The sequence below is a fragment of the Malaclemys terrapin genome, chromosome 4, assembly GCF_027887155.1.
Source record: "Malaclemys terrapin pileata isolate rMalTer1 chromosome 4, rMalTer1.hap1, whole genome shotgun sequence".
Taxonomy (NCBI): Eukaryota; Metazoa; Chordata; order Testudines; family Emydidae; genus Malaclemys; species Malaclemys terrapin.
Window position 1 is genome coordinate 53,201,691 of NC_071508.1, and position 215,421 is coordinate 53,417,111.

The 215,421-nt window shown below is 45.7% G+C and overlaps 3 protein-coding genes across 10 annotated transcripts; 2 read left to right on the forward strand and 1 right to left on the reverse strand.

Moving 5' to 3' along the window:
- Window positions 1–793: 793 nt before the first annotated feature.
- Window positions 794–73,027, forward strand: LOC128836134 (adenylate cyclase type 10-like). The gene is made up of 34 exons (XM_054026151.1): window positions 794–938; window positions 5,400–5,504; window positions 7,093–7,131; window positions 10,423–10,566; window positions 14,546–14,751; window positions 16,392–16,488; window positions 17,530–17,618; window positions 18,317–18,508; window positions 18,867–18,988; window positions 20,966–21,042; window positions 21,235–21,424; window positions 23,976–24,031; window positions 25,505–25,658; window positions 27,390–27,582; window positions 29,036–29,122; window positions 30,958–31,241; window positions 32,653–32,717; window positions 36,902–37,018; window positions 42,394–42,675; window positions 43,980–44,336; window positions 46,217–46,297; window positions 48,932–48,994; window positions 51,547–51,628; window positions 54,088–54,319; window positions 56,126–56,233; window positions 56,622–56,800; window positions 59,330–59,486; window positions 60,251–60,455; window positions 60,539–60,635; window positions 61,894–62,009; window positions 65,236–65,353; window positions 66,021–66,216; window positions 68,045–68,233; window positions 72,839–73,027. Exons 1-34 carry the CDS (start codon window positions 794–796, stop codon window positions 73,025–73,027), a joined length of 5,013 nt encoding a protein of 1,670 aa, XP_053882126.1.
- Window positions 73,028–86,099: 13,072 nt separating this feature from the next.
- LOC128835950 (zinc finger protein 239-like) lies at window positions 86,100–101,616 on the reverse strand. Of its 7 annotated transcripts, none has more exons than XM_054025886.1 (5): window positions 101,553–101,616; window positions 96,482–96,608; window positions 95,391–95,507; window positions 87,801–89,828; window positions 86,100–86,918 (listed from the first exon to the last, which is right to left on the reverse strand). In XM_054025886.1, the coding sequence occupies exons 2-4, from the start codon at window positions 96,513–96,515 to the stop codon at window positions 88,873–88,875; spliced, it is 1,107 nt and encodes a 368-aa protein (XP_053881861.1). In that variant the 5' UTR covers window positions 96,516–96,608; window positions 101,553–101,616; the 3' UTR covers window positions 86,100–86,918; window positions 87,801–88,872. The 7 variants fall into 7 exon arrangements, with proteins under 7 accessions (XP_053881861.1, XP_053881867.1, XP_053881860.1 ...); XM_054025892.1 differs by having other exon boundaries at window positions 87,813–89,828; window positions 101,492–101,582; XM_054025885.1 differs by having other exon boundaries at window positions 101,492–101,582.
- A 150-nt stretch (window positions 101,617–101,766) lies between these two features.
- COPB1 (COPI coat complex subunit beta 1) lies at window positions 101,767–138,948 on the forward strand. 2 transcript variants are annotated; one of them, XM_054025883.1, is made up of 22 exons: window positions 101,767–102,042; window positions 106,609–106,759; window positions 111,729–111,958; window positions 115,823–115,992; window positions 117,204–117,318; window positions 118,508–118,600; window positions 119,150–119,287; window positions 121,319–121,438; window positions 122,026–122,133; window positions 122,233–122,379; window positions 123,040–123,185; window positions 124,418–124,514; window positions 125,103–125,263; window positions 126,465–126,585; window positions 127,039–127,266; window positions 127,422–127,601; window positions 128,809–128,953; window positions 131,016–131,135; window positions 131,623–131,768; window positions 135,161–135,250; window positions 136,276–136,431; window positions 138,621–138,948. In XM_054025883.1, exons 2-22 carry the CDS (start codon window positions 106,669–106,671, stop codon window positions 138,678–138,680), a joined length of 2,862 nt encoding a protein of 953 aa, XP_053881858.1. In that variant the 5' UTR covers window positions 101,767–102,042; window positions 106,609–106,668; the 3' UTR covers window positions 138,681–138,948. The 2 variants fall into 2 exon arrangements, with proteins under 2 accessions (XP_053881858.1, XP_053881859.1); XM_054025884.1 differs by having other exon boundaries at window positions 101,767–102,038.
- The last annotated feature ends 76,473 nt before the right edge of the window (window positions 138,949–215,421 follow it).

A 215,421-nucleotide genomic window follows, 5' to 3' on the forward strand; every position in this document is an offset into this window, starting at 1 on the left:
AGCTGGGATGAGTTGCAGTGCTGGCAGATCGGGGGATGAGCTGGTATGCAAGGTGGTGAGATGAGAGGGAGAGCTGAACTGAATTGATCTGAACAGAACTGATCGTGTCTTTTTTTTCACTGTTTCTTTTTAAGGAACCCAAAAAGAGGAAAAATGGGAGTCATAGTTCATCCCTCTCACCAGTTAGGCCTCATATCCATCACACCAGTTTTGGACAATTAACTTCTGCTTCCACATCTTGTGTTTTTATCAATCATAATTACAACAGTTCTTGGATTATGTCAACATGACCTTTTTAGTTTAAACTAATCCAACTTCTTTGTCTGGTTCTTTTGGACTTGTTACAACATCCAGGGTCGTAAACAATTTGACCTATTTTTCATGGTTATTGTAACATCTTAAGACCTTTTACGTACTTTTTACATTTGAGTTTACAAGAGGAGAGCCTCTTGTAGATCCAAGAGTCACAACAGCCCAGACTCGTGTGGGGTTTCTATACCCCATCACACCATTTCTGTGTAAATGGGTTTAAAATACATTAATGAAGGAAGCTTGTCTCACCCAGCAACTGTAGCTACGTAGACTGTGATATACAGAGAATGCTACTGGCTGAGACCCATCCGTCAGTGAATTGTGACCTGTCCTTGATGGGGCTGCTGTCTGACATCACAAGAGTGATCACGGTTACGCAGGCTAGTGGGAGTCACCTCCTTCCCTGAATGGGAGGATCATATATTGAATTATCCCATCAGTGTTGCAGGACCCTGGGCAGCAGATTGCATTCATTGCCAAAATGGAGCAAAGAAAGCCAAGTGACAGCACTACAATTGGGAAAGTAGCAGCTCATGTCCCCGATCTCATCGTATATGGTGATTTCTCCCAGGAGCTGCCTTTCATTGAGAGTTTTGATGGAGTATTGCTTTTTGCAGACATTTCAGGTGGGTAGAGAAATTATTAAGGGTGGGATTTTCAGAAGGGCCCAAGGAAGTTAGGTGCCCAACTTCCATTTAAAATCAATGGGATTTGTGTGCCTAAAGGCTTGTCTACATGGCAAATTACTGTGTAGCAAGCCAGGGTGTGAATCAATAGGTTGCCAGTTGCCACGCACTAACTCGGTGTGTGGACAATGCTACACCAGAGTGAAAAGTTCCAGAGTGTGGCTTGATGTACCTTGCTCTCAACCAGCAGCATGCTAAGCTATATCCGTGACTTAGCAGTGTCCACACGATGAGTGAATGGATGGCAAGCTGGTATGCTGTAGAGTTACACCCTGGCTTATTGTGCAGTAACTCACCACGTAGACAAGTCCTAACTCCCTTATTAGGCCTTTCTGAAAAGCCCACCCTTAGTACATGGAAGGTTTAAAAGAGATATTGTCTGCGGTAATGGGAGACTTGGGCCCAAATCTTGCTGAAGTCACAGCTGAAATGGCTTAGGGACTTTCGTCTTTATTACGTTGACCGTTTTGCAGAATTGGCGTCTTTAGGCTGAAAAGAGTTTGGGACAGGAGTAGCAGAGGATGGTGCAGCAGCTGCTCAGGGCAGAGTTGTCAACTGCCGTCCCCATGCTGGAACTTTATGCAATTTTTTAGATATGATGGGCCCAGGCCAAAGAGTACCTGGAAGATAAGGACTGGGACCTTGAACTTGACTTTGTATTATGTGGGAAGATAGGTTTGATGTGGTTGTGATAGTTTGTGTTGCTGTGGAGATGTGCTGCCACATTCTCAGTTTTCTGAGGCGTGAAGGCTTTATGCCCAGGTATTTTGCATTTCTGTAGCCCAGCTGGGAGGTGAGGAAAGCATATATAACAGAGACCAGGTCATCATTCTCTAGGATGAGTCTCTCCTAGACAACTGGATGTTGTAGAGAAAGTTACTTGAGGATGCTACTGTGTGAGATTGTATCATCAGGGAACATTCCTAAACTACAGATTGAATTGACCAACGATGGATGTGTACCTTCAACCAAAGGAGACTGCACTGTGATTGCAAACGCCTCTACCCACTGGCATCTCCTCTGTCTTGCTCAGGTTCTGCTTTAATCAGGTGTTCTCCATCCATGAACTGATCTCCTCCAAGCACTGGGCCATCTTGGTTGTAGGGGTATAATCATATGTATATGCGGAAGGAGAAGCAGAGCTGTGTGTCATCTGCATATTGCTGGCACTCATGTCCCTGTAGTCTGACCAGTTTGTAGGTATTGAATAGGACTGGAGAGAGAACTGATCCTTGTGGCACTCTGCAAGTGAAAGGTCTGATGGGAGACAAGCAATTTCCCATCACTACCTAGAAAGGACTTAATGCTTTTTAACATGTTCCCCTGGATTGTAACATCTTAAGAACTTTTACGTACTTTTTACATTTGAGTTTACAAGAGGAGAGCCTCTTGTAGATCCAAGAGTCACAACAGCCCAGACTCGTGTGGGGTTTCTATACCCCATCACACCATTTCTGTGTAAATGGGTTTAAAATACATTAATGAAGGAAGCTTGTCTCACCTATCAGAGGGGTAGCTGTGTTAGTCTGAATCTGTAAAAAGCAACAGAGGGTCCTCTGGCACCTTTGAGACTAACAGAAGTATTGGGAGCATAAGCTTTCATGGGTAAGAACCTCACTTCTTCAGATGCAAGTCTGAAGAAGTGCATCTGAAGAAGTGAGGTTCTTACCCACGAAAGCTTATGCTCCCAATACTTCTGTTAGTCTCAAAGGTGCCACAGGACCCTCTGTTGCTTGTCTCACCTAGCAACTGTAGCTACGTAGACTGTGATATACAGAGAATGTTACTGGCTGAGACCCGTCTGTCAGTGAATTGTGACCTGTCCTTGATGGGGCTGCTGTCTGACATCACAAGAGTGATCACGGTTACGGCAGGCTAGTGGGAGTCACCTCCTTCCCTGAATGGGAGGATCATATATTGAATTATCCATCAGTGTTGCAGGACCCTGGGCAGCAGATTGCATTCATTGCCAAAATGGAGCAAAGAAAGCCAAGTGACAGCACTACAATTGGGAAAGTAGCAGCTCATGTCCCCGATCTCATCGTATATGGTGATTTCTCCCAGGAGCTGCCTTTCATTGAGAGTTTTGATGGAGTATTGCTTTTTGCAGACATTTCAGGTGGGTAGAGAGATTATTAAGGGTGGGATTTTCAGAAGGGCCCAAGGAAGTTAGGTGCCCAACTTCCATTTAAAATCAATGGGATTTGTGTGCCTAAAGGCTTGTCTACATGGCAAATTACTGTGTAGCAAGCCAGGGTGTGAATCAATAGGTTGCCAGTTGCCACGCACTAACTCGGTGTGTGGACAATGCTACACCAGAGTGAAAAGTTCCAGAGTGTGGCTTGATGTACCTTGCTCTCAACCAGCAGCATGCTAAGCTATATCCGTGACTTAGCAGTGTCCATACGATGAGTGACTGGGTGGCAAGCTGGTATGCTGTAGAGTCACACCCTGGCTCATTGTGCAGTAACTCACCACGTAGACAAGTCCTAACTCCCTTATTAGGCCTTCTGAAAAGCCCACCCTTAGTACATGGAAGGTTTAAAAGAGATATTGTCTGCGGTAATGGGAGACTTGGGCCCAAATCTAGCTGAAGTCACAGCTGAAATGGCTTAGGGACTTTCGTCTTTATTACGTTGACCGTTTTGCAGAATTGGCGTCTTTAGGCTGAAAAGAGTTTGGGACAGGAGTAGCAGAGGATGGTGCAGCAGCTGCTCAGGGCAGAGTTGTCAACTGCCGTCCCCATGCTGGAACTTTATGCAATTTTTTAGATATGATGGGCCCAGGCCAAAGAGTACCTGGAAGATAAGGACTGGGACCTTGAACTTGACTTTGTATTATGTGGGAAGATAGGTTTGATGTGGTTGTGATAGTTTGTGTTGCTGTGGAGATGTGCTGCCACATTCTCAGTTTTCTGAGGCGTGAAGGCTTTATGCCCAGGTATTTTGCATTTCTGTAGCCCAGCTGGGAGGTGAGGAAAGCATATATAACAGAGACCAGGTCATCATTCTCTAGGATGAGTCTCTCCTAGACAACTGGATGTTGTAGAGAAAGTTACTTGAGGATGCTACTGTGTGAGATTGTATCATCAGGGAACATTCCTAAACTACAGATTGAATTGACCAACGATGGATGTGTACCTTCAACCAAAGGAGACTGCACTGTGATTGCAAACGCCTCTACCCACTGGCATCTCCTCTGTCTTGCTCAGGTTCTGCTTTAATCAGGTGTTCTCCATCCATGAACTGATCTCCTCCAAGCACTGGGCCATCTTGGTTGTAGGGGTATAATCATATGTATATGCGGAAGGAGAAGCAGAGCTGTGTGTCATCTGCATATTGCTGGCACTCATGTCCCTGTAGTCTGACCAGTTTGTAGGTATTGAATAGGACTGGAGAGAGAACTGATCCTTGTGGCACTCTGCAAGTGAAAGGTCTGATGGGAGACAAGCAATTTCCCATCACTACCTAGAAAGGACTTAATGCTTTTTAGCATGTTCCCCTGGATCTCTGCCACCTCTCTCAGAAGAGTCAGCATGATCTCATGGCAAACAGGGTCAAATGGAGTGGGGGAAGGATCAGAACTAGAAAACAGGGACAGTTCCAACATAGGAACAAAGTGAACTGAAAGAACTAGGGACTTGAAAATCAGGGACTGTTGCATGCAGGGTGGATAAAAATTAATTCAAAAATATAAAAGGATTTTTTTTATTTAAATAGGATTATTTTTATTTAAATATAGATTTATTTTAAGAAAAAACAACCCGATTTAAAATGAAACTTGAAATTAGTAACTTATGTTAAGGCCTAAACTTATAGCCTATTAAAATCATTTAAATTACATACAAAAATAATACATAGCGGTACACATTTGTTGCCAAGTTTTAATGAAAGTCAAATTTCATTTCAAATGAGCCGGTGGAAGTCACTGGCTAAGCACCTGGAACCAGAGTTAGCTGATGTGCTAAACCAGTTTTTGGCGGCAGTAGCCTCTTGTGCGGTGCAGAATGAAATAAAGAAAATATTCTGTTTATTCAGCTAGTTCAGTTCAAAGACTAGTTCATTCAAAATTAAGAAGCCAGTTGGAAGTTGAAAAAGAGGGAATGCTTGTTTTCCTCTTCCAATTGCAAACAAAAACAAGGTGAAAGAGGATGCGATCGACTTGTTCTAAAATCTTGAAGGACGTGGTGACCTAGAAACTCCAGTGGAATTCACTAACTACAGATAATACTTCCTTTGCTTAATAAATCAGTTTTAAATGGAAAATAAGTTTTGTTAAACTTTTTTTCTTATGTATCCAGCACATTTTAGGTAACACAAAGCATGTCTGACTGCAGTCGCTGAGATCATCTGCCATTTCTTGCCTCCTCCAGTAGCTGCCTGACTGCTGTTTGTGTTACAGGTTTTACTGCACTGACGGAGAAGTTTAGCACGGACACCAGTCTGGACTGTGGCGCTGAGCAGCTAACGCAGACCCTCAATCATTATGTAGGGGATATTGTGGAAAGTAAGTAACGAGCAGCATGATCCCTCGCTGAGAGCACTTCCTTGGCTCAGGTCTGGGGAACTAAAGAAATGCCCATCAGAAAGGTGTTCTGTTAAGCAGCCTGGGCCCTTCTTGGAGGTTGGGATCTTCTCTGTCACTTAGGGAGCCTTGAAAATCTCCCAAGATTAGGAGGGCTGGACGGAGCTGCTTTGGGAACCAGTCTTTGCTGCTCCTCACTGGCACAACGTGTCCTGCTTTGAAGAGTCCATTGTTCCTTTGGCTCTACCCTGGTGTATGCCTCCACCTAAGTTCCCTGTAAGCTGCACGGCCACCTGGCAGCCTCTCAGTGCCATGCAGGTGCTCAGGGAATCCGCCACAGCCGGGGGATGGGCGCTTATCCTGCGGCCCCATCCCCAAAGCTGCTGCGGCGAGGAGAGGCGCCTCTCCCCCGCAGCCCAGGTGCTGATGCGGGGAGAAAGAGCTGAGGGGAGTCCTCTCTTCCCGCTGTAGCCCCCTCCCACACTCCAAACCCTTCATCCCGGATCCACCCCAGAGCCCGCACTCCCAGCTGGATCCCTCACCCCCTGCTCCCCAGCCCTCTGCCCCAGCCCTGACCACACTCCTAACCTCTCGGCCCCGGCCCCACCCTCACCACATGAATTTTTTTATGAGTCACATATCACCTCCATATTGGTGCACATAACAAAATTCATTCCGCACCTGGGTGGGAAAAATTAGAGGGAACACTCGTCTCCACCCCATTTCACTGGAAGAGCAACATCTTGTTGTTTATGTGGCCAAGGAGTAGGGTGACCCTGTGACATCAGCACACTAATGATTTGGGGATCTGAGCTCTGACAAAAGTTACCAATTCCCTCTCAGGATCTAGAAAGCATCCCAACACCCTCAGAGCACAATGTGGCCCTTCCTTGTCTATCTTAGGCTTTTATATGGCCTCCAACACCCCTGTGAGGAAGTGAGGTAGGGGAGTGCTATTATTCATGTTATGGATAAGGAACCCAGGCATGGAGAGGCCAGGTGATTTGCCCAACGTCACACCTGTAGTCTGTGATGGAGCAGGGAACCAAATCCAAGTCGCCAGAGTCTCTGGCTTAGCTCCCTAACCACTGGATCATCCTTCCTTATCTCCTGCTGTCACATTGCTTTTGAGAACTTGCTTCAAAACTTCCCATGGAGCAGTGCTTCTCAGGTTGTCCCTGGGCCCTCCCTGTTGGATGCGACATTTTGAGAACTGAGCAGTAGGGGATTTGAAGGGTTGGGAGAAGAGGTCGGTCTGGGAAGGGATATTTCTAGTTGCCATAGAAACACTGTGCTCTGCCTCCTTATGGTGGCTTTTGAGATGGAGTTTAACTCCCTGATTTTTGCTCTGAGCCCTCAGCAGCTGGGAGCTTTGTTGTGATGACATGCTCAAGCATACACCATCTTGCTCACTCAGTCATACCTACTCTGCAATATATGCCCCCTCAATGTGTGCATGCACAAACACACACACACACGTGCCCCTCCCCCGATCGACAGAACAATTTGTTCCATGATTTTCTTTGACAAGAGCTGTGTGTAACTTCTCTCACCTTTTCTCTTGCTGCAGAGGTGCTGATTTATGGAGGCGATATCTTGAAATTTGCAGGTATTTATTAGCTTGTGATATCTGGGGTGGGGTAGAGCGGCCTACTCTCCCGTTGTCATTTGACTTGTGAGGCTCTGGACAGTGGCGGCATTCAAACTAGCCAACTCCCTTTTCTTGTTCTATTGTACCCGTCCCTCTGGCTTCTATTCCCACAGAGCTGATCTATGATTTGGAAGAAGCAAGAATTTACACTATATCTTTCAGTTAGAAACAACCCCGATTCCCCTTCCTCTGTGTCTGATTGAGAAATCCTGGCTGGTGCTTCCTTTAGAACTGAGCTCAGATGGAAGTTAGGCACCTAAATACCTTTATTTGTGCATAAGCTTTCATGGGTAAAACCCCCCACTTCTTCAGATGCATGGATACACTTCTTCACTCCATGCATCTAAAGATGTGCGTTTTTTACCCACAAAATCTTATGCCCAAATAAATCTGTTAGTCTTTAAGGTGCCACCGGACTCCTTGTTTTTTTTGTGGATACAGACTAACAGACTACCCCCCTGATACTTTGGGGATCTCGGCCTGAATGACTGTGCTAGCAGTTGCCCAAGGGCGATAGGAGGTGCAAAGCCTTAGATGTATCTTAGCCAGCGGACACAGGTTTGTGTGTGTGGGAGAGAGGAGGGGAACATGCAGCAAGCCACTGCAAGGGGTCATTGACGGGGAAGGGACACTTGCAGTCAGTGGCTATAAGGGATCACCGGGAAGGAAGGTTTACTTGTAAAAAGCAGCTGCAGGGCATTACTGAGGCCTGGTCTACACTACGAGTTTAGGTCGAATTTAGCAGCGTTCATTCGAATTAAGCCTGGACACGTTCACACGACGAAGCCCTTTTTTTCGACTTAAAGGGCCCTTTAAACCGGTTTCTTTACTCCACCTCCAATGAGGGGATTAGCGCTAAAATCGGCCTTTGCGGGTCGGAATTGGGGTAGTGTGGACGGAATTCGACGTTATTGGCCTCCGGGAGCTATCCCACAGTGCTTCATTGTGACCGCTCTGGACAGCACTCTCAACTCAGATGCACTGGCCAGGTAGACAGGAAAAGCCCCGCAAACTTTTGAATTTCATTTCCTGTTTGCCCAGCGAGGAGAGCACAGATGACCACGCAGAGCTCATCAGCACAGGTAACCATGATGGAGTCCCAGGATCGCAAAAGAGGTCCATCATGGACTGAACGGGAGGTATGGGATCTGCTCACCATATGGGGAGATGAATCAGTGCTAGCTGAACTCCGTAGCAGTAAACGAAATGGCAAAATATTAGAAAAGGTCTCAAAGGCCATGAAGGACAGAGGCCATAACAGGGACGCACAGCAGTGCCGCATGAAAATTAAGAAGCTAAGGCAAGCCTACCACAAAGCCAGAGAGGCAAACGGAAGGTCCGGGACAGAGCCGCAAACATGCCGCTTCTACGCGGAGCTGCATGCCATGTTAGGGGGTGCAGCCACCACTACCCCAACCGTGTGCTATGACTCCGTCAATGGAGAAACACGCAACAGGGAAGCGGGTTCGGGGTACGAGGAAGATGAGGATGAAGATAATATAGATAGCTCACAGCAGCAAGGAAGCGGAGAAACTGGTTTCCCCAACAGCCAGGATATGTTTATCACCCTAGACCTGGAACCAGTAACCCCCGAACTCATCCAAGGCGTGCTCCCAGACCCTGAGGGCATACAGGGGACCTCTGGTGAGTGTACCTTTGTAAATATTACACATGGAATCAGCATTCCACGGCATGAACCTGCCCCAGTAACACCATGATTTGCACATTGCTGGGGCCTGTACTTTGTGAGAGGTCTATGTCCATGTCAATTTCCTCATCACTCTCGTCGCCACGCTGCAATCGCCTCATCGGCTGGTCCTGGTTTTGCTTTGGCATGTCCTGGCTCTGCATATACTCCAGGACAATGCGCATGGTGTTCATAGTGCTCATAATTGCTGTGGTGATCTGAGCGAGCTCCATGATCCCAGTGCTATGGCCTCTGGTCTAAAAAAAAGCGCGAAACTATTGTCTGACGGAGGGAGATGCGAGTGACGACATGGCGTACAGGTACAGGGAATTAAAATCAACAAAGGTGGCTGTGCATCAGGGTGAAACACAAACAACTATCACACAGAATGGCCCCCCCCGAAGATTGAACTCAAAACCCTGGGATTAGCAGGCCGTTGATTTCACAGAGGGAGGGGAAGCAAATGAATACAGAACAAATCCATTTTTTACATCTTAAGCTGGCAGCCGACGGTGCAGCATGACTGATAGCCCTTGGCATCTTCTGGGTGCTTGGCAGAAAATACTGGGCGCTTGGCAGAAAATAGCATACTACGACTGATAGCCGCCATCATCATTGGGAAGGCAGCAGAATATGACTGGGGGACATTCGGAGTTTCAGCCATCATCTGATCGAACTGCAGTATGACGACGACGGATACCAGTCATAATACACCATCTACTGCCAAAAGGCAAGGGCTGCTGCTGTGTAGCAATGCAGCCCCATGTCTGCCAGCCCCACGTCTGCCAGCACCCAGATAGCCGATGAAGCCTACCAGTCATACTGCACCATCTACTGCCAAAAGGCAATTAGCTGCTGCTGTGTAGCAATGCAGTACCATGTCTGCCGGCACCCAGAGGACATATGGTGGGGGTGAGCTGAGCTGAGCTGAGCGGGCTCCATGCTTGGCGTGGTATGTTGTCTGCACAGGTAACCCAGGTAAAAAGGCGCGAATCGATTGTCTGCTGTTGCTCTGACGGAGGGGGAGGGGCCTGATGACATGTACCCAGAACCCCCCCGCGAAACTGTTTTGCGTCATTCAGGCATTGGGATCTCAACCCAGAATTCCAATGGGCGGCGGAGACTGCGGGAACTGTGGGATAGCTACCCATAGTGCAACACTCCGGAAGACGACGCTAGCCTCGGTACTGTGGACGCAGTCTGCCGACTTAATGCACTTAGAGCATTTTATGTGGGGACACACACAATCAGCTGTATACAACCGATTTCTATAAAACCAGCTTCTATAAATTCGACCTAATTTCGTAGTGTAGACATACCCTGAGTGGGAAGAGGTAGTCACAACCGACAGCTGCTAGAAGCATAGAGGGGTTGGTCTGTTCACAGCCAGGAGGTGCTAAGGAGTTTGGGGTGGTTAGTGAGCAATCTCTCTGTGGGTCAGAGTGCTGGGCAGGTACAGGTAGATCTGCTGTGGCTTGCTGAAAAGCCAAGTTGCTTTGTCAGCACTTTAGAAACAAGAAGAGCATGTATCCCATAAGTCTCTGTCACTCTGCCTTCCCCAGGGGATGCACTGCTAGCACTGTGGAGAGTGCAACGAAGCCAGATGAGCGATATCATTACATTGGCGCTGAAATGTAGCCTGAGGATCCAGAAAGAGTATGGGGTTCGTGAAACTGAAGTGGGTCTGAAGCTCCAAGTGAAGATAGGTACTATGGCTACTAATGGAATAACAATACTTTGCAGTCACTAGAGAGCACATTCCCAAAGCACTTTACAAAAGTGAATAGGAAGCATTCGCCCCCATTGTGCAGGGGGGGAAGCAGAGGCAAATGGAGATGAAATATCTTGCCCCAGGTCACACAGTGAGTTGGTGGTGGAGATGGGATGAGCATTCAGGACTCCTCACTGCCAGTTCCTTGCCCTAACCAGTAAGCAATTCTGCTTCCTGAGTGGACAGTCACATGAGCCCCCACTGCCCTTGCTCCCAAGATATACCGCTGAGAAACACCCTGCCCAAATCTCGTTCAATTTCTAGTGTGCCAGGAGTCTGTAAAAGATGTTAATTGCTCAGTGATCTGATCAGTTGCATCCTTTTCGGCAGCTGCATGGGAAAAGCCGCTTCTGTGGTAGGGAAAATGTATTTCTGGTCAGAGAGGAGAGAATTTTGGGGACTGGAATAAAGAACATTTCACCTCTAAGTTGCTGGTTCAAATTGAGCCTGTGGAAGTGGTGACCAAGACTCGTTCCTATCTGATTGCTTGCTGGCTCATGTGAAATGCATTGCAGGTCTTGTTTTAGTTCATAGCAGACATATATCTGTGACACGTAAACCATCCTTACATTTAGAAACAACAGTCTCATTGGAGAAGCCAAGGACTGAATGGGCCTTGGGGATCAAACTACTGAAGTACCTTAGGGAGGCAGTTTGGGGCAGTTGGTCCTAGAGCTGGCCATTCTGTATCTATTATGTGAATAAACAACTACAATTTATTGGTGCCAGTCTGGCACCTTTCATCGGTGCTGACTGTACCTAGTTTATTTTTACAGAGCTATGACTGTCTCTGAATAGCTTCTGACTAGGACTCATGGACAAAATTCCATCAAAACTGTTTTTCAACGGAAAATTGGGTTTTCTACTAAGCAATTTTTGTTATGAAGAGTGTCTGTTTTCCATGGAAAATTTCAATTTTCCATCAAAAAACCCCAAACAGCTGAAAACTGAAATATTTCGATTTAGAAATCCTGCCACAGTGCCTCATGGGAATTGTATTTTGGTCATCTAATGTCCTCCCTAGCTGGACTACATCTCCCATTGTACACAATGAACAAAGACTCCTCCGATTATTAACCACTTCCCCTCACTAAGAGAGGACATTAAGAAGCATCATGGGTGATGAAGTCAAACTAACAGAGAGTCCTGTGGCACCTTTAAGACTAACGGATGTATTGAACCATAAGCTTTCGTGGGTGAATACCTACTTCGTCAGATCTTGCGTCTGACAAAGTGGGCATTCACCCATGAAAGCTTATGCTCCAACACATCTGTTAGTCTTAAAAGTGCCACAGGACCCTCTGTTGCTTTTTACAGATCCAGACTAACACGGCCACCCCTCTGGTACTAGTAGTCGAACTAGAGAGCCCAACCTATAGAGAATAAAGGGAGCTTGAGGCATCAGAACGACAACTCCCATAAATAAAGTGGCAGTATTTCCAAATCCATCTTTTTGTTTTGTTTTCAGCCAAAGTATTTCAGCATTTGAATTTCTGCTGAAAATCAACATTTTTAATGGAAAATTTAGATGAAAATTATTTCTTTTTTGTTTGAATTGAAATGGTCAGTGGAAAGAGTACCCCCTTTATTTACCAGCTCTACTTCTGAGTATTTCACATCCATGGAAAGCAACAGGAAGTTGCTAGCCATTAGGGTTGTGGGAAGTGCCTTCACGGTACCTCTGTTCCTTTCTGTTTGGCAAAGGAATGTAAAGCCACCTAAGTTTGGGATCTTCAGCAACTTGCTCTTTTGCCATTTCCTTATATTAAGCTGGGGAGTTTTAGATTACATATGGATGTTTTTTCTGTGTGTGTTTTCAAGCAGACATTTACAAGCTCCCTTCACGCAAACTCCCAGCAGCAGCAGACTGAGAGCAAAATCCTTCTGCTTGCTGGCCCCCTGGTTAGACCACACAGACAGAATGTACAGTGATGTCCCAAATGAGAGAGTGCTTTTACTGAGTTCAACTCAAAGTCTTAGTAGATGCTGCACTGAGCAGGTTCAGAAGGGATTATTGAATTGCATATCACTTTATTGCTATCCAGCCAATGTTTCTCAAACTTGTTCATGATGTGGGCACTTGCTACATGCCAAGTACCAAGCTCCAGTTGTTTTTGAGTGATCTGTCTGTGAAGAAAAAAGCATGGGGAAATTATTTTAAATGAGAAGAGTGTAAACATAATGCTCCATATTTGAAATAAATTACTCATTGGCAAAGAGGTGAACTTGGTGGAAACTTATGATCAGGTATAATAATAGGCAATTGTTGATCCACTGGATCATGGTGTACGCATAAGAGGTCTAGTCAGTGCCTGATGAATCCACCTATGGCTGACAAGCCCAATTTGAGAGTGTGAAGGGTTGGATCACAGAAACCCCCTTGGGAGCTGCCACCCGATGTGCCAAGACTACCTCTACCCCTGCTTTCCCTGCCAACTCGGGATCCCAGCACCCTGTCTTGCTAAGCCAGACACTCCCATCTGCTCCAGCAAAGACCCAGGATCTGAATTACTTGCCCCAAAGCTGCAGGTTTACCTGAAGGCAGCTAACAGAAGTGTTCCTGTCTTTAGCACTCAGATGCCCAACTCCCAATGGGGTCTAAACCCAAATAAATCTGTTTTACCCTGTATAAAGCTTAAGCAGGGTAAACTCATAAATTGTTCGCCCTCTATAACACTGATAGAGAGATATGCACAGTCGTTTGCTCCCTCAGGTATTAATACATACTCTGAGTTAATTCATAAGTAAAAAGTGATTTTATTAAATACAAAAAGTAGGATTTAAGTGGCTCCAAGTAGTAACAGACAGAACAAAGTAAGTCACCAAGCAAAATAAAATTAAATGTGCAAATCTATGTCTAATCAAACTGTATACAGATAATCTCACCCTTAGAGATGCTTCAGTAAGTTTTTTCCTCAGACTGGACACTTTCCAGGCCTGGGCACAATTCTTTCCCCTGGTACAGCTCTTGTTTCAGCTCAGGTGGTAGCTAAGGGATTCTTCATGATGGCTCCTCCACTTTGTTCTGTTCCACCCTTTTATATATCTTTTGCATAAGGCGGGAATCCTTTGTCCCTCTCCGGGTTCCCACCCCCTCCTTCTCAATGGAAAGACACCAGGGTAAAGATGGATTCCAGTTCAGGTGACATGATCACATGTCACTGCAAGACTTCATTGCCCACTTGCCAGCACACATGTATACAGGAAGACTTACAGGTAAAACACAGCCATCTGCAGTCAATTGTCCTGGTTAATGGGAGTCATCAAGATTCCAAACCACCATTAATGGCCCACACTTTACATAATTACAATAGGCCCTCAGAGTTATATTTCATATTTCTAGTTTCAGATACAAGAGTGGTACATTTATACAAATAGGATGATCACACTCAGTAGATTATAAGCTTTGTAATGATACCTTACAAGAGGCCTTTTGCATGAAGCATATTCCAATTACATTATATTCACTCATTAACATATTTTTATAAAACCATATAGACTGCAACGTCACAGAGAGTAACACAGCTTGTTACAAATCTCATAGATCCAGATATTGTCTGAATGGGAGCCCAAGATTACAGCACACTGCTTTCTTCTTCAGATATAAACAGATTGTTATAATGGAAACCAATTTGTAACCTTATATAACAGATGCTACCGTGTGACCCTTATAATTATGTGTGCAGTATTATTATTTATTAACCGACATGCTGTTTAATTCATTGGAGAGTGTTGTTCTAGAAATCCTCAGATTCCTGGAATAAATATCACATATTGTCAAGAACTGATCCAAACCTCCCACCCCCCAAAAAATAGGTTGGCCTCCAAAATCCGCTTCTAAGATCATTGAGATACATATATTACAAATGGTAAAGTAAAAATGCCCTCCATAACAATCTTGTTTCTCTTGTCAGGGCTATCTGCAGGTCACATCTCCAAAGTTGTTGTTGGAGACAATAAGCACCAATATTTTCTGGTACTTGGCCGAGCAGTGGATGAAGTTCGGTTGGCCCAAAACCTAGCAAAAGCAAGCGAGGTTATTCTATCGCCGAACTGCTGGGAACTCTGTAACAGGAACATGATAGAAATAGAAACAATTAAAGATCAAAGATCTGTTAAGGTGGGCAATGTGGAGTGTGCAACAATTGTTCATAACCAGTGGCGTGTGTATTGCTTTGTTATCTAGGCTGGGGTGTGTTTACGTGCCCCATTGTCTTCTCTGGATGCAACCTCACACGTATGCTTGTGTGTATATCTGTTATTGGGCCTGTATCCAATGGACCAGCTGGGCAGAGGGGGCCGAGAGGGATGGTGATGCGAAAGTTGAAAGTGGTGATGAAGTAAGAAGGCATAGTAGAATGTGGATTTAACTTTGGCTTCCTCTTGCCAGGAGTGGCTGGTCGTTAGGGAATAAGGGGGGTAAGCCCCACCAGTGATCTCAGAACTGGGTAGTGTAGCTGCTGTAGTGCAGGGGACAGAGCCACAGAGCCAGAGTATGGGGCTCTTTACCCATGCTCCCTGCAGCCTCCAGCCCCTGCAAGAGTCTCTGCAAGAGAAGGGATGCAAGTGGCAGAGGGAGGAGGTGCAGAACAGCGAATACCAGAGCTTTCTGAGCAGGGGGCAGGGTTCCGACCTGTGGGGCATCTGAGATTGGTGGTGATGGGTGTCAGGTAGGAGGGGGAAGATTTTGGAGCCTGGGGATGGATTTGCTAGACCTGGAGGGATGTGTGGGGGCATTCTGAGCCTGCGGCTGTCTGGTGGCCAGGGCTCAGAGCTGAGGGTGTGGGCCTGAGCTGTGGAGGTCTGTTAGGAAGAGGGAGGATCTCAGCCTGGGGGAAAGGGTATGTTTGTCGGGCGTGTTTCTCAGCAGGTGGGGAGCTGAGGGAAGAGTTGAGTGGGAAGGTTGATGGAGTCGGTTGAGGGTGTGGGTGAATCAGTGACTGTGGAGGGGGTGGTCGGGGGGTGGTAGGGTACAGCTAGATTAGAATGGGAGATATTAGGGCTAGGAGAGAACAAGAAAGGGGTCACAGAAGGGTAAATACTGTTCTCACTTGCCCTGCCTTTTCCTGTAAAAGGCCCCAAGTACTCATCCTGACAGGATAATACCCAATTCCCTGATCCATCCCCCTCGCCAATCCTGGTGTCCCCGCTTTAAACTCTGAAAATACGACCAACCTGCCAGGGAGTGGAAGTGGGAGCATTGCTACCTGCAGCCCACCAGGTATTTTGAGCACCCCCCTCTTACACCTTGCATCAGTTCTTGGAGAGCAGCTGTGAGAATGGGGAGGAGAATCAGACCGTGGGCCTATTGTGATTTTAGTTAGTATCTTTCTGGAGGCACTGAGATAGTTCAGTGACAGGTGTCATGAGAAGAAGCTGGGCTTCAGTTCTGCACCTGCATCTGAGTAAGCCCATTGAAATCAGTGGGGCCAATCAGGTGCTTCAAGTTAAGCACGTATGTAAGCATTTGCAGGACTGGGGGCTTGCACAGATACCCAGCAGGAGAAAGATTGTGGAATTGGAAGGCTTTTCACCGCAGCTTTGGAGGCTGCAGAATCTTTTTGTTGCATTCGTTGGGAGTGTCGTCACTTGTTTTGCTCCAGCCAAAAAATCTTTTCTGATTACTGCTGTGTCCTCCATCCAGTTGACAGGGAGGTTGATGATGGAGGTGACAGTGAAGGATGGGAGTGCGTTTTATTGAATAATTCTGCACTAGGCTTGTGGAAGCTGACAGACGCCTTTAATTCTGTGTGCCTTTAGGCTAGATACATAAAGAACATCTCTGAGATTGAGTTCGACGAGTTCTTCTGGAAATGTACCGAATACCTACAGCACTACCCCACGGGTGAAAATAACAGTGAGTGCCTCTTCCTTCTACTGTGTTGACCCCAGGGAGACGGCAGGCTGAAATTCCTTTGTTTTCCGTCAGTGTAAATGTGAGAGGGTGAATGGACTGCACATGGGGGCCCCTGCCCTGTACCCCTTTGAGTTCCTGTGTCCTCCTCCATTCCCTGCCACCAAAATCCCGAGGCAGCCAGCTGCATTTCAACTCCTTCTCCCCCCTGCTGGCTTCAACCTGTCTGGACATCGGCAAGGGCTACGCTGACTGTGGAGGAGAAGAGACCCTCTCCCTACTTTCTGTGTCAGCTCTATGGAGACCCCTGGCTGGCAAGAAGAGACACTATAGGGAACCCTGCTCAGTGCCTACAGTCTTTCTGGGTGAGCAAGCTTTCAGTGGTGCTGATATAAGCACACAAGGAATTTTCTAATAGAAAATCCCAACTGTGCATAGGCACCGACTCCGTGGGTGCTCTGGGACTGGAGCACCCACGGGAAAAAAATGGTGGGTGCTGAGCACCCACTGGCAGCCCCCCTACCAGATCCTCCCCCTCCCCCCAGTCCCTTCTGCCCACCGGTGGGCCCCACCGATCAGCGCCTCCCCCTCCCTCCCAGCGCCTACCACGGATCAGCTGTGTCAGGAGGCACTGGGGGAGAGGGAGGAGGAGAAAGGGTGCAGTGTGCTTGGGGGAGGGATGGAACTGGGCAGAGAAGGGGTGGGAAGGGGCAGGGAAGAGGCGGGGTGGGGCGGAGCGGGGGTGGGAAGAAGCAGGGCAGAGCTTGGGCCTTGGGGGAAAGGGTGGAGTGAGGGTGGGGCCTGCAGGGAGCCGGGGGGAACCCCCCCCCCCCGGCAGATTAGAAACTCGGTGCCTATGGAACTGTGATTTGCATTTTCAAGATTGTAAGTGAAATAGGTTAGACAAGAATCTCCAACCCCATCCAGGCACTGTCCAGTCCCTACTGGTAAAAGTCTGCCCTTGAGCAAAGCCAGGAATAAAACCCTACGGTTTAACCACAAGTCTTCCTTCTGCTCTTGAAAGCATTGAATTTCCTCCCCTAGGTATCCTCCGAGCAACCTCCACATTGTCTCCTAATGATGAGTTGGAGAAGTCTCTCCGGAAGTATGTGATGAGAAACATTCTGAAGAAGGTACTGCAGTAACGTCACAGAATTTTATTTTTTGGCTTGATGGTCTGTGCTTCACACAGCTAGAATTTTTCTGAGGTTCTCCTGATGCTACAGAGGAAAATACAAGAAACCCTGCAGTGGGTAGTTGTGGATCAACTTGTTCACATGGAAAGTTTTTTCCTTCCCCCTCCCTTGGTTTATGACCTGAGGCATGAGGGTTTAGATCCCTTCCAAAACTATTGGGTTTTATTTAAAAAAATCCTTACTATTATAACACTGGATGTTGTCATAATTTTTTGAAATCTGCCGAGTTCTTGACTGCAGGCAATGTGTTCCACAGGCTAATTGTAAGGTGTATGAAAAAGCTTTTCCTTTGTTCTGTTTAAAATTGTAAAGTTTATGGGGAGACCTGGGTTGTAGCAAAGTCACATTGACAGGCTCTGCTCAGCTATCTCCCCCTTTATCCCCTTGGTGCCTAGCCTCATTTTCCAGTCCTGTGCTGAAAGGATCATTGTCCTGAGACTGGAGAGTGCTTCCCATTGATGGGGGCCCCCTCCTTCCTATGGCAATAGCTGATCAAACATCTTTGCCCTTGTGGAGTTAGCACCTGTAGCTGAGAGCAGAGTCAGCCCAGCTGGAGGAGGGGTGTATGAAGTAGTGAATGCTTCCCGCTCACCAGCAGTACGGACTGTTGAGTACATCTGGCTCTTCTCTTTCAGATCGACGACAACCAGCCTCTAGAATATTTATCTGAGCTTCGGCCGGTCACAATTGTCTTTGTGAACCTGCAGTTTGACAAAAGCGTCAGTACCTTGGATCTGTGCAAGGTCATCCACGATGTCAGTGTGAAGATCTCAAACATCATCCACGTCTTCAGCGGCAAAATCAACAAAGTCTTTATGTTTGACAAAGTGGGTCAGAGCTTCAAGGCTATTCCAGTTGGGCAGCTGGAGCTGGCAAACATTCCCCTGAGACTCCGGGACTAGTAGGAGGCAGGAGGGACAGTGGCACTGTCATTAGGGATAGAGAAGGGAGGAGGAGGGCAGGGATCTGGAGGAATGATAAAAAGCTTGGTGCTGAAGAGACTGAGTCTGAGGCGGTGGTGGGGTCTCCCAGAGCATTTTGGGGGTACTGTATGACAGCACTACTCTAACAGGGTGGGTGGGAGAGCTGGAGCACAGTGGAACTGTTTGCCACAGACATTGATACTGATTTGCTCTTTGGAAAAAACCCTCACCCCTCTGGTGTTTTCTTTCCCCTCCCTGGCAGGGCTGCACATTCCTGTGTGTGTTCGGGCTCCCTGGGGATAAGCAGGCTGACGAGAGCGCCCACGCCTTGGACAGCGCATTTAAAATCTTCAATTTCTGTTCTAAGATGTCCATGAAAATAAAGTAAGCAGGAAGGTGTAGTTCTCCAGGTTGCCTACAGGAGTGCTAATGGGCTTGTTTGTCATCGAAACTCCCTCGTCCCAACAAGAGGGCCCCCCTAGTGGGCAGAAGGCAGTGACATGACAGCTGGGAGACAAAATTTGGGATTAGTCCAGTTTCCCTGGGCTCCCCCTCACTCTACATGACCCAGACCTCCTAAAACAGCTATGTGCCACTGGAGCAGTAGAACCTCAGCCTCAGAGGTGATACTGGTGGGTGCGGCTGATGGCGCTTTTGTGGTGACTGGCCATGAATCTGGAACCTGCTCAGGATGACCGTGAACCTCAGCATCATTCAGAGCAAAATGCAAAGCCAACCACCTTCACTGACCTCTCCCACAACAGCCCAAGAAACTCCAACCCACAAGTCCAGTCCCTGCAGAAAAGAGAGAGTAAAAGACTAACGACGCCAGCTGGGCAGGATTCTCAGCTCCATTTGCGTGAGAATGGCCAATTCTTTGATCTCTAAAGGCATTTTTCCCCTTGAGAGCATTGGTAACAGGACAAAGAGCATGAGCCAAACCCCTATTGACTGTCACCCCCCATCCCACTGGCCTCTGAAGGACCCATCAAGTCCTTCTTGACTGCAGTCGGTGGAGGAGCTCCCTGCTGAAGGGGACCCTGAGGCCTGTCAGCTAGCAGGACTCCAGCAGTGCTTGGAGAGAGCCCTTCACCCTCTGCTATCTTCCAGCATGCTCTGGTCCGGTTGCTGAATTTTTGAGGCCTGTGGCTTGGCACGCAGGCACTGCTGACTTCACCGAGGCTTCAAATAAAACTCCTGCATGTTTGTGGGACCAGAGCCTTTTTCCTCTTTTGTGTCTATAAATGTCAAAACCAATCCAAACTCCACTCCCTTTTTACACCACTGGCACTAACCTTGTTAAGTTTTTGTGTAACCTGACTCCCTTTTTCTGCTGGGACGTTCCTCCAGCTCCTGACTCTCAGCAAGGAGAATTCAGACTGGCACACTCAGAGGGCAGCATTTATATTCAGCCGGGAATAGTGCGTGATAGCCAGTAAGGGGTGTGTGTGTCTTGTGCTTTGCCCAGTAGCCACTCCTTTTAAGGGGCATGCAAACCATGAAGAGCCAGGGAAATTCAACCAGTCACACGTGAGAGAATTAAATTCCAGGTGTGAGTACCCTGCGAGATCAGTGTCCAGGGACAATTACAGTTAAGCAGTTTTTTGCTGTGTGCACCCATTATAAATACGGGAGGCATACGCATACCATAGCAGTGGGTGTGGTATAACAGACTGGACAGCTGGATGATGCAAGGTGGGAGGGCTGAAACTCTACACCCATCTCACCACTCCCCCACCCATGGAAGCATTTTAAGCACGCAGGATTTCTACTGTGGGCAGATGAATGTGTTCAGAAAATGCGAATACTTCCCTGAACTTTCAGCCAGGGCTTCACCTCCAGTTCCACACCAGGAAATGAGGGTTCAGTTGTGGCTTTGCATTACAGGGAGAACAGGGACTCACCACCCATGGGGAGGTCAAAGAGACATTGTGCCTGTGGAGTTGCCTAAGGAATGCGGCCTCTGTGGCACACTTGCAAAGGATGGACATGGGCTCCCTTTGGCCTGGAGTCAGTTTGGCTAGCTGGGGTGGAGAGCAGGTGGGGCTGTGGCCCATCTCTCTGGGGAGGCTAGTTCCAACAGCAATGCCAGCTCATGGCATTCTGCACTCCGGGAAGCACAAGAACTGTCATTACATGGGGACGTGCGTGAGGGAAGCTCCTTGCCCTCTTCTCCATCCCTTTTGCACACGCACAGAGCTGCACACAGGCTGTTGGGAGACCTAGCTGGCTGATGTGGGGATAGTCAATACAAATTAGCACTACAGGAGTGGGGGTGGGGAGAGGGTGCATGAGCAGATGTGGCAAGAGGGACTGGACATTTGGGATTGCTGACTCCATGTTGCTCTCATTGCTTGCTAGGATAGTTTCCATTGGGGTTACCAGCGGGTCAGTGTTCTGCGGAATAGTTGGCCATCATGTAAGGCACGAATACACAGGTACAGTCTGTTTCTCTGGTCCTGTGCATGTTTGGTATCCCCTGGATACCCACAGAGTGTGTGTGTAGGCTGCGTATTTTTGCTGGTGGAGGGGTATGTATGCATGGATACATATGGAGCTGTTCACAGGAGGATAAGCGGGAGTTCAGTTAACTTTTCAGTGCCCATTTTCTTGCTCTCTCCACCACACAGTCATTGGCCAGAAGGTGAATCTCGCTGCCCGGATGATGATGTATTATCCGGGGTTAGTGTCCTGTGATGCAGTGACCTATGCCAACTCCAGGCTGCCTCATTGGTTCTTTGAAGAGCTCCCCCAGGCTGAGATGAAAGGAGTTGTGAATCCCGGCGTGGTCTATCATTATCTTGGCATCAGTGAGAAACCGTAAGTGTCCCCTGGGACGTCATGTTCAGAACCCTCAGAACCGTGAGCCACGGTTACCATGCTGCCTTAGCAAGAGCAAGAGCTTTGGGGCCGCTAAGCTGTGTGGCAGGTCCCTGACACACCAGTCTGTCTGCCTTGCCAGCAAACTCCTCAAGACTCTGCCAGTCTAAATGTGGGCTTGCCAGTAACAATCAGTGAGTCCCAGCTGCCAAGTTCCCCAGAAACGTCTCCCTGCAGCATCCAGTCCCTCTCACTTTACGCTCACGGCCTCCAAAGAGACAGAGCACACACCCGCCTGTTAGGTTAGCTGAAGCCTCACACTTCACTTTAATACACAGCACTGAGATGGGTTTGTAATAAAATAAGACAAAGGTTATTCACAAAGCCCTTGGGTTTAAGTGATGCTAAGCAAGGGGAAAAGAGACAGGCAAGGCCACAAACAAAACAAAACAAAACACACTTTCTAATGACGAAAATTGAATCTTAGCAAGTTGCAATCTTTGCCTAAGCAGTTTCTCACTTACATCATGTTTCCAGCAGCTCTTTCATAGGCTCCAAAGGTGCTGTACTCTGCTCTCCCTGCAGTGACAGAGAACTACAAGGTCTTTTTGTTCCCCTTCTATTACTCAAAGTCCAGAGTCTTCTCCCCCGTTTGTTTAGCTTGATGTCTTTGTTTTCCTTATATGTAAATATAATTCCATTGTCCTCTGCTGGTAGCCCAGCTGGTCAGACAGGTAAATACACATGCCTTTGCCTAGGGCAGGCTGGATTTTATGCTCTACTTCTCAAACACTTTTCATGAATATATTTCCAGCACACATCTATAACTCTTTGTACCCAATCTGTACATAGATCACACAATGATTTTTGGGACCAGCATGGCACCAGTTTACATACGATATCTTTCATGACACCTTTGAGATATATATCATGACAACAGTGTGTTGGGACAATGAGTGTGTCAGACCTGATGTGAGTTACAGTAGGGGGGCCCTCTGCTAGTTGGCACTGAGGGGCTCCAAGAGTCACATCCCCATTTTACAATGGGGGAGGAGGAAGGGTGATGAAAGGGCAAATTTCCTTTGATCAGCACAAAAGGGGTGTGTGCTGTCCTGTCTGTTCAAAGCCACAATGTGCATCAACCTTGCCTGAATCCAGAGCATCATCTCACAGCTGGCCTAGGGAATTTCATCTCCAAAGTCCTGTACTTCCCCACACAAGATCAACTCAAGGCAACTTAGTCAAGGAGACAAACAGCTGCTTGGACAGCAAATAGCTCAGTGTAAAAATACCTTCAACTGGCATATCTTTAATTAATCCTCATGTTTGAGAGAATGGGTAACTATAGTGTCTCATTTGCATCTCTCTCCCACTTCCACATCAGCTCCAGCTACTAGGAGACTGGGAACTGCACCATGGAAATGTAGAAGCATTTAATGTTTCTCCATACACCTAGACAGCCCTCTAGACTCAGTCCAAATGACTTTCAGTTCAGATTAAGGGGCACAGCAAACTAAGAAAGAACAAAAGTAAAGTCTCCATGAGGGAGCAGTTTGGGTCCCTTCTTTGGAACATGCTGCATCAGCTGTGCTGTCAGAAATGTAAAGGTGCAGTACAATCCCCCCCCCCCACCTCCAAATTCATAGCAATTGTGGTGTAGCTAGCTAGTATTGAGTTCAGAGACCAAGTTTGCATGTGTTCTGTTTTTTCATATATCCTGATACCTCCTTCATCAACAACTGTTTATACAATATCTGCCTTGCTCTCATTGTCCAAATCGAAGGCTCCAGTCCTACAAGTTCTTCTATGTGGAGGGAGCCCCATTAAAGTCAATGGGAGTCTGTATGTGGGGAGCAATTTGCAGGAGTTGGGCCATTGTTAATGTATAGCTTGCTAAAGAGAGATTTTAAAAAGCAGCGCAGGAGCTCAGAGTAATCATCGATTTCATTCACCTTCTTACTTATTAATGGCTTTACTTTCTTTTTCCCATGACATGTTTATAGAAACTCTTATTCCCCTTACAGCCTTTGCCTAGTATTAACTCATTCTGCTTTTTTTGCTTTCCTTATCTTTTCCTCTGCAAGCTTTATTGAATCTGTCTATTCCTACGTGTCTCTCATCTCTCACCCATTTGCAATACAGAATTGTTTGGTACCTTCAGATCCTTGAGCAGCTTCAGGAAGCCAGGCGAATAGGCATTGCATTGCGTTGTTCTTTACTAGAGAAATCATAGACTGCTGTGCCTCGTTTCCTTCTTAGCTCTCCAGTTCTCACCGATGGATATTAATACACCCTCCCATTACACCAGGCACATTAGACTCCTTACTTATTGATGTTCCTTTAGCGCTCTTCTGAAGGGAAACCCCATGACACTACTTCACTCCAGCTCAACTTGAGCGTCTGGGGGCAGGAGGCTAAGAATAATGAAACCGTTCTTGGAAGCAGTGCTTGGATTCAGAGAGAGTGGGCAGCCCAGCTGCGCCCCCACTCAGTTTGACCAGGAGTATTTTCACTCTTTAACTGCAGCTTTCCTTTCTCTTCCTCCTTGCAGAATGATTGGCCAAGCGCAGCTCACCAAGGAGAGGTCTGAGTTTTACCACTTACTGGGTAGGTGGACAGAGCTCTTCGGAACTCCAGTTGGTTTGTCATTCGGAACCTGTGGAGCAGTTGTTGCTGCTGGGAAGAGGATGCCCAAGGAAGCGATGGATGTGGGGGGAAATGTCTGAGGGGGACCCACTACTTGAGGATATTAAGTGACTGACCCTTGGGATCATTCAGAAATGTAAAGCTCTGAGATGTGCTCGGGATGCTCTTAAAGATACAGGGCCTTTACACTGACATTGTGGTACCTGATCCTGCAGGTCTTATATGGTGCTATGGACCGCAGGATCTATCCGTGGTCAGACAAGAGTGTGGAATACATGTTTGCCGTGTTGTTGTAGCCGTATTGCTCCCAGGAGAGGAGAGAGACAAGGTGGGTGAGAGAATAGCTTTTATTGGACTAGTTCCTGTTGGTGGAAGAAACAAACTTTCCAGCAGAGGTGTTAACTGCCCACTTCATTTTAAGTGGTCTCAGGCAACATGTGTGATCTCCTTACGCTTAACCATCTGTGTGTAGCTGTGACACTCTGGTTACCTTCCCCAGACCTGACGAGTAGCTCTGTGAGACTTGAAAGCTTGTCTCTTCCACTAGCCAAAGTTGATCCAATAAAGATATTCCTCATACTCACCACCTTGTCTCGAAGGAATACATGCGCATTCTTACCCCTCATATTCACTCCCTTTGTGTCTTTGATTAGCATCTTTTCACTTTACTGACAAATGGGGTTGAAACAAAATGCTAGATTCCAGCACCCCAATACCTCCAATGGGGGGAGGGATAGCTCAGTGGTTTGAGCATTGGCTTGCTAAACCCAGGGTTGTGAGCTCAATCCTTGAGGGGGCCATTTAGGGATCTGGGGAAAAAACAACCAAAAAAAAAAAAAAAACACCTACCTGTCAGGGACAGTACTTTGTCCTGCTAGTGAAGGCAGGGGACTGGACTTGATGACCTTCAAGGTCCCTTCCATTTCTATGAGATAACTACCAGGTGAGCCCCACCGCATCTCTAAATTTGAATCCTGTTGCCCTGTAGGAGCTGATGAATCTCCTGGTTGGCAGGCTGATAAGGAGAGATGTAAATTATACTTCCCTGTGCCAGCTCCAGTGAATGTAGCTCAGGGTCTGTAAAGGAGACTGGATACAAATCTGAAGAGTGACACCGGGTATTGGAATGAACAAGTGGTTGTGTGATGATAGGAATAATGTGGTCACACTTCTTTGTGTGTGTGGTGGGGAGGGTAGCAGCGGTGTGCTGGAATCTGGACAGTCGGGTTTGGGAATATGCTAGAGAGGGGAGCTGCAATTATCAAAATGAGTGGGGAGAAAGGGATAGATAAGGATTGCAGCAGAGGTGGAAATGAACCAGTGACTTATGTATGCATTTCCGATATGGGTGGAGACATGCTGCCACTGCTAAGCAAAGAGGGAAAGGGACGTGCATTGGTCTTTGCTTTCTTAAAATCACTCCATGTTTCTTAGGTCGGGAAAAAGAGCTTGAAATCTATAACTCTTCATTGAAAGGATTTGTGGGGTCTACAGTAGGCCGCGTCATAATATATGAAGGCCTTATGGGCTATGGAAAGAGCAAGTTACTTGCTGAAATTGCCTACTTAGGCCAGGAGGTTGGCCACAAGTAAGTGTCTTTAACTTCACTTTGATACCCCTGACCCCCTGTGCCCCACACACCTCTGCCCTTGCATCGTGATCCTGCGCTGTAACATTCCTCCAGAGATTGCAGTAATGCCAAATGGTATGGAGGCTGTGTGAGGCTGGCACAGATTGAGATGGCCAAATGCCTGGCTAATTGGCTGAAAGCTGACCTCTAATGGCTTAAATGAGCCCTGCCTGGGGGAGAGGAGCTTTTAGTAACTTCCTCCTTTAGTACAACTATTATTTCACGTACAGAAATAGCCAGCACAGTCACAGGAGCGATGAAACAACCAGTGGTGCAATCATCCCTATCAATGCCAGCCTGCTGCTCTGATTCGTCATTTAATAAATGAGGCAATCTGAAAGATTCACTTACGGTTGGATGGGTCCTTCCGTGATTCAAAGGATTAACCTCACCTGCTCTTTGATTAACTGTGGCTTCTTGTCCAGTTGATTTGTTGAGCTATCCACCTCCCATGAATCCGGAGGAATAGCCATCCATCTGTTTTCTGGCAACATATGGGAAGTGTGATTTCTGGGAACCTCAAAACTAGCAGGGCATGAAAACGCATCAAAAAGAGATGGCTCTCCCATCCATCCTATGAGAGATTCCTTGACCCAGATCAAGTCAGATTCATGTTTCAGTGCTATTCGACTGAGATGCTAAAGAGGAAACATGTCTAGCAAGACAGTGTAGATGGGAGAGCTGCTAAAAAATAAATTGGGGGCATTTTGCAAATTTGTTTTATTAAGTCTCCCCTCATTTTCCCCCCATTTAATTTGAAAATTCAAAATTTGAAATATTTTGATCAGCTCAATACTTCGTTGAAAGCTGGGGAAAGATTTCCATGAAAATTGACAATATTAACAAAAAAAAAGTCCTTTTTTATCTTTCAAATTTCAACATTAAAAATGTTGAAATTTCAAAAGGTTTTGTTCAGCTTTTCGTGGGCTAATGCAACTTTTGAACTGTGGATGAAAGCTCATAAGTGTGCGGGGTTTTTTTCCCCAAGAGAAATGGACAAACTTTAAAAAGGTCATTAGTGAAGGGCTGGGAGATGGTCCATCACTAAGAAAAGGCATTTTTGGATGCATGCGATAGGGCAATGAGAGCAATTCTAATGGGATGGATGCTCACGGGTATGTCTGGTTGCATGTCTTTCAATGCAGGATGACTTTAGAGTCCAGGGGAATGCATGGAACTGAACTGAAAGCAGCCAGGTGCTTTTGACAAGGGTGTGTTCTCCAGAAGACAATAAACAGACTGATCAGTCTGGACTCTGACAGTAACCCAAAGGGGTGTGGTTAGAAAAGGTGGTTGGAGATCAGTTCAAGGCTGTTAATCTTTTGTGTCCCACAAACAAAAGCGAAAAATGGAGAGGCTGAGCTCTGGGGTTAGGTTGTTTTGTACCAGCCATGGAGGAAACAGAGACCAGGAGACATTGCTCAAATCCTTTGCTGATCCTCAGCCATTTATCCATAAAGAAAATCAGGTGCTGAAATGTCTTGTAGTTGACTTGGAGGTCGATCAGAAAGTGCTGAAAAACCCTGGTTCCATTATTTCTCCTTCATTTGGAAGCTTTTTCTATGTGTCTAGATGTCCATGTGGTAAGTGGTAGGTTTGTGTTTCTGTAATTCTTTCTCAGAATGTCCTGGCTCTTCTTGACTCCTCATTAGAACTTCCTTATAATTTCTCTTCATTTTCACCATGCAGGGTTATTGCTATGGAGCTGACGAAGATAAATGTGCAGCAGAATTTTTTTGTCATCCAGACACTCATGGCCATGTTTCTGGGGATTGAGGCCTGTAAATCTGATGCTGAAAGACAGAAAATCCTCCAAGACAAACTCCGAAGTGTGGTAGAAGAGTCCTACTATTGCCTCCTGAATAATATCTTTCTTGTCAAGGTAATGGAGAAAGCCCTCACTCTCTGGGGGAAAAGCATGTCTGTGGAATTGGGTTCTGTTATTTACCTGGCTTCACACCAATTCAGCATCTCAGCATTTTTTATTCTTACCCTGAAATTGCACACTGGCTCAAAGGTGTGAATGCTCATGAAATTCAACACCGTCATTATAATTGGGATATACAGGTGCTGGGTATGGTTGCAGAAATGTTTGCTCCTAGATCTGCATGGAAGAATTAGTGGCATGATGCTGTCGATCGGATGCCATCCACTTCACCTGTCCCACTTCCTCACTCTTATTCTGGGAGTGGCCTTCTTGCGGTCATGACGCTGACCTGTTTGGTGAGCCTGAATCCTAGTCTGTGCACACACCCTGGACTTTGTTCCTATACATTCGAAAGGATATTCACAGAATGTCGGCCATCTGCAGCTACACAGAAGGAAGGGAAGCAATTCCTCACAGACTTGTGAGATTGCAAGAAATAGCCCTTACTCATCCCAGGAAAGACTTCGAAGGCAGCGCTTGGGGAGTTGGGGGTTCAGATGGGGGCTCAGGGCACTTAGAGAGCAGTTAAGAGAATGGGTGGATACTAATCAGTGATGGTAAGAGGACCCCCTCCAATGAGAAGTTGCATTTGACTTTTCAAGGGGAACAGGAGTGGAGAAAAGTTGAATGTGGAGGGAAAGATTTGCCCTGGTAGCTGCATTGGTTGCCATAAAAGTAAATGGGGGAGTTCATTTCTTGTTCTCCACACTTCAAAGATTTGCTTTTGCTGCCTGTCACTGCACAGCATGGAAACATCAAATTTCGAAAGAGGCCTAAGGGGAAAAAGGTGTCATGGAGGGTGAGGCTTCAAAAATGGAAGCTGGGTGAAATGTGCAGGCTCGGCAGCCCTGGAGAACGAAACCCTTCTCCTTATCCACAGAATTCCCATAATGGCGGAGTGAGCCTGCTGTACACACACAACTTCCCACTTCTGCTCTGAAAGTACCACCTCTCTGGGTGAGAGGGCAGTTCAGCTATCACAGCCCCTCCAGTTTTTAGCCTGTCCACTGTCAGTCAACCAGAGTCAACGGAATCACAAGGGAAGTCAATGCCCATTGACTTCAGTGGGGCCAGGATTTCACCCATAGTTCCTCTGCTGTCGGCACCGTCCTACCAAGAGCAGGACTAAGACCAACAGTTTATTTCACATAGGTCACCAAAGAGCTGTCAGATGGTAGTTTAATTGTTCAGCTGGACTTAGACGGAGGATCTAGAAGCAGAGGCCTTGGTATATTCATGTACACATGCCCTAGATGATGCAAACCCTGTATGGAAAGGATAGACACTGAGATGAACATGTGCGTCTCACTAGGCTGGACATTTCAATCAGGGCTTTTCCCATCAATGTGTATATCATGAACAGGAACGCTGCCTCTTCTGCTTACTGTTCTCATTTTTTTCTGACTAGTTTCCCACCTCTGCCGAGGTTTCCAAAATGGATCATGAAACAAGGACAGAGGAGATGGAACTAATTCTTGTGAAAATACTGCAGAAGGTGAACCACTCTCTTTATTGTGAAACGGAGAGAAATGATTCCCCAGACTGCACTGGACTTGCAGATTCTGCTAATGAGCAGCTGGTTAGCAGGCTGGGAATACGGTGTACTCCGGTCATTTTCCTTATGGCCTTATCCTCTATATCCCTCCTCAATCCTAATTCCTGTTACCTGCACTCACTGTGTGATGTCTAAAGTTAGAGGGCAGGAACTATGTCTTTCTGTACCACCGAGTGCACTTTCTGGCCCTTCTCAGATTCAGATTATGGGATGGATTCTCCATGAAACTGGCTCACGCTTTGTCCCAAAGCTTGGATCTCCTCCCAAAATGCAGGGACTATACCCCCAGAGTGGAAAAACATAAATAACCCCCCTTTCCAAAAGAGTGTAATCATCTTGGGTGACATTGCCCATGGTGTGCAGGGACACAGCCCTCTTACACGTGCATGAATGAAGTGGGATAAGCTGCCTGGGAGGAAAGCTCTGGACCTTGTCTCCTCCCTAGTCAGCACAGAAGGTCACGTTAGAGGTGGTCGGGGGGTCAGGCCATGGGCGGGGCCATGGATCCATGTGTATGCAGACCCAGTGGCATAGCCAGGTTCTAAGTGCAGGGGGAGCAAACATAAAAAAGGCGCCCCCCCCTTGGCTCCTCCTCTGGCCACGCCCCCTTGGCTCCTCCTCTGGCCGCTCCGCGCCCCCCCCCTTAGCTGGCTCCTCCAGCCGTACCACGTCTCCCCCGCCTTGGCTCCTCCGGCCACGCTGCGGCCATGCTGTGCCCCCCCTTGGAGGGGCTCAGTCCGGGGGGAGGGGGCTGGGCATGGCACTGCCTGGCCCGGCCGAGGAAGTTTTTAGGGTGCGGTCGGATAAGTGGGGGAGAAGAGGCGAGAAAGTTTCACGTGCCCCCAGGCGGGACTCACCAGCTGCCGAGCGACCTCGGACTCGGAGGAAAACATGACACCACGCTGGGCGGCCGCCACGGGAGGGGGAGGGAAGAGGCTCGCGGGAAACTCCAGGCGGTGCGGGCTGCCCCCCTGCCCTGGGGCCAGGCTGGAAGCTGCGGGCACGGGGAAGGGGTGCCGGGCGCTGCTCCCTTCTCCGGGGGGCTGTGGGGGAGCTGAGCAGTGGGGTGGGCAGCAGCTGGCAGGCGGGCAGATCCCCACCTCTCTCCGGCAGCTTCCTGTTTCCCTTGGCCCGGGCGGGTGTGCTTGGCAGCCCAGCACTGGACCCGGAGAAGAAGCCTGTTGCTGCTTCCTGATATTTGTCCCCCAATCGCTTCTGGGAGGCGCTTGGGACATTAGACGTGTTGGGGCTTCTCATCCCCTCTCCCATCCCTGCCTCTCTTTGCACTGTATAATGGGCTGCGAGCCGCTGCTAGGAGATGCTGCTGCTGCCGCATCCAGGGGCGGGGAGCGCTCGGCTGCTGAGCCCTGAGCCGCCACAGGGGGTGGCTGCAGCGATGTTGGGGCCACGCTGAGCATGGGGCGCAATGGCCGAGGAGCCGGCCCCTTCGCTCCTCCGGCCGCGCCCACCCCCCCAATGGCTCCTCCGGCCATGCTGCCCCCCCTTGCCTGCAGGAGCCCGGCCCGGCAGGCGCCACTTTTGAAAAATGTGCTGAGGGGAAGCGGCTGCTTCCCCTGCACCCCCCTAGCTATGCTACTGTGCAGATCCCCATATCCTATCTAACCAACACAAAGGAGCTGCAGCTGCTCTTCCACCCCATAGGTTGGAGTAGCAGTCACGGGGGTGGGGGTATGACACCCCTGGCCCTGGCCTGAAGGCAAGATATACGTAACTGAAGCAACACCTTATTCAGGCGATTTTTTGCCCTTTTTTAGGTAGTGGAGAAAAACATTCTCATTTTTGTTATTGATGAAGCCCACTTCATTGATCCTGCATCATGGGAATTTCTGGACGACTTGCTCTCCAGCATCCCTGTGTTTATGGTCATGTCTCTATCTCCTCCCGGCCGCCAAGCATGGCCTACTTGTGTCTCTGCTGCGAACATCATTAACAGCACAAAGAACACCTACGTTCAGCTGCGGGAGCTAAAACCCTCTGTGATCCTGCAAAAAGCCTGCGAGGACCTTGGGGTGGTCAGCGTCTCCTGGGAGCTAGAAATGTAAGTGATAGGCACCTGATCTGTGCTCTTAGCTGCAAACCAACCTTTCTCCGCAAAACAGAGGGGAGCAGGTCCATAAAGGAGGAACCAAATGGCTCATGGTCAAGTGACTGACTCTGTAGGGTCCATGAAAGCAGGGTCAAAACAGCCCAATAGCCTAGCACCTAGTAAAACCTGGTTGGTCCTAACTGTATGCTGTTCCATCTAGGGCTTGGCAAAGATTCACTGTAGCCTAGTGGATAGAGCACTGGATTGGGACTGAGGTTTATTCCTGGCTCTATCACTGTCTTACTGGGTGACCTTGGGCAGATCACGTTGTTTCTCTGTCCCTCAGTTTCCCCATCTGTATAATGAAGCTGATTATACTGCCTCTGAAAAAACACTGATGAAAAGCACTATAGAAAGTCCAGATATTATTGTTATTAACATATCGCTCTTGGCTTGTCACTGCCTTCTAATGTTCTGGTTTGCAAATACATCCCAGGGTAGTTGCTTGGGGGATCTCTCAATCAGTTTGCTCCTAGGCAGAGAGCTAAGGTGGTACCATCCATCCCCTCTGTTGTGGTGAAGAGTGGTGAGCGCAGAAGGCTAAGATGTTAACTTGACCTTTGTTTCCTGCCCCACCATTCAGCAGTCAGGTGTGAGTGCACCTTAGTCCAGCAACAGCCCTGTCCAAATTCCTTCCACTACTCACTCAACGCAAAGAGGGAAAATACAGTCTGAGCTGTTTGAGTTCTGACGGGGAAGTGGCTCTGCCTTGGAACTAGTCTGACTGGAGTTTTTATCAGAGTCCTTTAGAGGGAAGGTGGTCAGAATTCTTTGCTGATATTAAAGGGCCTACCCCTTTGGGGAAAGGAAAGAAAGGCTAGGTTTGCTGCTGGGTTTCAGGTCAACATGGTCAGAGATTATTCCAGCTCTTTAGGCAAAGGGGTTGGCACAGGAGGGGGAGGGAAGGTGAGGCAGCAAAGGTTGGGGAAATGCGGTTTTCTGTCTGGGGTTGTCCCAGGAATCAATGCAGGCAGGGCAGCTCCAGACAGGTTCAGTGGTGGCATGTCTGGCTTGCAGAGCTTGAGAGGGTGTCTCAGCCTGTCATGATGGTGCAATGTGGTTCAGTCAGCCTCAGAGTTGGTTGGATGGAAGCTGAGGAGAAGCATAGAATCAGGCAGCGGGGACAGGTGAGGGAGAAGAAACCAACAGAAATCTTCAGTCTCCCATCCCCTAGGCAGTCTGGGATCCAGTTGGTCCAGTGATGGGGCCCAAAGTCTGGGTGAAGCCTGGATGTCCTCAGAGTAATTCCCAGAGCCCACAAACAAAGGTAAAATCATCAAAGTAAAGCATAAGCTTTCTGGAGTAACCCCCCCAGCCATCAAGTGCCAGTGGCTCCTACACCTCTTCTCAACATGTCCCACAGGGGGCAGGTGGTGACTTACCCACCCATCTATCTTCATTATTCCAGCCAGCTGAACACAGCTGTCAGTACCTCAAATTTAGGCAACTCCTTCCAGTTCTAGACTCTTTATACCTATTTCTATATCCATTTGTGACCTGCTGAGAGTCCTCAGCGTTGTATCAGCAGTTCCCTTTTTGCTTAGGTAAAACCCAGTCTGTACCAGGCTTCCATCTCCAGTTTTATAAACAGATTTAGCGAACGTCTAGTTCCAGGTTGCCCTTTCACCCATTCAAATTGCAAGGCTAAAAATTCATTAAACCTTATTTGATACCTGCTTTCAGCTAAAAGCAATCAACTAAAAAAAAACCTGCACAGTGCCTTTTAAAATGTTATCCTTATTGGTTTTTCCATTTTACTACTGTAATGCAGATGGCCATGCCAGTACTGTTTCCATATTTGCTAAGATACTAAAGCTAAGCATGGTACGAAAACACTGGATGTTTTTTCTAAAAGATATGCTCTAGTTTCAACAGGAATTATTTCAGGGAAATTCTATGGGCTGTATTATACTGGCGGTGAGACTAGCTGATCACAGTGGTTTCTTCTGGCCTTAGAATCTGTGAATCAATGAAACATCAGGTAATGAGCGGACTTGGGAGATATTTTGCCAAAGGAAGCTTTACTGACATTTTGAGTCTTTGCAATTCAAGTGGCTGAGAGGCCGCAAATGTCATAGCAACTGGTCAACAGAGATTGGCCGAGCCTGTTTTAAACATTGCTAATCAAAAGCCTGGTATAAAATGGAGAGATTTTCAAAAGAGCAACCGGAAGTTAGATGCCTAACTGCTGTATGTGCCTAAGCGAATCTCCTTACCCTCCTCCTGGTTTTGTATAAGAACTGTAGAAGGGACCCTTAAAATAACTCCAAGGACTCCTATGTGACCCCCACACTGGTGTAACCATAGGATCCTAGATTCCATTGTGTGCATTGACTGAAGCAAGAAGTCCCGTGGGGGAGAGGAGGACAGTAATTAATTAAAGATTGAATCATAGTGTGTATGCACAGTTAAAGTTGTATGGGTGATGTCAATGGGAGCTGCTGGGTGCTCAGCACTTTTGAAATAATCAGGCAATTTATTTAAGTGCCCAAATATGGATTTAAGAGTCTTACTTTAGGCTCCCATTTTTGAAAATCTTGGCATTTATTTATACTATAGGTTTCAGAGTAGCAGCCGTGTTAGTCTGTATCCGCAAAAAGAACAGGAGTACTTGTGGCACCTTAGAGACTAACAAATTTATTAGAGCATAAACTTTCGTGGACTACAGCCCACTTCTTCGGATGCATAACACCTAAGGGTGCCAGTCAGGATGCGGGCTCCAGTGTCACTGCCCTAAAAACACTGAGACTGTAGGTTACAACAGGTAGCCAAAGAGGGTGGTGGTGGTGGTGGGAATGGGAGGGTGAGTGTTGGGCCTGGTCCACACTAACCCCCCACTTCGAACTAAGGTACGCAAATTCAGCTACGTTAATAACGTAGCTGAAGTCGAAGTACCTTAGTTCGAACTTACTGCGGGTCCAGACGTGGCAGGCAGGTTCCCCCGTCGATGCCGTGTACTCCTCTCGCTGAGCTGGAGTACCGGCGTCGACGGGGAGCACTTCCGGGATCGATCCGGGATCGATTTATCGCGTCTAGACAAGATGCGATAAATCGATCCCAGAAGATCGATTGCTTACCTCCGGGTCCGGAGGTAAGTGTAGACCTACCCTTAGTCAAACAAGTACATTTTAGCACAATGAACAGTGCTTATGGCTTGCCATCTGCCTTGCCAATGTCAACTGACAGTGTCTTGCAGGCATAAAGGCAGAGGTGACTTTTAAGGAGGGATTTGAAGAAGGAAAAGGTGGGGACTAGATGGACTTTGCCAGAGAGCTTTTCTGCGACTGATAGGGCTTTATGGGAGAAAGGAGGAAGGTGTTTAAGGAAGAGGCTGGCTGTGACAGGTTGGAACTCTGCAGGAAGGTGGTGACACCTATGTGATGAGTTAGCAGAGAATATTTAGGCTTGTCATGGGTCCAGTTTTAGTAACCTAGTTGCTATTAGTAACATTTAAAAACAAACATGGGGCCAGATCCTCAGCTGTTGTAAACGACCGTAGCTACGTTAAGTGCTGATTTACATCTGACTGTCATTTGAATATGAACCTGATCCCCTGCCCTGCTGCTCATTCACCCCACGACACACTCTGTATCTTCAGTACAGCCCTGCAATCTACCACGTAGGAGGCATACAGGACACTTGATGCAGCCTCGTCCATTTCAACTGCAACCTTAGATGTTGTTAAGGCACCTGTCACCATGGTATCTATGTAGCTACCATCCCCAACATCGCCCAAGGAGAATAACAGTCCCTTATTTTAATGGTCAGTGATAGTTTTGTCTCTGTCTTGATCCAGAGAAGCCATGGAATCCCATTTTACTGCTAGGAGTTGCTGCGGAACCTCCATTTAAAGAACATGCTCATCTTCCATCTTTGGGAGGAGGAGGAGGAAGTAGATGATGAGTGGGAAGGCCTTTTCAGTAAGCTACTTGTCATTAACTCATCATCACTTGGTAACCTGGTCTGTTCATTCCCTCTGAAGCACCTGGCATTGGCCACTGTTGCAAGACAGGTTCTTATGTTCTTAAATGCCACAGCCCACTGTATAGTGTGTAGTGACTCACCCTCCCAGGCAGTTCTCATCTTTCTGGGAATGTTTGTCGGCCTGGCACTGGCTGCTGGAATTCAGGGAAGGGAGGAGGGTGCAAGGGGCAAAGAGGAGATGTGCTGAGGGGAATGGAAAGAGTAGCTGAACAGGCTAGGAAAGGAGGCAAGACTGGGGCCAGGGGAGGCAGCAGAGAGGGTAAGTGGTAGACGTTCAGCAGTAGAATGCTGGGTTGCAGGGTTCCATTCCTGTCTCTGGGAGGGGAGTGAGGTTGAGTGATTAAAGCATGGGACTGAGTTAGAACTCTTGGATGCTATTTGTCCCTGAGAAATTTCTATTCCTGCTCCAAATCTTTGGGACACTAAAGCTGCTCAAAAAGAGGGCAGGTGGAAAATATGCATTTTTTTAACATTGACAAAACTGCTGAACCATTTTAAGTCTTAACTTTTCAAAAAACCAAATCTGAGGCAGAGACCAAGCACGGAAAATTTCAGTCCCAAAGCTTAATGCCTAACAAAGTTATAAGTCACTGAAAAAAGGTTATAATGCAATTTGTTAGCAACCTTAACAGGTTTCCTCTATGTGCTACCCCTCTAATAGTGAACAGTTATAGTTTTCCATAATAGAATATGCTGCCACCCAGTGAAATGAAAAAGCAACATATTTAAAACATTAAAGGAAACACTTTCCTACTCACCACACAGTTAATCTGTGGACTAATTGATACAAGATATTATGGTGACAAATATCTTCCAACCAAAAGATTTTGATATTTATGGGAATGGTATCACTTGCAGTTATACTAGCTAAGATATGAGAAATGTAGCGGATAGATTCTTAGATATGTTGTTCAATATTCAGACAAAATACATTTGCCTGAAAACAAAAACAAACCCAGCACATCTGTCCATGTTTTTGATTATTAACATTTGATGGACATGCCTGGCTTGATAAATGGGTAATCAGAATAATACAATCACCAGAAACAAAACGTCTTGCATAGTGCAAAGGTAACACCCTGTTAAACAGAGAGATTTGATGATTATATTGTATAATGTTTCTTTAAATAAAAGCTGTTGTAAATATCAAAAACAAAATGATAATAATTCCATGGCAATGATTCTGTAAGCCTTTTAAAACTTCCTAAATAAATAAGGGGGAAGAGAAAAATAGCAGCCCAGCTCCTGCAGGCCATAAACCAGCCATTTACTTCCTGGGATTAGGCTAGTACTTCCCCATATATTAGTGCCAAATTTCCATAAGGGAAGAAGAGTTACGGTTTCCTCCTAAGATAGGCCATTGATCTGATTTAGTCTGGGAAATCTAGGCGACACCAAAGAGTTGGCCCCCAGAAGAGCCAGCCTCGGAATGTTGTGATTAAGTAGAAATGCAATGGAACCTGTTTTGCATTCTGGGTGATAGAGTTTATTCTCACACCCAAATGGTTATAATGGCTGTTCCCATTAGATCTTGACAAGTATTGTTTTGCTTTGGATAGATTTAAAAAGCAAACAAATTAAAATGGGAGTTCTTGTAATTGTTTTTTCTCCTCTTTCTCTCCGTGCAGCCAATGCCATCCCCTCCAAAACGGAATCGCCTTCCAGCTCAGACAACGAATTGTACATTTGCACCATTCGCCAGAATGTCAAGTTGCAAAATATTATGCTGCCCCCTACCTTAAAAGGTGAGGGTCTGATCCTGATGTCTCCCGCCAGTGGGGACACAATGTTTCTGTTCCTTAAGGGCAGCAGTTAAAGAGGGCCTGGGAGCTTGAATGCGGCAGACAGCGCAGGTCTGAACTTTGGAGCAAAGCGGAGAAGCACGAGTCTGAGCTCTGCAGAATAGGCCAGACCTCCAAATTAGGCAAGAAGTATGTGTAGTGGTTCCTCACTCTCAAGTGGGGATGGAGGCCACCCGGCCTCACTACAGGCAGGTAGCAATCAATAGTCTATGGGGAAGTTCTGGCCCGGGAGAGGGAGAGGGGGAGGGTAGAGCACAGGCAGTCTATGGCCCACAACCTCCTGACTGGAGCAGACAGCAATTAACAGTCTATGGCCCACAACCTCCTGGCTGGGGCAGAGCAAAAGCAGGCAAGCGCAGAGCATCCGGCCTAAGGTGCAGGGGCGGCTCTAGCTTTTTTGCCGCCCCAAGCACGGCAGACAGGCTGCCTTCGGCGGCTTGCCTGCGGGAGGTCCGCCGGTCCCGCGGCTTTGGCATACCCGCCGCCGAATTGTCGCCGAATCCACGGGACCGGCGGCCCTCCCGCAGGCAAGCCACCGAAGGCGGCCTGACTGCCGCCCTCGCAGGGACCGGCAGGGCGCCCCCCGTGGCTTGCTGCCCCAGGCACGTGCGTGGTGCGCTGCTGTCTGGAGCCGCCACTGCTAAGGTGGGTAGACTGCCTCCCCAGGGGTTAGGATGACCAGATGTCCCAATTTTATAGGGACAGTCCCGATTTTTGAGGCTTTTTCTTATATAGGCTCCTATTACTCCCCACCCCCTGTCCCGGTTTTTTACACTTGCTGTCTGGTCACCCTACCAGGGGTGGGGTTGGCAGCAGTGGATAGGGAGATCCGGGCCCACCCTACTCCACTGGGTCCCAGCCCAGGGCCCTAACGGTGGCAGTAAGGGCCGGCTTTAGGACCTGCGGGGCCCGATTCCGCGGTCCGGGTCTTCGGTGGCGGAGGGGTCCGCTCCACATCTTCTGCGGCACTGAAGGACCCCCCACCGCCGAAATGCTGCCGGTGTGAGCCTAAAGCACGGGGCCCTCTTAGGTGCGGGTGCGGGGCCCTCTTACCTGCGGGGCCCGATTCCGGGGAATTGGCCTAAAGCTGGCCCTGGTGTCGGGGAATCCTTGGGGATTCACGTCTGTCTCCTCCGACCGCAGGGCACAGCTCCACTCAGGGCCTAGTCTGCAGGGTCGTCCTTAGGATTTAAGGGGCCCTATGCAGTATTATTAAACTGGTGCCCCTATGCCTGACGGCAGCCCGGGGGTGAGGGGGAGGTTAGGGACGAGGCAGCAAAAGATACCGGCCCCACCGGCCTGCCTCACAGTGGTGGAGAGTCACAGTTCCCCGCAGAGACCCCCTTACCCTCTCCCTCACACAGAATGCGTGGTGCTGGCACATTTGGCTCTGTGAATACAGCCCCTGCCTAAGGAGACTGCAGTGCACACTGGGTGTGCAGGAGCCAACCCGCTCTTACTTCCTGTCATGGGCAGTGGGTGAAGCTGCCCCTTGGGGAGGCTAGCTCCCCAGCCCACCTCTTCTGCCTGTGGCCTCACCCATACTCCACTCCTGCTCTGCTCCAGGCCCCGCCCCACTCCACCCAGGCCCTACCCTCTCCCCATTGTCTCCCTCCTCTCTTCCCTCCCCCATCGTGCTCACCCCCTTCCAGCCAAATCCCTGAACCCAAATGAAGCAAATGATATTTGAAAAAAACACTCTTCTGCAATTTCTTTCTAAAGAAAATGGGGCATGTTTTCCACTGCATGCCAGATGGTGAAGACTGGACATGCAGAAGGTACCTAATTAAAAGCACTAAACTTGGAAATAAAAAAATGTCAGTCACAGGTTTTTTGATATGCCCTGAAGTTAGGTTGGACATTAGGAAAAAGTTCCTAACTGTCAAGGTGGTTAAACACTGGAATAAATTGCCTAGGGAGGTTGTGGAATCTCCATCTCTGGAGATATTTAAGAGTAGGTTAGATAAATGTCTATCAGGGATGGTCTAGACAGTATTTGGTCCTGCCATGAGGGCAGGGGACTGGACTCGATGACCTCTCGAGGTCCCTTCAGGTCCTAGAATCTATGAATCTTCACCAACTCACTAATGAAATATTTTTAAAGCAAATTTTAAACTAAGGTCCTGTAGACTAACATGTTCTGAGTAAATATTACAGTAATGCACAACTGGTTTTGTCAGCAAATTCAGAAACTGACAATATATATGTAGGGGTTGCCAAATGCCTGTTAAATGAGTTCATTACCACTTGAATGGCTCTTTAACAGTTTCAGTGTTGTGCTAATAGGTCTGGTAGGGTGGAAGACTTTTTCACTTTTAAGTTACTAGATCCCTTCCGGAGTAAGAGTCACCAGGCTTCAGTAGCCAGCTATGGGAGCCTGCAGGAAGGGTCAGAACAGGGATAGGAAGAGGCAGGAGGGGGACACTAAGACCCAGTGGTGCCCTAAATTTTCAGGTGCCCTAAGTAGCCTCCTATGCCTAAGGACGGCCCTGCTAGTCTGGGATCATGTTGAGATTCCAGCTCCCTAGAAGAGAAATAGAATCATAGAATATCAGGGTTGGAAGGGACCTCAGTAGGTCATCCAACCCCCTGCTCAAAGCAGGACCAATTTCCAACTAAATCATCCCAGCCTGACCTTAAAAACCTCTAAGGAAGGAGATTCCACCACTTCCCTAGGTAACCCATTCCAGCGCTTCACCACCCTCCTAGTGAAAAAGTTTTTCCTAATATCCAACCTAAACCTCCCCCACTGCAACTTGAGACCATTACTCCTTGTTCTCTTATCTGATACCACTGAGAACAGTCTAGATCCATCCTCTTTGGAACCCCCTTTCAGGTTGGTAGTTGAAAGCAGCTATCAAATCCCCCCTCATTCTTCTCTTCTGAAGACTAAACAATCCCAGTTCCCTCAGCCTTTCCTCATAAGTCATGTGCTCCAGCCCCCTAATAATTTTTGTTGCCTTCCGCTGGACTTTTTCCAATTTTTTCACATCCTTCTTGTAGTGTGGGGCCCAAAACTGGACACAGTACTCCAGATGAGGCCTCACCAATGTCGAATAGAGAGGAATGATCACATCCCTCGATCTGCTGGCAATGCCCCTACTTATACAGCCCAAAATGCCGTTAGCCTTCTTGGCAACAAGGGCACACTGTTGACTCATATCCAGCTTCTCGTCCACTGTAACCCCTAGGTCCTTTTCTGCAGAACTGCTTCCTAGCCATTCAGTCCATAGTCTGAAACAGTGAATGGGATTCTTCCATCCTAAGTGCAGGACTCTGCACTTGTTCTTGTTGAACCTCATCAGGTTTGTTTTGGCCCAATCCTCTAATTTGTCTAGGTCCCTCTTATATCCTATCCCTACCCTCCAGCGTATCTACCACTCCTCCCAGTTTAGTGTCATCTGCAAACTTGCTGAAAGTGCAGTCTACGCCATCCTCCAGATCATTAATGAAGATATTGAACAAAACCAGCCCCAGGACCAACCTTGGGTCACTCTGCTTGAAACCAGCTGCCAACTAGACATGGAGCCACTGATCACTACCCATTGAACCCGATGATCTAGCCAGCTTTCTATCCACCTTATAGTCCATTCATCTAGCCCATACTTCTTTAACTTGCCGGCAAGAATACTGTGGGAGACCGTATCAAAAGCTTTGCTAAAGTCAAGGAATAACACATCCACTGCTTTCCCCTCATCCACAGATCCAGTTATCTCCTCATAGAAGGCAATTAGGTTACTGAGGCATGACTTGCCCTTGGTGAATCCATGCTGATTGTTGCTGATCACTTTCCTCTCCTCTAAGAGCTTCAGAATTGATTCCTTGAGGACCTACTCCATGATTTTTCCAGGGACTGAGGTGAGGCTGACTGGCCTGTAGTTTCCCGGATCCTCCTTTTTCCCTTTTTTAAAGATGGGCACTACATTAGCCTTTTTCCAGTCATCTGGGACCTCCTCCGATCACCATGGATTTTTAAAGATAATGGCCAATGGCTCTGCAATCACATCCGCCAACTCCTTTAGCACCCTCGGATGCAGCGCATCCGGCCCCATGGACCTGTGCTCGTCCAGTTTTTCTAAATAGTCCTGAACCAAACCACTTCTTTCTCCACTGAGGCTGGTCACCTCCTCCCCATACTGTGCTGCCCAGTGCAGCAGTCTGGGAGCTGACCTTGTTTGTGAAGACAGAGGCAAAAAAAGCATTGAGTACGTTAGCTTTTTCCACATCCTCTGTCACTAGGTTGCCTCCCTCATTCAGTAAGGGGCCCACACTTTCCTTGACTTTCTTCTTGTTGCTGACATACCTGAAGACACCCTTCTTGTTACTCTTAACATCTCTTGCTAGCTGCAACTGCAAGTGTGATTTGGCCTTCCTGATTTCACTCCTGCATGCCAATATTTTTATACTTCTCCCTGGTCGTTTGTCCAATCTTCCACTACTTATATGCTTCTTTTTTGTGTTTAAGATCAGCAAGGATTTCACTGTTAAGCCAAGCTGGTCTCCTGCCGTATTTACTATTCTTTCTACACATCGGGATCTTTTTTCCTGCAACCTCAATAAGGATTCTTTAAAATGCATCTGCTGCTCCCTCCAGTGTTCCAGCCCCAACTGAGCTCTGGGGTTCTCCTTTTATACTTTCTGTCCCGCCCCAGGACTTCTGGTGAGGGGGGAGTGGCAGATTTAGCCCTGCCCACTAGGGGGAGTGTAGTGGTCCCTTGCTCTCCAGCTTTGAGGGAGGCCACTCAGTCTCACTACAGTCTGCTTAACAGGCATTCTTCTGGCATTTGTACTGTACAAGGTTCTCCCCTCTTTTTGCCCCAATCTAATCCCCGAATACGCTGGTCTGCTCTTGGAGTCATGCCAGGCCTCAAGTTCAGTAGTTGGCACTCTAGCTCGGTGCAGCAGAGTTCTGATGCTGTTGTGGGAAGCCGCTTTAAGTCTCATTTAAATGACAAACTATTAAGAATTAATATAAACACAGCCCTCCTAATAAATTCTACAGTCAAATCAAGATACTGAGCAGTTATGGTGGCTCCTGGATCAACTCATGGTCAGTACAAAAATCCAGTGTGTGAATTCCCTGTAACTGCCCATTATCAGTAGTTGCTGGTGAAGGCAGCTTTCAGAAGAGATAACTGACGTGTTAGCTTCCTCAGGTCAGTTCATTTGTAGGGTAAAAAGGACAGGATCCAGACAGGACATCCATCCTCCTCTCACTCCCAATGCTAAAGCTAACCACTGTAATCTTACTGTCTTGGTCTCTCGGGAGCACCCAGCATGGAGAAGTGATGATTTACTGAATGACTTGTTTTCGGTAGGCATCGCACTGGCTGAGTTAGACAACATGAACTCTTCGGAGCAGATGGTAGTGAAATGTGCGGCTATAATCGGGCTGACTTTCACGACTGAGTTGCTGCTCCACATCCTTCCCGAATGGACCAAGAGGAAGATGAATCAGACGCTTGCAGCCCTGGTGGATTCCCACATCTTCAAGTGTTTTCATAAAAGAAAGGACTCCCAGAAAGCACAGTCACAGAAAATGCCCTCCACAGAGTTACTTGTTTGCCCCGGGACGGTGAGACCAATTGGACAAGTGTCAGGTACGTGGAGCTGGCCAGAGACTGGGGGCATCAGAGTGTGCTGAAATCCCACTGCTCCTTGTCTGTGTTCTTGGTGATCTTTCCAGAGTGCTCTGTGAATCCTTCTTGTTAACATGCATAAAGTGCAGGGGCTGTCTCTAGTAGGAAGGAACTGTACAGGTCATTAGATTTTTTTTGCCTGTAGTTTTTAGTACTTTCTTACATCTTAAATGTATCTATTGACAGTCACAGCCTACACAATGGACTCTCGCATCACACTTTGAAATAAACTCCTGAGAAGCATCTGTTTCAGGGTAATCATCAATGCCTTTTTTTTTTAAAAAAATAAAGGAAAATTCTATACAATAATGTTGCAGCATTAGGAATGCTATTGTAAATGCATTCAAGTCACTCCTGCGGTATCTAGAGAGAGACAGTTGGGCCCAGAGGATAGGGAACTGGCCTGACACATACAGGAAACCTAAGCTCTAATTCTGGCTCTGCCACTGACCTGCAAGTCACTTCAGCTCTCTGTGTTTCAGTTTCCCGTCCCCCACTTTTCTGACTCATATGTAGATTATAAACTCATTGGGGCAGGGATTTTCTTTTATTACGCATTTATGCAGTCCCAGGATAATGTAACCCTCATTTCAGTTGAGATCTCTGTTGAATTACTTTAAGACAAACAATAATAACCATGATGTGGCAGCATATACATTAAAGCACTAAAATATAGTCATTCAAAAACCCCTAACGTACTGTGAGGACGAACAGAGGTCAAAACGGGCTGGTATGAGCTAATATGTCTTACCTGAATTTTTTATTTTGTTCTATTCTCCTTCTACCTCACCTAGATTCCACCAAACTCTCCCTACAGTGTCTAAGAGCTTGTCTACACACAGATTGGCACAGAAATCACCACACATCTTTTGTTATTTCACATCTTTTGTTATTTTGGTGCAAGTCTGGCACCAACAATAGCAACAGGCGTGAATTAAAGTGGATGAGGTTATTTTGTCGTCCGCTGGTGTATAGCCAAGTGGTGATAATTCATACAGTGTGGAACTCTGGCCCAAATCTGGTGGTTGAGGAGCCTGCTATATCCATGGCTAAGGACTGAATTTTTTAGCTCAGGCAGTAATGTCTCATGCTTTCAGATCTGGTGGTCCTAGGTTTGATCCCGACCACCAATGACCCACCCCCCAGGGCCGTGTTACACCTTTAGTGTGGACAGTTGCATCAGTGGCTGCAGCAGAAACAGAGCCTTGTGTGCTCAAATGCTGGCCTTGCTGAGAGGGGATGGATAAATCCACGTTATCTTTCAGATATCCGCTCTTCTGTTTATAACCAAATCAAGCAAGAGCAGCTGTTGATACAATGCGGCGTCATGGCGTTTTGCATGCCAATGCTGCAGGAAGCGGCCTACGAGTGCTGGCTGAAGAGCCAGAAGAAAGCCTTACATCTGAAGTGTGCGAGCTATCTAGAAGGGCAGGCTCACAAATGCAGACGCTGCGGAGAAGGGGACTTCATTTCATTTCACCGCCACGCCATGGAAATGATGCTGGAGAGCATCGAGTCTCAGGAAAACATTTCTGAGCAGCACCAGGAATACCCATTCAGCGAAGCAGCCTCACTGATCATTTGCACAACCCTGAAAAGGCTTGAGGGTCCTTCATTTGAAGGTAAATGGAAGCCCTTGTTTCCACAGCACTCCCAGAACTGGGCTCCCCAAGGGACCATGCTGTAGGGAGGGGGCAGAATCTTACAGGGAGGCCTTTGCTCGCTGCTGCAGAGACTGGGGCTATGCAGGCAATGCACTGACTGCACAGTCCTCAACATAGCTCTGCGTCCCAATACTGCATGGGAGTGTATTGCGCTTCCGCGTTCTCTGAGACATGGGGCCTAGTGGGTGTGACCAAGTGTACCTCTGGGCATCTTCTGCTCTCAGCTGGTTGGATGCACCAGACACCTTTGCCAAGTCCCTTGCTCTCTTCTCCTTCACTTCCAGTAGCCCTGTCTGCTTTGTATCCTCTCCCACCCTAGGGGAAATCTATCTGGAGAGGCATCCTGGCCCCCTTTCCAGGCTCTCCCAATCCCCTTAGTTTTTCCTATATCCCCACTCTCTACCCCTCAACCCCCACATATGCTGTAACCTTTCTATGCCCCCTCACATTTCTGCTCATCCTTTAGGTCTGGTGTCAGGAGCTGAAGGGTAGGGGAACATCAAGGACTGTGGTGGGGGCAGCGTGGGGCTGTGAAGGAGTCGTGAGAAGCAGGCAGAAGTGTGGCGTGGAAGGACTGTGTGCAGGGAAGGAGGCTATGTTAGCTGGGCTGGTAATATGTGAAGGCGGAACCTGGGCTGGCCCAAATTCTGCCTTCAGCTACAGCTAGACACAGGGTCTAGGGTATTCCACAATTCCATGGCTGTGGGGTTTGCTGGGGAACTGAGTCCTTGCCCCAGAACTGTTCTTCATAATCTGAATTTTCCTGTTGGAACAGATATGTTTATAGGCTTTCTGATGATGGAGAAAATGGAAACAGATGCAGTGTCACCTACCTGAGTCTGCAGAGAGCCTGAAACAATGGCTTTGAGGAAAAATGGCTGAGAGAGGTGTGATCTGTCCCATTCATCTCAATCAGGACCCTGTGGACTGTTTCAGCAGCCATAGAATTTTCCAAGGAATTCACCCTGTTGGTGGAATTTGGGAGTTCTGCTGCAGAATTTGGTCCACTGCAAGCTCTTTGAGGCAGGGACCTTTTGTTCTGTGCTTGTACAGCCCCTAGCACAGGGGGGTCCTGATCTGTGGCTGGGTCTCCTGGACACTATGGCAATGCAAATAATAGTTGTTCCACAGAGCACAAAGGGCACTGGCTGTGTAACCCCCACAGGTAGGGCCCTACCAAATTCACGGTCCCATTTTGGTCAATTTCATGATCATGGGATTTTAAAAATCATAAATTTCATGATTTCAGATATTTAAATCTGAAATTTCATGGTGTGGTCACTGCAAGTGTCCTGACCCAAAAGGGGGAGTGGAGGGGTCACAAGGTTATTGTAGGGGGGTTTTGGTATTGCCACCCTTACTTCTGCGCTGCTTCTGATGGGGTGATGCCTTCAGAGCTGGGTACCTGGCCAGCTGCTGCTGCTCTTCGACCACTCAGTTCTGAAGGCAGGGCAGAATTAAGGGTGGCAATACTGTGACCCCCCCCCCACAATCCTCTTTTGGGTTGGGACCTCTAGTTTGAGAAACGTTGGTCTCCCCTGTAAAATTGGTGTACTTTTACCCTATACTATACAGAAAACCAGATTTCATGGGGAAGAAGGGATTTCACGGCCCGTGATGCGTTTTTCACGGCCAGTAAGAACTTAACCTTTAGAGTTTTGTCTTTTAAATGTTTAGATTTTAAGTGCTTTTGGAGAGGGAACATCTTTGTAGTCTGTGTCAGTATAGCACCTAGCACAATGGCTCACTAGCTTCCGCTGGCCACTGCCATGCGGATAGTGATGAGAAGTTGTTCTACAGCTCTTTATTAATATGTGTTTCTCTCTCCGATTTGGCAGGGATGGAGAGAAAAGCTGTGACAGCCGAGGCTTCCCTAAGCAGCACGTGCTCCCCTGAAAGTGTCCAGATGACAAGTGAAGGTAAATGTCCCATCAGATACAGAACTCACAGTAACCTGGAGGGAACGAGGCAAGACCACCACACTCAAACCCAGGGAGCTGCGGAGAGAAAGAGGGGTGAAAAAGGAAGTGGCTGAGAGGGGGAGAGATTGAGTGAAATAGTATGGGTGAAGGTATGAGACAGAGCACAAAAAAGAAAATGAAAGAGGCAGGTAAAGTATTGGTATGGAGAGTGGAGAAGGATTCAAGGGCAGTGTAGTACTAGTAGCACATACTCACCTAGTGGGCACCCCTCATGCTGCCTTGCACAGGGTCCTGGTCTCTGGTCTCACCTACTGGGCTCACTCCCTGCCCTTCAATGGCCTTTCTCAGGCTTCCTCTTCGCCCCTTCTGGGTACGCTGTGGCATGGCCATCTGACCAAGGCACATGGAAATTTAACCCCCTTTCAGGGATAACATGAAGAAGTCCAAATGAAAGGCCAATCAGATCTTCAAACTAATACCTCTTCTGCAGCCTCAGGGTCCACTGTAGTTCCCTTGCTGGCCCTGCCTCAGGACTTCTCCTGCAGAGGCCTAACCCACTCCTGTAGAGTTCTTCCTCTGGTGCTTCCTGTCTGTTAACCCTGCTGCTAGGGCTTTGCTCCATCAGAAACCAGTGTCCACTGTAGTCTGTCCCCACCTGAGCACCCTCAGTCTACTTAAAATGTCTTGCTCTGCTTCCTCTGGCCAGGCGGCAATTAGTTAATCACTCCCAAGTGTGGAGTATGACTAATTGGGGTTCTTTCCCTTGCCTTGCAGCCCCCTCACAGGCTTTTTTGCTGCCCCAAGCAAAAAAACAAAACAAAAACAAACAAACAAAAGAAAACAAACGGGGCAGCAAAAAAACGGCAAAGCAAAAAAAAAAAAAAAAAACCTGCGGCGTGACCGGAGCCAGGGTGCAGGGGGACTCCCAGCGCTACAGATGTGCCCCAGGGGGGTGGGGGCGGCCGGAGCGGAACAACAACAACAACAAAAAGCGGCCGTGCTGCCCTAGGATTGGGCGGATTGCCGCCTCGTACAATCTGCCGCCCCAAGCACGAGCTTACTCGGCTGGTGCCTGGAGCCGGCCCTGCAGGGAGCAATTGACTGTGGCCCAGCCCCTCAAAGGTATTTAGGCATCTAACTCCCATTGATTTCAATGGAAGCTCGGTGCCTAAATACCGTTGAGGCCTAGTCCCCTGAGTCAGTACTGAACCAGTGCCCTACCATGGTGCTAGGGATTGCTGCCCGGCTGGAGACTTCCCATTGTTCAGATGAAATGTAAACTTGAGCTCTGTAAGATCCTACGGCAAGTGAGGCAAGAAGAAGGATCCAAGCCCAGGTGTTCTGATCAAGTTCCAGTTTGGGTCATTCCTTTCAGCCTGCTTCAGTTCAGGCAGTCTGAATGTTGAAACATCGGCTCTCTCGAAAGAATGCTGCTGGTCACAGTACGAGTAGGAAAATATGTGCAATATGTACCAAACCTATTGCAAATAATTTAAGAGAAGAGTAAGCCTACTTCAGTGGAGTTGGACTAAAGTGAATTTGACCTAGTATGTTAATTTATGAGAACGTACAGCTTTGCACAGATTCTGCGAAAGAACTGGACATTTAGTTCTTAATGAAAAGAGGAGTTAGGTGGATTAAAGCTACCGTGTGTGGTGGTGTTTTGTGATAATAATTAAACCTCTCTCTATATATTCTCCCCTACACCACTGAGCTGTTCATCGCACCAGATCTAAGAATGTAACAAATGGAGTAGGGGCATTACGCTTATTGTGGTAATAAAATAGGGCCAAACAGGGCACTGAAAATACAGTAAAACTTCCTACAGTATTTATACAGTGTCTTTCAATGGCGTCATGTTTTACAGTTTATTTAAACATGGATTACTCACCCACCAAGAAATGCAGCCATCTCTGGGGTGGAGTACTGCAACTACTCTGTGTCAGCAACATTACCCAACAGGGTGTTTTAAGGAGTAGGAGGGAAGGAATAACCATTTCAAATGACACTCCAAAAAGTGTTTATGAAGCCGAATGTACATTTCCACAAAGAAATTAGGTCAGGACATCATGGTTGCCACCTCTAACTTTTGAGAAAAGTGCTATGAAATCTTTCATGACCATGAATGGTCAGTACCTGAGTTTAATATGTCATACAAAAGACAGTCATATTATGCTGGTTGTGGTCCTTTTACAGAAAGAAAGGAAGGGAGCGTTCAAGTCGTCATGTACAAAAGAGTACAACAGAAAATGGCTAATGTCCAATGGCAAGTCTATTGGGATGGTAGCCACTTTCATGGAGGCAGCACTCTCTTTCTCAGCTGCAGACTGCAGGTGGGGTCACGATGAAAGTTCATCACACTCTCTTTCCAATAAGCAAAGGCAGGTGATGACTCTAAGGTTGCTTTTCAGAGGAACTTTATTCTTTGATTCTTTTTCATGTTGAGCGGGTGCACCCTTGACTAGGATCTCTGTGTCCAGGCAACCATCTCCTGAAATTTTCATGATCCCCAATGCCAGTAAAGATTATTCTCTATGTAGGCAGCATTTATGAGAACCATTTGTCTTTAACAAAGGATGTGTGCAGCAAGCACTCTTAGATATGCCTTCTCCCTTGTTCTCTGAATTTCAGACATCACTACCTCTACTTTCTCCAAGAAGTTAGAGTTATTACTTCCACAAGACATTGAGAAAGGTAAATTCAAGCTTATCTTCCTGGAATGTAACAGACGAGTCATGGGTTCTTTTTTAGACTCAGTCAGTGCAGCAGTGAGAAATTAAAGACCAAATTCATGCTTGACTATAACAGCTTCTAACCCAAACAGAAATGTGCTTGTCTAGCTCAAATCACAGCTTTATTAGATATAGGACTTCCACTGATTTCAATGGGGGTTGCATCTTTGTAAGGGAGAGCAAAATTTGCCTCCTCAGCATCATATATTAGCCTGAAAAATTCAGGAGTGAAAAATACTGTTTAAAAGAAAGCAACAAACAAAAATAGGTGACTAGAGGGAACTGAATTTCTCCCCCTTCCCTCTGACTAACTAAGGCTATGTCTACACTAGGGACCTTACAGCGGCACATCTGTACCGCTGCAGCTGCACTGCTGTAAGGTCTCCCGTGTAGCCGCTCTATGCTGGGGGGAGAGAGCTCTGCCATCTGCATAATTAAACCACCCCCAACAAGCAGTGGTAGCTATGTCGGCAGGAGATGCTGTCCCACCAACATAGCCCTGTCCACACCGACACTTTTGATGGTGAAACTTATGTCAGTCGGGGCGTGGTTTTTCACACACACCCCGACCAACAAAAGTTTTGCCAACAAAAGTGCTAGTGTAGCCAAAACCTAAAATGCTGCCCTGAAAAGAACCTTTAACAGTTTGATGAAGTGCATTATGGACTAACAGGTCTGGGCAAAAAACCCACCCAGTGGTTCTCAACCTGCGGCCCGCGGGCTGCTTGTGGCCCAGTCCGCACAGGGCTGCGGCCCATGTGACATCCTCAGGGCCGTAGAGGTAGTATTGGATGTGGCCCACATAACACATTGTGGGCTACATATGCAGTTCACAACGGTAAATAGGTTGAAAACCACTGGGTTAGATCATATACTGGTGTAAGTGGGTATAGCTGTGCTGACATCAATGGAGCTATGCTGATTTACACCAGCTAAAGATCTGGACCATAAAGAACATTTTTGAGAGTAGTGGGTGTTTCTTCTCTTTAAGCTATTGGCATTTGGAGGATTTCTGGGTGGGTGGGATTCTTCCCATAGGCTTACCATACGTCCGGATTTCCCCGGACATGTCCGGCTTTTTGGTCCCCAAATCCCCGTCCGGGGGGAATTGCCAAAAAGCCGGACATGTCCGGGGAAATAGGGAGGCTAGGATCTCCGAATTTATGTGTGTGGGTTGCCCGCTGTGACATCATCTCGGTGCTACACTCGGCTCCTGCCCAGGGCATGCTGGGAGCTGTAGTCCGGCCGGGCCTCACGCTCCAGGGAGAGCTGGCAGAGGGGAGCGGCCTAGAATAACAATTCCCAGCGGCCCCTGCGACGCGACCAACCTGCCCCTGTGAGGCAGCAAGCCATCGGGGGAGGGGGACGCGGGCCCCTGTCCTTTGGGTGGGGGGTGTCTCTGGGCGCCGCTCGGCAGCCATCGCAGGGCTGGGGGGCGCCCCCGGGGGGGTTGTGGACGCCAGCGCGTTGCGGGGAGCCGGCACTGTCCGGATTTGTGTCCCCCCGGGGCTGGAGCTGCGCCCCCGGCCCCGGGCACCAGTCACGTAGGGTTACCATACGTCCGGTCTTTCCCGGACATGTCCGGCTTTTTGGCAATCAAACCCCCGTCTGCGGGAAATTGCCAAAAAGCCGAACATGTCCAGGAAAAATACCTGCCGGGCACTTCCTCTCCTGCGGCTGCTCTGCTCCTCCCCTGACTCAGACTTCGGCTCTGTTTAAGAGCCAAGCTGCCCGAGCCAGCGCTACCGGCTTCGGGCAGCCCCCGTGCCTCCGGACCCTGAGCCGCCGGCTGGGCACTTCCCTTCCCGGGCTCCAGCTGCTCTGCTCCGGCGGCGCAGGGTCTGGAGGCAAGGGGGCCGCCCGAAGCCGGTAGCGCTGGCTCGGGCAGCTTGGCTCTTAAACAGAGCCGAAGAGTCGGGGAGGAGCAGAGCAGCTGGAGCCCGGGAGGGAAAGTGCCCGGCCGGGGGCGCAGGGTCCGGAGGCATAGGGGCTGCCCAAAGCCCGAGTGCTACCGGCTTCACGGGTTTGCCGGGCAGCCTCCAGACCCTGCGCCCCCGGCTGGGCGCTTCCCCTCCTGGGCTCCAGCTGTGCTGGGGAAGTGCCGGCTGGGGGTGCAGGATCTGGAGGCTGCCCAGCAAACCGTGAAGCCAGTAGCGCTTGGGCAGCCCTTTTCGCGTGGCTGGGAGGGAGGAGGGGGAGTTAGGTCAGGGACTTTGGGGTAGGGGCGGAGTTGGGGCGGAGTTGGGGCGGGGCCGGGGGTGGGAAAGGGCGGGGCCAGGGCCCCGTGGAGTGTCCTCTTTTTTTATTTTTTAAATATGGTAACCCTATCTTCCCATTAACTGTGGCCTTTGGAGTTTCCTGGCCTCGTATGTCACACACTAAGTCTGCAGTGAAGACATTTCCTATGTTATAGAATTTCATCTCATTATCTTAGTGCTAGAGAATGGTAAAAAGCGGCTCTTAGTCCAGGACATATGATGTTGCATTGAACCCAGTGGTTGATTTTCTTTCCAGAGACTGAAAAGGCACTAAAGAAACACAAGATGTTGCCAGAGGCACTAAAGAAACACAAGATGTTGCCAGAGGAAAATCTTAAGTATGGGAACAAGGTCTTCATTCACCAGACCACTTTACAATGAAATAGATTCCTAGGGGCTCCAGAGGTTGTGAGTGGAATATATGCATTTGGCTGCTACCTGTGGGGGAAGACATTACCTGATGGGGGGCAAGATACCCATGGAGACTGGGAGTTTGGAGGGTGTGAAGGACTCTCTCAGAATGGAACATCCCTACTGTCAGGGCCCCATGCATTCCATGGCACAATGGGACTCCTACATTCTACAGCAGCATTAATTTACTCCAGGGGTCGGCAACCTATGGCACGTGTGCCGAAGGCGGCACGCAAGCTGATTTTCAGTGGCACTCACACTGCCCGGATCCTGGCCACCAGTCCGGGGGGGCTCTGCATTTTAATTTAATTTTAAATGAAGCTTCTTAAACATTTTAAAAACCTTATTTACTTTACATATAACAATAGTTTAGTTATATATTATAGACTTATAGAAAGAGACCTTCTGAAAATGTTAAAATGTATTACTGGCACGCGAAACCTTAAATCAGAGTGAAAAAATGAAGACTCGGCACACCACTTCTGAAAAGTTGTTGACCCTGATTTACTCTCTCTCTCTCTCTCTGGGAAATGCCCTTCATTCCCACTCACTCTCCCTCCCACGCCCCCGTGGCTCATAGCTAAACATTCTTGCAGTAGAATTTGTTTATTTTCAACAGTCCAAGAATGGATTTTTCATTACACCCTCTGGGTGGCCTGGCTCCACACCCCAAACCTTAGCTCCTGCCCCAGCCTGGCCCAGAGCCCTCTTCCCCAATGGACGCCAGGGAAGTGGGAAGCTGGGAGCTGGCTTAGTGGCTCATCTTTTCAGACCTTGGCTGTTGTACCATTCTTCAGCCTGGTTAGCTCACCAACCTGTGTTGTTCCATGGAGTTGGTGCTTTCCCTACTCCCTGGCTCTATGGAACCATGCAGGGAGCATGCACTGAAATAACTCTCTGTTGTGAGGAAATCTGCAGAGCAAGAGGTCCTGGCAGGTCAGGAAGATAAAACGGTGAGTGCCTGAATGCAGCAAAACAGTGAATTCCATGGCAGAAATGGTGGTTTCTGTGGCATCCTGGAAAAATGGCAACTTGTGCAGCCATGGAAGATCAGAGTTGATGGAGCCCTGGTTGAGATGGATGCGGCAGAACACACTCTCAGAATGATGGTTTCAGGCTCTCTGCAGACTCAGGCAGGCATCTCTCCATCTGTTTACATTCAATTCACATTTTCAAGGTCCTGCTCGGGAAAGACAGATAGTCATGAAAGCTGCATGCTGTCTGGGCCAGCTATGGTTCACAGTCCTGCTGCAGATGAGCCAAGGGCAGGAGATACAGATTAATCAATTAGGTCACATTTCTTTTCTATCCAAAGGAAGGTACTCAGGCCTGCTTACAAAGTTATCTTGTAGAGCCGCTGTTCAGTCAGGTACATTTTAGCCAACTTTTGTGCTCCGCTTTCTCTCTGGCGTGTTAAGAGACAGGAAGCTCTCCAAGCTGAAATGGTTTCGGTTATTCTGTTTAGGAGGGATTAGGTGCTGGTGCTGTCAGAGTCGATGGAGTTCTGTCTTCTCAAGCGAGGCAGGGAAAGGGCTGCCTGCATCCTGGCCAAAAGCACAGGGTGCCAAGGCTGGCTAATGTCACAGGCTTGTGCCGTGGGCCTGGGTTCCCTCCAGAAATCCTGCAATGACGTCTGCATCTCAGCTTTCATTTTAAAGAAATCTGTTTCCAGATCTTGCAAAAAAAAAGAACTTGAAAAAACAGAAGGGAGAGTAACTGATGCAGGGATGAGCCGTGTTAGTCTGTATCTACAAAAACAACAAGGAGTCTGGTGGCACCTTAAAGACTAACAGATTTATTTGGGCATAAGCTTTCGTGAGTAAAAACCTCACTTCTTCTCTATGCATCCGAAGAAGTGAGGTTTTTACTCACGAAAGCTTATGCCCAAATAAATCTGTTAGTCTTTATGGTGACACCAGACTCCTTGTTGTTGATGCAGGGATGTGATGTCTGCCTGAGTCTGCAGGGGAACAGCAGCCACTGTAGCTAGGGAGGAAGCTGCCTGAGCCCACCCCACAGCAGACAGGGCATGGCCAAGGGAGAAGGGGGGCTCTGCCATGTCTGGTGGAGGTGGGGGTGGGGGAGCATTGCCACATGTCCATCCTCTAGTGGCCACAAGACCCCATGTGGGGGTGTGCCAAGAGTCGCAGATTGCCTTAACCTTGCCCTGCATAAAGGAATACCATAGTCTTCCTCCAGTACAGTGCCATAAAGGCACAGGAGGGGCTAGGAGTTTAGGGACAGAGAGCACCATCCCCTGGGTCACAAGAACAACATAAAAACAGCACCAGGGAATTAGAACTGTGAATTCTGCCAAACACAGATATACAAGAAAGCCTTGTGACATGGGAATCCTGCCCCTTCTCTGCCATCTTGTCTCCGGCAGAGCTGAAGAGATAGAGAAGGAGTTTCTGGAAAGGCTGGACGAGATCATTCATCAGTCTGACAGGGATTGGGAGAAGATCAAGCGCTTGGGATCCTGCGAATGTGAAGAGATCGTGGAGGCTGTCTTTGTGCCCCTGGCCCGGCACTGCATGGCGATGGGAGAATATGCCAGAGGCTTGTATTACTTGTTGGAGTGTGCAGCCGCTTACTTACATCTGTCAAACAACTACATGGTGAGCTGCTTTGCTTCCTTGATCCCATGTGAGTTCACGTCCTTTCCGTTGGTCTCCCTTTTACTTCTCGCCATATTAGCAGGCTACCCCAGATTTCATCTAGGAACACACGTTCTTTGGTTCTTTCAGACTGTAGTGTTAGGCCCTACATTTTCCTTGCCTCTCCTTCCTACTTTGCTAGAGACCCTGAGCTGTGGCGCAGGATTTTAATGTCACAGACATAGCACATGAGCGATTACAAGCATACATACAGTTTAATATTATTACCCCTTTTGACCTGAGCTTTAAGTCAAAATTTGGGATCCTGTGGGTTGTTTCTGTTAGAAGGAAAAACTAAGTCAGCCATTTCATTGATGCAATCCTCTTGATTTACAAGGAATGTACATAAAGTTCTGTTTCCCTGAACACTGTAGGACTCAAACAGCTGGAGACAGTTAATTGCTCACAGATCCAAGTTCCTTTCGAGACAGCACTCTGCCCCAACACTCTCGCTCTTGCACCTTTTTCTCAGGGTCATGCTACAAGTCCTTCTGTGGCTCTCCTGGCTTTCTTCTGCCTTCTCTGGGTCTTTCTATGGTGTTTCTCACCCACACACGCCTGTGCAGTCCAGTCAATCCCAAGCCCTATGTTTGTTATCAGACTCCCAGGAAACTGCTTAGGTCACATGGATCAACTCCTGCTCCAGCTTTGCCCGTGGCCTGTGTTTTGGGGGGAGGTTCCTATCGCTTTGGCTGTCTGTTCCAGAAAAGAGGTGAGTGCCTCACACATTTGTCCGGAGTGAAGGCCAGCTATCACATGCACCAGCCTCAAGGCGGTTTCACCCAACCCCCCAGTATAGTGAATATAGTAGTGGGAGGGGAGTGAGGAATGTTTAAGGGCATGGTGGTTTAGGGCACTAGCCCCAGTCCTCTAGAGGCTGGGGCACAGGGGGTGGGGGTGGGGAGGATAAGGAGATCATTAGGGACATGATTTTGGGAGGCCCATCATAGTCTCTCGGTGACATTTAGTCATATGACAAAAATCATCATATGAATTAGCAATCTCTACCATGGAGAGCTCATGGGAGAGATAGGGTGCTTCTAGTCAGAATTAGAGTATGTTACCGAGCTGTGGAAGGTGCCCACAACTGGAATAGCCTGGAGGAGGCGGTACGCAGGTCAGGAATAAGGTCATTGGCAGGGCTGTGTGGGGGTGAGGGGGGGTTGAAGGGTGACTGGGACTCAGTGCCATCAGTCCTTCAGTACTACATTTCCTCCATACATTCAGCCAAAGAAACCCATGGGCATTATGTCCCAGCTCTGCAGGCAGCTCCTGGGTTACTCCAAGGGGAAAGAAAGCAATGTTGCTGTCCTAGACAGAGTGAAGAGAGCTCCCTTTGCTTTGTGGCTTGATTCACCCCTGTGTGAGCACAGCTAGGGTGGCGAAGAGACGGGATGCACAGCCGCAGCTCCGTGATTCAGTGCCATGTTGCCCTGGCGTGCGATAGCTGCATGAGGGCAACCCTAGCTTAGGCTTCCAGCAGTGGAAGATCAGGCATAAAGCTTTGCTATGACCCCATTCTGCTCACACCTTGCCCTCAGAACACTCCCTCCTTCCTCTGCCACAGGGTGTGGGAGGAGGGGGGCAGGAGACACATTGCTGCCTCCACCTGTGCAGAGGGGATTCTCCACTGGCCATCTCCTGCTGCTTGCAGTGGCCGTAGCAGACCAGAGAATCCAGCCGTTTCTCTTCAGCTGGTGGTGGGGTTGGAGAAAGTGTGCGGCACAGATGGTCACCTACCCTTCTCTGTGGTTTGTTTTGCTTAAGGCCTTTTGCAATTTGAATACAGCAGAGAATCTGATCAAATCGGTGGACTTCAGAGCAACTGTAATTAACCAGTTTGAGGAAGCTACCTTCTACAGACTGAAGGGTGAGGTAAGGAGACAGCAAGACATTGAGGAACCTCTTTATGTATCTGGTTGGGGCCATCTATGGAAGATGATTGCAGGTTTCCTGTGTCTCCCTCCTATGTCCGTACAACCTCATCCGAAACTAAAAGTCCAAACTACTGGATGGGCTCGCATGCCCCCTTTGCCTTAGGTGGGGCCACTGAGTTGTCTCTCACAGCTATCTTAAATGAGGAGTGGAGGACACAACAGTTTCAATGAGGTTTAACCCAACCCACTCTCTACTCCCCACCTCCGCCCTTGGCTCCAGCATTGATGTCATGCTAGAAAATGGCAGCTGAGAGCCCCACCATTTCGGAACATGCAGTTGACTGATAACAAACGGTCTTTGTCTCACTCTCGCTTCCCCTCTGCAGGTCTGTTATAACATGGGCCAAATGAATTTGGCAAAGAAATTCATCAGGAAGGCTTTGATTTTATTAAACAGAAGATTCCCATTTACCTTGATTGGAGTCTTTTTTAAGACGCTGATGGAAGAGTCAAAGCACACGTCTCACCAGAAGAAGCAGCAATTCTTGTATAGTCGCAGTAAAGGGTAGGAAGTAGAACTGGAGTAAAACCAAGTTGGGTGGATTTTACTTTAGTCTCTGGTTGTCATTTAGACCTCGATCCTGCAAACACTTAAGCACATGCTTAATATGAAGCATGTAACTTGCATGCTTCAAATTAAGCATGTGAAGAGTGGGGGTTTTAAAAAATGGTGTTTACACACTGTAGGGAAGAGGGAATTACAGATATGTGCATTCCCAATGGTACAGTACTTTAAAGCAAGGCATTTATTTTGGAAAACAGGAATCAATTGCAAAGAAATGCATATGCTTTTGAGAATATTTTTATACTCCCTGCTACTGCTGAAGGCATTATTTCCAAATGTTGGCCTGTCCTTGCTAACCAGCCTTGTCATGGGAATGGTCATATTTCAGTCTGGGAACAGTGCTTCAATTTACCCGTTTGTGATAAAAATGGGTGCAACATATGTAAACAAGTTTTAAGGTTTTTATTTGCACTATAAATAATCTACTTGAACAGTGCCAATGCTTTAACAGAATGTATGCTACTGCATGGCTGCGTAATGTGTTTACGAGCATTCTTTTAGGTTGTGGAGCAAGAAGTCATCATCTTAGTGGTTCGGGGATGTCCTAGGTGAAGGGGCACCTGAGATTAGGAGAAGCTCTTTTGGGAGCCATGGGCTTTGGGGCCAACGGGGGCAGAGGGAGCAAGGAAAAGCATCTGGTGTTATGGAGATACCCTTTGGGCTGTGCAGGATAGTGTTGTTGGGGATTCAAGCAGAGAGAGAGAGATGAGGCGGTGGGGGTATCAGCATGAGGGGCTGGAGATACCCAGGAAGGGGAGATATCAGAGTGGGGTGCATAATGGGGGAGGTGCTGTGGAGGGGGAAGCTGGGGGAGATGAGGGAGCCCCGGTGGAGGGAGGCAGTGGTGGAACAGCAGGGGAGGGGTTGGTGGAAGAGGTCAGTGAGGCAGCCCGGGGTACCAGGCGGTGAGGGTTAAGGCAGTGGAAAGGAGGAAGTGCAGAGGTGAAGGGTTAAGGTAGGAGGGGAGAAGGGGAGCCTGAAGATGGGGAGCTTGGGGGTGAAGGTGAAGTAGTGAGGATAGGTAGAAGTGATGGACAGTCCAGCAGGGGGATCTCAGGAGTGGGGAAAAAAGTGAGCAGGAAAAGGCTGGATTCCAGGAGGGGTAGGTGAGGCCCTGAGGGGTGGGATGACGGAGTTTGGGTTGAGGCACCAGGGGGGAGTCAGGCTGTCTCACCTCTCCCCCAGGAATCCCCAATGTACCTCATCATATTCCCCTGCTGCTGCCACCCTCCTCCTCTGCTCACCTTCTTCCCCATCTCTGCTGGAACCCCCTTCCTGCTGCCACAACTCCCCCTTTCCCCCCATTACATTCACCTCTTACAGCCACTGGTGGGGGAGATGGACAGAGTAATTCTCTGCCACGAAGCAACCCTCCTTCCTGGATCACCAAAATGTCCTAGCACAACTGCCTTTCATCCGATACCCCTCAATAAAACACCAACATCTACTTTGGCCTCCCCCTACAGTGTCCCCAGTGGCAGGCTCCCAGCCTACCCTGCAGCAATCTCCAGATGGTGAGCTGAGTTTTCACCCTCCTTCCCGCTCCAGGCTTCTCTCCATGTGAAATCCGTCCAGACTCCCCAATAGCCCTCTTGTTCTCTCTGCCCCAAACAGCCTCCCACCCCAGTCTCTTTCCTCTCTCCCAGCCCTTCCGGCTTCTCTTTCCTTCCCCGAAGATCACCAGTCTCTCAAGCTTTTCTTCACAACATGAACCTTGTTCTTTTGAAATAATAAATGGCAGCCAAGGTTCTCCTGTGATCCCATGACTCCAGGAGCTGGGGCTTTAGGAAAAATGCCATCTATCATGAGAGTTGACAGCATGGCTTTCCCCATATCCCCCTCACAGCTATCCCCTGTGATGCTCCCCATAACTGTGCCCCCCCATGCTTGCGGGATAGTGGGGGAGAAGCGTCTGACCCAGCCAATGGTGCTCCCTCATGCCCTGGTCAAGCCCCTCCTGCTCCCCTCTGCTGACAGAGCAACCCCTGCTGGCACAGGGCTACAATTGCTAATCCCCCTGGCTGGAGCCTAAAAGCTGATCTGTAGTGGCCAGGGAAGGGGGAGGGTTCTCAGCATTGCTGCATAAAGCAGCCTCAGGTTCTTCTGTGCTGCTCCCTTCTGCAGCCAGCCAAAGTAGGGGAGCAGATGTCTCCCGTCCTTCCCAATGCCCACAGGTACACTCAACCTCCCTGCTGCTACATCCACCTCCCCCACAATGCCACCCCTCCGTTGACTGACCCTCCCCCAACTGGTACCCCATCATCCGATTGCTACTTCTTCCTTTCCCCTTTCCTGCCCCTGGAATCCTCCATGCCTCCTCTCCTAGGAGGAGGAAGAAATGTCCAGTTCAGGATCCCGCCTCCTCCTCCTCCTCGTCCCACCGCTGCTCTCTGTTTAATTAGTAGTAATAATGAGATCTTTGTGCTGCTGGGATCTGCTCTGGCTAAAGATGTGTCTCTTGTGTGACAGGGAGAAGAAATTAGCTTTCCTGTACCAGCAGGGCCACTGCCTTTCCTTATTGTGGCAACTTTTCAGCCTGGACACTGCTACAAACAGCAAGAAGTTCTGTCACCTGGCAGCACTCATGAAGGTGAACTCAGCAGAGGAATCAGAGGATGAGAGCCAGGTGGGTCCACCTTCGCCACTGGGAACCCTCTCCTCCTGCCCCCAAAGAAGAGGAAGTAACTGTGGTGACAGGACACACCCTGCCCAAAGGGGATTGAAGAGTCCTGACTGTTATGGAGCAGATGTCCGATTTCAACAAACAATGGGTTGACCTGTAAAAGCTGGCTTTGGATAATCATCCCAATGTTCTGATGTTTTTCTGAACCTCATTCACACTGTCTAAGCCTCTGGGGCTGGAAATCTCATGGAAAACCAGCTTTCTTGTCAGATTTCCAGCATGCCTTGCTTCTTTCTGTCTTGGCTGGTAAAACATGCCCATGGTCTTCCTTGTCATGGTGCAGCACTTCTGCCTCTGGTAAGAACTAGGGAGGCAGAGATGTGTGAAATGACAAACAAAGTTCACTGAGCTTTTTAAGCCTCCCAAAAGAGTTGATCTGAGGTTCAGTTTCATTTTTTTTATTGTAACAGTTTAGGTTGGTTCTGATTTTTAAGCTATTGCTAATTTCATGTACACTAGTTTATATTCTGTGTCTGTACAACACCTAGCACAGGGGGGGAATCCTGACTGGAGCCTTTAGACGTGAGCATAATAAACGTTAATATGAATAATCCTAATTTTTTTTAATGGTCAGTGTTGTAAGAGAAAAAGGAACAAAGAAATGTGGGGGTTTCTGGTTCATCCATGTGTCCCTTTTGAGCCTATACCAGATAACGATCCAGTCAACAGTTTCAGGCTCTTGTTTTTTCTTGTTTTGAACATTTTAGATCATTTCATCCTATTCGGAATTCTCACTCTGCTGCCAGATGATGGGTAACGAAGATAAATGGATGAAATATGAGCTGATGGCCATCCAGCGTAGCTCTCACCTCCGGGTTATCGGAGGAGGGCTATTAACAACAGTTAAATTAGCACAGTCATTGGCCTCTATGAAGCTCTGCTTGGGTAACCTGCCCTTATCTATTCAATTAGGTAAGTCTGCTTTCATCGTATACTGTGAAGAGAAGGTGTCAGTATTAAGGGAGAGACACTTAATACATTTGTTTTCTCCACAGGCTATCGAGCCCATGAAATGTGTGTGCGTCTGAAGAAACCGAAGCTGGACTATCTGGTTCTCTGCATGCTCTTCAAAGCTCTCTTTCTGAGCACCAGGTATGATGCAAATTTATGTTCCCATATGGATGGGCTAAGGAGAATGGTGTATGGAGAAGAAATCTAACAGGGAACTGTGGGAGGTCGATGGAGACACAAGTATAGTAAATATAAAGAAATCCCAATGACTTCAGTGGGCAAGGCATGTGGTTACAATGACAGAAGACAGACCAGTGTCTCTAGGAAGTGTCTCTAGGAAGGACATCATGTTTAAGGCCCTGTATAAATCAAATTTTTTTTTTTTAAAGAAAATTCCCGACAGTTTGCAAGGAATGAATTTGATAAGTACATTTAGTCAATTGTAAGGAAAAATATGTAAAAGATCACAGTTTGGGGGCATTTTCTCGATTTCCATGTCCTCCACAAAAATGTGATTTACACAGGGCCCTATTTATGGTGTCTGACCTCATGGCTGACCAAGGAGGAGATGGAGGGATAATACTGAGCCATACCTAACAGCTCTTAATGTGAATTACTATCGATGATAACAATGTGCCCTTGACAGAAAGAGGTGGGAGGCACATTATGAGGGCGACCAAGGACCTCCCTGGTCTATAGAGCCAGGAAGTGAGGAAGTATGGACAGGCTAAGTTTGGCTTTTTGCTTTGGTTGGCTGGTACTTTTCTTCTGAAGTGAATTTCTTCCTCATGAGGAGGCAGTTTGGATCCCCATACTTGGGATGCAGGTACCTCTGTCACATGACTCAGAAGTGTCAACTGGAGTCATGTGGCAGCCTTATTTCCTCCCACCCCTGGCAGATTAAAAGACTGGTCTGTCTCTTATTAGACATCAATCTATAAGAACTCTCTCTGAGCCACAGTGGCTTCCTGAACACACTTGTTCTCACAACTGTTCCTTCTGCTGGGGCATGTTTGTCTGTAGTAGTATGTTGGCCACCTGGCTTCTATATGCACTGCTCCTGGTGCTTTTCCTTGTCAATGACCAGCTGGAAAGGCAATTAGCTATCCACAGTGGACCTTGCAGACACTTATATGCACATAGGGATACTTTGCGCACCTGGGAAGGACCACAGTGGAACGTCTCTATCCACTCAGTGTCTTGTCAGGCATCCTTGAAGCCCTTCTCCATAAACTCGTTGACCAAAGATCCTTGGAGAGAAAAATAGGATAGATATATGAGTGGAATGATGGATGGGAGGATAGAGAATGAGACATGGAAAGAGGAAAGGAAATAAAGGGATAGGGGAGAAACACCTCAGAATAAAATGAGTCGTGCAATAATTCTCCATGATGTCTAGGTACCAAGATTGTGTGCAAGTACTGAGCTGGCTGGAGCAGTTGGCTGTTGTGGAGGAGACAATCATTGGGATGGCTTGTTTCTTTTCTTACTGTTTAGAACTCTTGCTTTACGCTGGTAAGTACTGGGTAATGAGGACAACAGATAAAGGCGTGCTTTGCAAAGACACTCCTGGACAGGGACGGTTGCCATGTCAACACTGCCAGAAAACGGTGGCGCCATTCTGGCATCTCGTTTGTGGTTAAACTGCAATTGATATGCTTTTAAAGAAGAGAGCTAAAAGATTTAACAGAAAAGGGGTTGTAGCCAGGGCCGGCTCCAGGCACCAGCCCACCAAGCTCGTGCTTGGGGCGGCACCTGGAGGGGGGCGGCGCGGCGCTCCGGCCCCCGGGGAGAGCGGGGCCACGGCCGGACTCGCGGACCTCCCCCCGGTGCCCTCCCCCCCGGCCGCCGGGGGGAGAGCGGCGAGCCCTGGCTGGGGCTCGCCACCCTGCTCCCTGCGCTTTGGCCGCCGGGGGGAGAGCGGAGCCCCCGCTGGGGCTCTGGCCGCCCTCCCCCCCCCCGCGGGGGGGAGGGGGGGTCGGCCGGCGGCTTTTTTGCCTGGGGCGGCAAAAAAGCCAGAGCCGGCCCTGGTTGTAGCTCCGATGAAGGGATGTTGATATCTGTGTGAACGTTGATGCTTTTGGGATATTCTCATACAAATCTGGAGCCTTATACTGGGAGGTGGGAGGTTGTAAAGTTGGCCAACAAGGCTAACTGGGGTTCTGTAGACTTCACTCAGCCGGCATGGAGGAATTCCCCTCATCTCTACCCCAATCACCCTGCTCCTTTTAGCCCCCTGGCACTCCGCACATCTAAAGCCTTGTGTACACTTAAAACCTTTGTAAGTATAACTATATCAGTATGGCTGAATTGGCAAAACCCTGCTAATGGAGATGCTGTTATACCAGCAAAAAAATTCTTTTGCTGGTACAGCTTATACCAGTTTTGTGAATGACATAAACTGTACTGGCAAAAGCCCTTTCCCCGCCCAGTATAGCTGCTCTGTGCTAGGGCTTTGGCTGGCACAGCTATCTCATTAAAAAAAATCACTCCCCGAACTGACTTAACTAGGCTGGTAAAACATTGAATTGTAGACCTGGCCTAAGGTCTCCAGGACCACAGCTCCCTTCATACAGACTTCAGAAAGCCCACAAAGTGAGGGGACTGGGTGAGAACAGGGGGCTTGGCTGGGAGATTAGGTGGTCACTTCACACCACCTTACAGTGGGTTTCCGGAGGTCTGCAAGAGGGGAGAACTCCCTTGTGAACCTTTGATTGGCGGTGGGAAACCTTTTTCTTTGACAAGTCTAGCCTCTCTACTGATCTGACTATGCTGTGAGCTCCGCTTCTGCATGGGAAAGGGCTAGAGACTTTCCTTGCAGTGAAAGTCTAGGGCTCCAGCAATCCTTTTACATGCAACACCAAGCTAGCCAGTGTAGGAATGTCTGTTCCTTGGAGTATCTGTTAAACATGTTTAATAATGTATTGTAGGTTACTCTCACAATCGTGCTCAAAGGCAGTGATCTGCTGAAGCCAATTCTCTTTGGGTTTTTGGTTGTGGTTATCTGTTTTTTTCCCCTACAAAAGTGGCAAAAAAGTTGGAAGAATTTGAAACTCTCTTTTTGCTCTATAGTTTAAGGAGGTCCTCTTTCAAAAACACCTTTTAGAAAGAGAGGGATGGATAATGGGACCCAAGTGGCAACCTTCCTTATGGAAGGACTGCTGCTGCTCCACAACATAGGAATTGCTTTGCCCATCCCTGCATTGCATCCATTGTGGAGAACAAATGTAACTCACACACCTCCTGAGCATAGGCATGCACAGCCCATTTCATTAGGGTGTGCACCCAGTGAGCCCCGTCCTAGCCCCACCCCCACCCTGCCCCCATCCACTCCCTCCTACTTCCCGCCCCCTGACTTCCCCCCTCAGAACCTCCAACCCCCCCTTTTCCTTGTCCCCTGACTACCCCCTCCTGGGACCCCTGCCCCTAACTGCCCCCCAGTACCTCACCACCTATCTAAGCCTCCCTGCTCCTTGTCCCCTGACTGCCCCCCAGGACCATACCCCCTACCTGTCCCCTGACTGCCCCGACCCTTAGCCACACCCCCGCCCCCAGACAGACCCCCAGGACTCCCATGCCTATCCAACCGCTCCCCGCCCCCAGACAGGACCCCCAGAAATCCCGACCCATGCAACCACCGTGCTCCCTGCCTCCCCCAACCCCTCTCCACACCCCTGCCTCCTGACAGCCCCCCCCAGAACTCCCGACTCATCCAATCCCCCACAGCTGCTTGTCCCCTGACAACCCCCTCCATAGACCCCCCCACCCTAACTGCCCCCCAGGACCCTCCTTACTCCCTGTCCCCTGACTGCCCTGACCCCTATCCGCCCCCTGACAGACCCCGGGACTCCCATGCCCCATCCACCCCCCCCCCCGCTCCCTGACTGCCCCCTCCAGAGATCTCCCCCAACCCCTAGCCACCCCCCAGGATCCCACCCCCTATCCAACCCACCCTGTCCCCTGACTGCCCCCACCCCTTATCCAACCCCCCTGGCCCCAGACCCCTTAACATGAGATGAGGCTCCTAGCTTCCCCGCAGAGCCAAACACTGCCCTGCGGGAGTGCACAACCCCGGCCCCCAAAGCGCTGCGTGCGCAGCGGCATGGCTCCAGGGGAGGGGGCCCGGGAGCGCAGACCCTGTGGCTTGCCGCGCTGGGAGAGGGGGGCCATTTGCCCACCCCTGCATTAGGGTGTGCCTGGGCACACCTGGCACACCCCATGTGCACTCCTATGCTGCTGAGTGTGGTGTTCTGTCCCATCTAGTGGCACCGAGACCGCTTAGAGCGAGAGTATGAGTCTGCTCTACAACCTTAGCTAACAGGCAGTTGGCTTTTAGCTCATTCAGTAGAGGCTCATGCACTAAGCTGCTGAGGTCTCAGATTCGATCCCAGCTGCTGACAATTGGAGTCTGTCGGTGTTACAGAAACACGGGCAGTTTAAAGTGAACTGCATGCTTGGGTGATGAGGCTTTCATTTTTTCTGCCCAGTATGGGGTTTCTCCCCTTGCACTAGAGACCACTGATACAGAGCCTGTGACAGCCCCAAGGAGCTCAGTTAAAACTCAAATCTTGCAACATTTCTTTTAGACTTTCATTGAGATCTGAGGATTTTTTATGCCAGGTGATTCAGCTAATTCCAAGATCCCTCTTGATGATCTTTGTACTTATGGTAGTTTTAGAATAGGGAAATACACCCCCACCAGAAGGGGAAACAGCTTCTCTAATGCAAATTTCTTTTACAGGATTTTCATTTAAGTCATTTAAAGAGTGCCTGGAATTCATACAACGCAATGAAAAAAACTGCATCCTTATGTCTCAGAACAGCATCATGTTGGGGCTGTATTCATCCGTGGCCATTTGGTAATATACAAAGTCTCCTCAAAATTGCTTTGCTGTGTTACTGGTTTAATCTTTATTTTGCCATATGGTGGGTCGGAATTCAGAAACTTTGGGCCGGATTCTGCTGTCCGTACTCACGTTGAATAGCTCCTTAGTCCATGAGTCCTGTTGAAATCAGTGTGACTACTTGGCGGATCAGGTACTTCTCAATATGAGTAAGGGTGGCAGAACTGGGCCAGTTCTACTAGAGGACTGAATGGGGTATTCATGAGCCTTAAGGCCACCCTAGCTGGGGGGGTGGCTGAAAAGTTTTTGTCATCATGGCACATACCTCGGATGGATAATTTTAGGTCTAGTGAAAACATCTTTATTTTGCATTAAATTATTATAATCAACATCATTGTGCCTAGGAATCCTAGTCATGAACCAGTACCCTGCTGTGCTCGGCGCTGTACGAACACAGAATAACGAGACAGTCACTGTCCCCAAAGTACAATCTAAGTTGGTGGTAATCCTATCTCATGCTTTGCTGCGTGCATTAGGAAGAATTCCTCTGCCCATTGTATAGCACGGTGCAGGTAGCTAGATGCAGCGTGAGTTTTCCATATATAGGTCGGTGCCACTGGCTGGTCCAATAGTCCAATCCCCTACAGCAAATCTTATGTGGATCTCTCTCTTGGTGATCTAGGTTTGCCAGACTTCAGCAGTGGGGCAACTTCAAGGAGCCTTTTGAAAAGGCCAGAAGGTTGCTGAGAAGAACTAGCGCCTCATTCTTTGCTACCAGTGGATTCTGTAGATTCTTGGAGTGTGAGATCCTTATGCTACGGAAACACCTTGAGGAAAGGCCTGAATTGGTCCGGGAGACTCGTACTAAGACGCTAAAGGTGAGAGGGAGAAGGAGATGTCCACATTATGTGGAAAGACTGTAAAATGCAATACATCTGCAAATGGCGGCTGGATATCTGCTGATGGCTGCTAGAAATGGAGGGCCTGATCCAAAGCCCATGATGTCAATGGGAGTCTTTCAATGGGCTTTGAATCAGGCCCACTGGGAGCAGCCATCTATCACGTTTCCCTGCACGCCTCTCTTTCAGACACTGGGCATTATGATAGGTCAGGATGGGCAGACTAGGGGAGTCCAGAGTCGTTGTCTAGTGGTGTGTGGGTGGTCTGGTAACTGGGAGGACAATTGGTATTCCAGGCAGTCCGGGGCAATGGTTAGAGTTCTCGCAGGGGGGGGTCTGTCGCCAGGAGATACAATCGAAGGGTTTGGGTTGGCAAGATAGGTAGGTGCAGTCAGGCAAGGCAGAGTCAGGTGAGACAGTACAGCAGCAAGGCAAGGTCAGGCGAAACAGCAGGGCAGCAAGGTGGTCCAGGCAGTAATGGCCTACTGCTCAGACAGCTTCCTCTTCCTGTTGGGGTCTTTATATAGTCCAGGTGCCTAGTGAGAATGCTGTCAGTCCAGCCAATCAGGGGTTGTGGGGCTGTAGGTCTTTAGCACCAAGGCCGTCAGTCAGGGGTAGTGGTTCAGCATGCTGCCATGGTGCGGACACTGGGGATCCCTTTTAGGGACCCAATGGACTTGGATTCAATACCAGGGTCCTGACACCTGCAGCTCTTCAGCCCTGTGTATCTACTCAGCTCTGCTAGCCTCGGTCTCCTCCCTTGAATTGCCTAGTTCCCTGTTCGGGCCCCTGGGATTGTTTTAATGGCTGTTCAGGTGGTGGGTTGGTTTTGAAATCCCTTCAGTGCTGCACTACACTCCGCATGAGCAATAACCAATGCAAAGCTATTACAAGTGGAGGGGAAGGTTGATCATCATTTTGCTTCTTTCCAGTTGATTCATCCCAAAATTGATGGCAAGAATTGCAAAACCTCTTTTTTCCCCATAATACACTACAATGGAGAGGAGGGGAAATCCCCAGACAAAATGAAGTGCCCCCAAAGCATACAGAGACACTTCTATTTTTGGCATGGAACATGGAAACTGGTCAAAAGTGATGTTCTATATTTGTATGTGTCCAGCTGTGCAAGGGAGGAGGGGAGAAGGCATTGACATTTTTGCATTGTGCAGCTAGGTTTATTTCTACATTATAGAGTTTGTAGGGGAGACAGAGAAACTTGAATTTGATGCAATAAGAGGCAGGAAGCTAGTGGAAGGATTCAGAAAGTGGGGGCAACCCTTGATCAAACAGCAGTATTTCATTATCATAGCCCTTCAACGATATGTTTCCAGGGCCAGTAATTGATGCACATTTGTGGGGTGAGAGAACCATGACAGATTATTCGGACATTGTGAGGATGCAGAAAAAGATGCTATTAAGGCTGTGACAGATGTCCCCTTGTCCCCATCCCACTCACTTTGCAAGAAACATATCTTTAGGATCCTCTCAGAGTGGCCTCTGGACAGGAGGTAGAAGAGAAATCAGCCACACACAGTGCACAATTCCCAAAGAGGATTTGTCCTGTAGGTCGGATAAGAGACTATTGCAAAGCCAAGTTAGTGAGTGCTGCCTAAGTGCATGATCAAGACGAGTTCATACAGTCTGAATCTTCCTGGTTTTTATCTCACCCCTGCTACTTTCTATCTCTCTGCAGGTTTCCTGTTTCTTTCTAGCTGGCTCTTCTCCTCAGGCATACTGTATTCCTGCAAAGGGATCTCAAAGCTCTGGGATGTCATCCTGACATGAATCTCAATTGTTCTCTTGTTAGGACTTGGACCAGGTTCTCTCTCGATGCTCCACAAGCCCTATCTGTTACCCTCTGGTTTACCACCTGAAAGCCTATATCCTCCTGGTGTTGGGCAAAGAAGAACAGAGCCAAATCTACCTATCCCAAGCATTCCAACTCTGTGACGTATATGGAAACCTCCTGGAGAAATCCTGGCTGGAGATCAGCAACGTAAGTCCCGAGAGCTGGTAATCTGAAAGCTCTTTCCTTTGAGCACCAGATGAGCTGGTCTCTGGGAAGGGATTTAGGATTCCCTAGAAGAAAGTGGAGCTGGCTGCAGGTCAATGGCTGCAATATAGATGAAGTCAAGGGGCGGGGGAGGGGCGGTGTTGTGAGGGCAAATGATCGAAATCCTGGATGGAGCGGGTGGGTACCTGCAGTAGGCTGTACCTCCCTAGCACCCCCTGGGGGAAAGGATGGGACCTGTTCCTGTGGCAGAGTCCAGTGCTGTTCATAGCCTCTGCCCCCTTGCCCAGGGGTAGGGGGAATTAAAGTAGCCCAAACAAACAGTTTGGGAAGTCAAAGAAAAAGAGAGCAAAAAAGAACAGAAGTATCAGCCCTTCTCCTTTCTGCAAGGGCCTGGGTGGGCAAGGCTCTCTAGCTGTTCCCCCAGTCAGCAACCCCTGCTTCTGGGAGTCAGGGACCGCGGCACTGCAGTCCTGCTCCTTCAGAGTGCTGCCCCAAACTGAGCTGGGATCCTCCTTTTTAAGCCCCCCCGCCCCATACCTAGGCTGGACAAGGCTTACAGCTGCACTGGCTTGAGGCTGGTTGTGCTGGAGGAGCTCTTTAACTCCTTCCTGACAGGGGCGGGGAACTGCCGCACCACTGTGACATACACCCCAAGCCCACCTAACTTCTAACTTCCACTAACATTTGTGGTATATTCTCAGACAGCCTGGGGCTAGCATGACATTTGGGGACAAGGCTTGGGGAGGAGCATGCGCAGCACCTGATCCTTCACCCTGTTGTGTACGTCCACACCCACCCCCATCATCAGAACTCTCCTCCAACAGAATGGAACAGAATCTCTCAAGGACTCCATTAACTGTGCTACTGCTCACCCTGCAGTGGTGACTATTTACAAAACCCAACAAATAGGCTCCCAGCTCTTGCCAGAGTTACTCTGCAGACTCCTTGTCTACGCTACAGGGAAAAGTCGATCTAAGTTACACAATTTAAGTTACGTGAATAGCGTAACTCAAGTCGATGTAGCTTAGATCTATTTACCACAAAGTCCATACTACGCAGTGTCGACAGGAGATGCTCTCCCATCGACTCCCCTTACTTGATCTGGTGGCATATAGGAGTCAACGGGAAAGCAATCTGTGGTCGATTTAGCAGGTCTTGACCTGCGAAATTGATCACTGATGCATCGATCGCCGTGCGTCGATCCCCCGGTAAGTGTAGACAAGCCCACATCTGCCAAGCTGGGGAGTGAGATGCAGCCTGAGATTTCAACCCAAGTGTCTCACTCAGTATTGTGTGAACAGCACTTATCTTGACGTCACTGGACGGTTCTCAGGGCTATGGTTTAAGAAGCATAAAATCCCATTCAAAACATTTAACAGGTTTGGGACCATTTCTAGTACACGACCAACCATTCCAAAATAACATTGCTTCCTGCTCTGCGCCTCCTGGAACTTGTGCTTTGGAGAACATTTTGATGGAAGATCTAGAGGAGCATCATTTTTAGGGGCCAGTGGTTTTCTCTCTAGCGCAAACTTTATATTTGCAAAATTAAATCTCCTTTTCATGTTGTCCATGCGTCTGTCTACACCTGCCTGCCCATCATGGCTTGGTCAAAACTTGTCATGGTTAACATAGCATCTTCTCCCTAGCATGGCCGTAACATGCTCCACATCTACACACACACACTTGGGTTTCTATTATGCTATTGACTGTGCTGACCCACCTGTGCTTTGAGGTCGAGCCTCGGTCATTGTCAGTGTCATGGTGAGCAGAGGGCAATGTTGTGTTAGCCCAAAGAGTGCAAATGGACCTCCCAGTGCAATCCCATTCGGCAGAGGTGGCCTGTCTGGACACTTGTCTGCATTCCACTGTCCAGGAGTCAGCCTCGGCAGGACCCACCTACTTGTACAAACAATGCAGCACACATGGGTGGCCCCTAGCTGCACAGTGCTTCCACAGTGGCAGGCTTCTTCCGGTGATTGATTTGTGATCTGATCTCTACAATGCCTCATTGGATCATCCGACCGGGCTGCCAGCTGGCCAGCACCGACATCAGCATGCTCACTGCCTTACAGACAGGGCCAGAGCCTGTGGTACCATATGATCACAGCAATCAAGGAAGGTGTATAGTATGATAGCGTTTCCCAGCATCTGGCAGAGATGGACATTCCCTGTACTGGAGACTGCATTATGAGAGCAATAGAGGAGAAGGCCTCTGAATGCCAGGGGGAAGAGGAATCCGATGAAGTGCTTCCTGAGACAGCTGCAGGTTCAACCTGGAGAGCAGGAGAAATGCCATTCAGATCTGGTAAGCTACTTTTTAGTTGTGAAAATGTACCAGTGGGGTCTGATTTGGATTGGGAAGGGAATGCATTCCCAGGTTCTCCTGAGTGTGTGTTTGTCAGAGCCCTGCACAAGCCACCCTTCCCCTCTTTCCCTCCTTCCTTCCTACACCTCCATTGCATGGTCAGTAGGTCCCAGCACACCCAGTCCCCACCCCAATTTCCCTTTCTTGACCCCACACCTTCTGGTTGCCTGGCCTACTGTTCCCAGTAGGGACAGAAACGCCCAGTCCCTGATGAACAGCAGCTGGCTGTTGTCAGATGTCAGACAAGCAGAGAAAAATGTAAAATGCCCACAAGCAGCAATGCAGAAAGACTTAAAAACAGGAGCATTACTAAAGATCTAGTGCAGTCTGGCCAAGACACCTATATGACAACGTATCTGCTGGGCCATGTGCCCTGAAGCACCTGCAAAGAGGCTGGTATAATTGGAACACACTGCCAGATGGTAGCATGCCTGCAATGCATGAAAATCAGTGCACAGTAATATGCGTTTTCATGGTACACTCCTCATATAGACAGGACATGGAACAAGTGAAGGCAACCACAGGAACAATGGACATATAACAGTGACAAGCATTCTTACTGGAAGAGTTTTACCATTGACCGTGTTAGTTTCTGACCTAATTTTAGCCCACTCTTGTGAGGTAATGTCAGAAAATATCTCAAAGTCAGTGCTCTAATGTAGCTCTTGCGTTTCTTGACAGAGCCTATTTTCTTCTCCTGCCCAGGGAGCTGATTGGAGCAAATGGCTGGGGTGTATAGTTTGGAATTTAGAAGTTAAGCAAAATGGCTACATTTGTCTCATCCCTTGAAAGTACAGTATTAGGCTAAGAAAGGTGTGATGGCTTACTATGGACACAAACTCAAAACTACTTGGCTTGTCTTAACAGGACCTTCTACCATGGCCCCAGGTGCACAGTTCTGTTTTGGACCAAGACAACAAAGGCCAGTGTGGGCACTGGAGTTAAAACTCTCCTTTGCCATGATACCAAGTGCTTTGAGACCACAGTCGACCATGTTGGCCAATATTGTCTCACTGTTTTCTTGTGCTCCCCGTCTGTCTGTATCCACCTGTTGACTCTTGTCTTAGATTGATAGCTCCTTGGGGCAGGGATGGTTTTTTGTTCTGTTTGTTCAGCACCGAGCACAATGAGGCAATACAAATAAAAAATAATAATACTAATAGACAGGCTGACAGCTTTGGGGCCAGGAAGCACCTGCTATTGGCCTTTTAAAAAGACATTGGCCAGAAATATGCTTGGTCCAATCACAGTTGGAGGAGAAGGGGGAAAAAAAGTATGGGAAATCTACAGCTAGGATGGCATATAAACCATGGCTACCTACTTTCATCAGAAGGACATGCCCCAGGAAGAGAGGGGATTTGAAATATGGATGTCTGAGAACTTTTTCCAGACCCAAATGGACACAGGTAGAGTTCTAACCATCTGCGTAAGATCCTTCTCCGGCTCCTTGTTTACAGTACTCTGCCATACAAAATGTGGAAGACTTGAGTTTGGAATCGGCCTTTCCAACCACAGGCTCTGCCAGCCTAGCCTGTGAAATTCCACCCCGGTGGCAAACTGAGAGAACAATTCCCCTAGCAAGATGCATTTTTATCATCTTGGAGGACAGTTCTGTGGTTTGATGGTTCTGTTCTGGTGTCATCATTGTAAAGGCAGCTGGCCTGCTTTATTGCAATAAAGTCTTTTGTAGAAAGATAAGTCACTACAATATTTACACTTCCAGTATAGTGCCTCTGTAGCGTGAAGCAGGAGTAAATCATCAAATGAAAACCATTCACCTTACACCTTAAAAGGCCGTAAGTAAGGGGGCTTAAGGGGCCTCAACATCCCTGTGTGGGCTATCTGTATCGTGGGTCACAACATGGGGAGCTGAGTAGTTTCAATGGGGTCCTACTTCCCTTCCTACATAGGAGCAGGGAATCCAACACACCAGCCAGCAGTGCTGAGCCAGCATGGAAGGGGAAGAGATCTGTGCCTGGTTTAGGCGTGATGCAGAATACTTCCTTCCCCAAAGCCAGCTGGGAACCAAGGGTCAAATTGCAACTTTCGTAATCCATTTGTTCCCTGGCTTGCTGGTGGGGCAGTGTGGGATAGATAGCGATCAATAGCAAGAATAGGGGGCTCTTGTCAGACTTCTCCCCTTCCTGACCATCTTGGAAATGCTGTCTCTGAAGATCCAGTCTCATTCTGGCATCTCGTTTCCCTTTTGTTTTCCCTAGGAGTGGTGGTTCACTGCAAAAGGCCCCATGGAAGACTTATGGCTGAAGGCCGCACCGGATTTTCACAAGTGGGAAATAGGAATGACAGAGAGAGACTTTCCAGAGATCCATAAAACCAAGTACTTGCTGCGGGTGCCAGCATTGGATATTAACAATCCTTTCCCAGAACCTGAGATCCCCGATGTCTGAGCTGCATGTAGTTCTGCCCAACTGGAGCACTTTGTAAGCCTTTCTAGCCGGCACTGCCCAAATTTGTAAGCATTTATGATATTCCTACGGTACACATAACACCTGCTCTCTGCAAAGCCCTCTGTATTTGCTCATCTCTTCCTTTGGTAAATGTAAGTTCTAATGTCTCACTGTGGCTTGCTTAGACCATTTTTCCTCACTGTTAATTAAACTCTGCAGTATCTCTTCATTATAGTAATTTATTCCTTTATAACCTGGAACAGAATCTAGTGCTATTCCCAAAAAGGAAAGTGTGATGGGTTGGATCACAGAACTCCCCCTGAGAGCTGCCAACCGATGTGCCAAGACTACTTCTATCCCTGTTTTCCCTGCCAGCTCAGGACTCCAGAACCCTCTCTTGCTGAGCCAGACATTCCCATCTGCTCCAACACAAACCCAGGGTCTGAATTACTTGCCCCAAAGCTGCAGGTTTACCTGAAAACAGCTCACAGAAGTGTGCTTGTCTTTAGCACTCAGATGCCCAACTCCCAATGGGGTCTAAACCCAAATAAATCCGTTTTACCCTGCATAAAGCTTATGCAGAGTAAACTCATAAATTGTTCGCCCTCTATAACACTGATAGAGAGATATGCACAGCTGTTTGCTCCCCCAGGTATTATTAATTAACTCAGAGTATGTATTAAGTAAAAAGTGATTTTATTAAATATAGAAAGTAAGATTTAAGTGGTTCCAAGTAGTAACAGACAGAACAAAGTAAGTCACCAAGCAAAATAAAATAAAATGTGCAAATCTATGTCTAATCAAACTAAATACAGATAATCTCACCCTTAGAGATGCTTCAGTAAGTTTTTTCCTCAGACTGGACACCTTCCAGGCCTGGGCACAATTCTTTCCCCTGGTACAGCTCTTGTTCCAGCTTAGGTGGTACCTATTGGATTTTTCATGATGGCTCTTCTCTCTCCTTGTTCTCTTCCACCCCTTTATATATCTTTTGCATAGGTGGGAACCCTTTGGCCCTCTGGGTTCCCTCCCCCCCCCCACTGGAAAAGCACCAGGTTAAAGATGAATTCCAGTTCAGGTGACATGATCACATGTCACTGCAAGACTTCATTACCCACTTGCCAGCACACACATATACAGAAAGACTTACAGGTAAAACACAGCCATCTGCAGACAATGGTTCTGGTTAATGGGAGTCATCAAGATTCCAAACCACCATTAATGGCCCACACTTTACACAATTACAATAGACCCTCAGAGTTATATTTCTAGTTTTAGATACAAGAGTGGTACATGGTACATTTATACAAATAGGATGATCACACACAGTAGATTATAAGCTTTGTAATGATACCTTACAAGAGACCTTTTGCATGAGGCATATTCCAATTACCTTGTATTCACTTATTATCATGTTTTTATAAAACTATTCCAGTTACATTATATTCACTTATTATCATGTTTTTATAAAGCCATATAGACTGTCTAATTTAATTTTTTTTAAACATTCACGACTAAAATGCACTTTCTTCAACAAAGTCACTACAACACTCCACCCACTGTAACAATGCAGCCTATGGGCGGGACACTACTGAGAGTATCAATTCAGGACAAATTGCTTAGAGCGGGGAAGTCACAGCCCAAGGCTGAGGTTCCTTCACTATTAAGGTACACCAAACCAGCCAAACAGAGAGGACTTCAGTTTCAGTCCACTGGCTAACCAGAAATCATCAAGCAATTCCCTCAGACACTCCAGTTTCCCAGTGTCACCACCAGCACCACTCCTTATGGGGACAAATGGTTATGAAAACCAATACCTCAGTAAAAGAAAAAAGGTTCTCCCAATCCCAAAAGACCAAGCCCCAGACCCATGTCAATATACCAATTAGATTTTAACCACAAATCATGCTGTTGCCAATCCTTTAGAATCTAAAATCTAAAGGTTTATTCATAAAAAGAAAGAAATATAGATGAGAGCTAAAATTGGTTAAACAGAATCAATTACATACAGCAATGGCAAAGTTCTTGGTTCAGGCTTGTAGCAGTGATGGAATAAACTGCTGGCTTAAGTTAAGTCTCTGAGTACATCCCCAGCTAGGATGGGTCATTCAGTCCTTAGTGCAGAGCTTCAGTTTGTAGTGAAGTTCCTCCAGAGATAAGAAGCAGGATTGAAGACAAAATGGAGAAGATGCAGCTGCCTTTTATAGTAGGGCTACCATACGTCCGGATTTCCCCGGACATGTCCGGCTTTTCGCTCTTTAAATAGCCGTCCGGGGTGGATTTCTAAAAATCTAAAAATGTCTGGGATTTCCCCCCCGGTCGGCTATTTAAAGAGCGAAAAGCGGCTGATAGGGTGGCCGAGCGCCGCTCGCATTGGGGCCTCAGTAGCCAAAGCCCCTTCCCGGCTCCCCCCATCCTCTGCAGCCTTAGCACGCCGCCCGGCAGCGCTGGGGGCGGGTCTGTGCGCCTGTGAGGGAACACGGCGGTGGGGTTGGCAGCGGCAGCCAGAGCCCCTCCCCCCCCTCTGCAGCCTTAGCACGCCGCTCGGGCGGGGTGGGGCGGAGCCAGACACCTTGCTCTAAGCCGAGCGGCACGGTAAGGGGGCTGGGGAGTTGGAGAAGGGGGGCAGTCAGGGGACAGGGAGCGGGGGGGAGGTTGGATGGGTCAGGAGTTCGGGGGGGGCTGTCAGGGGGGCAGGGGTGTGGAGAGGGTTTCGGACAGTCGGACAGGGAGCAGAGGGGGTTGGATGGGTCAGGAGTTCTGGGGGGGCTGTCAGGGGGGCAGGGGTGTGGAGAGGGGTCAAGGCAGGCAGGGAGCAGAGCGGGTTGGATGGGTCGGGAGTTCTGGGGGTCCTGTCAGGGGGCGGGGAGCAGTTGGATAGGGCATGGGAGTCCTGGGGGTCTGTCTGGGGGCGGGGTGTGAATATGGGGTGGGGGTGTGGATAAGGGTCAGGGCAGTCAGGGTCCTAGGGGGGCAGTTAGGGTGGGGGGTTCTCAGGAGGAGGCAGTCAGGGGACAAGAAGCAGGGAGGCTTAGATAGGGGGTGGGATCCTAGGGGGCAGTTAGTGGCAGGGGTCCCAGGAGGGGCACTCAGGGGACAAGGAGCGGGGAGGTTGGGGGTTCTGAGGGGGGCAGTCAGGGGGTGGGAAGTGGGAGGGAGTGGATGGGGTGGGGCAGGGCAGGGGCAGGGCTAGAGCGGGGCTCCCCCCCCCACCCCCAGTGTCCTCTTTTTTGATTGTGGAAATATGGTAACCCTATTTTATAATCTCTTGCCAGGCAGCCTGTGCTTCCTTTGTTTCAAACACAAGTTGCCCAGCACATGGCTTGGAAGCCTTAAGTTCTCTCCATAGGCATGTCCCTGCATGCCTTGCTGAGTCATAAGGTGTATTTGCCTTCTCTCAATGGGTCAATTGTATAGCTGATGGTCCTCAATGGGCCATCAAGCAGGCTAGGCAGTGCTGATGCCAAATTGTCTGGTGTGTCACCCAGAAGCATAGCACAAGTTTGAAATACAGACAGTATAGAGCCAATACTTATAACTTTAAATACAAAAAATGATATGAACGGTTAAAATCCATGTGCATTTTATATAACAACCTGGTATATGGATTGTGCCAGATCTTTTTCAGACCCAAAGTCCAGAGTTTGGTCTGGAGACCAAAGGCCTAGCAAATAGTAATTAGCTAAAAAAAGCAAAACAAACAAAATAACATTGCCTTTGCTAAAATATGCTTAATCAGTAAAAATGCCAAATGTTAAAACAATAACTAAATAATTATGTTTCATCCAATGTTTCAAAGTAAACAAAAAATCCCTGTTCCTATTGTGTTTCTCCTAAAGGGAAAACAGTCTTCCCACAGATCCAACCTTGAATTTATAAAAATGGACACATGTCAGTATAAAATATGGCATCCTTCCACCTCCTTTCCCAGGGACCAATGCCCTGCCTTAAGACATAAAGGAGACAATCTGTATTATCATATTTTTTCACCGTTTCTTTGCTTTAACCCCTAGGAACGTACCTGTTAGACAATTAAAAAAATTGCTCCATTCCTATGAACCCCAAATCAAAATTCAATATATATATATATATATATATATATATATATATATATATATATATATATTTTATACTAATAACCTTGTATCAAAGTATTAATTAAATGTTAATTTGCTAACTTAAAACCATGAGCGGAGACATTATGTAACCTTTTAACCATTGGCTAATGTGCTATCTTGTCTTGCTGCAAAACCTATCCTGGGGTGTGGAACTGCCTACCCCGTCACTTTCCCCCGCCCATAAAAAATCTATATATTCTATTGTAATCAATTAATTAACAGTGTCTCTGAGCCTAATAAGCCAAGTGACACTCCGCCAGCGCTGTGTGTAATAAACTCCTATGCTTGACCTCTACACGTGTTTGCGAAAGGGGGAATATTGGTAAAATGCCTCAGTTATTGTAAACATTGGTGTGCACACCACCAAGTAAACTTAGCATAATACAATCTGGTTAATCAAACCTGCTGGCCTCCGGATAGGTAGCAAAAAAATAACAAATATAAGCTATGATTTCAAAATCTAGGCTGTGTCGCTCGCTGAACGATATCAGGAGCGAGAGGAAAGTTTGAACAAGCTTTTAAAAATGTTCAAAAAAAGCTGCATACACCCTCAGTCGTAGCATGACTGAGCATAAGGGGAGAACTTAGGGTTTCTCGCTCTGCCTCTGGGAGGAGTTTTTATTTTTGGTGTATGAACCCTCAGTGGTAGAAGGCCGAGCAATACAAAGGGAAGCTTAGCTTCTCTCCCTCTGGCCCAGAGTGGGTTAAAAACATAAGCTACAGATCTTATTCTGTTAAACCAAACTCTGAAGAATATAGGAGTTTGGGCAGTGTAGTGTGGTTCATGTTTGTTTGTTTTGTTTTTTTGTAAGTAATATTGTGGTAATTTCACAATTTTGAAGAAAATGTTTAAGGAATGGGACCAGGAAGGGTGGGGGCTAGTTGGAAAGCCCACCCTCCTTGCTAAATTGGTAATGGAACAAGGCTTGTGCCCATAGAAAGGAACTGTTTATTGGAAAAAGCAGAATCGGGCCCAGGCAAGCAACAGATAAAGAAACTGGAAAACAGGTTGGGTACAGAGAGTTAAAACAGCACTCTCAAATCTTACAGCAGCAGTAACATCAGGAGAAAAAACATTTAAGACCCCAGAAGGGGGCAGACCTTTGGGACCCCTCTGGAGATTGGGAAGGGGAATATTTGGGATATTTGGGTAAATTCCTCCTCCCAGGGCTAAAATGCCATTGAAACAGTTAACAACAGTGCCTGCTTCTGCCTCAGATCTCCAGGCCATGGCAAAATGGCTGGAGATTTTAAACCAAAAATTTTTTTCTAGGTAAAGTGTTAACGCCCTTTTACTGAGAGAAAGGGAGGATTTACACTCTCAAAAAATGCACCACTTAATTAGCATTTGTGCAGCCCCAAGTACCAAACACACTGTGGCAGAAACTAAGCAGGTTCTGCCATGGTGGAAGCACTGTGCTAACTTGTTTTCAAGCTTCTATCTTTCAGGCTCTGAACCAGAACATCAGGAGAGCTGGTACCAGCTGCATCCCCTGCCCCTGCAGCCTCTATGCCCCTGCCTGCCCTGCTCCTCCTCGCCCTGCAGCCCCTGCTCCCCACTCGCCCTGCAGCCCCCACACCCCTCTGCCCCTGCAGCCTCTGCGCCCCCCCCCTGCCCTGCTCTCCCGCTCACCTGGCAGCCTCTGCCTGGCAGGGGCTTCAGACGCTCAGCGGTGACCAGGGTGGCGCGGGTCCCTGCAGCCCTGGCCACAGCCTCCTTCCTGCCGCCGCCGAGCACGTTCCCCGGCGGAAACAGCTCCCACGGCGTCGGCGGGTTCCGAGCCGCGCGGGGCAACGGGGCCACAAGAAGGGTCCCTCAGTGGCCGGGGGGCCCCCGCCCGCGAGGGAAGCCCGAGCCCCCCCCGTTTCCCGCCTGAGCATTGTAGCTGGGGCAGCTGGGCTGCGCTGCGGACCCGGCGGATCGTGCTGGGCAGACCCTGGCTTATGCCTCCCTATTTCCCCGGACATGTCCGGCTCTTTGGAAATTCCCCCCAGACGGGGATTTGAGCACCAAAAAGCCGGACATGTCCGGGGAAATCCGGACGTATGGTAACCCTACTTTCCTAACATTCTATCCACTGGATCACCTTTGTCCACGTTTGTTGGCCCTATAGCAGGGATCGGCAACCTTTGGCACGTGGCTCGCCGCCATTGACCTGGAGCGGTGAACCGCGGCCAGTGGGAGCTGCGATCAGCTGAACCTGCGGACACGGCAGGTAAACAAACCGGCCCGACCTGCCAGGGTGCTTACCCTGGCGAGCCGCGTGCCAAAGGTTGCCGACCCCTGCCCTATAGCCTATTATTGCTGATAATGGGCAGTTGCTGCTCATTGCTTATGAAAACTGACTTCACAATGAGCCCTGTACAGAACTCTCTTAAATGAGGAAAAAATATTTGCCTGATTCACATGGCATTTTGAGGCTTAATTAATTAGTTTCTCATTGTAGCTTTGAAGATGTAAATGCTCAGGGTGCTTAGACGCTCTCCTAATGTGGATGGAATAGCTTGTGATCAAACTGCCCTCCAATTTTTGATTTTACTCACAATCTCTGCTACCATTTGTGGCTGCATGGACCACTTCCCCACCCATTTGTTTCATAGCTTCACAGAGTTTAAGGGCAGAAGGGACCATTCGATCATCTAGTCTGACTTCCTCTATAACACAGGCCGGAGAATTTCCCCAGTTATCGCTGTGTTGAGTCCAGTAACTTGTGTTTGGCTTAAGCATATCGTCCAGAAAGACATGCAGTCTTGATCTGAAGACTTCAAGAAACGGAGAATCCACCACTTCCTTTGGTAGTTTGTTCCAATTGTTAATCACGCTCGCTGTTAAAAATGTGCGCAGTACACAGAGGTAAACCCACCTCGCTACTACTGCTCACCAGTAGCGTAGTTAGCGGGGTGCAGGGGAAGCAGCTGCTTCCCCCGCCTTTCCAAAAGCGGCTGGAGGAGTGGGGGGGGGGGCCCGCAGGCTGGCGGCCCGCAGCGCAGCCGGTAGCCATGGGGGGGTGGCAGGCACGGCCGGAGGAGCGGGGGGGGGCGCAGGCTGGCGACCCACAGCACGGCCGGCAGCCATGGGGGGGCGGCAGGCGCGGCCGGAGGAGCGGGGGGGCGCAGCATGGCGGCCAGCAGCCGCAGCTGGAGGAGCAAGGGGGCGGACCACGAGGGTGGCACGGCAGGGCCGGAGGAGCCATGGGGGGGGAGGGGCGGTGCGGCCGGAGGAGGAGCCAAGGGGTGGGCGCCTTTTTTATGTTTGCTCCCCCTCCTTTTAGAAGCTGGCTACGCCACTGCTGCTCATCACTCCTTGTTCATACAGCCAAAGATCCCGTTATCTCTTTTTGATACACGTTGCACGGAGAGTTCATCTGGCACTGCATAAATGTATCTAAAACAGCTATAAAAACTGCATACAGAGGAAAGGCATATTAGAAAAATCTGTAATGTATTTTTAGCTGTTTCTGAATGCAATGGAGCAGCAGGAAATGAGGAAGAGGACTCAGCACCATGTGATCATCCTACTGTTCATAAATCACCTGCACCATCAGTGACCTAATGACCATGGCTGTGAACTTCTGTAACTAGGTCTAATTTTTAATTTCCTTCTTTGAAAGAAGACAGGGACACAATGCCCAGCAAAATGAATGAGACTAGTCTGAATTTGCTGATTTGAGATGGCAGGCATCAATTTATTGCCTGTGGGGTTCTTGAATTTCCATGGAGGACCCTGATGGACTTGAATCTTTATTGTAACCCCTTCATCTTCTGCGCTTCAGATTTCATGCCACATCCACCAGCAGAGGACAACTGGATGGGACTCCCACTTCAATTATGCTCCCTAATCAACTAAAGGGGTTGCTATTGAGAGACACATTATAAAGCAAATCTTACACACTCTGCTGCTGCACAGTGAATCGGGCATGTTATGAGTCAGATCTAAGTGACCACTGTAATCTCAGCATGGCTTGATCTAGCCACTCCATCTCCCACCTTACCTTGTACAGGTAAATTCTGCTCTCAGGATTTTTCAGGTCCATCTCTAGATGGAATGTAGCACTCCCCTCCTTATTGACCTTGATGTGTTTGAGGTTTGTGACACTGTAGATATACTGTGAAGGACAGACACAAGCACATGGTATATGATAGGGCTGGCTTTGGTAGATCTGCCATGAGATTGTCAAAATGGGGTGGAACCTACTCTACCCACCACTGTATCAGTGTAGCAAAAGGAACAGCACTAGCCCTCCACTTTTTGCTGCTTTAGGCAAGCTGGATAGTACCCAGCAGCCTCGTGGTCACTCATACACAAAACAAACACCATTGGTCCAATTTTCAAATACGGTTGCCGCTATGGGTTGACCTAATTCTACATTTGAGTGTGTAAATCAGCACTTAGGTGCACAAATATCCATCACAGACACCCAATACAAAATTCAGCACCCAGGTTTTAAAAAATGGGCTCCCTGGTACCAATTCCACCAATCCCTTGCAAAGTGAAGTCCCCTGAAATTACAGGAGTTACACACAGGTCAGGCTGGAATTGAGCCTTCTTTGTTGTATTGCCACTAATGTTTTGCTGCCCTTGGGTAAAATGTTCAAAAGCATCTAAGGGACTTAGGAGCTTAAATCCCATTTTCTAAAGTGATTTAGGCCCTGAGGAGCTTAAGTCTCATTGAAATCCAATGGTTTTCAAGGTTTGTCTTACCTGTTGTTGCTTGTCCTCTCTGTCCTTCTTCATCTGCTGAAGCTTCCTCGGCATCCCACGGAAGTCAACAATCCCACGCTTTAAACAGATTTTCTCATAATCCTTCCTGTCGGCATTCAGCAGCAACTGCCAGACCTGTTCCATGTCAACTTCCTTCTTCTATGTGGGTAGTGGAGTTCTAAGGAACAGTCACAGGAGGAAACGCTGGGAGTTTAGATAGGCAATAGGGAGCACCTCTTTCCTCTTATAGAATCATAGAAGCATAGAATATCAGGGTTGGAAGGGACCTCAGAAGGTCATCTAGTCCAACCCCCTGCTCAAAGCAGGACCAATCCCCAGCTAAATGATCCCAGCCAGGGCTTTGTCAAGCCAAACCTTAAAAACCTCTAAAGAAGGAGATTTCACCACCTCCCTAGGGAACCCATTCCAGTGCTTCACCACCCCCCTAGTGAAAATTTTTTTCCTAATATCCAACCTAAACCTCCCCCTCTGCAACTTGAGACCATTACTCCTTGTTCTGTCATCTGGTACCAGTGAGAACCGTCTAGATCCATCCTCTTTGGAACCCTCTTTCAGGTAGTTGAAAGCAGCTATCAAATTCTCCCTCATTCTTCTCTTCTGCAGACTAAACAATCCCAGTTCCCTCAGCCTCCCCTCATAAGTCATGTGCACCAGCCCCCTAATCATTTTTGTTGCCCTCCGCAACTTAATTTACCCCTCTTTCATTCTTCATCCCCACCCTTTCTGGAGGTCATATCCACCAGCAAATGAAGACTAGACCGGATGGGACTCTTTCTGAGACACATTGATGCTGCTCCTTAATTGGCCAGAGGTGTTACTGTTGAGATACATGCCACGTGTCTCTGTACCCTTTTTCAGCCATTTCCCCAATAAGTTCAGTGTGAGCTAAAATGCAGGAGCAGAAGAGACACAGATCCCTCAAGGCAAACTTTGGGATACAAGACAGTATCAGCAGCACAACCCTGTAGATGCCTCCTACTGGAGAGCACTGGCACCTCAGCCCCAGAGCCAGTAGCAGAGCACTTTCCATGTGGTGACTCCAAGCAAGCAGAAGCAGGTAGTGTTGCCTGGATGGTCTGTGAAGGGTGGATAGTCACCCCTGCTACAAAGGCTAAACAAGGCTCTTTTATGACACTGGTCCTGCCCCGGGGCCACTCACCGCTTCCTTAACATTTTCCTGAAGTCCTGCAACTCTTTCTTCAGGTCTATAAGAAAAAAATGGTAGGATGTGAAAATGGAGTCACCCAACAGGACGTAACACAGAACCAAAAAGAGCTTTAGAAAAACGAAGGCCACCATGGAGCAAAGCGGCCACTGATTTGGGATCTCTCCACTAATAGGTGTCCAAATTGAGACATCTTAGGCCACTTCTGAAAATTTAGCTGAAAACGCACTATTGCAGCTAAATGGCAAGCTGTGTTTTCGATCCCTTTTAGTCCCTCTAGGGCACCCTTTAGGTGACAGGCTGTCTTCCTCTCACCTGTCCCACCGAGCAGCCACGCTGGGATTGGATCTCTGGGTGGCAGCCCCCTTATTTCCCAACCACATTAACACAACAGGTCCAAGTGGGCTTGGCACCTGCAAACCATTTTTCTTCAGGGGCTTGTGAGTGACTCAGAAATGGCTTCTTCAAAATCAAAGCACTATTTATTCATCCCAAGGTACATAACAAGCAGAGAAAAGGGATAAAACAACAAAAGGCCTATACACCTGGGTCTTACCTAAACTTTATTCTTTTCTTGTGAGTTTTGGGTAAGTTCCACTCAGCTCAGACACCCCTTTTCCTGAGAAAGACAGACAGCTCCTGAAGCATTCTCTGTCTCTCTCCGTCAAAGATCCATCCCTAGCCTCTACTGCCTGCTCAATCCCCCTTTCTTCCTAGGCCAGGGACTTTAAGAGTTTAATATCCCCTTTGATCCCAGATGTGGGCCTGAGAAAAATAAACCTTGCTAGCTGAGTTGGAGCCAGACAGGTGGACATTCTCTTATTATTAGCTTCCCCACTGTTTCTCTCTAATGGGACCTTTTCTTTGCCATTGTTCTATTTCTTGTTTGTTTCCCCTAACAGTCTCCTTTGATTCTGCTTCTTGCAGCCAGGCTGGATAATATCAAGCAGGTTAACTGAAGTGCCTATGATATTCATAGAACATAATATAGATAGCTCTCTTGTTCTTCACACTTACCCTCCTGAGGCTCAGTGGGGAATGGTTTTGTTGTTTTCTTGAAACTAACTGATGAGTTGGGAGAGGAGATAGAGCAAAGAAATAAAAGAAAAAAAAACCATTAGGTAACACAGCCACCATAATAATAATACTAACAACAGACAACCCGCCAACCTTAAGCATATTCTCACCAGCAACCACACACTGCACCATAACAACTCTAACTCAGGAACCAACCCATGCAAGAAACCTCGATGCCAACTCTGCCCACATATCTACACCAGCAACACCATCACAGGACCTAACCAGATCAGCTACAACATCACCGGTTCATTGACCTGCACGTCCACCAATGTTATATATGCCATCATGTGCCAGCAATGCCCCTCTGCTATGTACATTGGCCAAACTGGACAGTCACTACGTAAAAGGATAAATGGACACAAGTCAGATATCAGGAATGGCAATACACAAAAACCTGTAGGAGAACACTTCAACCTCCCTGGCCACACAATAGCAGATGTTAAGGTAGCCATCTTACAGCAAAAAAACTTCAGGACCAGACTCCAAAGAGAAACTGCTGAGCTCTAGTTCATTTGCAAATTTGACATCATCAGATCAGGATTAAACAAAGACTGTGAACGGCTATCCAACTACAGAAGCAGTTTCTCCTCCCTTGGTGTTCACACCTCAACTGCTAGCAGAGGACCTCACCCTCCCTGATTGAACTAACCTCGTTATCTCCACACTGATTTATACCTGCCTCTGGAGATTTCCATTACTTGCATCTGAAGAAGTGAGGTTCTTACCCACAAAAGCTTATGCTCCCAATACTTCTGTTAGTCTCAAAGGTGCCACAGGACCCTCTGTTGCTTTTTACAGATTCAGACTAACACGGCTACCCCTCTGATACTTGCCTTCCTGGAACTGTGTGTGGAGCTCGCCCCAGCCCTGCAGCACAAGGACACCAGAATGAGAACTGCCCTCTCAGTAAAGAAGCATGTGACAATCAGTGTGTGGAAGCTGACGACTCCAGACTGCTACCGGTCAGTCGCGAATCAATTTGGAGTGGGGAAGTTGACTGTTGGGGCAGCATTAATGCAAGTGTGCAAGGCAATAAATTGTATTCTGCTACGAAGGACCCTGACTCTGGGAAATGTGTGTGAAATAGTGGACAGCTTTGCAAAAATGGGTTTCCCAAACTGTGGAGGGGCAATAGCACACATATTCCAATTTTGGCACCAGACTACCTTGCAATGGAGTACATCAATAGGAAGGGGTACTTTCCCATGGTGTTGCAGGTGCTTGTGGATCACCAGGGGCGTTTCACTGATATCAACGTGGGGTGGTCTGGGAAGGTGCATGTCACACGCATCTTCAGGAACACCAGCCTATACAGAAAGCTGCAAGCAGGAACTTTCTCTCCTAACAAGATCACATTGCGGGATGTTGAAATGCCCATAGCGATCCTGGGGACCCTGTGTACCCCTTACAGCCATGATTCATGAAACCTTACACGGGACACCTGGAGAGCAGTAAGGAGCGGTTCAACAACAGGCTAAGTAGGTGCTGGATGACAGTTGAATGTGCCTTTGGCAGATTAAAGGCGCACTGGCGATGCCTTTATAGCAGATTAGACCTCACTGAGGATAATATTCCCATGGTCATAGCCACTTGCTGTACATTGCATAATCTCTGTGAAGCTAAGGGTGAAAGGTTTGCTCAGGGGTGGAGCGCTGAGGCAGACCGTTTGCGGCTGATTTTGAGCAGCCAGATACCAGGGCTGTTAGAGGAGCCCAGAGGTGGGCTATTTGAACCAGGGAGGCTTTGAGACAGCACTTGGACAATGAGCACCAGTAACAGATCTCTGTCAGAGGTGCTTCAATGTTACATTACATGTAGTTTTCCTAGAGGGCAATGGTGATACTTGGGGGTCTTATATTCCAGTATGCAAGTGATTAAAATGCCTGGGCATGTATTGGCGGTGCCTGCAATCTCACCTTGTAGGAAAAAAATAAAGATGATTTATTTTTATAAATCTTATAAACATTATAAACATTAATAAACATTATAAAACTTTGCTTTTATTGCACAAGAAACAGCACACACAAACACACAGATGCTTGGTGAGAAAGTAGGAACCAGGGAAGGGAAGACTTTCACAGCTATGTGTAGGTCCAGCTATCATTGGGAAAGTTGTCCGAGTGGGTGGAGTGAATGGGAAACTGAGAAGTGCTGGAAAGTGGAAAGGAATTGTGGGCGGAGTTTGGGGGGTTGGCGCATGGGAAAGAGTTCTGAATGTGCTGCAGTGGAGGTCGAGCACTGATCTGCTCAGGGCTTGTCTACACTTACCGGGGATCTATGAGTGGTGATCAATGCATTGTCAGTCGATTTAGTGGCTCTAGTAAAGACCCGCTAAATTGACCGCAGATCGCTCTCCCGTTGACTCCTGTCCACCAGATCGAGAAGAATGGGGGAGTCGACAGGAGAATGTCTCCCGTCGACATCACGTAGTGTGGACCCCTGGGTAAATAGATCTAAGCTATGTCGATTTGAGTTATGCTATTCACGTAACTCAAATTGCGTTGCTTAGAGCGAATTTCCCCTGTAGTGTAGGCAAGGCCTCAGTCTGCAGCATTATTAAGGACTTCAGCATCTGTGTTTGCTCCTCTGTTACTTTAATCAGCCGCTCAATTGCGTCTTTAATAAAGGTGTGATTCTCTTTTCTGTCCTGCTGTTCGGCTTTCCAGCAATCCTTGTGTTCCCTTTTTTCTGCATTGGAGCACTGCTGGACCTCCCGGAACATGTCTTCTTTGCTGCATCTTGGGCACTTTCTTATCTGGTGGAGACGCTCGGCCAGCATGCGTGGGGTGTTCCTGAAGGCCACATCTGGTGAAGAACAGGGGACAATGCACAGAAGCGGGATTGTTAAATTCACGCACAGCATTGAAACATTTCAGTTAAATACACCTTTTGCAACATTGCCATCACTTTCTCACTGACCCTACACATCTCTGCGAACACCCAAAGCATGGTAAGTGTTGGCAGAGGGGGAAAGGGAGGGAGACTCCATGCTGGGAAAAGAGCACACACTCTTTGCAAGGGCCATGGTGCAGCATTCTAGGGGACAAATTCTAAAATTCTCCCACACTTTTCCACAGGTGGGGATCATTCTAGCAGACATTTCACTGCTAAGGGTAAGCAGGGAAACGAGGGTACATCTACTCTATGCTCGTGGTTTCTGCCCTGCTCCCTATGCTGCTCGCCTGTGTGCCGCTTTGGTCCCTGCACAAGTGATTGCCGAATGAAGTGGGAAAGTTTCCTACAATGGGAGAAGGAACAAAGCTGCTCTACCACGGAACCTTCAGCAGAGAATTGGCAAGTACCTCCAGGAAACTTTCCTGGAGATCTCCCTGGAGGATTCCTGTGAGATCTCAACATGCATCAACACCCTGTTCCATCGTACCAATTATCATAGAGTTAATAGAATATCAGGGTTGGAAGGGACCTCAGGAGATCATCTAGTCCAACCCCCTGCTCAAAGCAGAACCAATCCCCAGACAGATTTTTGCCCCAGATCCCTAAATGACCCCGTCAAGGATTGAACTCACAACCCTGGGTTTAGCAGGCCAATGCTCAAACCACTGAGCTATTACCTTCCCCCTGGATTAGTTAAACAGGGAATTGTCCAGCTCACAGAAACACAGCCAGGCTCCCACATTTCTGTACCCTGAACACCACCTCCACGCTACACAAGCCACAGCCACTTACCAGGCATCTCACCTCCTGCTTCTTGCTCCCTTGAGAGCAACTGCTGAGTCTGGCTAGACACCTCTGGAGTGGAGAACAGTTCCTGGCTTCCTGCCCCACTGGGCGACCCCGCCAGGAGCTGCACATCCTCATCTAACTCCACTCTTCATCAATAACTTCATCCTCTGGCTTAGGTCCTCTTTCCGCCGCCCCATGCCCTCTGAAGTATCCACGGGGCTCTTGGCAATGGAGGTGGGGTTGCCACCGAGGATAGCGTCCAGCTCCTTATAGAACCAGCAGGTCTTAGGTGAAGCACCTGAACGACAGCTCACCTCCCTCGCCTTATGGTATGCCTGCCTTATCTCCTTTATCTTCGCTCTGCACTGCAGCGTGTCCTGACCACAGCCCTTTTCACACAAGCCTCGAGAAATCTGCCTGTAGGTATCCCAATTCCTATGGTTCAAGCGCAGCTGGGACTGCACAGCCTCCTGACGGACAGGGAGAGAGCCGCGACTGCCTTACAGACAGTTAGGGCTTAGAACATTTTCACTGGTTCACCTTAAAGACTTACACTTCACACTAGCTTCTCCACATGCCGTCTGAACCCATCAGCTTCTTTAATAGCAAAGAAACACCTGACTAGACAGACCTTTGTTTCACATTAGGTACATAGTTCTTCTTCATCATATTTCTATTTAAAATCGATGGCATGAGCAGTTCCTGAGTCTTCTTTCAATTACATGGACCAGGCAGTCCCGTCCTGCCCGGCCCCACAGGACTGCAAATCCCACCTCTAGATGTCACCCAAGCGTCACCTGCTGGCTGGAACCGAGGTAGGTGTGGGGAGAAGTTCCTGGCTGGGTCCCATCTAGACCGGGGGGGGAGGGGGTTGTCCTGGCTGCATCCCAGCTAGATGCTTGAGTGTGTGTGGGACAGAGACACATAGTTGCATCCCACCTACATGGGGGAAAAGGGGGTAGCTCCCTAGTGGAGTACGCTGTGACAATTCTCTAAATTTACTACCACCGGTCTGCTCTTCCCCACGCTGCTCAACCAAGTTCCCTTCCCCGCCCCACACAGTCTCTGCTGGTCATCAGGGGGACAGGACCACTCGCTGGTCTGCATCTGCTGGTGCTTTGTCAGGCCCACTAGCTCCAAGAAGCCCCTCAGGCCCTGGCAATGGCAGAGGGGTGTTGGTGTGAGTGACCTGGTGCCGAGTGAGGTTGGCCAATCTACCAAACCGCTTGCCACAGTCAGCACAGCTGTATGGCCGCTCCCCGGTGTGTGTGCGCTGGTGTCGTCTCAGGCTTGAGCTCTCTGCAAAGCTCTTGCCGCAGTCAGTGCATTGGAAAGGCCTCTCCCCGGTGTGTGTGCGCTGGTGCTTGGCCAGCGCATTGGTGTTGCTGAAGTTCTTGCTGCAAACATCACAGCGGTGTGGCGGCTCCCCGCTGTGTGTGTGTTGGTGTGTTCTCAAGTTTGAGCTCTCTGCAAAACTCTTGCCACAGTCAGCACAGCTGTACGGCCGCTCCCCGGTGTGTGTGCGCCGGTGTCTTCTGAGGCTTGAACTCTGTGCAAAGCCCTTGCCACAGTCAGCACAGTGATACGGCCGCTCCCCCGTGTGTATGCGCCGGTGTCTTCTCAGGATTGAGTTCTGTGCAAAGCACTTGTCGCAGTCAGCACAGCGGTATGGCCGCTCTCCGGTGTGCATGCGCTGGTGTATTCTCAGGTGTGACCTCTCTGCAAAGCCCTTGCTGCAGTCAGCACAGCGGTGTGGACGCTCCCCGGTGTGCGTGTGCTGATGAGTTCTCAGGTGTGAGCTTTGTGCAAAGCCCTTCCCGCAATCAGCACAGCGGTGTGGTCGCTCCCCGGTGTGCGTGTGCTGGTGTGTTCTCACATTTGAGCTCCATGCAAAGCCCTTCCCGCAGTCAGCACAGCAGTACAGCTGCTCTCCGGTGTGCGTACGCGGGTGTATTTTCAGGACTGAGGACTGGCTGAAGCTCCTGCCACAGCCAGACCATGTCCTCGTTCCTCCCAGGATCTCGTGCCCTGCTGGAGAAAGCAGAGGCAATCCCGGTGTTAGCTCACAGTTAAGGATACAGGTTTGTCAAGGATGGGAAAATGTCACGGACGGAGCGATTTCCCCATTTCTCTGTGTCTGTTTTTTGGATGTGCGCCTCACCCTGCAATGGCAGCTCCTATCTGACAAGGCTGGACCGAACACCTCGTTCTGGGTACTGAGACCTGGCCTGCGGGGTTACAGTGCCGCTCAGATTTGCCCCCGCCCACAGTCATGATGTGGGGGAGGCGGGTCAAACTTCAGTGAATGGCCTTGCCCCCCCAGATCTTCTCTAGCGTGCACCAACCACTCTGCATCAGGCTGGGGTTAGGGTTGCAGTGCTGGGGGGAAAGTACTTCTTTGGGCAGCTGGTGCCCCTCCCTTTGTTAAACATCCTGGAGTCATCACAGTAAGTTTAGTGACCTGTGACTTTTAGTAAATTTACTGTAACTGCTCCGTAATTTTTTATACGAAATGCCGTGAGAAATCTGCAATCTGACTCAGGGTGGTTCTATCCTATGTTGCTTATGCAGCACCAAGCGCCTGCTCCCACGTGCGTCATGCGCCTCATGGGTCTTGTTTGATGCTTAAATTGTAGCTTGCCCAGGAAACAGGCAGCAGCTGGCACAACGGGGCCCTGATCCAGAACTAGGGGCTCTAACTGCTAACAAACAGGGTCTGGGTTTTGTTTTCACACTGATTTTGGTTTTACTTCAATCACAGGTTTTTATTTACACGTTTCTGGTTCTGCACTGGCTCCTGTTTTAACACAAGGCCTGTTCCCCAGTGTTTGCACTGTTTAAACGATATTGGTTTGAAACTAGTTGAGGGGCTACAATCCCCTCACGTGGACGCAGTGAGACCGGTATAAAGCTGTTTAGCACAACGTAGTTTATTCCTGGGGGGAAGTCAGTCCCTTTCAACAAATTCCTTCTAAAGAAGTCATTCGCCCTCGGCCTCATGCTTCATTCTTTGTGCAAAACTAAAACTAAACTAAAATTCTCAAGGAGGGGAAGGGAAAGGAAAGGTTGAGGAGATGACAAGTCACTCAAGGCTTGTGTGATATAACCTGAAAACCATGTCTGTATTGTTTCAAAACCCAATCAGTGACACTGCTGACCTGGAAGGAGTTAATGGTTGCCACACAGCGAGCCTTTGATCTACAGGCTGCATTAATGCTGAGGGCTGTGCTAAGCATTGACACTGAAGCAATGTAAGTGACAACGATTTCGTGCCACTGAGAGAGCAGGAGGAGAGGGGGATGTGACAAAGGCCATTCCACCACCCTCACACCCAGCCCATACACCAAGATAGTCCAAGTCATGCCCCACAGGATGATTTCGTCTGGCCCCCAAACACATCCGCTCATCCAACAGCAGCTGCCTGGAACGTGGGCAGTTTTAGAGCATTACAATGAAACACTGCAAGTGCCAGAGACCTTCTCTACAAAATGGCGTCCTCCACGTGGCGTAACCTCGCACTCATTGTATGTGACTTACTCCTGGGGAGAATTCTGTGCTACTGCGCGCACGCATATTTAAGGAGCCCTGCAGATTTCTAATTTTTCCATGCAGAAAAAAGCTTCTGCCAAAACGTTGCTGTAGTTCCGCCTTTTGCCCACCAAAGGGTGCTGTGGTGATAGAACAAAGTTGCAGCTCCCTGCAGCAAGGGAGTCAGGGGCTGTGGGGTGGCTTGTGGGGGGAAGGAAGGGGTCAGACAGGTGCCCATAAGGGCTAGTGGGGGAGAACAGACTGGGGCAGGGGCTGAATGGGAATGGAGGCACAGGGCCACAGGGGAAGGGAGGTGCAGAGACACATGGTGATGGGGGAGGTTTGCAGAGCTACATAGGGACAGAGGAGTGGCTGGGTGGGGGCATAGAGACACATGGCAATAGGGGCAGATGTGCCTAACTGAATGGGAGAGGCTAGGGGTCGGCCAGGGTTTGCATGGGGGAAGCTCCCTAACAAATCCCTCTCCCTCCCTCCCCCCAAAAGCCTGTTCCATACTTTTCCCACCTGTACACAACAACCCTCCAAGTTCACACCCAGGCTCCCTTCTCAGCAATTTACTTCTCTCTCCCTCAGCTCCTCCATTACCCCTGACTCCCCCAAGATTTTGCACTGCTTCTGAATGGTGTGGGCAATACGGTTCTGTAGTGTAGTTTAAATGAATGATTACTCAGAGTTCTGTATAAATACCCCTAGTAAGAAATCTATTTGTCAAAAAACGTTTCCTGAATCTTTTTTGTTGTTACAGACATACTTGCTTTGAGGTATTTTGAAATAAATAACCAAAAATAATTGAAACTGGTGTGATTATATTGTGTTATTCTGACAAATAAAATATGCAGAATTTTAAAATATTGTGTGCAGAACTTTTAATTTTTTGGTGCAGAATTCCACCAGGAGTAATAACTGATCCTGCTCTGCCCCGAGTCATTCCCAGCTTTCTCCTTGATTGCTGGGGACAAGTTTCTCCAGTCTGAGAGGTCACGTGAGAAATGAAGTGGCAATGAGGGAGTGGGGTGGATGCTCCCTGGGTGGAGCCAGTGACTCAGGGATGCTCTCCCAGGCTGCGAGCAGGTTTTTGCCCCTGTCTGAACTATGTCTGGATCCAGGTGCCCAGGGCCATAGGACACCAGCACACACAGCTTGAGCCAGAAGGGGCAGCAGTATGAAGCCCATTTGAAAAATCTCGAGGGCACCCCTGCCTTGGTATGATTTTCTGAGGTGTGTGAAGCCTAAAAGAAAGTGTTGTGGTCTACGGACCAACAGACATCTCTTTCTACCCAGGTGCTTGTCTGACCCCCAAGTGCCAGTGATCCACTGACACACACAGATGAAGTTTATCTTCAGAGCTGCAATGCCCTTCCCATTATACACTTGAGGAACCTGAGGCATGGTGGAGGTGTAGTGACTCACTTCTAGAAATGAACCAAGATGTTTTCAATCCTACTACAATGTCCTACCCACTTGGTAATTGCAGCTCCCATATTCTCCCCCCACCACGGAGACCTCTCTCTTTCCCCCAGCATCCTCTGAAATTTCCCACCCCACATTGTCCCATATCACTATCCCACCCCTCTTCCAAGTTCATCACCTCCCCATCTCCAATCCATTTCTCTTTCGCAGCTTTAGGGCCCCATCATTTTTAGGTCCCATTGTAGGTCACAGATAGCCAATGAGTAGGAAAGACAGGAAGTATGATAGTAAAACCCCCTGGCTTAACCAGATCTTCAATGACCTGAAACTCAAAACAGTCAGACAAGAAGTGGAAACTAGGTCAAATTACAAAGGATGAATATTAAAAAAACAAAACCCAACAAGCATGTAGGGACAAAATTAGAAAGGCCAAGGCAAAAAACTATATTAAAATAACTAGGGCTATAAAGGGGAACAAGAAAGCCTTTTACAAATATATGGGAAGCAAGAGGAAGACCATGGACAGGCTAGGCCCATTACTAAATGAGGAGGGAAAGACAATAAGAGAAAACGCAGCAATGGCCAAACAGTTAAATGCCTCTTTTGTTTCAGTTTTCACCAAAAAAGTTAGCATTGATCAGTCGACTAACATAGTGAACATCAGTGTCAAAGGGGTAGGATCTGAGCCTAAAATAGGAAAAGAAATAGTTATGAATTACTTAGACAAGTTAGATGTCTTCAATAAGGCAGGGCCTGATGAAATACATCCTAGAATACATAAGGATCTGGCTGAAGAGATCTCTGAGCCATTAGTGATTATCTCTGAGAACTTGTGGAGGATGTTAGAGACCCCCAAGGACTGGAAAAAGGCAAATATAGTAACCAGTTATAGAAAGGGGAATAAGGACAATTCGGGGAATTATAGACCAGTCATAGTAACTTCAAAACCTGGAAAAATAATGAAGCAAGTAATCAAACATTCTATTTGTGAGCACTTAGAAGAAAATAAAGTAATAAGTAAGAGACAATATGGATTTGTCGAGAACAAATTATGTGAAACCAACCTAATATCCTTCTTTGACAGGTAACAAGCCTTGTGGATAGGGAACAAGCAATAGATGTCACATCTCGACTTTAGATCCTGTCTTACCTGACCTTCTCATAAACAAACTAGAGAAATATAGCCTAGGCAAACCTACTATAAGGTGGGTGCACAACTGGTTGGAAAACCGCATTCAGAGAGTAGTTATTATGGTTCACAAATGAACTGAAAGGGCATCTTGAGTGGGATCCCACAGGGATCTGTCCTGGGTCCAGTTCTATTCCATATCTTCATAAATGATTTGGACAGTAGCACAGAGAATACACTCAAAGTTTACAGATGATTCCAAGCTGGGAGGGGTTGCAAGTGCTTTAGAGGACAGGATTAGAATTCAAAAGGATGTTGACAAACTGGAGAAATGGTTGGCATTAAATAAGATGAAATTCAATAAGACCATATGCAAAGTACTACACTTAAATTAGAATAATCAGTTACACAAATACAGAATGGGAAATGACAGCCTAGGAAGGAGTACTGCAGAAAACCATATGGGGTTATAATGGATCACAAAATAAATATGAGTGAACAATGGAATACTGTTGGGAAAAAAAGCAAATATCATTCTGGGATGTATTAGCAGGAGTGTTGCAAGCAAGATGCGAGAAGTAATTCTTCCACTCTACTCAGCACTGGTAAGGCTTCAACTGGAGTAGTGTGTCCAGTTCTGGGCCCCACACTTCAGAAAGAATGTGGACAAATTGGAGAATATCAGAAGAGATCAACAAGAAGGTCAGGAAACCATGACAACCAATGACAAAAGATTGAAAAAATGGGGTTTGTTTAGTCTGGAGAAGAGAAGGGAGAGGGAGTGGGGGACAACTTCATAGAAGTCTTCAAGTACGTAAAAGGTTGTTACAAAGAAGTGGGTGATAAATTGTTCTCCTTATCCACTGAGGCCAGGACAAGATGTAAATGGGCTTAAATTGCAGCAAGGGAGATTTAGGTTAGATATTAGGAAAAACTTTGAAACTCTGAGGGTGGTTAAGCACTGGAACAAAATTATCTAGGGAGGCTGTGGAATCTCCATCATTGAAGGTTTTTAAGAAAAGGTTAGAAACACACCTGTCAGGGATGGTCTAGATAATACTTAGTCTTGTCTTAGTGCAGGAGACCGGACGAGATGACCTACGGAGGTCCCATCTACTCCCACATTTTTATGATTTCTATGATTCATAGATATCAAGGCCAGACAGGCTCATTGTGCCCATCCAGCCTGGCTTCCTGCCTATCCCAGCCAGAGAAACTCCCCCGCGATTCCTGCCTCTGGCCCAGTAACTCCTGGCTGGGTTAGAGCGGGGCTTTGAGGGAGAGAGGCTCCCTCTCCACCAACAGACTCCCAGTGAGGGAGAATCCATTGCATCCTGAGGGGAGCTCTCCCAGTGGTTCATTCCCCTCCCAGATAAACACTGGCCCCTAATTTGTCTCTCTTCAGCTCCCAGCCAATGGATCTCGCTCTGCCTTTGCCTTCTACATCAAGGAGCGCTCTGCTAGCAGGTGTGTAAATCAGAAGGGATCAGATTATGATGACTCACCTGAGGAGGGGCTGTCAGGTCCTGAGTTTTCCCTGGAGTCCTCGGCATCCCTGATCCAGAGCTCTGCCTCCCCTAACTCGAGCCGTTGGATTAAGTCCGGTGTGGAACCTGAATAGCCTGTTTGGGGAGAAAGAATCAGTTCTGGGGGCAGGGACTCATTTATAGGTTTGTGCAGCCCAGCACAACAGGACCCTGATCTCTGTCAGCGTTTGTCTGCGCAGCAACTGGCACGATGAGGCCCCAGTCTTGGACACTGCTTGAGAGGAAAGCGCAAGAGATCCCAAGCAGGAGAATAATGAAATAAACCTTCCTTAGAGATTTCTTCCCATCTCCCACCAGGCAGGTTCAGTTTGTACTTTGAAGCAGCAACGTCTATGACCCGTCTCAATTTGCTTTGGGGGCTGAGTCATGGCAGGTGGCACCGTTACACACACCTACCAGTTCTTTTGCTTAGGATGCAGCATTGTTCAACTATGGTGTGGTTGTTAAATTTATGATGTTCATTCTTTTTGGCGAGGTGGGGAGCTAAGTTCCCACTAAGCTGTGCGGCTGTGCAGCAAACCATCAAGGGCTGCACAAGGGCACAACCATAGGGGTCTGGACTGGAGAGGCGCAACTGCTGGGGAAAGATGCTTCTCCACCTGACCCAGCCCTGGAGCTGCTGCGGACGGGGAGAGGCGCCTCTCCCCCAGCCCGCTGCAGCAAGAGAGGGCTGGGGGAGTCCTCTCCGCCGCAGCCCTGGGGCAGCCTGCACCCCAAACCCTCATCCCTGGCCCCACTTCAGAGCCCTCACCCCCACACTCCAACCCTCTGTGACAGCCCTGAAACCCCTCCCTCACCCTGAACCCCTCATCCCCAGCCCCACCCCAGAGCCCTCATCCCCAGCCAGAGCCCTAACTGAGGTATAATGCAAGTAAACCGGTTACATTAACATTACCCTTAAGGCTTTATAGCCCTGATTTCTCCTTTAACAGGAGGCCGACCTGAGAGGGGCTGACGTTTGCCACCACTTGGCCACTCGGTGGCACATGACAGTTGAGGCATTCAGGGAGCCCACTGCAGTGAATAAATGAAGGGAAATCAATCCTTACCCAGGGAAACGAGGGCCCAGTAATTCCTCAGCATCTGGTCCCGGTACAGCTGCTTCTCTGGCTAGGATAAGAGCTCCCACTCCTCCCGGGTGAAATACAGAGCGACGTCCTCAAAGGCCACCTGGAGCTGCTGGCACAAGCGTTACACACTCAGCACCTTCCGCTCCAGCCCCCAGCCCGGAGTCTCAGCAGGGGACGCGGTTTCTAGGGGAGCGACTCCCAGGGACCCCCCGGCCCAGCAGCTGTGACCCAGGGAGACTCCCCCCCACCCCGCACAGCTCCCCGGGGACTCGGGGCCCTGCTGGCCGGGGACAGGAGTCGCTCTCGGCTCCCCATGGGGCTCTGGGGCGGGGCGCTGGGCGGGGCCCGAATCCCAGGGCCGGGAACAGGCTCCTCCCTCCCGGCCGGAGTCCCGCCCCCGCCCCAGGCCTGTGCTCAGCCCCGCCCCGGCTCAGGCGCCTCCGGGCTCCTCTGCCCGGCCGGGGCCTCGCTCGGGGGAAGGGGCCGCGCCCAGCTCCGCGTGTCCGCCCGGCCAGGGCCCCCCCTCCCCAGGGCCCCAGAGCCGCCCCCCGGCCCCAGTGCTCCGGCTGCTGCAGCCCCCAGCCCCGGGGTCACTAGCGCGGGAGGGACCGGGGGGGGGGGGGGGAGAGACACTGCCAGACCCCGTGCGGGTACAAAACCCCCGTTTAGGGAGGGGAAGGGGGGGGGAACAGTGACCCCGTGGGATGAGCCACCCACTGTGCTCACTAATCTAGGGGTGTGGGGGGGCCAGAGGCTGTTTTTGTAGTTCTCACAGGGACGCTGCATGTCAGCCTCGGAGCAGGGGGCGGGTTCCTGGGGCTGGGGTCTTAAAGGCACAGGCCTCCAATTCCTAGCCTGTCAAAGCTTAATCGCAGCTCCTCTCTATCCTATACAAGTGTTGCAGGGCCAGGGCCACCCAGATGGGGGGGCCAAGTGGGGCAATTTTTCGCAGGGGCCCCCACGAATATGTCGGAGGCTGCCCCCGCCTCCGTCTTCCCCTGGTGTCTCAGCGTGCTGCGTCCGGGAGCGGCCCTGGCGCACTGCAGCGCGGTGGCTCCAACGCTGTCCGGGGCTGCTCTTGGTCGCAGCACGCTGAGGCTCCAGGAGGGGGGTAAGCGCCATGGTAAGGGGTGGGGCACCCCCCCTGACCCCATCCTAACCATCACCATCACCCAGCAACAGCCCATTATGTAATTGTAAATGTATACATACCATTAAAGCATTTAATGTTTTTAAATAATGTATTTAGTGTATTTTCAAATTATTACAAATTAATTTTTGAATGTATGTCACTGGTTATTTTTTAGATTTCAAAATACATGTTACTATAGTATTGCAACTTTTTTTATGGAAGGGGCCCCCAAAATTGCTTTGCCCCAGGCCCCCTGAATCCTCTGGGCAGCCCTGTACACGGCTACGTTACTGATCCAGCCAGGAGACTGAATGCGGTGAAATATTGTACAGACACTCCCTCCCTCCAACTCTGCCTCTCACATTTTGAATATGTAAAAGTGTCTTCTATCAGTTTCTATGCCTATATGAAATCACTGCAGTTCATTTCTCTTATGTAACGTGCTGAGTTGCTAACTCCCTCCCAGAGCCCACATGTCTGCACCCCCTCCTGTACCCCAATCCCATGCCCCAGGTCAGAGCCTGCACCGCTCACTCAAACTACCCATAGCCTGCAACCCTCCTGCACCCCAACTCCATCCCAGAGCCTGCACCCCAAAAAGGGATGGATTAACTTTTTGTGGGCCTGGTGCTAAACATATTTGTGGTCCCCCAGGGGGGAAATGGGGACATGGGGCATGGGGGGCAGAGTCCTCAAAGCGACGGGCTGGCCGGGGGCAATGGGAAATGGGTCATGGCACGGCAGGAACAACCCTGCTCCACCCAGCCCAGTACAATGGCACTGTTTACAAACCGGGAGTTGCCAGACGCACACTGGCCAGCCCGGCCCTGTGCTCCCATCATGCTTCTTCCCCTTCGGGGCGGGCCCATGACCCCAAGGGTGATACCAGAGTGGCCCCTTTGGTCGATCTGCTTCCTCCTGGCTAATGTGACAAATTGATCTATTGTACGATTGAGGCGCGCTGTTTCACGTATTTGTGTGTGAGTCCGTGAAAAGGGAGGTAAGCTTTGGGGGTACGGAGCATGCCCCTGAGCCCAAGGTGGGACCAGAGTGGCCCCTTTCATCGATCTGCTTCCTCCTGGCTAGCATGCCCCTGAGCCCAAGGTCATACCAGAGTGGCCCCTTTCATTTTTTCCACTGGCTTCCGCTTTCCTTATTTCCAATGACTTGTCTGCTCATGCACCTGTCACTGGTCCATGGGGTTGCGAATCAGGAGGGATGGGGTTTGTGGTCAAAAACACTCACGGTCTGCTTCCTCCTGGCTGATGTGCCAAATTGATCTATTGGTCAATTGAGGCGCACTGTTTCACGTTTTTGTGTGTGAATATGTGAAAAGACCCCCACAAACCCCCATGCCCAGTGCTCTCCCACAGACCACTCCGAACCCCCCCCAGATCCTCTCACTGCCCAGTGCCCCCTAGCTGTAGACCCCCCACAGCCCTCCCACAACTGCACAGTGCCCTGCCCCTCCCCGCCCAGAGCCCCCCCACAGATTCCCTCACTGCCCAGTGCCCCCCACCGCCCCACTGCCACAACTGCACAGTGCCCCACCCAGACCCCTGCACACTTCCCAGTGCCCCAACACACACAGATCTCCCCACCCCCCACTGCACAGCACCCCCCCAGACCCACTAGAGACCTACTCTCCCACACCCTAACCCCCAGCCACAATACCCGGCCCTGATGGGAGGTGACTGTGTCTGCCAGGCTGAGCCGGCAGCGCAGCCAGAGCTTGTCCTGGAGCAGGATAACTCCGGCCCTTGGGGGTGCAATCAGCCAGGCTGGAGCAGGAGCAGGGCCTACCCGGGCCAGGCTCCCTCAGGACCCCCATGCCTGGCAGGACCCAGCTGAGCCTCCCACACTGTCCCCCTCCCCCAGCCGTCCTCTGGGACTGGCTGAGACTGGCCCAGCCTCTGCACCAATCCCAGGTGGCTCTTTCCCTGGGGAGGCAGATGGGGCCCCACAGGTCCCAGGCAGTGGAGACAGCTCAGAGCTGGAGCAGTACTGGGGAGTGGGGCATATCCTTGGACATGACTCCTGAGATCCCACCCACAGCCATTGGCCCCATGGCCAGCAGCCCTGCCGAGCCCACATGGTGGCCCCCAGCTGCTGGGTGATGAGCCCCCTACAGCAGCGGCATAGCCAGGTTCTAACATCAGGGATTTCTTGTATTATGTATAGTGAATGTATTATATAAAAAACAGGTAGTAGGGTTTACAATGTTCTAACAAGAGATTATGCTATTATCATTATCCAGTCAACTTGCACACCACTATTTTGAATTAGTGATAATTCACAGAGAGAGAAAGAAGAAAGCTGAATTTAGAGAATAATTATTAAACAGATTCTTGGTTATTCACTCCAGTCCATAGCACACAGCACCATAAACACAGTAGAATCTGGCCAAGAGAATATTCACCTCAAATTGTCATCTGCTACACTCCCCACCCCCCCCCCCCGGCCCATTCCCAGTCACCACTATTCAGCAGGTCCGCCCAGAGGGGGAGGGGCAAGTGGGGCAATTTGCCCCAGGCCCGGAGTATGTCGGAGACTCCCCACACTTCCGTCTTCCCCCATCCCATCCCCCGGCATCCTGGATGTGGCACGCTGAGGCTCCGGTAGAGGGGGTAAGCGGCATGGTAAGGGAGGGGCCGGACAACCCCCTGACCCCATCCCCCCACAGCCATGACCCCCAGCTCCAAGCCCAGCCCCTCAGAGCCGGACACCCCCCTGACCCCATCTCCCCACATCCCTGAGCCCAGCCCCTGTGAGCCGGGCGCCCCCCCAACCCAGAGCCCAGCTCCCCCCGGAGCCCTGGGCAAGCAGCACCACCCCCAGGCAGCGACAGCCCATTTGCACCAACCATCACCATCACCCAGCGAGAGCCCATTATGTAACTGCAAATGTCTACATCCCATTAAAGCATTTAATGTTTTCAAATGTTGGATTTAGTGTATTTTCAAATTATTACAAATTAATTTTTGAATGTATTTCACTGGTTATTTTTTACATTTCCAAATACATGTTACTAGAGTATTGCAACTTTTTTTTATGGAAGGGGCCCCAAAAATTGCTTTGTATATGATGCAAATTGGAAGAGTAAAGTCAAAAAAATCCCTTTTCACGGATTCACACAAATAAAAGTGAAACAGCATGCCTCAATCATGCAATAGATCAATTTGGCACATTAGCCAGGAGGAAGCAGAGTGTGAGTGTTTTCAACCACAAACCCCATCCCTCCCGTTTTGCAACCACCCCCCCAGAGGAAGCAGAGTGTGAGTGTTTTCCACGACAACCCCATCCCTCCCGTTTTGCAACCATCCCCCCAGAGGAAGCAGAGTGTGAGTGTTTTCCACGACAACCCCATCCCTCCCGTTTTGCAACCATCCCCCAGAGGAAGCAGATCAGGAGTGTTTTCCACCACAACCCCATCCCTCCCGTTTTGCAACCATCCCCCAGAGGAAGCAGATCGGGAGTGTTTTCCACCACAACCCCATCCCTCCCGTTTTGCAACCATCCCCCAGAGGAAGCAGATCGGGAGTGTTTTCCACCACAACCCCATCCCTCCCGTTTTGCAACCATCCCTCAGAGGAAGCGGACCGGGAGTGTTTTCCACCACAACCCCATCCCTCCCGTTTTGCAACCATCCCTGGACCAGTGACAGGTGCATGAGCAGCCCAGTCATTGGAACTAAGCACGGAGAAGCCAGTGGAAAAAATGAAAAGGGGCCACTGTGGTCTCACCTTGGGCTCAGGGGCACGCTCCATACCCACAAAACCCTACCTCCCCTTTCACGAATGCAATGAAAGCGGCCACTCCGGTCAGGAAGCAGATCGGGATCGTTTTTGACCACCTACCCCATCCCCTCCTGATTCGCAACCCCATGGACAGGCGGTAGCAAGTTAACAAACAGTTTACCAAACTGCTACCCTGCGTGGCAGAAACCGCTCCCAGTTGCAAAAGGGGAGGGCTGACGCGAACAGCCGCCTGCCTGGGGCATGCCACGCGCTCTGCCCAGCCCTGCCAAGAACACCCGGGGGAAGTGACGTGGCTGCTTCGTGACCTCCTGCGTGGCTGCCAGTGCCAAGACGGCGATTCGGACGGTCAGGGGTCACGGTCACGCGGCGAGTGAGGGGTGCGCGCGGGGCTGGGACTGGCCCATTCAAACGCAGAGGACTCAGCCACCGCCAGCCCCGCCTCTCCCGCGCGGGGTGCGCGCGCAGGGAGTGAGCGCGGCGGAGCCCCCCTTTGTGCATTGCTGCGTACGGAGGAGGCGTGTCCTGCTGCGGCCGCCGTACTACCGATGTGGTCCGTCACTGTTGGGAGGAGCGGTTCCACGTCAGCCACAGCGGAGCAGCGGGCAGAGCCGGGGCTGGAGGGGGCCTGCCGCGGGCAGCACGGGAGGCAGGTACAGCGCCTACGGGGGGCTGCGGAGCGTGGAGGGCGCGAACTCTTCTGCTGGGCCCGTGTCGCCCTGAGGGCCGCGGCCCGAGACCGGCCCCCGCCCCCTTCCGGAGCCAGCGGCCTCGGTCTGGGCTGAGCCGCAGCCTCGGGGCGGGAGCGGCTCCCCTGGCCGGGCAGCCGGTCCGGTCTCCGTGCTTGAGGTCCGGGGAGTTACGGTCGCCGTGTAGCCGCCGAGTCAGCGGGTAGCGCGGCCCGGTGCCAGAGCTGGGAGCCGGGACCCCGGGTTCTGTCCCCGGTCTGCCACCGATTTCTTTCGTGAACTGTGGGGGCAACCGCGGGACCATCGGGCCGGGTCTGTGCAGCGCTGGGGAGGCTCCTGGGGAGGTGATGCAGAGAGGTTTAAACTTGAGCCCCCCGCCGACCCTGCGATTGGCTTTGCCCCTCTGGGCCTGAGGTTGAGGCCGCCTGCCCAAAACTCATCGCAGGGTCGGAGTGTGAGGTTGCAACTTTACTTTGTTATGATTTCTTTTCACCTTTTCTAAAAATTCTCATCCTCTTTGGACTGAAACTTTCCGTGTCAAAATTGTTTGCGGAAAGTTTCAACAAAGATCCATTCAACTGATGTTTGTTTGTTTTCTTTCTAGGCTCTTAAACATATGTTTTTTGTTATGGTTATTTAGCAATATTGTTAAATCTAGGGAGTCAATGTGACTACAAGAATAATTAAAAGTTATATCTATCGATATTTATAACGGAGGTTATGAAATAAGCCTTTATTTCTATTTACTATTTAAGTTTCCATTTTGCAGACGTATTTGAATAGCTTTGTGTCAGAGCATTCCCATTGAAGTCAATGGCACATACTTAAAATTGAGTCCATATGAGTTTGCAGGTTTGGGGCCATGGAAACTTTTTTTTTTTTTTGTGTGTGTATAGCCATTCATCTTTTTTTTTTTTTTTTTTTCATAAACATTAGGAAAAATGTGAAATAAAAATGACTGAACTTTAAAACTTTGAACTAATTATGTGGCTAGTTCTCATCAAGGAATAGTCACTTGGAAAAATGAAAAGAGAACTTTTTGAACTGATGTTATAAGCAATTGTAAATTTGCCTTGCATTCTTCGTAGATGTTTTTATCCTGTATCTTCAGAGCAGTGAGTTTTAAAATAAGTGAAGTTGCTGAAAAACACAGTTATGCAGCTCTATAGTTCTAGGGCTAATGGTTTAGGGCAGGGGTTCCCAAACTTGGTTCGCGGCTTGTTCAGGGTAAGCCCCTGGCGGACCGCAAGATGCTTTGTTTACCTGAGTGTCCGCAGATACGGCAGCTCCCAGTGTCCACGGTTTGCCGTTCCCTGCCAGGGAGTGAACGCAGTGGAGCCCCCCCTTGTGGCCTGCGCCGCTTCCCACAGCTCCCATTGGCCGGGAACTGCGAAATGTGGTCACTGGGAGCTGTGAGCGGCTGTACCTGCGGACGCTCAGGTAAACAAAGCATCTTGTGGCCCGCCAGGGGCTTACCCTGAACAAGCTGCGAACCAAGTTTGGGAACTCCTGGTTTAGGGCAATGGTTTTCAACCAGGGGTGCGTGCATCACTGGGGGTATGGCAGAGGTCTTCCAGGGAGGGTACATCAATTCATCTAGATATTTGCCTAGTTTTACAACAGGTTACATAAAAAGCACTAACGAAATCAGTACAAACTAAAATTTCATACAGACAATGACTTGTTTATACTGCTCTATATATTTGACTGCCGCTGTACATTGCGGGGATGTTTTCAGAGAACTATCCACAATAACTCCAAGATCTCTTTCTTGAGTGGTAACAGCTAATTTAGACCCCATCATTTTATATGTATAGTTGGAATTATGTTTTTCAATGTGCATTACTTTACATTTATCAACATTGAATATCATGTGCCATTTTGTGGCTGTCACCCAGTTTTGAGAGATCCCTTTGTAACTGTTTGCAGTCTGCTTTGAATTTAACTATCTTTAGCAGTTTTGTATCATCTGCAAATTTTGCCACCTCATTGTTTACTCCTTTTTGCAGTTCATTTATGAGTATGTTGAATACTACTAATCCGAGGACAGATCCCTGGGGGACTCCACTATTTACGTCTCTCCATTCTGAAAACTGACTATTTATTCCTATTGTTTGTTTCCTATCTTTAAACCAGTTATGGATCCATGAGAGGACCTTCCCTCTTATCCCATGACAGCTTATTTTGCTTAAGAGCCTTTGGTGAGGGACTTTGTGAAAGGCTTTCTGAATATCTAAGTAAACTATATCCCCTGGATCACTCCTGTCCATATGCTTGTTGACCCCGTCAGAGAATCCTAATAGGTTGGTGAGGCATGATTTCCCTTTACAAAAACCATGTTGACTCTTCCCCAACAAATTGTGTTCATCTATGTGTCTGATAATTCTGTTCTTTACTATTGTTTCAACCAATTTGCCTGGTACTGAAGTTAGGCTTACCAGCCTGTAACTGCCAGGATCATCTCAGGAGCCTTTTTTAAAAAAAGGCGTCACAGTAGCTATCCTCCACTCATCTGGTATAGAAGCTGATTTGAATGATAAGTTACATCTCACAGTTAGTAGTTCTGCAATTTTGATTTTTTTCAGAACTCTTGGGTGAATACCATCTGGTCCTGGTGACTTATTCCTGTTTAATTTATCAATTTGTTCCAAAACCACCTCATATGACACCTCATTCTGGGACAGTTCCTCAGATTTGTCACCTAAAAAGAATGGCTCGGGCTCCCTCACCTACTCAGTCTTGAAGACCTATGCAAAGAATTCATTACGTTTCTCGCAATGGCCTTATTTTCCTTGAGTGCTCCTTAGTCCCTCCTATTTTCTGACTGTGGCACATAATATAGTCTAGTCTCCTATGGGCTGTAATACTTTGATCTCATTTCGGTTGCTGGATTAGTGTGCGAGTGCTTGTTAGTATGGGTGGCCTGTCCTATAGGAAGTCAGACTAAATGATCCTTCTGCCCTTAAACTCTGATTCGATGGCTCCTTTTTTCACACATTTATAACTTCCTGATTATGCTTTGGGACTCAAATGATCAAGTTTACTACTCTGGTGGTGGCTAAAAATCTCATACTGTATAGCATGCTTAATACATATTAAAATAGAGAGTCTCAAAACTCCATAATAAAGGGTATATTTCAATTTTCATTTTGAGACCAATTCTGAGCTACTTACATACAACTTCCAGGAAAAAAAAGATACTTTCTGCATCAATTTATCATAGGTAATCTCTACCCAAAGAATTCTTAAATTTGAAATTAATTGAACAGATGGTTATAAAATATTGGAAAAGTGACAGTTTTTCATTTAAAAAAAAAAAATCACCTAATTAAAACATTACTATTTAAAGCTTCAAACTTGTTTTATATACCGCTTCTTAATAAGAACTAGTGAAAAGGACTTTTCTTACCCCAAAAATGCTCAGTTATTACAGGGTGATCTCCAATATGTGTTCTGATTTTTGTGAAAGGCCTAACAAACATTACAAGTTTTACTCTCCTAACTTAAGGTTATAGCTTCACGGCATAGTTAGCTTCTCTCAAGTTAGCTTAGCCCAAGGTAGAGCTTCCATATTGCAAAACAATTCATATTTGGAGGCTGTTCCAGAACTTCATCCCTCTGATGGTTAGAAGCCTTCTAATTTCCAGCCTGGATTTGATCATGGCCAGTTTATATGAATATTCTTGTGCCAACATTTTTCCTTTAGCTTAACTAGCTCTTTACTCTCCCTGGTACTTACCCCTCTAATGTATTTATAGAGAGCAATCATACACCTTTCAGCCACCTTTTTGCTAGAGTAAACAAGCCAGGCTCTTCCAGTCTGTAAGACAGGCTCTTCATTCCATTGATCATAGAAGTGTGGGACTGGAAGATACCTCAACAGATAATTTAGTCCAGTCCCCTGCACTCATGGCAGGAGTACATAATAACTAGACCACTCCTGACAGGTGTTTGTTTAACCTGTTCTTAAAAACCTCCAATGATGGAGATTCTGTAACTGCCCTAAGCAATTTGTTCCAGTTTAAACTAAATTAACTTGTTTCAGTAGTTCTTCTTTACAGTTGTTCCAGTTTAAATTAATCTTTAAAGGGTTAAAGGAAATGTTATAATCTTGGTTATAGTATTTGTTACTATTTTATTTACTATAATACTTTGCTTACAGCACTCTTCATTCATAGATCTGCCTTATACTCAATCCACTACCCCTAGCTCTCCCTATAAAACTTGTTCATTAGTATCTAAGTAGTACACACATTCATTAGATTTTTGCATATCACTTTTTATTTGGGGATTTTGCATACTTGTTTTAACATTTTAATACACAGTATTAATAAGAACATTTATAAAGTGAAAGGGGATCTCACTCTTTCGGGAGAGGTTTTGAATAATGTAGTTTAAAAGTCCTTTAAATCCAAATTTTTAGAGAAATTGAATATTTAATATTTTTGTGGAAATTGCAATAGCATACTTTTGTGCTGTTTGTTATGCAGTTATTAACACATTCCATTAATTTCATTTTGTTTTTTCTAGAGTACCTGATATTTGTCGGAAGTAGTTCTTCTATTAAGAAAGTATTTGTAACCAAGAACAATGACAGCCGCAGAGAATGTATGTTATACGTTGATTAATGTTCCAATGGATTCAGAACCGCCCTCTGAAATCAGCTTAAAAAATGACCTAGGCAAGTAATATACTTTATGGCTAGCAGGCCGTTCAGTTTTACTTGAATTAACTCTTGTTTTTCTTTCTCATTATATGATAACCTTTAGTGTAATACTTACTGTAAAATATAAAACCAATCTCTCTCAAACTAATTGCTTTTATAGTTATTTTAAAAAGTACATAACTGTAATATGTTTAAATAAACTTAATTTGGTAATTGAAAAACTGAACCTTTATCCATAACATTACTATTCTAGTCCAATAAAAAAGTAGTCAGGATACAAACCTGTACTTAAGCATGGGAGTTCAATGGGACTACTCACTCACTGAAATACCTTGCTGAATTGAGGCCCTAGTTGGTTGATATAGGATCTAAAGCACCTATCAGAATATGCCTTACAATTTAAAAGCAAGAAATCTTGGGGCAAAGTTATCATTCTGTTTTATGACTAGAATATGTTTCAAGTATCCTAAGGCCTGTTTGAGGATGGGAAATAGAGAGAGGTTACTTCATGGCCCCTCAAATACAAATTCAAACCACTAAGTAAACTGTCTCCCATGCATAAAAAGGTAAAACTTAATTCCTTTCTGTATTTTATGTATGTAGAAAGATAGCATTTCCTATTGAGGTCAGTGAGAGTCAAAGTAGTCCTACAATGCAGATTTCAAGGAGAGTTCCTGGTTGCAAGTTCTGTTCTACCACATCACATGTTGGAATACTGCAACCGTTCTGAAAGCAGAGAAAGGAAAGAGGAGAATACCTCCAAAACCCACTTGAAATAATTAACATTTTCAAAGCCAGTCAAGCAACCATTTCCTCCCCATAATTCAAGAGTACCTACATTAGTGTGTGTTGGGTCGGAAGTCTGTCCATTGCAAAATACATGTCTGATGGCCCTAGGAATCTCTTCTAATTAAATACTGATGTATACAGCAATCTGTGAATTTAGGTTTGCTGGATTAATGTTGCATTTTGAAACTTGAGGGAAAATTTCCTCTGTTTACACTGTTCTGGTAGTAACTGTCCACTAAAGACCTGTCATTTCTATAGAGCCTATCTTTATTGTATCTGAGCAAGTCTCTCTTTTTGTGTCTGTTAATACTCTCTCTCTCTCTTTTCCTATTTATGTAGTATGTGTTTGTGCTCAGGTAGATTTAATAAGGAATGCACTGACATACTGGAGTCTTCAGAGTAACAGCCGTGTTAGTCTGTATCCGCAAAAAGAAGAACAGGAGTACTTGTGGCACCTTAGAGACTAACAAATTTATTAGAGCATAAGCTTTCGTGGACTACAGCCCACTTCTTCGGATGCATATAGAATGGAACATATAATGAGGAGATATATATACACACATACAGAGAGCATAAACAGGTGGGAGTTGTCTTACCAACTCTGAGAGGCCAATTAATTAAGAGAAAAAAAACTTTTGAAGTGATAATCAAGCTAGCCGAGTACAGACAGTGTGATAAGAAGTGTGAGAGTACTTACAAGGGGAGATAGAGTCAATGTTTGTAATGGCTCAGCCATTCCCAGTCCTTATTCAAACCGGAGTTGATTGTGTCTAGTTTGCATATCAATTCTAGCTCTGCAGTCTCTCTTTGGAGTCTGTTTTTGAAGTTTTTCTGTTGTAATATAGCCACCCGCAGGTCTGTCACTGAATGACCAGACAGGGGGGTTGTCTGTAAGCATGGACGTAGAAGCCCTCTACACCAATATTCCACACAAAGATGGACTACATGCTATCAGGAACAGTATCCCTGATAATGTCACAGCTAACCTGGTGGCTGAACTTTGTGATTTTGTCCTCACCCACAACTATTTCACATTTGGGGACAATATATACCTTCAAGTCAGCGGCACTGCTATGGGTACCCGCATGGCCCCACAATATGCCAACATTTTTATGGCTGACTTAGAACAACGCTTCCTTAGCTCTCGTCCCCTAACGCCCCTACTCTACTTGCGCTACATTGATGACATCATCATCATCTGGACCCATGGAAAAGAAGCCCTTGAGGAATTTCACCATGATTTCAATAATTTCCATCCCACCATCAACCTCAGCCTAGATCAATCCACACAAGCGGTCCATTTCCTGGACACTACTGTGCTAATAAGCGATGGTCACATCAATACCACCCTATACCGGAAACCTACTGACCGCTACACTTACCTACATGCCTCCAGCTTCCATCCAGGACACACCACACGATCCATTGTCTACAGCCAAGCTCTAAGATATAACCGCATTTGCTCCAATCCCTCGGATAGAGACAAGCACCTACAAGATCTCTATCAAGCATTCTTAAAACTACAATACCCACCTGCTGAAGTGAAAAAACAGATTGACAGAGCCAGACGAGTACCCAGAAGTCACCTCCTACAAGACAGGCCCAACAAAGAAAATAACAGAACACCACTAGCTGTCACCTTCAGCCCCCAACTAAAACCTCTCCAGCGCATCATCAGAGATCTACAACCTATCCTGAAAGATGATCCTTTACTCTCACAGATCTTGGGAGACAGACCTGTCCTCGCTTACAGACAACCCCCCAACCTAAAGCAAATACTCACCAGCAACCACACATCACTGAACAAAACCACTAACCCAGGAACCTATCCTTGTAACAAACCCCGATGCCAACTCTGTCCACATATCTATTCAAGTGACATCATCATAGGACCTAATCACATCAGCCATACCATCAGGGGCTCGTTCACCTGCACATCTACCAATGTGATATATGCCATCATGTGCCAGCAATGCCCCTCTGCCATGTACATTGGCCAAACCGGACAGTCTCTATGCAAAAGAATTAATGGACACAAATCTGACATCAGGAATCAAAATACTCAAAAACCAGTGGGAGAACACTTTAACCTGTCTGGTCATTCAGTGACAGACCTGCGGGTGGCTATATTACAACAGAAAAACTTCAAAAACAGACTCCAACGAGAGACTGCAGAGCTAGAATTGATATGCAAACTAGACACAATCAACTCCGGTTTGAATAAGGACTGGGAATGGCTGAGCCATTACAAACATTGACTCTATCTCCCCTTGTAAGTACTCTCACACTTCTTATCACACTGTCTGTACTCGGCTAGCTTGATTATCACTTCAAAAGTTTTTTTTCTCTTAATTAATTGGCCTCTCAGAGTTGGTAAGACAACTCCCACCTGTTTATGCTCTCTGTATGTGTGTATATATATCTCCTCATTATATGTTCCATTCTATATGCATCCGAAGAAGTGGGCTGTAGTCCACGAAAGCTTATGCTCTAATAAATTTGTTAGTCTCTAAGGTGCCACAAGTACTCCTGTTCTTCTTTATACTGGAGTCTTGAAGTTTTTGCTGCTTTGTAGTTCAGTATATATTGCCAACACTATTGCATTCTTACTAACTCAAAAGTTACTTCTGAGGGCATTCTGTGTCAAAAAATTAAAATTTTTGCACACAATAGTTTAAAATTCTGCAAATTTTATTTGTTAAATAAATGTGGAGGCTCCAGCATGACATTGGGGAGCACAGGCCACTGGCTGCACAGAGGTGGGAGATGACTGTGCAGCTCCCCCCGGGACATGGACTCAGCAACGGGGCTGCACCCAACCCTGACACAGCACAAGGACTGGGCCTGCCCCAGAAACACCGCAGGGCCCTGCCCCTCTGTGCCAGGCACAGTAGGTGTGGCCAGGCAGGCTCAGAAAGGCACGATCCAAGTGTGGAGGGGGGATCCAGGTGTGGGTTGAGAGGGTTCTGTGTGGGGCAGTTTGGGTGTGGACGGCTCAGTGCTGGATCTGGATTCACAGGGGCTTGTTAGGGGGTTCTTCGTGCAATGGTAATGGGAGTCTGCAGGTGGGGCCCAGGTGAAAGTGGTTGGGGCTTGGGGGGGGTGTCTGGGTGTGGGGGGGATAGAGCTCACCTGGGGGAGTGTTAGTGGGGGGGTCCAGGTGCAGCTAGTTGGGGCTCGGTGGCGTGGGGATCTGGGTGCTGGTGGTTCAGGTGCAGGGGGAGTAGGGCTCATCGGGGGGCTTCTGAGTGCGGGGTGTGTGGCTCGTCAGGAGGGTCTGGGCATGAGGGGGTCTGGATGCACGGGGTTTGGGGAGATGGAGGAACAGCTCCTGTAGAGGGATCCCTCTCCCTGCAGTTGAGGAGCAATGGGGGCAGGAAGTGGGGGTAGGGGAAGTTTGCAGAGCTTCCTGCAGCTGGGGGAGAAAGCTGAGGGTGGGTCTGACCCACCCCCAGATGCCGTGCAGACAAGAGGAAGTCCTGTCCTGCCCAGCCCAGCCGGGACTAGCAGCTGAGCCTGGTGCAGGGTAGGAGCCACCAGCCTTGTCTTCCCCAGTCCCGCCCCCTGCTCCACAATAATTAACGTTTCTGCCAGCTGCCCTTGGCATCCAAAACATACTGTTGGGGAGGGTTGCATGACTGCTCTTGTGGCTTCCCTTTGCTTCCTTGTCAAAGTCACTTTTCTGCGAGGAAGCAAAGAGGTTTGCAGGGAACGTAAATTCTGTGCATACACAGTGGCGCAGAATTCCCCCAGAAGTAAGAGGTTCATATGCAAGAACGACTGCAACACCATAATGCATTGTGATTTCTTGGTGTAAATGTGGTCTGTCAGTAATGAAATTCCCTTCATTAGAACTGTGTAGTGGAATTAACTGAGCTTCAGTGGAAGCTAAATTACAGCTGTATTTATTAAACCTCCTATGCTCTTTATTATCCTCTTAAATTTAGGAGTATGAATTCATTACAGTCGGGTCCTGGTCTGTGACTAGGGCTCCTAGGTGCTACGGTAATACAAAAAAATAATAATGTGGTGGTGTCCTGAGGGGCAAGGTTTATATTTGCTGGCATCAAGTATCATTATTTCTGTTAGATTGTTTAACAAGCCTTGATTATTTAAGTAATTCTGGGAGAGCCTGTTATTTGTCACTTTCTATAATTGCTGTGCTTACTTTTGAACTCCTCCTTCCCTCTACCAGAAAAAGGAGATGTAAAGTCTAAGACAGAGGCCTTGAAGAAAGTAATTATCATGATCCTGAACGGTGAAAAACTACCTGGACTTCTGATGACTATTATTCGTTTTGTACTGCCTCTTCAAGATCATACCATCAAAAAACTGCTGTTAGTCTTTTGGGAGATAGTTCCGAAGACCACTCCAGACGGCAAGCTATTACAAGAAATGATCCTTGTATGTGATGCCTATAGAAAGGTAAACATGTTTGTTGTTGTATGTTTTTATGCCCTATCACCCTTGTATCTGACCAATCTCTACATAAAGCATATCCAGGTAATATAATATTTTGATCCAAATGAGTGGATGCACTGCATTCTTTCCTCGGTGACCTAACCACTCTGCCTGCATGGGTCAGAACTGAGGAATTGCCATCCGGAAGATCTGTTGCCAAGAAAATACAAATATTTTCAGTTATGCCTTAACAAAGATGTGCACTGTCTGCTTTCCAACAGGAGTGGAGCTGAGTGGTCAGGACCAACCCTGTTACCTTTTCCTGTGATATCTTCTCTGGGGATTAACAATGTTGGATGCAGTTGTTATGGGGGAGTATAAAAGGGAGAGGTTATCTTTGAAATAACTGTATCCTATGCTGTTTAGGACTTTACAGATGGTAACCAGCACCTTCAGTTATACTGGAACATGAAATTGCAGGACACATGTCCATGTGTAATATGCACTTATCAATTTCTCTTACCTTCTAAAAGATGGCATATGTGTCTGGTCTAGCTGGAGTATTCAGGTAACCTTCAAGAGTAGCCCTGGATAATTTGCATAGTTAAGTGCTAAAGGCATGGACTGTGATGGCGTATTCTGCATCTGAGAGGAAAGGTTGTAATGTCTTGGCCGGTTGCAGATAAAAGTTGACGATTCTGGTCACTGCTGATATCTTTTGTCTTATGCAGTGTTGTTCTAGCCAGTTTGGTCCCAGGGTTTTAGAGAGAGGTGGGTGAGGTAATATCTTTTATTGGACCAACTTTTGTTGGTGAGAGAGACAAGCTTTCGAGCTTACAGAGACCTGAAGAACTCTATGTAAGCTCGAAAGCTTCGCTCTCTCACCAACAAAAGTTGGTCCAATGAAAGATGTTACCTCACTCACCTTGTGTCTCTAATATCCTTTGTATTAATCAAATTTAGCCTGTGAGCTAGTTTTCGTCCACTCGCTGGAAGTTCCAGGAAATAGCTCTGTCCAGATAAATGAAAGAGGCATACACCTGAGCATCATCATAGTGATTTTACTATTTCCCTCTGTGGTTTCACAAACACTGAATAAAAGAGGCCTCAATTTTGCACCCTGTGGGATTCCTTTGGTGAGAAAGAATGAGAAAATACTGGTTATTATGATAGACAGTGGTGTCAGCACATTAGTTGCCCAGCTGTTGTCAAAAATATTTTATAGACATTGCAAAAAAAGATGTTTTAAGGAGGGATTAGAAAGAAGGCAAGTCTTTATGGGGGACTCCTCCCATACAGAGTGGGAGCGAGAGAGAAAGCATGAAAGTACTTGTTCTGAAATTTAACAAGTGGGCAGTGAAGGCTGGCATCATTGGCAGAGCAGAAGTGGGATGCCATCTCAAGATCAGTGGAATAGGTCTAATAGAATCAACCTGTATTTCTGACCTTTATCCATCTTTTTGAAGAGATTGACTGCTGAGATTAGTAGATTCTGTGCCATGTCCAGGTTTGAGATCCAACTGAATATGGTCCGAAAAAGGAGGATATTGGGTGCTGCTAGATTTTGGCATTCTGTCACCTATCCCTCAGAAAGAGTTTAGAAATAGGGCAGAAATTGGCAAGTTGGTTTGAGCAGGGACCAGACCCTACCGTGTTTAAGGATGGTTGCAACTGCCTTCCCTCAAGGAGGCATTAATTATCTCTCTCAATAAAGAGCACAAGCATTTTACACTAGGAGGGTCATATCGTCAGCTTGTTGAATGAGCATTTCTCTTCCAGTGCGTTTGAAACGTACTGTTCTGAAACTGTTAGAAGAGACTGTACATTCATTCTTTCTGCACTGATGCTACTGCTTTGGTGCCATTGAGACTGTCCTGAATCTGATAAACATTATCCTTGAAATATGGTGAGAAAACTTAACTAGATCTTAAAGTCAAATGTTTCTGATAGTGAACAGTCTGGAGTAATACAATGGCATTGCTAGACCACACTCTTTCCAATGAAATCTTCAAATTACGAAAATATGGATAGTCAGTTATTTTTCCTAGGTTTTTTTAATTGTCATTTTCAACCAGAATAATGTAGTAATCAGCATGATTCATTCAGCATGGTTGCCACTGGGTCTTAAACACTTTAGGAATTTGCTTGTTTTTGTTGATCAGGAAAAATAACTACATTGGAATCATACAAGTAGCAGTAAAAGCTTAAAAACTTGAGGCCAAGGAGTGTAGCAATGCCACACACGTGTCTGGGTGTTTTCCATTTATAACAAGTACATTCCTTTGCAAATTTGGAAGTCCCCTTCCTGTTTGCTTGGTGATGCATGCAGTGGTCTCAGTGCCTATTTCCAGGTGACCATGCCTGCTCCACGCACCAGGCAATCCCCCGCTTGGAGCAGTGCCGAGCTGCAGGACCTCATCAGCATGTGGGGAGAGGAGGCTGTGCAGTCCCAGCTGCGCTCCAGCCATAGGAATTATGATACCTATGGGAAGAAAGTCCCTGTTTGCAGCTTCCTGAACAGGCCAGTGTTCCCAAAGATGTGTGCATCATGCATCTTTCCGGACCAGCCTGTGTTAATGTCCGTGAAACACCCATGGTGATCCACAAACGCCTGGGAACCATTGAGAAATATCTCTTGCGATTAATGTACTTGCTGGCTAGGTGATCTGGTGCCAGAATTGGAATATGCGTGCCATGTATTGCCCCTCTGCATTTAGGGAAGCCCATCCACAATGTCATACACGTTGCTCAGAGTCACGGTCTTTCAGAGTAGGATGCAATTAATGGCCCTGAACACTTCCATCAACAAGACTCAAACGTTCGACTTTCCCACTCTGAACTGGTTAGCACCCAATCGGTAGAAGTCTGGAGTAGCCAGCCACGCACTTCTCCAGTGACAGTGCAGCTCAGTCTCGTGTCCTTGCTGGGGCGAGCTCATCACACAGTCCCATAAATGTGGCTTTCGTCATGCGAAAGTTCTGCAGCCATTGCTTGTCCTCCCAGACGTGCATCACAACGTGATCCCACCACTCAGTGCGTGTTTTCCGAGCCCAAAAGCGGCGTTCCACTGTGGTCAGCACCTCTGACTGCCACCAGCAATATCGTGTTCTAGCTACTTCACGTGGCAAGATCAATGTCACACTCCTCTTGCTGTTGTAGTTTAAGGAATAATTCCACTGCCACTCATGACATGTTGGTAAGAGCGAGCAGCATACTGGTCAGCAGTTCGGGATCCATTCCTGCAGCCTGAAAGAGGCAGGGCGCGCAGTACACAAACTGTTGAAAGATGGCACCAAATGTGGACGGAAGCACAGGGATTGCTGGGATGCGAAGCAATACATCACAGGGCATTGGGACTGGACCCAGGATGACCCGCAACCCCCTCCGCCTTCCCACAAGTCTTAGCAGCAAAAGAGAAAGAGGCACTCTGTGGGATAGCTGCCCAGAGTGCACTGCTCCGAGTAGCGCTGCAAGTGTGAACAATTGTCAGTGTGAATACACAACAGCAGTTTTCCTTCTGCACTCTCTGAGCAGCGCTGTAACTTTGCCAGTGCAGACATGCCCTTTATGTTCTGGTTACAGACATTCAGATTTCCCTTATTCCACTCTCTCCTCTGAAGAGAGATCTGTTATCCCATGTGTGGTAATGGTTCTAAACCACACCCCTCCCCCCAATGTTTCGAGGGTCATGAAGAATTAAAATCTATACATAGGGAATAAAATAAAATCTTTCCTATATCTCAATACAGGTTAATTATAAAATTGAGAGTATTTTATCAGTCATTTTAGCTCTTGTTCAGAGGGCAAATGTTTAACAGCAGGGAAAATTGTAAAATGGTAATACTTGGTATCTCAGCAAACACTAATACTTTACTTTTCTTGTTTTAGGATCTTCAGCACCCCAATGAATTTATCCGGGGTTCTACTCTTCGTTTTCTTTGCAAGCTGAAAGAAGCAGAATTACTGGAACCTTTGATGCCAGCTATTCGTGCATGTTTGGAACATCGTCACAGCTATGTGCGCAGAAATGCAGTCCTGGCAATCTACACAATTTACAGGTAAAAATTCTAAATTATTTAAACCTTTGGACCCTGGAGGCCCAGGCTAACGTCAGAGGATTTCACCTGGGCAGTCCTGATAGAAAAGGAGGCTAATATGAGATTCATTTGAATTTTATTTTTGATCCTGCTTAATTCAGTAGACTAAGGCTAGGTCTACACTACCCGCCTGAATCGGCGGGTAGAAATCGATCTCTCGGGGATCGAATTATCGCGTCTCATCGGGACGCGACAATCAATCCCCGAATCGACGCTCTTACTCCACCAGCGGAGGTGGGAGTAAGCGCCGTCGACGGGGAGCCGCGGAGGTCGATTTTGCCGCCGTCCTCACAGCGGGGTAAGTCGGCTCCGATATATCGAATTCAGCTACGCTATTCGCGTAGCTGAATTTGCGTATCTTAAATCGACCCCTCCCCCCCCCCCCGTAGTGAAGACCTGCCCTTAGTATATATAGTACCTTTTACCATTACAGCTTTCTCAAATATAACTAAGGCCTTGATCCTGCAAGCCACTTGAGTGAGCAAACCTCTGCATCTGCCCAGAGCGCCACTGAAATCAGCTTAGTTTAGGTTGTTGGGAATGAAGATTGGACAGCTGCTGTGAATACATAGAAAGTGGGACAATTTTCAGCTAATTTTATTTTTATTTTTTTCATTAAGTAGTATAACATAATTTAGTTATATATGCAGTAGCAGTAATGTGAAAATTGTTCTCAAATGAAAACTGTATTTGTGTGATTGAATAATACAAATAAACTAAAATTAAACCAAAACCATTGAGGAGGGGAGGTCTTAGTTACCAGAGTAACAAGCAATAATTCAATAAATGTGAATGTGTATATTTCTTACATCCATTCTCCTTTTAACATAAGTGCACAAAGGTTTTTGAACAAAAAATTAAAGATCCTATATATGAACACTTCACATTTTAAACATCTATGTAGAACACATGCAGTTAAGTATTTAGCTATCCACCTCTACCTCGATATAACGCTGTCCTCGGAAGCCAAAAAATCTTACCGTGTTATAGGTGAAACCACGTTATATTGAACTTGCTTTGATCCACCAGAGTGCGCAGCCTGCCCGCCCCGCTGCCCCCCTTCCCCCGAGCACTGCTTTATCGCGTTATATCAGGTCATGTTATATCGAGGTAGCGGTGTATCACTCTGTTTACCTTTCTTACATTTTTCTTCCAAAATATTTTTTTAAAAGAAACTTTGAACATCTTATACCTGATGCTCCTGAATTGATCCATGATTTCTTGGTGAATGAGAAAGATGCAAGCTGCAAAAGAAATGCATTTATGATGCTAATTCATGCAGATCAGGTAAAATTGGTTGTCCTAATTCTCTTATGGTTTTGATATTTTCCTTAAAATTATTTTTGAACACCCAGTTAATGACTGACTAACCTGTTGTTTGATTTGTTGGTGGTGTAAATTATCAAGGTACTTTTGCATAAAATAGGTGCAAGTTAGTTAGTTCTATGAAAATTATAAACTAGAACTGAAATATTTTTAAAGATTTAATTTGGTAATAAAATACATGGTACAGAAATTTGAGGTGGGAAAGCTCTCAGGTCATGCAAAAGAATAAATTTTTGAGAGGTACAGTATGCTTAGTTTCGCTGGTTATACTTTGGCTGTTTAACTTGGGACAGAGGTAGCTGAATGTTCTATTTTGAATGAAGTTAGGTTCCTGTATATTGTTTATTGGTTGCTTATTCGGAATATGAATTTACATTGGCTTCTAAGATTATTTTTTGGAGGAACAGCTTAATAAGTAAAATGTTAGTTTCCCTGGCTTCTGCAGTTCTGTTCATCTCCGTTGCTGAAGATTTTCAGGATTTTTAAGAGTGTGAAAACTTTAAACGTAGAGCTAATGGAGATATTTGTAAACAATTGGATATGGCAGATGTTTTAATATAACAAATATACCTCCCTTATTTAAAGACTATTCATAGATTTGTGAAGTATTTGGAAATGTTGAAGAAGAATAGAGCTAAGTGAGGCCTTTACACCTCTCTGTTTTCAGACAGTGCAGTCCCCTTATGTGGAAGGGAGATGCACTGGCACTGAGAGGCATAATCATTTTTAGCCATGTGAAGATTTGCCACATTACCTACCATTTTGTAATTTATATTAGCTATTTATTTTTCAAATGACCTCTCCAGTCTTGGCTTAGAAACCTTTTGCCTCATTGGCTCAAAAACTGAAATATTTGTTATGCAGCAATGTTTTGGTTATAAGGGGTTTTGACCTATTTGCCTGGTTGGTGGCAACAAATAAGAAAATAATTGTGTGAAGGTAATGGTCTTCAGGGCCTAAATGAATTCATTATTTTGTAATTTTATTTTTGTATATTGTTTTATGCGCTGTTCTAAAAGTGTAAGTTGAATTTAGCAGAAGGAATAATCTGTGCTTTTAATTTTTATATTGTGATCCCTTTACAATTTTTATTAAAATATAACAGTGTTACAAGTAATCTGAATGATTTGTTTTTATTTTATTTCCATAGGATCGTGCTTTGGATTATCTGAGTACCTGCATTGACCAAGTCCAGACATTTGGTGACATTCTTCAGCTGGTTATTGTTGAACTAATTTACAAGGTATGGGGAAATGACTGCAGTCATTTAAATAAATGTGCATTTTTACTCTATACTGAAAAAATACAGTTCAGAAAGGTTGGCTGGATAGTGAGATGTTTCATAACTAGAAATCTAGTCTTAAGTGAGCAGCTAGTCCATTTGGGAATGATGACTCATTGTTTAGCTGAACTGGATAGAATTTCTCTTGAAAGCAATGGACTGGTCAAGCTTAGAAGGTGCAAGCTAATGCTGTGAAATTTGCACACATCTGATTTTCTTTAACCTGGACTGGGAATAAGTATTTTTTGTTTTCTGTGTTTTCCCCTCTTTTACTTATGGAGTACTCCATAGGACTAGCTAGTGCAGGACATTCTTTACACGTTGAGATCTTAAGAGGTGTATAATACTCTCTTACTTCGTATTGCTTGGTTCCTATCAATCTAGACTGAGGGGTTCTTATCCTCGATCTAGGTCATTCTTGCTTTTCACTGCCTCCTAGGGTTCTTGTATTTTTAAAATAGCTTTTTATTTTTCTTCAGTATGCTTTCCATCTATTGTTTTCTCATCTAGGTCTGCCACGCTAATCCATCAGAAAGAGCTCGATTTATACGCTGTATTTACAACTTATTGCAATCATCTAGTCCTGCAGTAAAATATGAAGCAGCAGGAACACTAGTTACGCTCTCCAGTGCACCAACAGCAATCAAGGTATTGTAATGATTTATGATGTTTAAGAATGCTTTAATAACTTCTCTGCATTACACTGGGTTAGCATACATTACAGTTTAACATGTGTAATGTCTGAAAGATTGACGTTCTTTGTTGCATGACTGTTTTGACACTAGACAAATGACTCAACCATCTTGTGAATATCTCCCTTTTCAGTGGTTGGCTAACTTGAGCCTCTGGATGTTTGTCATTGGGCAGTAGGAAATGAGTTGGTGGTCTCTATCCAATTGCCAGTGGACAGATGTAAACATTACACAAACCACCTCCACAGTTGATACTAACTTGAAGTCGTCTTGGCACTCTTAGCAATGAAGCCAAATGCTGAATAGTTACAGACTAAGGCCTAGTCTACATTGGGGTGGGGGTTGATCTAAGTTACGCAACTTCAGCTACGTGAATAATGTAGCTGAAGTCGATATACTTAGATCTACTTACTGCGGTGTCTTAACTGCGGTAAGTCAACGACTGATGCTCTCCAGTCGACTCCGCCTGCGCCTCTCGCCCTGGTGGAGTACCGGAGTTGATGGGAGAGCGCTTGGTGGTCGATTTATTGCATCTAGACTAGATGCGATAAATTGACTCCCGTTGGATCGATCACAGCCCGTCAATCCAGCGGGTAATGTAGACAAGCCCAGAATTATGCTCTCATCCATAGTTGTGGTCCTTTTAGGTCAGGTTTGAAGTGTGTTAATGGGACAGGGAAGGTTTGAGCAATCTTATGCTGTTGCTGGCTTTTCTGTGCCCATTTTATGGGTAAACAGAAGACTGTGATGTAAAGGGCAGTCACCCTGACACTATATAGTATCAAAAAATAAAAAACTCTATCTTGAATGGTACCTTACAGTATGTGCTAACTACTTATGCTAAACAATCTGTTCCACCTTGCATTTTGCTGTGATCGTGGGCGTACCTTTCCCAGACCTGAAGAAGAGCTCTGTGTGGCTTGAAAGCATCTCTCTCTCTCACTCACAAACAGAAACTGGTCCAATAAAGGATATTACCCCTCCAACCTTGTCTTTCTACTATAGTATCAAAGTCAAGTGAAGTATTCATTCTTTTATGTTCTTGGTACTGTGCAGTCACTTTTGCTAAATAAGAAATGATCATTAGAATCCATGTAATTTAAAAGCATACTTAAAACAGCAGCAAGTATTGGCATATCTGGTTTGGTTTTAGTCTATTGTGGAGACCCAAATGTTGTAGAAATCAGTGGGAGTCTTTCTGTTCATTTCATTGAGCTTTGGATCAGGTCTGTGTACTGTAAGCTGGCATCAGCATGTTAGGTTTTTTTTTTTTAATTTGTTTAATATTTGTCATGAACTTGCAGAACATGTTCATAGTTAACCGGATATCCTAATGGTATGATCTTTATGTGAGTGTTCTGTACCTACACAAGTAGCTTCATTCAATTAGACCAGCTTGTGTAAGTATGGGCTACTCATTTGAGTAAAGCTTGCGAGATTGGCCCCTTAATGTGCAGCTGGGCTTATATTTTGTTTATTTGATCTTTTTGGAAGAGGGAACCGTAGAAACAGACCCTATCTTTAGCCTGTAAAATTTGTAGTGTGAGTATAAATCATGTTATATGGGCTGGTGAGATTACCTTTGTGAGCTGGAAGAACAAAGCTAATTTAGATGAGCTTTCAATCTCACCATTGCCTTTGCAACTTTCTGGAGTTAGGTGCTAGTAAAAAAAATATATATATATATTCTGGGTATTTCTGGCCAGCGTTTCTGCTCAATAGGTAAAACTGCCTTGTAGCATACAAAATGCGTCATCAGGTGAGCCCTAAATTGGAAAACAGATCCAGCAATGAAATCCTAGAAAACTGTTCAGCTGTCTAGTTTCTCTTACATATTATTAAAATAACTCCTCATACGTTTCTAGTGTGTTCCTTCATTGGATTTCCCCCAGGAATTGGTGTTTCCTAGGAATAGTTGTTCTTATCTTTCCCACAGTTTCTGAAAAAATTTTAAAAAACGCTTTCACTCTTTATTATTATTATTTAGGCAGCAGCTCAGTGTTACATTGACTTAATTATTAAAGAGAGTGATAACAATGTGAAACTGATTGTATTGGATCGCTTGATTGAGCTGAAGGAGCATCCTGCTCATGAACGAGTGTTACAAGTAAGTGTCCTACTGTTGTTGGTTTTTGTTTGCACTGGGAAAACAGATTTTAGATTTTCCTTTAACTAAAATAAAAATAAAATTCTGTCATTATGGTAAGAAAAAATAATGTACTTTCAACATTTAAAATAATTGGTGTGTTTATGAAATGCTGCTGGGCAGTATTTTATGTTTAGGTCTAGTTTGACTGGATAGCATGAGAACTAGCAGCGATAAAGGGTGACTTTTTTGGAAAACTTCAGTGATTCAGTTCGTTTAAAAAATGCTACGTAAAATTACAGTGTATTAGACAACTATTTTGAATTTCCTTAATGAACAGTCAAGCTTCAGATACTAATCTCAGAACAGGAAAAAAAAGAAAAAATCTTAATTGAGATGATGAATCATTTTACCATTATACTTTTCTGTCAATATGCTATACACAACTTACACATTTTTTAAACTATCTCTTCAGTAAATCTGTACTGTAGCTTGGAATTTGTATGTTTGCACAAAAAAGAAAAGTCTTAATTAAAGCAAGAAAATTATTTTTTGTCTGACTAAATGTTGGTTTTGAAACTTAATTTAAGTGCATTTATTGATTTCAGGATCTGGTTATGGACATACTGAGAGTGCTGAGTACTCCAGATTTAGAAGTGCGCAAGAAAACCCTTCAGTTAGCTCTGGATCTTGTATCTTCCAGAAATGTGGAAGAGGTAAATACGTATTTTTTTTTTTTTTGGTGTGCTTTTATTCTATCTTGTTCTTCAGTGAAGCATGTGGTTCAGTTGAAACTTATTTGATGTGTTTTATAGCTGGTGATTGTTTTGAAGAAAGAAGTGATTAAAACAAACAATGTGACAGAACATGAAGATACTGACAAATACAGACAGTTGCTTGTTCGGACACTGCATTCCTGTAGCGTTCGGTTTCCAGATATGGCTGCAAATGTTATTCCTGTGGTATGCAAATATTTAATTATATTTACAGTAAATGTGTTTTACCTGATCTCCAAAATACTTGTTACTTTATCCAAGAAAATAACTGAAGCTGAGATCTTACCTTTTAATATCTTCTTTGTAATGGCATTATTGTAAATTATACTTTTATTCACCTAAAAAGTTTAGGGCTTCTTTGTTATTTGCCAGTTACCCATCTTGTATACGTTTTCCTTTTTGTGTTTAAAAAAAAAAAAAAATTACTGTTCTTGATGAACACGAACTGGAAAAAAAATATTATTTTTTATTTATCAGTACACAGTAACCCATGCAAATAGAAAAAATGTTTCAAGGTGCTTATTTATTGGAATGTGCAAGTTTTGTTTGAATAAAGTATGATGGCATGAATTCTTTGATCTCTAGGGAGTGAATATAAAAGATATATAGTTCGTACTCTTTATTCTTCTGAATTAGTAGAGAGAACTTAGGGGTATCTCAACTTAAATCAGTTTGACATCAGTTTGCAAATGACAGGCAAAATGCTATATTCACTTTTGTTTCTTGTCCTTGTTCCTTCTGTTGCTGTTCAGCACTTTGTGCTGTAACAGTTCTTGTAAAGGTGGTGATCATTTAAAGTTATGTAACTTTGCTGTTTGAGCTCATGTTCACTCTTGTTTGTCCTAGTTGATGGAGTTCCTAAGTGATAATAATGAAGCTGCAGCTGCTGATGTCTTGGAATTTGTGCGTGAAGCAATTCAGCGGTTTGATAATCTCAGACTACTTATTGTTGAGAAGATGCTGGAAGTCTTTCATGCGATTAAAACTGTCAAGTAGGTTTAAAATATTTTGAAAGAGTACACTGCACATTAACTAAATTTAAGAATTCTCATGCACTTTGAAACTGTTTGAAAGGGGAAATTAGATGAGAGAATTTTATTTTGAGCAATCTTCAGACTACAGTCATCCCTACTTAAATTGAATTTATATTTGCCAGAAAATTATTTCTGGGGAATTTCTTTCCCTCCAAATGTATGTGAAAAACGTAATAAATTCATATCGCATTGAGTGAGGAACATTGACTTAATAAATCTCATTTTTATGATGCAATTGTTAGTTGTTTGCTTTGCATTTACTAGACAGCAGCATTGATAATGAAGGCTAAATTTAAAATGTTGTAATTGTTAAAATAACCTAGTGTTGTTAAGGGATGACCACAATATGATTTTAAATGCATTTGAAGGAAACTAGAAATTGCTTATTGTATGTTATCAGAGAACTCGCTGTAAAAGGATTCCAATCCACATAGCAGAATATGAAATAAGTGTTGGCTGCAAGGAGTCCACACTTCCTTTGCAGGGCATTAAAAATTTAGTATTCTGATGGACCATCAGAGCGTCAGTCATAGCAGAAGTAATCACATTTTTTCTATGACATTATACCACTTTTATTATTGTGATACCTAGCGCACATCTGAATCATAACTTCATTACAATCCAGATAAAATTGTAACCTTCTATTGGGCAGGAGATGGACTAATTGAACAATTGGGGATTGTTCATCCACAATACCTGTTTTGATTGAAGTCTTTCTAGAATATATTTTTCCTTATTGATCTGATAGCAGATTTAAAATCTGACCCAATTTTAATGTGTATGGTTTATTAGAAACATTATAACTTACCTCATAATAAAATAGCGGTTCAGGTAAACATTTTAAAGTGTTGGAATTGAACTTACACATGTTACGATTAATGTAGCAGGGAATAAATCCTTAGCAGAAAACTCTCCTTGTATAGTTATTTTAATTTGAGTATTGAGTTTATAATTATACAATGGGATAGGATAGCGGTGCCAAAAAGCTGATTGTCTTGACCAGTCACATTATATATTTTTTAGCTTGTTGCATACTGTAAGCACAATGTATTTTCTTTTCCTCATGCTGTAACTCATAGCCCCATGAAAGCTGTTCAGTGTAGCACTTCCTCATTGTGCATTAGAGCACAATGGAAAAATCATTACCAGTAGTGCTTTAAAATGTGTCTTAATTATGTTTCTTATCTCAGGATTTACAGGGGAGCTTTGTGGATCCTTGGAGAATATTGCAGCACAAAGGAAGATATACAAAGTGTAATGACAGAAGTCCGCAGATCACTGGGAGAGGTGTGTGTGTATTGTCTAAAAAACTTTCTGCTTTCATTTCTATATTTTTATATGTAATGTGTGTTTCAAGAGAAGATTTAAAAATTGATATAAGATGCAATAGTATTTTGAACTTCAAGACTTTGCAGGCTCTGTCATGTGTAGATAATCAGATCTGATTATCTGATGATTCTTGTTTCCCCTTCTGACAATGAGATTCTTATTGGGAAAGAATACAGCAAATTTGAAATTATAGGGTACACTTTGACTAGTGTGTGTCTGCTTACAAATGGTGAATACATGAGGTTTTAATTTGTAAAAGGCATCCAAGACAGTATAGTGGGGGCAAGGCTTATTCATGTTTTGGGATGAGCTCCTGTGTACATTAACGCCCCCTTCTAAAAGAAATTTAAAAAAACCCTCCATATTATTATGCTGTAATTGACCTTTCCCTGTTTAAGAGGTGGAGAAACTGAGGAAAGTGACAACACTTTTATGAAAAAAAGGCTGCTTTCCTTAAAACAAAAAGATTGTCTTTACATTCAAATTCTTTACTGAATTCTTTGTTAATTTAGCATATATTTAATGTCTCCTGTTGTTCATTGTCAGATCCCAATAGTGGAATCTGAAATAAAGAAAGAAGCTGGTGATATGAAACCTGAAGAGGAGGTGACTGTGGGTCCAACGCAAAAATTGGTGACGGAGATGGGCACCTATGCTACACAGAGTGCCCTCAGTAGTTCCCGACCTGCCAAAAAGGAAGAAGATAGGTAACTAGGCATTTTATATTTTACTAGTGGTAGCTACGTTAAAAATGGTTAGAACTCAAAAGCCTTTCCAGAATTCTTCTCTGCCTGAAAAGGAATTTCTGCACGTATTCTTCAGCTAAACATTTCTTCCTACGAGAGGGTTTCGGTGTTTGAAACATTCATCGCTCTGTTGCCCCCCCATATCCTCCTTTCTTATGTCAATCTCCAATAGCAAAACTTGTGTCTATCACCCCTTTAGTTCTTAAATGTACAAACAAAACAGGGTGGACTGATACTTGGCCAAAATGTGGCGCTGTCGAGGCAATAAAATATGGAAATTGCCACATTTTTCTAGTTGTTTCCGCTTTTCCAGAAAACAGTTTATTTAGGCTGAAAACCATTTTTCTGTGATACAGACTGATCTAGTTTAATATTTTCTTTTAATCCTGGGTTGGTCTGTAGCTTTATGATGTGGACTGGCAGTGGAAATCTGAGAGTTTTTCCTTCTATTATATTCTCCACTTTCTGTCTTCTCGTTTGTCATTTTGTTTCCTCCATTTTTCTCATTGAGTTTATCCGTAAGTCTTACTATTCTTTCCTTTTCTGTTTTAGTCTCTCCCTCTCTGTTCAGTGCTGAGTTAATACTTGAGCTTTATGGTAAAGACCATTGCCCTATTGAAGGCTATTATCTTCCAGATGATACTTTGGCCACTTGTGATCTTTAGTCAACACATGGTACTTCTTGTGAAAGTACATTGTTAACTCTGATGTACTGGCCAAATTTCAATTTGGGTAAATTACATTCTGTCTACCTAAATTCCCCCTACAATTTTAATTGGGTATGGTGTTCGTCACTTGTTACCTAAATTTTTGTTTAATGTTCCTGTGCTCTGCGAAACAGTTGCATGTTCTATCTCACTCGTGGGTGAAATGATTACTATACTCTTATATACTTCACAGTGAGTTATTTTGTGGCTTAGTTAGCTCATACGGGTACAGAGCTGTGAGATCCTTCGATGATAAAAGTGAAAGTTATCCTTTATTCTTTCCACTTCCCGTCTCTCTGCCAGTGTAAGTAAAACTTCACTTAGTCTCTGAGACCTTCCAAACTGTCTGTACAACACTGGTCTCACAATATGAGAGCTAAAGTAAAATATGGAAAAAAGGAGGAGAGAGACAATGTCTTCCAAAACTAACACCTCATGATGGACTTTCTTTGCAGACCTCCATTACGAGGATTCTTGCTGGATGGGGATTTCTTTGTTGCTGCCTCCCTTGCCACAACTTTGACGAAGATTGCTCTACGCTATGTGGCTCTTGTTCAGGAAAAAAAGAAACAAAATGTAAGTCATATTTCCTCTGGTAGTTCTTACAGATATGATCATAAGCTTTTGAGAGAGACCCGAAAATGAAATCTTACATTCCTTGAGTGCTTGATGATGATGAAACTAGTCCCAAATAGAATCATAGAAGATTACGGTTGGAAGAGACCTCAGGAGGTCATCTAGTCCAACCCCCTGCTCAAAGCAGGACTAACCCCAACTAAATCAGTTGAGGACCAAAGCAGGACCAACCTCAACTAAATATTTCTTACTACTTTCCAACTGGTATGACTGGCAGGTCTCTTGGGTTCTAAGCAACAAGTCACTGACACAAATCATCTTACCTACTGGGATATAGTTTTAATTTTTAACCATATTTTAAACTTGAATGTTAAGACAAATATAATATTTCTACAATTTTAAGGATAAATGTAAGATTTAATAACCCCCTTCCTCTCTCCTTTCCACCTTTAGTCTTTTATTGCCGAGGCTATGTTGCTAATGGCCACTATTCTCCATTTGGGTAAGTCCTCTCTTCCCAAGAAGCCAATTACAGATGACGACGTGGATCGTATCTCCCTATGTCTGAAGGTTTTGTCAGAATGTTCTCCTCTAATGAATGATATTTTCAACAAGGAGTGCAGACAGTCCCTTTCTCATATGCTGTCAGCAAAACTAGAAGAGGAGAAACTTTCTCAGAAGGTGAGATATTGTAAATTTAATTGTGTAATCATAAACTTTTGGGTGCTTGAATTTTGAAGTAAGCTCACATCCAGGGATACTCCAGGAGCTGCATAAAGTTCACTACTTCAGTGTACGTTAGAAGATAGAATTAATACCTTGCTTTTTTACCACAGAAAGAGTCAGAGAAGAGGAATGTGACAGTTCAGCCAGATGACCCCATTTCCTTCATGCAGCTTACTGCTAAAAATGAAATGAACTCAAAGGAAGACCAATTTCAGCTGAGCCTTCTGGCAGCAATGGGGACCACACAAAGAAAAGAAGCTGCTGATCCCTTGGCATCCAAACTCAACAAGGTAATATATAATTCAGTATCTTATTTCTGTAAGCGTATTGCTCACACCTAGCGTCAAATGTTGACAATTGGGTTTGTGGGGGCTAAGGAACCTAATTAAGCTCATCAGGCATCTGAAAAGTTCAGTTAGGTTTTGTTATTGGAGAGGAAGGCAGCGGTGGGGGGGTCCTGAGAAGTGAAGAATCCTTTTGTCCCTGTGCTTCATGGTGCTCCCTTGGCCCCCTGATATCGGGTGCAGGGATGGGAATTGGAGAAGCGAAACCAGGAAGTGGTGATGTGGTGCAATGTGGAGACCTTGAGTTTGTTGGATGGCTCAAGAGCCGAGTAAGGTTTATTGGGTGGTGGGAGGAGGATGACCAGGAGTGCTATGGAGTGAAGATCCTGTTCCTTCCTCCCCGTATCCTGAGGCTCTTTGGGCCCCGTGCAGTATTTTTTTGCTCCACTTCCCTGCCTTCTACTCCCCAGAAGCCATTCAGGAGGGTCCAAGGGAAAGAACCCCTACTTCACTACCACTCTGGGGACCAGGAAGCAGAAATATCTTAAAAAATCAAAAACAAACCTAAGAAACTTCCCAGAGAAGATGACTTTCCAATATTTGGTTTTCGTTCAGTTTAATCATAACTCAGCATTTTCTGGGTTTCTAATGTTGGCTTTTTTTTAAAAATAACTGTAACATTATTGTAAGTTGGAGGGGCAGAGATTCTATGGTTTAGAGGGTTTTTTTAATCCTTATGAGTCTGATATGTATTCTGAACTTTAACTCACATTTAACAAAATAAAGTACATGCATATAAGGGGGAGGTCTATTGCCTATTTAGTTAATCTTTTCATACCTGACGACCCTCTCTTAACCGTGAAATTTATGAACTTTTAATGGTTTTTAAATTGATTACTTTAAAAAAATCATTAATCAGTTTGTTGACTAAGCTTCTGTTGATAGGGTGAAGAGTTAGATTTTTCAGGGGCAGGGGTTTAAATACAAACACAATAAGCTAATAGTACGAAACTAAAGCTCTTCTTTGTACAGATCTCTTGTTTAATTTGCAATTTTGTCTTAAACTACCAGTCTCATCTGTCTTAGCAAATATTTTTCTCTTTTTCTATTGTTTTCATTCCTTCTCTACACTTGTGTGACCATGTTCAACATTTTAAACTGACAATGGGGAAAGATACTTCAACAATTTGTATTAATCTTCTTTCCTTGACAGGTTACTCAGTTGACAGGTTTCTCAGATCCTGTCTATGCAGAAGCATATGTTCATGTCAACCAGTATGATATTGTATTGGATGTGCTTGTAGTAAACCAGACCAGTGATACTTTGCAGAACTGCACATTAGAACTAGCCACACTAGGTAAGGAATAATCTAGTGCAACAAGAATATTTGTTGATATACTTAGGTCTGAAATTAAGCAGTGGACATTGTTGAAGTACAAGAAATTGCATCTCATATTATAAATGCCTAAAGAATTGTTTAATAAAACTGACTACTTATCTTAAAAGGTATTTTAAAATGCCTTTTAAATAATTGATTTTTCATGGAGTAAGTGAACTTTCTTCTGCTGGTACTGATAATGTGATCATGTGCCTTTACGCAAAATATTTCTTAATCTGGTTTCACACTTATTTTTGTCACCCTTTAGTTAGAAAAATAGCTTAATTTTTTATTAGTTTTTTCCCTCCAGAAACATTAGCAGTTCCTCTGATCTGCCACGTTCTGTTTGTGCTGCTCCCATGGTGCAAAGGAGACCGAATCCAGCCCCAACATTGCCAGCATGGGGGAGTCCCCAGTGAACATACATAAAGCCAGTCTAGCTGGCTCCTGAACCCTTTTCCCTCCCAGCTCCAAGTACAAAAAGCGTTCAGGAGTGTGTCTAGATGGGTAGGAGGAGTGGCTGAAGAGCATCATGCTGCAGCTCTGCTCAGCTGATAGGTTCCCTTCGGGAATGTTGACCACAATGCATGATAGAGCAGCCCCAAGGCTGCTTTATCCTGCCTCTGGGCCAGAACTGGAGCAGAGAATTGGGGAGCTATAATCAGCTTCTGGGCAGTCGTCTTTCTGTGCTTGCTTCGCAGTCAGGGTTGAAGCAAGTTGCCACGGCAGCGTGGGGAAACTTGGGCTGCTGCTGCACATGTTTTATCTGCTCTGTGGATGAATAAGGGACCTAGGCGATTCCATCACCTTTCATAAGCACTAAATTCAGACTAAAATTTGAGGGGGGGGGAAAAAATCAGAATGGGCCCAGGACTTGAATTTCACATGGAGGCTGCAGTGTGTGTGTCAAAGAAGCTTTTTTCTGTCTTTATTTTTCTTCACATCAGTTTTATACATTTAATATGTTGATATTATAGACCAGTGGTTCAAACCGGGGCTTCACAAGCCCCGATACCCTGCAGGGCAGAAGCCCCAAGCCCATGGGCAGCGTTGGAGGGTGCATGGGGGGCCTTGCCCCCACCCGCAACTGCAATGCCAGAGCAGGGCAGTCCCAGGAGCAGCTCCACGCCTCCCCACTTCCTCCTTCTCTCCCACCACCTGGCCAGGTCAGAGTCAAGAAGCAGCAGTGCAGGATGGCTGCTGCTCTGGCTTGTGCCATGGAGCAGGCAGCCACGGCACTCCCCCATCTCCTCCTCTTGCTGGTTACTGGGGCTGCAGCTGCTCCTCAGCTCCCAGCCCCCTTTGACTGCTCCTGCAGCCAGTAAGAGCCACCTGGGCGGTTGACCCGGCTCCATGGCTGGCAGAGCCCTAGGGGAGCAGTAACTGAAGGGAAAGGCCCTCCGGGCAAACAGCCCCTATCTGCCCCTTTTCATGCACCCTGAACTACCCCCCTGCCTGCACACAGCCCCATCTACCCTTTCCCTGCACCCTGAGCTATACCCCTGCTTGCACACAGTCCCTAGTTAGCCCCTCCCTGCACCCTGAGTGGTTTTCAAACTTTTTGAGCTGAGCTCCCCCTCTTTGAGTTACAATATTTGGTTGCACAACCACCCACCTAGACAGGCTGGGTGGCCTGCTGAGGTGAGTCGGGGTGGAGGTGGTGCTCCATTCCCATGCCCCACCATGCGGAGCTGGCCCGAGCTCTGGTGGGCCCTGCCCACTCCCCAAAATAGAAGTCAAACTGTGCCTATGCCCAAGTGCCCCCCTCCCTGCCCAGGGGCCAAAGCCCAGCACCATTTGACTTCTTCAGTGGGCTTTGAATCAGCCCATTAATGTTTTAATGAATGTGTAAATTTCATTAGTGCTTCAGCTTTCAAATATGTTGGTTCAATGTTTTAGAATTTATTGACTTCATTGTAATTTTGGTAAGATTTTAGAATTCAGATCAGAAGTGGTAATCTGCTGTGTCCTGAAACTGATTTTAATTGGACTTTATCTCTTGTCTATTTGTAAACTTTTCTTTCAAAATTTTTTTAAACAGGTGACTTGAAATTAGTGGAAAAACCATCTCCTTTGACGCTTGCTCCTCATGATTTTGCAAACATTAAGGCTAACGTCAAAGTAGCTTCAACAGAAAATGGAATCATTTTTGGTAATATTGGTAAGTAGACAATTCTGTGTGCAACCTTAAAAAAAAGTAGAATATTGAACTTTCTGTGGAGAAGTAGAATTATTTAAAAAAAAATGTAATGCTGGAAGATAAGTGAAATGTTCTACAATATGAGAATATTTTATTGCTGGATTTTAAAAAAGTTCATTATGAATGTAATTTTTATTTTTATATATAATATTTTTTTAAAAGCATGCTGGTGTAACGCAATGCCTGTGGGTGGTCAGTAGTGGGGATTGAACCTAAGTCTCTTTGGATCTAAAAGCGTGAGCCTCTTCTGCCTGAGCTAAAAAGACCCATATCTGTTAATTCAAAGGCTGTAGGAGACTTTTAAACCTCTGGGATCCAGCCACTAGAAGGACCGAGACCAACATGTGTTGGTTGTACTGACAAATCACAATTGAACACTCATTTTGTGTTGACAATTCTGTAGCCACTTTCAATTTGTAAACCTGTGGTTTGTGTTTCTTGTTTGCAGTGTATGATGTATCTGGAGCAGCCAGTGACCGAAACTGTGTTGTCCTCAGTGATATTCACATTGACATCATGGATTACATCCAGCCTGCTGCTTGTACTGATGCAGAGTTCCGCCAGATGTGGGCAGAATTTGAATGGGAAAACAAAGTTAGTTCTTTTGATGATGATCTATTTGCCATTGTTACCTAGCTTTACACTAGTACCTTATCTCAACAGTTTTCAACTAAAACCATCACTGAAAAACGATTTTGGTTACTGTAGGTGCTTCTGTAACACATTGGTTATTTTACATAACCCAAGCTTCATTTTAAAACTAGAAGATTGCAGCTGTCTCCATTCTGTAGATAGCTTGCCCTATATAAGTTAGTGTACCGTTGTCTTTTGAAAAGCTGCTCCAGGATATGAAAGGAAGTCTCCAAGCTGTAAAATATGTAGATCATTGGTTTTAAAAGTCTGATACTTCTGTTGATTTCCTGTCACTTGTTTACTGAAGCTGGGCCTTGCTTTATGTCTGAGGCGCATGTAGAGCTTTACCTCCAGTCCAAGGGAGGCTCAATTGCAGCCACACAAATTGACTCAGAGGAGGTGCAGTACAGTGTTTGAAGCCTGTCACTTATTCTTGTGGACATTGCAGAAATCTTTACAAGCTCAGCGTCTTTCAGGTTTCAGAGAATCGTAGAAACGTAGGGCTGGAAGGGACCTCAAGAAGTCATCAATTCCAGGCATCTACGCTGAGGCAGGAACAAGGAAATCTAGACCATTCATGATAGGTGTTTGTCCAACCAATTCTTAAAAGTCTCCAGTGATGTGGTTTCCACAACCTCGCCTGGAACCCTATTTCAGAGCTTAACTACAGTTATAGTAAGAAAGTTTTCTTAATATCTAACTTAAATCTCCCTTGTTGTAGATTAAGTTCATAACTTCTTGTTCTACCTTCTGTGGACATGGAGAACAGTAGATTACAATCTTTTTTTTTTTTTTTTATAGCAGCCCTTAACATATTTGAAGAGTATCAGGTCTCCCCACAGTCTTCTTTTCTCAAGATTAAACATACCCAGTTTGTTCAACTTTTCCTTATAGGTCAGATTTTCTAAATCTTTTATCATTTTTGCTGCTGTCCTCTGTTTGATCACATCTTTTCTAAAGTGTGGCACCCAGAATTGGGTGAAGTACTCTAGGTAAGGCCTCACCGTTGCCGAGTGGAGTGGGACAGTTACCTCCTTTGTCTTACATATGACACTCCTGTTAATGCGCCCAAGAATATTAGTCTTTTTTGCGGGGGCATCACATTGTTGACTCATATTCAATTTGTAATCCACTATAGCCCCCAGATTCTTTTTCGCAGTATTACTGCCTAGTCAGTTATTCCCCGTTTTGTAGTTGTGCATTTGATTTTTTCCTTCCTAAGTGAAGTACTTTGCACTTGTCTTTATTGAATTTCATAGTGTTGGTTTCAGACCAATTTTCCCTTTTTTTTTTTTTTTTTTTTTTTTTTTTTTTTTTGAGGCAGTTTTGAATTCTAATGCTGTTCTCCAAAGTGTTTTCAACCCCTCCCTGCCTATTTTATAAGGATATTCTCCACTCCATTATTCAAGTTATTAATGAAAATATTGACTAGTACTGGACACAGGACTGGTCCCTGTAGGACCACCTAGACTTGTCCTCCCAATAACTACTTTTTGAGAATAATTTTCAAACCACTTTATAATTTTAATCTTGAATGCATTTCCATAGATTGCTTGTGGGAATGTCACGTGGGACTGTAATCAAAAGCCTTGCTTAGATCAAAATATATCCTGTTTACTGCTTCCCGTATATCCAACAGGCCAGTAACCCTGTCAAAGTGTGGAAGTAATTTGCATGTGATACGCACATCAAATTGGGCAGCTCATTAGGGTCATTAAATAGAAAAAATGCGTACAATCTCAGTCTGTAATACAACAAATTACAATTGTACCCAACTAAAATGAATGCTAACATACTTTTCAGGCAGATTTTTTTTCTTTTTCCCCTACTCCCTCTAGATTTCTTCTGTCTGGTAATAAGAGTCTAAACACCGGGGCTGGGAGCTCCCTGAGTCCAAATGATAGATCTGTAGCCCTCTTCTGTTAGCACAGGCAGTGGTTGAGCTGGCCCAAGAGCAACTTCAAAGGGACTGGTTCCTATGGTTGGCTGTTTGTGCCAGCTGCACCCTTTTCCTTGGGCGCTGCTTTTCAGCAGATACCTGGATTTTTTGGGCAAGGTTTGAGCTAAGGTCATAATTTTTTATGTAAGCTTTGATGTACTAGGTCAGCCATCGTAAAAAGATCTTTGAGAGGAGGCTGTGTGGTGTGCTTCCTGGAATAGTGAGGCAGTAGAGCCTTCCGTACCTGTGTCTTTTCCCTTCCTCACGCCCCTTGACTTCATCATCCAGTTTGTCTGAGAATTCCTTCCCTGGGTCTTGAGCCTCGAGTAATCCTGGATCTTCACAATATGAGATATAGCAAAGGCAGTTTGATTCTGGCATGGGAAAGTTTCTAGCAATGAAAAAAGGAAAAATAGATGCACACACATTCATGCACAATCACTCTCACTGCTCCACACTACCTTTCTTGCAGTAATCTGACCTCCATGCAGTTCTGCCTGACCCAGGCTTTTGCTGGCCAATTAGCAGAGTAAACCACTTCTCCCAAGGAGTTTAAAGTAAACACCTAAAGCCCCCCTTCCCTTTCAGACATATGAAACAGGTCCTGACCACTTGTAGTCATTAAAGTTCCAGTGCCACTTTAAGAGTATAAGTTTTTGTGTCTTTTCCAAGTTCCTGCTCTAATTACGATTAGGGTGACCAGATAGCAAGTATGAAAAATTGGGACAGTGTGTAGGGGGTAATAGGTGCCTATATTAAAAAAAAAAAAAAAGCCCCAATATTGGGACTCTCTCTATAAAATCAGGACATCTGGTCACCCTAATTACGATCATCCTATCTAAATGTCTCTTGCAGTTTCAACTGGATACAATACTCTTCTTCACTTTCTGTCCTAACTGTCACAGTATCATTGTACAGTGTTGAACAGTATCATAGTAGGCTATTGAACGGCTGCTTTTTTCAAGAGGTGGCTGTATTTCATTGGAGGGTGAAGTAAACACTAGCATTGGTCAGTCAGAGAAAAGCTACTGGACTACATGTATCTTTGACTTGTTCTGGTGTGGTAATTCAAATGTAAACATTTAGGCTGTAACTAGACTTGAAGTAGCCATTCATGATAAAGACCCTTTCCACATGTTTAGCAACATATGGTGTACACTTATTCTGACTGATATTTAAATATATGGTAGAAAGTAAGAGGCTATCCCCACTTAACCACTGGATGGTGGAAGATTAAACTGTTTTGTAAGATTCTCCAATATAAAAAGGTCTTACAGCCATCAACAAGTACAGTATGGTACTACAGGATAACTGACAGTAACACTTTCTTTTCCATAGTCCTAGAACAAAAAGATTTAAAACGTGTCAGAGAAGCTGATGAAAATGGTCACACCTTGTTCTTTCTTTCTTGAAGGTTACAGTTAATACAAACATCATTGATCTAAATGAATACTTACAGCACATACTAAAATCAACCAACATGAAATGCCTTACCCCAGAGAAGGTAAGATACTTGCTGAAAATTCTTCAAGTACTTTTTAAACTAGAGTAAAATTACTGTGCGAGTATAAATAGATTTGGATACCAAAATATAGCATATTTTTTTCTCCCTCTTGAATTCTTCTTGGGCATTGATTTCACTTTTTGAATAATGTAGAGTTATTCTAACTTTGCAAGCCACATGTTGCATAGGATAAGTTTCTTAAAACTCACATCAGATATATTTATATATTTAAAAAATTCAAAATAAAAACACACATTACCAAACAGACACACTCCTGCGCACACTTCTCCCTCTAGAGAGAAGATGAGAAAACAGACAAACAAACCACAGATGTGTAGTCCAGTTGATTAATTCACTACTGGAAGGCACTCAGATGCTAATGATGATGAGCGTAGTATAGGAACCTATATAGAATAGTATTTTCTGGTGCCCTTTTTGGAATTTGTGTTCTTTAGACTATTTACCTGGTCTAGTTTCTAAATTTATAAACCTCCACCAATTATATAGATCTTTGTTTAGTCTGGAAGATTTTAGTATTCTTTAGTATTTAATATACTTTTGAAATGTATGCTCTAAGAAAGCTAAAAGGAAATTCATGTTAACTGAGTAATTTTCAACCACTTTCTTGCTTTAGCTGAGCAAGAAGCAGTTAATAAAATGTCAACATATCTGCTTCAGAATGGTCAGCACAATTTTTTTTCAATAGGTCAAGACTTCCTTCCTTCCTTTCAGTAGGAATTAATCTTTCTTAAAGCCTTTTTGCTATGCATTACTTCAGAGCCTGAAAATGCCAGTTATATCTTGTTGAAATGACTTGATTAAATCTCTGTCAGCTTTCATTTTAGAAAGATCTATTAATGTTTCCTTCAGAACCAGAGTTCAGGTATCTTACAAAAAACTGTATTTAGAAGGATAGGTTTTAAATATAAAAACCTACTGAGTTGTAATTAATATGGAACAAAATGTGTCTGTTAAAGGACCATTAGCCTTTTGTAAAGAGTTAAATTTAAGTGTTCTTTCTCTAGGCACTTTCTGGTTACTGTGGCTTTATGGCTGCCAATCTGTATGCGCGTTCCATATTTGGAGAAGATGCACTTGCAAACGTCAGCATTGAAAAGCCAATTCATCTTGGACCAGATGCTCCTGTCACTGGCCATATACGAATTCGTGCAAAGAGTCAGGTAATGAATGATGGGTTTTTTTAAAGCTTTGTCTCTATCATTTTTATTATGAGTTCTATAAACATTTGCAGAGCTTGCATTGTAGTTTATGGTTAATTTTTAGTATTGTTAATTAGATTCGCAACTATCAGGAAAGGCGAAGGAAATCCCTGTCTCAATTTTAAAACTAGGTTTTCTGAATGAAAAGCTTTAATCTCCACTCCCCTTATACAGCACAATTGTTGATTTATTTATTTTTTATTTGGGGGGGAGAGCAGTTCACAATTAGGTGGAACAGGGTACCTTAAACCAAATTAACGTGCCTCATACAGCAGTGCATTATTATAGTCCAAGATTTTGCTGTATTAACAAATCCCATTTGCAGACCTATGTTCTTTTGTTATTAAAAAATATAATATACCACCAACATGCCCCTCATGCTGTTTCTCAGTGTTGAAACAACCATTGTAATTTTCATCTCATGTTGGAATAAAGGATTCTATTTAAAAAAAAAAAAAAAAACCTAACAATGTTAGGAACCATTAAGAAAGGGATAGATAATAAGACAGACAGTATCATAATGCCACTATATAAATTCATAATATGCCATGGCATTCTGTTCTGGCCACCCCATCTCAAAAAAGATATTAGAATTGGAAAAGGTATACAGAAGAGCAACAAAAACCATTAGGGGTATGGAACAGCTTCCATCACAGGAGACATTAAAAAGGCTGAGACTGTTCAGCTTACAAAAGAGACAACTAAGGAAGGATATGATAGAGGTCTATAAAATCAGGAATGGTGGGAGAAAGTGAATAGGAAGGGATATTTACCCCTTCACATAACACATGACTCAAGCATCACCCAATGAAATTAGTAAGCAGTGGGTTTAAAACTAACATAAGGTAGTACTTCTTCACACAATGCATTGTCAATGTGCCAGGGGATGTTGTGAAGGCCAAAAGTATGAATTAGATAATTTCCTGGAGGACAGGTCCATCAGTGACTATTATCCAAGATGGTCAAGGATGCAACCTCATGTTCTGGGTGTCCCTAAACCTCTGATTGGCAGAAACGGTCTCGATGACAGTTGCATTACTCAATAATTGCCCTTGTCTGTTCATTTCATCAGAAGTATCTGGCACTGGCTGGTGTCAGAAGACAGGATACTGGGCTAGATGGACCGTTGGTCTGGTCCAGTATGGCCATTCTTATGGTCGTCTATGTATTTGCTGTGTATATAAAAGAAGTCTACTTATATTCTCACTTGCAAAAAAAAAAAAAAAAAATTTGTGGGAATTTCTTGGTCCTTAGAAAACATAACCTTGAATAAAGAAGAAACTAATGTATAACTAGAAGTATATTACATAGCTTATTATAAGGGTTCCTTTAGGACTTTTGGATTCAAAAGAACCATTTACTTTACATGATGCTGTTGGAAGACTTTTGAAATGGTTTTGATATAAGTGGGTAGTATGTTTACAATGGAACTCCTACATAAGACACTAAGTTCAGTTAAATCTGAGACTTGGTCTAACCTAGGGAGTAATTCACTATTGATTGAGTAGCAGCTGGAACTTTGAATTTCCTTACTTTTGTTAGTTTTACTGAGACCCTAAAACACACACACACATTCTGTTTTTGGGCTAGTCTCATTTTTTATGGAGGTGGAAAAGATTTTGGGGGGCTTAGCATGTTGAGAGCTGGTGTCTCTATTTATAATTATTATTTTGTATGTATTATGATAGTGTTGAGCTTTTCCAACACTCTAATTTCAATTACTGCCATTTGGACTGACCTTTGTAACTGCTGGACTGACTGCATTTTAAAATGGTGCAACGTCAAGGGGTTAAAATTCTTGACTCTTTTTTGGGGTGATGTTACAACTTTCTAGTAGCAAAAAATATAGTCTATTTACAGTTCATTATTTCAGCAAGATATTATATGCAAATCTAGCTTATTCATGCTTTTTGGAAACTACGTACTGAACTGTAGCTACAAATAAATAAAATGTTGTCATTGTTCAATTAGAAATATTTTCTTTTCCATGTAATTAGTTTCATGAATTTTATATACTGAACTGTAGGTTAATACTAATAACAGAGAGGTGGTGGTGTTTTGGGGTTTTTTTTTGTTGGGGGTGTTGAGATGATAGTAATTTTATGAAATATCCAAGGTGTGAACATCTTTCCTTTTTTATTTCCTTACAGGGAATGGCCCTAAGTCTTGGAGATAAAATCAATCTGTCTCAGAAGAAAACGAGTTTATAAACTTTCCAGATAGTCTTTTCAGAGCTTTTACAATTAAATTTTAGGTATGTGGCTTGTTGGATTCAGAACATCTTGTATTCTTCCATGTTCTGTAATTGTAGAAGCAGAGCTTTTGTGCTGAATGCCTTCCAGCGGAAGATTCTTCTGATCAATATTGAGTAAAACTTTAAAACATCAATTTATTTTTTTCTCTGTCTTAGAAGTCATGTATACTTTGTCTCTAATATATACTGACTATTTCACAGTACAATAAACAAATCTAAGTCAGGCTGGTTTTGTCCTGATTTACAAATAAACTCAGTGTTATTTGATTACCACTTTTTATATTTCAAGAAAGTAAAGTTTACATTGCTTGCAATGTTTATTATGAATGAATAACCCTGAAGTTTGTAAATATGCAGCTAAGTGATGTGCCCAAAGGAACTTAAACTTCAGAGTTAAAGCAAAAACTATCTTTTATGCAGTTGGTTTAATCACCTGGCACTGGCAAAATTTCAATACTAAAAGCTAATGCATATTTCACGAACATTTGCTATTGTCAAATCCCAGCTCTTGCCAGCAATGGGTGAAATTTAAACTAAGTCATGTTCTTTAAGCTGATTCTGTTTGAGAGAAACTGGAATAATGAATTAGGAAAATCTTGGTGTTTCTTTTTAATCTGTTATGAGTCTGTTTTTAGTAGCATATTTTGCTCATCTCAGAATACCAGAAAGGGAAAGTGGTGTGTTAGCACTAAGCTGTAGAAATGTAAGCAGTGTTTTAACTGGATGCAGTGCACATAGCCACCTTCATAAGATCAGCAAGAAAGGATTCAGACTGTGTGTGATCTTGAGTTGAAGAACAATAAGTTGCACTGCGTTTGTGTGGTACACAAATTATGGAAAAGGTTTAGGGGGGAATCTAAATGGTGGTATTAACATATCCTTATGCTAATGTTTGCATACAATAATATTCTACATGGCAGAGCTATATTAGAATAACTTAAGACCCTAAGTACACTCCCCTCATGGCCTTGTCCCCTGCTTGGGCAGCAGTGGTATTGGCCAATCACAGGAACAGTCTGCTGAGTGGGTGAGGAGCCCATCACTCCTCTTTGAGAAAACTGGGGCCTCCCTCCTTCCCAAACTTTCGTTCTATCTTCACCTCCTGCTCACCTAGAGGGAGAACTCTGCATGAACTGCAGTGGCTGTGAGAATCCCTTTCATCCACCCACCACCTCTCCTGCATCCCAGTTCCTCTCCTGGGATGGAGCAGACCTTCTGCTCCATTGGGCTTCAGAATCAACACCCCCGTAAGATGGTTAGAACAGCTTGCATCTCTCAGCTGTATTAGGCTGTTTGCAAAATGCATTGATTACACTTGTCAAGTTATCAAGCTGCTTTTTTAAAAAAACCAACAACTGTGAGGACTAAAAACATCATTTTGCTTTTAAACAAAACCTTACATTCCCATGTCTCGCATGACATGACACAAGAGGGAGTGGAAGGCATGTGCCTAAGCATCAATCCAGCCCTAATGATAAATTTCCTGTGAACTCGGTCCTTTCTTTTCTTTATCCTCCTGCACCCTCAGGTGCATAGGGTGTCTATCTGTTTCTGCCACTTATTTTGGTCTTGTGCAGGTCTGTCCAGGTTTCAGAGTGTCATGTTGATGGATTTAGCTTCTTTATTGCTCTTAATAATGTTTCTTGAGGTCAGGGTGGGAAAACTACGGCCCGCAGGATGGATCTGAACCGCTGCCTAATGTCAGCTGGTCCATGGCAAGTCTCCGTGCTGCGGGCCAGAAGCCCTGAGCCTCACTTCTCAACCTTCTGCAGGGGGAAACCACGATTGCCAGGCCACTAAAAGTCTGGTTGCAGCTCTGGGAAGTGGTTGGCATGTCCCTGTGGCCCCAAGACGTAGGTGCGATCGGGGAAGCTCTGTGTGCTACCCCTACCCTGAGTGTTGCTTCCGCAGCTCCCATTGGCTGGGAACGCGGCCAATGGGAGCTGCAGGGGCAGTGCCTACGGGTGTGGGCAGTGTGCACCACGCAGAGCCGCCTGGCTGCACCTCCGTCTAGGGGCTGGACATGCTGGCCGCTTCTGGGAGCAGTGTGGAGCCACGATAGGCAGGGAGCCTCCCTTAGCCCTGCTGCACCACCGACTGGGAGCTGCCTGAGGTAAGTGCCAGCTGGCCGGAGCCCACCCCCTGAACCCCCTTTCCCAGGTCGGAACCCCCTCCTGCACCCCACCCCCTGCCCTGAGCCTCCTGGAACCTGCAGCTTGTCCCCCTCCTGCACCCCAACCCTGTGCCCCAGCCCTGAGCCTCCTGGAACCTGCAGCCCGCAGCCCACACCCCAACCCCCACCCCAGTCCTGAGATCCATCCCACACCCTAACTTCCAGACCCCACACCCCAACCCTCAGCCCACTCCGGCACTCCAAACTTGGCCCCAGTCTGGACCCCCCCCTTCTCCACCCCACATCCCCAGCACCACCCCAGAGCCCTCATCCCCTCCTGCACCCCAGCCTGGAGCCCCCTACCGCACCCTGAACCCCACATTTCTGGCCCCACCTCGGAGCCTAGGGGAAGCCCTAAGCTTTCACAGCTCACCCCTCTCCCCCCCCCCCCCCCCACACATGGGGATGGAGCTGAGCACCGGCTTGCCCTGGTGTGGCGGGAAGCCTGGAGCCTCTGCACCCACACACACACACACTTTTTTCTGTGGGTCAATGGTCCCTTATAGAAAAAAGGTTCCCCATCCAAGCTTTGGTTGCCCTCCCTCTTTTGAGGGTATGTCCATGTTACCACTTATCTTAAATATGTCAGTTATCTTGTCATGTCTGATGCTTTAAGTTAGTGTGCTTTGCTTAGAATTTCTGATGTAATAAACTCTTTCCAGTGGACTCTGAAAATCTTGTGCAGGTTACACCACTGAAAATCCACAGTAACTCCATTGACTGTTGTAGAGTTACTCTGGATTTACACTGATGTAATGGATTAGATTAGAATATGACCCATTGTCTTTTATAGTGCATATTCAGCAAATTATCAAGGTATGGCTCCTACTTGCCCTCCCTTTTGGGGTTCTCCCACATTAATGAAAACAATAGTTTCAGGGCAATAAACTTAATTTCTAGAAAAACATTTACAGTCATATCTTGTGAGCAAAGAAAAGCCTGGAATCTAGATAAACATGTAAAAAGCAACAGAGGGTCCTGTGGCACCTTTAAGACTAACAGAAGTATTGGGAGCATAAGCTTTCGTGGGTAAGAACCTCACTTCTCCACCTGGAGATTTCCATTACTTGCATCTGAAGAAGTGAGGTTCTTACCTACGAAAGCTTATGCTCCCAATACTTCTGTTAGTCTTAAAGGTGCCACAGGACCCTCTGTTGCTTTTTACAGATTCAGACTAACACGGCTACCCCTCTGGTACTAGATAAACATGTTCACCTCTCCTGAAGGGGATAGGATTAGTAGAGTATGCTTAAGGAGACTGTGTCCTATGTGTGCTGCAGACCCCAAACCTATGGGGGCCTCCTGAACTGTGAGTACCGGGACCTTATTGCCCAAACCCTGTTTCGGGTGCAAACATTTACAGTCATTTACAAACATTTACTGCAACCCTGAAGTATAGAAACAGCAATAGAACACACTGGTGGAAGACTTATCTGTGCAGAGCTCCTCAGAGCCATTTGTGAATGTGCTGCGAGGGGTATAGGATTTAACCTGCCATGAAATACATTTTGCTGCAAGCATTTTATTTGTGTAAGAGCATGAAAATAAATGTTCAGCACAAGTTGGTGTGCCTTTGAGTTTTTCTTTTCTTGCAAGTATCACAACTTTCAATGTTCCCAAAAATAAATGAAACATGAAACAGACAGGGTTGCCAAACTTTGTCTTCTAAAAACACACTGCCATGGACCATGTCCATAAGAGTCGTGTTCTTGAGGAAACTCTTAGTTCAATAGTATAATTTTGTTCAGGTTTAACAGATCCCTTGGTATGAGCTTGATTAATTTAGAGGGAGTAGGTGGTGGTAGAATTGGAATCTGAGTCCACTGCGGAGGTGCCCTTAGTGCTCTTCTGAGCTGCCTACATATTAGACAGATGTGCATAGATGTGTATTCCATCTCCAACTACTAGAACCCATTGTGGTTTGCTAAAGGTTTTTTTCAGTAACTAGTGTATGGGCCATGTTTGGTTCATGATATATCTCTCTAGTAAAGTTTCATATACCCTGAAAAGTGGATACTAATTTCTTGCAGATATATTCTTCTCACGGTTGCACATTTGTTTCTTGAGTCTGAGACTACAATCGTAGAGATTTGGCTAAAAGTAGGGGTTCTCCAGCTTTGTCGTAAGGTGGATCGCATCTTGAGAGAGAGAGTCTTGAGGACCACCTCTCCCCACATTCACAATTATGTGGATCACCTCCTCTGTGACTGCTGATCAAATACTATTCTTGTGACGACTGCAGCAATTGCTTATATGGAGGAGGAGAAATAAGAAAATGTGCTTTGCTCCGTTTTTAATGTGTGTTAGCAGTTGGAAATGAGGAGAGCCAGGAGCATGTGACCAGCAAAGATCCTATAGCCACAGTTTGAAAATTTGTTCTAAGGCAGGGGTGGACAAATTTTTTTGTCCACATCTGGGTATGGAAACTGTATGGAGGGTCATGAATGCTCATGAAATTAGGGGTTAGGGTGTGGGAGGGGGTGTGGGCTCTGGGGTGGGGCCAGAAATGAGTTCCGGGTGTGGGAGGGGGCGCCAGCCTGGAGCAGGGGACTGGGGTGGGGGTGGGGGCTCTGGCTGGGGATGCAGATTCTGGGCTGGGGATGAGGGGTTTGGGGTGCAGGAGAGTGCTTTGGGCTGGGACTGAGGGGTTTGGAGGGTGGGAAGGGGGATCAGGGCTGGGGCAGGGGGTTGGGAGGGGGTCAGAAGTGCAGGCTCTGGCCTGGTGGCTCTGAGCGCTGTCCTGTCCACAGGCACCACCCCTGGTGGGAGCTCTGGGGGTGGCAGCGTGTGGAACCCCCTGGCTGCTCCTACACGTAGGAGCTGGAGGAGGGACATGCTGCTGCTTCTGTGAGCCACGGCACATGCGGAACAGGGCAAGCCCCGACCTTGCTCTCCGGTGGGAGCTCGAGGGCCAGATTAAAACGTCTGAAGAACTGGACCGTAGTTTGCCCACCTTCCCACCCCGTTCTAAGGGGTGCAAGAGACTCTGATTCTGAGTAATTGGTATGGAAATATAATATGGCTTTAATCTCAGATCTCAATTAGGTGTGTCCTACAGAGCATTTGTTGCTTGTCAATAGAGAAATTACTAAATCAAGACGACTACTATGCTTTAGGGTCTGGTCACCCAACATACAACTTTTTAAACTGAAGTAAAATTTAAGTAAAACAGGTATTGGAACATGGATACTCAACATTGTACAAAATTCCAGCATTGGAGCATAGCAACCTGTTCTGGTGGTCATGAAATTGTGTACACTATATAACACTCACACAGTAAATACCTGCAGAAGGTAAATGCCTTCTAAAGCCTTGGCTTGTGAAACTCAGGAAAGAACCTGGAGCAGCTATAAGCCAGTGGCATATTTTAGAAACAACAGATGATGATTCTGTTTCCATACACAGATGTATGGAAAAAAGCAAGAATGTGTGTATACATATGATAAAAAGCCCAAATACAACCCCCAAATTTATAAAGTTAACGTATCATTACACAAGAGGGTGCTATCTTACAACTGGTCTGAAATTTGGTGATTTAGTACTTTAAAGCATTAATGAGGAGGAGAGAAAACAAGGAAATACTCTTAAAATCTAGGGTGTTTGGGGGTTTTTGTTTGGTTTGGTTTTTGACATGAAACAGATGTAGAATGAATCTGTCCTATAGTTTGGAACTTTTTCACTGTTTTAGGTATATTTGCAGATTGCCTGGCTGCGTAATCAGTGCATGACGGTACAGGCAGCTCAGTATACTAATATAATGCATCTGTTTCAGGACTGACTTTTTCCTCTAGAGATTGTCTTTTTCAGAAGCACAGTGAGATAGTTTGATTGTGTACATATGGATAGTTTGATTGTGTACATATATGAAGGGCATGACAGTGATTTCATTGGGGGAGGGATGTAGATTAAATTTAAGTAGTCCTAATCATCATTTTGCACATAAATTTTAGCAGTGGTTTAGGCAATTTTTTGTTTGTTTGATTAAAGCTGCAAATATACAACTTATCTCACTGGACTGGACCTTTCTCCTAGTCCCCTGAGGATCCCCTTTTATGACCATTTTGCATAGTGTATTTTAGTCTCTCTCAGATTCTAGTGTATTGTTTGCAACTTGAATGTATTACCTAGAATGATCCAGAGTAGAGCTGTGCAGGAAATGGGGTTTTTTTCCATCATGAGAAAAATTGAGATTTCAGATGTTTTTCCTATTTTGCATTAGCATGAAACAAAGACCTTTCAAAATTTAGAAAGAGAGAACGCATGCAGACACCCCCTCCTCAGAACAGCCAAGAGCCTGGTGGTTGGGGCACTCACTTGGGATTGTGGGTGATCTTTGCTCAAATTGCTTTGTTTCCTACATCCTTGATGTGTGCCCTAACTACCAGGCTATAAACTAATCTGGGTTGGGGAAGGGGGTTCTCTCTGTGTCTGACCAGAAATTCTGTCCTGAACCCAAGAAAACTTCCCAACAAAGGTTTAATAGAAACTAATAAATTTTATTTAATAAGCTATAAACTAATCTGGGTTGGGGAAGGGGGTTCTCTCTGTGTCTGACCAGAAATTCTGTCCTGAACCCAAGAAAACTTCCCAACAAAGGTTTAATAGAAACTAATAAATTTTATTTAATAAACTAGTATTTTCTGATGAAAATAGTTTTGTCAAAAATTTCCTGACCAGCTCCAAACCAGAAGCACCAAGTATACAGAGTTAGTAATAGGATGGCATCTTGATTTTGTTGAAGATAAGTAATATTTTTAATGTGCCCCTAGTTATCCCAAAATTGGGTGTGGGATCCCATGTGTGAGCCGAGGAGCCTTATCTCAAGTGTGCAGACAGAGCTTTTGCACATCGAAGGACTGGGCCAGTATCTCTAAACTCTGTTTACTAATTTCTTGGAAATAACCCAGAGGTCTTAAATTTTAGGCGTTTTTATGAAAGCATTACATAACTAAGTAACATATGAACAAATACATCTACTTTTTGATGGGTTGTGATATTAATGCCATTTGATTAAAAAAACTACTTTTTTCTCCCTCTTTCTAATTGAGGTTCTGTATGGTAGAATTGTGTTGGATTTTTTTCTAATTCTTTTTCATGCTCACTGACAGGATTCTTGGAAATGCTTTCTCATTTTTGTGAAAGATTTATATTTAGAAATGTTTGAAAATCAAATCTTCATACATGAGATTTATTCTTAGAATTTCAAAAATAGTGTTTTCCCCTTTTATTCTGATCTCCCATGGTTCCAAATAACTTCCTGTCCTTCATTTTAGCAGTTACCGATACATGTATTAAAAGACAGGATCTGCACACACTGGGTTGTCCTTAAGCTGCACATTTATTTCTTGAGAATACGTAATGATATCACCAAGAATGACCCTAAGCAGATCACTGTAGACTGCTGTGGCTTTGGGAAGAAGAATAAAAGAGTTCGGGGCTCAAGTGGTGTTCTCGTCCATCCTCCTTGTTGAAGGAAAAGGCCCTGGCAGGGACCATCGAATCATGGAAGTAAATGTGTGGCTACGCAGGTAGCGTCGGTGAGTGGGCTTTAGCTTCTTCGACAATGAGCTGATATTCCAGGGAAGAGGGTTACTGTGTTGGGATGGGCTCCATCTATGGGAAGAGAATCTTTGGACACTGTCTGGCTAACTCTATAAGGAGAGCGTTAAACTTAGTCTTATGGGGGATGGTGACAAAAATCTAGCTATGCGCATCTAGGCTCAAGTAACGAAGACAAGGAGAAGGAGCTAAATTCTGGGGAAGGAACTAGAAACTGCATTAAAGAGGCAAGAAGAAAAACAACAGGGTAGTCTGCAAAATATCTTTGATGACCAATGCAAGGAGTACAGGGAACATGCAGGATGAACTAGAAATCATGGTATATGAAGAAATGTATGACTTAATTGGCTTTACAGAGACTTGGTGGGACAACTCCCACGATTGGAAAACTATTGAGGGATATAGCTTGTTCCGGAAGGATAGGTATGGGGAAAAAGAAGGAGGCATTGCACTGTCACTGTATGTCAAGAATATATACACCTAGCTCTGAGGTCCAAGAGGAAGTGAACAGAAGCCCTACTGAGAGTATCTGGGTGAGGATAACAAGGGGAAAGAATGGTAGTGATGTTATGGTGGGGGTCTATTACAGACCACCAAATCAAGAAGAGGAAGTGGATGAGATGTTCTTCAAGCAGGTAACAAGATTAGCTAACACACGGGGGACTGGACTAGAAGATGACTCTCAAGGTCCCTTCCAGTTCTCTGATTCTATGAGCTAGTATTAATGGGGATTTTAATTTCCCTGATATCTGTCGGAAGTCTATTACAGCAAAATAGTCGGGAACTTGGAAGGATGTGATCATAAACAATAGAATTCAAGATCCTAAGGAAAGGAGGACATGAGAACAGCAAAACTAGGACACTGGACTTCATAAAGGAAGATTTCAACCAATGCATAGAAATAGGAGGCAAGATCCCGTGGAAAGACAAGTTAGGAAGAAAAGGAGATGAAGGGGGCTGGCAGTTCCTAAAAGATGTAATACTAGAGGCTCAATATCAAATTATTCCAACACAGAGGAAAGATAGGAAGAGGAACAGGAGACCAAGGAGCTTTTTAGCTATCTAAAAACCAAATGGGATACATGCAGGAAATGGAAGGAGGGGCTTGTCATCAAGGAGGTATCCATGGGAATAGCACAAGTGTGTAGGGACAAAAGTCAGGCAAGCCAAGGCAAGGAATGAGTTACACTGGGCAAGAAATGTTAGAGACAACAAGAAAGGGTTCTACAAATATGTCAGACAAAAAAGAAAGATCAGGGATGATGTGGGTCTGCTGCTCAATGGAGAAGATGAGCTGGCAACGGAAGATAAGAGGCAGAGCTGCTCAATGCCTACTTTGTTTCAGTCTTCACACAAAAAAATAAGGTGGCCAGATGACTAGCAAAGTTATCATAGACAATAAAGGGGAAGGGATGCAGATCAGGATAAGTAAAAAAACATGTCATAGATCTTCTGACTAATTTGAATGAATTCAAGTCAGCAGAGCCTGATGCTGTTCACCCCAGGGTGCAGAAGAAATCTTTGTGCCATTGGCAATAATATCTGCAAACTCATGGATGATAAGTTAGCCCTTCTCCCATCTTCCGGGACCTAACGTAATGCCCATTTTTAGGTGAGCCACATTCACACAATATTTATACTAACTGTATGGCCCTGAGGATGTCATATGGGCTGCAGCTGTGTGCTGATTGGGCTGCAAGCGGCCCGCAGGTCGTGGGTTCAGAACCACTGTACTAGAGCAATGTGTAAAATACTCAATTTGAAAATATCTGGAGGATGAAGGGGTGATCACTTGCAGCCAGCATGGATTTACTAAGACCTAATCATGCCAAACCAGCTTGATTTCCTTATTTGACAAGGTAACTGGTTTGATGGATAGGGGGAATGCAGTGGACATAGTATACCTGGACTTTAGCAAGCTTTTGACACAGTCCCACATGACATTTTCATAAGTAAGCTGGAGAAATGCAGGCTTGGTGGCTACCATTAGGTGGGCAGATAATTGGTTAAACAACTGCAAACAAAGAGGAACTATTAATGGAATGATTTCAGATTGGAAGGAGGTCTCAGGTAGGGTTCCACAGGGATCTGTTCTGGGTCTGGTGTTGTTTAATATCTTTGTTAATTACTTGGATATAGGAATAGAGTGCATATTGATCAAATTTGCAGGTGACACAAAGCTGGGGGGTTGCCAGCACTTTGGAGGATAGAGCTAAATTTCAAAGGGATTTTGATAAATTGGAAAACTGGGCTAGAAACAACAAAGACAACTGTAAGGTGCTACACTTAGGGAAGAAAAACAAATGCACAAATACAGAATGGGGGATAACTGGCTTGGCAGCAGCAATGCTGAGAAGGATCTGGGAGCTGTGGTGGATCACAACCTCAATGTGAGTCAACAATGCAATGCTGTTGCAAAAAAAGCAAATGCAATTTTGGGTTGCATTAATGGAGGCATAGCATGCAAGTTACGGCAGGTGATAGTACTACTCTACTCTGCACTGGTTAGGCCTCAGCTGGAATACTGTGTCCAATTTTGGTCACCAGTGTATAGAAGGGAGGTAGAGAAACTGGAAAGGATCCACAGGAGAATGACAAAGGTGATCAAAGGGATAGAATGCAAGCCATATGAGCAAAGGCAGAAGGAACTGGGTATGTTTAGTTTGGAAAAGATGAGATTAAGGGGGGATATGATAGCAGTCTTCAAATACTTGGAAGGCTGCCATAAAAAAGATGGAGAAAAGTTGTTCTCTCTTGCCACAGAGGGCAGGACAAGAGGCAATGGGTTCAAACTACCGCACAGCAGTTTTAGATTAAATCTCAGGAAAAACTTCCTAACTGTAAGAACAGTAGGACAATGGAACAAACTGCCTAGAGAAGGTCACTGGAGGTTTTCAAAAAGAGGCTGGATAGCCATCTATCTTGGATGTTTGGACACAACAAATCCTGCATCTTAGCAGGGGGTTAGACTAGATGACCCTTGTGGTCCCTTCTAACCTTATGGTTCTGTGATTCTATAAGTGTTTAACCATATATAGCATCTTTACTTTTTTGATAGGATTCCCAATGGCCTTTGCATTGTCTGAGCTCTGATTTTTCCTTCCTTTTTGTTTGAATATTTTACGGCAGTGACAAGAATTACCTGATATGTCATTTCATGCAATGTCCCAGCATAACATAGCATGCTGAATAGAAACTCACTTGACTAGTCTTTATGCTTCTTTTTCATATGAAGTCTATCATTATTTTCCATAAACATTTGCATATAATGGCATTACTGGTCCAAATTCTTTTGAGTTACAGCCACTGAAATGTACCCTCTGAAAATTGCTCCTGTGCAGAAGGCCAATGCACCACTTAACTCCAAATTAAGTCATCTGTTGAGAGCTTACATAAGATATTGGTGGTGTATAGGCCTAGAGCTGAACAAAAACTTTTCCACAAAACATTTCTCTGCCAAAACTGAAAGGTTTTGTGGAAATGTGTCCATTTCAATACATGATATCAGTAAGGGGCCTATTGCCCATGTCAGAATAGCAATCGCTTTATATTGAGGCACTCACTGGCAGTGTGGAATGCCTAAGTTCAGGTCCCAGCTCTGCCTGATTCAGAACAGGGACTTGAAGGTGGGTCTCCTCCATCCTTGGTGATTGCCCTGCTTACTGTTCTATTGGCTGTTCTGGGTTGGTTCTGGCTCTTGTGTTTTGTCATAAACAAATTCAAAAGGTTTCAGTTTTGTTCCAATGCAAAATGAAAACAAACATTGAAATCATTTTTGTTCAAAATGGAATTGTTTTCCGGCCACCATAAACCTCCTACTGGTTGCCTGCACAGGGACTATTTCAATTAGTTGTACAATTTGGCTCACTATGCTATAATACAGTATCCTATTGTGAAGGGTTCCCCCCTGGGTGCCACCTGGAATTAGGGTACCACTGAGCCCCCTGACCCACCAGCCTCGCTCCCTCTCACACTGTACTCCTGTGACAAGCTGCAAAGCCTTCCAGCCTGCACTTTCATCAGCATTCATACAGGTAGGGACTCACCCAGGAGCAGTTATACGCAGGCTCTCTAACCACCAGCTTCCCAGCCTGGGACCCCAGAGTAGTACCGTCCTGCTCTGGTCAAATCTGGCCACTATACAGGTTTAATACCTGGTCCGCCTTTCCCTCAATGTAAAGAGAACAATGCATGCTTGTGTTAACCAAGCAGAGATTTTCCCCAAGCACTCCAGTCAAAGCTCACTGGTTTAAATTAAAACATAAAATAAGTTTAACAACTACAAAAGAATAGATTCTAAGTGATTTAACTTGGGACCATCACTTCCCACAGTTCAGTCCTTGCCCCTCAGGTGTTTCCAAGTGTGTTGTTGTAGGGAGAGTGTGGTACCATCATGATGTCATTTCCCCCTTTTATATCTTCTTCCCACTTGCTGGAAAGCTCTTTTGCTATGACCTGGGTCAAACAGTTCCCATTGTGTAGTGCTACCTCTGAGAGGTTTTAATTGCATACAGGCACAAGGATTACCTCAGGAACTGTGTACATTTCCTCAATAAGTCATTAACATTATTTGGCCTTTTTACTGTTGTACCTGAAAGGCTGCTTGTGGGTGTTTTCAACCTCACAACATGTTTCAGTAACACATACGTAGCCAAACTTCATAACTTCACATACAATGATAGCATATACAATCTAATGAGATATTCATGTCTAGCAGATCAAGACTTTTAGAATGATACTTCACAAGACATTCTTTGTACAAAACATATCCTAATTACATGACATGGTAATTATTGGGGTGCCAGGGTGTCACACCTATGATATATAATGGCAACCTGAGGTAACACATGTTGCTACTGTACACTACATTCTTACATATTTGGATTCTCTAAAGCATGCAATAAAACTGAATTTCAGTTTCTCATTAGTTTAATTCCAGTTATAGTTAAAATGTCCAGCTTGCCTACAAAATACAATATTCAGTCAGAGCCTAATTCAACTCCTATTTAAATTAATCCAAATAGTGTTGGGCCCTTGCACCAGCTTTTCTTTTCAAAGGTGCAAGAAAAGAAGCCATTAAAAAAACTCCAGTCTCTGACCAGGCAATACTCTCATGCTATAGGAATTATCTAGAAGCAAGTAATGGGTATTTTCCAGATTGAACTAGTGCAGCTTTAACTACAGATATAACTATTGCAGGATTTGTATACCTGTTCCATAAATAAGAACAGTTTTTGTTTTTTTTCCCTACGCCTGTTCTCACTTGTGGAGGAGTCCTACAAGTCCAGCTACAATACTATATCTAGCCTTAATAAATGCAAATGTTACTATAGAAACCTCACTTTGAGAGGGGTAATTATGATATATTGGAATGCCAAAGAAACCTGTTCTGTCAGCATACAGACACTAGTAGCAGATGAAGACATTTATCAGTAAGTCGCTTAAGTCGATTATTTATGGAAAATGCAAATTACTTAAGACATTCCACTGTATGAAATTTCTTTGTAATTAAGTGAAAAATTAGGGACCATATTAATTCCAGCTAATTCCTTGTGTATTATTGTACAGTACTAAAAAATCAAACTGTCTTTCCTACTAAATACTTGTTTAACTTTATACTTGTGGAAAGTTCAAGTATTCCTGAACAGCTTTCTGCAACCATACAAAATTATATAACAGTTACAGGCTTTTCAATATACATAGTTTGCAGAGAAGAGGCTTGCGCTGCAACATTGTATTTATACTTGCATTTGCTTACCACTGGTATGTTACAAATACCACTTCCTGTTGCTGTACAGGTTTTCTTTGTGAAGTTAGTACTGTAGGTGTCTTTGAAAGGGCACAGAGGGTAAATATTATGAAACATACCTAAATCAATGGAACCTAGGCTCCTAAATCATTTAGTGGCCTTTGAAAATTTTACTCAAAATCCCTACTTGATTTTCAACAGTTAACTCTCTCTGCTCAAATCTCCCACAGTGTTTAGTCTGGCACAGCAAGGCAGAACTGGGACCTGGAGATCCAATCAGACACCAAGAGCGAGCCCTGGAAAACAGCTATCTGTAAGTCAGATGGGAGAGGGGTCTTTGGCAGAGTTCTACACCCAGTTGTTGGAAGGGTGACCAAAAAGGTCTGTCATAAACATACAGCTAAGGGTAGCACAAAATCCCGCCTTTACCTGTAAGGGGTTAAGAAGCTCAAATAACCTGGTTGGCACCTGACCAAAAGGACCAATAAGGGGAGAAGATACTTTCAAATATGTGGGGGGAGGTTTTGTTTGTGCTCTCTTTGTTGCCCTTTCTGGAACAGAGAGGGACCAGGGCAGGAAAAACCATCTCCTAAAACCCTACCTGAAATAAACATTTAAGATTACAAACTGTAAGTAATAGCAAGGAAATGCGTTGGATTATCTTTTGTTTTAGCTTGTGAATTTTCCCTATGCTAAGAGAGAGGTTTATTCCTGTTTTTTTGTAACTTTGAAGTTTTGCCTAGAGGGGAAGCCTCTGTGTTTCAAATCTTATTACCCTGTAAAATTACCTTCCATCCTGATTTTACAGAGGTGCTGCTTTTACTTTTTCTTTATTATAAAGTTCTGCTTTTAAGAACCTGATTGGTTTTTAGTGTCCTAAAAACTCAAGAGTCTGGTCTGTGCTTACCTTGTTTACCTATTTCGTTGGCATATTATTCTCAAGCCTCCCCAGGAAAGGGGGTAAAGGGGCTGGGGGGGGATATTTTGGGGAAACAGGAACTCCAAGTGGTCCTTTTCCTGAGTCTTTGTCTAACTCACTTGGTGGTGGCAGCGATACTGTCCAAGGACAAGGAAGAATTTGTGCCTTGGGGAAGTTTTAACCTAAGCTGGTAGAAATAAGCCGGGGGGGGTCTTTCATGCGGGTCCCCACATCTGTACCCCAGAGTTCAGAGTGGGGAGGGAACCCTGACAAGGTCCTAGCCTGAAATTTCCTTTTTGATGTACTGTAATATGGCCAGGGCCGGCTCCAGGCACCAGCCTGGCAAGCAGGTGCTTGGGGCGGCTGCTCCGGAGAGGGGCGGCACGTCCAGCTATTCGGCGGCAATTCAGCGGACGGTCCCTCACTCCCACTCGGAGCGAAGGACCTCCCGCTGAATTGCTGCCACAGATCGCGATTGCTGTCGCGGCTTTTTTTTTTTTTTTTTTTGGCTGCTTGGGGTGGCCAAAACCCTGGAGCTGGCCCTGAATCTGGCTTTAGTAAATTCTGATCAAAGCAAGAATCTGATTCTTCTTTGACATTCTTGGATGCAAACAGTCAGCAGTACTCCCACTGCTGTTTAAAGGCAGCTGGGCCAGCCCGACAGTTTGGGAGAATTTAGTGCATTTTAGATTGGTTTTTCAATAAGCAAAGAAAATGAAACTAACCGCAGGTGGAAAAAGTCTTGAGAGTTGCAGGGGGTGGAAGTTTTAAGGCATGGGCTGGTCTTAGAAGCCATGATGGAAAATATATTGTTATGCATCAATGAGCAACACAATATACAATACAGTGAAAAATATTTTCCTGCCTTCTTTTTCTATTGTTCGTTTTTTCTCATTTACTCTAATAGACATGGCATATCTATTATTGAATAGAGAGGGTGACATTCTATTACTGCCTTCCACTGTGAACTAGTTTTCAGTCGTTCTCTCCAGAGTAAACAGAAATCTTTATTTTTAACACTTAACACATGTAATGCAGGAGGTGCATGGGGCAAAATGCACTCTAGGGCTGCCCCATGTAGCTGATACCTTCCCTTTGAAGAGCACTGATATTTTATAAGCTAAATGCTTCCTCCAGAGTATGAAAGGGTAGGCTTTTTGAAAAGGCATTTAAAAAAAAACGTGTTTATAAGACATTGATACCATGAATAGGTATGGGTTGCTTTTTCTCAAGTAGCTGAAGTCCCCCTAGCCTCCACTCTCATGTCTCAAATACAGGAGTTCTCCATTTATTCATAGCAACCCAAGTCTTTGTGCTTAACTGGCAAGCGAGCCTTAACTCTATGATTATAAAGGATAAAGAACTCGCGCTAAATAAGCAAATTGCACATGGGTATTCTGTGCTACCCCCGCACCTCCCCTTCCCGCCAGTCCTTTCTGGACCATTGTGAATACCTCTCCTCCCACCAGCTTTGAAACACATTACATCATGACTTTTCCTTCACACCAATACTTTGTGGTATCACTAAGCTGACCTATACAGGTGCTGGATTGGATGTGTGTTAAGGTATGGCCAGAGCGGGTGCACCTTGCGCCCCCCCCTTCCCCAAGCCCTGTGGCAGCTCTCCGCCCCCCCTCCACCCTAAGGCGCCCCCCCCCGCAGCAGCTCCCCACCCCCCCGTGCCCTGAGGTGCCCCCCCCCGGCAGCAGCTCCCCCACTCCGCCCTGAGGCATCCCCCACCCCGCGGCAGCTCCCCCTGGCCCAGGGAGCTGTGCGGCAGCTCCCCACCCCTGCTCACCTCTGCTCCGCCTCCTCCCCGAGCACGCCATCGCCGCTCCATTTCTCCCACCTCCCAGGCTTGCGGCGCCAATAAGCTGTTTGGCGCCGCAAGCCTGGGAGGGAGAGAAGCAGAGCGGGGCGGCATGCTCAGGGAAGGAGGCGTAGCAGAGGTGATCTGGGGCAGGGAGTTTCCCTGCGTGCTGCCCCCCCCCTTACTTGCTGCAGGCGGCCTTCCCCGCGCCCCCCTACCCCAGCTCCCTCCGCCTAAATGCCAACAATGACCAGGACAGCCAAAAATCAAGCCGCCACGGTCGCCGCCGAAGGACCCAAAATACCGCCTCCCAAATGCTTTTGCCCTAGGCGACCGCCTAGGTCGCCTAATGGGTTACACCGACCATGGGTATGGCTGTTTCTTTTGTTAAATGATTACCTGGACAAATGATGTTGTTTGTTCCGAGGGAGTAAGAATAATTAAATTGTTACATTATTTGCCTGAATTTTGGTTCTGTCAGACAAAACTGTTAAACTGACTCCATGGGTAACTACCATGTAATGTGGCAAAAGGTCATGAGTGACTCATGGGACTCACTTATTTGCAATGTGACTGAAATCACCAGGGAGATGATCTGCCTTTTGACAGCTATAGTGAGCTGATTGCCCCAGAAAGGAGGAGGAAATCTGACAATACTGGGAGAAGTGTTGGAAAATGCAGTTGGTAGGGTGCACCAAACCCTTCATAGCTGCAAGTAGAGAAGATTGATATACAAGGCAAGTTCTGCTGAATAGGACCCTTTTATCAAAAGAGCCAAAATTTTTGTGAAGGTCACATTCACTCAATAGTTGGAAATTTACTTGCCCATTCTGGCATGTGCTATGACATACTAATGATTATTTATTATTAAGAATAAGAAGACCAGATGCCCACTAACTTTCCAACATGCTGCCAGAGTTTCCAGGTGGAAACTGGATAATAGGCTTGTAATAGGCAGATGTTGAGAACTGAACTAAGGTATAGGTAATACAAGCAAAAAGACACAATTGCAGTCCGGATGGCAGGTATTACCTACCCTAATCTTTTTCCATTACTGTAAAGCAGTTTAAACAATGCTTGTCCTACTTACAGTCATGTTTGCCATATATCAGATTAAAATGATTTAGTAATATCAGTAGGAAGTGAACTGAAACATGTTCAAGTGTCAGAAGAATTACTCATGTTAATAAACTTTATTCTACCTACAAAAGACAGCAGAAGGACTAGGAGTAACATGCTGAATCAGGGCCTATATTTGGAACACAGATTACCACAGTGTCAAAGCCACAACCTAGCCTCTTTGTTTTTTCCAACCTGCAGTAAATCAATTTCAGAGCCCTCTCTTATCCTCCTTACTCAGGCAAAACTCCATTGACTGAACTGGGAGTTTTGCCTGAGTGAGGAATGAAACAACGAAGTGAAAAATAATAGAAATAAGGGAGAAGCAAAGTGAAGGAAAACCAAGTTGATTTCCCCCAAAAACAATGGAAGAGTTGCAAAAAGTCCCTGAGCATTTATCTTCGATCAGTTTGAAGAGGCACTGAAGATCAATTACTTCTGCTAATTTCCTGGGGTTTATGTAGCATATAGGAATTGGGAAGTATCCCTTTAAATAGTTGGAGCTCTCTAGTGGTGCTCACCATCTCCTATTACAGAGGCCATCAGATCAGTACAGAGTAAGAGAGTATATATACATAGCTAGGTCTTGTATATAATTACTAAACATAGTTATTTGGAACCCAAATATGTCCATATGGTTTTGTCATAATCTTAATGCCAGGTAGAGATCAGAGAGAACAGTTTTTAAAATAATTTTTCTATTAAATAAGTTTCATTCTTGGGAGGGTAGAAAGGGGACAATAACTGGAGAGAAGTTAAAGTATGGAAGCCAGTACTCTACTCTCCAGCTTGGGCTATGCTTGTTCGCTGACTGAGTTCTTCACTGACAGGCTGATACAAATATTAAGAAAATAGAAATGGAAATGATTAATCATACACAGCATCACTTTGTGCAGCTGGGCTGCACCATCTCACATAAGAGAGCTCCCATGGGTGATGTCAGTGTCAGAATCACTTGTCTTCATTTCACTCTCTTCTCCTGTATTTGTTTTATGTGATTCCATTCTTAGATTAGATACAACACCTACCTTATGTGTTAGCAGTACACAATTCTGTCATCTGAAAAGTATGTTGAACTGATGCAGATTGTGGAGATGTGCTCTGTGTAGTTCTGTAATTATCCAACTGAATCTCACAAATTGCCCTGTGGAAATTCCCCACTTTTTATCTGACTACAGTATACAATAGATCACTATGGCTGAAATTCACCTTGAGCCAACACAAGGCCTATGCTTTACTTAAGTCCCACTTAAGCCCCATTTTGAGACATTAAATGGGGGCCTTAAGCAAAGCATAAGACTCATCTTGGTCTTCTATATGTGGTGAGTTTCACGCTGTATGAGAATAGAGGGCGGAGACTGAGTTTGAGGGCAAATGACAACTGATTTTGCCTGCCCTACCACCTAGCTGTATGTTTTTATTACCTAGTTCACAGATGCACTGAGATCAACAGCTGTCAATGTTTAGTGTTTAATTTATTTTGTTCCTGTGCTGGGCTCAGGGCTGTCCCTAGTTATACTGACACTCAGGTGATGAAGGAATGTTGTCCTGAGGTGGCTCCTGAGGCTGTAATACAAACACTGCAATGTTGCTGTCTTTGTCTTCTATTTTAGGTATAGCACTTGTCACTATAGTATATAAGAATGGAGATCAAATAAGCTCAAGACCTTTTCAAATTACTTCCTCCCACCACCCATAATGTCTGCAGGTTACATATTGGCTCTAGTTTGCAAAAGTGCCTTTATTACTGACCACACTGTAGCAAAGTACACAACAGTCATCCTCAGAACCCACCTTACATATCACCATATGCAGGAGACTCACTAAGGAAGAAAATAACATGGTTTGAGTTTTGAATATCGTTAGTGTTGAGTTTGTTTGGTGTGTGTGTGTGTGTTTATGGTGACAGAGAGTGGTGTTCAGTTCTGGAAAGCCCATTTCTAAAGGTGAATAGCACAGTCCTCAAGATCATTTGGTTTTGGGATCTCTGCTGGAAGCAGTGAAGTTGAAGAATATTGATTTATGAATCTCAGACTTTATCTCTTATAATAATAACTGTACATACCAAGTTTCAGTGGTAGCCGTGTTAGTCTGTATCAGCAAAAAAAACTAGGAGTCCTTGTGGCACCTTAGAGACTAACAAATTTATTTGGGCATAAGCTTTCATGGGCTAGAACCCACTTCATCAGATATATGAAGTAAAAGATACAGGAGCAGGTATAGATACATGAAAGGATGTGGGGTTCTTTACCAAGTGTTAAGTCAGTTATGCCCAAATAAATTTGTTAGTCTCTAAGGTGCCACAAGGACTCCTCATTTTTTTTTGTACATACCAGGTGTGACAGTCTCCATAGGACAGCCACTGTGTTACCTGACTGCCTCAATAGTGCAAGCTCATTGAAAGTCCGTCATTTCATTAATAGAAAATGATATGTACAAATCTTGTTCTCCTGAATGGAGATTCCCAAGCACTTCAATCAAACACACATACCGGTTTAGATAAAACAATAAAACAAGTTTATTAACTACAGAAAGAAAGATTTTTAATGATTACAAGTAACAAGACAAAATGGGCAGAATTGGTTACAAAGAAAACAAAAGATAAAACGCAAACTAATACCTACCTTAGCAAGCTAAATTAATTACAAGCAAAAGATTTTCTCACCACATGCTCTTTGCAGTCTTTACTGGCTGAAAGCCTGTCAGCCATGACCTCTCCCCAGTTCAGTGTTTCTTCAGGCATTGTTGCTGCCATGAGCAGAGAGGAATGGAAGAGAAAGAGAGTTTGTGTTGAGTGTCCTCTATTCTTACACCTTTCTCTCTTCTTTGAGGAATATCTCCAGTGGGGATACAGGTGACACCCAGTCTGTCACACGGGAACCCCCAACTGTTCCATTGCCAAAATGTAAGTTTCTCATTCACATCCTTCTTTCTGCCAAAGAATGACCGTTTACCCAGGTGATAGTCTACTTGATTATGCTGACACCTGGCTAGGGTGCTGACTAGCCTTTTGTCTCTGAGGAACTGGTTTGAGCTTCTTTTCTAACCTTGAAACATGTCACAGCAATGTTATACAGTAAAATCTTATACCTTTACATACAGTGTTGCGGACACACATTTTACCAGGACAATGATGTTTAGTAGGTTATGAGTTTTCAAATGATATCTCACAAAGCATACTTTGTACAAAATGTATCATAGTCTTGTAAAAGTGGTGATCATAAGGGTACAGTCTGTCACACCTTTGTTTAAGGTAAGCTTGTTTGTCAACTCTCTCCACAACATATTTTAGGTGCATATTTCCAGCACACTTACATAACTCTTTATACACCACCCATGCATACATCACACAATGATATGCATGACCAGCATGTCACCAGTTTTCATAAAAGACCTCACTCAGTACACTTTGTATACAGTATTATTGTACTATAAATCAGTTGCTTATTCTTGGAGTTCAGACCCCTTGTTCTTCTTTTGGAGTGTCTGGACCCTGTCACACCATTCGTACAGCTTTATTTGAATGGCGAGAGACCTGAATCAATCAAGTAGCATCATCCATTAAAGGAGGTGGTGCTTGATTCTCCTGCCCCAATGAGACTCTTATGCACACACACACACAGAGCAATCTCCTGTGGTGTCTGAAAGAAGTTTAAAGGAGCCCATTTCTCCAAATCCCTTGAAAACTTGCTAAAATTGAAAAACACTCTGCTCTCTCGGTCTCAATCAAGCTAATAACTTAATGGAAGCAATTTATGTGCTCAAAGTGGAGGATTCTGACAGAAGACAAATGTTGTAATTTATACTGCCAGACTCATTCCATGCCTGACTTCACACCAATGGCATTTTAAAAATGCAGGTTCATTATTTTGTTCAGGTGGATCATTTGAAATTACCATTATTCTCAAAGAGTTTATCAAATACGAATGGTGTTTTGCAAAATAAATGGCTTTGCCATTTGCCATCTAGCCCTTTGCTGAGAGAGGAGATGAGTGACTGAGATATTCATTAACTTCTGCCAGTAGCATTAGCTGTAGAACAAAAGTGCATTTTCAAAATCATCTAAAGGATACATGCTCCTTATACCCCTTTGACTATGAAAGCAATCCTGAACACTATACAAATCAAAGTCTTCTGTCTGTGATAACTGCCAAAATCCTTATCTGTAATAAGAATTCAATTTTTCTTTCAAACATGGGGAGTCCCCCTTTTGTCCCATCCCCGCCGATGTTTCTGATAGCAAAGAACCACAGTAGACATCCAAACACTCTGGATAATGTACATTTTTCCATGTTTCTCATGTACTAGCTCTATTTATTATGTGTCATATATTTGAATGTTTATATGACCTCCTTTTAATTTCCAGTGATAACCCCCTCCCCTACTTCCCCCCCAAACAGTTTGCTTTCCAATGTGCTTTACAGACATTGACCAATCCAGTCTCACAATGGAGGCTTGAGTATTGTACATATCCATTTTTCAGATGGGAGAACTGAGGGGGAGAGAGCAATGGCTTGACTGTGCACAGCCTTGCAGCTTCACAAGAGAGTGAGGTGGAGGAGGACCTGCTCCTTTTGCCTCTGCACAGGTGTGTTGTGTTGAAACTTAACCTTGGATAGATTCTCAGATTGCCCCAAATGAGTGAAAGCTGGCAGGTCATGTTAACAGAAACATTCTGTAAAACTGTTGAGAAGTTAGATGGAGACTTAAGTGGTGCCTAGGCCTTGGGTTGGTCCTTTGCACATGGTGAATTTCACCCTGTAGGGGATGGAGAACTGGGGCTGAGTTTGACAGCAATTGAAATGGAGGCATAATTAAATGTATGGATTAAAATAACACAGATTGATTAGGCATGATCAGATTTCTGGAAGGTACAGTCTCACTATAGCCAAAGACCAGATCCTCCTTAAGATGATTGGAAGTGTGTATTTAAGGACCGCTGGAAATTTTGCTTTGTCATGGATAGGTTTGATGTGACATGATTGCAGTCCCTTTTGGACATCTCTGGGGAACACTTAGCTCTCTGTTTCTCTCTCTTTTTCCTGCTCCCTTTATCTCTGTGACAGTCAGGTTCCAGACACCCCAAAAGGAGAACAGGAGGGTTGAACCCTAAAGAAGAAGTAGGTGAATCAGCTGACGGTATGCAATGTTATTGTGCTATAAAATATGTTGAGTACGGTCTTTTATAAAAGCTTGTAATGTTCTAATCATTATCATTATGAGATGTATACAGGCTATGGTTATATGTATTTGTGTGTCTATAGAGAACTGGGCTCATAAACTTAGGATCTAACTCACAGCAGAACAGTGAGCAATCAGACAGGGAGGGACACCTTCCAAGCCAGATGTTTACATGTATCTAGCTTCAAATAACAAACCATTGTCCAGCCCAGGAAAAGACCAGAATGGGACATTAGAGTTAATGGAAAGATATTGAGACATCTGGGCTTTCAGTCAAGAGGGGGTTTCCACACTCATGAGTCACCATGGACTGAGAGAAAGAAAAGAAAAAAAAAAAAAGGGGGGGGGATAGGGAGGAAGCCTTTTAAAAGCAGGGTTGTGTCTGAGGTTTTTCATCCAGAAACTGAGGGACAGTCTATAGGCAGGAACCTGTCTGTGAAATGCAGGATCCCTCTTTAGCTCAGGGGTATGCTGGGAAAATGTTCAAAGGCACTAGGTAACGCATTAGAAAAGGAGTTTTATCTAATATGGAAATGCAAAGCCTGTGCAGTTGTGTGTTTATATGTATTTACTGTGTAACTTGTATGTGTATGCACCACCTCACTCTTTCAGTTTTGAATCTGTGGTTTTTCTGTTAAATAAATGTATTGTTTGTTTTTACCCCAAGCAGGTCTCTGTTGTGCAAACGGCACAGGGTGTGTGAGCCAAAGTAAGCTGGTGTGAGGGGGGGATTCACGCCTTTGGGGGTGATGAGGAGAAAAGACTGAGTGTCTGCTAGTTAAGAACTTGGGAAGAAGAGATTTGGGGAGACTCGGGACTGGAAGGCTGTTGGTGTCATCCAACAGAGAGTAACTAGGCTGATGGAAGCTTGGATAAGACCTTTTGCTTTGGGGCTGGCTACTGGCATCAGGGATCTGAGCCTTAAGGAACCTTGAGGTTACAGGGCAGATGGTGACTAGGACCCCTTAATGGTCTGAGTGATCCCCAAAACGGCACAGTTTCCTACTCCTGATTTTCCTCTTGCTTTCATGCTGCTGGCTGTGCTGCATTCTGTACCTGTTGTAAGCCTCCATGTAACTTCATAGTGCCATATATGATGGCCACCATGCCTTAAATGGCAAAACTAACAGTGCATCATAATTCCTGATTTTGGATTTAACCCCTTAAATCTTGAACTTAGAAAAGAGATCCCTATCCACTGTTCTCAAAACAAGGACATAATACTGTACTCTGCTGGCTCTGAAGAAAATGGCAACTGTAGATGGATCAAGCAGCTGGAATACGCAATCAGAATTTGGATACCAGATGTTATTCACCAGAATATATTTAATCCTCAGATGCTAGGTGAGTATAACAGAGCTGGCACATATGCAATGTTACATTATATAATGATCAGGGTGCAGTATATTTTTCAGCCAGAGTGAGGCCTGTTCTCTTGTCTTTATGTCCACACCTTTCATATCTGCAGATTGAATTTAGGAGACCAATCTGGATTCTCTGGGAGTGTAAATCAGGTACAGGTGCAAGCACCCAGAATTGCAGCCACAATTCAATTAGTGCAGGTTGAACCTGCAAAGAAGGAACCTGCCTTTTTCAAAATTTATCTCTCAGACTTGAACAATATGTTAATGGGAACAACTTTCAACTGCAAGATGATTTGTTTTAAAGCTTGTTGAGATCACAGGTAAGCTTTACGAAGGCAGGGACTGCATCTTCATATATGTCTACAGCACAATGTCTAACATAATGAGGACCCAGTTATAACTGAGATATCCGGATGATACCATGATATAAACATCAAATGATAATAGAGAGTGAGTTTTGTCTTTCCTTTTCACTTAGGCTTATATTTGTTCAAATCCCAAAGCTAAATCACAATTCCTATCCACTCAACGGTTGGCCTGTGCTTTTTCATGTACACTCAGTTGACTCAGGAGAATAATGGTTGGGGTGGGGGAAGAGTCTCTAGATCAATGAAAGACAAAGAGATTTCCTTATTTTAATCAGTAGGATGGCTTGTTTAACAATGCAATGGAAAAACAGAGAAATGTAGGTAACGTAAAACTAGGTGAGGGTAACATTTGGTTTTTTACCTAAGTGGTGTTTCAGTCTAAAAGCTAAAAATATATTTGTCTCTTATTTGGAGGGCAGAAGTGTTTAAATAAAAATACATCTTGTCCAAAATTCTGTACATGAGGAATTTGGAGATTTTTTCAGAGGCTGATTGAGTGTATGCAATGTAGTAGTTTATGATTCAGCCCTTTATCAGAATAAAACCACAGGTTACTTCTGCCTGCAGCTTCTGGATCTAAATCAAATGCATGCTCATTAAGTTAACTCTGGCTTCCTCCCTTCCTACTGATCTTACTCATTAATGAATACTATGGGTTCCTTTATTGCATTTTCTTCATCCTGCATCATTATAGGGTCACTAAATTTAATTCCTTCCCATTACTATACACTAGCTGTTCTCACTCATTTCAGAATATGGTAATTATGGAGGAACCAGAAGTAGCATACTGTTAAAACAACTTAATTTAATTTGGATTCATTTTCAGCTATTGGGGGAAGGGGGATAATTATGCACCCACAAAGTGGAATTTATTTTTGAGACAAGGTGGGTGAGGTAATATCTTTTATTAGACCAATTTCTGTTGGTTGAGAGACAAGCTTTTGAGCTATAGAGCTCTTCTTCAAGTCTGAGAAGCTGCCTCTCTCATATTCTGTTCTCGCGCTGTCTGTGTGCGTGGGGAGCAAAGCCGATTGCTGCCCTTATGTCCATTTGCTCCTGTAACCCTATTTGGATTCTCCCCCCTCCCCCCATGCTGCATTTTGCTTGGGTCAGTGATGAACATGGTTTAGGACTGGCCACTGGCAAAATAACTTGCACTCCTTCTCTCACAGTAAAAGCTGCTCACTGAAAGCAACAGCTCAGTAATGCAGGCAATCGAGTCCTCTGGCTCTCTGATGGATAGCAGCTTCTTGTCTAATTGAGCTCCCTAGGAAGCTAAACCCTACCTACCAGTTTCAGTATAAAGAAGGCTGCCCCCATTTTCCATTTCAAACTTTCCAGTGTGGGGTGACTAGACAGCAAATGTGAAAAATCGGGACGGGGGTGGGGGGGTAATAGGAGCCTATGTAAGAAAAAGACCCAAAAATTGGAACTGTCCCTATAAAATCCCAATTTGGTCACCCTATTCCAGCGTGTGTGTGTGGGGGTATATATTTCTTTTTGCACCCCCTTCCACTCCCCATTACAGTATATATCCTCATGCTCTTTATATTTGTCTGGCGAATCCTGGGAAAACATGGTATGCCCAAAAGAGAGGGCTAATAGCTCCGTTTAAAGCCAAGTGCACTGCATGGTGCAGAGAGAGATGATGAGAAGAAAAAAGACAAAACTCTAAGTGGTCAGACCTAGAGGTGGCAAATGTATGGTCTACTTTGAACTAACTTTATGCAAGGCTCAGTGCTGTACTTGGTGCTTAGATTTGAAGACGACAGGCACTTTATAAATACCTTTGAGAGGGAAGACAGGGGAAATACTGGGCATAGTTTTTCACACAGCACTACTGTTGCATTTCAATTATTCCTGCTCTATAGCACGTCCATTTTTCAAGTCATGCGCCTCTATTCATTAGGGAACATCCACTCTGCAGTAGTGCTGTGATGATGACAAATCCCATAAGGGTTAAGAGCCATAAACCCACTTCACTTCTGCCTATGTGTCAAATTTGAACTCGTGTCTCCAATGAATTAACCTTCTGAACCACCGGGCTCTAGCCCCTTTTGTAACACTCTTATTTCTACAGGGACCCAGGGGAGTATATGAGGCATTTAATTCAGAACTTAGATTCATAGATTCTTAGGCCAGAAGGGACTATTGTGATCTAGCCTGACCTCCTGTGTAGCACAGACCATAGAACTTCCCCCAAATAATTCCTAGAATGTATCTTTTAGAAAAACATCCAATCTTGATTTAAAGATTGGTAGTGATGGAGAATTCACCACGACTGTTGGTTAACCATTCCAATGGCTAATTACTATCACAGTTAATAATTTATGCCTTCTTTCCTGTTTGAATTTATCTAGTTTCAACTTCCAGCCATTGGATTGTGTTATACCTTTCTCTGCTAGATTGAAGAGCCCATTGTTAAATAATTGTTCCCGGTGTAGGAACTTACAGACTGTGATCAAGTCACCCCTTAACCTTCTCTCTGTTAAGCTAAATAGATCGAGCTCCTTGGGTCGACCACTCTAAGGTATGCTTTCTAATCCTTAAATCATTCTCGTGGCTCTTCTCTGAACCTGCTCCTGTTTACCAACTTCCTTCTTGAATTGTGGACACCAGAACTGGACACAGGATTCCAGCCATGGTCACACTACTGCCAAATCCAGAGGTAAAATAACCTCTCCACTCCCACTTGAGATTCCCCTATTTATGCATACCAGGATCCCATTAGCTTTTTTGGCCACCGCTTCACAATGGAAGCTCATGTTCAACTGATTATCCATCATGATCCTCAAATCTTTGAGTCACTGTTTTCCAGGATTGGGTCTACTATCCTGTAAATATGGCCCACATTCTTTGATCCTAGGTGTATACATTTACATTTAACTGTATTAAAACACATATTGCTTGCTTGCGCCAAGTTTACCAAATGATCTTGATCGCTTTGAATCAGTGACCTGTCCTTTTCATTATTTACCACTCCCTAAATGTTTGTGTTGTCTGCGAACTTTAGTGATGATTTTATGTTTTCTCCCAGGTCATTGATAAAGATGTTAAACAGTGTAGGACCAAAAACCGATCCCTGCAGGACACCGCTGGAAACATACCTGCTAGATCTCAATTCCCCGTTTACAATCTGCTCTGGATCTACAGTGATAGGGTGCTAAATGTGTACATTCCCCAGCTGTATTGCCCACATTGCCTTCACAAACTGGTGCCACCCATTTTTTGGACTACACCAATTCTTTAACCTCCCCCATTGTAAGGAAGGCTGCAACACTGCAAGCACACACACTCTCTCTCCCCTTCCCAATAGATTTTCCATTTCTGGCACCCTCTGTCATAACAGGGAAGTGAATGTAGCCCAGATACTGAAAAGGAAATGTGTCTCTTTGTATTAGAGGAGCATGTTCTAGGGAGCTGAGTACAGGATTGGGAGCCAGGAATTCCTGAGTTCCATTCCCAGCTCTTCAGCTCTCCTGGCATCAGTTTCCTCATCTCTAAAATAGGGCAATTGGAACTTATTTATTCACATCTCAGCATAGTTGTCATGTTCAGTTAAGTAGTTCTGTGTTTATATCTCCAATTATCCCAGTGGGCAACAGGTTGAGAGAGGAGAGGGGAGTTGCTTCAGAAGTTATACATCAAATCTTCTCCCTGGAGGCAGCTGAGAGGTCACAAACGTGATGGTGGCATCTCTGCATGACATATGCAGGAGGAGAAGAGTCTGGCTACATAAAGGCGAAATCTCCTATTTGCCCCCCAAATACTCTGATAAACAGCAACAGTGGGGAAATGCTGCTGAACGTTTAATGCTGGTTTGAAAAACTCTTCCTTAGTTAAAAGTTTGTTGGACTGTGGATGTGATTCTTTGTGTGTGTCACATCTGGATTATTTGATTTACTGTCACTCCTGGCTCAGTTGAAAATTGCACATCCTCTTCAATGATATTTATCCTTAAGCACAATAGACTTCAAACCTATTCATGAGTATTTCTAATTTCTCATTATCTTTCTCTCTTTTGAATTGATTATACACATCTGGAGCTCTCTCCCATCACAAAAAGGAGCAATGCTGCTTGCAGCCTTTCCTTCTACTTATCTGCTTCTGTAGCCGAGAGGCACAAGAAAACTCGCAGCTTCTATTTTCTTCAATTTTCCACTAAATTTCCTTTGAAGGGTATCTTTCCTGGAGGCTTTAACTGATCCATTTTCTTTTCATTTTTTTTCCTGACACCATATTGTGTGTTTGCATGAGGAGGAAGAAAGGAAAGAAGAGGAAAAAGTAAACAATATTTTTGTAAAGTAAAAATTCTTTGAACCATACTCTGCTTTTGGGTTTGTACTTACAAATCCTGAATTCAACTGCAAATCTCCTCTGCTTTAAAGTGAGGTTCTAGTGTGAAAATGGCACCTTCTTCTCCCATTATTTTCAATGGGCTTTGGATCAGGTCCTCAATCAGCAGATCTGCTCTCGATGTGTGTATTCAGTCATAACTATTCGCTTTTATCATTAGAAAGTTTTACTAATTGCTAACCTTTGCTTCAGCTTAAGCTGAATATTTCTTGTCCTACCTTCAGTGAGCATCACCATTAATTACAATTTTTGCAGGCCAGGTCTTCAATAAATTTGCACATATGTATCTGACTGGAATTTGGCTCTTTTGATTTTGTAGTTTAAAATTAATGTTTGTTATTGTTTTACATCTGTTAGTCTTGCTGAAAGGCAGCTGCAACAGAAGTTTACTCACATCAACTGAATTGTTTGCTTATTTATTCATGGTTTTAATATTGACAGCATCCTAGATTCCTAACAATGGTACATTAGAAAATAAACCTCTAAAATGAACTCTGCAGGCCTTGATTCTTCACTATGTCAGAGCTGCATTCAGACACTGTGGAAAGGGTCAGACAGTTGCATCTCCTTGAATCAGCCCTGGTGCAAGTTAGAGCAGGAAGGTGTCTCCTCCAATTACGCTGCATAAAGTCCTTGCCCCAATGGGGGATTGAGTCTGGTGAAACTCAGCTCAGCCATATTCTTGCCCCACACACCCCCAGCCTGCCCTGACATATCCTAGGATGGCTGGTATAGGAGCTGGCTAAGCTGGCTCCACCAGCTCCACGGTAGTGGAGATTCTCCTTACACAGGGAAGATTCTTTGCTGCAGATCTCTGGCTGGTTTAAGGCCATTTTATACTGTACATTGGTGCCAAGTGTCCTTAAAGGGCGGGAGAATCTGAGCCATAGATATCCTAATTGAAAAATATAAAATACAGTCCTTAAAAAAATAAATAAATAAAAAAGTTTGTCAGAGTTCTACATTATAGACACTTCAGTGTGCTAATAGTTGCCAGCAACAGAGAGTCCTGTGGCACCTTTAAGACTAACAGATGTATTGGAACATAAGCTTTCGTGGGTGAATACCCACTTGATCAGACGCATCAATATCCTCACTCTAAACAATTGCACGGTCCTGCAGATAGCAATGCCTTCTTGCCTTAGTAAAATTCCACATCACGCTGCCTGGAAAAATTCATCTTGACAGCTGTCATTCTATATAAAAAAGACAGGAAAGACCCTAACTCTACTTCTCTGCTGAAGAGAGCATGATGCAAAGCCCATCTATTTTAGTGAGCATTGGGGTGGGAGGCTGAGGCAGTTGAGGGTGGGATTTCGGTTTAGTTTAGGGGGGTTGGGGGTTAATTCAGTTAAGCACATTCTTAACTTAAAGCATAAGTTTAAAGTAGACTTTAATGTGATGAAGTTGGCATAAGTTTAAAATTGACACATTGACCACAGTGGGTCGTCTTAAATGGACTTCAAAGGGGTCTCTCTTTAGAATACAGAGACAGGCTCCAAATTTTTGATTGTTCCCATTTTCTTCAAAAAGGCAATATTTGGCCCAGAATTATCTTATTCAAACAAGATTATTCAAAATATTTGCCTTATCCTTAAGAAGGCACATATAATTATTTCCCTCATTAGCTATTGTATAGATATTTGGTTATATCTGTTGTGGAGAAGTTGAATAAAGAGGAAACACCACCTTGTTAGATAATTTTATTAATTGTGCTGTCTTTATGCACAGGATTGAAATGTATAGTACACTGATACAGATTGCACTGTTTCAACCAAGTACACAAAGTCCTGTTTATTTTCACTATTCATTGTGTTTATGTGAAGCACTTGTAATGGTGAATGATGTTATTTATTATAGAAATCATAGACATGCAGAACTGAAAGGGACTCGATAGGTCATCTAGTCCAGTCCCCTGCACTGAGGCAGGATTAAGTATTATCTAGACCATACCTGACAGGTGTATGTCTAATCTGTTCTTAAACACCACCAATGATGGAATTCCACAACCTCCCTAGGTAATTTTGTTCCAGTGCTTAACCACCCTGACAGGAAGTTTTTCTTAATGTCTAACCTTTATCTCCTTTGTTGCAATTTAAGCCCATTACTACTTGTCCTGTTCACAGTGGTTAGGGAAAACAATTTATCACTCTCCTCTTTATAACTTTTTACGTATTACGGCTTCCCTCAGTCTTCTCTTCTCCAGACTAAATAAACCCAGTTTTTTTCAATCTTACCTCAATCATTTCTCAGTCTTTCTAGACCTTTAATCATTTTTGCTGCTCCCCTCTGGGCTTTCTCCAGTTTGTCCATAGTTTGTCCACCAGAACTGGACACAATACTCCAGTTGAGGCATTATCAATGCTGAATAGACTGGAAGAGTTACTTCTCGTATCTTTCAGACAACACTCCTGCTAATGCATCCTGGAATGATGTTTGCTTTTTTGAAACAGTGTCACATCATTGACTCGTATTTAGTTTGTGATCCACTATAACCCCAGATCCTTTTCTGCAGTACTCCTTCCTAGACAGTCATTTCCCATTTTGTATATGTGCAATTGTTTATTCCTTCTTAAGTGGAGTACTTTGCATTTGTCCTTATTGAATTTCAACCTATTTATTTCAGACCATTTCTTCAGTTTGTCAAGATCATTTTGAATTCTAATCCTGTTCTTCAAAGCACTTGCAACCCGTCCCTGCTTGGTATTGTCCGCAGACTTTATAAGTGTACTCTTTATGCCATTATCCAAATCATTTTTGAAGATATTGAATAGAACTGGACCCATAACAGATCCCTGTGGGACCCCACTTGATAGGCCTCCAATGATGGAATTACACAACCTCCAATGATGGAATTCCACAACCAGCTTGACTGTGAGCCATCATGACTCTCATTACTTTGTGATCCACTATAACCCTTGATTTTATCCCTTTTGTCCTTACTCAGAGACTTTCAGCAGGTCTGCCTCCCACTTCTATCTCAACCTGAGTGCAAGAGTATACATCTTTGATCTACAAGACACCTCCTCCCTTTTTCCCCTGCCTGTCCTTCCTCATTAAGCTGTATAGTTCTATACTAATATTCCAGCCATGTGAATTATCCCACCAAGTCTAGGTGATGCCAATTACGTTGTCATTGCGATTATTCATTAGTATTTCTAGACCTTCCTGCTTATCCCCTATACTACTTGCATTAGTATGCAGACAGCTAAGGCTATGGCTACACTAGAGCAGTAAGCAACCTCTCTAATGTAGCTGCTCTAAGCCAACAGGAGAGAGCATGTCGACTTTATTAATCCACCTCCAATGAGTGGTGATATCTATGGAAGAAGTTCTCCCGCTGACAGAGTGCTGTCCACCCAGCACTTAGGTCAGTGAAACTTATGTTGCTCAGGGATGTGAATAAACCACCCCTCTGCGCGACATAAGTTATACTGACATAAGTGGTAATGTAGACATAGTCTAAGATGTTGTTTGATTTCCCCAGGACCGTCCCTAGCCATTTGGGTGCCCTACACAGCCCCCCAGGTCTTTCCCCCCTCCCCAGGGTCTGGGAAGCAGGAGCTGTGGGGGGGCAGTTTTGGGGGCCCCACAGGCCCAGAGTGGCCCGGGGTATTAGTCCACTCCGCTTCTCTTGCCCCGGCCCCAGCCGAGTCACTTGGGGGAGAAGGCTTGGGGGAAGGGATCCTCCACCTCCCCCCCTCCCCGCTTCTAAGCAGCAGCGGGAAGCGGAGCAGCCCAGCCGCAGCCTGCTCTACTCTGCCAGCTCCCAGCTGCTGCACTCCGCTTCCCACCACTGGTGACTGAGGGGGGCATCCTTTCCCCAACCTCCCCTCCCCCCAGCAACATGGCCGGGGCAAGGGAAGCGGAGCGGGCTGGGGCTGTGTCGCTCTGCTTTCCACCGCCGGTGAGTGTGTGGGACGATCCTTTCCCTTCACTCACCGGCGGCGGGAAGCGGAGTGCCGTGGCTGGGAGCTGGCGGAGTAGAGCGGGCTGGGGCTGGGTTGCTCTGCTTCCCGCCGGTGAGTGTGGGGTTGCTGGGGGAAGAGGTGGAATGGGGGTGGGCCGGGGGTGGAGCAGGGGGAAAGGGTAAGAGGTGGAGCCAAGGGAGTTGTCTGGGGCCCCACACCCCTCTAGGGACGGCCCTGCCCCTTGCAGTGGGCGCAGCCCACGAGGCGGGGGGGGGCAAGGAATAGGGCTCGTCGCAGGGGCTCGTGCCCCAAATTTCATAGGGCTCTAGGCAGCTGCATGCTGCATATGCCTAAGGATGGCCCTGGATTTCTCCTCTATATTATGATGACTTTGCTGATGCTGCAGTATTTAGTCTTTGTCCTGATGGAGTATTTTGCATGTCAGTGACTATTTGACTTGATGCTTGTTTCACTAACAAGGTGTGACAAAGTCAGACTGGACAAACGTAAGAAAGTGGTGAAAGGCAGGTAAATCAGCCCGAGAATGGTAAAGACCCTTTTCCCCATGAGCAGAAAAGAGGTTACCTCCGGTTAACTAGGGACATGTAAGTCAAATGAAGGGATGCCTGGGATCTTCAAATACCCTTTTGCTGGTGAGGGAGAGGAGAGATGGGAGATAAGCTGCAGCAGGGAGAAAAGGCTTCTCCTGGGTGGAAGGCTGCTCTCCCCCCTAACATGGTAATAGAGTGTTTGGGGAAGGACTGGCACCCAGAGGCTAGCATAATGAGGCAACACTAGAAAGAGCGGGCAGGCAGGCAGGGAGAGGTATTCCCTTTTTGTGTTATTAACTTGGGTTTTTTTGTTTGCCTGAAAAGTGCTCCTGGGGCCTACCCTGAGGCCCACCTTGTAAATATTGAAGAATAAAAATCCAAGTGAGGAATAAAAATTCTCCAGAATGGGACCGATTTACTCTAGCCTCTACCGCCAGAGGAAGAAACACTGAACCCAGTGAGGCAACGAAGGTGCCTTGCCACAAAGGAGATGGCTATATTTTGCTTGCATCTAATTTTATCGCTTTCCTAAGTAGGGCAGTTCTTTGGGCATCCCAAAGATGAACAGAACTGGTTGAAGTATATGTATGTAGACATGGTTATTTAATTTCATAATTATCAATAGGTATTAGGCTTTTATTTTTAACTGATGCCCCAAATTCAGGAAATTCCTAGTCCCTAAGTGCATGCTTAAGACCCATGGAAATCAATTAATCAATCTGCACAGACCTAGTTTAAGTCTGTTACATTAGAAGATTTTGCAAATTTATGTGATCCTTTTGGCACCATGGCATCTACACGTGAAGAAAGTCCATGGGATAATACTAGGGGAATAATGCAGCTGAAAGCATCAATACTATATCTAGGTCAAGCTGCTGGGAGAATTTAGAATGTAATTATTCAAGGTGGAATTGGCCAGGGTACCAGGAAATTCTATTAATATGAAAAGGATTTTGGAATCTTTAATGAGTACAAATCACTGGCCCTCGGTTTATTGTCTCATGTAAGGCATAGCAACTTCATCAAAATGACCCTTTCCAAGCCTCATTCTCAAGTATTCTCTCAGCCCTGACTCAAAGGTAAGAGTCATTGTTATTGACTGCATCATCAACACCACTGCTTTCAGCACGTAAGTATTACTTGGTGGTCTTCCATTCCAAATATTGACCGAGTTGAATCAAAGCAGGTGGCAACATTGCTGCAGGCTGTTACAAATCATTACAACTTAAATCAAATCCTTCACTTACCTGCAAAGAGCTGTGGTTAGGATTCTATGTATTCCTCAACCCAACAGCTGATGCTGTCGCTAATTATCCCTAAAGGAGTCCAGCTCCTCTGATACATGTCAGCTGTTGGCAAGAAACACCCAGCTGGTGTTTATAGTTTATATTCCCTTGGTTTGTGTTACCCTTCTTTCTAACACATTAGAAATGCTTGTGTCTTATATGTTTACCATATGGGGCAGGGCACACTAGAAATTCTTAGACATCTGGATTAGAACCTTTACTGCCTTAGCTAATGAAGCTGCTTGCTCCGCTTAGTGGGTGGAGGCCTGTTGAGTCACAGTCATGATTCTCTGGATGCACTGAATCAGACATTAAGGCTGCAAATGATCTATTAGGTCATCTAGACCATCCCTTTGTTAACTGTTCCTTATAAGATGTATGTTTGTTTTTCTTGGCACCATCTAAAAAAATTAAGATAAAGGGAAGTAGAGTTACATTCTTTGCAAGATAGGAACCATAGAGTTATATAGTATTCTAATTCATGTGTGTTCCTGGGGAGTTTTTGACTTTCATAGACTCAGTAGATCAGTACATTGACCTTTCCACACACACATGAATCTAAAAGAAAAAGTCAAGATAAAAATGTCAGAACAGAACATCAAAATGGAATCCTAAAAATGTAAGCGACTAAGATTTATGCCATTTGCCTTTTGCTTGTCACTCTGTAACAAATTCAGTACACTGGACCTTTTCCTTCATTTTAAATTATCTTTCCATTTCTCCTACACTAGCAAGTACAATTATTAATTACCAGTATACATGCACAGTGAGAGACTGTCCCCTTCCAGAAGAATTTACAATCTAAGTAGACAAGACAAAGGGTAAACATGCGCACAGAGACCTAAAGTGACTTGTGTGAAGACGTAAAGTAAGGCCGAGGGAAAGCCAGGATTGGAACCCACATCTTTTAAGTCCCATTCTGATACCCTCGCCCTTGGACCACAGCATCACCCCGTACAAACCCTCTAGATCCTAATCTAAAGCCTGTTGAGATCAACGGCTTGAGTCCCATTAGCTTCAATGGGCTTTGGAATCAGCCTTGGTAATGCAGGATTTTCAGTGTAATGAGTGGTCACATTTCAGTTCATTTTATGCTGACAAAGTCATTAAAAATAGAAAGAATGTTTCTAAAAAGCAAACAACATGGGGTCCTGTTTTAATGGTAGTGGGAGCTCTTGTCCATTCTGTGGGGCTGTAGCCTGCAACTCCCAAAGACTTATGTCTTGGAATCAATTTTAATTCTAAGCACTTTAAAACTGATGGACTGAGTGAAAGGCACATTTACATCCAGTCTTGTAAGACTTGAGTGTATGTGTGACGCTGTATGGAATATAGGAGAAACTTTGGTATTGTTGATACCAATATTATAAAATTGCAATGAATCTGATCAGATATGCCATGTAAGGTGTCCACGGAAATGTTATAATTTGCCAAGTATGATAATCTTGTTCATATGTTTGTATCACCTTTTGTATTGTAAGTTATAGATCTGTATGGTATAGCTGTATTTCCAAACTTGTGCTATGTTACTGGGTGATACCCTCAGACAGATTGGCATCAGCACTGCCTCACCTGCTTGCTGGCCCATTGAAAAAGCCAGGGACTACACCTTATGAGTCAGCAATACTGTCCATGCCTATGGACAGAACTCTAAATTTTCCATGCCTCGTGCTGTGAACCTTTGGGACACAGGAAGTACAAGCCACATGGCAAAAGGAATACAAAGGGCAGCGGCATCATCTCCAAGTCCATTTTGTCGTCTTTCCTGCTTCTTTTTTCTGGAGTAACTTTTCTACAAACAAGCTTCTGAACAAAGGACTGAATGACCCATCCAAGCTATGGATGTGTTCCAAAGGGACTTTCAAGCCAGCAAACTTACCAATACTGCTAAGAACCTGATATATGGACTTTGAAGTCTCTGTATGTATTTGAGTGTTTTATCATTTAACAACTGTCTTTTTTTTGTTTTTTCTTTTTTCTTTAGAATAAACCTTTAGGTTTAGATTCTAAAGGATTGGTTGGCAGTGTGGTATTTTGGGTAAGATCCAACCTAATACTGACCTAGCGATGTAGCTGGCCCTTTGGGTTCAGAAGAACATTTTGTATCGTGAGAAGAGTTTTTAAATAGCTCCTCACCTTACTGCACCGAGGTGCTGATTGGGAGCCAGAGAACTGGAATGAAATAAAGGGGGCTAGGTGACTTCTTTTTTAGCTTCTTGATAACCAGTGTGAGGAATAAAAAGCGCAGTTTGTGACTGGTTGAAGAGTTTAACTTCAGTGTTAACTATCAGTTTTGAGAGTGTCTGCTCTCCCTTTTGCAGCCTGCCCTGACCTTAGCATTTCCTGTGAAGTGCTGCCCCAGGCACCCCGGGGCACGGAATGGAAGTCACATTGATATCTGAGTGGCAGCTTGATTGTGCTTATATCTGCACAATCGGGATGGACAGTGCCTCAGTGGAAGCAGCACCAAAGAAGCAAAACGAGGGTGGAGGCAACAGAACAGGCGGATTCATGTCATAATTGCTTTCCTGCAGGGTAAGAGAGCCTCAGAGAAGGGCGTTTTGGAGACTACTGGAGGAATTCTATTCATTTCTCTCAAAAGTTCTTGTAAATGCTCTCATTTAGGGGTATCTGACCTTTTTGGTCTTACTGGGGAGACAGTGCTGTAGGAGGGCAGCTACTTTATAGCTTGGTAAAGGGCAAGCAGGGTCACAGGTTTCCTCCTTGCAGATCCAAAATGCCTTTGGGTAGGAAAGGTTAGATTAGAAGAGTGCTGGCAATGCCCTTGCCATGTGACTCCAGTGGTTACTGTTACACATGGTGTTGTAAAGGCAGCTCTTTATGGCCATAGTCAGCTCCGATTTTTGGCCATAGAGTTTTAAGAGTGAGCACATCAGTTGGTCCATAGGTGGCTGTGAAAGATCTGGAATGATCTATATTAATTTTATTATATATCTGCGGGTTTGGTGGTTATGGTGCTGGCTAAAGGATAGCTGAGGGTTAAATCAGACTTAGCTTTGGTTGCAGGAAACAAAAGTAGGTAGCTGCAAACAGCTCCAATGGCTGTCATTCAGAGAGTGTAAATAATAATTCTTTTGAGATTTACCTCCACTAATGTGGAATCGGGGTCTGGGTTCTCCCACTGGGTCTCAGGATGGGTGGGAAGAAGAATCCCACCTAGACGCCCTGGGGGCTTTTGGGTTGGACCTGTCAGACAATGAGATTGAAAGGGATTAAAAGATGTGCTGCTGAGAAGTCAGGAGGTTCGGCCAGAGAAGCAGGCTGTAATTTGGTCTCCAAGGGGGTAGGTAGGCTAAGTGGAGCCTATCTAACTGCTTGAGGAAAATGTTAAACTTAGGTATGACAATATGTGTTTAGGCTTTGGTTGTTTTAACACTTTTTTCTCTGCTTATTTCCCTATGGATAAATAAATAATACTTCATTTTGAACTGACTGTTTGGTGACATTGTGTTCACCAACTGTTCACAGCTCCCAGAAAGAAGTCTATAGCAGGGGCCAAACCCAGTTGGCTCTGCTGACGAAAACCTGGTTGGTAAATAGGGGTTGCTCTTTTTGGGTGTTCTGGTGTAAAAGTGGGCTGGATCACATTCCGCTCTGAGAGAAGTACAGGCAAATGCTTGTCACTTGGACAGGGTGGCCACAGAGACACCGAGTAAGGGGTCAAAAGTACAGCTCATCCCAGAACTGGAACAGGGGCAGTCTTGAATCCTGATGCTGCTGCAGCAGAATGTACAACTGAGATATCCATGATCTATACTGGCAGCCTTGATGGTGGAGGAATGCAGAGTTCAGGCAGTCTGGAAACAGAGCAGTCTAGAAACAAGTTGGTCTGGAGATGCGCCCAATGATCCAGAATGGATGGGTTTGAAAACTGTATACTATCTTATCTGCCTAGGGCACATGGCATTAAAATGTGTTTTGCCAATCTCCAAGACTGGGTGTGGCCGATGACAATAAAACTGTGACTTTCCCTCCCCACTTGTTTTGGGAGCTTCTGAATCTCACCCCCACCTCTGTGAGTAGGGTGGCCTGTAGAACTGAAGAATTTCGTTGTTGTTGTTCTGTTAAGTAAACAGACAGGGCCGCCTGCGGGGGGACGGCAAGTGGGGCAATTTGCCCCGGGCCCCACAGGGGCCCCGACGAGAATATAGTATTCTATAGTATTGCAACTTTTTTTTAAGGAAGGGGCCCCCAAAATTGCTTTGCCTCAGGCCCCCTGAATCCTGTGGGTGGCCCTGTAAATAGCATCTTTGAACTTGAAAGTGATGATTCATGTCCGATTACTCAGTATAGCAAATCTGCTATAATCATTCCAGTGATGTCTTAAACTTTGGGAATTACTGAAACTCATTTTAAATCCTAAGAGTTTTATTGTAAATGAACACTTTTTAAGACCGATTTAAAAAAAAAAAAAAAAGATTGTCCTCTGGTTTGAAAAAACAAAAACTTTTTTTGTTTTTGTTTTTAAACCCAAACCTTTTTTCTGGGTATTTGGTGAGGTGAGCTGATACCCATAGAATCCAATAATCATCTGAAGCAGAGACACCTGGTGTGGGGACTATCAAGACCTCTCTGGTGATTATATTAATTGCAGCTGTTAGGTCTTTATTTATCTTTTCTTTACTGCTGTTTGCAAAGCGATTCAACAAGGCCAGGGGATGTTCCTCAAATTCTCCTTAGAAGGATAACGGTTTGGCCAAGTTGAAAATATCACCAAAGGAGCTGATCCTGCATTCACTACTCAGGCAAAGATCCCATTGCCTTCGGTGGGAGCTGAGGGTCCTCAGCAGTTCTGAAAATCAGACCTGTTGTGACAATTGGGCTTATAACCTTTTGCCTGCTTGTGAATTAACCCTGAAAAGTAGTCAAGTTATTTTTAATAAAATGTTATAAACAGATGCAAGAAAACCAGACAGAAAAACTGAATTAGTCCAAACAAAAAAGCCTACTGGTATAACTCAAGGACTGTATTGAGATCATGCTTGGTAAACAAGAAAATGTAGGTCTGGAAATTAATGAATCAAAATTGGTGTGTTGGAAACTAGGTGTAATTGGTGGAGAAAATAATGAGGAGGTGGGTATTCTACCCACCACTCCCTTTTTGAGTCTTTAAGGAAAAAGACTTGCGGGGGAGGGAAATAAGAAGAACAGGCTACTGAAGCAAGCTTCACCATCATGGCAGCCACTCTCACCTTCTCCTGGGACCCTGGGCCTTCCTAATCCTGAGAGATGTCCTGACCAGACCAGAGAGAGGGACCCAAATGACATGGCCACCTCTACCAGCTCCAACTGAATCCCAAACACCACCTGGGATTAAATGGGATCAGACTTCAACAACAGCGACAACAAGAGCTCCAGCCCATCTCAACTAACGTCTTCTCTTTTCCCCAAAAGGACAGTTATTACCATCTTTGATACTGTAGCGAGTGGGCATAGCCTCCATCCAAGACTGAATTGGAGGCACTACACCACTCCCCCTTCATCGCATGAACCAACCATGCCCCCTTCCGCCAGAAGCAGAGGGGCAGGACAGGAAGTTTAAAAAGCAGGCTCTACAGCTCAGTTATATGAAAGCCAGGGAAGGGAGCAGACATGCCTCGCTCACTGCCAAGCTCTGCGCCAGAGGCTGAGCTCTACAGTGCCAAGGACTCAGAGAAGGTGCCCGGACTGCCAACTGACCAATACCCGGAGGAGCTACTGGGACTGCCGCTGGCCGTGTACCCCAGGGAGACCGAGGAACCTCAGGAGATGGAGGAACACTCAGAAGCGTTAGTAGGAAATAGCCCAGGGATACCAGTCATTAGGCAGGTTGTGTTGCCAGAGTCAAGGTCAGTGTGTTTCAGAGGCGGATCCCCGCTGACCCAGTGGCAGAACCCTCCATCGCTGTCAGCTTCCTGGGCTCGGACCTAATGGAGTAGGGTGGGACTGGGTCCCCCTAGCCCCTGCTGTCAGCCCCAACCCTGGGGTGGCAGCCTACCTACCTTAGGATGGATGGCCTGCCTTTGCCTACTGTCTGACCCAGCCAGAGAGCTGGGTCATAGACTGCTTATTGCTCTACCCCGCCCAGAGGGCCAGAGACCTTAGACTGCCAATTCCCCTGTTGAGCATTGCACTTATAGGTACAACGTAGTTAAGGGGTGTGCCCCCCCTCTGAGACTGACAGTGAGGGATGGCCACAGACCACTACACGTGGTGGAGAATGCAGGCAGCGCCCCACCCCTGAGAAAAGAGGCTTTGTTGCACTACCAACTCATCACCGGCCCAATCTGCTAGAATGGAGGTGGACAAGCTGATGAAGTGGTGGGCAGAAAGCCAGCAGCAGCAGCTGTCCACCCAGCTCCAACAGCAGCAGCAGCTGGTGCAGCAGTTAGGAGCCCAATAGCAGCAGCTGATATGGGAGCAGGGGGCCCAACGGTCAGAATAGCAGTGGCAGTGCTTCCAGCAGCTCGCTGCCCACCCCTATCCCCCCGGTTCCAATCCTGGAGGAGCAATGACCGGGTATCTCACGAAGATGGGGCCCGAGGATGACCCGGAAGCTTTCTTGGTGGCTTTCAAATGGGTCGCCTCAGTTGCCAGGTAACCCCCAGACCAATGGGCCACCTTCTTGGCCCCATACCTGATGAGGACAGCTCAGGCTGCCTATTGTGGGTTACCAAATGATGAGGCCTGAGGCTATGGGCAAGTAAAGGTGTCCATACTCGAAGCCTTGGACATTACCCCCGAGACCTTTCAACGCCGGTTCTTGGGGAAGCCATACCTGCCGGGGGCCTGACCCCGGATCATGGCTCAAGAACTTAAAGATACCTGCTGCTGGTGACTCCAGCCTGAGCGGCACTCCACACAGACATGGCTGAGCAAGTCATCCTCGAGCAGTTTGTCCACATGCCTCCACCCCAACGGAGGTCCTGGGTTCTTCGACATCAACCTGCCATCTTGAGGGTGGCAGTGGGTTTGATGGAATACTTTCTGGCCATGGAGGCCCTGGTTGCACTGGGGGCTCAGACTGTGATGCCAGCCGGGAACTCCCTAGGCTCGCTGAAGACCCCCCCCCAGCCCTAAGACCGATTCTCGACCCAACCCAAACCATGATGAGGGTTGCACCAGCAGCCATCTTCCATAGACCATCCTGGCACCCTGGGTAGTAGTAGGGGAGGAAGGGCTGCAAATCTGAGCCCATTGGATCACCCATGGAACCCTGAAACCCAACCCAACCCAGCCCCTCAGAGGTTGGGCCCTGTTTCACCTGTGGCCACTTCGGCCACCTTCAGCGACAATGCCAGACAATGGACTACGCCTTTGGCCAGGTCTGCACAGGGGAGTCCTGTGTTTGTCAACATCCTGCTGCCAAGATGACCGTCCCGGTGGGCCTAGGCGGAAACAGGTCCCCACCCTAGTGGACTTGGGCTGCGGTCAGACCCTCGTCTGCCATGGACTCATCCCTCCAACTGACCTTTGGCCAGGCAAGATCCAACTCTTGTATATCCACAGCGATGTGAAGTCCTACCCCAGTGCTTGGGTCCCAATGACCATGAATGGAGTGACCAGGGTTAATGATTGTGAGTCTGACACCAAAGTTGCCCGGCCTCTACCCAGGCATTCTCAGGTGTGACTGGCCAGGGTTCACTGGAATCCTGCAGGATGCGAGCCTCCAAGGCCTTCATGCCCAGACGGTCCTCAAGGGAGATCCAGGACGGCCAAGCTGGGGGGGACCCGCTAGCCCAATCATGGGGCCCATGTGCCCCAGAGAGAGACGCTCTGCACATGCTGCCCATGGAAGAAGCACCCTTAGACAAAGTCAGGACCAAAGGGAGGACCCCACCCTCAGCCAGGCCTACGAACAGTTGGCCTCTGTCAATGGGGAAGTGACAGAACCTCAGTGAGCAGCCCAGTGGCCACGGTTTGAACTGACCAGAGTCCGCCTCTCTTGGGTCGACCGAGACCACCAAACCCAAATCTCCAACTGTGAAATGTATGCCAAGAGAGTGAACTACATCATTTTACCTCTTAATATATCACCTTGTAATTGTAGAATATGGAGCTCTGCATCATTTTAACTTGGTGTATGGGACCATGTGGAAATTTAACTTTTTTTTTTTTTTTTTTAAGCTTACATTGTTTGACCTAGGTTTTCTGTTGCTTGTGGCTTTTGTTATTACCCTGTTATATTGTTGCCTCATCTTCCCCTTTTTAAATTAGGCATCTAGGGAACTTTGATGGCAAAAAGTTAGGTGCCTAGAGAATATAGGTGACTACAGGATTGGGGCAGCTGACGTTTTGTGAATTGCAGTGGTACCACAGATGGTTTAGGCGCCTAAATCTCTTATTGGATCCCATCCTTCGTTATTAGCAGGGCAGGCCCCAATAGGAGACTGGGAGTTCCCTACAGACATCCAAATTGGGACCATCATTCCCTCTCAAAATCATGAAAACTATCTACTTGGAGCCCTAATCCCATTGGAGGTCCCAGGAAATTAGGATCTCCATGCACATTCAGCGTCCACAGTTGTTTAAGGGCAGTGTCATGTCCTTCTCTAAAGCCTCTTTATGGTTGGCGATCTCTGTATAGTGATGACTGCAAACATCCTGCAGTTAAAAGCAGTGCCATCATTTTTATTAATAAAGGGAAAAAAATAGCAAATGACTTATCAATCTATTCAGTGGAACTGGTATTTGTCTGATAAGCGAATGGTAATATTTATACTAATGACAATTCTCTTCTATTCTATGCTGGAGCATCTCAAAGCCTCTCAGCATTTATCAGGCAGTAATGGCTGCAGAGGGATTACTTAATCCCCTGTAGGGCTGGTTTAGCTGACATGAGCAGGCCCAAGTTAAATAAGACATGCCTGGACAAGTAATTGCTGAAATAACTAACTGTTCTGAATATAGTTGTAGTAAATAAGGGAAGCAGAAATTAACTAAACTAACTATTGTGGGTATGTATATAGTAAACAATGTGGTCAGAAACACCCTGAACAGATAAACTTGCCTTATCCAAACTGAAAAACAATTGATCTTTACTTGCAAAACCATAGAGGTCAGTAGCTAGGAAAGATGTAACTGTGTGGTGTGTGACATGAACTGGAATTGTGGTATCACACCGTATCTAAGCCACCAGTGTCTGGGCCTGGCGAACATGGGAAAAGAACTGTTACATGCCTAATAAAGTAACCTGAGTGACAAGATTGAGTCAAACTGAGTGTTTTGGAATCTCAGAGAACTGGATGCAATTTTCTCCCAGAATTGGACAAGGTGTTCTGGAAAAGTGGACTGGAAAAGTTCTCAGAGTGAATCCTAACATCACTCCCCACTAAAATGCAATCACCTTTGAAAGAGAGTTCTCCTGCAATCTTTTAAAACAGTGCTCAGTCACACTACACAGCTATAAAATAGGAATATTGTACCCATTCTCTACTGCATATGGGATTTAGGCTGGTAACATGTAACTACCAGAGTTGGAATTTAGGCAGGACACTGGGTTTGTGACCCTTTCTCTTACAAAAATGGTCATAGATTCCTTCTGATTCACTAAGCACTCCCACATCCCACCTGACCATGACTCAGAGATCAGGCTATAAAATGGAGTTTGTTTTATGAGATGAGGTTTTCAATATCAACCTTAACAACATTAGGTATTGACTTGACATTTATACAGATTCTGACTCATGGGATGAGTTAACTGATTAAAAAAGAGGACAAGCAATCTACCAGAGAATGAGAAAAATTATTGATTTGTGAAGCAGTAATGGTTGATACTAATATAGGGGAGATTATGGATTCATAGGCAAATAGGTTTGGGATCTCATAGGAAGATATTAACTTGAAATAATTGCGGAAAACAGATAGAACCTCCTGCAATAATAGAACCAAATACTGCTTTTTTATGATGATTTACGTATTAGACTAGTTTAATATTAAAAGGTCAGATGCACTTTTAGCCAGATGTGTAAAATGAAGACTCTTTTCTTCTCAGCTACCTCTTCAAACAAAGACAAGAGGGAAGGGTTCTCCAGTTTTCCAATTTAGCTACAGATCTATGTATATTAAATGAGGTTCAGATATCAGAAAGCCTCTTTCACACTCTCATGTATCATCAACAAAATCTGGCTGCTGTATGCCTCCCTTGAGTGAGTGCAGACAATGAGTAAGGCTGCGAGTTTGTCACAGAGGTCATGGAAGTCACTGATTCTGTGACTTTCCGGGTCCTACGTGACTTCTGCAGCAGCTGGTGCGGCTGGCCCGGGCCCCAGGGCCACCTGAGCAGCTTGGGCAGCCCCTGGGCCAGCCGCACCAGCTGGAGCCATCTCTGGCCACCCTCCCCCCCGGGGTTTGGGGATGGGAGGGGACTCAGGGCTGGGGGTTGGGGCACGGGAGGGGATGAGGGCTCTGGGCGGCACTTACTTTGGGAGGGTCCCCAGAAGCGGCGACGTGTCACTCCCTCCCTCAGCTCCTAGCTCCACATGCTGCCTCTGCCCACAGGCACCGTCCCCACAGCTCCCATTGGCCATGGTTCTCAGCCAATGGGAGCTGTGGAGCTGGTATTTGGGATGGGGTAAGTACACAGAGCTAGGAGCTGAGGGAGGGACATGTTGTTGCTTCCCGGGAGCTGCGAGGAGCCAGGTAGGGAGCCTGCCAGCCTCACCAATGTCCCCCCCCCACCCCCAGCACCAGCGGGGGCCTCAGGCCATGCACCGCCCCCCAGCACCCGCAGCGCCTCCCCAGGCTTCTCCTCCCCAAGTACCCCCATCCCCTCCCCCCAAGATTTAGTCAGGTATATAGTACAAATCATGGACATGTCATGGGCCATGAATTTTTGTGTACTGCCTGTGACCCGTCCATGATTTTTACCAAAAATACCTGTGACTAAAACGTAGTCTTAACAATGATAAACAAATGCCCCGTGGCATATTGTACAACACGGTCCATTACCATGGCCTGTCACACCCTCATGTTAAAGGCATTGGTTAGGCAAATGATGAGATGTGACTTCTGCTTTCCTTCTAAATTCTGTTTATTTTCTCATCACCTTGTCTTCTCATCCATCCACATCCTAGTTGCCTGTTTTGTCCACCTGTAGCATGCTGTCTGACACCTAGACTGTGAGCTCTCTGGGGCAGGCAGTGAGCACTTACCTAGTCTTGATTGGGATTCCTAGGTGCTGCCTTAATTCAAATAATAATCTTAAACAGGGAGAGGAAAGAGAAGTTTTTATCAAGATGGAAGTACACCAGCTGGTGTTAGAAATGCCAAGTGCAGAATTGACAAGAGCTTTTAGTTCCAAATATTTTTATAGTGTGAATTTGCCACACAAATGATTTTCAAGTGATTCTAAGGTTGGGGTTTTTTTTATTATCTGTAGCAGTGTGCTTTGCAGGCAGCAGAACTTACATCTCTATTACATTCTGTGAAGTTATTTGATCCCTCTTCTACCATTACCTTTCTGGATATAAATTGATTATCCTTCACTCTTTACTCATTTGGGTCTAGATTTTGCCTAACTCCTGTGCCAGCGTGCAATGGGGGGAAGGAGAAACAAGGATTCCATCCCTGCTGTGGAGGAGTGGAGCAGAATGAGAGTCCTTGTGCTCAGGGAGCGCACGGGACTCTGCTGGGCTAGTGCTGCTGTCAGTGGCTGGCCTTTCCAACAATGGGTGATGACGGAAATCATCCAATGGCCCCAATCTGCTCCAGACCGCAGAGTTCACTGTTACAGCTAGAGCTGGCTGAAACATTGTCGATGGAACAGGTTTCTGTTGGATAATGCCATTTCGTCAATTTCAATTACATTTTTCGGGGTAACATTTTGAAACCATTCTAAACCAAAATGCAGTGTTTTGTTTTGACTTTCTGGTTTTGTTTTTTCCCCAAAATTTCTTGTTTGGTTTGATTTATATTATATTTCATATTTATTATTAAAATGAAAGCCCAGCATTATCTAAGGGTGCCTGTCTACATGGTGCTTTACTTTGCACCAGAAGGGTCTGAATTCTAGTGTACATTAGTGGGACCCTGCTGGCATGTACTAAAAGTTCCCTAGTATGTGTTAATATACGAGAACAAATGGATATAAACTGGCCGTCGGGAAGTTTAGGCTTGAAATTAGACGAAGGTTTCTAACCATCAGAGGGGTGAAGTTTTGGAACAGCCTTACGAGGGAAACAGTGGGGGCGAAAGACCTCTCTGGCTTTAAGATTAAGCTTGATAAGTTTATGGAGGGGATGGTTTGATGGCATAACGTGATTTTAGTCAATAGGTCAATAACGTGCCATCGCTGGTAATTAGTAACAATGGTCAATGATGGGATATTAAAAGTTACTACAGAGAAATTTTTCCGGAGGGTCTGGCTGGAGACTCTTGCCCGCATGCTCGGGGTTCAGCTGATCGCCATATTTGGGGTCGGGAAGGAATTTTCCTCCAGGGTAGATTGGCAGAGGCCCTGGAGGTTTTTCGCCTTCCTCCGCAGCATGGGGCAGGGGTTGCTTGCTGGGCAGGGGTTGCTTGCTGGAGGATTCTCTGTGACTTGAAGTCTTTAAATCATGATTTAAATCATGATCACTTCAACAGCTGAGTCAAGGGAGAGAATTATTCCAGGAGTGGGTGGGTCAGCTTTTGTGGCTTGCATCATGCGGGAGGTCAGACTAGATGATCATAATGGTCCCTTCTGACCTTAAAGTCTATGAGTCTATGATATTGTCCCGTTTCAAACAGTACTATATTAATCCACAGTAGGGAACTTTTAGTATGCGCCAACAGGTCCACACCGGCCAATTAGTGCATGACGTGCTATGCTAGAGTTCACACCCCTCTGGTGCAGAATAAAGCACCATATACACGAGCCCAAAAAAGAAATATTTTGATAAGGTTGTTTCAATTTTTTTCAGCATTTCCACTCCAGGAAAAGTTTGACATTTTGGTCTGATTCAGGATGAAAACAAATTTCAAAATGTTGGTGTTTCCTGCAGAACAGCAATCTTGTTTTCTGACCAGCTCTGCTGACAACCTTTCCAAGGACACAATGGCTCCTGGAGCTCCCACAGTGGCTCTGCGATTCCAGACTCCCCAGGGCTATAGCTGTCTCACACTATGGAACCCTTAGGTTACTTTTATCACAGATTTTAAATTGGGAATCGATTGATAGATTTTTAAGGTCAGAAAAGACAAGTATGATCATTTAGTCTGACCGGCATAACCCAGGTGATAGAACCTCACCCAGTAATTTCTGCATCCAGGCCATATCTTGTGGTTGACCTAGAGCAGATCTTTTAGAAAGACATCTGGTTTTCATCTAAAGACTTCAAGTGATGGAGAATGAATTGCATTGGTTGGTAAGTTGCTCCAATGTTTAATTACAGGCATCCTATCTAAATTATTAAAAATGTGTCTCTAGCTTCAGCTTCCAGCCATGGGATCTTGTTAAGCCTTTGTCTGTTAATCTAAGGAGCCCTCTTCTGTCAGAAATCTTCTCTCAGTGACTCTGATACAGTCATCTTTGAATCTTCTCTTTGATAAGATAAATAGACTGAAAGGGTGAAACAGCTTTGTCTTGTTACTGTTGTAGTTCATTATTTCCCCTTCCTACATTGTGTAACTGATGTAACCAATATTTGGGGTCAGGAAAGATTTTTTTTTCCCCCCTGGGTCAGATTGTCTGAAACCCTGGGTTTTTTTTCGCCTTCTTCTGCGGCATGGGGCATGGGTCACTTGCAGGGTTAAACTAGTGTAAATGGTGAATTCTCTGTAACTTGAAGTCTTTAAACCATGATTTCAGGACTTCAGTAACTCAGCCAGAGGTTAGGGGTCTATTATAGGAGTGGGTGAGCTTTTGTGCCATGGTACTAAGCAGGCTGAGGTCTCTGTATTACCAAATCTTGAACCTTGTTTAAAACTGTTTAATGTTGGACAGTTTCATGCACATCTTAACATCTTTGACTCTGTGGACCTCTTTATTCCATCTGAATTAATACAACTGGCCCCATTGTGGTAGGTACTATAGAACCATACAGTACCAGATAGTCCCTGCCCCAAAGAGCTTACAATCTAGATAAAACCCTCCCTGGATGCTAACTAATACCCCCCACCCATATCAGCAATATGCTTGGGCAAGTCTGAGTTAAAGTATGATGCGGTAAAGCCAGAAGATGAAGGAACAGTAAGGAGAGAGGACTGGTAGAGGAATAGAGAGTGAAAGGAGAGAAGAAGGGTGAAATGATGGCAGGTAGATGGGAGCAAGATGATATCCTTGAAAATGACAAGCTTGAACTTGATACAATAAAAGACAAGGAACCATTGAAGTGATTTGGAAAGGGGCTGATGTGTTCAAAGCAGCAGGAAAGAGAAATGACTAGCCAGGAAAGTTCTGGTGTGATTGGTGTAGGCAGAGGTGAGAAGCTGGAAGACCATAACAGGGACAATTAGAATAATCCCTGCAAGAGGTGATGAGGTTTAAGCAGTGAAAAGGAAGAAACCTACAGGAAGAGCTCACTGTTCAATGAGGGGAGAAGGAGCTGTCAGAATTGTGAGTCTTGGTGAGGAGAGGATAATGGAGTTAATGGCAAGAGAGATGGGAATAAGTGAAGAAGAATTAAGAGGAAAGATGAGCACAAGGGATTTGTTCCAGGTTGGGTGGTGAACTTCCCCTTTGTTGAATAAATTACTACTGCCACTATAAATATTGTGTGAGTGAATCCACACTTATCTCCCAACTCAAGCCCAGTAGCGGCTGTCTCTTCCAGAATTTCAAGTGGATGTGAAGAGCTGTAGCGAACCAGACTGGAATTGCATTTGCATATTTCTCCAATGTCGTCATGAGAGTGGTGGTTTCATACTTTTCAGTGTTTTGGTTCTATTCGTTTATGTTTCAGCTGCTGTAGGGGTTTTGTTATTTGTATTGTTGATGTTTATTATACATATTTAAAGAAGAGCGAAGTCCAAGATCACTGGTAACTAATGCAGACAGGAGCCTCTGGGCAGCTGCTGGCTGGAAATGAAAGATTCCAGAGGGCTTGCCCATAATGAAGTATGGACTCAGTCTGGCTCCATTTGCTTAACTTCATTCTGGGCTCTGTCTTGAGAGGAGAATCAGGCCTTTTAAAAATGTTTAACAAACACAGACAATGGAAACTGGTCCATGCAATAATTCCTGTACAAATCACAACATCCAGAGGAGAATTTCTTTCGGTTCTTTCTTTATTGTTTCTAATATAATATGGGGGTTTGGACAATTAGGGGGAGATGTCCCATCTGGGATAGTTCCTGTCCAGTTATGTCTTTAACACAGATGAGCCACAATGTTTTCCCTTCCTTTGTTCCTGGTAAGGGAGTTGTTTTGGAATCTACTATTAAAGTTTATACACTTTTCACAAAGTGATCATTCTATGTCTGACCTATCAGTCCTCATCCTCAAAGGAAACCAGTGGTACAAATACAGTGGTACGGTCCTGTATGCCATACCAGCACGATATTTATAACCAGTATGGCATAGTGGAAAGACACAGGAGGAGCCTGCCCCTAGCCCTTCCACGCAGCTGCGTCTCCGGAGTCCTCCTGCCTGGGGTCTGTACAGCAGCCCTACTGGAGAACAGGGCTGGGGACAATACAGCAGCCAGGCTGGAGGAGCTGCGTGTTCTGTGTGTTCTGCTCCTTTTGCTGCTGCAGTTTCCAGGATAGTTCTGTGGTTCAGGGTTCTCCCGGGAATTGCAGCAGGGAAAGGAGCAGAACATGGGGCCACCGGGCAGCCCCCAGCCGGCAGCTTCTCTGGCCTCTAGCAATGGTTTATTATTACTTATGGCCCGCTCCTGTTCCTATTGAACTCAACAGTAAAATTCCCCACTCTCCTCCTGGGAGTTGGATGACTCACTTATCACAAAATGGGTGCACCACAGTACTTTGAGAATGATTTGTTGAGCATTTTTGTTTCCTCCTTTCCACATTCTGTTCCCCCTTCTTTACCATGCTCACTGTTGGTGCCCTGAGAGCATATGGGTTGGGTAAACAGTGATTTAGGATCAAATTCTACTCACTTTATTGTCAGCAGAGCAGTCCATCAGTGGGACTGATATAATGAAACAGACAAATAGGCTTTGGCTCTTACTCTTATTTCTGTTTCTAATACACAATTTGAATTTCCATGTATCTGTCTGGTACGTTGTAATTTAAATGAGAGAAAACTCATTGGATAGCTTGTTAGAAGTCACAAGCTAAAAAGCATGCCTGGTAATTAGATTCCTATGCATGTACATGTATTTCTTAAAATAGGTCTGAGCTGGAGAGTTATTTATTAAGTACCTTTAAATGAGGTAATTGCTAAACTACCAATTCATACACTGTTGCTAACAAGAAAGCCAAACTGCCACATAAAAGCTGTTTACATGGTGAATGCACTGAAATATTACAGGTACAGATTCTAGAAACATATTTAAATACTCAGAGCCCTCCATTACAGATGACTGCTAATTTGGCAGTGTTAAAATGAGAAGTATCCAGTGGCATGTCTGGGGAGATGACAATGCTGAGTCTGGTGCGGAAACTGTGAATTATGAGGAAAGCATTGTTGGAGGTTTTTCCTGTGTAATTTCCATGAAATTATCAATACAAGACATTAATAAGCTTTTTTAATGCAGGCAGTCCAGATTTTTCAAGATATAAGATTGTGATCATAATATCAGAATAGATTCATATTGAAAAAGGACAGTAAAAAAAATTAATTGAAACAAAACTGGGACATTCTCATGGATGGCCTATTGCCTTGGTTAATCATCTGTCCCAATAAAGGGAAGACTCTTAAAATGTCTGAAAAGGTTTGATATGAAGGAAAAGACCATACTGAATCCAAGAGGCATTTCAACTTATTTCTTCTTTTAAATTTTGTCTATTTCTGTGTAAAAGGACCAGTTATTAGAAAGTCACTTGTAGCTGAACACCATTTAGCACTGGCTTAATGCATTGCCAGCAAGCAGTAATTTTGTACAAGAAAACTTAATTAAAATTAAAACCAAACATGTTTGTGAGGGAGGTCACTATTGTCATCCCCATTTCAGGGCTGCTTGACTCCCAGGACTGTGAAGGGACAGGTGCAGAAATTGTCCCCAAGTTTGACAATAATGAGACAGCTTGAGACTCCCAGGAAACAGAAGCACTTTCTTAAAGCTGCTGATTAAAACACAATGTGAGCAACAGGAATGATCTTCTGCTTGACTCTATTTTCCCAACAGCAGCGACTCCACGTGCGCCTGTTCCCCCCAGGCTTTGCCCCTCAGCAAGCCCCCTACCCCATGGCTCCGGCTTCCCAGTGTTTTCTTCTTACCTCTAGCTCCTTCTCATGTTTAACAAAGACTGAACAAAGTAGCATGTCTGATATGACTGACGATGGCTTAGCTGTCTGGACACTGCAGAGAGTACTGTATTTCCCTGAACATTTTGGGTCTTGTTATTCATCTGATGAAGATGAGCTCTGTAGGTAAAGTTTGCCAGGGTGCTTTAGGGACTAGAGCTGAAGTCAGACACATTCTTCCCACAGAAGAAGAGAAATCATCCATTTAAAACAATTAAACTAACAAATGCCACCTAGTGCTGTTTCTGCAGTATTATGAATCATGACACACTCTGCCACTTGTGTGGGAGAGATTTAAAATTAAATGCAAGATGAATTATTTTGTGATAGACTTTATTTTTTACTGGAGAGACATCATTGTGCATTGCTATAAGCCATCATAGGCAGCTCCTGTCCGTACCCATAATAAATCATTGTATTCAGTGTTGTTGTAGCCGTGTTGGTCCCAGGATATTAGAGAGACAAGGTGGGTGAGGTAATGTCTTTTATTGGACCAATTTCTGTTGGGGAGAGAGAGACACTTTCAAAGAGCTCTTCTTCAGGTCTGGGAAATGTACTTAGAGTCACAGCTAAATACAAGATGGAACATTGCTTAGCACAAGTAGCTAACACGTATTTCAAGGGACCATTCAAGGTGAAGCAGCCTGTTAATACCTCTCTAGTTGTAGTGGGGAAAGGAAGGGAGAGAGAGGAAAAAAAGGCGTGTGTGGGGGGGGGTGTTAGTGGGTTATAGCTTGTTGGACTAAGCCATAAATCCAGTATCCATGATCAGTTCATGATTTTTAGTGTCTAGCAAAATTATGAATTTAACTCCCAGGCTCATCTTTAGAAAGCGTTGTGCAGATTTCCTTTGAGGACTGAGAGGTCAAATATAGAGTGATTGTTTTATGAAAAATGTTCATCCACAGGTGATATGGTATTTCTATCTTGTATCATTTTCCTGTGTGAGCTCATTCGAGAGAGTAGTGATTGCCTGGTTTCACCCACATAGTTGTTATTGGGACATTTAGTGGATGACATAAACCACATGTTGTGATAGGCATGTGTAGGATTTTGAAAGGTGTGTTATTGGGGAGTATCAATCACTGAAGCAGTGGAGATATGTCTGCAGGTTTTGCATCTGTTGTTCTGGCAGGGTCTGGTGCTGCTTTGAGTTGGTGTGTCCTGGTCTGCAGGGAGCTTGCTTCTGATGATGAATTTGGAGAGGCTGGGGGTGAAGGCCAGAAGAGGGGGTTTGGAAAAGATTTATTTCAGGATGTGGTGCCCATCAAGTATGGGTTGTAATTGTTTAATGATACCCCATATGGGTTCCAGTGTGGGGTGGTAGGTGACAACTATGGGTGTGCAATCAGAAGGTGGTTAATTTTTGTGCTAAAGCAGGTTTTCTTGGGGCATTTGTGTGGCCCATTCAATGATGCAATCTACTTCTCCAGTGGAGTGCCCTTGTTTTGGTGAAGGTGGTTTTAAGTGTGTTAAGGTGAGTATCCTGGACTTTCTCTTGGGAGCTTAGTTGATAGTTGCTGGGTAGATTGCGGCAGCCATACGGCCCTGTTTGGTTTAAATGTGGCTGTGCACAGGTGCTGCAGTCTGCCTGGGCACTATCAGCTGCCAGATCAGAGCCATAGTTCTAATACTAAGAATATTTAAGTGGGGTCAAAAACACAACCGTGATCGCTGCCCATCCTATGCCTGGGTCACCTATCCTTTAGGTTAAAACACACAAAATACTACAAAAGGGCTTCTTATTAACGTAGCCATTCTAATTCTATACCCACTTCCTCCTCAACAGCTTGACAAAAGATTGGTGTCACAGGATGGCTGGCCCCTTAAGGGGAAGTGGGCCTTAATCCACCTGTGACAAGCTTAACTCACCTCTACAGATGGGGAAAATGAAAATATTTTTAGGAACCGCTAAGTGTCAGAAGCCTAGTGCCAATGTTAGCATGAAAATATAGTCCAAAAAGTCTGTATCATCAACAGTAAATCAGGTGACCTAATCAAGTTTCTTATAAGGCAGAAGGACAAAAGAGAGCAGAGAATAAAGGAAATGCGATCCTGCTCTGAGAAGGAGGACTAGGAACTCCCTACCTAAGGGAGAGGGGAGGGGAGGAGAGATTGAACTGGGGTTAATCTTGGAGGGCCAAACTCCTGACTGGAGTGGGGGAGATTAACTCTGACCCAGTTCTAGAAAGGAGGGCTGGGAAGAGGTACACTGAACTGGGGTAGAGGCCTGGAGGGCTAATGTGTATAATGACTAAACAAATTGGAGTGTTTTAATTGTCTTTTGGACTGTGATGTGGAGTTCTTGAGGAGTCCAAAAAGGGAAACCGAGGGAGAGTGCTGTAGCATAATCTCTGACTGGCGGGGGTGCTTGGGTGGTCAATTCAATGATTCCACAAGTCATTTTGTTTACCTGGAGCGTCTGCAGGCCTGGAGCCCCTCAGGTCCCTGTGGCTGTGGTTCACCGTTCCCAGCCAATGGGAGCTGCGGGAAGTGCCACTTGAATATCTAATACATTCAGGGGGTCCATGCCTGCAGACGCTCCAGGTAAACAAAACGTCCCAACCCTCCAGCGGCTTACCCTGACAGGCCGGGAACCAAAGTTTTCCAACCCCTGAAATATAGGGTTGGCTTATGAAAGGGTCATACAGTTTTTGCTATTTTTACCTACCCATTTTTGGGGATCAGCTTATAAATGAATGGGCTAATGAACAAGTATATATAAAGAAAGTTGATTGAACACATGGTAGAAAATTGATATTGCCCAAACCATGATTTCCAACAAACCAGGCAGTATTTTTAGGAACCGCTAAGTGTCAGAAGCCTAGTGCCAATGTTAGCATGAAAATATAGTCCAAAAAGTCTGTATCATCATCAGATAAGTAAAAATAACAAACCCAATTCCTTGGCTTCACTGTCTAATGGACTCTGGGGATATGGGTCCAATGCTGTATACCCGTTTATACATAACAGTGGGATTGATACACCCTTTCTGGTACACTGTACCACTCAGAGCTCTGCAGAACAGGGGAGCACCATTGCTGAACTATTTGTGATGAAGGTGCAGTATATATTCCCAGTTCTCTGCCAGCCAGCGCTGCTATGCTAAAACTTACTGTTTTAATTCATGGGGAGCCAAGAGTTTACTAGTTTGCTTCTCTGGCTTGTAAGTCATTACTGAAAAGGTGCAAATCTGATGTGCTAATGTTTGTGCTGAAACCTCTGCTTTCCAAGTAACTGAGCTGCAAGTCACTGATCATGCTTCACTATATTCAAGACTATTATGATGTGCAAAAATAGTTAGAATTCTGTGGGAGACCTGCCCCCACCAGCAAAGATGTGGTGGCTTCAGGTGAGATCTCTTACAAACACTCTTGTTGGAATTTAATTTCACACTTAATATTGTGTCTGTTGGTTTTCTCTTCCACCACTTTATTAGGCTACAATCCTGCAAACTTTTATGCATGTGCACACAAGTAGTTCCACTGAAGGCAAAGGGGCTAGGCTAGGGTTGCCAACTTTCTAATCGCATAAAACTGAACACCCTTGACCCGGCCCCTGTCCTGCCCCTTCCCGAGGCTCCACCCCTGCCCTGCTCCTTCTGAGGCCCTGCCCCCTGCTCACTCCATGCCCCCTCCCTCTTTCGCTGATCTCCCCCACTCTCACTTTCACTCGACTGGGGCAGGGGGTTGGGGTGTGGGTTCTGGGGTGGGGCCAGGGATGAGGGGTTTAGGGTTCACGAGGGGGCTCTGGGTTGGGGCCTAGGGGTTCGGAGTGCAGGAGGGAGCTCAGGGCTGGGGCAGGGGGTTGGGGAGTGAGTGAGTGTGGGGCTTGCCACGCTCCGGCCGGGGTCACGGGGCCACAGCACTCCGGCCGGGGTTGAGGGGTCGCGGGGCTGTTGCACTCTGACCAGAGCTCCAGCCGGGAGAGCGGGGTCGCAGGGCTTGCAGCGCTCCGGCTGGGGTCACGGGGCTGCAGGGCTGTCACGCTCCAGCCGGAGCTCCAGCCGGGAGAGCGGGGCCCTGGGGCTTGCCGTGCTTCGGCTGGGGTTGTGGGGCCATGGGGCAGACCGCCGCCAGGGTGAATAAAAAAAAATTAAAAAGGCGCCTAAGGCGTGGGGCCCAATTCCAGGAAATCAGGCAAATTGGCCTAAAGCCGGCACCTAGGAGCCCTGCCTGCGCCTAGGAGCCAGACATGCCAGCCGCTTCTGGGAGCTGTGTGGACCCACGGCAGGCAAGGAATCTGCTTTAGCCCTGCTGCACCACCAACCTGACTTTTAACGGCCCGGTCAGCAGTGCTGACCAGAGCCACCAGGGTCCTTTTCGACCGGGTGTTCTGGGTGAAAACCGAACACCTAGCAACCCGAGGCTACGCCCATGGATAAGTGTTTGCAGGATCAGGGCTTTTTTGGCTAGGGTCCCAGTTCAGCAAGGTATTTGGGCACATGTGTAACTTCAAGCACATGATTAATTCTATTGACCTCAGTGAAACCACTCATGTGCTTAAAGCTGTGCATGAGTTTAAGAACCTTGCTGAATCAGGGTGTAGAACTCCCTGTTGATACCATGAATGTGCCTGTTCTACTTAACTAATAATAAAAAAAGTATGGCTGATGGTAGGTCATTTTTATTTGTTTGGCACTTATTTGGCTGCTTAGCAGGAGTCATAGAGTTTAAGGCCAGAAGGGATCACCAGATCATCCAGTCTGACCTCTTGTATCTCAGAGGCCACCAGCACCACCCAGCACCTGCTCATTAAACCCAATAACTAAAATTAGACCAAAGTAATACAGCTCATAGGGGACTAAATTATTTTGTGCCACAGGCAGAGAATAGGAGGAACTGAGGTGCACCAGTGGCTGAGGACCCTGCAATGGCAAGGAATAGATTAAGTGAGATATCCCAGCATGGGACCCATACCTGCATGCTGCAGAGGATGGCAAACCCCCCCCCAAGGTCACTGCCAGTCTGAGCTGGGAGAAAATTTCTTTCCGAGCCCACATAAGGCAATCGGTTAGACCCTGAGCATGTGAACAAAAAACATGTAGCTAAGCACCTGAGAGAGAGAATGCTGGTGTCACCTCAGGGCACTGGCTCACCCTATCCAATGTCCCATCTCCAGACAGGGCCGTCCCTAATGCTTCAGAGGAAGGAGGCAAAAAACAAAACCCAACAACCCCAGAACACACTGGGGTTGAGGGGAAGAATCCCTTTCTGAGTCCAGCAAGCAGTTGGCTGAAGTGTTGGCTTTTAGGAACATAAGACATAATCTGGAAGTGAGCCCCAGGACTGCCGAGCCCTGCCCCTCCCCCCACAACATCACAATCAAGCCTGTCATACAATCACACTCATACATTTGTCCAGCTCTCTCTTAAAGAATGAAGTTGGTTGTGTCCCCCCATTGGGAGCCTGTTCCAGAACCTCGCTCCTCTGATGGTTAGGAACCTTCTTCTAATTTCCAGCCTTAATTTGTTCATGGCCAGTTTACACCCTTTTGTTCTTGTGACAACATTGTCCTTTAGCTTAAATAGCTCTTTGCCCTCCCTAGTGTTTACCCCCCAATGTGTTTATAAAGAGCTATCATATCCCTTCACTCTTCTTTTTGCTAAACTAAACAAACCAAGCTCTTCCAGTCTCCTCTCATAAAACAGGCCCTCCATCCCCCTGATCATCAGAGTAGCTCTTCTCTGCACTTGTTCCAGTGTGAATTCACCTTTCCTGAACATGGGTGACCAGAATTGTACACAGTATTCCAGATGAGGTCTTGCCAGTGACTTGTATAATGGCATTAATATTTGCTTAATACATCCTAAGATGTCATTTACCTTGCTCGCAGCTGCGTGACTCATAGTCATCCTGTGATCAACTAACACACCCAGGTGAGCCCTAGCTTGTATCAGAAATTCTTATTATTAGATACTGTGTGTGTGACTTTGTACAATTGAATTTAATGCCATTTCTGTGATTCCAGTCTTCAAGGCATCCAGATCTTCCTGTATAATATTCTGATCCTCCTCTACATTGCCAATGCTTCCCAACTTTGTAACATCAGCAGATTTCATGAGCACATTCCTAGTTTTTGTGCTAAGGTCATTAATAAAAATATTGAATAAGACTAGTCCCAAGACTGATGCTTCAGGAATTCCACTAGTAACCTCCCTCCATTCTGATAGTTCACCTTTCAGCACAACCCATGGTCTTCTCCCCTTTAGCCACTTCCTTATCCACTTTATAATTATTGTACTAACCCCCTTCTCTAATTTAATTAATAATTTTCCATGTGTTACCGTGTCAAATGCTTTATTGAAGTCCAAGTATATTAGGTCTACTGCATTTCCCATATCTAAATATTCAGTTATTTTCTCAAAGAAGGAAATCAGGTTAATCTGACATCATTTACTTTTGGAAACCCCATGTTGCGTTACATCCCCTTTTTCATTTACCTCCATGAATTCAATCACTTTTTCCTTCACAACTTGTTCCAAAATCTCGCATACTACTGAGGTTAGACTAACAGGTCCGGAATTGCCCAGGTCAGTTTTTTTCCCTTTCTTAAATATAGGTCATTAGCTATTCTACAGTCATATGAAACTACCCCCAAATAGACTGATTGATTAAAAATCCTTGCTACTGCACCAGCACTCTTATGTGCCAGTTCTTTCAGTATTCTGGGGTGGGAATTATCTGATTCCCCCTTTCTCCCAATTTGAGCACATTACATTCTTTGAGTTTTTCTTCCACCTCCTTACATGCATTTCCATCAGCTGTCCTGCCTTCATGCCTATGTTCCATATTAGCATCCTTATTGAAAACGGAGGCAAGGTATTCATTCAACTTTTGGGCCGTACTTAAATTATCTTAAATCTCCCCCGCCCCAATCCACACTGCATAGTAGCCAAACCTCATCCTTCCTTATTCTTTTTATTTTCCTTAGTCTCTTTTTATTTTTGATTAATTGTTCTGTCTTTTTCCTCTCCCACCCGCAAACTAAGGATTTGAGACTGAGACACAATTATCTTTAAAAATGTAAATTTTTACTTTTGCAAACTTTTTTTAATGAGAGACTAAGTTGATAACTACAGAGAATATGATATACATGTTTCTTCAATGTCTGTGTAGGAAGCTCCTTAACAAGTTTAACATTTATCTTACACCATACTTACCAGATAAAACGGAATTAAAAAAAAGTATGTTAAAAACAGTGTCGGATTACATACAAGATGTTCTGCCAGATATTAAGAAGACAGCTCCAGAAGGTATTGCATTTAAAGTGACAATGACACATCACGGAAAATTTTGAAAAGCATTCTTTTTAGAAATATCTCTGCCTGTTTATCCGGCAATTGCTACCACGTTTGTTTTTTCTGGTTTCCTCACTTTTCAGTCTCTGGGTACAGCTGCACTTTTAAAACAGAATCTTTGTTTTTCAGCTGTTGGGGAATGGACAAGTGCAATAAGAGCATAATATTTTGTGCCAATTAATTTCTACTGCAATTATATTGGTGGAGTTAAACCAGGAATGACTTTGGTTCCTTATTTCCAACTAAAAACCCTGCTAAGGAAAATGCACTTCTACTGTTACCTCCGCTGTGGAGCTGCACTGGTGGTGAATTAAAGGCTTGATTTCAACAGTGTAACAAGGCCATAGAGGGTTATGGGAGAGGAAGGTTGGTTTTGTGATTAGATCACTAGACGGGGACTCAAGACCTGGGTTCAGTTCCCAGGTCTGTTACAGGCTTCTTGTGTGACATCACTTTCTCAGTTTTCTGTCTGTAAAATGGGGATAATAATATTTCCCTTGTCTTGTCTATTTAGACAACAAGCTTCATGGGACAGGGACTAGAGCCATGGGAATAACTAATTTTTGGGTTAACTGGACATTCTGAAGAAGTAAAAAAAAATGTTTTGGGTCAAAATAAGAGCTGTGTTAGACCTCAGCTGAAATCTCAACCTGAACCCAAACCTTTTTGATAGGTTTGAACAAGCACCTTCCTTCCCCTCCTCAGTAGGCCTCATTGGCTGAAATCCATCTCAGAGTCTCAGTAGGTTTGTCAGTCTCTCCCACTGTTACCTTTAAAACCACGTGAATTCCAAGGATCACTGTGGGCAAGGGGGAAAGGATGATATATTTTGAGGCATCTCTGACATCTATCCCTTGAGAATGCAAGATTTGAGAAGACCAGTTTTTCAGAGCTCAGCAGAGATGGTGCCACACTTGATAATGACACAGTGTTTTATGGGCATGGGGGGAGTTTGGTTGGATGTCAGGAGGAAGTGGGGCTTCAGGTGCCTGTTGAAATTGGGGTTCTAGGGCCTGTTGAAGATAAGAAGGCGGCATTGTGGGCAGGCATCGAGTGCTTTTTGAAGTTCGAAGGATGGAACTGAACTTAGGAAGTCCTTATGAATAGGGCCTCTATGGGGTCAGATTATGGAAGCTAGGTCTGTGGACCTGTTGGGAGAATGCTTCTCGGAGGATCAGAAGGAGGCCTGCTGGGGTGGGGCTCAATTGACAAGGAAATTACTGGGGAACACAATGGTAGGGGAAAGATACAAAGAACTGGTTGGTAGGAGAAAAGGACACAGGAAATGTCACAAGATATTAGCATCTGAAATTTTGCATCTTTATCCAAACCAAACAAATGGCTCAGCTTTTCATGTTCATCTTCCACTAATTTTTACACAATGAAATGAGATTGCTGAAGCAAATCATCACAGGCTGAGAAAACTGAGTTTCAGTGAGCAACAATGAAGACTAATTCTGGCAGGCTATGCCATTTGGAAACACAAGCTTGACTTCTGGTACTAATAAACATTCACTGTTATGTTTAGCAAGTAGTCATGACCAGTGGTTAAAGCAGACCGAAATAGGAGGGAGAGCTCCTCCAGTCAGGGGGGGGGTGTCATCACAGATCTTGATGTTATATAGGGATGTGGCATTCCATCCTCTTCTAATGATACAATGTATAAAGACGACAATGAAGACAAGACAAAACTGTATCTGAAAGGGTCCAGGTCCTCAAGAGGCATAGTCAGCCAAATGAAAAGTACATGTGTGCGTGGAGCTGTGTAGGAGTAGTCTTGCTGCACTCCAACCCTACTGTTATATTTGAACTTGAGCAGGGTGGAGAATCTCTGCTGATGTAAAATCAAATAATAATGGGAGTTTCTTCCCCCAGAAAATTTGGAAATAAATACTCAGTTAAGTTGCCTGTATTTCAAAAGCCTTTAAGACATTTTAGAAGAGATACTTTGCATAAAATCACATCTATTAGGCATTATTTATCTGTTTCTGTCCCCCCTCAGTCCTTATCACCCCCACCCTTGGGGGAAGACAGCTGGAATTTCCTTCTTCCTCTACTCCTTGGAGCTGGCAGGGGAATTGTGGTGGGGTATAAACCCCACCCTGGCACTAAAAGGGGTTCTGGAGTTAGAGAGCTCAATTAAGGCACCTGGTGGCTCCTGGAGGATGAGTCAGGCCAAACTGTAGAGAAAGCTCAGCTGGGGGAGTACATGGGTGGTGAGCATCAAGGGAGGAAGCCCAGATGAGAAGGAGGCTATAGAGCAGGGGTGAGCGAACTATGGCCCACATGCCAGATCTGGCCCATCAGGGGTTTGGATCTGGCCAGCAGGCTTGCCACCCCTGTGGCGCTGTGGACCCCGCACCGTTCCTGGAAGCAGCTGGCACCATGTCCCTGTGGCCCCGGGGGGCAGGGGGCAGAGGGCTCTGTGCACTGCCCTCGCCTGCAGGCACCAACCCCCGCAGCTCTCATTGGCCGGGAATGGGGAACTGCGGCCAATGAGAGCTTCAGGAGAGGTACCTACAGGAGATGGCAGTGCGCGGAGCCCTCTGCCCCTTCTCCCTCAGGGGCTGCAGGGATGTGGTGCCGGCCGCTTCTGGGAGCGGCATGGGCCCAGGGCAGGCAGGGAGCCTGGCCTGGCCCCGGTATGTGGTGCTGCCACCATGGAGCCGCTCCAGATAAGCGGCGCCAGGCTGGAGCCTGCACCCCGAACCCCTCCTGCACCCCGTGCCCCAACCCCACGCCCTGAGTCCCCTGCTGCACCTCGCACCCCTCCTGCACCCCAACCCCCTTCCCTGAGCCCCTTCCTGCACACCGCATTCCCTCCTGCACCCTAACCCTCTGCCCCAGCCCTACATTCATGGCCCTGCATTCACTTTCCCCACCCAGATGTGGTCCTCGGGCCAAAAAGTTTGCCCACCCCTGCTATAGAGAGAGGAACTCTGCAGTGCCTCTGGTTGCTAGAGAGTGGAGGAAAGACCTAAAGTGAGCAGATAGATGCACAACCCAGGGAGGGGCTCTGAAAAAGGGCCTGAAAGAAAACCAAGGTTGGAAGAAGTCCAGGGAGATAGTGAGTGTGAGGAAGCAGACCGTAGATGTTTGCCCCAGGGTCCCTGGACTGGAACCCAGACGAAGGGCCTGGATTCCCCTTCCAGCCACTGGAAAAAGGTGGTGTGGAAACACCTTGATGCAAAGGGGAGAAGGACTACAGTGTCTTGGCCTCCAGGGGCAAAGTGTTGGGAGGTGTTGCTCCAGAGAAGAAGAGGACAATCCCCCAGAGCCCAGGATGGGATGAAGAGTTTGTGGAGGAGTCAGTCTGGATAGGAGTGAAATGCGATATTTGAGTTTATTGGACTCTTTTTCCTTACCCCATCAGGGATGGGACTAAATGTGACCTGGCTGCATGACTGCATCAGGAGATGAGGCAGGCCTCTTCAGGGACTGGAGTGATGATTGGCAGGAGGGACTAGATGAAGACAGTCTGCTATGTCCAGCTGTGAAGGGGTGTGCCTGTGGTAAAGTTCTCCTTTCTACAGGGACAGATCTTTCTGCAGAGAGGGCTAAAAACACCCATTCCCCCCACCCCATCAGTTGCTGCTTCTACTCCACCTACTAACAGGAAACATTGGGAGACCCAGAAACTCCTCAGCCAGGCACTAGCTTTCCTCTTGCTCCCACTACATATTCCCATGCCTGATGAGTCATTGGGGAGAGGGAGGGAGTGAGCTCCAGAGGCGGGAAGAAGAATCTGTGCTCTCCTTCTCTAACACGTCTCATGAGTCATATTTGTTAGGAGAAAAGGCACAAAACCTTTCTTAATTACACAAGTACTCAACTCAGGCTGAGACTACTGAGGTGTGTGGAAACCTCTAGTACAAGAAACTCTGCTAAGGAGTCACAGTATGCCGTTCCCATATTGTTAAATAGGAGGGAGATCCCAGTTAGACCGGGGCCAGCGGAATGTGAGCCCCCATGTACGTGTCCTGATATGATTGCGAACCACTGCTCTAGTTCACACTGGGTATGCTCAGAAATTTAACACAACTAGTAGCATAATCACACCCATGTTACTATCATGAGATCTGCCCTTACATGCATAACATAGAAACAAACATCCCACCCCAAGAACTGCAGTACATGAATAACAGCTAAGTGAACAGGAATACATTAAAATCAATGGTCTTTTGTTTTGGGTATGTACTTTAGAGCTAGAATCTGATTTTTCATGGCAAATTTATGGATTTGTTTGTAGTATGTCCTATTTTAGCACAGAATCATTCAAAGGGCATGTTTCTAGCTTTTTGTCTATGTGAATTCTGTTCTGAATCTGTTTTATGTGAATTTTTACTTCTTCAAATCTTCTCTGGTTATTCCAGCTATTTGCTAATAGGATCTACCAGGAAATCTGAACAAAGTGTATTAGAGTATCAAGCCCAAATACCTTCTAGAACAGTCAACAGGTGACAGGTCTGTTATTATTAGAAACCTATTTTAAAAGATTCAGGGTGACTTCCTGGGCCCATTGAAGTCAAAGGGAGTTTCAAGGTCAAATATTACAGCTAAGCATTCCTAGTGCATTATGTTCCTGCAAGATGGTTTGGTGTGTTCATGTTAACCAGCCTGCTTTCTGTACACAGTCCACACAAAGCACTCCCTCCAACTGTTTCTACACCTGCGAAATGGTCACATGATACCAAGCTATAACAGGAACGGAGCAAATATTGCAGTATTTTACATGTGATATTTGTGTATAACGTATATAACATGCCTAAATATTCAAATGGATTCAAACATTTCGGATACCTTGGAGGTTCAGGGGTGGGGGTGGAGGGAAGGGAGTTCAACTTGAAACTCCTACAGCCTGATTATCCGAAGTGCTCAGCAGCCACAACTGCAGTGAGAGGTGCAAGTGTTTAGTGTGTTTGAAAATTGGGTCGTAGGTGCCTCTGCAACCTTAATTCAGGCTCCTTGTGTACACGTATTATGATAAAGTTTTTAATTACATAGTCATATGCTGTTTTTCCACAGGGTCCCACCTCATTCTACGCACCAAAGGGACAGTGTTCAGCTAACGAGCAGCTATTCAATATTTTATTTTCTCCTCATTCAATGTGAGGCCTTATGCCATATTTCCTGCACACTATTCAAACCCTACTCTGAAGACAAAATTATTAATTTCCTCATGAGAAAGTGGGTGGGATAATATCTTTTATTGGACCAACTTCTGTTTCTGTGGTGCTGTCACCAAGACTTTGAGTGCTTCATAAACGTTAATGACTTTATTTTTACAACTCGCTGTCAGATTAGAGGGTATTACTCCCATTTATCAGATGGGGAATGAGGCACAGAGTGACTAAGGTCAAAAGTAGGCACTAATTTTAGGGGCCGAATTTGAGATGTCTGATTTTTCAGAGTATGTAGAAATAGATAGTATTTTATATGTTCAAAGCACAGCTTCCAAGTTGGGAGGGGTTCAGGTGTTTTGGAGAATAGGATTAAAATGATCTGGACAAACTGGAGAAATGGTCTGAAATAAATAGGATAAAATTCAATAAGGACAAATGCAAAATACTCCACTTAGGAAGGAACAATCAGTTGCACACATACAAAATGGGAAATGACTGCCTAGGAAGAAGTACTGCAGAAAGGGATTTGGGGGTCATAGTGGACCATAAGCTAAATATGAGTCAACTCTGTAACACTGTTGCACAAACAGTGACCATCATTCTGGGATGTATTAGCAGAAGTGTTGTAAGCAAAACACAAGAAGTAATTCTTCCACACTACTCTGTGTTGATAAGGCCTCAGCTGGAGTATTGTCTCCAGTTCTGGGTTCCACATTTCAGGAAAGATGTGGACAAATTTGAGAAAGTCCAGAGGAGAGCAACAAAAATGGCTAAAGATCTAGAAAACATGACCTGTGAGGAAAAATTTAAAAAACTGGGGTTGTTTAATCTGGAGAAGAGAAGACTGAGAGGGGGACATAATAATTTTCAAATACATAAAAGGTTGTTACAAGGAGGAGGGAGAAAAATTGTTCTTGTTAACCTCTGAGGATAGGACAAGAAGCAATGGGCTTAAATTGCAGTACGGGAAGTTTAGGTTGGACATTAGTAAAAACTTCCTCTCAGGGTAGTTAAGCACTGGAACAAATTGCCTAGCCAGGTTGTGCAATCTCCATCACTGGAGGTTTTTAAGAGCAGATTAAACAAACACCTGTCAGGGATGGTCTTCTATGTTTACTCAGTCCTGCCTTGGGTGCAGGGGACTCGACTACATGACCTATTGAGGTCCCTTCCAGTCCTACTCTTCTATGACACCATTGACTTCAGTTGCAGCTGTGAGTGGTCTGCACTTCTGCAAATCAGACCCCAGGGTCTCAAGTCAGGCACCCAGAAAATGAGGAATACACAATTAGTGACCACTTGTGAAAATTTTAGTTTAAGTGATTTGACTACTGTTACTGAGGACCTCAGTAGCTGAGGCAAGGATAGAATCCAGTTTTTCAGGATAGCATTCAACTGCCTTAATCACAAGACAATCCTACAGTCCCCTACCTCATTCACAACATACCTTCCAACTTCTGCAACAAACAAAGCAGGGGTCATACAGACAATACTCCTGGAGGAATTCTGTACCACTGTGCATGTGCAGAATTTTTGTACCCTGCAGATTTCTTTGCTTCCCTGCAGAAAAATGACTTTCTGACAGGGAAGCAAAGGGAAGCCACGAGAGCGGTCATATGACCCTCCCCAGCAGTATGTTTCGGGTGCCCCAGACAGCCAGCAGAGAGGTAAATCACTTGGATGCAGCGGGTGGGACTGGGAAAGACCCGGCTGGTGGCTCCTGCCCTGCACTGGGCTCAGCTACTAGTCCCGGCTGGGCTAGGGAGGATACGAATTCCTCTTCCCTTGCATGGCATCTGGGCCAGGTCACATGGCTATATCCAGATTTCTCCCCAGGCTGCAGGAAGCTCTGCAAACTATCCACCCCCCATGCTTCCTGCACCCATTGCTCCTCAGCTGCAGGGGGAAGGATCACTGTACAGGGAGCTGCTCCCCCATCCGCCCAATCCCTGTGCATCCAGACCCCCTCATACCTAGACCCTCCCACTGAGCCTCGCCCCGCATATTCAGAACACCCCACCCCATTGAGCCCCACTCCCCCGCCTCTGGATCACCCTGACGAGCCACCCAGATCCCCACCCATCGACCCCCAACCAGCCGCACTTGGATCCCCATCCCACGGAGCCATATTCCCCCAGCATCTGGACCTCCCACACCCAGAGCCCTGCCGACCTCTATCCCCCCCACACACACCCAGACTTCATCCCAACCACCTTCACCTGGACCCCCCTGCAGAGTCCCATTACTGTTGCACCCAGAATACCCCAATAAGCCCCTCTGCATCCAGATCCCCCCTGCACCTAGATCCCCCACTGAGCTGCCCGCACCCAGATTGCCTCACACAGAAACCTCTCAACCCACACCTGGATCCCCCCACTCTAAGCCCCTCCACACTTGGACCCTGCCTTGCTGAGCCTGCCTGCTCACACCAGGTGTACCTGGCATGGAAGGGCAGAACCCCGGGGGTGTTTCTGGGGCAGGCCCAGTCCTTGCAGTATGTCAGGGTTGGGTGAACATTGGAGAAAAATACTTCTTTGTACCGAATTTTACACCTCACTCATTCAACTAGGGTATGAGATTTTGCAAGCACTCCAAAGAAAGCCAAAAAGGTACAAGCTCATTTTTTCCCCCTTGCAGGTCACCTGTACTTTTAAGAAAAAGATGTATTTTGTGTGATTTAGAGCAATATTGTTTTTTTCCCCCTAGTAATGTGTATGTATATATTATGGACTACTGTACCGAAGGATTGCTTGGATGTCTTGGAGCGCTTTCTTTATACTGTATAAATGGAACTTGAAGATTGTTTTGTTTTTAAATTTCTACCAGTTGTTTACATAAGAAATTCAGGTTGTGTCTGTTCTGAAAGAGTCAATTGCAACTAGAGACCTTGCTTGTGTGTTTATATCCCTATCCTCAACTCTTCATCTTAGGGTGACCAGATGTCCCGATTTTACAGGGACAGTCCCGATTTTTGGGTCTTTTTCTTATATAGGCTCCTATTACCCCCCAGCCCCGTCCCGATTTTTCATATTTGCTGTCTGGTCACCCTACTTCATCTATGTGTCTTGGGCCCTGATCTTGCAAACACTAAAGCCCAGGAACAATTTTATGCATGGGATAGTGTTGAGTTCAAGTCGGCTACTTCCATATGTAAAGTTAGTCCTGGTTGTAAGTGTTCGCAGGATTAGAGTCTTAAATTGTAAATTGTCCAGAGCTTGTCTAGCACCTAGCATAACAGAACCCCATTTGTTATTGTGGGGGCGGGAGGCTTTGTGTCTGACTTTAAACATTATTCATAACAAAATATCTAACATTTTCCATCTTTGTTTTTATGTGTATTTTCAGTACCTTGTGTTTGGCAAAATATTGTTTTGTTTATGAAGTTTGATTTGATTACCAGAACAGACAGAACATAAGTACCAAGAATTGTAAAACATACAAGTCTTTGCCTTAACAGTTTTTTGTATTTTTTTTTAAACGGAGAGTGCAGCTTACTTTCAATAATATTGTCACTTTTTAATCCTAACTACCAATCTTGAAGAAATCAAGGCTATTTCTGTGGAATGATGAAAATATCATCTCACAAGGTTTTACTGGTATACTAACAAGAAAAACAAATGAAAGGATGGAAAGTGAAATAGGAAAGCTAAAAAAGAGAGGCAAACATAGAGAAGTTTGCTTTCTGAGTAACTTTAAACCAGTGAGGTGAACTATCCAGCGGCAGCACAGTGAGATGATCATTCTAAGAAATCTACCATTGATGAGTAGACTTTCCATTTCAATGTAATACTGCACATTATAACTAATTCATCAGTGTTACCCAAAACTGGGCCAGCTAGTAAGCTTAGGGAGGATTAATGACCCACCAGAGTTTGGCAGAAAGTAGCACATTTATTATACTGATAGCTAAGCTCAAAAGAAGGGGTAGGTGGGTCACACTCACGCTCCCAGGACAGGCACAGCACTGGAGATGTCAGGATCCTTCAAGGTAAGTGTCCTACAGTGCAGCGATGGACGGTGTGATGAAGCACAATGGAATGCTATGTGGCAAACCACTGGCCAGGCGGTCCGGGCGAAGGGACTTCATGGGAGGTACAATCTTGGGAGGTACAAACTCCTGAGCACATGGCCCGCTCCCCTTTTAAGGACATGCTCCTCATAGCCTGCAACTAGAGATGACTTGGCTGCGTCTGGTTGGTCACACTCCACCTCGGACAATGTCCATGCAGTGTCCATGCATTGGGCATGTGATCGCTGCCTAATCAGAGTGTCATGGCTTGTGACTAGAGATGACTTGGCCGCATCTGGTTGGTCACACTCCACCTTGGACAGTGTCCATGCATTGGGCATGTGATTGCTGCCTAATCAGAGTGCCAGACACCTTGTCTATCGGGGAGTTCTTCTGATCTTCCAGCTGCTCCAGCAGCCCATTCATCCCCAAGCATTCCAGGAGGGAGGGGGAGCGGGGAAAGCCACTTCACAGGTATTCAAAGAGGGAGAGGAGACAAAACGGGGGGTGCGGGGAGGTGTAACAGACCTTTTGAGCATACAGGTTATACATAGCATACAGATCACTGGTGCTCCTACAACACTCTGCCCCTTGATCTATGATCATTACAGTAGTTGTTGTCGTTGTAGGGCACAGGTGATCTGTTGCAAACAAACCAAACAATCATAACCAGGTGAATATAACTAAAACCATTACAATTGACTAAACACCAGATATAACATAAACACAAATAATTACAATCATAATAACTGGGAATACAATAAAACCATCACCATTTACAATAATTGTGTACTTCGACAAACAAAATGAGGCCCAAGTTTGATGCTGCACTAGCCATCAAACAATGAAAGTCAACCCTAACCCTTAAGTACACACAACATGATTTGTAGGAGTACCACAGTTGTCATGCAAGGTTAATCTGATTTGGAAGATATATAGTAACAGAGAACTTGGTGAAATTGCTGATACTGAAACTAACATTTAGTTGCTAAAATGTTGCAGAATCCCCTATTACTAACAGTTGTTCTCAAGAGGTCTCTGGGGGTGGGGGTGGGGAACAAATCCAAGACCTGAAAGATGAGGCACTACAATTACGGGCCAAAGTAAAAAATCCTATTAGGAGGTGATAATGCGTGTTACAGGTTATTGGGGCCCATGAACTACCCTTCAGGGCTTGGGGAAGTAGAACCAGGGTGCATAGAGGAAAGTGTGGAAATAGCAATGCAAGAAAATGTAACTAACAATACAAATGTATCAATAACAAAACTCAACAACAAAATGATTATTAGAGAACCTAATAAAAAAATAAACCTGATGCATTGGGGACCAAAGTCTTTTGGACAGAGGTGGATGTGATTGATAATTTGGTTGGAGATGGGGGAAGTAGAGAAAGGAAAAGGCATTTACCCTGTCTAGTATAGTATCCCCTCTCTCTGTACCCAATGCTAGCACAGGACACCAACCAGAGACAGACACAGAACATGGAACACAGAATATGCAACACAGAACACTGAACACAGACTTTGTCGCGACACTATAACCATGGTATTTCTATAACTCTTCAGCTGGTAGCAGCTCTCCTGATGTTCTGGTTCAGAGGCTGAAAGATAGAAGCTTAGAAACAAATTAGCACAGTGCTCACACTGCAGCAGACCCTGCTTGGTTGAGTTGTCCATGGTGTACCCATTTTCTCTCCGGGGATTTATCTATGCCACCCAGGGTTTTTGCTAACTCTGTTGCTTGCGTGGGAATCAACTCGGTCTCTGCCACATTGTGTCCGGTACTTGGGACTGCCCCGCCCCCTGCGGACACAAGCCCATAGTTTCGGACCACCCTCTGGACTGCCACAACATGGTGTCTGGGGTCTGGCCATCCGGGGTCCGGATCCAGGGGATCCAGATCACACCAGATATTCCCGTCCCAATCATCATATGGTCCCGCACACCCTTGGGCTTTCACCCCAACGGTGGTGACCCAGGCTGAATAAGCCCCCTGAACCCTGTTCTCCCAGGTGGACCCCTTCAGGACCAGATCCTTCAGGCAGGTAACAGCCTGGCTCAGAGCGGCATTCTCTACTTCCACCCACTCCCGCTCCTCCTCTGCTGCCGCCACCTGTACTGTGGCTATAGAGAGGGAACACGCCTGGGCGCTAGCAGTCAGAGCCTGCACCTTCCACATATCCATTCCTTTTCCAACTCATTACATCGGTTCTTGAGTGAAATATTTCAGTGGCGAGCTGACTCTTTGTTGCCTGCCATTGTCAGCCTGTTTGCCACAGCAGCCAGGCAGCTGCACGATTCAGTCCCGCCTTGTCGGGACCGTATATAAGTACATATTTATCCAACGTGAGCTCTAGTTCAGGAATTGTACTCCCAGGTGGAACCACCCCTGGCATCCAGGGGTCTGCCCCTTTCTTTTGGAGCCATTCTAACAACATCCCGGGTGGTGGATCTGCTTCCCAAGGGAGGAGGTGTCCTCTCGCTTGGGTTGCTTCGCCTTTTTCTTTCCCTTGCTCCATAGTGGCATACTTAGCAGTGGCATCCTTTTCTCCCTGCAGTGGATTGCTAACCTACCACTTTTTCATGCAGGCTCGAGCCAGACCCACTCAAGAGACTACCGGGGGGCATCAGGGGACCTCTACTCTTGGGTCAAATCCTCCACTAAGCTGCCCACATTCTCCACCAGTAATGTTACCCGAAATTGGGCCAGCTAGTAAGCTTAGGGAGTACTAATGACCCACCAGAGTTTAACAGAAAGTAGCACATTTATTATACTGATAGCTAAGCTCAAAAGAAAGAGGGGGGGGGGGTCACACTCGCATACTCATGCTCTCAGGACAGGCACAGCACTGGAGATGTCAAGATCCTTCAAGGTAAGTGTTGCACAGCGCAACGATGGACGGTGTAATGAAGGTAAGTCTTCCTGAGGCACGATGGAATGCAACGTGGTGAACCACTGGCCAGGCAGTCCAGGCGAAGGGCCTTCACAGGAGGTACAATCTTGGGAGGTACAAACTCCTGAGCACATGGCCCCCTCCCCTTTTAAGGACGTGCTCCTCATGGCCTGCAACTAGAGATGACTTGGCCATGTCTGGTTGGTCACACTCCACCTCGGACAGTGTCCATGCAGAGTCCATGCATTGGGCGTGTGATCGCTGGCTGCCTAATCAGAGTGCCAGACACCTTGTCTACCTGGGAGCTCTTCTGATCTTCCAGCTGCTCAAGCAGCCTGTTCATCCCACAAGCATTCCAGGAGGGAGGGTGAGGGTGAAGGGGAAAGTCACTTCACAGGTATTCAAAGAGGGAAAGGAGACAAAAAGGGGGTGGGAGGTGTAACAGACCTTTTGAACATACAGGTTATACATAGCATACAGATCACTGGTGCTCCTACAACACTCTGGTGTGGTGCTAATGTCAGCGTATGCTGTGTTTTTAAAAAAATGCTGATATTTAAAGATATAGCAACATATCACTAATCACATGTTCTCTAATTTCATCACATTCAATGCTTTGAATTCTCTTTAGCTAAGGATAGCATTAATTTGGGGCCAGATCTTGCCGCTTCAGCTCAAATAAGATTCCCAATGAAGTGAGGAGAATTTTTAACCAGAGTAAAGACAGCAGTAATGGGTCTTTCAAAAGTTATTTACTTTAAGAACTATACTTCATACTGCATTTTAAATATATATGTATATTCATTTGTATGTATCTTCATATATAAATAACGTGACACTGTGTGACAGAGTGTACCTACCCTGCACTGGTTCAGCAGGGGTAATCAAACTCTATGGGCCAAGGAAGCCAGGCCCCCTTGTCCGGCCTGGGCATGCTCCAGCTGGAACCAGGATAGAAAAGGGAGCAGCGCAGCCTCACTTAGAGGCTGACTGTTGAAAGGAGCAGAAGTGTGTTGCAGCCTCCTGCAAAGAGACTGCTGGCGCTCCAGGATGCAGCGGTCAGCCAGGCTGAGACTCCAACCAAACCCTAGCCGTCCACTGTTGACGGAGGAGAGACCGCAGAACCTCTGAGACTACCAGTCTTGGAAGGACGGCATGGGCGCCAGGTTTGTATGATTTTTGGTGGTGTGCAGAATGGGTCCAAGTAGAGCCATCCTGTCCATAGGATGGACTGGGGCAACCGCTCTGCGCCCCGTGCTTTGGCGGGCCCTGTGCTTCAGAGGGATGTGGGGCAGCCTGAGGGGTATGCGGGGGGGCTTGGCACTGGCAGCAGCGAGTGACCTGGCCCTAGCCCACCCTGCTGGCTCCTGGTGTTGCTCAGGGGAGGGGGCGGAAGCCAGAAAGAGGCAGGGACTTGGGGGAGGGTGCGACGCGGAGGCGGGGAGGAGTGGGGTGGGCTGGGGGTGGGTCGCTCACTGCTGCCAGTGCCAGGCCCCCTGCTAATCTCCCCAGGCTGCCCTGTGTCCCCTTGAAGCATGCCCCCCCCCCAAGCGCGGAGCCTGGGGCAGTTGCCCAGGTCTGTCCTATGGATGGGAAGGCTCTAATTAAATATAAGCCCAAACATTGGTAAGCCGGGCCCACGTTCCTGAATATTGGTGGAGCACAGGCACCACAGGCCCATATAACTTGCCGCCTATGAAGGATGGGTAGGAAGTAGTCTAGGGGAACTAAACATTGCTCTGGTTGTGGAGCTGGGGTTTGACTCAACGTGTTTTGGAAGGATCCCACTGAGCCTGTGGTGGATACCCCTGTGACAGACAGGGCCCTGGGCTGGGACCCGATGGAGTAAGGAGGGCCTGGGTCACCCTACCCTGGCTGCCACCCTCCTCCCCCCGCCTTGGCTGTGCTACCCTGCCCAGATGGGTAGTTCTGTTCTCTCTGGCCCCTAGACAACACTGCCATGCAGAGCAGGGTAGTCCCATTGATTCCAGCCACTAGGCCGCACTGCCCTGCCTAGAAGGGTAGTCCTAGTGACACCGGCCACTGGGCCACACTGCCCTGCAGCACGGGGGTAGTCCTATTGTCTCTGATCCTTGACCCACACTGCCCTGGGAACTGGGGATACTGTGGCGGCTCAGGAGATTAGGCCACTTGGGCTGCCTAAGCTCTACTCTAATTCCCCCACAACTCGACACCCCCTTACAGGGTGTACCTGACCCACAACACAGTGAATGGGGATGGAGATTGAAGTACCCTTTCATTGCTTCTGGTGCTTTAATACTAAGGAGATAGATTGTTGTAAATACCTTAACAGCTGCTCAGTCCTTCTCTGCAGTATATGGTTGAGCTAAAGTCAAGGGAACTTGATCTGCCACTGCCCATACTATACCTGCTGTGGGGGTAGAGAGGTCCTCAGTCCTTAGATCTGTCAAGATAGTACTTTTTATGAGAGCTACATTCACTTAATAAAATCAAAAACATATCAATATATTGTGTATGGCTATGTGTGGCTCCAGTGTGACATTGCTCATTGCTTCCAATATTAGTTATTTCTACCGAAACAGTTGATGCTTCTTTTGGTCACTCTACTACTGTCTTGAACTTCTTTGATCTCAGATAATGATACACAAGCCAGGTGGTTGGTGTCATGGATTCATCTAGTCCGTGTACAGTGTGATTCTTCACTCCCCCCGCCAACTACTATCTTGTCTTTTGTTTCCAAGCACCAACACTAATAGGTACCTTTTAACTGCAGCAGATGTAGTCAGATTCCTAGTTTGGTATAAATATCTGCCAACATGCAGATTCAGCCAACATGCAGTGGAATGGTGTACGGGAATCTCTTTCATGTTGCTTTCTTGTTGTCCAGAATCTCAGCTTAACAAAAAATAAGTCTCTAGGTGTTATGATTGCTGAGATACACTTGGGACACATGTGTGAGGTTAACTGTATTTACAGAATCTGAAACAATAGTCCTGAAGTGCAAACTGTTCCATTCATCTCCATAGGTGCTAACTCTGAGGCCAGTGACCACACTTTAAATGTCAACATTAACTTCCTGCTCAACAAAGAATATAAGAGAGGGAGGATCATATTATGAAGATGTGCACAGTCTAATGTGCATGACAACTCATGTTGGAATTTCCAGAGAGTGGGCTTGGGGGAATACTTCCATCTTCTCCCCCGCCCCCTTCCCTAGTCAAGAAGGAGCTTTGCCCAAGGAGCCTCGCAGGGCTCAGTGGGACAGCTGAGTCCCCTCCATGATGTGCCAAGCTTAAGGTTAGGTCCACACTTAAAACACATCCTATCAATATGGATATACTGACAAATACCCCAGTGTAGATGCAGTTATGCTGCTGGAAGAGTGCTGCTGTCGGCATAGCTAATATCGCTCAGGCAAATGGTGTTCCTACACCATCAGGAAAAACTCCTATTGGTGTATGTTGTGCCTACACGAGAGGGCTACATGGGGCATATGAGCCTCACAGAGGGGATGTGCTAGTACCACTACCTTTCCCCCCCTAGACCCCTGGCCCCAGTCTGTAGTACAAACATGCTCAAGACTTGGTGTGCTCTCTTTTAAATAAACACTATCTTTGATAGGACATATCCTAACCATCTCAACCTTTGCCAACAATTATTTCCGCTTAGACATGTTGGGTGAAATCCTGGCCACACTGAGGTCAATGGCAAAACTCTCACGGATTTTGAGGGAACTAGGATTTCACCAATTTTATGATTATCACAGATCTCATAAAATTCCAGCATATCTTAAAAACTTTGGAATATCTGAATATTACTTCAACAGAACAGGAATTTAGTCATTGCTGTGTGTTCTCAGTGATCCATGCTCCAGAGAGTTGAAATATATTGTTTCACCATGTTCTCCAGGGTCCTGGGACAATGACTGTGAGAGGGACACAGCATGTATAATGAAATTACTAGCAATCTTCCATCAGCTGAATGAAAAAACATCTAAATGTAGAACTCTGATCTGACTGTTCTCCTAGGGGTATCTTCCAGACAGTATATATATTCTGACTGGTCACAATATACATCTCTGTTATCCTTAATTTTAGGACATGTCTATATTTAAAAGCTCTTTATACTGGCTTTTATGCTGCTGGAGAATGGACTTATCTATATAGCCCCATAAATTTTAGCCAGTGCTTGGTCTGTCATTTGGTATAATATTTAGATTTTCAGTATGAAAAAGCAAATGTAAACAGTTTTCTTTTTCAGTGAAAGGACTCATACTAGTGTTTAAATGAAGTAATTTGAAAAAGGGATAATAGAGTCACTGTAGGGTGGTCTGGTGAGATCCTGCCCTATTGTAGAGAGAGCTAGTAGCAATCCCTATACATAGTGTTTTCATTGTAAAATCCTGGTTTCAGTTGCTGATAACTTTGTCAAACTTGGATATGGTGGTTTTGGGGTTTGTACTTTTTGGCATGCCTCCAGTTTTAAGCTTCTGAATAAAATCAGCATGCATGTGCTAAATTTTCTGAAAATTCCATTTGTACTGGGCATGTTCCAGTGGAGGGCTCCAGGGGCTAAATAGAACTTTTTCTGCAATTGCTCCTCCTAGCAGCCAAACAGCCTGGGGCTGTATGGTGCCAGGAACAGAAACTGAGAGCAGGGAAACTGTCCTGTGTTCCTACTGCAGTTAACTGGAAGAATGAGAAAGATAAATGACTGGAATGCAGAGGGGTGATAGGGGAGGGCAGAGACAAGCTGTGGCAGTGGGATGGGGTGGGGGAGGACATAGTGCAGAGACAGACTGTGGGGCTACACACAGGGCAAAAGGAGTAGAGTCAGGCTGGCAGGGTACCTGATAGGGGAAGAGGAGACCTGTGGAGGGACAGTGAAGGAAGAGTCTGAAACCATTACCAAACACTGGAATAGAACCCAGGATTCCTGAGTCCCAACATTCCTCTCCTTACAAAGAGCTGTGAAACCCAGTAATAAAGTGTCCTTTCCCTCTTGTGTCTGGTTTACACAGTGGATAATAGCCTGCTACTACTAGCAGTTACTCCATTAGCCCCAGTGATAGTGGTTTGTGTCATTAATGGAAAGGTTCCAACCCTATTGATGACCCTGTTTTGAACATATAGCGTGGTAAAAATGCTAAGTATTCTGAAAATTGGACTTTTGGTTCCTGAAATTGGATTCCTGAAATTGATGGACAATGATAATTTTTGGCTCTAATCTCTTTGTTCCTCATTCCCCCATCTGTAATATAGACATAAGGATGCCTCACTGCATAAGAGGGTGGTGTGAAGATAAATTCACTCATGTCTGGGAGGCCTGTAGCTAGCACAGTGACGAGTGCTACCGAAAAGCCCACGAGGGAATTAATTCTGTATTCAACACTTGCTGAATGCCAGGCAGTAAAGGCCACACATTGAACCAGGTGTATAAAATTAACACTGCGCAGTCAACAAGTACCCGCCATGGGGGCAGGAGCCAGCGGTGCTGGAACTAGGGGTGCTTGAGGTGGTTTGCATTATATACAGGGGTTACCGTTTGGTTCAATGGCTCTCAGCACTCCCACTATACATATTGTTCCAGGGCCCCTGGCAAGACCCCTGTGGGGAAAAGTCAATGGGATCATGTAATTGAAGATTACCATAATTTAGAAGCACCCAGGGGCTGGACTAGGGTGCCACACACAGG

Excerpts from the sequence above, each read along its gene's own strand:
- LOC128836134 (XM_054026151.1), top strand. The coding sequence starts at position 794 with ATGGAGCAAAGAAAGCCAAGTGACAGCACTACAATTGGGAAAGTAGCA. Across the intron at positions 5,505-7,092 it reads TGTAGGGGATATTGTGGAAA|AGGTGCTGATTTATGGAGGC; the intron begins GTAAGTAACGAG and ends CTCTTGCTGCAG. Across the intron at positions 18,509-18,866 it reads AAGTCTTTATGTTTGACAAA|GGCTGCACATTCCTGTGTGT; the intron begins GTGGGTCAGAGC and ends CCTCCCTGGCAG.
- LOC128835950 (XM_054025886.1), bottom strand. The coding sequence starts at position 96,515 with ATGCTGAGGAATTACTGGGCCCTCGTTTCCCTGG. Across the intron at positions 95,508-96,481 it reads CTGGGCCCTCGTTTCCCTGG|GCTATTCAGGTTCCACACCG; the intron begins GTAAGGATTGAT and ends CTCCCCAAACAG. Across the intron at positions 89,829-95,390 it reads ACCTGACAGCCCCTCCTCAG|CAGGGCACGAGATCCTGGGA; the intron begins GTGAGTCATCAT and ends TGCTTTCTCCAG.
- COPB1 (XM_054025883.1), top strand. The coding sequence starts at position 106,669 with ATGACAGCCGCAGAGAATGTATGTTATACGTTGATTAATGTTCCAATG. Across the intron at positions 106,760-111,728 it reads CAGCTTAAAAAATGACCTAG|AAAAAGGAGATGTAAAGTCT; the intron begins GCAAGTAATATA and ends TCCCTCTACCAG. Across the intron at positions 131,136-131,622 it reads AATCATTTTTGGTAATATTG|TGTATGATGTATCTGGAGCA; the intron begins GTAAGTAGACAA and ends TCTTGTTTGCAG.